Genomic DNA, 243,793 nt, shown 5'->3' with positions numbered 1-243,793 from the left:
TGCATTAACTAATTCGAGGATACATGGGCTGTTATCACTCCATAACATGCTCAAAATTTCTGTATATTATTTTTAATCCTTCTACTACATATTATTCTTTCGCAAAACTGTACATGCCAGCGATATTAAAAAAGTAAGTTGTAATATATAAAAAAAGATCAATACTATTATTAATTTCAATTCATTAATCTTTCATTAAGGTTTTGGTTGAGATAAAAAAGTCAGTGTCACAAGCGGGATTCGAACCCACGACCTTCAGCTAAATACCGCTGCTTTACCACTTGAGCTATCGTGACTTCGATCCACTCGGACATAAAACAACTTTCCATCTCAACCCCCGCTAATAAAAATAAACTATTATTAATAATTTGTCAATCCTACTCATTTGTAACACAATAATTTAATTTTGAGTTAGAAATTCGTTAGACGTTCTTTAAAACCGTCTTACGAAAAATTGTTATTTCTGTAAGTTTCTTGTCGTTTATGGCACTAAAACGAGAATTGTAAACGTGAGAATTGTACGTTAAACTCTTCGGACTCTCCAGGAGGGTGCCTTTTCTCATGTAGTTCAAAATGGGAAAAGAAAATGAAAAACTGAGTTTGAAGTTAGCCCTTTAAATGAACAAGATTACAGATTGGCCCATGGGTTTGGTAGAAAAAGGCCTGGCCCATAAATTCCCAATATCGGTCCCAGGTAACTGCCCCATATTCAAACTGCAGCTGCGAATGCACCTATTGATATAAAAATTCAGTTTCAATTATTTTCGCTCAACGAGACCGCCAAGACAACTAGCAATGAGAAGGAAAAAAAGGACATTAAACCTTCACCGATCTACATAAAAAACGTTGTGAGTACTCATTCACGGACAAAAAACTTAGAAAAGATGGAAAGTGTAAATTCTTTCATTATTAAAAACACAAAAAATTCTCTAAAACTCATCGCCAACATACAGACAATTTATACATTTTCTGGAAGAAACACAAACGGAATTTCATATACCAACTATAAGATGAAAAAAACATATATAATTTAAAAGGTTTACAGTTTTCTACGCCCATAGCCCTACTCACACAGGAATTAAGCAACAAAGCTACAAAGTAGTTAATTGCACCTTATCTTCTTTAAAATTATCAGAGCACTTAATTTTCTTGAAATTAATCGAAATACAAACGACAAAAATAAATATGACGTTACGACACTTTTTTTTTCAAAATTAAATTATTATGTTACAAATCATTAAGATGGATAAATTATTAATAATAGTATTGATCTTTTTTTATATATTACAACTTACGTTTTTTAATACCGCTAGCATGTACAGCTTTGCGAAAGAATAATATGTAGTAGAAGGATTAAAAATAATATACAGAAATTTTGAGCATGTTTTGGAGTGGTAACAGCCCATGTATCCTCGAATTAGTTAATGCAACAAATCAGATGCCACAATGCTTGATTATATCAAGTATGACATCAAATAATATATATAATTATTTAAAAAAATTTATTTTTATTACTTTTACAGAGTATTTGATTTATTAAAAAGAAATTTTATTGAATATTATCCAAGAAATGGTGTTTTCACTTCTGTTTCGAATGTGGGTAGACTAGAGTAAACACGGCGTTCACAGCGATAAACCAGAAGGACAGTAAAGCTGTGCGGAATGGTAGACCTTAGCCCCGTGTAAAAATGTCCCGGGGTTTCGTGGAATGCTTCGCAACTTATTTCGGAATAATTTGATCATAGGATCTATAAAAAATTAAATAAAATAAAATTTTAATTTAAACTTAAAATTAATTGAACGCGAAGTCACTACTAAAACTTACAATATATATTATAACGATGCAGTAGTTTTTAACACAGTAATGAAGTACGGATAAACTCTGTAACAATAAAAAAGGTTGAGGATTATGAGATTTTTTACAAAAAAAATTCAACCCCTTGCCTCCAAGTAATAAAGTTATAAAAAAATACATTTTAACTAGTAAAACCCTTAAAAGTTCGGTTTCCTGTCTGCTATAAATACTATTTTTGGCATTTTTATAAAAATTAAAAAGTGTATGTATAAAATAGATTTGCTAGTTAAATTTAAAACGGTTTTAAATTCGTCGGAAAAATTGTATACTGCGTGATATTGTGGAAAATGTAGTGAACCCGAGCAGGAAAGATTCAATCCTCAAATGTGGCATTTTATGTAGTATTTTTTAATAAGTAACTCTTCATTTGAAAAACCTGTTATTTGTGATGTACGATACCAACAGTTAACCATGACCTAAGTTTTTACAAAGAACCACCAGGATTGTTTTCCGAGCTGACATCACCCCCTCCCGGAAAAGCTTCTTCATTTTTACCCGATCCCACCTAAGACTATCCCGATCAATAATTTAATTTACATGGGCTCCGAATAAATACCGTACTGAGGTATTTTTATAAAATAAAAACAATAAAACGACCATTTTGAATTATAAATTAATAAATTTGAATAAATTTAATAATATTTATTTTTTTGCCATTTACATTAATTAAAATATAATTTAAATTAGTATTAGTAGCAGTTTATTGATTCGAAACTCGTTAACAGCAGACGATATTGAACGAGAACTGAAATAGTCAAGTCGGGAAAAGAAAAGTGAAACTGGTCAAGCCAATTTGGAAAGGGTTGTGTGTTGTTTACTCTTTTGTTTATGTTTATCTTAGGGCATCGGTGATGGCAGGAGGGGTTGGGAGAGGTTCTGTCGTATCGGAAGGAAGTGGTTTCTGAAAGTCGGAAGGAGGCGAGAAATTTTCCCGGGCACCTGCAAAACCGGAGCATAAGGCACAATGCCCATGCAAATTGCAGCGGCCCGGCCGAATCGATTGATTCACTCACACTTTATTCTCATGTTTAAATCCTTTATTTCGGATCGAATTTGAGCTGAAATGTCAAGTGTCGGTCGAAAGGAGAAGGATATTAATCACGACCCGGCCACCTCCGGTCGCCTTGTTTTGTTTATGCACATTGTTGTTTATTTATGTTTTGTTGTTTACTTGTTTATGATAGGTCTCTGTGGCGGAAGTGGGGGCGGTCGTGGGAACCACGTGTGACCACGATCGAAGGGGGGGTAGTGGCAGTCAACCCCTGACAGCCAACAACACAACAACAGTGCACATACAAACAACAAGGAGGCCGTCTCCTTTTTCCGAAGGGTCCACCCTACCGCCGGTCCACCTCTGATTTAATGACCGAACGACGCATCAAATTATAAAAAAATCCGACCCGACGCCCGCACTGGCCTAAACGCGGCCAGGTGGTCCGAACCGACAGAACCGACGACGTTTCCTACTCTAAATATATTAATTATTATTTATCTTACCTCACTTCCGATGTTGCCAAAGGAATCCATCTTCGAAGAACAGAGATCAAATAGCTGTAGACAATTGCGCAAGTGTTTCTGAGAAGCATGCGCTGGGTAGCTTATACTTTGAGGTGGGAATGTTGTTGGTATACGGGGGGGTTGCCGGTGTAGGTTTACCTCCCCCCAATAAAAATCTCACCCCTCCACCCCTCTGGCAAACATTTATTTCCAACCCCTTCCGTTTAATTGTTCTCCGCGTCCCCGCCCAAACGGCCTCGTCTCGTCTCGGACCTCCGAAACGAATTCGTTCAAATCAAGAAAATAAAGACAAGCTCTTCCCCTCCATATCGCCAAAATCAATTTATTCAGGTTCAAAGTGTCGTGTTTCGAGTTACAGATGGACCGGAATAAAAGGGAAGAAGGCGAGTTGAGACACATTCTGGCCATCTCGTAGAAAGTGGAATCAATAAAGGGGAGCGGGAACGGTTTCCCCGGTGACCCGGAGGGAGTCCGACCCCCGCCTCCGGATCCCTACGAACGGAATTCTGGGTAACCGTCCCTCAGTCGGTTTGGGGCCTTGGCTGTGGCGGGATGCCCTGATGGCGAGGAAGGCACTCCTCCGATGGCGGGACATGCCTCCCCATTTACAATTCAACCCTTACATCCATACCGGTTACAGGCCCTTACTCACATTCTGGGAGTCCCTCGGAAGCATGTTCTATCTTCACAACGAAACCATCAACATTCTGACGCATGGTAAGACAAATTTGTTACATTTTCTCTTCACACTTTTTTTCGATACGATTAACCTCCTTTTCAAGTTTGTCCCTCTGTTCCCTTCCCAACGAATCGAATTTCTTTTATCTCCTACAATATTTTAATAAAAAATAATTTACTAAAATGCATATAACAAATGCCTTCGTTTTTCTCTGTTTACTATCTAGAGTACATTCACTTGTTTTCATGTGCCGACTCAATATGATCCATACTGTTTAACATACTCCGACATGACCAGCACTTCGTCACCGTTCCTCGAAAATTGATCCTAGAAATCTAAATTCGTAAATATCACCTGTAACGAGTTTTACGCTAGCCGGCTCAAATTTCAAGTGATATTACATATTTTCTTTTTGGCATTTTAGCTTCTGATTATTACGATTAAAAAAAAATCATTTCCTGTCTGACATCAATACCCCTTAATCCTCATTTCAATAGGGCTATAGCCGCATTCATACAAAACGGATTTTGCGAGTAGAGCTGAAGAACTTTTTTTGATAATATTATGTCAGGAATAGATTTAATCTTTAGCAATAAATAAGATATAAAAAGCCATTTTAATACCTGATATTCGTAATTGTTATTATGTTTTGAGCAACGCGTTGGCCAGCATTTATGTTCGAAACTTTACCCTTTAAACTAATAGACATATTACAAAATTTCTAATTCTAATCGAGCATAACTTGCGAGCCGAGCGATTAAAACCATTTTAAATTTCTAGATATACATACATAAGGACTATAACTCTTTTATTTTTGGTTTTTCTTCAATTTTGATTCCTTTTACATCCAGTATTGCGTGTGCATAAGATTGAACCAGACAATCACCAACAACAACCGTGCTATTTATTTTTATTGTTGCCGATGCAATTCGGCCTTTGACGCAGGTCCTTCATCTGAGCTGCTAGAAGCTCCAATCGTGCTCACTTTTCAAAACTCACACTCAATTTAGAGAAGTTGTAGTTCTGAGTTTTCCGGACTTAATAGTTTTATTCGGTCTCAGGAAAATATTTGTAGAGACGTTGTATTTTCTTTAAAAATTAATAACAAAAATATAAAGAATACGTGCGTTCAATAGTAAATTATGACCGCCGGAGAAACTACTGGGCCTACTGTGCTACCAAGAATGCTGTGCTACAAGAAGTTGCATATGGATGATTACTGTTTTCATTAAGTCCAACTGGTGCCAATATAAAAATTGTTATTTTTAATCCCTTCACTTTTATAACAATTACTTGAAAAGGTTAGATAGATGCTAAGGTAAAGAATGAATCTAGTTTAACCTACGCACTGGCATAAAGTGGCATTAAGCATAAAAAAACAGTTCAAGATGCACGAAGAAAAACTAATAGGGTATGTCATAAAGCTTTAGAGAGTATAGATGTAGTGTAAAATACTTTTACTTTTGCCTTATACCGTTCGACTAGGGCGTAAGTAGTTTAGTAAAGTTTTCGGTGTTTAAATACTTATTAAAGTCACCAGTTAGATTGATTATCTTTAATTTTACTTACTCTTTTATTAATTAATTGGTTTAGTTTGCTTGTTTTTAATTTATAAATTACAAATATGTGTTAGAATATGTGTATTGCTTGTTGATTTGTAGTTATATTAGTATAATATATTTTATAAGTGATATGAAGAATGCTCTTGTTCGTAGGCGGGCGACATAAATATTATCTTGTTAACAATTAACAACTACAGACAAGAACGGTATTGGCTTTCAATTATTTGTTCCAATTTTTTTTTGTTTGAAAATGTAATACACCGAATTAAAAAAATTATTTTTAAATTAAACAATAAATACGAATAGAGGGGCGTCGGTGGCCGCAACGGTTTAGGCGTTGACACGGCGCTCATCACAGTAAGGTAAAGGTCCCGGGTTCGAATCCAGCGGCCATGCATTCTAATCCGGCATACTTACAAATGCTCTTGTTATAAAAAAGAAAAAATACACTATCCGTTGATGTTTTAAAAATCTTTTTACTTGTAATTACTAAACTTATATGAATTGTTTTGTAGTAGGTCTATAAGATTTGTGCTTTTTTCCATTCTACTAATGTTATTATTTGAACTAATATATTTGATTTTAAATTCAGTTTTTCTTTTCGCTTAATAAAAATAAAGTCATCGGTAATTAGATTAATTCAATTTAACCTTTTCCCTGCTTCAACGGTAGTTTTATTTTAATTGATCATTATAAATAAATAAATAATTTGAAAGCATATCACACTTGCTACAAAAGTACAGTATTACAACCTTTTAAAACATCGTTTTGTTTTTTAATATTTTTTAGATAACTTTAAGTGTAAAAATCACAGTTTATCTGAAGAAGTGTACATCTCGTTGTGATAGGAATTGGCTTGTTGAACTTTTTTTTAACCAGTTGTCTAATCAAACTCTAAAACTTTTGTTATTATTGTTTACACCTACAACTTTCATTACAATAAATAAATTCGACAATTCATTGTCTAACATGATAATTAAGCATGATCGGAGAAGCCAACCACTGGCGACACATCGTCACATTGCACTCACGTGCACATCACTGAAGCAGATCCATAGGCTTCTTCAGCCGACGTGGAGAATTTCCAGGTTAGGAACATTGCTGGACGAGGGGGGACGAGAGGCCAGTGTGAATGGTTTTATTGGAGATGTAGAATGGAGCATTAAGGAATTTTTTAGGATTTTAGATTGGAGAGACGGATAGTGGATGAATGAGAGTTTTCTAAAACTACAATTGAAATCTTGAGGAGGATGAAACAGGTGCGGTCTCGAAAACGTACCTAAAAAATTGTTTGTACAAAACTGGCTATTATTGAAGCAAGAAATGTTAATTTTGTAATGCCATCATTTTACAGTAATACATATGTAGGAAGGCTGACGTTTGGTGCTTATATCGTTTAACCCTTTCGGAATCACTATGCAATAAAAAATGTTTAATTAATGAAAGCAATGAGAGATTTGTTCTAACCGCTCTTTGGTTGATTCATATAGCTAGGTTAATTGAAAATACATAATAAGTGCTAAACGTATTTCTACTCATGGCAGTCAAAAGTTGGAAAAATCATGTTTCACGTGAATTTTTTAACACATTCTCGGAAGATTTCAAAGGATTCAGGAATCGGTTGTATCGATCCCGCGGCTTGTGCGGCAACGAAATGTGCCGTCCAATAATGGATCGGTGAACAATGACCGCCTTTTCAACAAACCAACTGATTCTTCGTGTTCTTCGTGTCACGATAAACCACAAATAGCAATCCGGTATGGAAGGGTTTTAGCCAAAACCATTCTCACTCTGTTCTAACAGTTCTAGACAGAGCAGAATTGGCAGTTCGTAATCTCATTGCTTATTTCTTGACGTTCCTACACTCAACTACTTTCGCTAATACACTTTGATCAACAATTAAAGATTATGTACTTTAGTTTTTCATAATCGCTAAATGCCGCTGAGATTTGTCCGTCTGTATAACGCTGACTTTTTTAGGATGACTCAAGACAAACTATGGAAAATAGATCTTTATAATTTACATAATTCTTAATAGAACAGATAACTAGTTTTATGGAATTGCATAACAGAAAATTAAAACATCCATGCCAATAGGACGCGTACCGTAAAGGTATGAATGAAAACGTATAAATATGTAATAGGTAGAGTTTTTTTTAAAAGGTCATTTAATAATTTAAAATTCGAAGTTATGAATGAAGTTGTAATTGTGTGAAGTGTTCTATTGTTTATTTAGTAGCGATCGTTGAACGAAAAGTGAATGTGACGCACCACGGGCCTTCGGGATCGATCGATAATTTCGCGTCACAAGAAATTCGTGAGTTTAACAGTATTTGTAAATCACATCATACATTCGAACATTTCGCCATAGAAACCGTTTCAAACAACATATTTCCATTAAAATTACTGACATCAAATTTTAATGGACTGACTTTTTTAAAAATTTGTTTAAATTCAATTTGTATGATGATATCGGTGAAAATCTGATAAACGTTTTCAAGCAATAGAGATTTTAAAATGAGGTTGAAAATATAATAAAAATAAAATATATTAGTTCCCGAATACAATAACAGATTGATTGTGAGGTGTTTTAGTGACCTTTAGTTAATGATTATTTGGAGATCGTGAGATGAGGTCTGGTGTGACGTAGGTTTTAGAAAAACGTTTACTTTATCGTGCCAACGTTTCGATCTTTATTGAGATCATCTTCAGGGCTCAAAGTGTTTGTTTTCTGTATAGATGAGTCATTATTGGGTGTCGGGTTGAAAGGGGGCACTCTCACAGAAAACAAACACTTTGAGCCCTGAAGATGATCTCAATAAAGATCGAAACGTTTGCACGATAAGTCACACCAGACCGCATCTCACGATCTCCAAATAAGATTGAAAATAATAAAGTTCATTTAATGATATATTCGCACGAATTGGTTATGTTTGCTGTATNTATATAGCTATGTAATTTTATTGTTTCAGGAGTACCCATAATAATAATTTTAGTTGTCGTACCTCGAGTAATGCCGTGGTCCCAGATCGACTCGCATTTCCTTGCCTGGTGTCATATCGCGGGTTCAGTCGCTCCCTGGATTGGATCTTTCATTTACCATCTTTTCATGAACATGAAACAACCACCTGGATTTTACCAGAGGCTCCTTCAACTCGACATGCTCGGCATTTGGGTATCACAAAGCTTCGGTGAGCACAAAATTTGATTATATAAAATACCAAACTCTCAGTGTTTTTGCAATTTTTTTTGTATATGTTTTCTTTAGTTTTTATTGCATTGTCAGTAAATCTGTAGGGCATGTAAACATCAATTTCAAGTGTCTGTTGGAAAAAAAAAAACGATTAAGTAATAAGTAAATGCTTCAGAAACAAAGTCTTTATTCGTCTTTAAACATGAAAGTTATGTTTGTTGTCAATCATGATTTTGCATCAAATGTTGCATTTGAGCGTTGCCTTGCTTGTTGGTGTTGACTATGTGTTGTATTAATCACAGGAGCTTTGCCAATGGTCTGCGCATCTGTATACTGTTTACCCCGCATCTTGCAATGGCTCATCATTTCCTGCTACTGTATCTTCGCCCTCGTCGGACTATTCAAGGTTAGAAAAATTGAAATTTTATATAATTTCTATTTAATTAAATAGGCTTTTATGATGAAATTTTTTCTAAATGAGGAAGTTTTTACCTTATCCGAGTTTGTACATTCTGTAAGTATTAAATGAATTATTTTTATCTTATTCCGAATGAACCATGAAACGTTACCTTAAATGTAAAATCTAGTCTCAAAATGTGAAGCATGAAAGACAGCAAATGTTGGCATTTACTACGGCAAAGTTAATTTTTTTAAACCTAAATCTCAGGGTGTTTTTCCACTGAAAAATTGTAAATAATTTGGATTCGAATTCAGGATCGCTAAAATGAGCCGCCGTGTCAATGCCTGTAACCCTGGCTAGTGATGCCGGACGGTTACCTGAAAGACAGTGAATTTCGATTCAGAACATTGTTGATGGAAGTGAAATCCGCTGTATGGTGGGTTAACTCGCGACCGATCAACTAGTCTCAGTAGTATTCTAGAAAGTCTAGAAGATCCACGTGGGGCTAATAACGGGGGGGGGGTGAAGTATGAAAACAAGTACATACCCAGATGAAAGGTATAATTGAAAGCATTTTGTTTTAAAACAGATTTACAAATGAAAAACTGCTCATTGTCCTTCATTTATCAAACTAGGTATAAAAGATTCTAATAACAATTTTTTTCTCAATCCGATAAGAAGTTAGAACCTGAAAAAATTGTCTAAAAACGTATGGACTAGTGAAAACAATTATAAGACACACAAATAAGTTACTTGAATTTTTAGATAAACCATACTTCCCATAGTCAGCGAAAAGGTAACAAGTGACGTTGCACTGTCAAGGTGAATGAATTCAGCGATATGCTGCGCGAATTTTTTGTTTTGATTTTCATGAAGTACATCTAGATATCTAGCTGTATTGGGACAGTAGATTAACGGTTTATTCACTTACCTCGTTGTTATGTAGGTGCAGGTTCTTGCAACTAGGACAAGAAAAACCACAAGCAAGATCCTACACCGAGGAACCGCTGGCAAAGCTGTGGAGGCTGGTTAATAGCCTGAAGCTGGCCAGTGAGTTATAATTAACAGAGGAACACAATAGATCTATTTAGGTCGAGGTGCAGTAGGCCTTGTGGCCGCCTCTCTTATTCCTATCCCTATCCCTTACCTCGTTTTAGAAACTACATACCAAGAAAGTGACTGATAGATTCTGACGTTACATTTAGTAACGAAGACATGCAGAGTTTACACCCCTGAAGGGCAGGTTGCCCTTATTTAGCTTTTTCTATAAAATTAAGGATTCTATGTTTCTGATCGATGTTTGAATGAATGGCTCTAAATCCAAACTTTGCAACACTAGATTTTCAAATAGTTTTGAGATTACTGGAAGCAATGAGAGACAAACATTGTGGATTATTTCATCTTGTTTTGCTACCATATATATCTCAGCCATATTCCAGATATTAGGACATTCTTAAGTCCCTAAAAGTACAATAATTGACAATGACTTAATCAATCAATTAATTTGATCTTTTTCTATTTGATCCCAGAATCCTTGGAGAATCTTTTTCACTTGTTTAAATCGTGCAAAAACCCACAAAGGAGAGTAGTCAGCGAATGAGTAGTTTCCATTCGGTACATCTCGAGTGACAGACAAGACTAAAGATGAGGACGAAGTCAGTCCCACAGGAGTCAAATGAAAAATAATGAAGCCTTCCAATGTTTGATAAGGCAACTGTCAAAATTTGCCAAGTCTGAATTTCTGTTCCAACAGCCGAGGTTATTCCATTGTTGGTACTGATACGGCAATCGGTGACGTATACCTCCAAACAAATGGATTTTCTTTTCTATTATTGGACTCACATAGCTTCTAAAGTTTCCCAAACCATCGACCATTTGCTCTCACTGAATAGAAAGCCAACACGCTAACAGTTTATATATGTTTAAATAATTTTTTTAATGTGTTTCGTTTAACTGGACTTGTCTAGGGTTTATTTAGTTATTATGGGTATTGCATTTCTAAAACCATACACGTAAAAATTGAATCCAAATAAAATGCTCTCAAAAATTCAGTTATTTATTTTACTGGGATGGTATGAAATTTTTTCCAGTTTAAGATGTATTTAAAACGTCTCGTAATCTCAATGAGATATAATAAAAAAGTAAAATAAATGAATAAAACAAATTCATTTAGTTTACACATTTGAGCCCCTTTATGGCATTTAACGACCAATACTCATTTTCTACCGTCAGTTCTCAATGTTTATATGTTTATAAATCCCAGGCCCTGAAGATGTCAATAAAAATCGAAACGTTGGCACAACAAAGAAAATGATTTTCTAAACGTACATCGCACCAGACCGCATCACCCGATCTCTAAATAATCATTACATAACGGTCACTTAATATTACATATTTAAATGATTTTAATTTCCTAATTAAAAACCTTTACCTCTCGAAAAAGTGGTTGTTTTATATTTTTAATTCAGTTTTATTTATTTATTGTGTTAACTTACGTGACTACATAAAGCGGTTCGTATCCTATGGGCTCGTTTACTTGTTGATTATGATGAAGAGGGTTGGGACCATGGTTGAAGGATCAAAATTTGTTCACCATCTCGGTTTAAAGTTCTTTAAAAGGGATACAAAGGTTAAAATGAGACTTGAAAAGTCTACGATGAAATAGAAATTAAGGATGAAAATGAACGGTACAAAATAGTGATTTTCACCAAAGGTCGACCAAATATCCTTAACTTATCTATAGAAGCTTCAAAATATCTAAGGATTTAAGGACGTAACTTTTTTAAAGCATATTACAGATAAATGTGATTGAGCTATGAAGCCATGTTCAAAATGGCACCGTATTTTAATAGAAAATCTATGTCAAGCCTAAAAAACAAAATTCTAATACACCTTGCACACTGCATCGGGATCAAACAATAAAATACTCGAAACAATCACATATAAATATTTAAGAATTATTATCAATAATTATGACTACAATACGGACATAGTGTAAAATTAATTTGATTAATTTCGATAAATAAAATGTTTTGAAAAAAAAAGTAAATTAGTCCTTTGCATTCAAAATAGTTTCTTCATTTTTAGTACTTGTTACAGACACAGGGAAATAATCAGTAATATTATTGTTGAATATCATCAATAACCAAAATTAAGATTTTGGGATTCATTCTAATTGAAAATATGAGAGTTATTTGTAATGCTTGTAACTTTATTAAGTGGGAAAAATCATATTCCGAAAGAGTATTCAGATATTTTTTATATATTTTTTAGTAAAATTTTTAACTATTTTATATAATATATATGTTAAAGTACATAATATTTGTTTTCATATCCGCACCCATTAAATGGAATTTGAAATTTTCGGACTCACTCAAAAACTCTTCAAGCAGTTATAAATATTATTCATTTGGCCTATATATCATGCGTTGACGTTTTGGTACGCTTAATTCTAGACAGTAGATTAAGATTTTTTTGTTCTATCAATTACTTAAACTCAGTTGTACTCCATCAATCAAATGGATATATCAACTTATACTCACTTAAATCAACACAACGCGTTGTCGAGGATAGCTAAAGTGAGTTGGGGACTTGGTTATGACACTCTGCGAGTGATTTATGACGGAGCAATTCTTCCGAAGTTGACCTACGAAGCTTCAGCTTGGATGAGGGAGATAAATAAGAAGACAATCTTCAGGTGTTTGAAAAGGTCCAATAGCTATCAGACATCACGATGTCATATGAATCTGCATGTTTGATGGCAAACTTCATTCCTATCGGTATAAAAATCAAACAAATCGGTGAATATCTGCTTCTGCTGGTATGTTGTATGATGATACTAATAAAATTGACATCCACCTTTTTTTGCAGTTAATACTGCGCTTTCACTTCATTATTGATGTCTTTTGTAATTTTGTTTGGTATCTGTAAATACACATTGAAACAGTTTTTCTTGTGAGTGAGTGATATTGTACAAACTGTTTGGTAATTAAATGCATCCTGTTGTTTCTATAATTTTCCCATTTTCAATACCCAATGCATCGTAAAATGTTCTACAGAAGGATCCTTTTGTAATTTAACACGCATGTTTGTCGTCAATGATATGTGCATTAAATACGCATACTAATTCATCAGTCGAAAATCACCTGTTAATAACATTAGCTCACCAACGAATGGCGGTTCGTTTTCACGTAAATCACGCAACGTTCTATCTATTACTTCCAACAATGTTTTATGCGCCATTGTGTATTCATCCCAAATACATATCTTGCATTACTGGAATATTTTACTCACTCCCGATGTTTTGATATGTTGCACGTCATAAAATTTTGTATATTCCATGGCAATTTAAATGTTGAATGAACTGTTCGAAACCATCCGCAAGAGTCACCGCAATCCCAGATGATGCTATTGCCGATGCGATATGATGTGCACGTATGTTTACCAGTTCCATTGAAATAAGAAATGTTTTTCCTTTGCCTCCTGGTGTATCCAAGAAATACATTCCATCACTTTCATCATTTGTTACTCGCATTATCTCATCAAAAACGTATTTCGGTCTTGAAGTAACTTTGGTATATTTCAAATATATTTAATTCATTGATGTTGAAGTTTTTTCGCTTTGTAATTCAGTATATGTCAGTGGATATTCGATTAAGTGATATCATCGCCAATTGTGACAATGCTTTGTATGTTGTAGTTTAAACTACGAAAATACGAGGTCGGAACAATGTGCTGTCATAAACTCTTTATATTTTTCCCATAATTAATTTGGATTTGATGGAATTACGATTGCAAATAAAGCGTGCATTTGGTTTGCATGAGGAGAAATTATCGCATCAGCTAGCGAAAATTATGCATTGTTTTCAAGTAAATTCAATTTTTTCATTCTATTCTATATCTTGCGCATAAACAACCATCAATTGTTCTTAAATTTTGAAATGTTGTTGGCCCACGAACGTTCGCCAATAATACTACACCAAATAAACTGAATACACTCGTAGCTCATTTCTCAGTTTTGATGGTTAGGCTTAGGGTTTCGGCAGGGTCAGGCCACAGGCTGGTTATTTATTTATCCATTAGCCGTTCTCTCACCTACACCACTGTTGCCTCTAGTAAATGACAGCAGTGAAGTATGTATCTTTACATTACCGAAACCGATTCAGCAGTTTTTGCAACTGAGGAGTGTTAGCACCTCTGAGTCGGAATTCGAAAGATGCGGGAGACGTGTAATTATACCGGAAGCCGAAGAGGTCTGGAAAGAAAACAGATGGAAAATGGGTGCCACAAATTTCTAGCACATATTTTAAAAAATCCTTACGTCCCTCATTTTTATTCATATGCTATTTATATAAGTCTTTAAACGCTCCTGGCACTAATAAGAACGAGGTATGAAATTTTCAGCGAAACCGTTCAGTAGTTTTTGCGTCTATAGTGTACACACATACGACTTTTATATTTACATTTATGTTTTTACTTGTTGACTCCCTTGTTGAACCGGAAACGGAGTTCACCGACTCGCCGACCATCAATTCTACTTCCTCTTTTTTCAAAAATATTTGAGAAAGAAAAAGAAGAGAAGATTGACCCCCACAATAAACTTCAACCTTTCCAGAGATCAACAGTTCGATTTTCGTCCTTAACATTCCAAAACACAAAAGGTGCTTTCCATTGTGGACCGTATATCCTCATCCCTTGAGCATAATCAATACTGCTTGAGGGCCTTTATTCACATGATTGTTTGATCGCGTCTGGCATGAGTCTCCTACACAAATTAAAACGTGTCTTTACAAATACATTGTACCTAAAACCTTCACTCTTACCTAACGGAACGATTCCTCCAAGTTCATAAAAAAATCGGACTACTAAACCTACAACCGACATACACAAATTAAAAGACAAGAATTAAACGTACACTTTGGACTGCTGTACGAATTGTTATCAAGAATATCACACATATCAACAAAAAACAAACTAATACTTTACAAGATACTACTGAAACAGATTTGAACATAAGAGGCACCGCAAAATCTTCTAAGATCCAAAAAATACTGTCCTTCCAATCCAAACCCTCACAAAAGTTTGCTGGGTTTCCTCTGTATATATGTAAAAATAATAAAATCCTATTGTATCTCATTATGTAATGTGTATAATTTGTACAAATGATAATTAAATTAACAAAAATTAAAAAAACACTTTTTCTGATCAAAAGTAAGAAAAACAAATATGCGGAATTTTTTGCCTGTCATTGTACATAAAATGTCATTCTAAAATTACGTATAATTATGTTTTCACCAAACGTTTTTTTTCCTACCTCAGAAATATTGTAAAACATTTTTCAATAAAATTAATTAAATTTGTACATATTTACATGGGTATAAAATTGTATATAACATGGGCTAGTTCTGAATACAGTTACTAGGACAATAAACACTTGAGTGTTATGTAGTGTCAATCAAATTATTTATAATAAAGTATAATATAAACAAATTTCAGGCATTGGCAGCCAGTTCTCCATGGAACAGAAGACTTTGTTTTGCACTTCCCTTTCTAATGCGTAATCTGTTGTGCGTGTTAAGATTGACTAAGTATGGAGGAGGTGATCCAAAGACAAATACAGATGTTATATTACAGGTGAATTGATAGATCATGTTTTGCCTTGAAAATTATTATAACAAAAAGTAGTTTACAGGACGTGCTATCTGTTATCGGTGGTGCAATCGGTGCATCAAATGTTCCAGAAAAATGGTTTCCCGGATGCCTGGACTTTTACCTTAACTCTCACAATATAATGCATGTGATTGTTGTTCTCGCAGTTTACCACATGTACTATTCAACCACATCAGATCTAATTTGGATGTCACAAGGTACATGTGACAGGTACATAACAACCGAGACACCCATCACATTTGTAGAAGATTTATAAGGTGCAGATGTATAAGAGAAAAATAATGAACCAAAAGAAAACTAATGAATTTTTGCATTCTTTCTTTTGTGAAAAGACAATTTTGGGAAAATCACAATGTAAACACAAAATTAGTGAAATATTTACATGTGCATATTGATGTAAAATAACAATGCAAATTAATTTTTCTACAACTTTGACTTTGGCCCTCCTTTTTATGTATGCAACTTTTTTTTCTTGAAATAAGTTAATATTGATTTTTATAAGTAACTGAAAAATTATAATAGCCTGTAATTAAGAAATAAAATAAGTTTTTAAAGAGATTTAAATTACAAAATGATTTTAATGTATGTTTATTTTTACATAAATTAAATAGTAATATTTAATTTATTCACAAGTCTAAAAAATGACAACTCTAGTTGTGAGCAATTGTGAAACCAATTAATATGTATATTATTTAAATAGGTGGTTGAGAATACAGGCCTTGGTGTGCCTTGTGATTGAAGTCTGAAGCACTATCCTAAAAATGCTTGACACCTCAGTCCAAACTAATTCAAATAATTAAAAAAAAAAGGATTTTTGATCCTTTTATAAGTGGCTTTTTGTTAATAAATTGATCCTGATGGCTGTGATAATGTCAGCGGAGTTAGCCCCTTTACTTAAAAAAATAAAATAAAAAATTGCAGGACTGTGTTTTACATTGGAGTATGTGTAGTGTGAATTGACACAAGTGTACATATTTAGCACAAAATCAATGAATTGCAATAAAAATTTATAACATTTTACAATAAAATTTCATGATTAGACTTCCAACCTTGATATTATTATTACATAAGTTATTGTTAAATTTATTACATTATTAAAAGTTATTATTGTAGAATGTAAATATAAGCAATGGAGAAAAATGTACACTTATTATTAATTTCATTTATTGAAGACGGTAAGATGAACCAAGTTTGATTGTAAATACGCTATTGATAAAAATACATTTACCGTATTTCTTTTTTGAAAAATAAATAAAAACAATTTCACACACTAAAATGTGCTAAGGGGCTTTTGTCTGTTATGTTTTTATAATATATATACACACATCCACACACTCACACACATGCACAGACACATCCACACATATGTACATACAAGAATATATATATATATATATATATATATATATTATTTTTTAAAAAATCTTAGTATACCTGAATTTGGTATATAACTTCATATAATGTAAAAATTAACTGCTGATTATAATAATAAAATATTTGTTCAGTTAGAATGATAGTTAATATTAATAAATCAATTTTATAGGTTATTCTTGGCAAAATGAAAATACGTATGTACATACTATAAAAAAAGTATATTGATCCTGATTTTTAGAGTTAAAGGCACTAGACTCATTATATATAAATTTTAGAAAATCTGGAGCAATAATATGTAACACCATAACGACTTTCATTGTTTCTAGTTGAATAAAAGTTGTATATATAGAAATTTCAGGGAAAAATAACATTTATTTTGGACCTATTGCTGGTGCTAGTTACAGCTTATAATATTGTGCACATTAATGTTTTTATAAACAATATTATAAAAGAAAGCATAAAAATAAACAACACCAATATGCACAGTTTCTGGTTATAGATGGTAAAGTGAAGTGTCAAAATAGAAGATATTTGTATATTATTATTAGCTATTTATTTATAACATAGAAATATGCTAAATACAATATTTATATCAATAAATATCAAGATAGTTGACTGGGAGGGAGGAATTAGAATTGAAAATTTTTTACTTCAATTAAAAATTAGATTCATTAAATGAGCATGTTGGAAATTTATTATTAATTCTTACTTTTAGCTGTCCAGACAGTAGAGTTAACACCGAGTCTTTATTTATGTTGTTAGAGACTTTAATAAACTTTTGACAACATTGTTTAAATGTATGAATGGTGCATGAGTGTGGGCATGTGTATAAATGCAAATAATAAACTTTGTTACATAATTATCAAAATTTACATCTCCCCTTCCCCCCATTTTTCCAATGTTTTTGTTTAAATTTTAACATCAATGAAATGAAGAAAATGGCAGAATTTTTGGCAAAATACAAGAGATGTGATAAAAGCTTGTTATTAGGTGGAAAGATATATAGTTGATCATGTAAAATACATTTTTATAAAGAAATAAAAAATGGAAAAATATTATGTCTTGTAAATATTCATTAACTGTAAGTATGTCAAGGTAAGTTTAATATCTCAATAATATTTTTAAGATTTCAATGAATACAAAATGAGAAGCCTAATTTAGAAGTTAAAGCTAGACTTCATACAAAGATTATGGATATATCATATAGCATTTTTATTATAAGCCTAGTATTCACTGAGACCTGTGGTGTCTGGTGTGAATCTCGTATGCGTCTTGGCTGCATCTGAATCATTGCTGTGGTAGGTTGTGGGTTAGTATTTTCTGAAATTTGAATATCTATGAAGTGTGACTGATAATATGCTGGTCAGGGAAATAGACTCCCTAAAATTGGAATTTTTCTTTCAAAACTTTGGTTACTATCTTTTTAAAATCGGTTGGGGTCATTCGCAAAAAACAATTCTGAACACCATGTAAACTTCCATTTTTAATGTGTTCAAGAGATTATTTCCATCACTAAATAATTTGCTAACTCTCTATCTTTTTATCGCACTTATTGTTAATTAAACTCAAAAAGGTAGAGAAATTTCCGAGAGAGAGCAAGTTTCTCCGTCTTTTTCAAAGGTTATTTGGAGATTGTGAGATGCGGTCTGGTGTGACGTAGGTTTAAAAAAACATTTTCTTAATCGTGCCAATGTTTCAATTTTTATTTAGATCATCTTCAGCGCTCAAAGTGTTTGTTTTTTGTTTCTGTGTAGATGTGCCATTACTGTGTGTTGTGTTGAGAGTGCCCTGGGGACTTTGCAAAAGCATAGATACACTTAACAACAGAATTTCAAATTCCATTAAATAGAAAATCAAGCCTATTATCTATCTAGTGTGAATTTTTATGTTTTCTAGGCTCTAAATAAATCACTTTATTCAATTTCATTTGCCATCCTGGCATTTGAAGTTTATTAAAGTATGTCATACTTTCTTTACCTTTTCAAAAGGTTGTTTAGCCATATGAAGCCTTTCCCAATATAGTTCAATTTATTAAAAATATAATTAAAAACTAAAGTCAAAATCTTGACAAATTTGATATCTCCTTGTCTATATCTATCTACTTATACCTTCTGGCTAAATCATGACAATTGCTTCTTTGTAAATTTGTGCTATAATTTGTATAACTAGTTTATACAAATGTTGCGTCTTCATTTTCTATCCCAGTTTTAGCCTTATTACAATGCAGTTCAAAATCTGTTTTAATAGAAATGATTTGAGGTGAGGTGAGTATGGCAATTCACTTTTTGGAAAAGGTAGTTTTACTCACATAAGTTACCTGTTTGAATTGACGAATGTTTATGGTGGTTTTGAGTTTTCATTTTATTAAACAGGACCAAGTGCTTCGTCAACATTAACAGCGGCTTGATGAATTGTAATTGTTCACAAATATGCATTTGATTGATGAGGTGAATATTGTTTTTGATTCTAAACTGTTTTGAAGAATTAATTTTATTAAATTACCTGTTTTTGTAAAAGATTATTGATAATGAACGTAAAGAAGGTATCATTGCACGAAGAAGTAACCACTACCTTAGACTCTCAGAACTTTGCTGGCTGGTAAAACTAAGGTGGAGCAAGTGCATTTAAATTTTGTTCCTTGGAGGGAGGTTGGAAGGCAACAAAGTGCGTTATGCAACTCACAAAAAAAAGGGGCGTTTTTCATTTTTTTGCTGAGTGCACTGTGTTGGCTGAGTTTAGTCTTTTGCATCTGGGGCAGCGAATGTTGACTACAGCTCAGCTGCTTTGCCTACTGAACTCAATTAATGATCATAGTCAGGCACTTGCTAGATGCACGTGAAGCATGGTTTTATAGATCTGAACTAGTGCGGTATTTCAACTTTTGAAATTGATATTCTCGCTTAGAAGGAAGAGATATATAAGTTTATTTTTAATTTTTGTTGTTTTTTTTTTTATTGTATAAATTGGTAATATCTTAGTTCATATTTGTATATATAGTATTGTTTTCCTTACATCATCATGCCCTGAATTTTTTATTTATTTTTAATCGTTAGTTGTTATTGTATTTTTTTATATGACAAATTTTTGGTTGACAGACAATCGTTTTCATGCCTTTATAGCATGCTAATAAAATCTTTACTTACTATAAAATATTGTAAAATGTTGAAATAATAAATAAAGCATTATTATTATAACTAGTAATCACAAAATTACTAACGGTTTTTTGGAATAAGACTTGATTTTAAGTAATATTTTTTAAAATATTTTAATTCCAGAAACATGTGCATAATTGTTTTATTTAAAGCTAAAAATTAATGATGTACCTACCTATATAAGCATTTCTTCTCTTATTCTTTATTTTCAGTAGACATGCAATATTTAATAATATTAACTGATACATACAGAATTTTAGGAATTGATTGAGAATTTGAGATTTATTGATTCAATGATAATTTTTACATCATGAACAAATTTGATGAATTACAAGTAACTTTCCCTTGGGGAAAAAACTCATCTCTTAAATTATAAAATATTTCATGGGTTGTCATTTATTGAACACAAAATGTAAGACTCGACTATGTCAATAAGTAAAAATTAAAAAAAAAAAAATAAAATAAAATTGCTTAGAGGGCTAAAAATTTTAAATATCAAGAATTCACATTCTTTCTCTTTTGTTTGTAACCTTTGTAATTAATATTTACATTATAGATAATTCTAATATTTTGATATATCACAATATTCATTAATTACTTTTCTTTTTTTAATCCCAAACCAGCTGAGATTTTCAAGAGGGACTAGTAGTATTGTTCCCTTTGACAGGATTGTCATTATTATTGATCAATGGAAGTCCATGTGTAGGAAGATGTCCAGGAATATTTCCAGCATTTGAATCTTCAATTGCTTTCCGCAACTATGCAAAAAAGTTGGTTAAACTGAAAAAATGATCAACATGTTGAACAAACAAACCTCTTTGAGGGCCACAACTCCTACGAGTTTCCCGATGTTAGTAACATAGGCATGATTGATTCCCACAAGGGAGAATATGGAATGTGCTTTTAGAAGAGATGTCCTAGCGATTAGCTGGAATGGAGACGGATCTATATGACAATCGGTGAAGCTGACACCCCGACACAACTCCTCTTCTTCCCACTCCTTTTGGTCTTCTGGCGACATATCTATCACTCTTTCCCTTGGCTGAGAAATTAAAAGTGCATGTCAAATACAAATGTAAACATTTCTTTTTTATATGTGCTACTTACAAGTTGAACTTTTTTATTAGGCCCGGGGCTTGCAGGTAAAGAGGGGGAAGGGGTTACCACAGGTGTGAGGCATGCCTGCTCTGGGCTTCCTCCTGGACTAGGGTCTACATCCTGAAGAGTTGTCGACTTGTGGAAAATGGCTTCAAAAGCCATTCTAATCCTGTACAACAAGTGAACACAATGAACGCATTTGTCACTCACGAACGCATTTGGTACAAACTCCCCCCCCCAAAAAAAAAGTTATATTCCAATACAAAAACATATCAACAACTAACCTGCTTTCAGCTCCTGTAACAGTGGTGTATGGTGTATTGACAGGTGTCATGAGTGGGCTGTACTGCCTCAGATTGAATGAGTTTGTCTTTTTCAATATTGACTTTTTGGGTTGTGTGCCAAAAACTGGATTGAATTGAGGCTGGAAATAAAACCGATTAAAAGTTTGAATTATGTCTCAATTGTCCATGTACAATATGATCTCACTCGATCTACAAGAGTGTTTATGTTTCCACTGGATTGCTGCTTCATCTTCAGTATGTCTGGTGCTGGTGTGACTTCAAATCTTGATGGCCTTCTCTGTTTTTCATTTTCTTTTCTCCTTTTCTCTTCTTCTTTTGCCCTTACAAATAAGTATCTGTTCAAACAAATGTATTTGTTTCTAAATAAACAGAACTGAAAGCGGTACTACCTCTCCTGTGCTTCTTTTTGCCACTGTGCAACAACCTGTAACCTCCGTTCTCTACCGACATGCTTCTCGATAATTTTAATTAACTCTAACCTCTGTATTGATCCTAAGAGAATCATGTTTTCTACAGACAAAAATATTTGAGATTTTTTGCTTAGTACTTTGGTAAAAATAATAATAGTAATAAAATACCAGGTTTGTCGACAAGAGGAAAGCTCCTCAGATTTCTATTTTCTTTGAGAACTGCTTTCAAGTCATGATAGCTCATGTTGTCCCAAATAAATTTCACATCCTGTACCATAAAATCCTCAACATATACATTATAAATTCCTACAAAAATTAAAAAATAACGAATGTACCGAGTTTTTTACAATGGTAGGAAATGCACAGATACCTGAACTTGAAGGAAGAAGATCCGGTAAGTAAGGAAGTTTTTTAATTAAAATTATACTGTCATATAGTGAGGGTTGTAAAAGAGAAGCGATAGCATTTGCAATCAAAACAGCAATCTACAACAATCATTATATACATTGTGATTATTTACGTAATATTTATTCATGGTTCAAGAACACACCATTATTGGTATGATGTGTGTGATTTGTCCAGTCATTTCAAAAACAATCACTGACACAGAAATTGTGTGCGTTACAGCACCAGAGAAAGCAGCGGCCCCTACTGTTGCATACCCACCTTGAAAAAGATATAATTTTCTCTGTTCATAATCATTATTATTATCCTTATTACTGCAGAAAAAGCCAAATGACAATATACATTTATAAATGTTAAAATATACATATATAGATTACATAAATGCAAGAATATGACTTGAAATACAAACAAAATAATAATAATGACAGTATAAAATATTAACTATAGAACAATATTAGGCATTACAATTAATTAAGGTTTTTAGTTGAGATGAAAAAAAGTTAATGGCACGAGCGGGATTCATCTCAGCTAAAAACCTTAATTAATTGTAATGTATTAATTGATCAAGCAGACCACGAAATTAGTGAAATTAGGCATTACATTTACCTTCAAAAAATTTTCATGTTTTTAAAAAAATAATTTAATAAATAAATAATTAATTTAATCTTAATAATTCCATGTTGAAAATAAAACAACTTTACAATACCAAAAAATTGAATAAGTATTGAGGTAACTCAGGACCTCCCCAGGCATGTTAAAAATTATTTAAGATTTTGTTAGCTAACATGGTGATTTAGTGTAAATAAATAGATAAATTAATTGGTATTTACCTGGGATGATAGGAGTCACAAATTCCTTGTGAAAGATTCCTTTAGGGAAGACGACATGCATCAGCTCTCCAGCTACTCTTCCAAGAGCTGCTCCAATTTTGAAAACAGGTATAAAACTTCCACTAGGCACTGGGATTGTTGAGGCGACTATTGAAAAAACAAACTAAAACATACATTAATCTCGCTACTAAACACAAACACTAATACATTTTAAATTTAAATTTTCTAAAACATTTAAAAATATTCTGTATTATAGTTTCCTCATTTTTATTCCTGGAATAATGAACATTCCATCACAAACATGTACAAGTTTTGATAAACTTAAATAACTTAAAGGTTACATATAATACAAAATAAATAATACAAAACGGTTTTGTGCCTTTCAACATTCCTTGTTTGTCTTGTCCTTATTACTTTTATGACTTCTTGTTATTGATTTATAACTTAATAATATAAAATAGCTCTTTGTAGAAAAAATATTTGAGTAAATATAATTACAGTAAATAAAATAAAACCAGCCAGGCTGACGAATGTATCCGTATGATCAGTTTTCCAGTGCATTAAAACTTCTGCTTCCTCGACTGTGAAATCTTCCTTACTCCAGGTGAAATTACTGAAGAGACCTACAACCTATTTTTGTTTGTTTGTTTTAACAAATATTATTTTATTTGATATATCAAATGATTACTTGGTCATGGGTGTTTAAGTCGGCAGCCATGTAGCGGCCCAGTCCAAGGGGAAATGATACAGATGATGAAAGTAAGACTACAATTCCAGGGTACAAAAATCGACTGAAATTGTGTTTACAGCTTGATATTTCACCTTGTTTGCTGTGCGAGAAAGAAAGGAGAAATGAATACTCACGTACTTCTTCTGAAGAAATGAATTCATCCTCTTGTTTCGTCTCATGAACAGCACATACTGCCTGTGTGACCAAACATAGAGGGCACCTCCGAGTCCACAAACAACCCTGATGTTTAAAAAGGTGTAATCTTTAAACACGGTACTTTCAAAATAGTATAATGATTAACAAGTTTACCAAAGAATTCTCCCCCCCCCCAAAAAAAAAAGTTTGTATAAATGATACAAATGTTATTAACTTACAGATTATTATCAAGCCTGTTATTTTTCTGTAAATTTTAGCATAACCCAAACCAGTTATTTTTGTAGATTTTATTTGTGTATTAGTATATGTTAGATTGAAAGGTAATTAATAAATTGAAATAAATATTTTAGTACAAGTCTGTTTTATCCTTTTGTATGCGATAATTAATATTGAGATTTGGTAATACCATGAATATTTGTTTAATGAAGTAAAAAGATATTGATAGCTTATAGCGAGTAATAAGATCTGTACTTACAGTTTATTCTCTGATCCACTATCTATTTTAATGAAAAGTGAGAAAGTTCTTTCAACACAAACAAGAACTTTAATTACAATGATACTAAAAGTTAAAGAATATTGAGTTATACAATGTTTAAGGTGATAATTATTTGATGAAATATATTAATGAAATAAAATAAATATACATTTTATAGGCAGGCGACAAGATTGTTTAAGAAAAATATGCAATATGTATTGATTTAATGAATACGGAATACAGATCAACGATTCAAATTTATTTATAACCTATTTCAAGTCATTAAAGGCTCATGAATAAAATTACTGAGTCTATAGCTCACCCCATCAATGAAAAGACTAGAAGTTCTTGTGGGTCGAAGGGAAAGTCCATCGTGAAATTGGTCTGGAAATACGCCTTGACAGTATCTGATAATAAATGTTTTGTTTTAAAATTATAAAAAATTAAAACAATCCTATACTCACCTTCTCTCCTGGACCAGACACCAAGTAACTTGAAGACGGTAGCGCCGCATACAGCAGTAAAAAAACCTCGCCAGTAATTTCGTATGGCAAAATACACAGTTGTTACTTCAATGCTAAATAGAACACCTTTTGCAAATACATAGGATTATTTAAAAAGTCTTTCTTTGCAGATATGTAATATCACCTCCAATTGGCGCACCAAAACAGCTGGCAACACCGACTGCACAAGCTGCTGCCAACATTTCTGTATTACGGGATTCATTTTCATAAATACTTTGAAATGAAGTGACTAGCTTAGAAAGTAGAGTTGCAGCAATGCTGGCTATATGTACAAACGGTCCCTGAAAACTCATAATTTTTAGTTGGTGGACTGAATATAAAGAACAAAATTTAATACTCACTTCTTTACCAAGTGGTAGCCCACTTCCTAGAGTTGCGGTCAAACCAATGACTTTTGCAACCAAAGTCCTAAATGTCAGGTATTCTTTAAGAGCCACACCTCTTAAGATGGTTTTCATTTCTGGAATTCCAGAACCTGCAAAATCAGAAATTACAGTTTTGCTCTGATTGCTTATAACGTAGTTTTTACCTATCGATTGTGGTGCAACTATATGGACAAATCCTGCAGAAAAAAGGATTAGGCACAAAGGAAGTGACACCCATGCAAAATATTGTACAACTGGGTGTGTCGCCAAGTCCCTGTACAGCCATATTCTGCCTAAGAAAAAATAATTTATCATTTTCAGTCATTAGAATAGTATTTTAAATGTTAACAAATTGATACATGTTAGGGTGAAGAGTTGTCAATTTACCTAAAATACTCTTTCTAATTCAGATTCCTATTTTATCAAACCGGTTCATGAAATGTTCATAAACACATATAACTAATGCAATGTAATGGAACCATGGTGGTCAAGATCATTATTGTGTCCAACACTCAGGTTTCTAGTTTGATTCCTTGTTGTCTTTAATAAGTTGAAAATCGTACATTACAACTGAATGGATTGCCTTGTAAAGGTTTCCAGCTAGACGGTTGGTATTCCTATTGAAAGGCCAGGACGATAGTTGGATGGAACAAAAAGTACTTCTTATGCCTATATGATATTCACATATCGTTTGGGTAAATAGAACGTCAGAGCAAAAGCAATGCATAAGATATAATGTGTAACCAAACGATTACTATTACTAAATACAATAAATAAACTAAATTCAAATTTGAATAATAGTAATTTAAAGAATAAAAATATAATGTAGCACAAATATTTAGAAAAACCTAGTATGTCTACCTTTATTGCACATGTTAATTCCATGGTCCATGAAGAAACTGAGGAAAGCCATGATAAGACCCAAAAGGGCAAGAAACACCCAGTCTTCACCAAGTCTTGCAAAGGTGTGTCTCCAGATCCAGGCAACCACTTTTGATACTCTTCCTCTACATCGGCCTATAAATAACATATTTGATTAAATCTTGAAATATAGTAAGACCAACAATTGTAGCATTTTTACTTATTTACTTATTGTTGTTTAAGTCTATACAGATGAACCCAAAACAGGAGTCATGATTCATGACCACAGATAAATAACTTCACATTTAATAAATAAGTAATACTGGATTACACAGTAAAAATGAAAAATTGTGCCAATCTAATGATATTAATGTGACATTACAGTATTATCAGTCACCCAATCAAGTAGTAAGAATTTAAATGATGCATGGCTATGGAGGATGTTGGTTTCATTCAGAAACTGAACTAACTAAGGGATGAAGACTCACAGCGGGTCCAATGAAATGGAACATAAAAATATTAAAATGTTGCAATATTTGTCTTAAAATATTAAAATTAAATGAAGAGATCAGCTTTGTAGCATCTCAGAGATCAGAAATTCATCCTCAAGTTGTCAATTGTCACAAACATTATTTGGGGTCAAAGCATATTCCAAATGACTTCTGGCTAGGGATTGATACTTTGATGGCAAAGGGATGTGTGAAATCTCGAGCCATTTGTTTAATAAACCCAAGGTTTTTGTAAGTCATTCCTATGATAAAATCAAAATGATCGTTTTGAATTAAAAATAACTCCAAGATCGGTTGGTTATCTTATCTACCTCTTCAAAATATGTATAGAAAGTTCTTTATGTTTGGAAAATTGGAGGAATTTATATTTCTCATCGTTAATCTCAAATCTATCGTGGCATCAATTTTCAAATAAATCAGATCATATAGGAGAAGATCAAAAGGCAGTTACTAACACATTCTAACCCCCCCCCCACCAATCTTCAAATCATCTGAGAAGAGAAACTTGTCTTTTTTTTGTTACAGTATTTCATAACTGAAAAATATTAAAAATAATATTTGGCTAGTATGTGATCCCTGATGTTCACTGTAATCAATGTGAACAACCTCAGAAACTGCACCTTTGTCAACAAGATAACAAATGGCTTATTCTGTAAGAGGGACGCAAACTAGCCCAGCAAGGGGCCAGGAGAGGTCTCATGGACAATTTGACCAATTTGAACAGAACTAAAAATGAAATCCTACAGGAAAAAGTTTATTGCAGTAGATCATCCTTTAACAAACTTTTTGTACTGGTCATTTGATACAAAGTTTTAAAGGTTGTGAAAAGCAAATAGGATAAGGCAATCAGGGAGTATTTACTTATTACTGTTGTTATATAAAATATTTCTTTTTCCATTCTTGTGAACAGGAGTTCCGCAAGGCAGCTTCCATTGATCTGGAACTATCTCACTATTCACTGTTAAATGAACAGGACAACGAAGACTCAGGGAAGAGATCTCTTCTTTAGGATCCGAAGTACCATCAGAACCTATCCAAGCAGTATATTTCAATGTGGCTAGTTTATTTGCTATTAATGAAACATTACAATTAATGATGTTAAGGTCCAATAATAATATTATGATCAAGATTTTTTTTAAGCAACAATAAGGTACCAAAAATTATTATTTCCCTCCTTTGTTAAAAACAACGGAAAAATTATATTTTTCATTGTCAGTATAGGGGAAGTCAGTGCCCGTAGAGTGATGCACACATTGAACAGCAATCAAAACATCACCAGACTAAATATTTCAAGAAAATAACTCAAAATAACTCAAATTTCATTATTTATAAATTATGGTTTTACGTGCATTAAATTAATTTTTTAAAAAGAATACTATAGGCCCAAGATGGATTGAATAAAAATTACAGCAGGCTATAAAATATTAGCAAAGGCTTGGGGATGTAATGAAGGAGGGGTTTCTTGAAAGTGAACACGTGCAGGTGCGAAAAGGGAGGAATGAGAAGGGTTGCAACAGATAAGGGTCAAGCGAGTATGTAACGTATATATATATATATATATATANATAAACTTTCTTTTATAATAACAATAATAACAAATACTGCTGAAAACAAGTTACATTATTTAAACAAGAACATTATTTTCTGAACTATTAAAATTAATATCTGAACAGTTATTGACCTTAATAAACTTACATTCCTATCGTTTATATTTCGTTGTTTCAAAGTATACAACTATTCTCATGATTTCTATGAGCTCACCTTTTTGTTTGGTTGAGTGTATGAGATCGTCGACGTCGACGTCTTCTTTCTTCTTTTTCTTGTGTTTTTTCGCTTCTTCCTTCGCGAAGGCACCGAGCTCTTTCGTGTACCTCCCATACATCTACAACATACGCATCCGTGTTAGACGTATCCACGCTAAGCCAGCAGCGATTCTGCAAAACCGACAATTAAGTCAGAAATAAAAGCAACGGCTTCCATTCCCACTCGGCCACTTTAAATAAGCATAGTTTTTAGCCTGCATTTTTAGTTTTAAATCCGTGTAATTTACACGGCCTAGTTATTAGTAGGAAAAGTGAAGCGGATATCCGCCGCTATCATCCCTATAATCTTGTAAATGTCTCCAAATTGGGTATCCAACGACTAAATTATTAGCCATGTAAGGTTTGAATAGATATTTATTTTATATAGAGGTTTTTATGATTAATATGATAAAGCTTTGTTTCTTTTTCTTTGTATTAACTCCCAAGTTATAGCGATTTAAATTCGCTATCAGATTGCACTAGTGCACTTAAAGTGTCGACTTTTTTTTGTATCAGCATTATAGTCAGAGCCACTTTTGTACTTTATTTTTCTCTTTATATATCACGATAATACTTACATTCTTTTTTATGGCGTCTCAGCTTTAGCCCTTTGCCATTCTAATATTAACGGCAAGGAGCTAAAGCTAAAAAAAAATCGAGAATTAAATTGGCTGCTTGTTCTAAATGGCGATGCATTTAATTTTCTCTCGTAATATTTGACGGCTTCTTAACATTCTAAAATATGCAGAACTAAACGGCGATATATTCAAACAGTATATTGAAAACGATATGTGTTTTTGAAAGGTAAAATTCCGAAAACATTAAATTTAGGTTTAATTAGGCGCTTGTTGCGCAAATCGTCTATGATACTGATAATTGTTCGATAAATATTTACAAATCGTTGCAGCGGATATGAAATAAAATAATGGCTAAATTTTACCCTCAATTTCTCATTAATTTCTACTGAGTAAAGCTCTGTATCAACTGATATACAACAAATTGAATTCCTTCATCAGTTACTGAAGCCGATGAGTAGCCAATGGATGACTTCTTCTGATTGACTCGGGTATGTCGTGAAACTTTTTACCGAATGGAACAAAAATAATAGCAAATCTTTAACATAAATATTTGTACGAAATTTACTGTTTTAACGGTGGTGTTGTTAAAAATTCCTTTAACAGCTAGATTTTAATTTTTAATGTATATTACATTTATTAAGCGTTTATTTACATGCTAATGTAAACGCTTTATATACATGTACGTACGACTTCTTGTCCACATGACTTTTTAAAGCAAGCTCCCTGAGATTCGGCGTTATCTTAATACACCCCTCCTTCATGACCTTACTATGTGATTATTAGTGAAATGAAATTATGATTGAACGTCTCGTCTCTACCCATCCGTTTGTTTAGAAAGGATTTAACATTGTCTCTACGACGAAAAACCGCATGCTTACCATTCCACCAAATAAAACAATCCGATGACAAAAAGGACGGAACTCGATTCGAGATGAAAGTATGAATTTTCATTCGATACATTGTACCCAACGGGCTTATATGAAGTAAGACTTTCTATATCTAAATCCACCCTTAAAGTCCCAATACACTGGCATTTTTGGTAACATTTTGATATTCGGCCAAAATTTGGAGCTGTAGAAGGACCGGATATAACTGAACTTTATAACTTCAACTTATAACCGGGGTTGAACTTACCGCCGTGTGGACATATCCGAAGGGGTCGGGTGGACACGGGTAGAAGGCGCCGACGTCGACTTCGGTCTTCCTGGCCCTGTACTCCGTGAGGAGCCTGTCGAAATCTTCCCATTCGTTGTCGTCCCAGCTCATGTCGGGTAGGAGTACGGGCAAAAGCAAGACACGGACTAAAGGCTATTTCCTTATAAAACCGGCCCTCAATTGGATAATGATCGCACCAAGCCAAAATGGTGGGAGATCCTTAATCCACACCTCCATATTAATACCTATGAATGATAAACGCTTCGGATACAGGGTAGACGTTCTCTAGTTTCTAAGATTTCGCTGCTTAACAGCTAAATCCTTACCTTAAACCAAACCGGGTCCTTGCAACGATTGGTTTACGATTAAGTCTTCATACTGTAAATAAAGCGCGTGGGGATAGAACTAAATTATTCAGATATCGTGAGATGCGGTCTGGTGTGATGTAGGTGTCAGAAAAACATTTTCTTTATCGTGCCAACGTTTCGATCTTTATTGAGATCATCTTCAGGGCTCAAAGTCTTCTGTGTAATTGTGCCATTCTTGCGTGTCGTGGGCACTCTAAACACGACACGCAAGAATGGCACAATTACAGATTTACAAGATCGAAACGTTGGCACGATAAAGAAAATGTTTTTCTGACACCTACATCACACCAGACCGCATCTCACGATATCTGAATAATTATCGATTAACGGCCCCTAATCTCTACACATTATTACAGAACTTAATTTTTGAAACCGACAAACAACCAAAGGTTGGCGATTAAAGTTTTAAATATTTTTCAATTAATTAATCTTTTTATGTAAGGTATTGGTTGAAATGAAAACGTTAGTGTCACGAGCGGGATTCGAACCCACGACCTTCGGCGACACGTGAGATGTTATTTGGTCAATCGGACCATGAAATATAATGGTTTTAAATATTATTTACTTATTGAGTAGGCCATTGCAATACTCAGAACGGTAAGAAATTTTTATATGAAAAATCTGTTTTGTTTTGTATACATATTTAAAAAACGAAGATATACTGTATCTTATGTAACAGCCGAATGTCAATTACTTCTTGTTTTTTGTAAGAAACATATTTCTTACTGTACAATTTACAATATTTACGTATTTTTAATATATAAGTATTTATTATATACAAATAAATATTTATACGCGTATAAGAGTATAGCTCCAGTGACCTCAGAAAGATGTTCACCATTACATTTACAGAACGGAAAGACCCAAGTTAGTGTATTTTGGTCCAATAAATAGTTTCTAACTCCTACCGGAGAAAAAGGACAGCGAGGTTCCAGAGTGTTTTTGCTTCGTTCTTGGCATAGTTGGTCTTTGACCGATGCTTCTTATGTGGAGAATTGCGCTAAATGAACGCTTGTCAAGGAAATTTTACAAATTCGATCAATGAAATCTCGCAGGTACTGTATTTCTGATGAAGTTCATTCGGCGAACAACCGTATAAACTTGTTCTGCATGATTTACAGCTTTGACCTGTCTATGTCTATTAAATAAAAGGATAGAACTAAAGCCAAACTGTTCATCCAGCAGTAGACCTTGAGTATCCGGCATACCCTGATGAACGATCTATGACTTTTTTTTACTTAAGGCATTGAACAAAATGACGGGGTTGTTGGGATCACTTTTTACCGGCTTTATAAATCATGATAACTTTAAAATTTTTCGATTTTCAGGGAAACATCTATAAAACAGTTATTGGTTGAAATTGAAAGGATAAGCCATATAAACAAACAATGCATATTTCTTAGCATAACATTACTTATTTTGTCCAAGCTGGGAAATTTTTGTGGACTGGTTCATTATGATAGTTTTTAGATTCTGAGGAATTACCAGTTTGTAACTGCTGGTATGATAAAAAAAAGGTTCTCTACCTGAAAATTGTAAACCGTTTTGGGAAATGAGTTGAAATGAGATGCACATCGACATGGGGAACCATGACGTTAGCACGTGGAGCTGAGAAATAAATTCACACCCTACATTCACTCAACTAAAATCACTACAAGACGAAAACTCAAACATTCTACAGAAGACAAAATTGGGCAAAACAAAATAAAAATGACTAAAAGACAACGTTAATAACCGACATCACCGCCCGGACAACGCCCCTTATCACAACAGCCATACCCTATGGTAATCTATAAGGACCTACAAGGACCTCGGTTAACGAAATAGAAAGTTCTTCGCTGAAAATGGCTCTCCCTCTCTCTCTCTCTCTCTCTCTCTCTCTCTCTCTCTCTCTCTCTCTCTCTCTCTCCTTTTTCCCCAATCATTTTATTTTTTTTTTTAAATTGTAGAAAGAAGAAAGTTCACTTCAAATGAAACCATTCATCAAGATGTAAACTACCACAAAATTAGTTAAGGGTGTTTTCAATTAGTTATTTATTTTGTGTTGTAGATAATGTCTATTTTGTATTTTTGTTTCCTTACCCTGAAGTTTTATTCAAATTTTCATCACTTGGGTTTGTGAAATTTCTTCGTGTTATCTGCAGGTGATGAACCTGTAATTTTTTCGATGATTTTGACTTGCCTAAAGACACATTTCGCCATCTTCAGTATTGAAAGAGAGAGCCAACACCGACGATGACGAAATGGCGGGACGTGTCTGAGGACTCTGAGGATCATCGGTAAGACCATTGTGTTTGTGTATTTTGATTTGTAAAATTCATCATTTTCAAAAATAACAACAGGATACAAAATGACGAATCACTCGAAATCAGCGCGTCACTATAATGTTTTGTGATATACTTTATTTATCCATTTCATTAAGTATACAATATTATCCAGCATTTACATAATAAATAATCATAAGACACGTTATTTCGTATTACGTTTCAACCCACCAATCCAATAAGAAATGTCACCAACGCTAAAAAAATGTTTTAACTGTCAATAGCCATATTAAAACGACCTCGAATAACACTGAGCAACAGATTAAAAAAATCTCATATTTTCCATACGATAACTAGATCACGATCACCGTTTTAACGACACTTTAAACTAGAAAACATATTCCACTAATAGAGATACAATGAAAGACTGAATATTTAAACAAATCGTTTCAGTTACATATAGAGGAAAGATTTTTGACCTTAAAGGTAGAATTATCCACTGACGGAACTAACAAAATGCTATTTACATCTTTCTTTGACCGGTACTCGTTCGGTCAATTGGCTCAATTCCAGTTGAACTAATGCCTGCGTTTGCGGCGAATTCATCCAGGTGCAAAAATTATTCGCCTATCAACACAAATTGTAGGATAAGATTTTGTCGTTTGTCGCTCAAACGAACCCCCCCCCCCCAGAAAAATTGTACTATTATCTAAATTTTTGAGGTTTCACTTTTATTCAACTCTTTACCGAATCAAAAGGAATGGATTTTATATAGCCGTACTCTTCGTTTTAGATTGACTTTGTGCTTTATGACTCTTAAGTTGAAACCATGTTACTAGACTGAAGCTTATGAGGTAACATACGTCACTAGTACACCATAGTTCTAGGCTATAGGAAGGGCGAACAAAGAGCAAGACATGGTATAAACACACATGACCATTTACGTCAACGAATAAAAATGATTGTCTCCAAACATACAGACAGACAAATATCCGTTGAGGTCACAAGTGACTGAGATAGAATATAGGGATAGCAATTAAATCAAGAAATTATAAGAAAACATTATATATTAATTATCATTAAAAGGAATCGTGATTTTATTCTGGATACCGACCCGTTTTTGATTTACTTAATAGACTCAAGTTTAGATATCAATGAACTTACATCACTCTTGCATGGCCTTTTCTTCCTGACATTGTTCGGCCCTGTGAGTAGAGACAGCCCGACCGAGCTCCAGGATTGTCTTGAACCGAACTGGTAACACTCGTAGTCCATCTATCGCTACTGTCCTTGGCGAATTACCAGTTTGACGAACGACGCGGCAAAGCAATCAAAAAGATATTAATTGTCTTAAATGATAGGCGGCATGAAATGAGGGCCGTTTCGCCCTTTTACGACCTGACTGTAACTTTAATTTAGACAAGTTTCTTTGTTAAGTTTTTAGGTGTTTTGAACTGTCACGAAAACTGCCTATTGAAATGAGGTTTATTAAGGAAATGATGCACTCGTTAACTATCATCTACTTTTTTCAATAATAACTATGAATATAAATAGTCCAGTATCAATTAAAGGCGCATTGGTAAAATTGGTACATGTTCCATGGATAGTACAAGTTTTGTCTTACCCGCTTATTCACTGAAACATGTCCTAATTGTTGATTTGATAAAAATAACGGTATCGAATAAAACCAAGTTCATTTTAAGCTTAGCAGCACTTCAGTACAAGATAAGATCCATTTTCACGGGTAATTGGTTCCCGAAGACTCGAGGACATACACCAGACGAAAAACAGGACTATTTTTGACAAGCGACAAGGTTGGTTGCGGTTCGCCAAAATTTTCGCAAATCCCACAAAACTATTATTTTTTTCATCTATACAGTCCAGATAGTTATACCATATATTTTAAATACACTAAAAAAACCAGACATTCGTATTTTGATCTTTCTTTCAAGCTGTATGTATTTTTATCATTACTGTATACTAAATAAAACGAGATCAGAAATTCAAGAGTTTCAATAAAAATATTTAATTGTGATGATTTGAAATAAAATTCACCAAAACACCGAAATATCATTTAGTAACATAAAAAATTTAATTAACAATTTATTACCTGGTTTTGTTCTTAATAACGCAGTGAGTATATTTTTATTAAAAGTACATTTTTTTAATTAAAACTCATGAATTTCTGATCTCGATTAATTGGTTTACATTAAAATAATATGTTGTGGTTAATATGACGATAAAAATTCGTATATTTTGAAATAAACAACAAAATACGAGTGGCCGGTTTTTTTGTCTATGAATACACATCAACTCACATCACCTATTATATTTTAATTATTTATGTTTTAGCTTTAAGAGTGATTATAGTATATGTGTAAATGATTCACTTATATTTGAAAAAATCTATTCTGAGGAACAGTCTGCAAAATTACCTTCAGTAAAGTTGTACAGAATGGAGTGAAGTAACTTTGTGCTTAGAATCAAATACAGTCAGATGGTGACCAGCGACGTTAATGTAATGAAAATTCATGTTCGCGTGCTGACTTATTTTCGGAAGACAGAGACATGCGCCTTTATATTTACCCGGTAGTACATTTTGTACCTTAATCGTCATTAAATTTCGCTTCCGTAAGGTTTGCTTTCCTATAACAACCTTATTTCAAAATTGTTTTTTTTTCATACTTTAAATTCCTTACTTAATGTTACTATTTCCGTATCTGAATTAAAATGCATCAGTTAATTATTCATATAATTAAACGCTTAGAAAATTCGTTGAAACTCAATTAAAACACTATTTTTTCTAATCGTCGGTAAGTCTAAACTCTTTTGTAGCTTACTTTAAACAAAGGCAGAAGAGGCCTTATTAAATAATGATTTTGTTAAAAATTTGTCAATAAATTATAAAGTATGCCGCATTGTCTGCGATCTTAAAAATTTTCTTTTCTTCAGAATTTCGCTTTCTATTATGCAGCTGGGTTGGTTTCCTTGCGATGTCCTTTCGCGAGGATGTTTTTTGGATTCGTCTTCGGCCAAAGATGAAGATCGACGAAATTTTATGCTTAAATCTTTCCGAAGGTGTCTTACCGACTGTTATGTAAAACAACTTCATTTATCTATAACAATAATAAAATAGTTTGCTTGAGAGAAACCTTTTCTTGTACAAATTTCCGGATAACTCTCTTACATAAAAATGGGACTAACAATAGCAACCGGTCGGCTTATTGATAATAATGTAATCTCTTCGCTTCGGAATCTCCGGGAGTTTTTGTACAGGAACAAAAGGAAGGGGTTTATTGTCATTTGCACATTCCGAAGAGTAGATAAGTTGTGCTCTCTACAATAAATAATAATATTAAGTCTTTTTGTAAGGGGGATTTTTTTTTTATACGTTAATCTGAATTGGTTCACCATTACAAGCAGTAAATCAGAGTTATACACTGTGTGCACATGTTATGAGCATGCCCTTAAATTAAATCCCTTTTTTACGGTGTTTCATTCTGACGTTTTTCCACTAAAAATTTAGAATTATGTATGTTCCGTTCGAAGTCAGGGTCATCGAGATTCGAACCCGGCACCTTTCAGAGGTGTGTCGCTCTACGCTTAACTATTAAAATCGTTCATCAAGGAAACCCAATCACCTATGTTTACTATTTTTTCAAAAAGGTTTAAGAATTAACGGCCAATTTTCGAAGAACCTCGTTTAGCAATAAAACGCTAATTACTCAGTGAGTTCTGTCGGTATCAGAAGTTGAATCTCGGCTAACATTGTTATTTCTATTGCCATTAACAAATTTCTATTGGTATACTTTCATTAAAGTAAGTCTTATTTTGTTTGTTTGAAAAGAATTTTGGAGTCAATTAAGTAAATTAACTTCGGATAAATTTGCGGAAAGCCCCGTAATTTTTATCAGACAGTTTCAATAGCACAGGACTGAAAGTTTTACGGTTTTTATCTCTTTACATTTCCACTGGTAAGTTTTTAAAAGTGTATATATATTTATTTGTATGATAGAATACGTCTGCATTCTTAAAAATAACTGGTCAATTAATGCCCTATTTTTGAGCTGGCTTGGATTGCAGTAAATTGTTCTCTAGTTGTCTTTATAACCATCTTCGGGTTTTTCTTTTAATTTCACTTTAATTTGGATAAAAATAATTTACCACTTTTTTAACTAATTGCGCTGTCGTGACTTCTTTCAGATCAAAATATTTATCAAAATATGTCTTACATTCAGACTTAAAAGCGCAATATTACTAACTTCTGAAATACACTCCCACAAATAAATACATTCAGTTATTAGAAATACAAATAAGTACAGTTTATTGGTACAGAATTTAAATGAGACTGAATAAACATTTTCAATCCCGTAAAAATTAAACATTGAAAAATCCTTTATCCTTGTTTTGGATTAAGGATTAAGCGTGTTTACGTCTAATTGATGTTCCCAATTTAAAACATAGCATAAACAAATATTTATTGATAAAAACAATGAGACAAATTCAGGGCAGAATTTTCTTTTATCGAATGGGTGGAATTTTTTGCCTGTCAGTGTATATATGTTATGTAACATATGTATGAATACCATACCGGACAACCAGCCGGTTTGATCTTTATGATTGCCATAGTTCATTTAATTTTTAAATCATGCTAGTCAGCTTAATCAGGTATTAATCCGGTCGTTTCTCGACAACTCTCAGAATGGTGTATAGAGGTCGTAAGATGAATTGCATACCTTTTTTAGCAATTAGGTCATCTGCATTTAATTTATATGCACGTATAAGTTTAATTCTCGTGTTGTAGGGAAACCTGCTACTAGTAAGTTGACAACGATGCCTTATTTCTACAGCTAGCATGTTTTTAACTTCCAAGGCGATTCTTCGAGTTTCATTTCATTTTATTTTTATTGTTTTAAATATAAGAATTTAAACATGAAATGAATTCATTAATTTGCCTTCAACTAATATTTATTGCTAAAATCTACACCTATAGATTTCGTTTCATTGTCCAGTGAATTTTTTTTGTAAATAAATAAAACTGAAATATCATATTTGATAGGGTCTTTTGATAATAGACATGAACATGAATCACTTTTGATAATACTGTATTCTCTTCTGTACTGTTTTAATTTAGACATTGCAAATTATGGCAAAATTTTAACGGCTACGGGTTATGCAAACACCAGGTGGGGGTTGATTTTTTGACACGTGCTTCGAAAATTAATAAGCTCATTATCCGATCGACTGCACATTGAGAATTCTTGATAGGTGATAGTAAATATCGCAATATCAGAATAATAAGCAGCAAGAAGAAAGTATTATACATTAATTGTGAAATTTGATTAATTATATTGCATTAGTTCTCACGCAAAAGACTTTTTTAAATTAACCAATAAAATTTGAGTTTCACATCAAAGAAGGTTAACTCAATACAATTCAACCCTATATCAATTATCAAAATTATTATTGCTTAACTAAAATTTGATATTTCAAATTTACAACCAAACCAGCACGTATCCGTTTTAATTTCTCGCAACAAATTTGTAGATTATAGATAATTAGTAGTAGCAATTGGTAAATATTTGATAAGGCGTTGGGTTGAGAGTATGTATATAATGTTGATCCTTATCCATCGTTTTTAAATATAAGTGATCTACTGAGCCCTAGAATTTTTACTTAAAAAAAACTTTAAAACGATCATTTGTTTTCTTTCCTTGCATATATTTTTTTACTGTTCAGACCATTAAAACATTTCCTTTTGTTTCGAAAGGACAGTAGTAAAATGGTTTAAAAGTGAAACGTGATATTTTTGGTCAGGGTCAGTTAAGAGCTGCAGTTCAGAGTAAAGAACTACTACTCTTGATTTACTGATTTAAAAAATGGTATAGAATATAACAGAATAGAATATTTTATTGTATTTAAGTATAAGTTTTATTGTATTTACATATCTGCACATATAAGAGATGCAAATTTTGTTTTCTCTCTTATTTTTACATCTTTACATTCATTATATTACAGTAATTTATCAATGCAAAAACATCTACAATTCAGTATCATGTGTACAGTAAATAATATTAATATATACATAAATTTCTTAACAAATATTATGTTTTTTCGTTACTATTACATTAATTAATTGTACAATCAAAATAATTATATTGCATGTAATATATTACATATCATTATTACAAATTATATTATGGTCAAATAAAATCTCTAGCAGATCCTATCATCCAACACAAAAGCTCTTCAAACTTCAATGCAACCGATATAAAATAAGTCATTTATTTTTTTAATATCCCAGCTCTCATTTAATAACCATACTAATTTTTCGTCACTGTTGAGCAATGGTGGTGCATTCTTTAGCCAGTTTTGTAACCTTTTTTCATAACGTCGAATATTTGGGCACTCCCATTTTATTGGTGCCAAAGTTTCCCTCAAAATGCAGATTGTGCACAGTCAATGGAGTTTGCAATGCCATTAAAAAAGAATCTAATTGCTACGGTACACGATAGTCTTAATTGCACTATAATTCTCGGCTTGGCAATGGAAATACTTTGAAGCAAATAATAATAATAAAGAGAGGAAAAGTTGTTGAAAACGGAACCATTGCATAAGTCAATGTTAAATGAATACAGATTACTCTCTTTTGTGCTTACATCACCTGAAAAATGGGAAGGTCCGAAACTTAAACGACAAGCCAGTTGACATTGCAATATTTTTAAAGAAGTGATGAAAAGTTGGAAGTGAACAAAACATATTCAAAAGACCTCCTCAAAAGCTTTACCACTCATTTTTTACTTGAAACTAACACTTTACTTAACCAGTTTTTGACTCCATTCAAAATTTGGGCGCTAGGAAATTCAAGACCAAACAAAAATTTTTTTTATGAATTGGTCTTTTATTATAGTTATAAGGAATTGTAGTTTATAATTTAACATTTATTTATATCTTGAATATGAATGTCTCCTATTAATATGCTTATGCAATTTATTTTTGTAATACCCACTATTTAATGATATATACTCTGTTCCAACGATGTTAAAATACTTAGATGTAGCCGAGGATAGGACATATTTCTTATCATATTTTGTTTAGTACTTGTTATATCTGTACAATTCATTGGATTGGGGTAGGCCCGAAGCGTTACAATTCAACGATAGGAGATTATAGCAGAAAATTATCATAAAAGTAATATAATAATTAGAAAGACTTGCGATAATTTCTACAACCACCCAAATTTTTTGTTCTACAATTTTGAATACGAGACAGCCAAATTGTCTATGATGTATCTCGAATGTCGATTTTTTTGCTTTTATCAGTTATTAGTTATAGGTAGAACCAAAAAATGCCAATCAATTATAAACGTCAAATCTTATACCCAAGTTTGGTCGTGAATTATCTCAAACACACTTAAATGTGCATATAACGTACGTAACCTACTTTCAATAAATTAAAAAATAATGGGTTTAATGAATTAGTGTCAATTTTCAAGACAAATTAAAATGTCCTTAATATTGCCTATTGAACGTTCACAACACAAAGCTACTGTGTTATACATAAGCTGGATTGGAGGAAACACAAAAATCCGATTTTTTGCACAAGGATTGAATGAAAAAAAAAACAAATATGATTTAATTCAAAGTATTTACCATCTTTTTCCATCCTAAGCCATTCTTTCTATGTTAGATTTGTATGAACTAAGTTTTAATAGCCAAGCCTATTTTGCGTGTGATGAAAAATTATCGGACGTTCGTTCACCAGAATATGGTTATTCCTGGGTACCAGTCGTGGCTGTTTGTAACATTTTATTCCATTTAGTCAATTTCTTGGCAGTACCACGTTGAATTGGTTGTTTTCCTCCTCCTCGTAAGAAAAGAAAAATTGATTAACATTTATCCTCTTTAAGAATTTGTTTTGGCCCGGAGACTGATCAAAACCTAATGACCTGATCGGCGACTTGATCCATTTTTTGTCACATGGTATTATGCACGCAACAAACGACTCATTTTAGTGCCTTGCAAGCGAAAAACACAAATCTGTGACGTCTCTGCAGTTGTTCATTCACCAATCGTGATTTTTATCTTTTCCTTCTAATTTTAAGCGACTTGAAAATGTCCTGCTTGTCAAGATGTACTGCAAGTTCTCTGACGGTTTGATGAAGATTACGACGCACATCTGCATTTTGTCACCGTTTAATGAAGGAGGTCTTTTGAGGGTTGGCTGTCAAATGTACCATCTTTTCAAGAAAACTTTGCAGACCAAAAATAATAGTTATTGAAACTCTTTTTGTCAATTCGTTGAAAACTTGATTAATATACCTTCATTTATACATGCAATTATATATTGACAGTGCCAGACAAAAAGAAATAAATTGTTCCTTTCATGAAATAGAACAAAGAATTGAATATTATATTATTGGCCAGAATTGAAAAAGTCTGTGCCAACGTTTATTAACGCTTGCGAAATTTCCTTGGTGTCTAAATATGAAAGGAGTTCTGTGGGTCTAAATTTAGGTTAAGGAAGATTTTGCATGTTGGCATGTTAAATTAATAAATTGTTGACAACCGTTGATACATTTTCAATTACCCGCTTCATAGACTACAACACCATCTAGAGACAATCAACTTAAAGCCATTTGGTATAATTACTGGTGATCTAAAGATAGGACCTTTTCGATGGAGAATTGCTAAATTGCATCGAAACTAACTACATGCTTAAATTACAACTAATTTCAATCAACCGATCATGAAAAAACCAAAATAAATTAAAAGTAGAAAATTTAAAGTCAAAAACATTAAGTCGAGCAACGAAAAAACCTTTTTAATACTTCATTTGAATGTTAAACTGCCGAGTAAAAATAATTGCAAATTGCATGATAAAGTTGCAGGTCCCTTTTACCCCCTCAGCAGTCAAGATAAAGTGCATAACGACAACGTTGGGCCCCGTTGATAGAACTTGGACAGAGATTATTTTATTTTTTCTAGCAGACCTTCAAAATATTTTTGTGACTTTTTTGTATCAAGAGAGACAGTTATAAGTTACCTACTTCCATAAAAGATCATCTACAAGGGGTAACAACCACAATCACAAATTACAAATTATTAATACTTATTCAAATTTGATTCATTCAACAGTAGTTGAGTTTAATGATTTGTTTAACAATGTTCCATTCATATCTTACAATAATATTATCAAATTATGTGTGGAGAAGTTGTAAAACGAACAAAAGTATCAGGATTATCTGGTAAATCAAGTACGGAATGAAGTAAGTTTGACTCCCTCAATCGATTACCCATTTGAAAATAAGTCTTCAGGACCATGTTAAACTTAACTAAAAACCACCATACCCTATTATTTTGATAACATATGGACTATTTTATTATATACATATATTCAGCTTTGTTATAATATAAACTTACGTTTTAATTAAAAATAAGAAATTTTGTTTGAAAAACCGAACTTTAACCCTTAGAAGCTGATTTAGCAATTTCAATCTCCATTTAGAACTGGAAACAATATACTTGGATTTTCCTTTCACTTTTCAGTACATTGTAGTTAATAAAAGAAGTGTGTATAATTCCAATCAGTAAGCCTTGACTTAAATCATATCAAATGATAAACATCAATTTTCACCAGGTAAAAACTAGTTAAATGGTTCACATACCCTGAAAAAGGGTTAATATTTTACAGTTCCTATTTGATTACTGCAAAAGGACTTAAACGCCTTAATTAAAAATTTTGTTTAGAAATGAAGGATTAATTTTATTTATTGTATAATGCAGGGCTCAGTTACATAATTGTAGCTACTGAAACTCCCGCATATTTCGAATATCGAATAATTTAAGTAAATCATGGTTTTGTTAACATTTTCTTGAATACCTGCTGTTTGATGAACCTGTAGTTTGATAATTAAGCTAATCCTTGATGTCGAAAAGCCGATACACATCTGTCAGTCCGAACAGCAAGGATAGTCGTGCCAAAAAGTTCCGAAACAACCAAACTACATCATTTGTTACCATTTAGTGATGGAATTCCTTATATGCCCTTATATAGATCGTCCTATACCATTGCTATGTAGTTGCTAATTGCAAAAACCAATTTTTTGTACATTTGTGGGTATTCAATGCCAAATTTAATAAAAACATATTTTTTTCTCGATCAACTTATCATGTACAGGGTAATTCACTACTAGTCCGACAAAGTTCGTTCGTTCTTCACCTTAAAGCAAAAAAATCAAACAAAACACATGAAAGATAGACAGTAAACATAGTGAACAACTGTAGCAGAAAATTACGTTGATTTTTTTTGGTGCTTTTTTGTTAGGTTAAATTTAGGAAATAAATTGTAGCCTGGACAAAAATTTGAATTACTAGATTAACTCCACTCCCCATGTTTCACTTTTGCCACACACTTTTTGCCTATTTAGCATAAAATTTCTGCATTTTGGTTCGATTGAAGAAAAGGTATACCGTTACAAAGCTTAATAAACGAAGTTGTTACGGAATTTGCCAAAATTTACCGTGAATCTTTCAATCAAGGTTGCAAATTTAGTTTTCAGAAATTGTAAATTTAGCAGTTTTTTATAGATTAAATTTTTTTACCGAAAATTAAATTGAAAGTTTTAGAAGGGTGCCTTCTTAAAGGAAATTTAACGCTCTTTTCAGCGCTTTTTTTAGATTTCCCTAAAAATGAATATTTCAACAGCTACATGTAGATTTATAACGAAAATCGTAGAAAATTGAAGAAAAAAAATTGAATGTTTAATGATGAATTAAACTTTATTTATATCGTTATGTAAGTATGTTACAACATACTTATTTTAATGTACACCAAATTAAACGATATCAGAAATTCATAAGTTTAATCAAAAATATTTAATTATGATGATTTGAAAGGAAATTCACCAAAACACCGGAAAATCTTTTGTAATAAATTGTTAATTATTTTATTATATCACTAAATTATTGGTATTTCTTTCAAACCATCATAATTAAACATTTTTTATTAAAACTTATAATATCAGATTTCGTTTAATTTGATTCGCATTAAAATAAGTATGTTGTAGAATAGTTACATAACGATATAAGCAAACTTAAAATATAACAACAAACATAAAAATATTTATAGTTGTAAATAAACAACAAAATATGCGGTTTTATCTTTGAGTGAATTTTTAAAAAATATAAAACAAACTCGTAACTATAAACTCAAAAACTAAAAAAAAATTCTCTAACACAAGTGCAAAGTCAGGCGGAGCGATGTCTGGGATATGAGGACGCGAAGGAAAATGCTGCAATTCACTAAATTTCTTTCATTTCTGCATATTTCATATGCGAACGTCCAAGGGCGTTCATCAGTCATTTCGGAATTGCTTTATTCAGGCTGACAGAAGAGGGATATTTTGCATTTATTATAGACCTCTTTGAAAACCCTAGAAAGTTCAGGGTCAATTGCCAAACTCCACGTGCTAAGCATCTTGAACCAAACGTAAATCTTTGCAAACCACCGGCAATAAGGCCCGGCACGGCCAAGTGGCCTTGATGCTAACAAACTGCTGACGATTAGTAAAATTACTCAAAATTTCTCATTGCTTGCAATTTTCAACTTGTCGAAATGGGTTTTGATTTTTAAACATGACATGTTGTTTGGTTCGTGTCGCTGACATATCATGAGAAACCTGTGCGTTTTCTATCACCAAGTCGTCTGAGGATGCAATCCTGCAATGTGATGTTGGCCGAAAAATCACGATTGGCTTAAGTCTCGAGTGCTATGACATAGACATCAGTCTACCAACGACTAGGCACATGTTGGAATCCGTTCCGGTTGCCACATATCTGCACCAACACTGTCACCTTATAACTTACTATGTACTTATATCAATAGCATATCAAAAGGCGGCGATTTTTGAACATTCCCCAAGTAATTGATAAAATAGTAAATAATTATAATTGTAATGTTTTGCAACAACGTTAGATCACTAATTTTCTATATTATTTTTATAGTGAAGAAGAAGGTCTAGTCCACGACACCCAGTTAGGGGTGGTTTTACTCACGCGAAGAAAAGTAAATAAACATAAGTCTATAAAGTCTTTTCGGAGAATCTACGGAAGAGGTTCATCGTTATAAGACTATAACGAAAATCTTTTATGATAAAAAATTTATTTTTAATTTTAAAAACATAATTTATTTAATTTTGAATTTTGGTTTAAAAAAAATTTACTTTCGGTTAGAATATATATATTTGACTGTCACTATCATAAAAAGATAAGATAATCGATTGTCGTTTAAGAGGAACTTTGAGCTCTTTAGGCTATTAAATTGTTTATCCTATTGGCCTCCCGTTGTTCGCCTGTGGGATCGTTTTTCTTAATTACGGGATCATTGGCTCACTTTTAAGGCCGGCCTGAACAACTTTAAGATCATAATAATAAAGGGCAAAAGAATAGTCCCAAACTTCTTTCTTCATGTATCGTCTTAGATGTATGAATAAATAAATTAACTGGACCTCTAAAATACGTTAAAAAGGTTTTACATATTTCACAATTCTCCTGCACCTTTTACTGGTGTACAATTTTGGCAATTACAAAGATAAACTTTATAGATTACGCGTAATCAGTGTTCATAAACATTAACACTCATGGATTAGCGTACGTAACGAGTAAAAACCGGTTATCAGTCGTTTGTACAATTCTTATAAACAACAGTATTCGGTTCGTCGGAAAATGATGTGTTTTCCAGTCTTCAGACCCTGATTGTTAATATCTTATTTTTGTTTATTGTTTTGTTTATTTTATTTATTTATTTTTTATGTGCTAACGAGCAGTTATTGTAATAGTACTGGTATGTTTTCAATAAATCATGAAAGCGGACGACAAGTTACAGAAGCAGTTTCTGGACATGTGGCTAAAAGCATGCAATACATATTTTAACAAAGAACCTTGTATTTTGATATTTTGCAATATCAAGTTTTTTATATACGTTTAAATAAAATGCACGCAGCATACATATATTTACCAATTGAAATTGACGACTTTTCCAAATTGATCATAAAGGCTACATACGCTAAATAAAAAGTTATGGTCAACGGATGAATTAATTTGAAAGGGATATGACATTTTACAAGGTGGTCGTTATTTATATATCGTACATATTATTTTAAATTAATTTTAAATATATTTTATAATTTACAATATAATGTAATATATTTTTTATTTGTTGGAAAATTTCAAAAAAAGTCATTTATCTATGCTAATAGTATAAAGAGAGAAAGTTGGTTTGTATGAAACAGGTGATCTCGAAATCTACTGGTCCGATTTTGAAGAATTTTTTTTTAGACGCGTTCCTTATGATGATAGGAAGGACATCGAAACAGCTTTGCCACGTTATATTTTCATGATTTATAATAATACTATTCATACTATAATTATAATAATAGTATTGGTAATATTATGTATAATATAGATGATTGATCAAAAGATAGGTTTTTGTTTATATTTATTTATTCTCTCCAACTTACACACACAATGTTTTACTATGCTTTTTTTTGTACTTCATTTATTTTCATCTACACCTGTACATGTATTATATACAACCAGCCGATTGGATTTCAATTAATGATTGTGACATTACGGGCGTTTTAGAGAAAGCTACCCATTGGCAGCCGCTCTGGGTTAATAAACTAATATTAATCATTTATGAGGTCTCTTATCCATATTCTTTTCAGTAATTACGTTGAGTATGAGTTCAGTAATTATTGTTGAGAATGGACTAATCGTATTTGATCGTTAGTGTGGTGTTGTAATTTACTATGAAAACGTCTGTAATATGTTTTGATGGATGAAAAAACAATTGGCATGAAGATCTGTGTGAAGTGTGCTATTGTTTATGAAAAAGGGGCAGAAACAATTAGAATTAAAATTTTGGATTGGAAACTTTGTAAGCTTTGAATATTGAAATATTTGGCATAAGTTGGGCACCTGGACAGTTTACTAATGTTTAAAAAAACCATTCCATTTAAATTCCAAATGAAAAGGCTTCAGCCAGCTGGCAGTCAATTTTTTTATTGTTCTGTTTTTTACAACTGCATTTTCAATATGATGTATGAGTTAGACTCCACCCTAGGAGACTGATCAAAGGCTGTTGCGTAGCCAGCTTACAACGATACGACAATACTATACCTGGGCTAATAACACATTTTCCCGAAGGAAGCTGAGTCAAGAAGTAGACGGATATCCCAGCATAAAAAAAAAGACAATGCACTCGGAAGAGTACATAACGTTCACCCAAATCAGTCAGTGTTTCCATCTCATTATATCCGCGTGTCTACTTCTTTTCCGTATTTGCGCACGATAAAATGGAGAATTAAAAGAACTTGCCAAGCAGCTTGCAAAGAATACGGTCTTTTAGAAGATGATGAGAAAAGAGAAAGACCTTAAGAGATGCCGTGATTTCTCTGTCGGGCTTTTAATTGAGAGAATTATTTGTATTCCCTATCAAACTATCTTTCGCCATAACGATTAAGGACAAACGTATAAATATTTATATTATATTAGATTTTTGGAAGAATGTTTCTCACACGTACAATTAAACGTCGGCTTCTCAAGGTCCAAATCAATAAATAAAGTTTCCGTACAAATAACAAATTTGTAATTTTCATACTACCCTAGCGAAGCCGGGGGGCGACTGCTACTATGACTGTAAAAGAAACAATACGGCCTTCTTTCAGTAAGAGAATTTTACGATTTCTAATTTGTTTAATCATTATTATATATTGGAGTTATAATGAAATAAAATTATGGTTAATGACTGGGCTGTAGTAACCGTGAATCTTGATTTTGTTAATAATTATAACATCAATAACAACAGATTAATTATATATTTTTTAAAAGAAAACTTTTTGTAAAATTATGTATTTTTGTATCAGAAGTCTACAGGAAACTTACAGCAATGTTAAGACCATGGTAATAAAACTTGGCAATGTTTATTTTAGAAAGTTCTTATTTTATAGTGTTATTACATATAAATGATAGATCTTAAATATATTTTATAATTTATAATATAATGTAATATATTTTTTATTTGCTATACACTTTCAGAAAAGTCATTTTACAATAGACATGTAGTAATTTAAAAATAATGCAAATTCTGGAATTATCTTAATGTCATTTAGTCATTTAATTTACTACAGAATATACACAAGGTAACAGTGTTGGTTAATTTAAAAATGAACTTTATCTTCCAACTGCAGCAAGCACGAAATTTGTGATTTCCACAAATTGTGCCGGCGTTGAATTTCTACTTGAGTAGTAAGTTTTAATTTTATGTCTAAATTTAAGTTTAATGTTTAAAAACAGAAGAGAACAGTACGACTTGCTTTGCAGCCGAAACCTTCCTGAAGTTCGAAGGATATTTCTTATGTATAATAAACATGCGTTCCGTCAGCCCTAGGCAGCACGAGGCACAAGCAAACAATGATGTATTGACGCTACCTCCGTTTCAAACTATTTTTAGCTAATAACATAGAGTTCTGGATAACTGGACGGCTCATAACTATAGCACTCATTACAACACAGCTTTAGAGTCATGCCGGAAGAGTAGGCTATTTATTTAACAGTATATGCTAGACTCGTAGATGCATTTATTTGTAAATTGACAGAATAAAACAATCAGTGCATGGGTGCAATAATAAAAAACTACAATAATGATGCTTATCATTTAAACGAGTTACACTTTTATCTATTAATATAGTGAGTCATAAAAAAGCTAATTTAAAAATAATTTTGTTTTGATACAACTTTTCTAATATTCAAAGTATAATAATAATAATAATAATTTAAGAACAAAAAGAAATATATACAAAACAAAGTAAATTAACATTATACGGTACATGGTAAGTACCGTCTGGCTGATCATATACCATCCCTATTCAAAGTATATACAGTTGTTTTCTTGTATTCTATTGTTTATTGCCATCTCGAGGCCAGGTATTGGATTCCTTCGCAATACTACTCTTTGTGTTTTGAAGAATTCTGCAACTCCATTTTGAACCTCATCCAGAGAATTAAAAGATTTCCCTTGAAGATAATGGGCCATGGACCGGAACAGATGGTAGTCGGAAGGTGCTAAAAGTATTGACTGTAAGCAGAGTGACGGAAAAGCTCAATTCCATCCAATTTTTTTTCACGCGCAACGAGAAGCATGTGGTCGGGCGTTATCTTGTTTAAACAAAACCCGATTTCTATTCCCAATTAATCCTGGGTAACGCTGGGTCGAAACGTAGTATATTTTTGTAACTGCTCACGATAAAGTTTTGAATCAATGGTTTGACCTTACAGAATGAATTCATAATGAATTATGCCTTGGTAATTCCAAAATACAGAGAAGATTGTCTTTTTGTCGATTGTTTTGTCTTGTTTAGTGACTGGTAGAGCAGGCTGACTGCAGTCTAGCCATTGTTGGGGGTTTCTCCAATATATCCACTTTTCATAGCAAGTTAGGATTCTTTTGATCGATGACGAAGGTCATTTGGGTTTTTCAAAAGATGTTGACAAAGTTCTACAAGGCGTCTTGCCTGCTCAATGGTCAACTCATGATGAATCACTCTTAATGGATCGATTCACTTTCCCCAAGTTATGGAGTCCACGATTTATGGTGGATTGGAAAACTCCAAGATCTCTTGCCAATGGGTCTGCCTTAACAGAGTCCCGCAGAGGTGCCTCATCGAATGATGGTTTTCGTCTAGAAACCCTCTTTCTTCACGAGCCTGATGTCCCGGCTTCAAATTTCTGGAACCATCTGCACACTGTCCCTTCAGACAGAGCATCCTCTTCTTCAAATTGCCGCACCAAGCGGTTTCTTTCGGCAGCGGAAAACTTACTTTTCCAATAATAGCGTAAGATAAAACTTGAGGCAAGACGGAGAGCATTTTTTTACATATACATTTAGTACAGACAACGGATCAAAGTGGTATCAAATCTAATTGGATTTGAAAAACAAATAAAGGCTATAGGGGATTACAATTTCGAAAAAAATGAAATCGGTCATGTTTTATTACTCACCCTATTACATATGTAAGTGCACACCAGAAGATCATTCATAAATAGTTATTAAGGCCTCATTAAAATACGAAAATGTCGATAGGAAATCTCAAAAAAACCAATAGAATTTGCTATTTGGCGAGTTGAGGATAGAAGCCTTTTATCGACACAACCAATAATTCCATGCAATCCATCAACGATAATTTCTCGATTTACATAAGCAATCTTAGTTTTTCATCGAGCAATGCGGCCAGTAATTATAGCGTAATACAGCCACCAAAGAAAATTATTACAGCTCACAAAAAAATGATGAAAAAAGCAGTAAACAGTGTTTCGCAACCTTTTTTCTTTGACAACCTCGATATTTAATTTTGAAGTGTTTTTATCGAGCCCATTGACTTCAAACTTCATTAGTTGCATTTTATGTATAATTAATATTTTATAGGCGAGGCAATTGAAAATTTTAAATAAAAATATCGTTATGCTTTATTAATCGACTCAGAAAAGACAAAGAAATTAAACGTTGTCTCATTACTCAGAGAGTTCAAACTTGAAGATATTTTTTACAAATTTAATTCCTTTATGGTTTTATAGTGAAATTTTGAAGGGCGCCGGTGGCCGCAACGGTTAGGAGCTCATCCCGGGTTCGAATCCAGCAGCCCTGAATTCAAACCCGACAAATGGCCTTTTTTTCAAAAACAACGGCACCCCGAGGGTTGATATGGCCTCGTAGTAAAAATAAATAAATAAAATAGTGGAATTTTACGCGCTGATGTCTCGACATTTCTAAAGGGCCGAAGACCTGTAAGATAAGCAAGAGCCAAACTAAGGAAACGAAAATTGTGAGCTTTTCTCTTAACGTAGTCTGGCAATGAAGCTTAATCGTTTTCGATCATTTTGATCCAGAGCCAAAAGAGAAATTACAGTCATTGTAAAATGATCCCAAAAGCCAGGAAAACTGACAAATCGAGTAATAATCGACAAAGCGACCTCGCGTCCGCTGTTTTTTTTTTTCTTTTAATGTGCAGATTTCAACAACCGAGGGCAGGTCTATAAATGAATATTCGACAAAATTGTAATAAAAAGCCGTCCGACGTTCTGATAAATGTTACGTCAACAGTTATCTAAATCCGTTGTCATCAACGGCCGACAATCATACATTATTTGTTTACTACTGATAATTATTTATTTACGAGACGATGCCAGCCAGTGTCTATAGGCGTCTTTAACATGCTCGCCCCTCTCAAAAGGTAATACTAAAAACATCTTAAAACACGACGAATGGAGACGAGAATATTTTTAGATTTGTCAACAAAATAAAAGGATTTAATCAGACGGTAAAGAAACGTCAGATTGCAATATAGAAAAAGATTTCGGGTATGGAAATTTCAAATCAGACGTAATTAACTAGGTATCGTTTCTTCTGTCTTTTCCTAAGTCGGGAGCAAAAGCTCTCGATGTAAATTTGAACGATAACAAACTCGGGACGGCGAAATACAACTGAAGAAAGCAGGCGATTACCTGCACATGTAAAAATTGACTTTGGGCCGACATTTAAAACCTCATTTAATTTCCATATAATGTTAATAAAGTTGTTGACTTACCAAAGTATGTTCGTAGGCATGCTGGTCCTTTGATCTTATTTGATCCATTGCACAGAAAATAAAACTTTTCCCGGGTGAAACGATGTAATTGAACGAAAATTTCTCCAACTGTAAAACGTTTACTCGTACATCATTCAAAGATGGTAAAACAAAAATAAAAATAAAAAATGATAAGAGTAAGAAGAAAAAGGTGAAAATGATACGTGTTTTCCTACTTAATTGTCTAAGCTTGTGGACTGATCGACACCTCAGCCGGTTGAGGGGAGGAATGGCCAGCCGTGAGGCGTGGAAGTGGAAGTGGAAGTGGCAGAAGGAAGAAGAGGTGAGAGCGAGGCGCGAGCTCCCTTCCAATTTCCATGCCTGATCAACTTAGCGCCCGTCCACGTTCATTGACAAGCTTTTGATGACATTCGTCAAAAGCTGCCGACGAAATTAACACTTTTTGCGACCGACCCAAATCGTTTTACGGTTTACACGAACTTTTTCTCGAAAATCGTCTTTTATTTTCGGAATTTCGATTTTTTTTAAAGAAAAATTGGAGGTTTCGTTACGTTCAAACGGGAGAGTAGGGATTTTTTACACTAAAAACGTTCCATTCCGTACGTTTTGAGGACGCAGAACACAAAGTTTATTGCAATGCTAAAGTGAAAATAAGCTTTTGAACCCCTATGTAATCACAATTGTCAAGACCAGTCTTCCTAAACAGTTTTTATTTTCGCTTACTTTGTATTTGAAATTGTATTAATTCTGCCTTCCTCCATCTAATACATTGAACAAAATGATCACGAGTAAACGACTAAACACAAATTAACTTTTTTTTATCAATTCCCAAAAATATATTAGTAAGCAGGTAGCTATTTGATAATTAAACTTGCGAAATTTTCAGTGGGTCTAAAAACTTTTACTCTTAAATTAGACACAAGTGCAGGAAATAAATTAGAAACTCTCAACTAGAATGGAACAAACAACTAGAATCATTTCTTCTGTTTACCAGCGTATAATTGAAATGTTTTAATTCAAAGATACAAAAGAAAAATGTTAAACTAAAAAAAAAAACTTGTGTTCAAGGTGATTTTTGTGAATGACTATAAACATTAATGTATACTTTTGGATGTTTGCTTAATTCACTCTGATCAGTGGCTACCTAACACCAATAAGTACAGCAGTGCAGGGGTGCAGTGGAAGCTCCCCAAAATCAATATTTCAACTTTTCATTTTATTTATTTAGACTGTCATAATTGTCCTAGTCTATGGAAAAAATACCTACCGTCTTAATAAATTATTAAAAACAACCCTCAGAAAGTAAAAATTATAAATGTAATAATATATATATAATACAACACAAAATATAATTATAACAATATAATGTAAATCATTTTAACAATTTGTGCTTTAGCCTCAATTTATTTAATTTTTAAATTACATAAAATAATAGTAACAGTAAAAGAAAAATTTGTGCTACAAATATTAGAACAACTTATTTTTTAGTAGAAATATACATAGTAAAACAGTATAAACGTACAATGTGGAATTTATATATCAATAATGTGCTTTATTAATAATAAGCAAATATAATTGTAATTAAATTAAAGAGATATTAATCTAAAAATACCAAGTGTTGTTATTTTAGAAGATTTACAAAAATAATTTTTTCACATTACACAACATTGCACTTTAATTATTAAGAGCTGGGGGCTTCGGTGACTGGATGTTTATCATCTCCAAATGATCTAGCAATCCAAACTAAAAAGAAAAAAAAATGGTTAAACTAAATATTTCTGAACATTTTGAAAACAAATTTATTTTATTTACATTTAAAAATGTAATTATTTATGGTTGTCAGTTTAACTTGAAAAAGGTTCTTTTTCTTTATAGGAAAATGTTTCTAAAAATGTAATTTACAATTAGAATACAAATATTCACATTATTATTATTTATTGTTATAGAAATGATCTGTAAAATAAAAGTTGGCATTGGTCTTAATACACAAAATACAATTCAGTTGTCGTTCAGTCTGATCCGATAAGACATCTATGTGTATTTTGAGTATCCTTAGAATGTACACATATGAAATAATTAGTTAAGTGCAACAATATTATTCTTTATGCTTAATTATTTATTAAAAAATGGCAAAACGTGCCCAGATTGCAGAAAATCAATCTCAAAAAGGCTTCTAAAATCAAGTGTGTAGGGTCGTCGGTGGCCGCAAGGTTTAGTCTTTGACACGGCGTTCATCACTGTAAGGTAAAGGTCCCGGGTTCGAATCCAGCGGCCCTGCATTCGAACCCGACATACTCACAAATGGGCTTTTTTTTCAAAAACACCGGCACCCTGAGGGTTTATACGACCTCTGCTGTTGCAAACCCTTGTAAAAAATATATATATATAAAACAATAATAATCAAGTGTGGTGAGTGCCTGCAATTTCATCCTGGAGCTTGTGTTAACATGACTGTAGTTGATATTCAGACCATTGTTGAAGAGGACAATTGAGGTGATATATTACCCATTTTAAAATTCGACATAGAACTCTACTTGTTATATTTGACAAATGAGTCAGAAGCTAAAGCAATTTTGAGCATTTTAAAAGAGTTTTGTAAAGAATTGAACTAAAAATAGCTTGAAGAAATACTGGAGAAGTAGATTGAATTCTTGCACAGTAAATTTAATGAATTTGCTTCGGATGTTGAAAATAAAAAAAAAAGTAAAAATCAATGATCTGGTCTCACAAGTGAAATTCTTGCAACTAAAAGGATGGAATTTCAAATGCCAGTACAAGAAGGGAAATTCATATTGACAGGAATGAGGAAAAATCTCTACTAAAACAAATGAAATTAGGGGAATCCTTAGGGATAATGTAATTGCATTACATAGTAATTACACCCTCTACATGTATTGAGCAAGAACAAGATAGCCTTGGACTTTTCTGTGAATAAAGAAATAGTGAATGTGTTGTAGACTTCTGATAATACACAGATGAACTCTAAGCTCAGCCATTATCGCTTCCTTCATCAGAATATTGGCAAAGCAAAATCAAACGAAATGTCTACTACATGGCATCTGGATTTATGGTGAAACCCCAGTTTGGATAAATAAAGCCCTGTTTAAAAGGAGTTAATTTATGTCTAAGACAAGGAAGTTGAGAAAGGAGCAGAATTACAGGTACTTACAGGCAAAAAATAGTAGCATATAAGAAAGAGAGACAATGAGGTTACAATAAAAGCCAAAAAGGAAGAAAATCTGGTAAATTTAAACTTGAAGAAATGATGAAGGTTGGGTAACTATGTACTAAAATTTAAAATTAGGATAATATTTAGCGGCATTAAAAACCAGTTTCTTATAGGAATATCGCATTCACTCTTACAATTCAAGAATACTGTCAACAGACATTTGTAACTCCTTCAACCTGATGATGAGCTCAAAATCCAGATAGTTAAAAACAACAAATATATGAGTAGGACCATAATTTACAAATTTTTTAATTGTTATAATACAAGTCGAAAATAAATAAAATCTGGGAAACATAATTAAATTATTGCCATTTTTAAATGTTATATTGGTATAATAATAACTATTTTTTTCCATTTCTCTGCTCTTTTTCCCCCCCAAATACACAGTCATTATTTATTTTGTTGACTTGCTTAGCTTTATGTAATACATATAATGATGTATTAACTAAGTTTCAAATTTTTGTATGAAGCACAGAATTTTACTGAAATTAAGGTAATATCAGTAGATGTAAAAGTTAAGAGTAAAATAAAGTTAAATTTTTCTCACAAAAGGGATTGTAATATCTAACAGAAATGGACAATAATTATGTAAAAAAATATCTAAAATAAATAGCTGTGAGATATTAGTGAGGTCTGTATTTATTTTCATAATCTCCATTCTTAGCAACGAATTATATAATTTAATTTTATTGATACTATTCTTGTGGTTAGAAAGATCTTTCTTAATCATCGTAAAGGGGGACCACGGTAGTCAAATGGTTAGTGTTTAAGACTCTCAGTTTGATCCTGCAACCGTTGGCTCGATTCCCACCATCGCCCTTGGCTTTTATTTACACTCCCCTTCCCCCAGGAAATACTACCATGTAAAATACATATGTACATCGTTTCTCTGGTTAATATGGAAAACATAAGTCCATTTTTTTTAAAATTTTTTTTTTATTGGCCTTATGATCTTGCATATTAGCCATAGTACGAATTCTTGTGTGTTCAAATTGGGGGTTATCGGGAAAAAAGGGCCAGAGGCGACGGTGGGAATCGAACCCACGACCCCGGCGTGAGAGTCTCTCATGCTAACCACTCGGCTACCGCGGTCCCCCATAAGTCCATTAAAACAATTAATTAAAAAATATATTAAAAAACTCTTCATCAACTTTTGGTTGACATCATTTTTCAAATCAAATAATTCCGTTTATATTGATAATATGATATATGGTATGATAATATATCTGATGAAATGACTTTTGAGAGATAAGAGTGGCATGATCTGGAAAGTTTGGACCTCCCACTTGCTGGCGTGGGACGCTCATCATGACCACTTTTCTATAAACAATGCAGAACGATGTTATTCATGCAATTACTCAAGGCCAACCATTACAATTCAAATAAAGAATAATTCTTTGTATATTCCTACATTTTTAGTTCATTGACAAAAATGAATTGTAACACTTACTTATCAAAATTAAAACCAATACTCCGACGATTGCACCAAGAATGAGTGTAAACTGCAGACAAAAAAAGTAGTTTAATAAACTTTAATTTTCATGAAAAATTTCCTTTTTATTTTTTAGCCATGTTGTTCAAAATGGTTCATTTAAAAACCTACAACAGACTAAAAAATTAAAGAAAAAAACTAGTTTATGTAAATATAAAATGTCCCACTCACTTTAAGGTTTTTCCACCACATCTTCCTTTTAAGTTTCATTGCCTGTTGTTCAAATTGGAAAGCCCCAACATTGAGGGCGTCTGCATCAAGAAAAACACACAAATGAAAACTTTTTTTTTGTCTAACCGTTTTAACACTCACCTGCTCTATCATCTAATTCTGACAACTTGTGATCTCTCTCCAGCACCTTGGCGATATTCACTTGCATTACACCTACAACCTGTAAAAGGAATAACATATTAATACTAACAACTACAAACTGAGATGGTTTGACTGTCACAGAGAGGGATTTTTTTGCATGAATTCAATTATTCACAAGATAAAGTTATCAATAGATTATATATCAAGTTCACTTTTTTAACATGTTTTATATTGAAATGTGGTGTAATAATTGGGCGATTGTAGACTTCATTACTTGGCATTTTGCTCTGCATTAAGGGTGTACAGAGTCAGATGGTTTGGCAAGATGATGCTAACTAGAGAGGAACTCCTGCAATACTGAAGTAGTTATGGATGGAAAAAAACAACTACCACCTTGGTGCTTGGAGTAATAGAAAATTTATCACACATTATAACAAATAAATTTAAGTTTATAGTGGGTGTTGGTCTGCGAGACTGTTAACTCACGCTGAATTGGCATAGGGTAACCAGAATTGGGCCTGTCATCACTCACAGTTTTATTAAATTACTCAAGCCCATTGCAGTAATGCACCATCTTCAGAGAAACTCAGGAGGGAAAATACAGGATTTCCTCAATGAAGATGGCAGAATGTTGAAACATGTTTGAGTAATTCAACGAACCCATGAGTGAAGACAGACCTAACAAGTGACCCTATGCCGGTTCAGAATGACAATCTGCCTGTATGTGACAATTGTACAGTTATTATTTTATGGAATTTTTTTCTCACACTAGCAACTTTTAGAGTAAAATTTCATTATCTAGTGGAAACACGTCTAACTAGCATAATCTTTTATTATCACTTTACGACAAAAAAGGACACATTCAAAAATTGATCCTTAATGAGTCCAAAACCTGGTGGAACAATGCCCCAGGAATGAAGCATGTGAAGAGTTTCACAGAAGGACTATCCAAAAGACTTGGAAAAGAATTACTAAGGGCAATGGTAACAGAACGATGATTCTGGTTGGACTCGTGCCTAAGAAGACACATGCACCGGATAGGAGTATAGACAAGAAATACTGTGCAGATATTGCTAAGAAGAAGAGGAGTCCACAGAACACGTTTTATGTGTTTATAAAGGTCTACGTAGATGCAGATTCTTGCAACTTTGAGAGTAAACGCTGCAAGCAAGACTCTACACTTAGGAGCCATTGGCAAGGCTAGGAAGTTGATAACAACCTGAATAATAAACAGAGGAGCCCGGCAGATCTACTTAGGTCGAGGTGCAACCCTGAACCCACCTCTTTTATCCCATTATTATCGCTTATCACAGTTTGAGAGGAAATAGCATGATATAACTTGAAAACCATCTCATCTTTGGAAAGTTTCAAGTGAAAATATAACAAAAGTAGCACAATTAACAAATTGTTTCATTTTATTTAATTTTACATTGACACCTTTATCTTTTGCGCAACTGTATTTTCTTGTATGTAGTGAAATAAATGTTCCTACAAGGCAGCAAAGCGACACACCAGTGAAAATTAATTCACATAATATTGAGTGTTTGGGTTTATAAACGAAATCTTAACTCACCCATTCCGAAGGAATCCTGTTTCCAATGCGGCATTATTAATAAATCGAAATATGTGATCATTTAAATCAATAGTATTTTGAGTAAAACTTTTTAATTTTGTACCTCATCCACTCTGGCTTGGGCCTGGCGAATCTTGTTGTTCTGGGCGGACGAAGTTCCTTCCATTGTTTCCATCTCCTATAACCTGTTGATGAACGTTACACACAAAATCAGAACGGAATCCAATCTACAAAAATCATTAGGTCAAAATAAAACGTTAAACCTCCGATGTATTTTTTTAAAATGTTTTTTACTTCAAATGAATGTTCGAGATTGAATTCTCAAAAACGACAAGCAGCCCTAAACTCGAGTCTAGTTGTTTTACCTTTTTTCTCGGTATAAACTCGTTAATATAAACGCTGATGTTCACAGAATAAGACAATGTTTGTAAAGTGTAAATTATCTATTTGTTTAAAACGAAAAAGGAAAGTTTAAAACTAGAAAGAAGGGAAAATTAACAGCAGAGTTACTTGGAGACTGACGTCTTTACATGGGATCTCGTTGTGACGTAACGGGCGTGAGTCATCGTATCACCAGGCGAAGCGGGGCGCGGAGTGGCGTCAAATTTGCAAACTACCGAGCAAGACAGACGTCGCGTCCGATGATGTCCGGGCGATGCAAAGCATAACATTTTTCATAACTGTGAAGTAATTAAATAGGCAGAAAGGCTTAAAACAGCTTGAAATATTTAGAGTTACAGTTCCTCACTGAAGATGGAGTAATCGCAGACGAAAAGCGTTTGCATAGCTCAAAAACCCGCGAGTGGAGACAGACCCAGCAAGTGACCCCATGCCGGTTCAACATGCGTTCACCGATTCGCAGACCAAAATCCATCATTAACTCTAACATGAGTTATTTCTTCGTTGGCCTCTTCCCCAATACGCATCCATAATTACATGATATCAGAAGGCCGATAAATGTAGGAATAGCATGTAAAAATTTAGCCAGTGAATGCATCCAAAGTCTTCAAAATCTGGGGCAACACAACAACCTTATTACATCATGAGCACCAGAACTCAAAATAATTTTGGGTAAAGTAAAAGCAAGAGGGCAGACGATGTGCAAGATCATAAATAGTCCCTGAACCTATTATTGGGATAATAAAAGCAAACACCAAAGCAATTAATATAACCAAGGCATTTTACAAAACAATAGTAAGGTTAAGATCCGATCACGGAATGTGTCTAATTTCATTAATCTCTACAGATTTAATATAATCCCGTCACCGAACTGTGAGGACTGCGGAACATATGAGGATCTCGAACACATCATTATGCACTGCAAGAAACGCGCAAATAAACGCAGACACATGTTCGACCGACTCAATTGCCAAAGAAATAAATCTTCAAACACCTTATGGATACAAAGCTCTAATATCGTCAACCGAATTAGCTGGGTACCGTGAATTGCACTTTTATTAAGAAAATTAATGTAATTGTATGAATAATGATGTATAAAGTGAATATAAAAAAAGTATAATACACACCCCGACTAGTACATCTATCTACCCTATCTACCCATCTAACTGTCTCTTGTCTAATCGACATTGGTCTGCTGTTAATAGTACCTTTTTTTAAGGTGGTACTTTTTGAAGCATGTTCTGGAAATATACCATTCAGAGAATGCATTTCTGTCAAGATGAAGCGTATTAAAAAATCAAATAAATCCATGGTGATTTTTTATTTTTTGGACGTTTTGGGGCTATTGACATTTATAAGTGTCTCTCAAACCAACGGACATTCCTTCCAACAACCTTTAATTTTTCAGCCAAGCTGGAGAAGGGAAACCCAATCGCCAACGCTGAAAGATGCTTTAATTTAAAATTTTTTGGAATGAATGTCCGTTGGTTCGTGAGTTACTATGCATTAATTAGTCCATGTGGGTTTCTGAAGAAGGGCCAATAGCCCGAAACGTACAAAAAATAACACAACTCTTTTTTTTTATCTGCTTCCGCGTTACCTGAAATGTCTTCGTGGTCTGATCCCAGTTCTTTAGAGGATTTAGGTAGTTCCAGTGAAGTTTTGAGGTGATCTCATATGCTTGGAAAAACTTTAGCTGTCTGGATGTCTGAAAGAATTATTATTGTTGACGTTTTCTATTTTTACTTGTCATCGACGGCTGTTATTGCTGCTAAATAAGGTAATCTAACTTATTGCGGAAATACCTTCTTATTCGCGAGCTGCTTGTCGAGTAAAACGGTAGGTATATAACTAACTACTTGCCCACCAACTGGTCGGGTTTTCCCTAAAGGTTGCTAGAGTTGTGCGAATCGAACGTTGTAACGCCTCAGGAGATATGAATGACCCCATAGTCACATTAGCTATCCACACAATAGACATCAGTAGTCCAATGCAGTAACTGTCGATTGTCCTCGGAAAGTTTTTATTAGTTAACCCTCTAACTGCGATTAACTTTAACCTTCACACAAACTGTACGTATAATTTCCTCGATTTTTCTGATGTTCCAGCCCCCTGTTCTAGCAATTTGTAAGTGTCGTGTAGACTTTCGATCTTGGTATCGTCCTCTACCGAAATTCCGTTGTTCGAATCCTACCTTTATGGAGGGTTTGTTTACAGCATTTGTCGAGACCGAATTTAATGGCTAAATCTGCCGAGTATCTCCTAACTATATTGATCGAATTATGTGAGTCGAGTTGATCTCTTCCGGTAGCGTACTTTCAGGTCATCCATGTACAGTAGACTGCTTGGCCACCCACTCCAGTAATTCCATATCCGTATCATGAGGTCTCCAGAAGTTGTGAGAACGAGGACAAATCAAACTGCGCTGAGGGAGTCCCCCTGAAAGAGTCCTATCCGCATTGACATCGCACTGGCGCTTTCTGCAGTTTGATTATTGTCCACACCACGCCACGAAAATGGTTTAAAATTAATAAAGTTGTTAAGAAATAATAGTGAAAATTAATAAAATTAAAATTAATAAAAAAATTACCATCAAATCAATGATTTCTTTCAAGAGCTGGGATTCCTCTTCCTCGGCGAATTCCACTGCTTTCAGACGATGTAATCATCTCTTGTTATTTTTAAAAGTTAATTATTACTACTTTTCTTAAAGGCTTTTGGTGTTAAGAACTTACATCTAAAGACAGCATCGCATGAAGTCGCTAAATTCACTTTTAAATCGTTATTAGTTTTGGTTAATTTAGTTATATATTTCTAATGTATGGTTTTCTATAATTATTTGCAGATCAGATTAAGTTGCTCATTTTGTAAATACCTTTATCATTTCGTATCTATTTGATTCATTTACTGCAACCACCCGTCGGAAAAGGATTTCCGGCAATAAATTTTATTGTTCTAGATCGCCCAGTACCTCAACAGAGTCACTGATTACATGATACATAATCGGCTAATTAATTGAATATGTACCTTCCGAAGTACATAGTAACAATTCTTTGATTTTTTTTTCTCCAGAGTACTTGTGCAAAACTTCATAATACACGTCTTTTATGCTAATAAATTATAAGCTGGGAATGCGAAGATTATATTTTTAAATACATTTTTTAACTAATTGCTTGTTATATTTTTAGTAGACATAAAATAAATTTTGTTTTCTAACTTTATGTTTGTAAAACAATCAGCTGAAATTTTGTTTTGTTTGTTTTATTCGTATATTAGAAACATTTTTTTCGCGTGTATATTTACATAGACTAAAGAAAATACGGAAATAATTTTGAAAAGGAAGATAATGGTTGATCAATCGTCGATGAGACATGTCTCCGAAGTCGAGGAAGTTTATGTAAACTGGAACGAAACCGTACATAAACACGTGCCGTTTTCCAAGTTCATATCCTTCGAGGAGTTGCTCGAAGTGATGATGAAGTACAGAAACGCCCTGCTGAATAAGTCGTGCATCAGGGACCAAATGATTGAGGATCTCAATTCGATCCCGAGGTATTCTGTAGGCAGATCGAAACGATTCCCCGCTCCAGGCAGATTCGTCGATGTCGGCGCTTCGGCGATGGGAGAGCGCATTTCAAAAATATACATCTCACTCGACTTTTCCAGGGACTTCACATATCAGGATGCGATAAAATTCAGCGATCTCACCAAAGAGATTTTCAGCTTGGCGAGACCGAACGTTTCAATCAACGAACTGGCCATCATGGGCATCTACAGCAGACGCTCTTTCGAAAAGCTCTATCATCTCGTGTGGGACAAGGAAAATGCCGGACAGAAAACCATCGGACCACCCCTCGACAAGATGAACATCAACGATCCAGACCAGAACTGACAGTACATATTAAAAATTAACCAGTAATTTGAATAAAACCTGTATACCATACACTAGTATTTCCCATCTAATACAATCTGTGTACTAGTTGGACCTCACAGTAATAAACAAAAAAATTACTCTTATTCCGTTCGTCCTAGTGCGAACCTTAAGCAACCGCATTTAAGAAGCGTCAGTTCTTCATCAACTTCCAACTTCTTCAATTAATGTTAGTGGCAGTTGTGGGTCTGCGAGTCAGTGAGCATATATTTGTTAAAACTCATGCCGAGATACGCCGAAACCCGGCTGACAGACTCAATGATCGTTAATGACCAAATTAGAGGTTCATCAACTCGCAGGCCACACAGAGAAATGCATGTTGAACTGACAGCTCTACAGGGCCGGTTTACATTCGCGGGTACAGATTTCGCTCGAACGCGTATCTGCGAATCACCCAGTAAGACTGATCAAATCCAATCAGTTTAATATGTCTTCAATTACTTTTATTTCAACTTTCTTACGATTTCTATTTTTGTTAAACTGTAAATTTAAATTGCATTAATTGTTTCTATTAGTTAATATAGAACTTCTAACTTCGTTTCTAATGTAGAACTTCTTCAGTCTTCTATCATATACGCCTGAAAACGATCAACTTCTTTTGTACATATATTTCATGTTCTTTCACTTCATCTTGTGTTCTTTTCAACACATCATTTTTCTCCCATTTAAAAAATAAAACAATAGAAAAGACTATTGCATGTACGTTAGTTGCGTGATATGGAAAGTACTACAAACCAATTGTGGCCCTCATTCTTTTTTTCATATATTTACTATCCTCTGTTTGTTTGCCAAATTTTGGCAAAACGGCGGTCTGAGCCACCTTGTGCCGATCGGGGTGGCTTTGATCGGATTGCGCAAAATCGCGGGTATCGACCAGAATAGGCTCGCCTGGGAGAGGGAGACAAGGGAAAGAGTGGGCCAAGTAAGGGTGAAATCCGTCAATAGACTGATAGAACACCTTATTCTTGAGCAAACGGAAAACCAGTGACGCCGACAGTCGCAATCTCCGCTGGTTAAGACAGGCATCACCCAGAAGACGACCGACGACGTACTGTCCACATCGCAATGTGAGTCTTCCCACCAGACTTTTTCACAGTGCTTTCTCATGACATTTCAACGATCGGCCGCTTTTCAATTTCAATTTGCTCCAATTTGTCCGTTCTTAACGCTCTCCTTACCCTACTTATTGTTTTTACCCACTTTCTAAGATACCTTACCTCGACACGTTACCAAATAGAAAAGTAGATTTTTGTTAATAATGATAGAGATCAATAGAATCGTGTGGGAGTATGCAGTAGGCATAGCAACGTAATTTATATCTAGTAATTTTTATTTTAACGGTGGAGTAATGTCAGTGTCAAATCTCTAAGGTTGAAGGATGGTCCGATTCCTTCAGCTACCACCGTGCACTACGGACAGACTGCTTAAATCTTTCGTGTTAGCCGCTGTTTAAAATTAACAATACTTTTATGACCAGCTATATTACGACGGATATTCTGTCGTGCGTTATTGTTTCTCATTTAAACACAATAAAAAATTGAAAATATAAATTAAAAGAGTTAATGCCTACGAAATAAAAGGTCGAGAGTAAAATGTAAAGTTTTAAACTTTCTACAATAAATTGTTTCACTTCAGACCTAAAGAAGTGATTATTTTTAACTTTTATAAATCTAGACGATTATTTAATTTATTTTTTAAGTCGAATTAAGTCCATTTGATGACGTGAGGGAAAGAAAGTGCCCCTCCCCTTGTCTATACACAGGAACGACTCGACCCGCCCCCTTAACGGACTGGTGGGTGCATTAATGCAGTTCGTCATTTTTTAAATCTCGACGTGCATTATTAGTTGTAGCATATTTGCCATTATAAGTGCATAGAAAATTTAACTATTAGAACATTATAATGTTATAATATGCCTCAGGCGAAATCGAAAGCTGTACTGAAGAGCTTGTAGGTCGAGACGTGCTCTGTCGATTAAAACTTTCGAACCAGGGAATATCGAAGAGAAGAATGCCTATTTGATTATTCGTTTGATATAAATAGCATGAAAGTGTACTTCTGTGTACGATTAGTACATTTTATCAGCGAAACCATAGGGTGGCATAGGTAACAACGGTCGAGTAGCTCGAGACTCACGATGTCGAGAATCTTCATACATTTTTTACTGTACAGCTCAGAATCATTGTTTATTAATTTAAAATAAATATTTTACTCATTGAGATCGCTCGTCATGGTTGAGAATAACTCACCGATGTCAAAGGTCACCTATTTTCATTTACTACAAGGAAATAGAACAATAGAATAAAATATGATCAATTATATACACATTTTTATAATGAATATTTCACGTATAATGTATATGTCACGGCATAAAAGGATGAATATAAGAGATTACAAGGAAACGGATAAAATTTATACAAATTAAATGGAGATAGGTAGAATTCAACCTTTCATTCGGTTTTTAAACAACTGACATCATGTAAAAAGAAGCCGAAATCACTTCAATTTTCACAAATATGTACCGAACTCTCTGTGCCACTTGAGTTAAAAATAATCATCATTGTAAAAAAAAAAATCATACCTTTCCCAAAATCAAAACCAGGTTCGCAAAAACCCCAAATCAGTTATCAAAATTGCACCACCCTAAACAAATATTGCTTAGCATTGATTGTAGAACTGTTAAAAAACATGGGTAATCGCAACGTCATAGAGTTAAAAACGTGACACGCTGTTTTGTGTTAAAATTCGCGCAGGTTTGTACAGAAAGTTTGCTCAGTGGGTCATATCTGATCGAAGAGTGCCATGCCTTGCTCCTTAAGGGATCGAGTAGCCATGAGCCCTGACTTAAAGATGGTACTCGGGCGGGCGAGTGGAAAGTTGGGTCCCTTGTTCCATTTTTTAAGAGAAAAGGGGGTATTTCCTCACATATAAATATTCGATATACTGTGTGCATGTGTGTATTTTTATGTAACATATTTATATGTTATATTTGCAAATAATTCCATTATCGTGAATGTGTGACTAATGACATCTTCATGGCCGATGGCGGAATATCGAGTACATCGGCCATAACAGCGAGCGAGGGCTGAAATGGCTTGCTTCATTGTTAGTTGCCCCATAAAAAAATAAATAAATAAAAACAAAATTCAAACGTACGAAAAGTGCTACAGTCCCAAAGCTTGTTGAAAAAATATCAATTTATTTAGGATTTAGGAATGAATTAATTAGTGAGAGGTACCAAAGAAAACTACTGTCCAAATAAAAACCATAGTGGTCATGGAAAAACTCAAATGAAAAAATGTTTCTACATTCACTTGAATTCACGGGTTTGATAATTTGTACTTGGCTTAGAAATCCATCTTTATGTTCCATGAATTTTGTTATGTTTAGATTCGTGTTTTCTTACCGTTTTGTACACTATGAATTTATAACATAATTCAATAATCTATTTATGTTTAGTGGTCTAATTGACCATATTGATTAATTCAAATAATAATTATTTTTTATGCAAGGTCTTAGCCGAATATCGTGGGTTCGAATCCCGCTCGTAACACAAACTTTTAACAACCAACCAAGACTTTACGCAAAAAGAATAATTAATTGAAATAATTTAATAAATTTATTTGTATTTATTCTATCGTGTACATCTTGGGTTTATTATCTGATGTATTTAATGTCAGATTTCTTGATGTTTTCCACTCGAGTTGCAGGGTGTTGGACCTGAATTTCTTCTTTTCTTTCCTTTGTCTTTCCTTCTACACAGACAACCGAAATTCAAAATGTAAAAGTTGAAATCAAACTAAAGACAAGAAGTCAATAGAAAGACGGTAAAATTCGGAAAACTTTTTGTTGTCTTCTCGCAGATGGGTAGCATTTAGTTTTTGATACAGTCTTCATTTTTGAGTCAACGATGTTTTTTTTTCATGCTACGCGCATGGAGAAGTATGTTCGTCGTCTTGCATCTCTTCAATCAAAAGACACTTAACTTTCCCCAAGAAATATGTAAAAACGAAAAAAATACTGTAAAAGGTTTGTCAAACGCGTTTCGCCATTTTTATTGATGAGCTTGTGTTTTTCTCTTTCTCAAAGGACTAGTTTTAAATTGTAATAAATCATTTATGAAAAATTCAATCAGTATAAAATATAAGAAGATATGCACATATAAAATATAAAATAATATTAATAAAAACATTTTACATCATTTTCTGTCCGGTATAACGAAGTTTATCGTCTAGAAATTCGACCGTTTTTTCGGGATAGTCCAGTACTCCCATACCGACCCACGACGATCCCATAATCAGAGAAACATTAGAACCTGGAACAAATGCACCAGACTTAAATAAATAGGTAATCATAAGTTTTACAACAAAACTATCTGTAATTAACTGGCGTTTCCCATTCGCATATTTTCTCCGCTGCAATAAAAAATAATGAAATCATAAGTATGTAACCAAATCCGTCCCTAATCCTAGCCCAACGCGAAAACGGTGACTCACAAAAAAAAGGTGTATTTTACCCAAAATAATGTTACAATTAAATATCAAATGATAACCCCACCCAAATTATAATGATTTGGGATGAGGATTATTTTTGGTTGAAGGGGGATTAGGGTAAAGGAAAAAGTGGATGAAATAGAACTAGATAAGATCGTACTATATTTTACTTTCCTTGCGAATTTCTTTATTAATTTTATTTTGTGGTAAAAAGTGAGCAAGAAGTATGATTATAAGTTTAGTAAGAACTATCTTAAGTTTTTTTCCTTTTTTTGGCATGGTGTTCTTTTGTTGTCAGCTTATTATTCACCTTTACTTTAATAAATTATTGTTTATGTTCATGATATGATTTTGACCAATAATAATAATAAAATAATGGATGGTAATGAGGATACTAGGAAGTGGGGTTTGTGCTCCCCAGACACTGCAGCCTTCTGGCTTATTGTACTTTCCTAGTTCCCTGTTTCAGTGCAATGGAGTATGGACTCGATCCTTCTTCTTAGAAGTATCAGGTCATTGACTGTCACTGCTATAATTTCATTCCCTAAATTTTTTCATATGTTAGGTTAAATCTCCATTGAGCATTGTTTCACATTCGAAGATGATATGGGTGGCTGTTTCCTCCTCCTCATTTCATAATCTGCAGATGGGATGCAAACAAAATAATAATAATTACCCAATTTGTTTCTCAAATGTCTTGTTTTTTACAGGGCAACGGAGGGAGCAGCGTTGGCTCCGGGAGGTGGTGATGGAGAAATTGTTGGAGGTCCTCGGACACCACAGCAAATTGCCGCCCAGAAAAGACTCCAGCAGACGCAAGCCCAAGTCGATGAAGTGCGTATCGACACGTGTCAATTATTAATCAATAATCCGTCTTAAGTTTTAGATTATAAATGCTTTGAATTTTTAATTGATGAGATAGAAATATGCTTTAACTGTTATAATGTTTTTTACCTCATAACATTTATAATTTAACATATTCACAGGCCTACCCTGTGAATTTGTTGATGTTGATTCAACTACGGAGAACTAAGACATAACACTTGCAAATGTTCTGAACTTCCTACAGCCATTAATGTTCATTGCCTTAATTTCACACAAATAAAATGTTCCCTTAAAAGAAATTATTTATTACAGCAAGGGAATCTATTACAATATTTGTCTTATTATTTTTATGTTCTTGTGTTCATCTGGAATTCAAAATAACAACTAATTATTGTTATTAAAACATAGCTGCAAATAAAATAAATGACAAAGTACAGAAATTTCATTTCTGTCCTTGATTCATATTTAAATAGAAAGCAAAACAAACCAAAAATCTGTTGTTTTATTTTATTTTTTCTAATTAATAGATATGAAAAGTTAACCAATTGAACCGGGTGGGGGGGGATTCAGGATTAAAAAGGAACTGTTAAATTTTTTTTAATGTTCACTCTAGCTGTAAAATATTTTCCACTTTCCTCTGTTACACTTCTCTTTCCCTCTATTAAACTCGTAGTTTCTCAATTTTCCCTTCTAAAATGCAAACATACCATCTAGTCGTTGTTGGTTACAAGTCAAAAATTCAAGAAATATTTTTCAGGTGGTTGATATTATGAAAACAAATGTAGAAAAAGTGCTTGAAAGAGATCAGAAATTATCAGAATTGGACGATAGAGCAGGTAAGAAATTGTTATTACTTTATAAGATTGATATTTATTATACATAAGATATTAATTGATGATAGAAGTTCACAAGTTAAAAATAATTGGTTGTTCCTAATCATAGTAAACATTATAATGGTGAATGATATTTTTAATTAAAAAAACCGTTTATTTCTAAAACCTTAGGCTAAAAGGTTAAGCTTAGGTAAAAATATATCTTCATCTATAAATTGTTGTTTGTTGGCCTGTTATCTCTGCAATAATTATTATGATTGCTTGATTTGTAATATACCATGTAATAATATAATTTTAACTATATTCAGATGCATTACAACAGGGAGCTTCACAATTTGAACAACAGGCAGGAAAACTTAAAAGAAAATTTTGGCTTCAAAATTTAAAGGTAAAATATTTTCATTATTGCCAAAACTGTGAATATAGTATTCCTTTATGTTTAGATGATGATCATAATGGGTGGAATTGGCTTGATCATTTTGGCAGTCATTGTGGGTAAGTAAATAAGTAAAACATACCATTATTTCTTCCATTTAATTAGTTTGTAAAAATTAAATTGCCACTATTTCAAAAATCCTAATCCTTTGTGGATGTTACTCATCAATTATTTCTACGAAATGCATGTAACTGAACAACATAAAATGTAATAGACTTTCTCTTTTCTTGCATGTCAGTTTAATTTTACTTTGCAATCCATAATAATCAGCCTTCCACATGTGTACATACTTTATACTTTTAGATTTTCCAAATTTTCTGTTAAAAATGTCTTTTACTTTAAGATGAATATTTGTGTTTCAGCAAAATTCATGCCTGAAGAGAGGCCACCAAATCAGATGATGCAACCACAGATGGTAATGCCACCGAATATGCAGCCAGGTGGAATGGTGCAGCAGATGCCTGCAGCACTCCCTCAGCCGGCAGCAACAGCTGGAAACAAGCCTAAATAAGAATAAAATGAGCTGAGTCGACATTTGAGAATTAACATGGCTTTCCCAGTTTTATTATGACAAATCCCGGTTAAAATCCGTCTTTCATTAAACACCACTCTACTTTTCCTCCACTGACCATTTGAAGTTTTCTCTTAAGGAAATTACAAATGCAGAATGTAAACTTTTAGTATCAGATTTTTTGATTTTAAACGGGAAATTTGTTTAGCACCAAATAAATCATACATCCGAATTTAGCAAATCCTAATTAGTTTCAATACAATTATCTCTTATAAATGACATTGCAAACATTTTTCTAAAAAGGAATTTAAAATTTTAAAAAGTTGTACGTACTACTGTTGTTTTTAATACTCTACATTTTAGAGTATACACATAAAAATTATTTAATCATTTTGTAGAAAAAAAAATTATAATTTAAACTAAATGTAAACAAAATACCTTCTTAATATTTAATATTCTAGACTTTAATTCATTGTTTTATTGTATTATTTTTGTATTTTACTTTGAAATGAGGACTCTGTTATGAGAAAATGATGATGAATGGAGAAGGCTCTACATTTGTATATACTTTTGAGCTAGTTTTAGAGTACAAATGAATTATGTCAAGTAAAAATGTAGTTAAATGGAAATAAATGGTTTAAGTAAAGGAACATTGTAAACCACTAAATACAATATAGCCAAAAATATCTCTTCAAATATCATTTTCCTTTAGGTTGTTGTTATCCATGTTATTGATGAGAAAGCTTTGCCAGTTTGTATTTGTAGTTTCAGTGAAATAAATCACAAAATAACACAAATGTACTAAAAATGTACTCTTTAATAAGCGTAAAAATACTGGAAAAAAATTATTTGCACCATTTATGAAATTGAAAATTACTATATAATTAAGATTTACGGGAAAATTGTATAAAAATTTATAAAACATAAAGAAAGCAAGTTTTAATATAATATACCTTAGTGAATGTACACTTTTGCCTAATGGTTTTGTAAAATATTATTTCATTATGCTTGTAATGTATAATGTATGATATAAATTAAAAAGTTTGTATCAAGTGTTTGAAGCTTACAGGAAAATACATAGAGATGTATGAGAAACAAAATAGATATATAGAATTGTTGGTTGTTTACAAAAAAAGAAATATTTATAGGAACACAAACTAATTCTTCTTGTAAAAATAAATAAAATAACTATGTTATAAACAGAGGAATAATTATAATAATTATAAGTTTATTTTATTTATTTATTCATTTTTAAGTTTTTCTGTTCCTTCTTTCGTCAAGTGGGTTTAACAAATGTGTAAATAAGAAGAAATATTACATAAAAAATTATTTATTTTCAGTGTATTCTCAGATGACAGAAGAAAAAGTTAAAAGATGACTTTTCCTCTCTAGCATACAAATAAAATTTGTGGTATGTTGAACCTGAAAAGGAAAAATTCTTGATTTATTAATTTTACATTAAGAAAGGTTTCACTACAATGTCTTATAGAATTTTTAGACAGGAGAGGAAAACATTCAGAATTTATTGCTCGCGATGTTCAGGTATATTATCGGAACTCATCACTAGTTATATAACTGGACAAAACATGAAAAATAAGTGTGCTCACATTGATGATACAAAACAAATTAAAAGAAAAAATTAAATAAATAAACGTTTACTTTATATTCTTTTTATTAGTTACTCTTAAAAATATAAATTATCTAAGCATTACTTGAAGACGAAGGGTATTCTTACAAATTTCACAAACCAAGAAAAAACTGTTTTACTCATACCAATGGAGAAAACGTGTTATGGATGACTTTAATCACCTGGATGATCAGTAACGATCACTGATGGCTGATCACCACACAGAGAATTCTCACAACTTATTGACTTCTTTTCAATAGTCATTTGTCTCAGTTATTTGCACAGATATTTTTAAGTTAATAAATTAGAGTACGAGTACATTCAAATAACAAGTACAATGTTTTAAAAATTACCTTTGAAAAGAAACATATTAATTACCACAATTACTATAAATTAAATAGATGGACATCGAGTTTATTGAGCAGCTGTAGAGGTCTACAACCAATGCAACATTGCTGGAAGAAGGTTGTTCAGTTATGGTGTGTAGTGTTATTTCTTCAGAGGTAAATATGAATACGACCTTATGAAATGTGCAATGTGCATATTAGCCAAGGAATGTTTTTATATATACAATTTTATTTTTATTTATTTATTTTTTTTGGAGGGGGGGTTGTGTGACAAAAAAGCCAAGTGGGATTTGAAACCACGACCAACGGGGTCTATGAGCCAAGAGTCTAGACCACTCAGCTACTGTAGTCCCCCATTTGGAAGGCTGCTGTAATTTGTACAGGAGACCTTTGAGCCCCAAGCGGCAAAATATTCCATTCTAAAAATATTATTTAGAAAAATACACCTATCAATATCTTTATTTGTCATTATGTTTTACTAATACTTCTACACTTGATAAAGAAATTAGTTTGTATTAAAAAATAATTGTAATTAAAACAAAAACATTGGTTTTGACTGTACTGTCACTCTATTATTTTTACTAATTTTCTTGGTGTTCTGCAAAGGAACGGATATTGAGGATAACAGAAAATGACACAAAGTAATTAAATATAATTCAGAATTACAGTTTTTTCTCACAGATATGACCTTTAATGATTTTTAAAAAAATGTACACAAATAAAGAAATATATATTTTGACAGCGGAAATATATTTCATTTACATACAAAACCAAATGCAATATTATGTACAAGGTTTAAAATAGTAATACCAGAATTTTATGTACACTGTTTTAAAACTACCTAAAACTTACATAAATTATTTCAACTCTATAACAAAATTTAAGGGTAGAAATTGTATTTGTACCCAATCCAGTCAATCCATGTTTTATACAATATTAACATTTATTCTTTAATTATTGTTGTTTGGTAAAATATCAGATGCCAAAAAAGAATGTTTTGCAGTACATTTAATTTGTTTAAATGTAAGTATATTTACAAGAAAAGTGAAAAACAGTTAATTTTTTTTTTTGCTCAGAACATTCAGCTCTCTCTCTTTCTCTTACATACACACACATACACACACCTCTATTACTGATTCTAAAATCTTGATTTGAAAAACAAAAAATTGTATTATTAAGTGTTTATGCTGTTGTTTTAAATAATTTTAATGTAAAGGATCATTAAACAATATACAGAAATTAATTCTTAAAATATATATTTTTTGTTACATTAAATGTCAATAAAATTGGTTTAATAAGTTATTAAATAAATATATGTATATAAAATTTAAAAACTATTTAAACAAAACATTGTGTATAACTTATTTAAAGTAATGGATATTACTTACCACAAGTCAAACAACTTATTTTTAGGAAGTGTAGTAAGTAAATGAAAACATGGATGTTTCATTCTACATTCCTACTAGAAAAGTTCCAATATAAAAATGTTTAAGTTATGAAGATGAAGGAAGTGGTTGTTGCGATATCGACTTGGCTACACATTCGATGATTTGAACAACACAGCGACCAAATTCTTCGATGATTTGTGATTGCGTGTGATCAATGTTGGCACGTGAATACTGTTTCTCCCATTCTTCAGCTTGGGCTATTAAGCATTGGCAGGTCGCCTGGACTACCTCGTTGGTCATAAGGTTGAATGCCTGCCTAACATAAAAACTGGAAATTTGAAAGTTTGAATCTTAACTGCAGCTAGACATAACTTGTATAGGGTAAATGAGCAAGAAAATTAATTATTTGTAAATGTCAGTAAAATCTGCTCATTTTCAAGTTTCTAAAATCTGTCTAAAATGAAGTATTCTGAGTTTGAAACAAATATCATTCTTTCAATAATAACTAAATTCAAATATAGTTAGTTTTTAAATTTCAATTAGTTTTTAAAAGTAATTTCAAACTGAAATATAATCCAATATTTGATTTCAATATATTTAAAAAATTAAAATAAAATAAATGCTTTAATCACCTCTTCAAAAAATAAAAATACATAAAAGTTATAGTAGCAAACAATGTTATTTTAATTAACATTCACACACAAAAATAAATTTGTAGAAACAAATAATTATTAGACTGATGCAAAAATATTGCAGGTTTTCTTTTTTGGCTCGATTTTTATCAATTGTGTAAAGAAAACCAAGCCATAATGCTAAGTGATACAAATACTTTAATTTAATGTGAAGCTCTGACTACAATATAGCCTTACTTCTGACTGGCACCAATACGGTGTACCACTTGTATTAAATGGAGCTGAATATCCCTTCTCTAAAAAAGTAAAATATCTCAATGACCTAAAAATTTCATGGAATCAGCAACTAAATAAAATTACTCAAAGGGTGAAGATTTGTAGATGTAAACACCATAGTGGGAAAGCTGGGCTCCTATTTTGTATTTATTTTATAAAATGGGGTTTTCCACAACACCAGTTATATCAACTTTTTCACTAAAAATACTTTGTTTTAAAGAATTTATATAAATTTCCTGAGAAGGGGCAACAGAAGGGCCTGGTCCAAGAATAAATGTTTAACACTCATAGTTCATCAAGGATGTTATTTCAATAAACCTCATCAGACTAAAATAGAGTTTATTTAATATTAAGTTTGTTCCATCACACGTCCAAACCAGCAAACCAGTGGGCGCATGTACTGCTGTTTTGGCTTTCTATCATGATCCAAACCCAAACTCTAACTGTCAATTGGCAGTTCCATCGTGTTTTCAGACCGGTTTGTGACTGGATTTTGATTGTCAAAACAATCCAAGAATTTTACTAAGGACTGGCAGTCAGAGACAAGTGCAAATAAAAATACAATAAAAGGCATTTTAGAAAAGATATATTAAAGCATACAACTGAAATTTTTTTAACAAAATCATAAATAATGAGAAAAAATTTATTGGCCATATTCATTATTCCATCTAAGCACTTTTGATCTTGCCAAATTGCCAAGTTCTTACTCAACTTGGTGGAAACTGGTAAAATAAAACATACATATGCATAAACTAAATGTTATTGTATTTTACTTTTTTTTTTCATTGGGTGTTTGGTTAAAAAAAATATATTAGTTGAAAAATGTGTAAAAAGGAAGAATATTACAAGTTAATAAAATAAAAATAAACTTTTCTTTCAATTGGAATAACGTACATTTTTAATTTTTCGTAAAATAAAATGTATCTTTCTACTGATAAAAATTTCTATAAAATAAAAATGCAATAAAAGGCATTTTAGAAAAGATATATTAAAGCATCCAACTGAAATTTTTTAACAAAATCATAAATAATGGGAAAAAATTTATTGGCCATATTCATTATTCCATTGAGAGTTGTCCATAAGTTGGATAATATTCAATAAAAAAAAAGCGAATCTTCATGTTGTACTATCAACATGAAATTTATTATTAGGGCTACAAACAAATTTACAATGTTCCCATTTTAAGAACACAATTTTAAAATACCTAAGTAGGCCAGCGTAATCCCGATTTTGCTGCCGATCACCAGGAATCACTTTCCTTACAAAATAATAGACACAATGCACAAATATATATAAACAAAATGTCTGGTTTCAATTTCAAATGGATATTTCGCACCTAAACTGTCAGAGACCGAGATTGGAAAAAATATTTCCATCAGAGTTAAGAATCCGTGATTAGTCAACATTCGGATATGTGCAGTCTTAAATCACGGATTAGTTGGCTACTGGTTTGTGATTGGGAGATGGAACAAACTGATGGGTACACCGGGAAGTAATGGATGAGCAATACGAATGTGCTTGGTGAATCTCATCGAGAGAATTAAATCGAGGTGAAAGTTGTGCAGAAGCCACCAACAAGTTTGAAAGTAAACTCAGAAAGCAATCTGTAAATTGTATTCTTGGTTTGCACCTCCTCCTTTATTTTTGCATCAGCCCAAAAATTACAATAATTAAATATAAGGGTATTTCAACTTTAAGGTTATATAAACCTTCAGGGTGCATGTTTTTTTTTTTGGCGGGGAGGAAAAAAAACATTTGGAAGAATGCCAGGTTCGAATATAGGGCCACTGAATTTGAACCTGGGACCTTTACCTTACAGTGATGAGGGCCGTATCAACGCCAAAACCATTGCGGCCACCAACACCCCACTCAATAATTTAAATCTGATAATTTAACCTAATACATTTTAAAATACAACAATCCCATGGAAATATTTACCTTTGCCCTGCAGAATGTTGATCATAAGGCATTTTTAGAAAGGATGCACCATCCTTCGTTCGTATCCGGTCATCATCATACATGGGGCCTCTCTTGTACATAAAACTTTCTAAGTTTTTACAACCGACACATTTACAGTTTTGTGAGCAAGGTATTTTTGCCTGAAAAGAAAAAATCTTGCTTAATGATCTCAATGAAGGATAAAGAGTTTACACGAGATATTAATTACCTCATAACATTCACAATAATTTTTTAGACACCCGGACCGCCTGCAATTACATCCTTTATTATGCCGCCTTTCCTCACTACCTGTGATAGTTTTGCCAATTTTTGGCCTGAAAGCAGTAGGGTTTCTTTCTAAGCACGATTTGATTGCCATCTGTCTTTCCTCTTCATGGTCCAGGTTATTGTAGCAAGTAGTACAATTACACATATTGCAAAACTCACCATTTGCAAAGCAATCACAATATCTGAAACACATATGCGATAAACTTCAGTGGCCCTTTTTTAGTATACCAAATGAAACTGAACTAGGCTACTAATAAGGATTTTTTAATATTGTCAAGAAATTTTAATTCTATTCATTCAATTTTTATCTTTTACATCTAAATTTAATTTTCTGGTTTTGAACACAAGGATGGGATAATATGTTCTGAAAGCTTGGCCAAAGTAAGTTTTTCTTTTTGTTTTCAGAAGTTTTATCTTTCTTGTTGTCATATAAAATTTAAATGAATATTTGAACATAATTGGGGTTTAAAAACGGATATAATTGATTGACTATAAAATAATCAGACATAAACAATGTTTAATACAACTATTTTATTAGGTAAATAAAATTTTTACCATGTTTAATGGGAGTTACATTTTATGACTGAATTTTTTACATATTTCTGAACATTTTGAAGATTTTTATTACTACATGAAAATCCAGTCTTGAGTTATTGTAATTGTTGAATCAACTGATATCAGCATTGCTAAGCATCGCACGGGTAGCAACCGAGGGGTTTACAATTGTTTTTTTTTCCATTCAGGATCTTGAATGAAAGAAGAAAGGCATGGACACTTAGATGTGAAAGACGATATTCCGATAAAACTGAGCATTCAGCCACAAAGTGAAAAATATCTTCCTTTATCCTTGAGTTGCATAAAAAATACAGTTAATTAGCATTAGATTTCCAGGATTCAAAGTTTAGAAATATTTGCTCGCAATGCATTTTTAGAAACCAGCACAGTCTAGAGGGGCATAAAAGGTATGCCTGCTTGCCCAGAGGATTGAAGAAACAAAGGAAGGAATTATATCAATAAAGCCCTATTCAAAACAATTGGTTCTTCAGATTGTGTAATTAAACTGTGAGATAAGGGGGCACCTGTAGCCACAATTGTTTAGGCGTTGACACAGCACTCACTGCTATAAGGTAAAGATGCAAGGTATGACTCCAGCATCCCTGTATTTGAACCCGACATATTTACAAATGGCTTTTTTGCATTTGAACAGCAACATCCCGAGGGTTCGTATAACCTCATTAAAAAAAAGAAAAAATCGAATATGGAATAGCGAAAACTATAGGTTCATTTGTGCATGTCTATTTTGTGAAAAGGAAGGTCGGATTTTTACCCGAATTGTTGATATTTGAAATTACTTCATCATAAATCATTGCTAATTAGTGTGGGGTGTGGGTTGGGTAAGTTGCTTCCCCACATTGGATATTGATTTACAAATTAATTTAAAAGTCACAAATCCTGTATGTTGTTTATGCTTTAATATCAAGCGCAAAATCAAGTGATCTACAATTATATAACAACTCGGTTGTGATATCGCATATACAAACTAAAATAAAATATACTTACAATTTAAGGCACAAAGATTTTGTGCAGTTGCAAGGCTTTCTTGGGCGGATTCCATTTGCTTCTACAATTTCGTCTCCACTCCAGTATTCTGTCTTGACCTCTTTTGAAATCATATTAAGATTAGGGCTTACGTTAGCAGAATTGGGTGACAAGGAGTTAGTAGTTTGGACTAGTTGCTGTTGTAGCCAACTTTCATCCTTCGGTGCAATCTAAATGTTGAAAACAATATTTTTTTGCATTAAAACAGAGTTGATGTTTATAGAAATGATGAATTATGGAGTGATTGTGATGTTCAATCCTTTTTAAAAAGATAGTTCCTACTCACAGTAAGTTGTTTTGCGATGATGATGAGCTATAAGCTCGAAATCTGGATCGTTGCAAAACAACTTACTGTGAGTAGGAACTATCTTTTTAAAAAGGAAAAAAAGAGTTGGTGTTTTGCCAGTTTCAACAGAAGAGTTTGATAGCCTTTCCCAATTTTATTCTATCCGACTGTACCGTATTAAATGTCCATTTTGTTTACTTTCTTTCTTAATCCTCCTCCTTTATTATGCAATGCTTACAAACATGTCATTCATACCGAATTAAAGCTCTTTTATTTTTCTTACTTCTTCAGTCATTGGTCTGCTTTCATTTTTGAAACTTCTCTGAGAAATAAATTATTATCAACAATGACTTCACCAGAATTATGCATGATTTTTCAGTAAGGATTTAAACTTGGTTATACCGCTGCTGAGGCATGTCCTAACATCAATAAGGCTTTTGGGGAGGACTCTGCGAATGAAAGGACTGTTTACAAGTGGTTTTCAAGGTTTCAGCAATTTTGAATTTGACAACGAGGAACGAGGTAGGCCGGAAACCAAACTAGGGGTTGAGGACAGTGGTTGAACCTTGTCCCTCAAAAAGCACTAGGAAATATGCCAAAGAACAGGGAGAAGGTGCTATGACCATTTCAAGGCATTTAAAAAACTTGGAAAAATGGGTATCACACGAATTGTGAACAAAATCAAGCCTGCACAAAAAAAAAAAAATTACTTGATAAAAATGGGTGGTTTGGTCAATTTTAATTGTTTAAGCCCTGGTGAAATAATAACAGCAAACTCGTATAGCCATTTTTTTTTATCAAAAAGTCCAGAGAAAAACATCCAAATTCGGTCAATCAAAAGTAGCTATACTCCTCCACAAGTTCGTCCTCACGTTTCAAGATTGACTGATTGACTAGGTAAAAACTTATTTCTTAAGAATATTTTGATTGATTAAAGAGGTATTTATCATACTGATTCCAGCTTTATATTATCCCAATTACTGACATTTCATATGGTACAACTAGATAATACAGTCAACTCTTGTTAATTCAAAACTCAATAATACAAATTTCTTGATACTTCAAACTCCTTAGCTGTTAACTTCGGTAAATTGAAAAAAAGTTGTGTATTTGGATACACCTTTTCCACATATTCCGTCCAGCACAGTTTCTTTACATTTCTCAATTCTCTTTAGACTCACTGTTGTTATATTCAGCACTCAGAATGAATTTAAAAAAAATGTATGTGTCTCTTTCTATGGAAAAAAAAAAATGCGGCTGTAGGCAAATAAAAAGGCATGGATGAACAGAAAATTTCGATGCTGAAATGGGAAAATAAAATAAAAACAGCCACCTTTTTCTAAACAATTGTACTGTTTACTACCACCCACCGAATTTACAAAATATAAAATTAGTTTTCCTCGCTAACACGACATCAAAATTACGACTCCTAGAACATGGAGCAATCCAGAATTTTAAAACCCTTTATCGTAAAGAAGTCGTAAGGATTAAATTAGAGGGTACGGAGACTAATGAAAATATTAACATTACATTATTGACAGCAATGATAATGATTGACAAGGTGTGGAAGAATGTGACACAGAATACCATATTATATAAGTTTTGAAAAATGTGGATTTACAAGGGATTCACAGAATCCACCGGAATCACAGGCAAGGGAAGAAGAAATGAAAATAGACGTGAGAGACACATGGAACCTACTTGCTGAAGTTCACCAAGATTTAACTTTTGATAACTTCATACATTTCGATGACGTGACTGTTTTTGGATCGTTATCAGACATGAAATTTTGGCTAGTTCTTGCGAAAATGATAGCAATGACGAAGATGAGGTATATGTAGCAGAGCAAATACCAAATGTTACATCTAAGGAGACCAGAAAATCTCTTGACATGCTCTGTAATTTCCTGGTTACAAAAATGTGGATGACTATGTTCTCAGCACTGGTCTCTGGAAAATGCTTTAGACAAAGAGCATCAGGCCACCATGAAGAAAAGATGCTTACTGATTATTTTAAGAAAGTGTAATGTTAAAGCCTACAATTTATCTTTCTACTTTTTCATTATTATTAGGTTGATTTATGTACTTTTTTTTAAAAATAAATATCCTCTTAATAATTTGATTTTTTCTTCTTGATAATTCGAACATCTTGTTAATTCAAATTCTTGATTATTTAAATTATTTTTATGGTCCCTTGGGTATTAGTACAATTTTTAGCGGAACTGTTTCCCAAGAACATTTGCCATCATCAACCAAACAAATCAAATTGAAATGTATTTATTGAATAATGTAAAATAAGGATAAACCCTATGTAATTACCATGTTAAGTCTGTATGAGGTGGCTACCAGAGCCTTCCACACTGTGTCCATCATAATAAATATATTTACCCACACCCGTGAAGATATTAATTTTCTTTTTTTTATGCCCGTATAAGATATTAATTTTTTTATGGCAGACCCTCCATGCTGTAAATTTACTTTAAATTATATATTATGTAATATTTATAACTTTTCTTTTTTTTGCAATATAAGTATATTATTATTATATTAATTTTCAATGTTAGTTAAAGAAGAATGAAAAGTTATTGATATTCTTGAAACAACTGCAATATTCCTACCTTTTTTACTTGCTGAATAAGGTTAGAAGGAAGCATGACAATATTATTTAAATTTTGTGTATGGGGAGGTGTGGCAGAGGTTTGTTGTACTGCTGATGCTGGTATGAGCACTCTCTGTGTAATCTGAAATCAGTAGCAAAATAAAAACTTATGTTACTTTAATGTTATTTGAACTTGAATATTACTTATTATTTATACAATTTTTTTTTATTACATATCCAACCATACTTCAGACATAGAACCCGGTGAAGAGAAAACCAGATCTTAGTTGTAGTACTAGTACCTGTACACTCATCTGATAATGTAGGTTCACTCCATAAAATGAAAATATAAAATGAGCTGCTGAATAACCTGTGAATTTGAATCTTCACCAAGGAGTGCCTTGAATGAAGAGAACTTTTAAAAAACAAGGAATACAAGCTCTGATCCTGACCAAAGGCATGAGACGACTTTTATTCAACCATCAAGGAGGCAGAGATACAAATTAATCTGTCACCTTGAGGTGAACGGAGATTACGATCAGTATGAAGCCAGGTAATATGGGCATTGTTCCATAGCTGACCATGCCCAACTCTTTGAAAGTGATATTTAAGTAATAAGCTCTGTTCTAGGTTGTGACATGTTTGTAGATATGCAATACGATGAAAATGTTGAAATATAACGTTTTGTTCATCTTGTCTTAGTTTTTAGGCTGGATGGACAACCCCAGACTGTGAACAACACTGATATAGGTCATAGTAACAGTTCTTAGTTAGTATCTAATAATAATGTTCTATCACAAACCACTATACACTGCATTTACAATGGTGAATGCTCACTGCACACATATAATGATAATGATACCCCAAAGATGCCTTGTGATTGTGGTTTTTACTTTACTTTTCTACATCCAAGTAGACCATGGCTCCGAGATTGATGATGTGGTGAACACCAGAGTTCAATAGCAGTCTCTATATACTCAACTGCCATTGCATATCTGTATGATCATCTGCAGAAAACAAAATGTATTCTTCCGATATCGACAGTGATGATGATTTCATGTCAGCCAATGTTGAAGTAGCTTCATTGCAGAATATTTGAAATGCATACCCAGTGAATCAAAGATAATAAACACTTTTTCTTAGACAATAGACCAACCTAGATAGAGCAAACCTTAAGCTTAAGACAAATGGCCCATCCTTTACTGATTTTACATAGCATGAAAAATTAAAAAAGTAAAATATTTTTGTGGGGGAAAAAAGAGAAAAAAATAGAAAAGAGAAGTTTACTTTCTAATTTAATGTAAATGTGTAGGGGATAAAATTTAAGTAAAACAGAATACGCCATAAAAAGCAAACATTTTCTCAACAAAGTGATCATTTGATGTAAGAACTATTTTTAATAAAAATTATAAAGATTAAAGTAACTTCTCTCAATTAACCATACACAATCCTTGTTGAACGTCTCTTAATTGCTACATACTCTTTTTATCAAATCAATTCTAGTTTAGCAATCAATATATTACAAATAAATTTTAATGTAACTTACACTGTTAGTATTTGTACTCTGAGCAGTTGATATTGGCAGTACTTTGTATGTTGTCTGTGAGTTGAGGAGAGATGAAGAGAGCGCAGCTACTGGTATTGTTTTTTGCAGAGATACAGGCATGAGCACTTTGTTCCCACCAATAAGTTTCACATATTGGACCTATTATTATATTTTTCATAAGTAATTAGTATATACATACAAATTGATCCATAAAGTGATTTAAAATAAATACCTGTTTGGTTCCTCCAGGAAGTTGCAGATGTGTTGCGATAGATTGATTTGATGTTCTGATGACTGGGCTCCCAGGAGTAGAAGTTGTCAGAATGGTACCAGGTTTGAGAGCATTGGCATGCCGAATTAAATTTACCTTCTGCGCCCCCGCTTTATTTTGTATAGAAGGTGGTGGTGCAGGAAGAATTTTTGCTGGGGACTTCATAACAGTTACAGTCTGTTAAAATAAAATCAATTACAGTAAACATTTGATAACAAACTCAAAATCGAATAGTTAGGAAAAAACTTAAGGGCAATGTGTCGTCTACAATATTAGCTAAGGCCAGTCTGAATTATTATTATTTTATTATTTTTATTTATTTATTGATTTTTTTAGGAGGAGGAAGAAGAGGGGTCAAAAATACAAAGCATGATGTTTGGAATCAACTCAACAACTACAGTATATAATAAACCAAAAAAACTGATAATTACTGATACAATAATCGTCACTCCTCAAAAAAAAAAATAAATAAATAAATAAATAAACAAAATAAAAATAAAAATAAAAAAATTAATAAACAAAGGTTCAGAATACAGAAAGTGAACTGTATATGAAATTTACAAGTAAATTTAGTTGTTTTTTTTTGTTTTGTTTTTAATGTAAAATTATGATGATACCTTTGCATTTGTAGGTAATATCTGATTTAAACTAGTTTGTGAGATGAGTCCCATTCTCCTGGCTTGCTCCAGTGTGAAGGCTTTTCCCATACCACCCAACACCTTTCCTTGAGGAGCGACAATCCTGATAGTCTGTCCTGCAGTCGATGTTCCCAAACCATCAACTGTACTAGGAATTGTCACCACACGAGCCATTTTCTATTAACATAAAATATAATAGTTTAATTTATTGTATTTTGGTTTGTATATGTTATAGTTGAAAATATACAGGAGTGTTTTCTTTTGATGTGATAATTGTATTTCCCTGAAGAAGAGATTGGCCTCTTGTTGTATTAACAACATAAATTCCACTACTGACAGTAGTCGACGTGTGTGTGTCAACAGAAAGGGTCAACTCTTGGGTTTGGTGTTTTTTGCTTTTTTGCTCTTCACTTTTCTCCTCCACTTCTTCCTTTAAATCTACATCTTCATCCATTTGCTGATTCCTTGGAATGACCTCGGGTCTCATTTCTTCAGAGTGAATTTCCATTTCCTCTTCCTTTGATTGAAATGTCTTGTCTTCAACTTGCCCTGACTCAATCACCGTTTCCTCAGGAATGACATCATCATTTATAATATCATCTATAAAATCAGCCTTTTCTTCCAAAATCTGAAAAAAGAAAAAAGTTTAATTTTTTCCCACAAAAACACTGCAATTGCTGGTGTTGAGAAACATCAACCAAAACACGGGGATATATATATGAGCTCTGTTGTTACAAGCCCACATAAAAAAACAAAAAACAAAAAATAATAATAATAAATAAATAAATAAATAAAAGCTATGCCTATATTTTAAGATTCAACTTAAAATATCAAGGTGACAAAAAACAAGTAATTAAAACCAATACGTAAACATATAAGCTATTAAAGATATTGTTCAAAACTCAAAATACTAACAACGAAGATATTTTATTTATTTCTTATAAATCCTAGAATTAGTTCGCTATGAAGAAGAGTTGTACAATTAGATATTAAGAAAATTAAAAGAATTTTACGTACTTGATTTTGGGAAATGTGTTCAACTTCATCATAGATTAATGGCTTATGTTCTTTGATGACCTGCTCATCCTCAATGGTCTCTTCAATGACACCTTCAGAGAAGAGTGAACTGTTGTCATGACTGATAGCACTTTCCATGTTGTGGATATGATCAGTCTGAATATCTACCTCTTCCTCCTGCATTTCCATGACTTTTTGCATCATCTCATTGGATATCGTGTCTTCCATCATGTTTGCTGTCATCATCTCATCGTCCATCTCATCATCCTCCATTCTCTGCTCATCGCTAGATTTGATGTCTTCTTCCTTTGGAAGGATATCAGGCAAAATCTCCATATGTGTAGGCGTCATTACCACCTTCCGTGTATCATGATGCACTTGCTCATTAAGAATGTCAAGTTCAGCCTTGATCGTTTGGAGAGAATCAAAATCCTCCAGGCTCCCGACGATGTCATTGGAGTCCAAGTTCAGTGAGTCAGTCATCATTTAATTAACTTATCACTACAAAATAAAAATAAAATAAATATTTAAACAAATTAAACTAACAATTTACTATATAATCAGGATATCTAAATATGATTCATATAATGATGCATCAATTGTCAAAATGAAATGATAATTAATATCCTGACTACATGAGAATTTTTCACATTCTCTACATATCATTATTTTTACTTATATTTAATTTTTACTAATACTTTCTTGCAATACATAAAAACATTTTCAGAAACTAACTTTTTCACATAACGCTTTTAATAAAAACTAAATTAAATCATTGTTGTTATGCCATTTATTTTGAACGAGCCTGCCTCATTAATAATGAGAAGGACAACAAAACAATAGGAAAAGCCTGTGAAAAGAAGTAAAAAATTGTCATTTTTATTATTTTTATTCTATTGTATTTATTTATTTTTATAAATAAATAATTAAAACTTAAAATTAAAACGCCGTGGGGTACTGAATACATAAATACTTATATGTATTCACGCTAATCTGAATTTTCAGTAATCAAAACTGTTTCAGATTACTAGGATTGTGTGATACATGCATGTAGAAGAAAAATTATATTTTTCCTATAGTACTATAGTATGGTAGGAGCAGGCCTATTCAATAATACAAATTCAAAACTATTTCTATCAATACACTAAAGTTAACATAATGCATGATAGAGGGGACCACAAATTTTACTTGAACACGGTTATTTGCCAATGCAGGCGGAAGGATTCAATTGACTTGAAAGTTCATTTACCTCAATGTCGACTTCAGTTCCATAAAAACCTCTGGATTTTAGTTTAGACAGTTGAAAAGATAAAATTTCAAATTTATACAAATTTGCTGCTTTCTCCATTAAAGATGCACATATTTTATCTTCCAAAGACAGACATTTTTTTTCTTTTTTTTTCAAGTTGAACAGTTTATATTCCCTTACTGGTCAGTCTTCTTGAGCTAATAAAGACATAAAAGGAATTACATTTTCGAAAATACATTTACAAAACATGTATATGTTACACCCCAACATAAGGGGTAATGAAAGTGTAAAATTTTGCACACATAAAAATTGTATTTTTTAAATTAATTATTTTTTTAAAGACTATGAATACTGAACACAAAATAAATTAACTACATGGCTTCAAATTAAATGGGAATGAGAAAGGAGAAGAAAAATAAAAGAAAGTTAACTACTGTTGTCATGAAATGTATTATTTTCAAATTCCAATAAACTATTCTTTTCATCTTAACCAAAAACTTAAATTAAAGGATTAATTATTTTATATTACGATCCTTTTATGTGCTACGTAAAATTAGTTATTGGACAATTTTTTTTTTTTAAGTGAGATGTAAGTGTAAAAAAATAGTCTAATTATATATCTAAATGGAAACTACAGCCCCAAGTGATTATGAGCTTTAAGAATGGAAAGGGTTGATTGTTTGCAGTAATGGTTATGCAGTAATGCAAGCAATGGTTGAAGTTATGACACAGAATATAAACAGAAAAATACTTTTGTTTTTATTATTATTTTCAATTGTCAGTTGTTTGATAATTTTAAGAAAAATTGTGTTTTGCTTTTAAATAGACCATTGTTAAAATACGTAAAATAACAATACATGACAAACAGTAGTTTTTGAAAAACTGTACTGTACATGTTCCAAACATCAAGAACCACAAACAGGAACCCAGAGCTGTAGAAACAATGTAGTGAAATCTACAGTACCTTTAACAATTAAAAACATTTATATGCACATTAAAAACATAGAACGCACATACACACTGCCAGCAGACCCACCAACATTTTCCCAAGAAATTCATACAATCGGCTAACATCAAAATAAAAAATGAAAATAATAAAAACAAAATTAAGATGTTTCTCTTCACATTCTGAGCTTTACTATTGATTGGCCAATTTAAAATCTGATTGCACTATGGTTTTCAATGTAAAAATAGTGCTTCAGAATAGTGGGTAAAAAAGTATACCCTCTGTCATTTATTTCAAAGTTGTACTAGCTCTAAAGTATTATGACAAGATATATGAAGGTCAACTGCTTTACTATATGTATTTTATATATATTTAATATACAGTGATAGACAAATTTAACGCACATTCAATTTATTTAGTTTAAAATTAAATCCATTATCTTTCTACATCAGTTAGAGGTAATTAGATCTATCATAGTCAAAATATACAATAAATATTGCTTTGTTTACTTTTTTTGTTTATTTTTGTATTGATTAACTCATTTGCACAAAACGTAGCATTGTGCCTTTCTATACTACTTCCAAGCTACGCCTAAAGATCGCATTCAATATTTTTCCTTCGTTGATTTCTTTTGATATCATTTTTATTCTTAAACTTTTTTCATTGACTCCAGTCAGGCATTTGAGTATGACAGTATCAGGGTCACAACATTATTAGAGGAAGGATACAGCTAGCGCGAAGTCGCCGAGAGACTGAATGTACATCACTCTACAATAGGACGGTTTATTCGGCACTTCAGAGAACCAGGGCTTCACACTAGAAGGCCGGGTCAGGGTTGACCTAGGTCTGCTGATGTGATAGAGCAAAAGAGAGAGAGAGACCGCAACATTATGGTAAATAAGATAAGAAACCTGATGACAAGTCCAAAATGCTTCGATTCCTCCATGATGGTAAGAAGAAGGCTCAATGAAAATAACCTCAGGCTCTTGGACCTCTTCTTATCACAGCTCAGAAAATGGCAAGGCTTTGATTCGCTGAGGAACGTGTGAACTGGACAGTGAACGATTTTGGAACAAGTTCACTTTACATGTTACAGATGAAGTGAGAGTAGCCTTCAAATCTTCAGATGGGCATAATTTCATATGGAGACACTCAAGAGAAGGATACGCCCCATGCTATTTCTCAGGTAGCATTCCACAGTAGATCAATGATGTTGTGGGATGGCATTTCTTTGGATGGCTCCACCCGCACCGAATTGGTTGTGGTGCAAAGATCTCTAAGTTCATGCAGGACATAATAGAAGTACACGAGTGCCTTCCCCCCCCCCCTACATCAGTGAGAGATTCTTTTCTAATGCCAGGCCCCAATAGAGCACTTATGGTGGATGACTTTAAAATTTAAGGGTGGTGCGTTAATTTTGTCATTGGTGTGATAAGTATGTTAATTAAAGTAATTAACTTTAACTAGTAATTCATTTGTTATTTTTTATGTAGTGTGGTTAAGTTGAAAAATTAGTGACATGAGTGAGACTAGACCCATGACATCTAGATCAGTACCCCGGTGCTCATGAGCTATTGGGATTTCTGACCACAAGACTAACTAATCATCTCAACTACTCGTTACACTAATTATTAACTCAAACACACTGCTTAAAAAATAAATAAATAATAATTTAAAATATATAATACTAAAGAGAGGAGAAAGCATTTGATTTTGCTAGTGAGTTTTTTAATATCTCAAATTCCACAAGTGTAGTAATTTTATGCTTATTAATTGTACCTAAATGGTATAAATTTTAAAATGTTCTGACAAAAAAAATTAAATGAGAATAAAAAACGAGTATGATAACACGGTTATTTATTATTTACATGTCTTTAAAAAGCAAAACAAAAGTAGCATCATTTTTAAACTAGGCCCGAAAATGAAACTTGACTGAGTTTAAAACATCTGTTTGGAACTTAACTGAAGAAACGGCAAAGTTTTCACTAGCTACTTTAATATAAATATAATTCAAAATAAATTAATTAACGTTTGAAGAGATTGACAATTGCAAAATCGTCATGTTGAAAAGGAGAAGATTGAAAACGAGTCGATTAAAATGTGTGAGACGGAGAAAGGGAAGAGCACAGTTTGATCGTTGCAATTTCAAAAAGGTTAACATTCAAATTCAAAACAAATCGAAGCGTAATTAATGGCGAGGTTTCCAAACGGATTTTCGCCTTTTGAAAAATAACCGGAACGACATAGACAAAAACATCCGTTTGCGAGGAGGTGAAAGAAAATATTGCCGGACGACTCGGCGGCGATAAAATCAAAATCGTTAAACAACTCACCAAAGTCGGTTGGCTCGGAAAACGGAGAAGGCGATCCAATCGGTGACGTCTTTTATCGTTGAATAGGCGGAATGCATGGAAACATTTTATCAACGTTGCGAAAGGCGTTTTCGAGGCGCGGAAAATCGAGGAGAAGCTTTTCCTGCCGTTTAGAGAGCGGCCTGACCCACGTCTAACCTGGATTATTTAAAGACATCGGGGAGAATCGTTCAAAATCACGCGCCTACCATTACTGGCCCAGGGTCCGTTTCGGCACCTACGGACTGGGGACGCGACGTACGACGATGGATTTCGTCGGAAAACGCGTCGGCCGTTTCGCAAAACCCATACAAAGCGAAACGAGACGGAACACGGGCCTGGGCAATTTGAACCAAGGATGAAAATCTTTATGCAAAACGAGGAAAAAGTGACTCAAATATAAAGGAGGCACGTGGCGGGTTCGGGCGCCAACTCCAAAAAACGAACGCCATGGCAAAACAATCACGTTGAAATTGTACTGGTTACTTAAGTAGTAACTTCCTTTCTGAAAATTATTTCATGAATTCAAATATATTCACAAACATAAGATTTGTAAACGACATATTTCCCACAAAAAACTTCTGTTCTTCTTTTTTAGGGTGGGGGTTGATGCAGAAGAAACTTCTTTCCTTCACTCTGACCTAAACAGTTCTATTGTGGAACACTGGAACCCCTTTAGCTTATAGCCATGCCTTGAAAAGTGCGCTATTCCTTATAAAACTGAACCTTGGTACCTCTTCGTGGATATCCTTGGGCATGAGAAATGTCCTAGCTGTACCGTAAATGGGCTTTACATTCGCAAAGGATATGTGCCAATGTCTCTGGTTCATCCTGATAGAGCTGGCATGTTTCCGTCTCAGCCTTGCCCTTCTTCTTAAGGTGTTAAGAGGACATTGGTTGGTATAGAGGTCTATAATCCTCCTCAAATTCTGCTTGCTGAGGAATTGCTCCTTTTTTAATAGTTGATCAGCCTGTTCATTTCCTTCTATGTCTTATGTCCAGGAACCCATTTTAAGGTAATCTTTTTTCCCAGACATTACGCAGTTTAGGCACTCCCAGCTAAAGTTTGAGTTAAAGCATATGCATTTAGTGCGTTTATAGCTTCCTGGCCGTCTGAGAGTATGTATATTTCTGCACCTTTCATATTTTTCTTTATTAACTCCCATGCAGAGTTGTACTGCATGATCTTCAGCTTGGAAAATCGTAGGGGTTAGTCCAAGGGGCTTCACTGGGTGAAGTTGGCCCCTTTTATCCCTACGCCTATTCCCGGTTCCATCTCAGGGCCATTCTTCAAATTTGGGACTACCTTTCTTCTAAATGTCTCTATTGTTTGTGCCCACTTGGAAGGGTCTGTCAAAGTTGAGCTTTTCTCTCATTTTGTCAGACATCGTTGTAGCCATTTCATATAGTTTTCATAATTGAATTAACTTTATCTTTTACGAAAGACTTAGTCTGATTTCTTCAGCTTGGTTTTCTTGACATAGAGGGCTCTTTTCTGTGAGCTAAGGATGCCTTAAAGCAGCTCTGGTCAAATTCCTCCTGTAGTTGTTCGCCCTCATGAATTTCCAGAGATGAAACAAGACATTTCTAGCATCGGCCTTCATAGTATGAGATATATAGCATGATACTGGCTTTTGTTGTGAATTCTTATTAGATTGCTAATTTTAAACTTATGTTGAGGTGAGCGGCCCTAGAAGTCTTCTGGGGCCGCTCACCTCAACATAAGTTTAAAATTAGCAATTGATTATCCAACAGCCGACTAATACAAGGACATTCTTATTAGAAATTTGCTGGTAGGTCCTCCTCCTGAAGAAACCAAATTTCTGTCGAGCACTAGAAGAACACATACTGGGAGAGGAGGTAGGACCTCCACCATCACCTTGCTGCAGATTACACAGAACAATTGTTGCGCCTCAGCAGATTTCCCAGGTTACTAGGATATCTGATCACATATCAACTAGTATTTGAATAGTCTTATAGAGGATAAGTGATATTTTTTTCTCTGTGTGTCAAATTAGCGATGATGTACTTTGTAGGGTCATGTAGCGTGACAAGGACAATCACTACAGGCATATAAGTGTTAAAACTTATTTTCAGCCACTCCTGTGATTAGGGCAGTGTATACAGGTTGAGGTTACTGCATAGCTGAGAAATAGGTGTTAGATTTGGTCACCTAACTCCCTTTTGGATGATGAAGCTTTTTTTTACTATAATGATACACATCTATTTATTTATTTACATATCGGTGACATGCTGAGTTCAAAGGTGGTGTTTCACTTTTCATTATTTCACATCACCAATAAACTTTAACAAGTAGCTACAAAGTCAAAATTGTTCACGTTAATGTAATGCATAAAGTGAAGAATATCAAATTTGACAGCATATAGTACAAAGGATTGTTTCACAAATTGTTGTGGGAAAAAAAATTAAATCCTAAGATAATGGTAGATTCTGTGTCCAAAATTTCACTGAAAGATATCTTGAGTAATACTGCTTGGTTCATATCCATCAACCCTTTCCACAAGTTTACTTTTTGAAGTTGCCACCATTACCTTTTTTAAAAAAAATTGCAAATAAACACATTCTCATTTTCTAATTATCTTCAACACTTTCTTTTCATATGAGATCAAATCTTCATCATCAATTTTCTGTAGAGCATTACAGAATTCATTCGTTTCCTTTCTTTCTTGAATTCTTTCGGTCAGAATTATCCAAGCGTTTATATTTCATAACATATTTTGTGAAAATAAGAAATTTTATCTCCTTTACAAAGAAAATGAACAACACATAATGCAGTAATGTATCAGATCTACAATCTATTGATAAAAAGAACTCGATTCTCTCTTTTACATATAATTATTGAAAAATTTGAACTAGTTACAATCAATAGTCTGAGTAATGATTGAATAATAATTCCTAAAATATTAAAAACTGACACCCAATCCAACTATATTATCCTTTTTTCTCTCAATTTCAGCTTGTGTACCCCAAGTCTCTAGCATTGGATCTTTACTATTTTCCATGATTCGAAATGATGTTCTATTAGATCTTAATTTCTCCTAATTTCATCTACATGCTGATGACACCTGTCTAACAAGCAACATCTCTGAAGCTATCTCTGCTCAACCATGATCTTTTACTCAATCGATAGACAAGTAATAACGGCATTCCCTTAAATACTAATAAATCCCAGTTAATTTTAATACAGATTGCCTATCCTCGTATCAACCCTATTAATTTTTGTCCTAAAGTTAAAAATCACAGCGTTATTTTTAACCCCAAGCTTACATTGCATGACCATGTGAAACCTATTAAAAAGGCCTACTCAAGCCTCCATTTTCTTTATACTTGACCTTTTTCACATCTCAGAAAACTAGAGTTCTACTTATTAAATTGCTGCTAAATCCTTCATTCTCTTACTGTAATGTTATTTTTTCACTTTACTTAGACTTTCAATTTGCTCGTCAACTTCAAATTGCTTATCATTCCTGCATTAGGTACTGTTATGATCTTAAAGCAAGAGATCATATTTCTTCCTATATGAACACCTTTAGCATATCAACATTCTAAGAACTGATTATTTAAAGACCATGAGATGCCGTCTGGTGTGATATAGGTTTAGAAAAACATTTTCTTTATCGTGCCAACGTTTCGTTCTTTATTGAAAACATTTTCAGAGCCTGGGATTTATAAATTATTGTTTAAATTATACAAATACATATAACATATGAATATGAATTTATAAAATTATGTACACAAAAGAAAGTTTTAGGTTTAATCAAAATATTTGTAATAATTGAAACAATTTTTATAAATCCCTGGTCCTCAAGATGATCTCAATAAAGATCGAAACAATGGCACGACAAAGAAAATGTTTTCTAACCTACATCACACCAGAGCGCATCTCACAATGTTTAAATAATCAGTAAATAATGGTCGCTAAATATTACACATTTTAACGCTTATTACTTTTATATACGCATTTAAAATTAAATCAAATAATATACTCAATATGAACTTTTTTTCCATATTCCTTGTCCAAACGCACCAATCATTTCCCAAGCTTTCAACACTCCTCTAAAACTTTAGCCTTATCCTTCAGAATTGCAGGGTCTAGACTACGGAATTTGCTTCCCCAGGAAGCACATTCTGCTTCATTGCTGGGTTGTTCCAGGTCCATAGGATATGAATTTTTAAAAATGAGATGAATCATCTCGTTTCTTCCCTCTTCCTTTTCATTTACTCGTTTCCTTTTATAATCATTATTAGTGTTAGTATTGCTATTATTATTATTTGTACATTTAAAATAAAATAAATAATAAATTATTTGAACTGCTTATTAAATATTTTATAAATGGGGAAAAAATGGGTTTTAACTTTCAACCGAATAAGTTACATATACCTAGTATCTTATAAATGAGTAACACCAATTAAAATAAAAACAATTGAAACATTTTTTTAAAATAATAATTATTATTGGATATAATTATTATTTTGAATAATAATTATTATTGGGTATAATTATTATTTTGAATAATAATTATTATTGGATATAATTATTATTTTAAATAATTATTATTATTGGAAGGAGTCTTAGTTATTAAGTTTTATTCAGTTGAAAATTCATAATTGAAGGAGAGGAATCCTACAATGGAAAATGACTTCAAAAAATTCACCAAGTAGAACAAACAATTAATTAATTAAATTGTCCAAAAACGACCTAAACCATAAACCGTAAGAACGTAATTTTTTTCCCAATTGCGTTGCACCGTGCAACCAGGCAGAGCGATGCCGTTAGAGAATTAAAGGTTCGTCGCACAGTCGCGTTGTAGTTGATCGGAATCCAATGATCCTGTTATTTCTGCGAGCTCAAAGTGGTCGGTCTTTTTGTTCTTTGTTTCACAGACGCACGAGCCCAGAAAGACCCGTTCCCAATCCACATAATAGAACAAAAAGGAAAACGACAATTCCCTCAACTAGTAAACACGTCAACAATAATTTCAGGCCTCTTCAAAGATGAAATTTTCAAATCGCTTATAAGTTCATACTTTGCTTATCGACTCTGACAATACAAACCATTCGTATAACTCACCTGAAGTACTAAATAAAATAGAAACATTCATTAAAAAAAAAAAGAACGAAATGCGACTCGGCTTACCGGTATTTCACGTTCAAAGGATAAATTGAGGCAAAATGTTAGCCGACTCGGTTTGAAAACTGGCTTTTATTTTGAAGGAGACCTTTTAACAAGATGGATGAGTGAAACCCGCCAAAACTAAGCGGGAAATGTGCAACACCACTAGCAGATTTTTACCCTAATATATTCGTTAGACAGGCATCAATAATAAAAATATATTTTAGAGAAAGACTGTCTTTTAAATGTATTTTTTCTAAAGAGTCGATAGAAATTAAGCCAGATATCGGTCTTAAAAATAAAAAATCAACATGACAGTGACAGTGTAACCTGCGCCCTTATAAGTTATAACCTTTCGGCCGTCAACAATCTATTCTGATTACAATTTTCCCGTTTTGGCCGAATATAAATCTTGTAAAGTGTTCACGAGCTTGGATCTCATCGTAAGATGTCGAATCCGGCGAGCGTGACCAATTCCCTCCGCCAGCAGCTCATGGTACTCATCACATCAGGAGGCTCGCACAAAGACCAAGCCGAAAAGTATGTTTCTACCATTTACGGAGTAGACGTAGAATACTTTAACACTGAACAGTTACAAGGTGGTCGATTGACGAAAGATACTTTTTTTCTACTTGACACTAATGTTGATCGTTTGTCCGGTTCGTTTTGTTTCGTACGATTGCTGTATGTCTTAAAAGTAAAAAAACGTTTTGGTCTGTCGAACGCGTTTTGTAGTCTTGGTGGATTTGCTTTAATAATAGAGTAAATGCGCCTGACGTACCAAAACATTTTGAAAAGGCAAATAGAAATGATGATTCGAAACGACTAATCTTCAGTATTATCACTCTGCAGACCTACAGAAAAACGTAAATGCTTAAATTTTCTTAAATCAAACAGCTTTTTTTTTCACTTTCTGTAAAAGATGGTTCTGTTCGCAAAGTTGTTAGCAATAAATGCTGAAAAGCTGAATACTTACTAACATCTTTGTAAGTAGAGCTGATCTTTACCAACATCAGGATTATGGGGTGGAGAAATGGAGTAAAAGCAGAACTACACGGGCAGAGGAAAAATTAACTTCTATTAAAAGTTATACAGGAGTAGAGGGCTTACGGGAAACAGACTCATCAAGTATTACAATCATTCCTATTATATACCCTGGTAGGAGGTCTAGGAGTGGATTTAGCAATGGTGGGAGTGATGGGTGTCGGTAAAGTCAGTATCTTGGGAAGTCGGAACAAGGGGAAAGCTTTTAAATTAAAATATTCTTAAAATATTAAAATAAAAAATTATTTATTGGAATAATGGATATTACACAAAAGCAAACGCACTCTCCCCACCTCAATTATTTCTATCTGATAGCCTTTTCCTCGCAGGCTAGAAGTTTTAAAAACAGGAGAAAACTTGTAGACTAAAGGCTGTTTGGACTAAAAAACGTGAAGGTGGGATGAGTATGTAGATTTACTTTTTTTGTAAATGACGGTTCTACTCACAGATTGGTCATTTCACTCACAACGATCCAAATTTGAAGCATTAAGCGCTCATGATTAGGTTGATGGAGTTATAAACGCATCTCTTGACATGAATCGTAAGAATTAAGTTCTCTTACATTTCATGTTGAGAGATGTGTTGGTAACACCACCAACCTGTGTCCGTTAAATGCTTCAAATTCGGATTGTTGTGAGTGAAATGACAAATCTGTGAATAGAACCATCTTTTACAAAACATTTTTTTTTTAAAAAGAAGAAAACGTGGTTTGAACTACGCTAGACTTTTATTTGAGTGGAGAGTAATTTAGAAGCTAAATACATCCGAACAATAAAATTTTTGTCGAGTAATTTAGTAAATGGATTTAGTCAAGTCAACTAGATTGTTTTATTTTTTCAGGAGAGTTGTGCCCATAGCTCTTAGTATTAATCCACATTCGCATGCACAGGTTTTTCCTTTATCACAAAACTTTCTTTTTCCATCAATTCTAAAACAGCCATTGTAAGATTTATTAGGTTATTCACTTTATTGCGTTGCAGCCTGTTTCTCTTACAAAACACTCACTTATGTACTGTACACAACAGCAGTGCGAATGATTTTTTGGGCCAGCCTTAAATGCAATTCAATGAAGACCAAAATTAAACTAATTTAATATAAAACTGTCTGTTTAGCCTGACTTTAGAACCTAGATTGTTCACTGTGTTTTAAACACCCCAATGCTCAGTTTATGCAATTCAATGTCATAAAAATAAACTGATTGGTGACTGAACTAAGCGTATGTAGTAATAGTTCAGTTTTTCTTCGTTTGTTCATTTTTTCCTTCAATCAGTGACAACAAACTCAGCGTTTCACCTTTCAGTGGCTGCTTCATCTCTAAAGAGGGAGAAGTTTGAAAAGTAATGCAAAAAAGAAGAGTATGAATAATGGATGTTTTGCCAGAAAGTACTGCATTTACTTCAGTTAATCATTGAGACTTCCCCCATGGAAAACCTTTACGGTGGCAACAATGGCTTTTTCCTCGATACATAACAGACTTGACAAAGAGCATAAATAGTATAGATATAAACTGGGTTTGCAAATGTTTGAAATATGTAGTATGTTTTATTGAACCGTTCACCACATCAGGATCGTTTATATTATCTACTAGGTAAAAATCAATACAATGCTTCTATCACTGTTAACGGGGAATCCTCCCTTAGAAAATGTGTTCATTAATACTGTTCAATCCTATGCAGAATAACCCACAATTACCCAGTTTGGTAACTGTCTGTGTATCCACTTGATATAATTGTTGTCTGTTTTATAAGAAATAAAAAGCTCCACAAGAAACCAAACACAATAAAAACCATAACTGAAAAGTTATACCAAAATCTACTGACAAAACAGAATGGAATAGTTAATTCCTCGCCTTCAAATCTTGTGAGAAACATTAGTGAATGGTTTTATTGCAATTTGTCAGATTTCTCCGTGCAGTCTGCATAGTGATGAACATGTAATTCAATCAGGACCACCTTAGTAAAAGTGTCACATTATTAAGTTAGTTAAGTATAAATTGTTTAAATACAATTAGCAAATAGTACAAATAAAAATACAGTCAACTCTCGATAATTTGAAACCCAAGGGATCACAAAAATAATTTGAATTATCAGAATGTCTGAATTATCAAGATGAAAGAAGATAAATTGTAAAGACTTGATATACATTTTTCCAAGTTATTACTTAAATTGTACATATATAATGATTTTCCGAAGTGATCAGCGCTGAGAACACATTGCCAAAACCCAGATCAAAATAGACATTATAACCATAAATACTATTGAACAAATTATTGGCAGAGCATAACAAACTAGAGAAAATTCGTAGAAACTATAGGCTGTATGGAAGTAAACAATACATGGACATTTAGAGGAATATAATAAAGAAAAAGTGCAAATTATAAAGATGGAAAGTGGGTCCATTTCGATTAATAGCATGATTTTTCTCCCCTATTTTGAAAAATATTTTGTATTCACGAGTGTATCAAAATACACAGAATTTTTTATAATTACAGAAGGGACCTGCTGAGGGGTTAATAGTATCAAGAAATTCAAATTATAAAGTTTCGAATTAACAAGAGTTGACTTCATCACAAAAAATGCTAAAGACCTAGATTAGTACAAGGGGCTTTGGGGATATATGGGTAAATTTGCTTTAAAAAAATAAAAAAAACTTAAAATTCCTGATTATGTGTACAATTGAATAAAATAATTATTAAATCCATTGGTGACCTTGTCTTTCTGTGGTGTTAAGTTTTTGTCAGTCATCTAGGAGAATAATGCATCACATTTACTTGAAAAAAAGGTGCATTATTGTTTGGACACTCCTAGTATAGTCTGAATTGAATTTTGATTAATACAAACATTCCAAAACTACCAAAAACCAAACATAGTTAATTAAGTATAGGCTGTCTTATGTTCGTATGGAAAGTTCTCGATTCTCAGATCTCTGTGGAGATTCTCCCCAGGCTTGACCTGCAGTTCCTCAACATCTTTTGAGAGGGAGCTCCAACTTTTTTCTGGAGCACCACTGCACCAATCAAGCATGGCATTACACGCTTAGCCTCTCATGCCTCCCTGATAAACTCAATTCCTGTTTTACCCCCTCCCCCTCAGACTCTTTATGTACTTTTAAAAAGAAGGTGCTTAACATTCTTACCTATTTTTCTATGATGAATTCTTAACATTCTAGTCTTTTGTTTTTATCATATTATTTTATTTGTTTTGTTACTTTGATATTATTTATTTTAGCTTATACTTGTTATTATGTTTTGTAAGCTTATAACTTCTTTTTTGTGCCTTGCCTGTATGGCTTATATTATAAATAAATTTCACAAACTTTATTTTCTAAATAACCCTAAAATAATAGTCCATGAACTTAAGAGGTATAAACCAGGCTGATTTGATTCATTAACTGATTCATATGAAACGAAATAAAAATATATTTGAACTAAAAATAAAGTTTTCAAAAAACTATTTTAATGTTTGACAGTAAAACTTGTCCTTAAAAAAATGTTTCAATTTTTTTTCGAGTGAATAGTCCACAAAATCGGGGTGACACTTGTTATTTGGCACCCTGTATGATGATATAAATCAGTGCATCCCAAGCTTTTTAGACCCATGGACCCCTTTTTATAGTCAAAAATTGCCCACAGACCCCCAAGTGAAAATCCACGTAAATGCATAATATAAAAATTACAAATTAAAAAAAAAAGTTTTGTTGAAGTATTTTTGAAATATAAAATATATAAATGATAATATTAATTACTTTTATTTAAAATAAAATATTTAAAAAAATTAATGACGGTTGAACGTGATGAGATGTTATGAGTGTATAATTTCTAATCAGTTTCTTTCTTTTGTGATGAGGTTCATAGCGGCACTGGTTAGGGATGGCACTAAATCCACGTTCTACCAAATAGGAAGACTGGAAAGCAGTCGACAATTTCTGTACAATAACCCATAATGCAGGCACGGCCCAATAAAATAAAATTGGGATCTGTTTTTGTAACCCAAATTTGTGGTATCCTTGTCCAAACATTGGTTTAAGTTAAGCATTTAAGCAAGCAAATCTTCATCTCTAATTTGCAATTTTGAAAGATTTGGAAACAGAGCATTCTCCTCTTCCCATGTTTTGTTTGTAGAACAACTTCCAAAGAAAAAGTTTTGGAGCAAATGCAGATGTTACGCTTTTAGTTTTGATTACATTTAATTGGTCACCTTGTAGTTACAAATTAGTTTCATTAAATTTGGCAAATAAATCAGGTATATAGGCTATGTCATTTTTTGAGTTAATTAAATTGTATTGTACACTTTTAGATAACCAACGTACTTCTGTTTTATATTATATTATTTTATATTATTATTTATATTGTATTGGAACCTTGTGCGGACCCCCCTGACGTTGTTCAGAGACCCCCAAATCGATTTTAATTTTTCATGGACCCCCTGAATGATAACGGGAACCACTTTGGGAGCCACTGATATAAATGAATGGGAGAAAAACTACAACAAATTAATGACATGGTATGAAAAAAGAGTTTGCACCATTCTCCGTGCACATTAAGAATGAAGTATCAAACTACTACCTTCTATGATAAATAAAAGCAGGAATCAATTATTTTTATTTCTGAGGATTGTTTTTTCTCCTGTTTTTCTGATTTTTTCTTTCTGTATAATTTTTATTACACTGTTACAACAATCCTCACATATTATCCTCCAGTATTAAGGACTGTTGGAGGTGTACAAATAAATGAATGTATAAATAATAAATGTAAGTCTACATCCGTTTTGTGTTCAATTTGCTATAAAAAAAATCAAGGTAATAGTACTCTAGTATGTGTCACAATCTTTAAAAGTGTATTCGATTTTCAGATACAGGGCAATATTGGAAAATATTCTTGCAACTCCACATGATGCTATTGAAGAACCTTTAAAAGTCTTTATAGAAGCAAGTATGTTGTTATTTCTTAATTTCTCTTGGATTCTGACATTCTGTTATTGTTTGAATTAATTTCAGTTGTAAATGAAAATGTCAGCCTTGTCATATCCAGACAAGTACTGACGGACATAACCGGCCACTTGCTTGTGCTTCGGGAGGACTCTTCCAAAACTATTTCTCATTTTATACTTGACAAGGTTTTGTTTAAAATATTGTCTGAATGTGTTTTTTTAAAATGGGTATAATGCTTTTTTTCTTTTTTTTAGGTACAGCCAAGAGTGATTTCTTTTGAGGAACAGGTGGCGAGCATTAGGCAGCACCTTGCCAGCATCTATGAACGTGAGCAGAACTGGAAAGAGGCTGCTAATGTTCTTGTTGGCATTCCTCTTGAAACTGGCCAGAAGTAAGTTTCAAATAATTACAAATCCTATTCAAACAATACAATCATTTCCCTTTCTTTTTTTTCAGACAATATTCAGTTGATTACAAGCTGGAAACTTACATGAAAATTGCACGTTTGTATCTTGAAGACTATGACCCGGTTCAAGCAGAAGCTTATATCAATAGAGCTTCATTGTTACAAGTACGATCAGTCGTTGTTTTGTTTTAATTTAAAATAAATCATTGTTTAGTGTGGAAACAATGATTCTGCCAAAAAGTGTACAGACAAGATTAAGTACAATTCCTTGTTGTAACTAAACATATTTTTGTTTAAAACAATTATTCATAATTTTATTCAGATTCATTAATTGTCTGTTTAAGGCTGAATCAAAAAACGAGCAACTACAGATTTACTACAAAGTTTGTTATGCCCGTGTGCTTGATTATAGAAGAAAATTTATCGAAGCGGCTCAGAGATATAACGAACTTTCTTACCGCACCATCATCCATGAAGATGAAAGAATGACTGCTTTAAGAAGTGCTCTTATCTGCACAGTTCTAGCTTCAGCAGGTAATTTATAAACGATAAAAAGTGTCAATGGAAGTTTGAATCGTTTGAATTAGGCCAACAGAGAAGTCGAATGCTAGCGACATTGTTTAAAGACGAACGATGCCAACAGCTTCCTGCTTACAACATTCTCGAAAAGATGTATTTGGATAGGATAATCAGAAGGAGCGAACTGAAGGAATTTGAATCTCTTCTACAACCGCACCAAGAAGCGCATACTTGCGATGGTAGTATTTATAACTTGCCTGTTGTACATTACAATCGACAATTGGAAGTAATTAAAGTCTTGTTTAGGATCGACCATACTTGATAGAGCAGTCATAGAGCACAACCTTCTCAGTGCTAGCAAACTTTATAATAATATTACGTTTGAGGAGCTTGGCGCCCTCTTAGAAATTACACCGACTAAGGCTGAAAAAATTGCTAGTCAGATGATCACCGAGGGCAGGATGAATGGTTTCATCGATCAGATAGATTCAATAGTTAATTTTGAAAGTAAGTTTGTTAATTTATTGTGTCAATTATATGAAACGTATTTTCATTTGAATTTTTGTAGCACGGGAAGTTCTACCCGCTTGGGACAAACAGATTCAATCACTTTGCTACCAAGTCAACCAAATAATAGAGAAAATCTCCAACACACAGCCTTTGTGGATTCAGAAAGTGATTGATGAACAGATGGTACATTGAATTTAGAGAAAACTGAATTACAATGTTGATACAAATAAAACATAAATTTTTAAAAGGGGATGTTTTGGTATATTCTATGTATAAACTTGTCAATACGGAATATTTTTCCTTAATTTTGAGTTGTATTTTTCATCTGATCTGTATCTTAAATATATTTGAAAAATAAAATGTTGTCAATTTACTTCCTCCCCCATTAAAACAAATTTGCCTTCTGGATGCTGTTCCTATGTTAGAAACTAGAATACTCTTCTTTGCTCTGATTGTACAATAAAGCATACAAAAGAAATTCAGCGGCTGCATTTAAATTAATAATGTAATATTTCATCTCTTTAACTGAAAAATAGAATAATCCACACTGATTGTTCTAATGTAAACTTGACCTTATTAAATGTTTAATGTTTCTAAGTAATGCCTCAGAAATCAAAAACTTTTTCAACTCTTCCCATAAATTCAATTACATAAAAAAAAGCCCAATTAATAGAGTGACGTTTAATAGCCAATGAATTTGGAACTAATTCCCAAAACCCTCAGATCATACCCTCAAATCGATGCTATTTTTCATAATCCTCTCTCTCCTTAATCTATACCTATATAAATATGTATAATTTTTTTTTTTACTTTTAACTTAAAATATTTTTTATTTTATTTTTGTGAAAAATCCCGATACGTTTTATTTTTTATCGTTTCTCATGGACCCCCCAAAGTTTTTCACTAACTCTCAAGAATAACAGTCGATAAATATGAGCCAATATTTCACAAATGACAAAATATTCAACAATGTGTATTTTTTACACTGAGTTTAAAGGTAAAAATGCTTTTTAGTTTGGAGCAACCATCCTAATTATTTGTAAAAACCTTTTACATTCTCTCATTTTTTCAACCAATTACCAACTCATTGATCATTTCAATGGATAGTAAATTTTAGTGATAAAATTGTCCATGGTATCATAAGAAATACTTCGTAACTATTTTCTTAAATAATCGATTAACAGGGCGCTTTTGGCGTAGTTCATTGATAAAATTTGCCAAAACTTGTGCTTGAGAAGTTGCACAATAAAATAAAATTGACATGAATAAGTGGAAATAATTGAGATAGAATAAAGAAGTTCTTTGAGTAGAACCATCTACAAAAAGTACATGAAATAAGCACTTATTATTTTTGCTTATTTCTAAGAAAGAAATATTTTTATGAATTTTGCATTTTAGACAAGGTGTGTCTATGGCAAATAGGTCAACAAAAATTTATTTCATGACAATTAAAACCTTCTACTAAGGATACGTCGTATAGGGAACTTATTACAGTAGAGAATTTAATAAAAGACTGCAAACAAAGAAATAAACAACCCAAATGATATGCTCAGCCTTGGGTAGATGTGAATGCTAACCAGACTATCATGTTTTTATATTATTTCTGTGATTTGTTATTTATCCACAATTGACTAGGCCCTGAATACAGAGAGGCTTAACAATAGCATAAAGAAAAGTGAGTTGGTTACCATTTATAAAAATTGTAACAGCAGGAGAAACAGAAATTAGGTGTAAAACACAAGAAAATTTGTTCTCGTGCGATAAAAGACCAAACAGAGATGTGCACCAAAAAATCTGCTAGATGCCACTATAATCTATAAAAAGCAAAAAAAAAATTTACGTTGTATAATAATTCAGTTAAAACTCAATCACCCTTTTCGGGTTTTAAAGGTAATGTAATCATGACTCAAATTTTAAATTTCATGATAAGCCAAGGTTTACTTTTAATTAACACAAAACAGGCAAATAGGCTTTAATATTTGTAATTGAATTACACTTTCTGTTGTTTTACAGATGGTAAAAAAAAGGAGAATGAAAAGGTGTGGGACAGGAGAGCAAAAATGTGCAAGGAAAAGTAGTATTAATCACTCTCCTCTTAACATATTTTTTTTATCTGTAAGCTTTCTCATAATTAATAACTCTATGCAGAACACTATTCTGATTCTGTATTATACAATATTTTTTGTGTAGTTATAATTTATAGAATAATTATTTCTAGGAAAGAACACCTAATATAACCATATACAGTGAAATGCTAAAAACAAAACTATATATTTTAAATTGAAAAGGTCATCATAATTCAACACCATCATATCCCCTCGCAAACAAATATATTTTAAATTAAAGAAAACAAAAACAGGACAACACTTATTAGTTAAGAGGGATAAACATTTCTCTGATAATTTGATAATATACTAAGTTTATACTATTTATTTGTGGGTCATCTTGAGGATAATGACATATGAACTGACAAATCTACAACAATCTCTGCTTTCTTGTTTATAAATTCTCTGCATCTCCATTCTCCTCACTCCGAAACATCAAAGGTTGTCCATTGAAATGACCACAAACGTGCGGTATCTATGCCTCAAGCTCAAGGCACAACCCAACATTATGTCCTCCTTCTTTGAAGTTCTTGCCATTGATCTGTGTTGAGAGAGAAATAGTCACACCTAGAAAAGAAATACAAAAATATTGATGGTAGATTGTGGTAAAACAAAATTAAACTGTTAAAAATTAATTAAAACTGTTACAATTAAAACAAAATTAAAACTGTTAAAATTTTTAAAATTTTAAAATTAGCAACAAAAATATTGTTTTACGAAAATTAGAACATAACAATGATGGATTTTTCTTTTATGAACTGACAATGATATATGTACCTATTTAAATCTTAATGAATCAGACAAATATATTTAGGCTTTCTGCAATTTATTTTCGGATCTAAGTTTAATTGCAAATGGTAGAACAACCAATAGGAATCGATTTCAGGATTACCACAGTATATTTATGAAACAAGGTACATTTTAACTTACAGATTCATCTTTAAGTTTGAAAGTCATAATTGACTATATTAATTATTTCAGTTAATTATACTTTTTATCTAATATCTTGATTGAGATGAAAAATTAGTTTAACGAGCGTGATTCAAACCCACTACCTTCAGCTCAATACACCGCTACCTTAGATAAGAAATATAATTAGTTGTTCGTAAGTTTAAAATCAAAGATGCAATAATTTTTATAAAACCATTTTGAAAATATGTAGCAATATTCAATAATTGATCGATAATAAAAATGGTTTTGCTTGACCTTTGTTAACCTTTTCAGGACTGAGTTTATCTCGTTGTTTCCCCCCCCCCCCGTTTTAAGAGTTCTAGCTAGACACGTAGCTTCTACTGAGTTGAATTTGTATCCAATGTGTAGCAGACACCTCGGCATCAAATGAACACCTCCCACCCCTTTCCCTGTTATCTCATAATCAACAAACACTCATTTCTCCCCTTCTCGTCACAATCTGGCCTCTTTCTTCAACTTTTGCAAAATTTCAACCAAATCATTTTTGTTGCTCTTATTTTTGTATGTTTATCTGTATGTATAAAAGTGAATGTTCTTATGTGTTAATGATAAAAACGAAAACTACTGAACCAATTTCAATGAAACTTTCACATTTTGTTTTATTAGTGCTGGGTGGGTTTAGAGGATATAAAATGAGCATATAAATATTTAAAAAAATAAATAAAAATAAAATAAACAAACAAATACGCTGACACTACAATCGTCAGCAGCAGTGTAGGTAGGACTACAAACCATCGGCATGTGGCCTTACCGACAATTGTCCTACTCAGCCAAACCAACTGAATTGAGAAAAGTGAATGTCTATTTAGTGTGCAAAGATTACTACAAAGGTCAATTTTGTTTTACACGTTTGTATACATAAGCAATTATAAATTATATAAAATATTATTAAACATTACTTTACTAAACTCTCTCAGTTAAAATTAAATGAGATAAGTAATGCTGTTATTTTGCCAATTGGATTTATAAATATTCTGAATTACAATTAATATTTTTAGTTGAGATGAAAAAGTTAATGGCATGAGCGGGATTCGAACCCACCATCTTCGGCTAGATACGACGCTGCTCTACCACTTGAGCTATCATGACCTCGATCCACTCGGACATCAACTTCCTATCTCAACCCCACCTTATGAGTTTTCCCTCCTTCGAAATCCCGCTCGTGCCATTAACTTTTTTCATCCCAACTAAAAACCTTAATTAATTGCAATGTATTAATTGGTCAAGCAGACCACGAAATTAGTGAAAATATTCTGCATGTTATAAAATGTGAAGTTACGAAGTTCCGTAATAATGAGTTTTTCAATGTTTTGTAATTAATTGAATGATTTTACTGAATTATGAATAATTAGTTATTCAGAAATCGTGAGATGCGGTCTGGTGTGATGTAGGTTTCAGAAAAAATTTTCTTTATCATGCCAACGTTTCGATATTTATTGAGATCATCTTCAGGGCCTGGGATTTACAAACACTGTTTACATTTAACAAATACATGTAAGATGTGGAAAAAAGTGAATTTATACAATGCAAAATATACGATTTGATTGAATATAAAAAAATATATTTTGCATTGTATAAATTCACTTTTTTCCACATCCTACATGTATTTATTAAATGTAAACAATGTTTGTAAATCCCAGGCCCTGAAGATGATCTCAATAAAGATCAAAACATTGGCATGATAAAGAAAATTTTTTCTGAAACCTACATCACACCAGACCGCATCTCACGATTTCTGAATAATTATCGATTAACAGTCATTAATCACCCCACATTATGAATTATGTTTTTTAATATTACATTCTGTCATTTTGACACTGCTGTTGTACAATTGCTGTTGGAATTGCATTTTGTTTTATTTAAAAAGCAACAAAAACGACAAAATATGGTCGTTACAGAAATATTGCCAAGAGAATTTCAGGTGAAAGACAAAATAAAACAGATGAAGAAACGGCATAACGAAATGAACAAAATATATATGCTATAAATCATCACATCACGAAGCACAAAATGAAGACGTCGAGTAAGAATTAGAAAGTTAAGACTATCCTTGCCCTATTGTGATCAAAATGAACAACATAACAATTACGTATGAACTTTTTGACTCTCTGTTATACAATTGAATTTTGCTGTTGTTTAAAATACCACCAAAACAACGACACAACAAACATGTGTATATGTGCCAAATGGAATCACCAAAAACATTGTACACAAAAGCACTGTAAGGAATTTAACACTGTATACAACAGTAATTTCAATTTAATTCACTGTAATCCAAAACAAAAATAATATTGCCTATGTAAATATCTAATATAACTAAATACAATCATTGATATCAAACATTCAATCGTGTTCATTTAATAAATAATCCTATCTGGCAATTACAATATGTATATTCAAAATAATGTGTTAAATAACCCTTTTTATTATCCACTTGGGCAACGCCGGGTTATAAACCTACTCTTTTATAAATATATATTGTCAATATTTTTTTTCCAACTCTGTTCCCAGTGTATACATACCATACACGTATAGAGTTAACACTTGTAAACTTGTAATAAATTAGTAATCACTTACTTTTATTTAATTATATTTTAAAACACATAACGAATACTTTTTGTAAAACATCAGTTTTCATGTAAATACAACTTTCATTAGTTTTCTACTTCCATTTACTTACTCCCATTGAAAACCATAATATGTAAGAAATGCACTGTCAAATTTGAATGGAACTGGTGCACCCCAAAAGGAGTAAGAGCAATTCAAAGCGAATGCAAATCAGTACGGTAAAGGGTAAGAAACTATCTTGTTTCCAATTCAAAAGTTTGGCTGCTAATAGTGCAAGTACAAAAATAAGTCACGATTCAAAGTTTTTAGCATCATTAAAATGCTAAGTTAAATTAATAATATTACAAAAATACAGGATTACTTTACGATAGGATGAAAAACTCCAATTTGTATCAATTGTCTTGTACTAATTTAAATTACTGCTCTGTTCAAATTGACTAAGATAAGAGGTGCTTACCATCTCTAAGCTTTTGCGAATAGCCAAGGCCGATAAGTGATTGATTGTTGACTTTGAGTCTGAGGGCCGCATCAGGGTCGAGGTTGTACTTGCATCCAATACCCAAGTCTGTCACATTGCTGTCAGAAGCCCATGAAATGTTCACAGCTGTCTCGAGCTTGTTGCTGACCTTGTGGAACACTGAGCCTCCAAATACGCGTCCATCATTTCTATACAAATTAAATGTCACATTATTAAGACAATTGAATTGAGGTGTACATGATGTTTTGCTATTAAAAAATCAGGGATAAGGCAAATTTAAAAGGAAGAAAAACTCGGTTCCTTAAACAAGCTTTCGAATATATTCATCTATATCTCCCCTTATATATCTTTTGTCCATCCATTCTACATACGACAGTTTTTCTTTCTTTCGAATTTGCCTATCTTATAATAATAATATTAAGGCTGATATCAATCACAACATATTTTTCTTTTTAAATTTTATATTAATATTACTTATTAATAGAATAAGAATCATTAATCGTACATCAATAAGGAAAATCAATCAATATTTATGAATACTTAATTTAAAAGTAACAGGGTACAATACTGTAAATATATGTGATGTATACTTACATACTAGTGTTCAAAATAAAGTCTTTTGTACAGAATCCCATGGAAAATTTGTTTTCTGTCAGCTTAGTCTTGGCAGTGTCAAATGCTGTCTGATAACCACACAACCAACCTGAAACACAAACTCATTAAAGAGAGTTATTTGAAAATTAATAAAAGACTCACCTCCATAACCAAGAACAGCACCGCCTTTGATGACCGGGCCACCTGGTTTAAAGTCGGTGTCTAGATTGAGTGCACATGCGTCATTTCTGAATTCAGCCTTTAGTCTGAGTGTCTTATCTCTGCAATTAGAACAAAAACCATTAGCATTTATTTTTGGTTTAACATGTAATTTATGTCAAAATACCCTTTATGCGGAACAAATGATGTATCACATGATACCTTGGCGCCTTCACAGAAATCAGACAAAGCAATTTCTGTTGCAAGAACATTTTCAGTGTTCCACTTTTCCGTAAATGTTACTCCTACAATACAAAATAAGATCATATGCGGATTGTCTAGCTTTCTATCCCATTCTAACTGGTTTAATGGCATTAAAATAAATTTTTAATAGCAATGAGGTGTATAACATACTTAAAGTGACCACCTACTGATTAATTTTCAATATTCTTAACATGTTGACCGAGGTCCTGTTCAGCCTACATTGCTACCCTGTGCTGAATTGATTTAACGGTTCAAAATAAAATGATTATGTTGATGCTCACAACAAGAAATTATAAGATTTCAACATGCAGTGAGCAACCGCAGTTAACATGTTAATCATCCTGATAAATGAATTAGAGAAAAAAGATTTACCATATTCTTTAAATTTGTATTTTGTTTCCAGGTTTCCGACAACATTCTTGGTCTCCAAGTTCTGTACACCACCAGTGCTGAATTCAACACCGGTGTTCGACTTGGTTTTAACATCTAGTTTCAGAAGGCCGAAGTGATAACCTTTCCCAAACACATCCCTTGCATTCTTCCCCAAATCGGCATAGAACGGAGGAGACATAATTAGCTAAAACATAAATTTCAGCAATGATATACGAACATCCAGGTTATTATATGAGGGCACTAAAGTTTAGTTATAAAAATTTTAATTATTAGTTGTGTAAAAAATAAAAACCTAAAACAATTTCAGAAAAAAATTTTTTTTTATTGAATCTTCAACGATTTCAAACTAAAAAGTCAAAATGGAAAAGCTGTTTCAAGTAATTATGTTTTATTGTCTTAAAATCATTATCTTTTATGAACGAACAACTTCATCGGTAAAATTTTCATTAGTAAAACCTTACTTATTCTAATTCTAACTTTGATGAAGTATAGATTAGTCAATCCCTAACTTTCCATGTCAGTTTTTGCAGAACACATTTCAATTGTGATTATTATATTTTTAACTCAGGTCAATTCAAATATACATTTAACTAAGTTTTGTCTCTACAAAAGCTTTCAAGTAATATGAATTGATATCATGTTAAACCAGCACTTTGTCACTTATTGGGTCTGTCTTCACTCGCAAGTTTGTCAAACTCAAGAACTCATAACCTCACTGAAGATGGCGCAAATCTGAAACTCATTTGAGTAGTTGAACAAATCATAAGAGAAGACGAACCCAATAAGTGACTCAATGCTGATTCAGCATCAGTTCACAGACTCCCAGTATCAGCTCTAATGAGGCATGTGACAAGAGGTTTTTTTACCGTGGTTTCTTCATTATCACAGATTTATTAATTTATTACAGACCCTCTGAGAATGTATATTATTTTTTTAATGTTTGTAACATTTATCAAGGGGCTTTTTTTTTTTTACAATGGATACCAGGAACTGGAGTAGTTCCCCTGAGCACTGCAGCTGTACAGCTTATTTTACTTTATCCCTGGCTCCATTTTTGGAGGCTTGCAACACGCTTGTGAATTTGAGCCCCGGTGTTCTTCCATTGAAGAAACTTATTTTTGAAGGGTTTGAAGGGGGTTGGGACCCCTTTCAGTAATGAAGAGGAAGTTCAGGATCGCTGAGATTTGATCCCGCCCCTTCCATTGATGAGTGCGTGTCAATTTCTTTCAATTGCAGCCACCGGTCCCCTTGGGCGTCAGAATAAGTCCAGAGGGGACGGTGGGGATCGAACCCACGACTACGAGATCTACTAGCCGAGAGACTAACGCCTTAAATACTCAGCTACCATGGCCCCCTATCAAGGCTATGAAACAAGACTTTTTTTAATGGCCTTGTGAACATAGCACATTAGCAATGCAAGATGTGTGTACATTATTTGACAATGCATTGCTTTCTTTGGGGAAGGATATTGTGAAAAAAAAAAAAGAAAAGGCCAGGAGTAAAGGTGGGAATTGAACCCACGACAACAGGATCTACGAGTCGAATCTATCATGCTAACCACTTGGCTACTATAGTCCCCTAAAACAAGAAAAATAAAATGCATAAATAACAAAAAATAGTTTTTGTATGATTAACTTGGAGTCGTGACCATTTTTTGAATAGTAAAATAAAACCTCATTCTGTGCTTTCTACCAAAAAAATGTTCTGTTGTATCCAGATTCGACATAATTTATAGATTACAGGCGTGCAGATACAAAACCTTTGAAATTTTCTAAGAAAAAGTTTATTCACAAGAGCAGAAACTAAATGATAACTTGAACTATACAGTCACAGTCATTGCGTTCAATGCGACGATGAATCGTCCAATCAAATAAATCATCGGACAAGATCAATTCTTGGCCAAATCGAAGGATAAGAATAATCACAAAAGAAATTATCTTTTAAAAAATGTCAAAACGCTTGAATTTCATGCTAAAAGTATGTGCAAATTAGGTCAGCTAATTTAACATCTATGTATGGACCACACGAGGTATCTATTTAATAGCTACTTAAATTATTCGAAGAATAAAGTCGACTTACTTCGTTAATTAATTAAATAAGTTATGAAATAGAAAAGTCCGGATTATGGCTAAATATCAGTCGGATTGACGAAGAACACGAGGCCGGAGTCAATGGCGTTCTCTGAAAAGTGAGATTTGGCTTAACCCAAAGGAGATGAAAAACCACAGCTCACCGGTGCACATGGCCGGCCAGAATCAATCTAGCTTTGCCAATTTTCATCGGTCTTTTCTATTCTGGGAAGCACGGAAAATACACGGAACTTTTTTATTTTACCAAGTTTTCTCGTCGAAAACCGTTTGAAACGTGTTTTTGCAAATTGTTTGAATTGAAAACTGCAACCGTTTTGGCTAGATACCATTTCTTTGGTTGGAGGGAAAGCGGTCAAGATTCAAAGTCAAGGTCCTTTCATCAAGTGAAAGTTCTTTTCAGTTGATTGGTGATAATAAATTTAAATCCCGCTTTTGTAAAATACATTTTGCACATGTACATTTGAATGTGCAACAAACTTTCTGGTTAATGCAAATTTAAATAAAAGCGATTCCAAACTATTTGAATATTAGACCAAAAAAGACCCTTCAATATTGACAATTGTATACATTAAATTACAATTATACTGTTCAAATTTTGTCATTGTATTTTGAAATATAGACAACTGGTACTACAAATACATATATGATTCTTTATATAATATATATTTAATCCTGTGTTATATTACTCTTTTGCACTCATGTTATATATTAACGGAGTATAGGCACATCCAGTATGACAAATTCTTCACTTCTTTATAAAAAGATAGTTTCTACTCATAGTTAGTCGTTTTCAACAATCCATATTTTAACCTGATGATGAGCTATAAGCTTGAAATCTGGATCATTGTAAACAACTATCTGTGAGCAGGATATATAAATTTATAAATATTGAACAACATACTCCACCATTTATCATTTCTAACTCTTCACTTGTTCAAATTTATATTGCAAAGTTTTTATACTGAAATAAAAGATTATTTCAAAATAAAATGCTTTTAATGTTCTTGGTTCTGATAAAAGTACAGATTTTAAGGCAATCAGCAGTACTGTTGTGTTCTGCATGATCCTTCAAGTGTCACTCGATTTGGAAATGTAGACATATTTTATGCTTTTAAATCCTTCAAATTGGTATAAATAACAGTAACTTTTGTGTGTGTAATCACTGCAATTCACAGGTGATGGACGTGCTAATTTAACAGCAAAAAGAGCAATATAAAAATGCTACAAAAATTAAGCAGATACTGTATGAGGATTTTTCGTTTTACATATCAAAGGTGTGGGCATTATAAGATGGGAAAACAGTTCGGACAATAAGTTACATGATATAAAAAACAATGTAAAATAATGGAAGCCATCACTTAGAAAATCAAGGGAAGAAGAGGCTGTCCTTTAATCGCCACACATGACTAAAACATGGGCATTTATTGTACCAGGATCCTCCCTTATTTGTGGAAGGTGCAATGAGCCACTTACAATGAAACATACATTTACCTTGTGTGTCATACAAGGCATTTAGGGAATCTTTTGGTCTGGTAAATTTGAAAAAGGTATTAGATGATGAAACAATCGAAAGGGACTTTTCTTTGAAAATGGTTTACAAAGAAAACCTGGTCATTTGAGGGATGTGGTTGATGGCACTGGCATGTATATCTTGTAAAAATGTCTGTACAATGAACAACAATCAGAGTTCACATTTGCCTTATGCACGGTGTACTTCACACCAGGCTAAGCCCCCCCCCCCTTACACAATAGATATGGTCAAAGCAATTTATAAAAATAGCTTTGTTGAAATACCAAATAACAAAATAAGAATATTAAGAAAACCACAGCTATGGAAAACAGACCCCTATATTCTTAATTTTCAAATTAGGCTAAAATTTAAAATATATCAAATAAAAAACAATCTACCTGAAAGAACAACATATACGTTTGTGAATTTTGATGTTATCAAATGATGTTGTTAGCTTTAATTGTTTAATTTCAGTTAAATAAAAAAAAAATATTAAAACATCATAAAATATACTGTTAGATCGTTTCCTATAATTTTGGTCACTTGTCCTCATCATTTCAATATGTTCAGTGCTAGATTTGCAATAACTCTGAAACATGAAAATGATTGGAAATGACCAAATTTCTACCCCCCCCTTTAGACACCATACAGAAATCTCCCAATAAAATAAAAATGCATAAATTTAAGAAAGAAAATATCAGAATTTTTTCATTAATAGTTTTAAATGAAACCTTACTGCTATAAATCTATAATGTATAATTAACAATAAGTGCTATCTTTATCACAGATTTTAGCAATTAAAAAGAATTTTTTTTTTCTGGCATCTAAAAATCCATTTGATGTAATTATATTTCAATGTTTAATTGACAATGTATCAACTGCAAAATTATTACCTTGTTGGGCCATGGTTTCGGGCATGTTCTCACTTCGGAGCCGCTACCACCACCTGAGTTACCACCTTCACCCCCTTTTGACGCTTGGTCTTTGTTGGGGTCCTGGCAGTCGTGGCGGAGAGGGACACAACACCCTTGGTTACTCATATCTCAACCCCTTCACATCTCCATCCTAAACCCAAAAGTCAGTCCCGATTCAATATGGTCTGCGATTCCTCCAGTTTACATGTTTCAACTACCTCTAATACAAACAGCAAATTTAAAAGGAAACATTTTTGTTAGTCAACTTAACTGAAAACATATGTTTTTGGTTAACATTTTTTAAAATATAATTATTAAGAAAACTAGTTCCCAGCTGTCATATATAAGTTGTGAATGATCAAGTAAAAGCATACTTAATTTTGTAGACAAATTATATTTATATGCGTACTTTTTTATTATAAAATTTTTAACTATTATACATAAAATAAATTTTTAAAATGTTTATTTTAAATGATATGTTTATGCACAACTTAAAAACTTTCTTTGAAATAACTTGCACCTTGCTTGTCATGCACGGAGTAAGCATAAATAAAATTAAACTTTTTGAAAACAAGAAAAAACTGGTTTTGCTTGAGGGATCCATATGAAACAATTAAAATGATTCAATCAAAATAACGTTTTCTGATAGGCTCGCATGATGTGCAATAAAACTAGTTTGCCTTATTTATTATCAAAGCTTAACATGAATGAATTCCTTACATCTTTTTAGAGAAAATACTAGAAGTATTTATTTAAATATTTGATACTGAAATATCTCAGAAAGTTTTACAAAATCCATATAAATATTGCTAAGTTAAGTTTCATGTCAATACATGAGAGATTTATAGAAAAGCGTGATATCATGTTATCTGTTGTCATATATTTTTCGAGCAGCCGCATATATTTTATGTTATGGGGTTGTGCGGTGGGGTTCTTCTAATTGCAAGAATTTGAAAAGTTAATTTTTTTGTTTTATATAAATAAATTTTTCACTCTAACTACTTGTTTACCTTGAGACTGGATTCGATTTGAACCACTTTACATCCTGAGTACATTAAAAAAAGTACTAACACTTGAAGAGTCCTGTTTGCCAAGAATCCCAGCAAAAGAAATAAGAAACTTATACTGGTATAAGGATTTATGTGAGCTGTGCAAGACATAATTTGAGTGGGGGATCAATTGAATAACTTTTGTTAAAAATAAAAAATAATATGCATTCAAAATTTTTGCCATAGCACACAATTTCGGGAATGGTAAAAACCTTTTGACCCGAATTTAGAGAACAAGCTGAAACTAATTATCTTAATCTTATACAAAAGTTCATAAAAAGTAGAGGGGGGCTTACTAAATCTGAATTTTCTTGTTAGCCGATCAGCCAGAAGTTGGCGATGCTCTTTATGTAATGAAATGTTTCAGTTCATTGCTGACTGTCCAATTCTCGCACAATTCAAAGTTATGTACCTCAATAAAATAAAATTGAGAAGGTATGAATTTATTGATGTGCTAAATGGAAGAAATTGGTAAGCCCTTTACAGCTGTACATCCCATGCAGTCAAATACTGCAAATTTTTGATAGATGAATTTTATTTTTAAATTGGACTTTTTAATTTATTTTAATGTACTAACCCCGTACTTAATATTATTGTGTTGCCTCTATATTCACAATAAATAAGTATATAATACTGTTTTCTTTTTCTAGGTTTTTGTTTATTGTTTTTCACTGGTCAACACATGCAGGAATAATCCGTACAATATATGTGGTTATATGCTATGTACTGTTTTATTTTTCAATTTTTGTAAATAAACACAACCATTCATTCAATTTGTCTTCTACAAATGATTTAAATAAATAATACAATTCTGATTTATTTAATCTTAATTTGTTTTATATCTTTTTTTATTTAATGGTACTAAAAATTGGTACATATTGTTCAGTGAAGGATGACACATTTTTTGTTTAATAGTTCTAATATATTAATATATACATATGCTCAAAGTGTGCTTGTCCACATTTCCAAAAAATATTTTAATCGGTATGAGAAAAAAATTATAAAATTTATAATACATATGTATAAAAATTAAAACAGTGAAATTATGTAAATACTTGCAAAATTATTATTTAAAGATAATTTTCTTAGGTTTAGGCTGGCTATAATTATTTTTTGAATGAAATTTTGTGTGGTTTGCATTTTCTTGATAATCTTCATCCACACTAAACTTTCCTTTTTTTAAAGTGTCGACAGACACAACTTTATTAAATTTCCTATTTTTCTGTAGGCTTTTAGGGCAGTCCTGTTTAAGATGGGTCACATCCCCACAGAGCCTACATCCACCACCATTCGGGTAGAGGCCACGTGGATTATCTGGACAGTTCTTAGATAGATGGCCTTGCTCTTTGCAGATAAAGCAGGAAGCAAATTTGAGTTCATCCCAGGGCGCCTTGCACTGGAACATCGAGTGTTCTGTTGATCCACACTTGTAACATATCCCACTGGATGTGAGAGTGGGACAAGAGGATAAATTGTGGCCATATTTGCGACAATTGAAGCACAACTTCTTCTTCATTTTTGCCAAAGACCTCTCAGCTTTTTGCCTTTCCTTTTTTATTAAAAATTGTATCTTTGACATTGGTAAATTTTTGTTTTGAAGTTCTTTCTTCATTTCCTTTAGCCTGTTTGCATCATCCTCTTTCACATAGAACCCACCGAATCTTACTATTTTAATTTCTTGTCCATCGACAAGCACAGTCTTATTACCCTCATCTGGCTTTCTTCTTTTGTACGATTTACATTTGTCTTCTGTATTGTCACATTGTGTCATTCCATCTGTGTGTTCATTTTGCTGCTCTTCTGCAGCATTTCCTTCTTCTTCTGTATCTTTGTGAATATCAATTTCCATTTTAGACAATTTTTTCTTTTTTTCTTTTTGTTTTATATCATCAATCTCTGTATCCTCTGTATCATTTACACTAAGATTATGGTTTTCTTTTTGCAAATTCATACCATCCCCAAAGTCCTCATGAGCTTTGTTTTGTTTCTTTTTACCTTGCTCTTTGTTTGAATTATCATTTATACGCTCTCTCTCTTTCATTTTTAGTGAAAGATTTTCTTCAAACTCACACCACACGGTATTAACAGGAGTAGGAATAGTTTCTTCTGCATTCTCTACTTTAGTTTCAATCTGGTTCTCGTCCCTACTTTCTTCCTCCTCATCCGAACATTCCTCTATGGGTTGCTTCAACACTTCCCACGGAGTCGAATCCTCGGCTACTTTGTTGAACGAAGGTTTGCCGACACCTTGCACTCTTGCAAATCTAGTCATTCTAAAACAAAAAGAAAAATTGCATGGATTGTAATATTTAAGTTAAGTATTTATATTATAAGCTTAAAATAAAATAAATGAGTCATTTATGCCGTTTACATTCCTTTACTTCAGAATTGTTTTTAAATTTTCTCTTTGATTAAAATTAACATAGATATTGGTAGATAATTTAACTTAAATTGTTAATAAATAATATAGGGGCAATGGTGGCCGCAACGGTTAAGGCATTGACACAGTGCTCATAACTATAAGGAAAAGGTCCTGGGTTTGAATTTAACGGCCCTAATACAATTTTTTTTTTAAACACCAACACCCCTACGGTAGATATGACATCTGATGCGAACCTCATTAAAATAAATAAATAAAATAAGTAACTAATAATAAACTTAAAAACAAATGTATTTTAAATAATCAACCCGATAAGATGAACCATGCTTATTATGTGTAGTATTTAGTGATCGTTGATTAATGATTATTTGGAGATCACAAGATGTGGTCTTCTGTGATGTAGGTCCGCAGCTCATGATCTCCAAATAATCATTGTTTATTACATTAAGAATAGGCCACACAAAGTTGACACACAGAGACTTATTTTTGGGCCAATGTGGTATGTGTCCAGCATGCAGAGAAAGTTTGCTCGATGTGTCTCATCTAATTGAAGGGTGTAGTTCCTTTGCTCCATTTAGAGTGTAGGATTGCCAACAAATATGAGGATTGTGCTTGAGCATGGCAGCAAATATCGGCTCCCCTGTTCCCATTTTTTGAGAAAATGGGGTTGTTTTATTGTACTGATAGTTTTGTGTCCCTAATATGTGCTGAGAGTGAATGAATTTATTGGCATGAAAGTGTAATGTGAGTGGGTCGATAGAGGAATATTGAGTACCCTCAATTAGGTACGTTGAACTCCACCACCCTAATTGAGTGAATGGGTTTGGATCTAGAAACTGCATACGTTGGGTGGTGAATTGGCCTAGCTGTTAATAGCATCCGGAGTCCGACCTCAGTGGCTGGACGGATAATATCAAGATCTGACCCCGGACTGCCAATGTCTGGGGTTGATTCCGATTATGATTTATTGTAAATTACAACACTACATGTATGTACAAAATCAGTAATCAGTAATTGTTTATTAGAAAACTCAATTGAAAGCGGACTCTTTCTTTATTCATAAATGAAAATTTGGAGGGTAAAGGGGATATGACATAGTTATAAATATGTAGTGATTAGTGACCATTAGTCTATGATTATTCGGAAATCGTGAGATACGGTCTGGTGTGACGTAGTGTTTAAGAAAAACATTTTCTTTATCGTGCCAACGTTTCGATCTTTATTGAGCCCTGAAGATGATCTCAATAAAGATCGAAACGTTGGCACGATAAAGAAAATGTTTTTCTGAAACCTACGTCACAACAGACCGCATCTCGCGATTTCCAAATAATCAGTAGTTATAGAGTACATAATTACTCTCAAACTGACCACTGATGATGGCGAAAAGGAGTAACGCATATGAGAGTCACAGGAGGAAAAAATAATTGAAAACGACCAAGCTAAAGTACATAACTATAATGCAACATGCTTACCTATAGAAATTAGCCAAGATCTGTCAAAAATATTAAATGCGCCCAAATTTCTTTAATTCGATCAAATTGGTTTGTATCAGAACTTAAATTTCATTTGAGTTAAATACAACTGTCATGTCATCACGTGTGCATACAACGCAGTATGGCAGTAAGCAGTTAACAAACCTCCTGGCTCGAAGTATAAATAAAAATGAACATTAGTTCTCAGTTGATTAAACCATCGATGTTTGTACCGCTAAAGTATCGATATGTATACTTCGTTAAGAGCCACAACGTATATACTTATTAGTTATGTACATAGGTATATAGAAACATATGTACATTCCTTTTACTGCTTAAAATTGATCTCGATGTACTCAAAAACATTTATAGTATATAATAGAATATATAGAACAGCTCAATTATGTGTATATTATATGTTATGTTAACTATATTATTTTATGATTAATTATAAGTATACTCACTACGTTCCCTTATATTCCCGTCATTGTATGTTTTATATATTTCACATATTCTTAGTTGCAGTCGAACCAACGTTTCGATCTTTATTGAGATCATCTTCAGGGCCTGGGATTTACAAACATTGTTTAAATTTAACAAATACATGTAGAATGTGGAAAAAAGAAAAAAAATTGTATATTTTTGCTTAGTTTGTAAATAGTTGTTTCTATTTTTGTACATACAAAAAATGGCGTGGCTGTCCGTTAAATAAATAAGTAAAAAATAAACAAATATCATGATTTATCCCTTCTTCTATGTCCGCCGAATAATTACCCGAATATTCGGCAGAGATGTCATCATCAAAAGCTGGAAACCACTTAAGCTCTGATGTAATAATATGTCTTTAACATAAACAAGGACAAGAATAGGTCCCAGCACAGACCCCTGTGGCACCACGGGGGTTCAAATAACCGATATAACGAACGAGATAATCTCGTAGGAAAAAATACGTCATTTATTGTTTTTGTCGACATGTTTTGGTCTGATAGAAAGTACAAGTTAAGTTTAGATTTTTGAAAATAAATTGAAATGTGAAAAAAGCTAGAATGGCGAGTGGAAAATTGGAAATAAGTCTGTATTCGTTGAAAAAGACTTTTTTTGTTGAGGGAGGCGGGTGGATTGACGACGACGTATTGGATCGAAGAGGCTGTGGCATGGCGTCCAGTGGCGCTGAAAATCCCCCTGGCGGAGTAACGGTTAGACGGAGTTCGCTTCTCGCCCGACGTCGTATTTCGCTTTTTGACTGTTTTTCCTTTTGGAGGGACGGCTCTGTGAATCCGTCGGTTTCGATGTAAATCGGGCATCTCGGATATCTCAACGTCGTCAACTTCATCAACTCTGGATTATTTCGAGGAGTTCCTTAACAAGATCAGATCAACAAACGTAAGTAGCCGAACGTCGATGGCCCGTTTGTTTTACCTGCCTCACTTTCGACCCCTCGATACTTCCGTCAACTGCAACTAGACGTGCGTTCAACCGGGAAAAATGGCCGACCCACGATTTCACCCACAGATCCACTTTTAAACAGTAATTAAAACTATTGCTTAAAAAAAAACAAAAAAAAAACGACGGATTTAACGACTATTGACAGCCATTCTCGTCCTATCCACGAACTCTGGCCGATGTTAATTTCAACCGTTTTTTTTCTCTACCCCATCAGTTTTCTTTTTTCTTGTTTATATATGTTGGGTTGTTTCACCCTCACCCTACGATTTCGATATTCCTTACGAATTTAATTTGTCATTTTCGTCCAACGTATGGATGCATAACGCCGTTAAACTGAACATGGTATGCTGATCCCGTTTCTGACGTATATCTGGAATATGATGGTCGGTATTTATTCTTTTTGGATTTAGTCGAACGATATTTTAACGGCCTTAAATTTATTTCATTTTCTTGGCATTTGAAAGGGCGTTTCTGTTAAATATTGATTTTCCCAAATATTGTGTGTGGAAAGTAGTCTGAAACGGGAAACCTTGTAACCGATGGGAAATTGGGTTGATCACAATCAACTTTACTGAGACTGTACAGATTAGCTTTTAGTGACGTTCGAATAAAAAAAATAGTACTTTTTAAGGTATAAAGTGATAAGGAATTCGCAGCTGGGGGAGAAAAATATAACAAAATTTTATTTTCTGGTATCGCCTCACTTTTCCCTCCTTCTCGCCGTACTTTACTCAAAATCGTAAATCCTCCTTTTTCCATTATTTATTTGTACATTTAATATTTTGCTTTTAATATATTAAACGTTAATATTAGTCCATAGTCGAAATAAACAGTCAATTTTCATGATTTACTAAGTTGGAGGATGAATCCGTTGCCATCACTAGTTTTTTAAATTTTAATTTTGTTTCAGTTACAGTCAATCACCTTCATACATGTGGGTTTATTTTATTCACCGTGTTCAATGTTTCGTCTAAAAAAAAATAATAAAAATAATTTCTTAATTTGTGCAATTCTGCTTTCTACAGTCTGATCCTGAGTCACAAACGCAAGCAAAATAGGCGCTCATTGAAATAGTATTTTTCTGTTTAAATTGCCAGTTTTATTACTTTATTTACATTATTATCTACCTAGTTACATCTGTTATTTAAGAATCAAGATCAATTTTCAAACAGCCCAGTTTATACATGAAACATTAATCATGTAAATTAAACAATTTTCAAGCCTTGTTCTTATCCATGATCGTTGATTCAAAGTAACCCTTATATCCCTTTATATATAATATATAAAACAAATATATATATATATATATAAAACAAAAAACATACCAGGTTCAAACATTAAATTATTTTATATTCGTGCAGAAACATTTTAAATTGCTCCTGCACACTTGCTCCTTTTGTAAGTAGTTTTAGGTGTGTTACTGGATCAACATTTCAATTTTAATTTTCAGATCGAAACATTGGTGAAGAGAATCAGAAAACTTACTTTACAAGTTTAAAGCATTTTCTTATCTAAAATCAGTTTATTTCCCTTTAAGACAATCTATATTACGTTATGGGATTAGGGTGTGGGGAGAAACTAGCAAGAAAGTAATTCGTGCCCTAAAAGTCACTGAATATTCTCTGATAAAAATAATTTTAAATAAACCACGAAAGTACGATACAAAATTGCTGTACAAGGAATTTAATGTTTTAAATTTAAAACAGTTATTTTTAAAATGTAAATGCCTTCATATGTTTAAATATAAATTATTACATAAATGAGTAAACTTATATCACACAACATTCATCTGATGCCATGATTTACCAAAAAATAATATATAATTACATAAAAAATAGTACATAATTAAAAAAGTAATTTGTTATTTTTCCATTATAGCCTGCTTTCCATAAATAAAAATACTTGTAGTGTATAAAAGGAATTGTAAAATTAACATTGTCTTTTTATGATAATAAAACAAGTAAAAAATAATATTAACTTAGAAAAAAATGAGAAACTTAATCCCTTGAGTCAAGAATGTATGAATCAATTTTATATAACTGACTGCAAATTTGAAATTACAGATATTAATTCTATTTTTATAAATATATTATATCATGTTATAAGAAAAATTGTAGTTTTATTTTTAGTTTTGTTAGTTCTATTTATACTACAATTTTTCTTATAACATGATATAATATATTTATAAAAATAGAATTAATATCTGTAATTTCAAATTTGCAGTCAGTCATATAAAATTGATTCATACATTCTTGACTCAAGGGATTCAGTTTATCATTTTTTCTAAATTAATATTATTTTTTATTTATTTAGTTTTATTATCATAAAAAGACTGTTAATTTTACAATTCCTTTTATACAATACAAGTATTTATTTAGCAGGCTATAGTGGAAAAATAACAAATTACTTTTTTAGTTATGTGCTATTTTTTATGTATTTATATGTATTATTCGACTGAATAAAAAAAAAAGTTTTTTTGTTTATTGTATTCATTAGTAATAAGTGGAAGTATTTGTACTTATGGAAAGCAGGCTGTCATGGAAGGGTAACACATTTTCCATCATGGCGAAATAATCATTTATTATTATTATCCATGATATATGAAAAAGTAATGTGTGATTGATTAGAATTATACTAAGAAAATAAAACCATTATATAACAAATGTATTTATTCCTTAATTTATATTAAAACACTTTGTTTCTTGCTTGTTTAGATGCCGCGAGGAAGAAGGCACAGGAGTATATCGAGATCTCTAAGCAGATCTCGATCACCGCATTACAACCAGAAGCGGAGGTATAGGGATTCTTCTTATGAGATGGACTACTACAAAAACTCATTTAGGTAGGTTGTATTTTTTTTTTACATTCTTAACAAATTATCTATTTTAGCATTCATTATTTTTTTTAATCTAGTATTTGTGATGTATATATATTTAGAAGTTTTGTGTTAACCGTTAATAGTCGATATAGTATTTAAATTTCTAAACTGATATAACACAAACAAGGGAGGAACCTTAATAAAAGAAAGTGTAGTTAAATTTAATACATTATAGATTATGTTAATAACAGTTAATAAATAACTGTTACATAATGTATAATTATAAAAAATAATTCACATGATGATAGTTTACATGATGTTTCTTTTATTGTATATTTCAAATTCACAAATTGTGCTTTGATCAAATTGCGTAAGAGAAATCTGAATAAATAAATTTTTAACTGATTTAAGTTTAACAATTATTATACTTAATTTAAATGAAAAAATTAAGTGCTTGTGCTACCAGTTAAACTAGAATTTTAACTGAAATTGTTACAAATTAGGTGCATCAACGATTTTATTATTTTCAAGATGATAAGAACATTGATAAATGAGAAGATATGTATTTTATCTTAAGCCGAGTATAATTCTTTTCAATTTAAATCACGGATATTGAATGAAACTATATACTGCTTTTTTAGTGGTGATTTATTTTACATTACTTAAAATACATTTTAGTAATCATTGGATTTTGATTTATCACTGCGATTTTTAAGATTGTTGTATGTGTACTAGATTTCAGCATTCCAGAATAAGTTCTCATTCTTGTCCTTGCTCACTGAGTTTTTGTTGTTGGCATAACTATAATGTTATCCATGCATACATTTTCCACACATTGTTGTAGAAAAACACAAAAAACAGTGAAGTCAAGAATTCATGAGGCATTCCCATTCAATAATCCGATATGACTGAATTTAGTACCACCTTCTTGGTTGCTTCAATATATCATTTCTGATATTGATTTTCAACTTTATTTCTTACACTGGAAGGGAAAGAAAATGGAGAAAAGATTCTTAAATTCTAGTGCCCATGTTAACACTAGTGGATGGGTGCTGGGTTGTTGATATTCCTCCATCAAATTCTATACAAAATCAATGATTGATTGATGTTCTAGTAACATCTCCCTCACGGTACTACATAAATATAATACAAACATTCATTCAATCATCCAGTCATATTGTATGACGTACCTAGAAGTTAGGATGATACCTATGATAACATTCTGAACATTTTAACCACTTTCAATGTGGTTATAATACCAAACTCTTAAACTCTCTCTCAACCAAGTACATTACTATCAGCATACATTCACACATCATTACAATCAATGCAATCAATATTGAAGTCTAATCAACTATTATAAGTTGTTAAGTCACTAATGCTCTTTCCTAAGTTAAATCACTTGGAAAGTTGCAGGGTTTGACACTACTAATAATTGTTTTATTGTTAATGTTACCTTTGAATGCCAGAATGGAAGATTCCCTAAAACTGATTTTTTAAGTATATGATAGCAATTTTACTTATTTATTTATTAATTTATTTTTTTAAATATTTGATATTTGGGTTTGTTCCGTGTTTATTTGGTTTTGATCGTAGATCAAATTTTGTTTCCTAGTGTTTGAATAGTGACTATAAAATAGATATAAAGATTTTCATTCGGGATAATGATCTTTAAGTAAAACGTGAGACAATTATAGATTTGGGAGATTTACCTATTAAGTAAGTTCTTGGTTGAGATGAAAAAGTTAGTGCCACGAGCAGCGGGATTCGAACACACGACCTTCGGCTGGTTCGGTGGGCTTGAACCCCGCTCGTGACACTAACTTTTTCATCTCAACCAAGACCTAACATAAAAAGAATAATTAATTGAAATAAGTAATTTGGTCAATTAGACCACTGAACATAAATGGATTACTATTAAGGTTGAAAGTATCCTGGTACGCAGCATTTTATTTTTTGTTTCATGTAATCTTGTAAGGCAACAGCGTTCCTAATCTTCCAAATTTACTTCAGTTTATACCAGGCTGTTCAACTAACGTTTTGATAGATCAAAGAAAATCCAATATCTAATTGGTTGCATGTACAAATTCAATGAGAAAAATGTATATTTGCGCCCAAACTCTGGGAATATCCAGTCTAGTGTAGTAGACCAGAAATTTAAAGGAGGCTGATTAAAAGAGATTGTGTGAACATCCTGAAGCTGTTACGAGGAACTAGATTTTTTTTTAATCTTTGTATTAATATTTTAAAGGGGAAATAGTAGATGTAGGAACTGGGATTTAAAGCTTGCTGATTAATTATCAACACCGAAGAGGAGAGTGTTAACATTAATTTCGGTCCGATTTACAAACCTTACCGAAGCTACGTTTTCAGTTGTGTCTTAGATGAATGTAAGAGTGGTGGCAAGGCTTCTGGCAAGGGGATCGTCTTCTATTTTTAGTGTGGTTTATTATTTATTCTTCATCGGAATTTCTTTCAATTACGCATTTTCTGGGAAAACGTAAAGAGAAAGTTTAAACGCGTAAATTTCCATGGTGACTGTAGCTAGGCAAGTTGAATAGAAAATATTCAATTTTGGCAATTTTTAGAAAAATAAACTACGAAATTCAATTCAACTCATTCGGCCCTTTCGGATAATTGACCACACATAGCACTAAATCCTCCGTTTTATGGAAAAAAACAATCAACCGGCATCAAATGGCGGCAATAATAACTCTCACACGCCTTCAGCTTTGTCCAACCACCTGGGACCACCTCTCGATGCTGTCAAGAAGGCCCTCACGGATCCCAGGATGGTCAGGGATGACCGTCCTCCGACTCAGCAGCTCCCGACGCCGAGCGCATCGCACATGATACTACAAAATGTAAGCGAAGCCCATCACAAAAATCCTCGCCGACAAAAGTTCTGTAAATCTGGCGAGGTCGTGTCTTCATCACAAGCGCGGACCCAAAATCACTCTAGGCTCACATTTCAAAATATCACACACACATTCACTCTCAGATGATAACATTCATTAGAAAATAGTGATCTCATCTATTTCCATTTTGTTACTCGAATTTATTTATTCATAATTACCATTAACAAAAAAACAAACATTCACTTAGTTGCCAGGGTTTCCTTATTTACATCTAAGAAATCTATTAAAACAGAAATGAAGCCGCTTTCGTCCAATCTCGATGTTAAGTGGAATTTTTTATTTGTTTACATTGGATTTGGTACAATATGATTGTATCTAATCTGGTTTTCTGCCCGTTTTCTTCCTAGAACATCTCAGTTTCGTGTAACACGGTTAGGATGAGAGGTCCGTTACGTGTCATATTGCATTTTTTTATTGATTTTTATTTTTAATGCGTTTTATTTATGATTTAATATAGCCCAAATGTTTAAAACGGTTACGAAGTACTCTATTCTTTTAAAAAAGTGCCATTTTTATAAAATAATACAGGAAATATCTTAAAAATTGGCATATTCTAGTTTTTTTAAAAATATTTCACAAATATAAGATCAATTTTGTAAAAGATCCTGTATCATTAAATGCGGCTAATTTGGTTTTAAAATTCATAAAATATAATTTAATAAAGTAGACAAAAAAATCTATTTTTAAAATTGCGAATTTGGACAATTCACAGGAATGCTCTTGAACGGTCAAAATTAGTAAATCCCAGTTCATTAAAAATAAATGGTTCTATGATACAGTTCTAAATGTAGCAGTTGGCAAAGGGTGGAACTTGTTTACAGACTTAACTTCTCAAGTTTAAAGACCTTTACGGCGCAAATTCTTCATCTGAATTTTCTTCCTATTGCCATCAAAACAGATAGGAAAAACTAACGTTTAGTATTTTTAGGTATAGTTAGCTTTTGCTTTTCTCTTTGTGGTGTAAAACTGTGATTATCAAATATTTGAAAACAGCTTTTGTTCCAATTGAGATTGGATCAATTAACGCGAATACTTGTTCGCTTTAGTTCGAACAAAATAATCTTAAGGGGCCACTGATTCACATATTACCTTAATCGGGTTGAATGAATACGAAAATAGCTATTGGAAGTAGATTGAATTTTTTGGAGACTGGTACTGACTGTTACTGCGATTCCGTTGCTGCTTGAACCTGATTGCGGTTCAAAAGTAGGCAGTATTGATAGCTTATAGGTGGGGGAGCAACAGGTTTTCTGCTGTTAGTTGGCAAGTATTCGTTCTTTGAGCAGGAGCCCCCGATTGCCCGCCGTACCGTTAACGTTTGCCTCCAAATGAACAAAAATGCCCCCCGAGTTAGTAATTTTTTATTTAATTTTTACAATTAAAATTGAATTAAATCGGAGCTTCGTTCTCAGTGATTTCCAAGTAAAAGCGCTCATGTATGACTGAGTTCGCTAGCATGTACATATGTTCGAATGCAGTTATGTATCCTGATAATCTTATCCCGTACAGCGTGCTTATTTACTCGTACTTTTTGTTACCTTAAGAGGTATTAAGTTTTAAGCTTTAGTGCCTTTCTTTTCACTATATTAGTAGCGAAGTTTTATCATTTTAAATTTTTAATTAAAAAAAAAAAATTGTAAGATTCCATTTGCACATTTTGGCCTTTGTTACAATGTAACAACAGAAAAAATGTATAACAATAATTATTATGTTTTGTCGACTGTGTATTAAAGTCTAACAGTTGTACACTAATTATATTTTGTTTTTTGGTAGGCTTTGATTTAAAATACGTACATACGTATGTAACGATTGTTAATTGTGGTCAAATACGAAGACGTTGATAATTTTCAACCTCGACAAGGTCGCTTTTTAAACGGCAACGCTTTATCCCTTATACGGTAAGTGGGTTGACTGTATCAGACACAACAAGAAAACCTCCAGTACAAAACCTTTTTGAGCATCAGTTCATTTACGACAACGTAGAAAATTTTCAATATAATTCTGCGTATTTTATTTGATTTTTTGTTTGCTTTTCGGGGGAGTGAAAGAATTTTATTTTCTGGCCTCTGGCGGACGGATTTTTCATTCAAACCGAAAGTACTGTTGAACATTCATTGTATCCGAGAAAATTTTTGTTTGTTTGATTTAGGATTGTCTGAATGACGTTGTGGAATGTAGTCAAATATTTATTTTTTGTCTTTCCACGATTTTTGGACACAAAAGAACGCGCTAATAAATTGTATAGAGAATCTCGTCAGACACTTTACTGATATTTATTTTCATTGGGTTGACAAATTATTTTTACTATATTATAAATTGAGCATTTCTGTGAATTATGATGGTTGTGTTGATGTTCTCTAGATAAGTAATATTCAAGGAAAGTTCATTTATCGGCCCACTGTTAACAGTTTATTTTAAATTTTAAGAAATATAGTTTTGCTTGATTGATTTTTGCTTGAGCTGGTCTGCAAAAATTGTAATCCATTATATTTAGTGGTCTGACTGACCAAATTACTTCTTTCAATTAATTAATATTTTTATGTAAGGTCTTGGTTGAAATGAAAACCTAGTGTCACGAGCGGGATTCGAACCCATGAGCCTTCGGCTCGTGACACAAGCTTTTTCAATTCAACCAAGACCTTACATAAAAAGATTAATTAATTGAAAAACTTAATAAACCTACATCACACCAGACCGTATCTCACGATCTCTAAATAATCATAGATATCTAATTAAATTTAAATGTATCTGTGTATGTTCGTTGACTATACAATCTTAATTTAATGTGTATGTTCTCTATTGCGTTGATGCGGACAAGCACTGTAGAAGCAAGTCAAAATTTACGGTTATATCTTTTAATATATGTTTTATTGTAATTTTTACAGTAGTATAATTTATATTGAATATATAAAACAATAATGATAATAAAAATGTAGATATTTAAGCGTTGACTTATCTATTAGTTGACTATCAGAACTGTATAGTCAGTTTTTTATGTCCGACAATGATAATATAAAAAAAAGTATTTTATGATTAGATAGAACATAGAAGGGGGGAATCGGAGATTGTTTTTCGTCGCAGAATGGAAGGACGATCGGTCGGTTTTACTGATGGTTTAAAAGGGGATTTTCCACCGAAGTCGGTTGATTTTCGTTTTCCCAGCAATCGGTTGAATTGAGAAACGGCAGTTATTCCGGAAGACAGTCTCTGTTGCAGCACGGAGCGGGCCGAGCGTTCTCGTTTGCACGAGAGAGGCACTTCTGCAGAACGGCGGTATAAAAGGAGCCATAGGAGATCGCCAACATCGCGTAGACGGCATAGGAGACACAGGTCGTCTAAGCACCGGTCTTCCAGGCGCAGGTCCTACGAGGAGGACTTTTCGAGCCCCAATCGCCCTGAGGTGAGTTAACTTGAATCAAATTCTTAGGTAACCTTATATGAGACACGTCATTGCTAAGAGGATTTCTTTTTTTTTCTCCCGATTTGTGCCAAATACCACACGGTCAACTCACTCAACACATTATTAACAAGCGAAAGGAATTGTTTTATCTCATCTCTCCCCCTTTTCCCCTTGTATCACGGAAGTCTCATCTAGGAATATAAAAACAGCTCCATTATCCGCCGCCCTTGTTTGAAAGAAAGAGACGGTTAAATCGGAGGCAATATAAATGGTAGTTTGGCGTAACTGTTGGACACTCGCCCTGAGTTTGTTTTATTAATAGATAAGGGAGCGAGTTGGCAGTGCCGTCGTGTTTTTGAGGGAAGGAAGGTGCAGGCGATAGAATGAGAGCCGAGGGATGGGATCCAGAAACGAGGGAAGGTCTTCTAGATACTCGAGATCGTCGACGGTTAGTGTCGCTCAGCTTTTCACCGATTCGTGTTCCAACCTGATACAGAGGATCGCCTCACGGGTCCGAGGGCCGTCCGCGAGTGCCGACACCCTCCATAGATCGAGGAACAAAGCGGAAGACGAGACGCCCCTATCTATGCGTAAACCGACGGCACCCCTACCTCCGGAAGACGAACCTTCCACCTCCACCACCACCTCCACTTCCAGGAGCATGCGGTCTAACTACAACGGATCACTCGCGAGAAGTACTACGAACTCGTCTCTGGCCGGCAGGAGGAAGCACACAAACGACGACGACTATTCCAAGCGTTGGATGACCGATAGCGTCTACAGACTGACCAGTGTGAAAAAAGAGAAGAATCACAGCCCCCTGAGAGAGGAAAGGAGGCGTAGAAGAGCTGCCGAAGACGCCACGAGGAGAAAAAGTGCCACGTCCAATTTGCCGAAAGAAGAAAAACTAGCGAGGAGCGCAACGACGGTAGTCTTGGCAGAAAAAGCGTACCCATATGTCTCCACTTTGCAGACCCAGTCGCCCCCGGGACAACGCGAAAAGACTCCCTTCAGGAGACGGCGTTTACGTCAAAACGACGTCGTCGTCGATATCCAGACAGACGAAGGACAAATGTCCGAACGGGCCGCGAAACGAAAAGAAATCCAGTCACTCATATTGAAATACTGCACTGTTGACGACGGTAATACGACAAATCATCAACAGCCTCAGCAACAACAACAGCAACAACAACAACATGTCACCGTTTTAGAAAAGTGCCAGCAAAAATACTCGTCTTTTTTGAATCCACGCGTAGCCGTAAGTCGCTTTAAGTATCTCGCTTTGTGTTTAATTTTGGGAAAAGTCTCAGAAAAAAATTGGGCAACACCCCCTCCCCCGCCCATCTTTATCCCGAAAATAAACCGATGAACCTTGTAACGAATTCCATACCCTTACAGTTTGTACCTATATTTATGCACAACTTGTGAATAAATATAATCTTTCCAATCTATTAAAAAATTATAAAATCGATTAAAAATTAATTATTTCAATTAAATAGGTCAATTATGGCTGCTAAACATATAAGGATCAAAAAGTGATATCTTTTTTCGTCTGTTAGTAATTGTTGTATTAAGTGCAATAATTTAAACTTGTATTTTATATTTTTTTTAATAATAAATTTATAAAATCATTTATAATTTTAACATAGCAGTTGAGATAATTTTTTATCACTATAATATTTACATACTTTTATATAACATAATACTTTTTTAAATAATATATTAAAAAATAAATATATTATCTGATATATTAAATGTAAAGGCTATTGATTAATGCCAAATAAACGTAAATTATTTACCTAATTGCTTTTATATTAAACAAGAAAACGTTTTTGTTCTGGTTAAAAATTGTTTAACAGTTTTATTAATTCATAAAAGATCTAACATGTATGTAGGGGTGAGGGGAGGGTGTTATACTGTTGAGTTCATCCCTCATTGTTATTAGAAAAACATAAATTCTTGACAGCTTAATCACTTGCATTTCGTAAATTCATTTTCAAACTTTCAAACATTGTTTGTTAAAAAACAATCAATTTAAAATTTTAAACAATTTAATTATTCAATTAAAATTTAATTAAATAAATTATTTTTTTATTATTTAATAAAAATACTTAAACAGTTAAATATTTGACTCTAAAATATATAATTCAATCTAGGCTGTCGTTTTTGTTGAACTAAAACACTAATTTTCTTTAAACACCTTTTAAAGGTATATAAATAAAATTGCATAAAACGAATTCCTTTAATGCATTTTGGGCCACATTCCGAGTCCCTCTTCAAAACTACAATTTTTTAAAATATAATCCACAAAATCTTCATTTTATCAAAACAGTTAAAATCAATATTTATGTACATACCTTATTATTTGAGCTAAGTAAAACTCAGATAGATTCGAAAGATTTCATAAAAGGAAGGGGGCACTTGCTTATACATAACTACAACCTAGATTGAAAACTTTTACCACCAAACTAATACCATAAGAAAATAATTAGAATTACATAATTCAAATTTCGCTGTAATTATTGAAATAGTGCTACTAACTGCAATCAATCTTTCCTCCTATACATACATGTTTTTGCAAACCCGTCATTTATTAATAACCATTTCTTATTTTAATCATTTTTGCTATTGAGAAAATATCTAGTCTTGTTTTTAAATACCAATTACAATTATACCAATTACGAAAACATGTACGTACATGTGTAAAAATAATGTAAATTTTGCTTAAGTTTTCTACATATCCATATATATTTACATATTAACTATGTAAGTCATGTCTTGTGTTCTAGCATTGACATTCTATATGTTTTAAATAGTTTACTTAAAAACATAATAAATATTTACTGTATTGGAACGTGTTTTATGATATTCGTTAAATATTGTATAAAAACAGGAAAATATTTATTAAAGAACATAAATTATATAATGAGGAATGGAGATTTTTAATGAATTTTTTTCTGGGGCTGTTTTTTCTATTCCTTGCATGGACGTTTTGATGTTTCCTAATATCGCTAATACTAAGTCATTTTTAAAATAAAAAGGTTGAGTTTCTTTTTATTACTCCTAGATAGTTATATCTTTTACAAGAAAGAATTGTTAGCTATGGTGAAAAAAAGAATGCATGCCGATAATTTTGTCCCAAGAGATCATGGAAACCGGTCTGATCGCAGTGAGATCTATTTTAGTTCTGTGTTGAGTGAGTGTGTGTGTGTGTCGGTTAGTGTGTAAGGCCAACTATGTTGGGAACACACAATCTCACATTTTTTGTTGCTTCTAATGTGGTAATGGCACGTTTCATTTGTTTTACTATTTACCTTTAATTTTTTTACATCCACTTTATTTCACATTGTGAGCCTAGTGTGTTGTGCGTGTGATGTGGACACCCAAAAGAAAATTCACAGTTTTTATTTTATTTTGAATTCAATTTTTTCTTTTGGCATAAAAAATTGTTTTATGAGCCGTAGTCTTGTTAACAAAATGTTGTTAACGCGGCAAACGTATGCCTTTTTTTCTCCCCTCTGTCTATGAATGTTGGGCGGCCTCTCTCGCTGGGTTTTGTTGGTGTGGCCTTTGGTGGTGCGCAATCGCGGATGATGACACACACACCTTGGTGGAAACGATGGCATGGACTGTGATGATCTCGCGGTATCTACGAATCTATGATGACATTGTATGGTCCTGAAATAACTCCTTCTCCGACTGGTGGACAGAGCCCAACTACCAGAGCGCCTTCAATCCAAGACGATAGTGACGGCCACCTGATATACCGCCATGGGGACATACTCCAGAGCAGATGTTCGTGAACCATTATTGTAGTAATGTACCATTAACAAAGACCCAAACCACCGTTCTGCAAGTTAATTCTTGTATACAATTTACATATACATATTTATTTATAAAATCATATTATTTATACAAAAGATACCAAACTCCCTCCACAAATTTCATTCTTTTTATTTTATGTAATTTGCAGAAAATTTATCTTTTCATTATTTTCCATATAGACAAAATGAGTTTTTTGTTGTTTTTCTTTTCTATTTCTATTTTAAACTTGTCTTATTTTTTAATATCATGAAAATTGATATTCTTTATTCTTACTATAAAAAATGACTATGTGTTCAAATTAATTAGTCAGAAAAAATTAATTTGGACAAATAGATTTTTTTTATGACAAGTACTTTTTTGGTTGTGTACGGCCTTTCCTAACAGTGGATTTTATAAACAAAAAGGTGAAAAATTTGGTGTACAATCATATTCCAAAATTTAAATTTCAATAATTTACGTAAAGCAATTCCTTTCATATAGGAGACCTTAACATCCAACTTGCAATTGGATGTCAAACCACATATTTTTAGTTTTATAAGTACATATTTTTTGATATGTTCAATTAAAAAGCCATGGGCTTTGCCGGAATTCAAACCGAGAACTTCTAGCATTGCAAGTACAAGTTTGAGCCCTTTATCACTTGTCCACCGCAGCCCCTAACATGCATACAAAATTATCTTATAACATTTTGGCTTGTTAAATTCATTTTTCAACACTTTCACAAAACCAATCTGTTGAAAAAATGTACTTAACTTCTTTTCAACCCACTCAGTTAATTTAAATGGAAACATTTGTTAATTTTCTGTTACTTGTTCCTTTCTTACTGCTAGCCTAGTTACAGTCGTGTAATATATTGATATTTTCTTTTATAATAGGGCATTGCAATTGGGGACCACAGTAGTCGAGTGGTTAGCGAGTAAGTCTCGGCTTGAAGACCCCGCTATCATGGGTTCGATTCCTATTGTTGCCTCTAGATTTTTTTTCAGGCACTCCTTCCTCCCAAAAAAGTATCAACCAGCATTCTTTGGCTAGTATGGAAAAAACATTTAGTTTACTTTACAAATTAAACCTACTTGTCCAGAAGGGAAAAATTCAAGATCATGTGAACTAATGAAACTACAATTCAAAATATTTTTTGAAATTTAATTTTTCCCTTTTATATACATTTTACCACTCTAATAAATCCACTGATAGATAAACCTAAATAACCAAAAATAGTAAAGTTTTTGCTTTAAAATATTGGAAAAAAAACTGCATGAAATTTAAGGGGACGGAAAGGGGAAGTAAAATGTTAGGGTAAATCTTCTCTAAAAAGAAAGAAAATTAGCTTATTTATTATTTTTCATTGTTGTATTTTTTCTTTCATTTTACCCTTTAACAGACAAGATCCAGGCAACTTTAGGAGAAGGAACGTTTGGAAAAGTTGTCAAAGTTAAAGACCTTCAGACGTAAGAAATTAACATTTTTATGTTTGAAACTGTTATGAATGTATAGATATATTTTTTTTTTCCAGAGATGAGATCTATGCTTTAAAAATTATAAAAAATGTTGAAAAGTACAGAGATGCAGCAAAACTCGAGATCAATGTACTTGAGAAACTTGCTGAGAAAGATCCTATGAGTAAACAGTGAGTTTCTTATGTTATGTGAAATAAATCATGTAATGAATTATAATCTTATCGTCATTTGTAGCTTGTGTGTACGAATGATTCATTGGTTTAATTATCATGGGCACATCTGTATAGCATTTGAGATGCTTGGTCTCAGTGTTTTTGACTTCTTGGTAAGTTTTGAACAAATATTAATTTTTCGTTCGATAATTCTGAACGTTAATTTTAGAAGGAAAACAACTACCAGCCGTACACTTTAGATCAAGTCCGTCATATAACATACCAGGTGTGCTACGCAGTTAAATTTCTTCATGACAACCAACTGACACACACTGATCTCAAACCAGAGAACATTTTACTTGTAGATTCAGAGTATGAAGTTGTTTTCAACGGAAAAAAGGTAAAGTGGATTGCTTGATTTTTTTCTATTGCAACTTGTAATACTGTCATACTTTCATCACACACACCATCTTTATACACACAGCATTACCTTAAAAAAGTCAATACAAAGGACAAATTTATTTAGTATTTTATTTTGATTTTGATAATTTTTTGGTGGCATTTATTGATAATTAATTTTTATTTGTCTTTTAACGCGGAATCCAATGTTGTTTACAATGTTTCTCTCTCCTCTCTCTCTCTCTCCCCTCTTTCTTTCTTTACATTTTTAATAAGTCCTACAGTATGAAGGGGGGCATCATGATCATGATTTTCCTACTCAATTATCAGAGTTGGGGGGAAAATTGTAAGCAGGTGCTTCTTGCTAAGCAATATTTTTTATGTAGGATAATTTGGGGTTCCAAACTTACAACTTTTTGGAAACTTATTTTAGAAACTATTCCTAACCTATGCTTAGCCAGGGACACTTAAAATTAATGTCACAGAAAAAGAAATTTACCTACTGTCACACTTGTGTTTCCAATTGATACTGCTACTGGTAGAATGCTGTGGAAACTGTATATTAAAAAATAATAGCATATAATGTTGTTTTTTATATTTATTTAACGCATGGTTTAAAATACACAAAAGAAATGCCACATGCTTATTACTCAAATCACCTGCGCCCGACAGAAGGTTAAACACTTTAGAAACAATATTTAATCAATTTTATGATTATGTCAACATTTCAATCTTTACTGAGATCATCTTCAGGGCCTGGGATTTATAAACATTGTTTAAATTATACAAATACATGTAAGATGTGAAAAATGACACATCTACACAGAAAACAAACACTGAGTGAGTACAAATACTTTGAGTCTAAAATTTTTAGCATTGTATAAATTCATTTTTTCACATCCTACATGTATTTGTATAATTTAAACAATGTTTGTATATCCCAGGCCCTGAAGATGATCTAAATAAAGATCAAAACATTGGCATGATAAAGAAAATGTTTTTCTAAACCTACGCCACACCAGACCGCATCTCACGATCTCCAAATAATCATTAATTAATGGTCACTAAATACACAAATAATTGTAATGTTGTAAAGTGGAGTGAGATAATTAAATATTTTTAAAAGAAATTTTTCCCTCTTCTAGAAAAGAGATGTGAGGAGGTTGAAAAATTCTGAAGTTCGACTCATTGACTTTGGCAGTGCAACCTTTGACCACGAACATCATAGCACTATAGTGTCGACGAGACATTACAGAGCCCCTGAAGTCATACTTGGTAAATATCACCTTTTACCAACCATTTGGCTATGTACTGAAGTCTTAATGTCATTTTAATCAACAATTATTCTCTTTAAGAGTTAGGTTGGTCACAGCCGTGTGATATTTGGTCAATTGGGTGCATCATGTTTGAGCTATACCTTGGAATTACACTGTTCCAAACACATGACAATAGAGAACATCTTGCCATGATGGAACGAATCCTGGGAACAATCCCGTACAGGTATAATAATACATCATAAATAAATATTATTGAAACATTTTTCAGATTTGTGTCAATATTTTTAAAAATAGAAAATGATTACATTGCTTGATAACATAATATTTCATTTGAGATAGTAGGGTGAAATCTGACACAAATTTTGGATGACTAATTTTGCCCTACATTTCAGCTAAATCAATTTGTCAGTATATTAAATTTATAATAAATAATAACAATAATACCTTTTTTTTTAGAATGGCTAGGAAAACAAAAACTAAATATTTCTATCATGGTAAATTAGACTGGGATGAAAAGAGTTCGGCAGGAAGATATGTTCGTGATAATTGTAAACAGCTCTATGTGAGTCTATTTATTGTTTTATTCTCTTGGACAAAAAAACAAAACAAAAAACATGACTATTTTAAAAACGAATTTCTATTATTTAGAGGTATATGATGAGTGATGATGATGACCACAAACAACTTTTTGACTTGATCAGCCGGATGCTTGAATATGATCCAGCTGACCGAATCACGCTGGCCGAAGCACTTAAGCACCCTTTCTTTGACAAGATTCCCCGGGATAAGAGATTCAGTGACAAGCACGATATACGTGATTCCATCAAAGACACAAGGAGTCATTCGTTAAGCAGATGAGGCAGATTTCTGCCAGTTACCTACTGGCCAACTAGTGAAACTTCGCTCCAGGAACCTCAATACTTGTCATGATGAGATTCCTACTTACTTTTTGTAAATATTCTATTTAATTTAAATCGTTTTCCCACCGACGAAAAAGATTAAAACTTTTTTCGGGTACATTATTGAAGGGAACCGATGAAATAAGGAAAGTATATAAAAATGCAATTTTTAGAACTTAGAACGATTAAGATTTTTATATAATTACACAAAACACTGAATAAATGTAAAATACACAATATTAAAACAAATTTTAATGCTATTTTAATTGTATAAAGGTTATAATGATCCCAAAATGAAATTTTTCACTGGGAGAAAGAATACTTTTCCTGCCTTAATAATTTTTGTCGTTTTTAATTATTATTAATAACAATGATTTTACTTTCTACATTGGAATATTTGTATAGAACATTGATCGATGCTGCTGCAAATTTTTGAGTATAGTGAGTCATAATTTATTATTATATTTTTTTTTTTGTAATGGAAATACGTGGGAATGAAATCTCTGTACTTTTTGCATAATATTGTAAATAGTGATTTTATTATTTTCTTGCTCTTCAATTTCATTCCTCCCAATAATTTCATTCTTTGAAAATATACTTGTTCTATTTTGTTAAAAAATTTCATTTTCTCCCGTTATTTATTTCTGTAAAGTTAGAGAAGACAATGTGTAATATTTTAAATTACAAAATTATATTCCTAATATCTAGCAATTAATGGCGGTCCACAAATTACGCATGTCTGTTAAAAAATTGTTCTCATTTTTTTGTTTTGTTTGAGTTGGCAGTACAATCAGGTTTTGGTGAATAACAGGTTTGTATAACATTACTCAAACATAAACTAGGGTGGTAAACGTAAATAATGGACTTCGAATTCAATAAAACCTAACGTGTTACAATCTTTTTAAAGTATCGACCACTTTTATACTCATGAATAACTTTTATCTTGATATGGTTATGGATAAAAAGACATAAATTCAGTTGTCAAATGCCAAGGTTTCAACCTATTTTAAGGTCATCATCAGGGCAAAACATTCTTAAAGTTATCTACAAATTGGCATGATTGTATTTTTAATAAATGGTTTCAAATTTCTTTGAACGGGGCATTGGTGGCCGCAATGGTTTAGGCATTGACACTGCACATGCACTCATCATGATAAGATAAAAGTCCCAGCTTCAAATCCAGCAGCCCTGAATTTGAACCTGATGTAATTACATTTTTTTTCCAAAAACACTAGCGCCCTGATAAAAAAAATAGACTCAGTCCCAACATGCAACCTTAAATGATCTAAAATAAGTCAAAATCTTGGCAGATAACGATTGATTTTTTTTCAGACCATACCAAGATCCAGATGATTTGTTACAATCTTATACAATTGCTTAATGTTGATTTATAACCTATGAATAAAAGCATAGGCATCAACAAAAAATCTCAAGGTGATTATCTTGGTGTTTTTCTGGTTTTAAGAGTTTAAACATTCACCCCCAATCAGAAGTTAAGGCAATTTTACATGTGCTTTTTCCCTAAGTAAGGATTAATTAAGTTTGCTTAAACACGAAAGGAACATTTTTACTGAAATTCTGAACCTTTCAGTATGTATTTAATTTAATGATTTATGTCATTACATCACTGAGAGAACCATCTTCAAAAATGGTATACTTGTCTAGTTAAATGAGGAACATGTAAATAATTTTATTCATCTTATCAACTTTTGTGCAATAGTTGTTTTGTTAGAAAAATTGTGCAATCTAGAAGATAATAAAAGAAAATGTTGATAGGAAAATGTTGATAGTACTGAATACCACAGTTGGTTTCATAACAAACAAGAATATAGATGTTGGATTCAATAACAGAAATTCTTCACATTCTCATCCAATTGGGCAATAAAAATAGTACTATCATTTATATTTATGCATAATAAACATAAGAAATTTAAGCAAGTCTTAAAACTCAATTTATTTAGTGAGAAAGAGGTTTGGTTAATGCTGCTTGACCTAATTGTAGATCTATTTATGTCTAGTGATCTAATTGACCAAATTATTCATTTTTATGTAAGTTCTTGGTGTAGATGAAAAAGTTAGTTTCATGAGCGGAATTTGAACCCATGAAGGTCCCTCTGGCATAAAAATTAATAATTAATTGAAATAACTAATTGTAGTATAAAATAAAAGCTCTTAGCACGAATATGGCACAAGTTGCAGAAACATTGCAAAGATTGAAAAATATAAGGATATTCTTTCCGATGTGGCTTAAATAAAAAAAAAAAAAAAAAAAAAAACAAAATATGCATATGTACATGTGAAATGTACTGTAAAAGAAAGGTTAACTCTGAAAGTGTATTAAACCACTTATGAAGAGGAAAAAGTGACCAGTTTACAGAATGTCAAAACGTATTTCATGTTTTGCAAATGGTAAAATTTAATTAAAAATTGTAAAATTATGTCCATTTTATTTTTTATTTATAATTTGGTAACTATTATTAGAGATTACAGCTGGTAGAGGTAGAACTTTTTTATGAGGGTATATGAATACCCTTTAAGTACCTTTAATTGAAATTAAACTAAGAGGCTATATGAACCCTTTTTTTAAAGAATCGTATAAGGAATCAAATAAAAAGAAAACAATTTGATCAAATTTGGGTGCCAGGCATAAGACAAAGAAATGAGAAAATAGGAAAAGACTCCCCTTAGTTTAAATCATAAAAAATAAGATTAATGCTCACGACTAGTCAGCGTAGGCGAGGTAAGGTTTGCATATCAGCAAGAAAAATAGGTAAACAAGGAAAATAGAAAATAACATAGAATAAGGTAATAAGGCAAGGTATAATTAACAAATCAGTACAACACTCGTGATAATTGGTAGCAGAGTGAGTCTGGAGCCTTGGACCGTCCAGTCTGGGGGGACAGCTAAGCTTCGCTTGGCCAGGAGAGGTGTGTCATCTCTTAAGGCACTTTTTTACAGTATGTTAGGTTCACTAGGTTCAAACCCGGGTCCTTTACCTTACCGTGATGACTGCCATGTATTGTCTAAACTGTTGTAGACACAGACACCCCCTTACAGTACATAGTAAGATAAAACTAAATATACTAGTAGCAGCCTAATTAGAAATTAAATATAATGATGAAAACCCGATCCAACACACACCTGCACATCACATACATGTAGACGATTCTTCTGCGACTTCTTGTGGCAACCAAGCAATTCCTGCTTTGTGCAATTTAAAACGAAATAGAGCTCATGAGAATTACATGCAGTCTGAGGTGAGACCTAGTTAGGCTCTAGCAGCTACCAACAGCTAGGCCATTCCAGCTACCACTGCATCAGTTTTTGTCATATTCACTCTTAAATACTCAGTCTTAATCATTTATATACCATTCACTCAGAGTGGTTGAGTACTCAATATTTCTCCATCACCCTCTACACATATAACTATTCCAATTGAGGGCCAACGGGGTACTCATATTCTGCCATCAGTCCTCTCACATTATACATTCACGTCAATAAATATATTCATTTTCAATTTACGCAAAGAAAAACACGACGAGATATCTATAAAAGTACTATATACAGTAAAACAGTTGTTTCCTCCAAAAATAAGAACATAGGACTAAAATACTTGCTGCCGCTCTCAAACACAATCCTCACATCAGTTGGCATTCCTGCCCGCTTGCTATATAGAGCCAAGGAATGATGATCCTCAATTAAGTGAGATACATCAAGCAACCTTTCTCTGCGTGCCGGTCACACGCGGGCTTTGGCCTAAAAGTAAGTGTTCTTTGTGAAGTGAATATGAGCCCCTTTTTCTGTCCAAATTTTCCGAGGCCACCTATCACCGATATCCATCTACCGACACTATACTAGTAAATAATACCATAATTAATGATAAAAAAAGATAATTGTCGTATGAATGTAGACTCTGAGATGGTATGAAAAATTTAAAATTATTTCTATTTGGAGGATAAACATTAACGAAAATAAATGCACCTATTTTACATATATCTTACGAAGCAAAACCCCTCACACAATATTCCTCAACAACATTTCTGTTCCTAAAACTGTGTACGTTACCTTGGGTTCTATCTTGACGTACGTTGAATCTGGAACGGAACAGACACATACAAATTAAAAAAAGAGACGCTACGGACTACTCTATAAACTTTTTGACTCAATTCGACCATATCGACAAAAAACAAACTGACCCTCCAAAACCTAAACCTCCAACAATTTTCTCTCTTTTCCCTAATAATCCCGTCTATAATAGTCCTGAAAGGCTGACCATTACCCCCTTTTTTTTCCATTGTCGTCTCCTTCACCTCAAAGAAGCCGACTTCTCATAGAAAAATTATTTATAAATTCATATTAATATCTTATATTTATTTTCATAATTTAAACAATTTTTTTAAATCCCAGGACCTGAAGATGATTTCAATGAAGATGGATACATAAATCCATTTATGTTTAGTGGTCTAATTGACCAAATTATTTATTTCAATTAATTATTCTTTTTATGTAAAATCTTGGTTGAGATGAAAAAGTTAGTGTCTCGAGCGGGATTCGAACCGACGACCTTCCGCTCAATAAGCCGCTACTCAAGAAGGTTCAAATCACTTGAGTCACGATAGCCCAAGTGGTTAGAGTTGCCGAAGGTCGTGGGTTCGATTCCCGCTCGTGACACTAAATTTTTCATCTCAACCAAGACTTTACATAAAAATAATAATCTGAAAGATCGAAACATTGCCAGATAAAAGAAAATGTTTTTCTAAGCCTACATCAAACCAGACCGCATCCCACGATCTCTAAATTATACACTAAATTACGTTACAATTTTTGAGACCTTTTTTCACAGTATCGTTAACTGAAATTGACTTAAAATATTAGCTCTGTCTTATCTTTATAATTAATTAAATGTCTACTTGAAGTGAAGTTGAACCTTTAAATTTACGCATTTACTTCACCGTACACGACCTATTTATTCTCTGTAATATTTTTATGTAAACTTAATTGTAAAATACTAAATTTACGTTAGTCGGCCCAAAGAGAGAGAAAGTGCAGTAAGGTAATTTAGTTGTTAACTAATTAATGCCCTAAAACCTTTGTTCCCGTTTAATTGGTCGCCTTCAAAAAGTTTTACGGACTTTTCTCCCGTTTTCCCCGACCCGCGGCTTTCCCGAAGACTGGGAAATCTCGTCCACGCAAAAACTTGTTCAACCCGTAATTTTACCGCCATTATAAGAAATTTCCCCCTTTTCAGTTGCACCGTGAACATCTTAAGAACAGAAATTGCTTTGGGAAATCGCCTTAAGGGAAACTTTACCCTATTTGTCACAACGTCGAATATTTTTGCCCATTAGAAATAAATAATTCGCAAAGTCCATTAAGTCCCAGTGTGAATATTGATAATAAAACAATAATAAAATATCCAGCTGTTGAGTTTTTGCTCAGTCGAAAAAAAAATTACAAAATAATTAACTGTTTAAATTTATTCCAACGTTACTAGACCGTTCTTCCGGTAATGAGCGCCGTGCGAGCCTTTTTAACCGTTGCAACCACTAGCTCTCCTAATTTATAAATTTTCAAAAGTTTCAAATATTTATTTATTTCTGCTTGAATATAAAAATAACTAATTCTAAATATATAAATAAATTAATATAAACAACCTACAAAAATTTCTAATTGTACTTAATCAATAGAAAGATCTCTTGTTTAAAGATAGCTATTTTCTTCTCTTTGGTTCTGTTGAATTTCTCCACCGCGATTATGTTCTTTTTTAATTTACTTTAGAACATTAACTCGAATGAAATTTAATTAACACAAAGCAATTCGCTAAATCTCTCATCTTAATTTCACAAAGACATTTTAACTTGTTTGCGCCCTTGTATTTTGAGACTGACGGTCTCACAGTTCAGCCATATCTTGTATTCGTTTCCAACTGTTGTCGAACCGGCCTGGTGAACATATCGAATATTTTATTGAAGTCTTGAGGAGCAGTCAAGAATGGGGTGGTTTAGGAAAACACCTTTTACATTTTTTTGCCGACGTTTCGACCTTCATTTAGATCATCTTCAGAGCCTGGGTAAAATACAAAACCACACTATATGTGAGTATGAAATACTTGGTTCTAAATTGAAATTTACATCTTAAATTGCATTTTTTCCAATCAACATATGTTTTGTAATTTACTCAGGCTCTGAAGAGGCCCCGAATAAAGGTCGAAACGACGGCAAAAAAATGAAAAAGGTGTTTTTATAAACTACCTTATTCTTGACCGTTCCTTACGACTTCAACAAATTATGAAATAACATCACTAAAAAACACGAATCGAATATTTTTAAATTGATCGTCTGATGAATAAAACTTCGTCGTTATTCTCGGATATCGTGGTTTGTCGTCTCACCCCTACTTTCGTCGATCGAACTCTTGTTCCTGTGGCGTGGTAGTTGTCTCCACCACGAGGTAAGGGTTTTCCGTTCCTTTTTTCCAAATCAACTTTTCTCTCCGATCCTCTATCCCCTTGGAACCGTCGTCGGTGAAGAAAAGGAGCCGCTGGAAGTCAGGTGAAATTTATTTCATTATTTTTCTCTGTTCAAATTTATTTTATTTTATTCGGTTTTGTTCGTTTTCTGTTTTTAAATTTAATTTCATCATCATACAGTATATTGTCGGAAACAAACTTTGTGCTCATGGTGCCACTCTTTACGTTTCATATCAGTTACTACGTCTACAAAATTAGAACGAAACGTGTAGTATTTAGTGACTGTTAATTAATGATTATTTGGAGATCGTGAGATGCGGTCTGATATGATGTAGGTTTAGAAAAACATTTTCTTTATCGTGCCAACGTTTCGATCTTTATTGAGATCATCCTCAGGGCTCAAAGTGTGTGTTTTCAGTGCAAATGTTATACGGTTGAGAGTCGTGTTGAAAGTGTTTGTTCGTTGAATTCAACACTCCACCCGACACAAAACCGTGACACATCTACCCAGAAAACACACACTTAATTACAACGAAACGATCAAATATCCAATTGGGCTGACTACGGTTTCGTAGAATTAAGATATGTCTTTCGCCAGGAGAGTTGTGTAAGGGCTGACCGAAAACAGATAGTTGCTGTATAGGATTTTCAAAATTGACAGTTTCAAAAACATTTTACAATAACATTTCTGATGAAGTGCGGACTTATTCACCGACTCGTGACCAACCACCACCAAAATGTTGCCTTTACATCAGGGTTTCACTGAGCAACAGACGGAGTTTCGTACAAGCATTTAAACATAATATAAAAATAAAATTCATTGCTCTAAAATAACTGTTGATACAGAATCCTTATTTCTGGATGAAAGTTCGCTTTACGATTTTTAACTGCCAGTCCGTTGATTTGAAATTTCACAGGAATAAGTGCATGAAGACTTTCATGTAGACAATCTTATCAGCCATGATCAGTCATAGTTGCAAGGTACCTCAATTTTCTTGGCTAGCAGTGAGTTGGAGCAGTCGGTTTCTGGTGTTTTCCATCACTAATCGGTGGTTACACTGTCATGTCATCCCAGCCAGTTGCAGCCAATAACACCAGAACCTCGATGACAGCTTATTCAACTAAGATGACCACTAATCAGCATGTGATCAAGTTTGTCTCATGTAGCTGAGACACCTATAAAATTGTTACTTAAGTTGCCATCCTTCCAACTCCGACCACTGCCATTAACAATCCCAGACATCTCTTTTCAACAATACAACATCAACACCAACCAATAAGACATTTGGAACAAGAAGGATTATCATGACTAAAAGTGTTGATGGCACTACGTGGGTTGTTACTGTCCCTTCAAGTATATTCCTAAAACACTGTCCAAGTGGCAACTCCTGGCCATCCTCAAAATTACAAGGAACTCTTGGCACACCGCAACAACAAATGGTTCGAATGACAAAAAGACCAAGATATAAAGAAGCAAGTCATAGGACTGATGCCTGGTCAACATTAGTATAACTCTCTGACGGCAAGCTGGACGGGTTGAATATAACAACCACGCTCTGCTACTATGTGTGAGCTTTCCGTCTTAATAGAGGGAAAGCTTTTACTATTATTAGATCCTCTTTCCCAAATTATAAAGTTATGTGGAAAAGTAATAAAAATGTGTAGAGATTAGTGACCGTTAATCGATAGTTATTCAGATATCGTGAGATGCGGTCGGGTGTGATGTAGGTTTCAGAAAAACATTTTTTTTATCGTGCCAACGTTTCGATCTTTTGAAGATGATCTCAATAAAACGCACGATAAAGAAAATGTTTTTCTGAAACCTACATCACACCCGACCGCATCTCACCATATCTGAATAGTAATAAAAATGCTATTTCAAATTAACAAAATGGAAAGCAAATTTACGAAAATATCCTCAAAAATCCTTAAAATAGAAAAATAGAAATAGACTATAGAGACTAGTTATACACAGAATAAAATTGCAAATAAAAAATTAAACTCATGATACAAAGTAACTAAGTCAAATAAAATAATTATTTGAAAATAATTTTGATACATTATAAAATTAAATTAATCCTGCATCCTACAACAATCACCTAAAACCAACATTTATTATCTTTACCATCAACCAACATTTTTGAAACAACATCTTTCAAATCATCGTAATGGAAGAATTTTTAATTAAAACACGAATTTCTGATCTCATTTAATTTGATTTTCATTAAAATAAGTAGGTATGTTGTAATTAATACAACGATAAAAATACACACAATATAACAAACAAGAAAATACGAGTCTCCGGTTTATCTCTGAATGCACATATAATATTCAAATTAATTAAATCTATCAATTGTAGTTCAGTTTAAAGCTTTTTGATCTTTAGACCCTCGGATTCTCCAAATTCGTTTATTAGTCTTGCTTTTAGGTCTGACTACGGAGAAAAAAGATGTGAGGTCAGAAACCATTTCTGCCACCTCATCACCAATTCATCCAAGTATGTCGTGATATTTCGTCTTTCATTGGTAGTCCTTGGCTATTACTCAGCTTAGATAAACCAAACTTTTTTCCTCAGAATTAAATTTAAGTACAACATGAGCCTCTTGATCATGCCCATAATAATATTTTTTAAGAACATATTAGCAGGGAAATTCTTTTTAGTTTTAAAAATAATTATTGATGTGCACATTTCTTGTGTTAAAGGCGTCAAAAGTCTTGTAAAATTTAAAAATAAAACGTGTTTTCTAGTAGAAAATGTTTGATGAACTATTGTATTGATATAACTTATAATATTTAAAAACAAATCAAGAATGTCAAGGGTATCACTTGAGTAATCAAGATTGGATGGTTCCTTTTAATGAACAGTGTCTTTTTGAACAGAATGACTACCTCCAGTAATGATCCTACCGAAGGGCTCACTTCAAAACGCCTTCAAGAAATTGAGACTTTTCGTTATTCTCCTCTTTTTAAGAGAGGCAGGCTTTCCTCCATTACGAACTGACCGTACAACGAGAGAGAATTCCTGCGCGGTTATTATTGCAATATTGCCATGCTGATGGTCGGTACATATTTGGTTTCATCCAAAAGGTTGATAGCAATATTTTTCCTGCATAATCGAGGGTTTTTTTTTTCTAATTGCAATTTTGCACAGACCGAGGACGGGGAAGATCGGTCGAGACGGCCTGCCAGCCTTTACATTTCACCTTTATAAATATTTGTATATTTGTGTGCCGGTGTTATTATCTCGGATAAGCGTCCGATCAGTACAGTTTGGTCATCTCATTTCGTTAACTTTAAGCAGGGTCACTAAATTTTCGCAGAAAAAAATTAACAAATTGAAAAATAAAACCCTTATTACACATGCAATTTATAGTCTAGTATAATCCAAAAATAAACAAAAAACTGCACGAATGCCGTTTGTAACAATATTATACATGATAAGGATGAGATTAAGATCTGAGTGGTTTGTTAACTTTTCTTTATTGGACTGTAAGCAAACGGGTGCTTCGGCTCAATCTTGCTTATGTTGTGCCATTGTAAGCCTTTTTGGATAAAATATAACTATCCAGTAATCGCCGGTGATTTCGATAGTATAATAAATTATGAGTATATTATGCTCATTGAGAGTGCTGTAGAAACTGTCATCATGAAGAATCGATTGTGCTCACACAGAGACCACCAAGAAAAGACATCCCCATAGTGTAGTGACTTATGTACGTTGCTAGTTCATCAAATTGTAAAACTTTACTATCCCTGTTTACTATTCATATTCTATACATATTGTTATGCTTAATCGTTATAATAATAATTTATTCTTTCCTACTTTTAAATATGATTTATTTTCTTATATTGACTCATACATAGGGGGGTCTACAATATACCTCAACCATTGATTCAATCATAAATATCGCACATAACTGATTAAGGAGTTTCTCAAATTTATTCAATCAATAAACCAACTTGTTTTGATGTTTTTGATATATTAAAACTATTTTTCCACGCCCCGAGGAATAGAGAGTACTCTGGGGGAGTGAATGTGACTAGACTTGTATGTTTGTATCGGGTGTTGTGTTTATGTTAATTTATTATCGTGAAAGAAAGGGATTGTTCAACCCAGCTCCAGGAAAATCCAGGATTCTGTGATGTCTACAGAGTAAAAGTAAGTTATTAGCGAGAATGGAGTGGGTTCGACCCAGCCCGAGGAATATCAAGTACTCTGGGGGTGTGAATGTGACCAGACTTCTCTGTGGTGATGCTTATACATATGTGTAGTATGTTTTATCCTGCAGGTGACAACCTGAGGTTTAAATGAGAGGCTAGCCTTTTTAGGATATCGAATTAGTTTTTTCACTTAAAAGCAGTCAGTAACAGATTGAGACGCATAAACGGCTGCAGGCTGAAAATTACGCGTGAAAGAGAAGAAAAAGAAGCAGAAAACACGCAGAAGGCTGGTGATGACCTAAGCTATTTGTCGGCCTCTAGACTTCCCACATTATTATCATTATAACTACGTTAAGAAAAATCTATCAAAGCAGTCCAAATAAATAAAAACAAAAGTTTAATATAGTATTCTTTATTTATTTAGTTATATTAATTATTTATAAAGTTGTATTGCAATCAGCATCTAATAAATATTAGATATATGAAATAAAAACTATCGCACAACTATAATGTATTAAGTATAACTAATAAATATTTAACAAACTGATTGCCTTAAATGAGTCTAATAAATCATCCAATATAATTACAGTACTTTAATATAGATAGACGGTTTGATTTTTTAAATATGGTCGTGTAATAAATAGAGTGATCGTTTATTAAATATTTTTCAAATTAGGTCTTAAATATTGTGAGACTTATTCTTGTAGTTTAAGGGGTGATAAACTTACTGTTTAGTTACCTATCATCTTGGTCTGCCTATCCTCGCTGATTTTTGTTTGTTCAGACTCGTTTCGGCATTTAGTCATCTTCAGTGTTGAGATTGGGTGATTTCTATAGATTGAAGTTTTAGTTATGATCGGAGGGGGCTATGTTGGTATATGCTGTATGTCGGTGGGTTTGATGGATTACGACGGGGTCTTTTTGATCTTTGACACTTTTTATTTTAATTTTAATGTAATGGTTTAAATTGTGTACGTGTGAGTTATTGTAAAGTCGGGTTGGTTTGATGGTTCCGTTTAGTGTCTTTTTGGTGGTGTTTTGTTTATTATTTTTTTGATTGTGTTTGTGTTATAGCCGTTATTGTGCGCTATGGTTTGGGTGCTTTTATTTACAACAAACTATGCCGATAGTTACAAGAACCAGATAGAGACGGATACCCATTGTGATCTTCATCTCAAATGACGAAGAATTTTCTGATAGATGAAACTGTTTTCTAATAATTACCAAAAACATGCTAGAACAACCTACAAAAATCCTAAAAAAATAATTAATTAAAAAATATAATTTCCCATTTAATACATGAACGAACTGTCTGTTCATTCATGATTTATGAAGTAGGCAGATAGGGAGGTAGGACGAGATTACACATTCTTTCTCCCCTCACGGTGTTTCCACCGACTCGTTCCCACACGGCGGCCCAAGAATTAAGATTGACTCAAATTCCTTGTTAAAAATTTATTTCCTGGAACTAACCCAGGGGGGCTGCACCCTCGACGCCGGTGATATCGGTGCATAAACAATTTAGATTGGCCTTATCAGTCCACTCCCTTCTCTTTCCGACTCACTGTACTCGACCCCACAGTAATTCGTGAATTGTTTAAGGACGTTTTCATAAGATTTATCGGCACTTAACACCTGTTTCCTCCCGGGTTTCACATATGCAATATCCTGGGTATTCGAAAAAGATGGAACGGCATAACTTCCTCTTTGACATGTTCACCAAGACAAACATTTCTATTCTAAAGTTTTCGTAAATAACTTTTGTAAAATACACTGTCAGGCAAAAATTTTTACCTAATTGATTTTATTGATTTTCCCGATAAAAGAAAATTCTGCATTTATCCTATGTTTTAAATTGGGAATATCCATCAACATACATAAATACTTAATCCTTAATCGAAAACAAGGATAAAGGATTTTTCAATGTTTAATTTTTACGGAATTTAAAATGTTTATTCAGTCTCATTTGAATTCTGAACCAATGAACTGTTTAGTTTCATCTTTGTTTTGTTAATTTCAATTTTTAAACTTAAAAATGGTAATTAGTGATGAGGATGTTGTGCGTGGTGTGGCACTTATTGATGATGGACGTTCCATCAGGTATGCGGCTATTGCCATCGGAATTCACTACGAAACACTGCGAGACGGTTAGACGTTTTCGCGAAACTGGTTCCTGCCATGGAATGCTCGGTTCTGGTCGCCCTAGGGTAACAGAAACACAGGATGACCGTTTTTTGACTTTGAGAATTTTGCGAAACCGGCACCGTACTGTTGTTCAAGCGATTCATCAGCTCCAGGAAATTCGAGGTGTCAAAATTTCTGAACTCATTGCTCGAAGAAGATTAAATCAGTATAGACTGATGGCTTTTCGCCCCGTAAGATGACCAGAATTGACCAGAACACACAGAGTTGCACGGTCGCATTTGCTCGAGAACACAGCCATTGGTCTTTGGCCGATTGGTCTGCTGTACTTTTTACAGATTAGTGTAGTGTACTCTACGATCTCCATATGGGCGTGAAAGAGTGTGGAGAAGGCGAAATGAAAGGTACGAAGCTTGTAATTCTTTCCAGAACCAACCTTTCCAACGTACTCAGTGATTTTTTGGGCGGGAATTTCAATGGAGAGTCGCATAGAGATGGTCGGTGTTCGTGGATGGTCTTTGACGGCCACTCGCTATGTGGATGAAATATTGGAACATCATGTGCTGCCTACCTTCGATGAAATCAGCGACAGACCTATTCTAATGCACGATAATGCCCGTCCACATGTCGCTCGCATAGTACAAACGTACCTTCAACAGCATAATATCAGGGTCTTAGCCTGGCCAGCTCGTTCTCCCGAACCCCAGCGAACATTTATGGCATACTTCAAAAGACGAATAAGAGCACGTCCATCATTTCCTTATACACTCCACGACCTTGAAAGGACTCATCGTGAAGAATGAGCGCTAACCTCCAGCAAAGAGGCATTTCCAGACTGGTAGGAAGTATGCTGAGGCGTCTTCGAGATGTAATTAAGGCAAGAAAAATTTTTCAACTCTACTAGAACGTTATTTAAAACCCTGGATATATCAACGTAAAGCATATTAGATGAAGAAGTTTTTGTAAAATTTGACAAGTTATAGGTATTTTTTTGTAACCTCAGTAGAACGTGCAATCATGACCAAAATTTTAAATTTTGTAATTTTGACATGTTCCAACTGATATTGGCTAACATTTTATGTCATTCAGATTATTGCAAATAATCCTACAGCAAATTTAGCGTTCTTTCAAATGGTGTAATTGGATTTGTTGTAGTCTCAACATTTTGGAAGTTGTAAGCGTTTTTATGTGGTAAGGTAGTGAAAAGTTGAAAAAACCTAAATTGACGAATATCTTCAAAATAGAGAACTTTCCGAAAATTTTCTCCTGGGCATTTTTTGATCCAAACGAAGAGTAGAATCGATTCCCTGAGGTTCGTCAGAAGGAACTGGGACACCCTGTATACAAATCAACTTATATTACAAGCGGGTGAAATTTATTGCTTGTTAATATATGTTAAATAATACTATTAAGTACGGCCTGAGTAACGAAGGCCAAATTTCAGGGTAGTAAATTTTTTAATTTTTTTGTTTTGCGGTGGCTTCGCAACAGCAGATATTAATTCACAGCTTTTTGAAAAAAAAAAAAATCCCTTTTATAATCAGGCGCCCTCTATTCGAACCAAAATTACTTACCAATGTGTTTTTTTTTGGAGGAGGGATTCGAATTCAGGGTCGCTGAGATTTGAACCCGGGACACTTAGAGTGCTATATATCATATGATCCTATCACTGTGAAACAATATGTACTGAAGAATATTGCATTTATAGACGTTTGCTATGAAACAAGCTTTTCAAAAATCATGAACATTTTTCAACTCATGTCGTGTTTGTTTCTTAGAACGACCTCATAAACGAACATTGGTGGGATAATCTCTCATACGACTTTAGTTCAGTAAAACTTATTCTAATTCTATATTATAGCAACAACTCGAAAATGTCAACTATTAATATACACATCTAAACAACAATTTTAAATATGGATCACGGTCGGCGAGGAAGGGGCTTTAATTAAGTTGCATCGCCAATTCACAATGCTCTTCGTCATTCGAGTTGGCCACACATACACAGTGATATTCAACGAAACTCGGTCTGGATTATTCAAAACTTTCAATTCGCAATAGAAGGTACAAATTAATGGTGTATCAACACATCGATCAGTGTGAATTATTCAAATAGGGGCTTTGAAGGAACTTTGAAGTTTCCTAGAGGTTTACGTGATGAATAACTGAGAAGGAAAGGTGGTAGAGAGTTGATCCTTAAGTCACAACTTATGATAAATTGTCCCTTCGCCGCCCCTGTGAGTCTTTTCTGCTTTCGCGTTCCACCCCCTCGCCGTGAGGAAAAAAAGTCGGCTTTCAGGTGCAAAAACGGTTGACAGGTCGACTGTTTTCCACCGTGAGCGGTAATGAGGCAAGTTAAACCCCGGCCTTAACTTCTTTCATCCCTTAACCGCTGTGGGGCGGACCTCGGAGCGAGTAAATGAGTGAATGTCTCACGCTGGAGGCTGACAAATGGGTCCTTCCCCGCATCGCACCGCACCGCCGCCTGCCCCAGGGAAAAAACGAAGCCAGGGTTCAATAATGAGAAGGCGAAAGCTCCCAGTTCTAGATTTCAGCCGAAGCCGTCTCTTCTTCGTTCGTTTCAGGTGTAGAACCGGTCGGAGTGGCTCCTCTGGAATTCTTAAACGTCTACACCCTCTTTGGAAGAGTAATTACCACCAGTCGCAACGAAAAAAGAAACCTTTTAAAAACAAACATCATCCCTCGACGGTTTGGAACGCTAGGGATTCGACGCATTGATAGAATTAGCCGAAATTTCTAAAGAAACTGATACAGTGCCAGATCAATATCATACCGCTATGTAGAAATTTGAAGAAAGCACAAAAGTTGACAGTCGAGGGCTGGTGGAACAAACATTTACTTTCAACCTACATAAGATACATATCTGCACCATCGGGGCAAAACTGGATAAGTAAAAAAGCACAACTTTTTAGGATTACGATTTTTAAGTTTGGACCTCTAGTACAAATTCATTTTTTTCTTCCCAACAGTGGGAATTCCACTTTTACAGAAGGTTTCGCTTTTACTATTTTTCACTTTATTTTCAGCATACTCCATATCACATATATTACAATGCATGCATTGATTGTTAGAATTTATTACTAATTATAAAAGAAGGAGAAAAAAAAGAAAAATGAATAATACAAATAAAAACATTTTCTGAGAGAGAGAGAGAGAGAGAGAGAGAGAGAGAGAGAGAGAGAGAAAAGTTTATGCAACATTATATTAAATATGAAACTACAGACATACACATATCAAAATCAATGGAAGCAAGAAAAGAAGCGATTGTCTTGGCTGATGTACCCGTCTTCCATGCAAACTTTAGAGGAGGCCACCTCTCGCCTTGTATTACAGCTGTCCTGACCGGCGACCCCCTTACTTCATCCACTGGGACACAGTGCGGAATTATGCGTTCAACAGTTTGGGGGTGGTTTGAGCATTGACATGTTGACGATTACGGAGTGCATTCAAAATAATAAAACCATCATTTCGTCAACCTACTGTAAACATTTTAATTTTCGGCGGATGGAAAGCTCACCAGACAAATCCTTGAAGAATATTTAAAGAAGCGAACTGCATCCAAGTCGTGCAATTCAGTGGACTGGAGGAATTCATAGTATCTTCTTCACTTACCACATTGAATGAGTTAGATGACGTGGAAGTTGTCTCCTTGACAGATTACCCGCTCCATAGCCGTAAAAAAGAAAAGAGAAAAAATAGAGTCAGGAAAAATGGGAAAAAAGGCGATCAATTACGTACGACTGCATGCCGCACACCCTTGTAACGGGGCCCGCACAAGATAGGCGAGGGAAAAGACCCAGATCTGGCGATAACATGACGATTGCCTCTGGAAAAGATTTGCTGTTGTGTAGATTTCTTTAAAATTAACGTCGCGTAAAACATTTCCATTTACGTATACAGAATCGATCTATTATGGATAGTAATATAATAAAGACAAAGTTTGTATGCGAGGTCGAAATCTACTAGTCCGATGTTGATAAAATTTTTTAAACGCGTTCCTTACGAACATAGGAATGACATTGTCATAGTTTTGTCACGTCATTATTGCAGTATCAATTAAAGATATGTAATTTTGTATGTTACGCAATGCAAGCACTTCACAGAAAGTTGAGGAATATATGGAAAGAAGAGTCTATACGGTATCAAGTCGCGCCTGCACGGCCAACGGACTGACGCTAAGTGCAGACATCCGCAGATGAATTAAAAATAACGACTTTTACCGTTTTAAGCAACACACTGCTTCTTTGAACTTCAGTCTAAAAGTGAAGAGATTAGAGATTATCAGTAGACTATCACGCACCTCACTGGGGTAACTGCTATGTCAAAACCCAAAATTTAAAGTTTTTTTATTTCTCAGTGAAGAGTTACGTGCGATACCTCGCGTGCCTTCCTGAAACGTTTTTGACAAAAGTAATTATCTTAATAAATATTTTTTCTCCCGGAAATTTAATATATTTTTACTCTTCTATTCTAGAGGGGCGAATTACTCTGTTGGGAACTGACGGCAATATACGCGACCGGTTTGAAATGTACAGAAATCCTATCTTTTTTTGCTGGAAATGCAAATATTATCCGTTAAGAGGGTTTCACTATATAAAGATTCGAATCCCTCAGAGGAACCGTACCTTAATGATTAAGGACCACGGGAAGAATGAGCAGAATTTCGTGTTAGAGGCTTTGGTGTATCCTGCAGAAATGAGCTGGGCTTCGACATGTCCTTTTCTCTCAATCCAATTCCCGGCCCTGAGCACTGGGTGCTCCAGGGAGACCCTTGTGAACCCTTGGTTGCAAGGGGGGGGGTTTCCAGGCACAAAACAATGGCGTAGCCTTGAAAGCGTGACGCACTCTCTAAAGCGCAAGCTGTATTCGTGTTTTTGGCGCCCATGATCTTAAGCACTCTCCGCATGCATTTGGAAGATAGAGCGAAGGAAGCGTATAGCATGCGAGGCTACAAAGACTACGCCTGCCCAGTCCCTCGAAATGCGTTAAGGGAGTTGGCTTGCGAGCTGGCCGCGGACGGCAGGTCCTAGATCAGTGGCACACGTAGTTAGGGTACCAGATCCTGTTTGTACAGTCGGGGGAGGGTGCATAACCAGCTATACGACGGGTAGCACAGTGTCTTCAGTTCCAAGCCCAGCAACGTGCTATGTGGGAATGGATTCGTCGTTGGCCTCAGGTGAGGCCCCTAGCGCGTACATATAGAAGAGCCTGTTGTTCGGGTTTCCTTTATCGAAGGCAGGTTACCACTCAGAGGGCGTCAAAATAATTCACCTTCTGAACAATTAAAACTCTTTTTTCATCCTTGGGTTTCTTATTTAATTTTGTCATTATTTGGCATAGCTAATGCCTTTGCTCTAGGGGGTGGTTAGAAATTCCACTTTGAATGAAACCGCAGCCGGAGCGTATCCGGTAGTTTCGACGTTGACACTTTCGAGAGGTAGAGTTGTCTTCTCCATCTAGGGAGCGCGTTGGGAATACCGGCTGATGCATTCCGCCCTTTTGGGTATCTCTTTATGCGCGGCACACGGTTGAGTGTAAAATGTTAACCCACATTTTTGGAAGAGGAAAGCGGGAGAAGTCGGCATTTCTGTACAATTAATCTGTAAACGCTTCTACACCGAACCTCACGGTGTTCACACTATCTACCGTAAGCGGAGGTGCTCACATAGAAAACATATGTATAAAGATTCGAAGTCTGTTATTTTTCTGAATGCAGTTTCTTTTAACAGAATCAAATAAATAACGCATAATCTGAATATTATTTATTGTGTGGTTCTTGACATGCTAAGGGAAGAATATGAATGTTACGGGAGAACAATTGAGAAAACTTTTTACTGAAATCGAGATTTAAAGTGCCATCTAGAGGCGGCGACAGTGCAATAATGTGTAATCATACAATCAGGTAAATAGGCAAAACTGCTAAATTATTAAAAAGTGTCGGGCGCTGAAAAATAAAATACGAGTTACGATACTTTATATTAGAATAATAACAAAACATTATCTGTTAGACTATTCTCTAGGGAAAACTCGATAATCATTTGAAAAAAATTGAACTGTATGTATTTCCCAAATTTTATTCACACTTGAATTGGTTTCCGCGGCGTTTTCAATTTGTGCGGCGATGAGATGAAGGTGTGGAGGCGTAAATTAACTTCAGCAAGACATGTTATCTTTCCGAAAACATGTGAAACGAAAGTTGACAAATCCACAGCTTACACTAAAGCTTAAACCTATCTGTTCTGAAGTTCTTGAGAGGGAGAGACGCAATCTACCTTATCCCGCTAAATCCCAAGCCTTCCCATTCGACTCGCACTTGCCGATGGCCAGCGGGTCAAAATATTTCTTCTGTACGACTGACTTCAATTTATATATTTTATCATTTTGAAATTTGAAAAAATGTGCTTCGAAAAAGAGGTTTATAGCGCAGGAGTGGATTTCTCGCTTGGCAATCATTTACGAATGTACAATACTACAGAAGCGTACATTTCGATGTATTAGTGTTAGATTGGGAAATTTCGTATTAATAAGATGATGAAATAAGATGATAAGTTGAAGTGCGTAAAGCGTGTGAATTTTCGTTCATTCTCAATGATCTTAATTTTTGAATTTACGTCTTCAAAATGTGATAATGGGATGGTTTTTGTAACGTGTGCGAACATTAGAAGGGCGTGCCGACCGAGGTATTTGAATAAACTATTTTTCAAAATGGAAAAGCTTCCGATTCTTCCCTCTCTCGTGGAGTGGAGGTCCTAACATCAATCTGCCCTATCTTCCCCACTGAATAGAACTGCCCCTCCTCAACTTCCGCAATATAACATTCCCGCCATCGTATAAATATTTATGTTTTTCGGGGGGGAGGAAGACATCGAGGGTTAGGGCACTTAAACCGTTTCGGGAGGGACTATGGAAATGTGTTTAAAAATTCAAAGGAACAGCCGATTGATTGATTCAGCTGCATACGTCTCACAAACACGTGCAACCGAATTGAATATCAATTGCAGTCCAAGCGACGACGCGGGAGCGTTTCATTTTAAATGCCAAGGGATCTTCAATATTTTAGACGTGAAAACAATAAAAACGCACTATGACGACGACGTTACATCGTAATGGCTGTCATCGACGAGTCCAGAGTGAGGCGGGATATTAAATGTCTGTCTGGTTAAAGCTAAGCGATTTCCCAAGTGACATGTAGCTATATTACTTTTATACCGTCATACGCTTTCTATAGAGGCGAAGCGGCGACAACCAAATTATTTAATCCTACAAAAAAGTCCCAACGGAGACCGGGAGAAACCGGGAGGACGGGCGGGGAGAAATTAAATTTCAGACAGCTCATGAGCTTATTTTATTACAAGTGGGTCTCGTTTTCTTTCATCTCACTTTCTACGGTCTTTTGCTCCCGTTTCCATGATTCCGCCTTTGTTTATCATCTCACAGTAATGTAACGTTCATTTCTATTCTGATACGCAAAATTTGCTACCTAAAATTAGTGCTTCTGCAATTCAAGTATTTTTTAATAATAATAAAAAAAAAACATTTTTGTTAAATCGGTTGTCAGTATTTTTAATTATAGAAAGAATGACGGCAATCAACACTGAGTTGATTAGTTACTTATACATTGCTTCGTGGCAATTTATTTTGTGACCGTACCGCAGCTGAGGTAGAAATAGTTCAAATAATCAAATTCGTTGAATTAAGATTCATCATTCAAGTATAGTACATAGGGTACGTGAGTTCTTAAAGGAAGCAATATAGCAACCCCCGAATCTACAATATCCACCATAACAGTAAAGTTCTTTTAGTTGTGTCATTTCAAATGTATATCATGCAGTATGCTTTTGGTGTAAAATTACAGGAAAACCGTTTCGAGTTATAAGTTGCAAGAGCATAATTTGAAAAAGAAGATGATTGAGGCAATTTTATTAACAATAGTTAACAAGCCAAATCGATGTAATGTCAAGACCTATGCACATTTTTCAAATAAGCGAAAAAGAATCAATTTCTTGTTTGCCTTTGATCGCACTTCATAAAAAGTCTTCACTTCTTCGCTATTGTCGTATTGTATCCTTTTTTAATTTTTTTTAAAATTAAATAAAAATCATGATTTTGCGATGTTTCGGCGATCCTGTTCCATTTTCAAGAATGTACTTTATAACCGGAAAAGTGTTAATTTTAAATTATTCGTTTTAAATATTTGCTATTTTTTTAAAAGTTATTTATTCATAAATTGGTTAAAAAAATTGGCCTGCCTATCCTCACGCGTTTATCTGGCTTCTAGCCATCTTCATTTGTGGGTGTGTGTGTTTAGTCGATCCTTCTTTTCCTTTTTGGTTTGTGAGCTTAAATGGCATAAATTATCTGTGCGAGCCATTGTTCATTTCGTGTTTTTTTTAGTGTTTCTTTTGTATTGAAGGTGTTGTGTTTGTATAGGTTTAGGTTTTCTAGTATCCGAGTGGATCGACGTCACATAACTCAAGCGGTAGAGCAGCGGCGTATTTAGCCGAAGGTTGTGGGTTCGAATCCCGCTCGTGGCACTGACTTTTTCATTTCACTTACATAAAGATTAATTAATTGAAAGAAGTTATTTGGTCAATCGGGCCACGACATATAATGGGGTTTTCTAGTATGTCCATTTCTTGTAAAAGCTTCTTTTTTCGTAGAACAATTTCTAGTCTGTATTGTTGAAATGTTTAGTTTTATATATAAAAGAAAAAAAAACAGTCAATTGTTTGGCACACTAGCTTATTTTTCTTGTAGAAAAGTGGTAGATTTCATTAACATTGCTTTTATATGAACCGCGCTTTCTTGTTTCTCTTAACTTTATTGGCTCGACTGTAATTTATTCACGCTAATAATTTGCATCTTTTTAATTCGGAAATAATGATTATGGTCTATGATTGTTGATTAGGACACGATTGTGCGAATTTCACATTCCATAAACGCTCAGAATTAATAATCCGTTCTAGTCAAATTGTACTTCTACGTACAAATTAAATATGTACAATGTATCATCATACTTGTATACATCAAACTGATATTATACTAAATATACTAATATTAATTTAATTAATAAATTTTTTAATTTTAATTTTAAATTACTAATATTAATCTGATTTAAATTAATTATTCTTTTTATGTAAGGTCTTGGTTGAGAAGAAAAGTTAGTGTTACGAGCGGGATTCGAACCTACGACCTTCGGCCTTACATAAAAAAGAATAATTAATTGAAATAATTAATATGGTCAATTATACCACTAAACATAAATATATTAATATTTAATGTGATTAATCATTAGGAACCTTGCTATCAAAGTAATCATAGGTGCCAAAAACAGTTTTTTTTATAGAATGGCCGGCCGAGTGGTTAGACCGACTTTTTAATTGTTAACATGAAAAATGTACTGTAAATATTGTTGTAGGTATATTGTTGACCCTCTCGTCCTCGATACGCAACCGACATTTGGTCGTTAAATCCTACTGTACGACAGATGCGCTCGAACTGCATCAATCCTGACCTTCTTATATTAAAAAGCGGGTTCCCTCCCCCTAATAATCCCCGATCCGTTATTCCGCCAAGGACGGAATTGAATACGTATCCGAGGGATTGCTACACCTGCCCCACCCACGTCAGTTTTATGGCTTTTGTCCTTTATGTGGTAGAATCTTAAATTGCTACAGATATTACGGTCGTTTGAATGACGAGGAGGCCTGGATTTGACTTGCCAATGGCATTGAGTATGAATAGCTAACCCTAAGTCCCCTGACCTATCGTTACTCGTATTACCGAAGAACAAATGGCCTGCCAAACTTATCTTTCTTCTGTTTATACGTCTCACATCGGGTAAGACTGTCGTTAACTCATTCTCTTATTATTCTATTTCTCAACCGTGAACTCGGTTTTAGCCTCTTTTTCTGACCTCTAGCATAACTCCAAATTCTCTCCGTGCATATTCTCTCTGTATTTACATTACTGCATCCCCAAAAAATTTCATCAAAATACAGCTGTTCTTTAATTTGTCTAAGTCAACGTACCACAACGTTCGGAGGTATAAATTGCTTTATTTACGAAAATATTAAAAATTGCATAATTGAAATAAGTAAACTCTACTTGGTTCATTGGTGGTTCGTATTACACAATTCCTTCACGGCAGACCCGACATCTCTTCCAAGGTTATTCCACCCAATCAGCAATAATAAAAATTACCAGTGACCTCCACTTAGCAATGGACCAACGGAAAGTTACTATACTTGATTTTTCCAGAGCCTTCGATTCTGTCCCTCACTCTTCTCTCCTCTCTAAACTCGAATCTTTTTCCTTCTCCGCCAGCACCATCCGTTGGTTTCACTCCTACCTTACCAATCGCCACCAAGCTGTCTCCATTCCCAATGGCCATACCTCCTCCTTCCTCCCTCTAAAATCTGGGGTGCCCCAAGGCTCTAGCATCTCTCCTATCCTTTTTTCCATTTATATCAATGACCTGCCCCACTCCATCCAGTCCTGTAACTATCACCTATATGCCGATGACTCCCAAATCCTAGTATCCTAGTATCCTTCCTCCCTTCCGGTCTTCACTCGGCCATTCTCAAGATCCAAAAAGACCTAAACTCCATCAACGAATGGGCCCATAAAAATTCCCTAGTCCTCAATCCGTCCAAATCCACCAATTATCGGGTCCAGGCAACTCCTCAATTCCCTCCCCAGCATCCCACCTCTCATGCTAAATAACCATCCCATCCCCTTCTGCTCTTCGGTTAAAAACCTAGGAGTAGTCTTTGACCAAAACCTTTCCTGGCATTCTCACATTTCCCAAATTTCCCGCCATTCCATTGTCTCCCTCAGCCTGTTTCGTCGGTCCTGGCTTCTGTTACATTTCTCCACCCGCAAACTCCTTGTATCTTCCCTTATACTTCCCTTCTTCGATTATAGCTGTTTGGCATACGGTGGTCTCGCGGAGGGGGAGAACGCCCGATTGAAGCGTATTATGAATTGTTGCGTAAGATTTGTGTACGGCACCCCACGGGGATCCCAGGTGTCGGGGTTGTATTCCCAACTTTCCTGGCTATTCCCCTCCTTCCGTGCACAGTATTTCCTAGGTTGCTTTCTTTTCCAGTCCATCCACACTCGTCGTCCTCCTTACATCATCCAATCTCTCCAATTCAATTCCTCACATCTCAGTCGTAAGACCCGCTCATCCCCAATCGTCCTTATCCTTCCGCAACATACAACCCATACCTTCGAAAGATCCTTTCAGATCCGAGCCCCTAAACTTTGGAACTCCCTTCCCTTTTCTATTCGTCACGCTACCTCCTTTTCCTCCTTTAAATCCCACCTGTATAATCACCTTTTCTCCCCCCAAGCAGAGACCTCACGTTAACATTTGCTATTTTTGTTTAATATTCTCGTAATTTTCTTTTCTGGCCAGCCTTACTGGTATACATTGTGCCAAGATTTCTATCTTTTTTTACTTTTAACTTCACAGAAGTTTCAAAATTCTCGCTACTAAAACGCTTTTTTCAGGAACGTTTACAAGTTTAGTATTGATCACATCTTATTGGAAATTTAATGTAGTTTTCAATGGTATCAACGGATTTGTCCAAAACTTTCCATTTAGTTTTGGAGGAATCATTGTGTATTTGAATCAATCTTTAAAAATCAGAAAAAGTAAAATAACTCCGAAACTGTTGAGATTAGGACCATAGTTGATTAGGACTTTTTGGTTCCTTTTTGAATGTAGAATCGACTGGCAAAGTTTGTAACAGGAGTAGCCGAACACCCTGTATATCCTCTTCTGGCCAAAATTTTAACACAGTAATGATAACAACAGGCGTGTGTTGTGCAATCTATTGATATTTTTAATATCTAACGGTACAATTTGGTATTTACAGCACATTTGAATAAATATAATGTATGTATTTGATGTTCATACAACAGTTGTTTAGCTGATTTTGCAGTGTTAGCAAGGCTCAAATTATTTAAATGTGGCACTCCCGATTAATTCCATCGCCGGTACCACGTTTATAGCAGTACTAGTCTATCGCCTCAGAATCCCATCAATCTGCAGTCCGGCGATGGTTGGCCTGCACGGGAGGCTCCAAGCGGGACAGGCATACAAAAATATTGTCCACACCATCATCTAGTCTAAAGAAATCTGCTAAATTGTTGATGATGGCTGTCGGTCGGAGAACCTAGTGATAAACCAGCATAGGGTCACTTATTGTGTCCGTCTTCACTGGCGATTGACCCTATGCCGGTTCAGCATGAGTTCACCGACTCGCAGACCAACATCCATCATTAACTCTCACACAGCCAGTCAGGCTACGCTACTTAAAAGGTACATACAACTAATAAACTGCACCACACTCCACGGGTGAAGACGGACCAAAAAAGTAACCATAAGCCGGTTCAGCATGCTGTTATATTCCTCCGTTAGTACCATGCCATTATTCGCCACAGTAATTTAATTAAATTTGGCAAAAAAATAGTTAGATGGTATTTCTTAACTGATGCCTTCTGCTTGCTTCACGACTTGAAGAATGGTGTTCGTGATTTGATTCTATCTCGCGGACTCATTTCGAGTTCAACCAGAGGTGTGATAGTTTCTGTACGCTTTTATGGAATCCGAACGTGAACAATTAACGTGCATTCCTTCTTGTAGACCTTCTCGCGGGGAAATCCGCCCGAGGGTTGACAGGCCTCTTTGTATTTTGTTGAAAAGACCCGGTTGCGATTGCGGAAAGGACGTGGGCGGGACAAGGATGTTCGCGAAACTTGGCTGGATCGCCCGAGGCCTAGGTCCAAGGAGTTTAAATTATCCCAATTCTAGTCCCGAGGATGCCGAGCACGTAGTCCCGGCTTTAAAACTCACCCTAACAGCCTACCCCTCCCTATAGCGAATTCCCTTTTCGTGGTTAAATTGCTCCTGATCAACCGAGCCACGCCATAATTATCTTCATTCGGGAATTTATTAACCCGCTTGCTTTCCCCTTGTGCTTTCCCTATAACTAGCTCGCTCTGTTTTCGGCATCGTGGCATTGTTCATTTTGATGTCTGAAAACACTCTCATGCGAAATTATTGTGTTGAGCTCAGACGACCGTTTGCATAAAAAACAACAAATCATCGATTTGGGTACAATTTCTGATTCTAACTGCATTATATTATCTGTAAAAAAATAGTTTTTAAATGAAATAATTCGATTGAAAATGTGTCTAACAAAAAATATAAACAAATACAGTGGGCAATTAAAAGAAACAGTTCTACAATATATTTTATGTACTGAACCTGGCATTGTAAAAAGTCACTAAAGTCAATAAAACAAGTTAAAAAAATATTTATTGGTAAAGAAAATTTTATTAATCAATAATACAAAATTTACCAAACTCTATCGGTTGCATTTTTTCTAACAGCGAAGATTTCACTACTTTTCTATCATCACTACTTTACCAATTGGGAAACAACTTCAACTGTTGATATCAATGTGATTGTGCATGTCGTTTTTCTCAATGAAAATTTGAAAAATATGTTCATTTTTATCCTTCAAATCCCATTTTTTAGTTAAACATTGAAAACCCCATTCATGACTTTTACTTTTCAAAATTGCAATTTATAAATATTAACGACTTAGAATAACGCTCTCTTAATGAATGTATTAAACAATAATATAATATACAATATCACAACACATAATTTCTATCGCATAATATAATTTGTAACATAACGTTTTATTATAACATAATTTTTTATAATTAATATTATTATCAACGTCGAGATTGTTATAGTTAGATTTTCAGTGCGATATTGTGGTCACGGTGATTGTGACATGAAACAACATGAAAGTGGCTGAACATAAGTACAACGATTTTCGGCAAATTAGAAATGAAGCCAGATCTTGTGACAATTTATCATAAAATTTTAACAATCAGCTGAAAAATATAAAACCGACCAAATTAATGCTCTTTTTTAGTATTAAGCACGTTCATTTCATTCAGCTCCAAAAGTAAGCCTGGTTACTTTTCTGTAGAACTAGCATTGACCCGAACGGATGAGCAAGAATGCTAAATTTTATTATTGACTTTCAAAAAAATTTCAATTTTTCAAATCGACCGTGACGATGCTTTTTATATCATATTATTTATCAATATGCAATAATCAAGTTATGTAGTTTTAATTGATATTGTAAAAACGAATATGAAATGAATATTTTGAGTTCATCATATTTGAGGAAAATATATTTTTGAGATCCCCTAACAAAGCGCTTGGGAATAAATTTCTCTGTTCGGATATCACCGGAAGGATGGACCTTTCATGAGCAGGACATTTCATACAATTATGTAAATCCGTTAACAAGATAGCAATGGAAATTTAAGGCGGATTAGTCACTACCATTTTCACGACATTTTCATGGGGATAAAACTGATCAATAATCGCACCAATTTTTGGAGGGGGTCGCATTTATTGGACGCGTACCCTTCCTTTTGGGCTGATACGTGTAAATCATTAATGGCGCGTCAAAACCGTTAGAGTCAGACCTACTCTATTTATTAACATATTAACAAATCGGAAAAAATCAATTCCACCAAAAAGAACAATAATTATTTATCGATTTTTGAGCAATGATATATTAGAAATAGTCATATCTAGATTGTTTCCCTTTTTTGACAACTTTTTCATGATGATATGACATTTGTCATCTCTTGAAAATTAATATACATTTTTTGGACCCTTATACAACTGTTAGCTACCCTACAGACCAATATAGGATTTCAGGGATAAAAAGCGCGAGCTTCTTTTATTACATTATTTTTTTAATAAGGATTATCCTTGTTTGGTCAGGATTAACTAATCCCCTTGCCGGAGGTTTCGGGCAGAGCTGGTCGAGACATGAAAGGAAGATGAAGGACCTTTCGCTTAAAACTCTGTCATAAGCACGACTTTAAAAAAAATTGTAAATGGCAAGAAGTTACGTTCGTCACACTAATAATTTTTTTATTTTATTTTCATAAACTCTTTTAAAAGGTTACTATTTTGTTTTATTTGGATCGTCCCGATTTTTTTAAAATGAAATTATTTGAGTCCGTGGGCACATACATTTATTAACACTCGTAAATGACACGATTTGCTCGGTGTGAAACAGATCCGGGCAAAAGATAGTTATATTTTATTCAACCATAGTTCATACGTGAGAACCGTACTTTTGCAGGTGAATTAACTACGGGCAGCCCTGGAAGAGGTGGATGGCACCCTTTTGGAACTCCATCACAAATTATAGGCCGAGCGTCAAAGCAAGTACTAAAAGCCTCGTCGATCCATCGAATCAAAGAGAATCGTTTAACAATCGATCCCGACTTATTTTTTATGTATTGCTCCCAGACTGGTGCTCTGCGATTTGATAAACTGTTTTTCAAATGAAAAAGCACTGGATTCTTCCCAGAGTTATCTAAGGGTTGAAAAGGGGAAGCGATAACAAAAGGGCATAAAGAATGTCCACAGTGCCCACATTTAAACGGTTAACAGTTCTCACGAAAAATTTCAGCAAAACAAGGGCGGGAAATTGAATTCTATAATTTTGAATATTTTGAAACATCCCCCACACACACACACCTCACTCTCTCTCTCTTTCTCGGTTGTATAAAATGTATAATATACACATCGTTCGTTACTGGTAATTAGAGCACGCATTTGTATGCAATTACATTTTTTTTTGCTAATACTAGTAATATTTATCGAAATCATTCGTGGTATAATGGGCAAAATGTGTATTTGAAGTTTATTGAACAAATTTGCATAATTAAAAGTGCAAATTAAAACATTTTTGATTACTGAAAATAAAGTGAATTAGGTAACTAAGAACACGAGGAAAAACAAACGGGTGTCCGGTGAATAGACGTAAGTACTTCATCAGGTTACCTACATGTCAAATTGAACTAAAAAGTCCCTATTGTCCAAAGTCTGATTCTCAATTATATTCTAGATATTTCGCTGTCAGGTTATTTCAACCTTTCACAACTTAATTCCATTAAATCCTTCATATGTTCCTTCATATACAATGTTAACCTATAGTAAATTGGATGAAACCAATAAAAAGAGCATTAAGCTATATTTGTTCTTTTAATTTTATCATTAAACAAACAAAATACAAACTTACGGAAAATATTAGTTTTTTTTTCGAGTTACCGTTGTTCTTGTCTAGAGTGTAAGGTTTTCTTAGTTTTATGAATACTGAAAGATATGGCGCTTACAGGAAAGTTGCCGCTACTAATTCTGCAGTTGTAAATACATGTATTCAATTTCTCAGAAATCAGTAATCACCAATGTAAAATTAACTTTTGTATGCCGTACAACAAAAATATATACATGTCAAGATCTGTTCTCGATTCAACAAGACGGGCCCAACTCTGAATCCTTTTTATGAGAAACAGAGCCCCAAACGTCTTGATCGAACCTGAATACCAGGTGCCTTTTTATAATAAAATTTAATTAAAGTTTGAAAGCAATTTATTAAACACACAAGAAATTAATAATTAAAATCAATAAATTTCCTTTTAAATTTTAAACAAACAATTAAAACTTTTTATAAATTTAAATAAACAGTAATTTCCTACAAAGCGTTTGCCAGTCCATTTAGAACAAGGGTGGATATGTACTCAATATTTACAGTCAATCCGCAGTGGACCGAAGCACTCTATTTTAGGGAATACAACACTTTTGAGGATCGCACACCTCTCTTGTCTATCATCTACCCGGAATGGACTTGTTCACCTCTCAGACTCGATGTCTCTTCCTATTCTCTTTTATATTTTTTTACTCTAGGCCTAATCACGAAATCTAAATCATAACATTGTCACTTTGAAATGAATTGAAATGTGACATACATACAATAAATAACCTATATATACAATATTTACAGATTAAATACGGGGAAACACACACGTTTACAAATGTGGGGTGATTAGTGACCGTTAGTCGATGATTACATGTATTTGTTAAATTTAAACAATGTTTGTAAATCCCAGGCCCTGAAGATGATCTCAATAATGATCGAAACGTTGGCACGATAAAGAAAATGTTTTTCTGAAACCTACATCACACCAGACCGCATCTCACGATTTCTGAATAAACACACATTTACCTTGAAAATCGGAACAGGAACCCCAACAACTCTCTCGCCCAAGAATTGTTTTTATAACGGATGCCATTAGACTCGCTCCCTGTAAGGAGTCAAGGCCTGGCACTCCTCGACTAAGTGTACATTGAGCTAATAAAAATAGTTGAAGGGTCCTGAAAAGAGAACTATCTCGAAACAATTGAACAAAATTTTTTCCTTGTCATATCTAATTTGACATGTAGGATACCTCATAAAGTATTGACGTCTGTTTAAGGGATACCTTGTATGGAAACATACATCACGGAAACAGTTTGGGTTTGGTAAACTTAAAACTTTATTTATTCAGACAATCAAACCCACTTCTAATTGGAATAGAATTAAACCGAATTTTATTAGTCGAAAAACGAAAATCATTTTGAAAAAGTCTTTTTGCCCCTATTAAAGAAAGATAATTACTGTTCCGTTATTTCAGAGACCTGTGAATAAACCGAAATTGTTTCGGTAGCGTTGCTCGTTGGAAAAAAGGCAGACATTGCTTACAGCTTAGGAATACAGATATTAAGCCTTTATCACGTAGACTCGACTTATGCGAATTAAAAAAGTTTTCTTCCGTTGTGTTGATTCCACTTACTTTATCTTCTTTAGATATCTTTTCTTTCAAACATTTTTCAACAGGCGAGTGCTTTCATTTAATCGTGGACGGTTTACTTTCAAAACTCGGAATATCTTCCTGACAATAAACCGTTATTCTGACAACTGCTCCTACATGGAATGAATTGACCATCTGGAAATTTACCAAGTAAGGTAAGTTAAAGATCCTTTTCGCTAAAGATTTTGTTGGTTGAATATTTATAATATACAAATAAAATAAAATAAATAACAAAGTGCAATGATGTTCAAAATTAACGCACCACCCTTAAATGTTAATGTATTTAAATGTATTCATATTTTGCCATACCAAAAATTGGTTTGGTTGTGAAAATAAGACATTTAGAAAGAATATTATTATATGTTTATTGCCTAATTCTAAAAAATAATTTTTGAGAAAGAAAAAAACTTTTTGACACCTTTAATACAGAGTATTTCCTACCACCTCTGGTGCGAATCACGTCTGTTAAACGCCTTTGCCTTCCTTGTTAAAAATTTCTGATAAAATCCGAAGGACCTCTTTACCATACATCAAGAAGAACTGTTTCCAACTCTTCTAGGGTGTTAATACCTGAGATTTGCCATCGCTTAAGATGGTCCCAAATGTGTTCGATTGGATTCAAATCTGGATTTTGAGATGATCCAACCAAACACTCAATTCCAACCACATTCAGGTAATCATCCACATATGTGCTCTATCAGGCCTGGCATTATTTTGCATTAGCTAGAATATTCTTCGATTATATCTTATCAGGTATTTACCTCTGTGAAGTTGGATATCTTCCTCGCACAACAACCAATTGGGTGCGTGCGCCCAAGGAATGCCACACTAGAACATCAATGACCCGCCATGGAATGCCATCAAAGGAACCATGCAGCATGGGTACCTTTCTCCTGAGCGTCTTTATATTAAATTACGCCTACCAACTCTCATATCATCTATAAATAGAATTCGTCCCTAATCTTCCAATGTCCAATTCACACGTTCCATTGCGAATGCCTGGCCATTTTCTGAGCTGTGGTAAAAAGGGGTCCGTGAGTCGGGTGCCGGACCTTGAGTTATTTTCATTGATCCTTCTTCTTACATTTCTGGAGGAAATCGAAACATTTCGGACTTGTCTTGGGATTTCTTGTCTCATTTCCCGTAGTGCAGCGGTGTTGTAGAGCCGGATGGCGGTTATGGTCTCTCTCTCTCTCTCTCTCTCTCTCTCTCTCGTCTGTACACTTATGTATGAGCGTCCTCTAATAAAGGCAACATGGGGCGTTTGGATAGATTAAAAAACGAACTCATAAATTCGTCTACTCCAGTCACGACGACAATTCTTCTCTCCGGACGAACTTCAAGTTGAACTCACTCGAGCTTCGAAAGGAAATTAGCTTCTTATGCTTCGATTGGAAGGTGCTCAACAGCTCGATCCACGCACCGGGTATCCTCTCCATGTTCCGGTTAAGCGCACCCTAAGGAATGGCCCACATTTCTATATGGATTTTTACCGGACCTCCTACGGGCCTGACAGTACATGGTCCACAATTTCTTGCCTTATCTATGACTCTGCCTCATTGACAGACGTTTTCCAAGATGACCTCCGCTCTTGATGAAGTGCAAATCGGTTCCCAGAATATTTTAACTTTTTCCTTTATATTTATTCTTTACATTTTTAATAGTTATATATAATTCATGTTTTTGAATTTCTCTAGCCTGGTCGCCTATGTACCGTTTTAGGTGTAAAGAATTAAAATAAAATAACAAAAATAATTATTTTAAACTTCAAATAAGGAGTCGCATTCACATGAAGCAGTAGGCAGTCGCCTGTCTTCTCTTCGGCTACTTATTTCAATCGGGAGTTAAAAAGTAAAAAAGAAGCCACTTTAAGTTGTAAAACAGACAAACGAAATGTTTGTCAGGGAATTAGTTATTTCTATAAATTGTATTGTAATCTTCATCGATATTGAAGGCCGTTCTCTAGACTTTTTCAGCAATTCTGCGTAAAAGTAGTAAATCGGTGAAGGCCATGAGGAATGACATTATCTATAAGATAATCCTTGGTCGCTTCGGTACAACTGTTGGATAATCGGCTTCATCGGACTTGTAGATTTTGGCCGCGAGCTTTTTTGCGAGTTTTGGTCCGCCCAAGTCAAACACTGAAGACCATCGCTTTCCTCAAAGGATCCTAACTTTTAATGCCTCAGGACCTAGAGTCCATTTAGAGGAAGAGGGAGCAAAAGAGGGAGAGAGATAGATAAATAGAAAGCCTCGAGGGTCTCCTCCCAAACCGCGGCCAGTGTCGAACTTAACTCATCCACTATGCTCGGGGTGAGGAGACAGCATGTAAACTTTAGCCGAAAGCTCTCTCCCTTTCTCGGTTCTCCCTCTCGTTCCCTCCGATATTGATTGCTCCGCTCCTCTTCCCGCAGGGTACCTACGTGCTTCATTGCCTCAGACCTAACACAGAACACGCAATTACCATAATTACAATAGAAGCATTGATACCGGATTTAATCAACCCGAGATCCTATCATTAAGCAATTCTTTGAGAAAGAACCTCCAGTTCAAACAGTTTTAATCATCAAAGATACCGACCGATTTTAATTTACAAAATGAACTTACTTTTGTGTAATTTTCAGATGTTTTTCATCTTAATAGAGTTGCCCATTCATTAAAGCCAAACTGCAAGAATAAACACAGCCGACATTTCGAGAACCTGACTTTAATGCTGTCATCAACGCCTAATTCACACTCTTCTTTGATTTTTTCACTTTACGGGACTAGGGACGAGTGAGACCGATTACTGGCAAATCAGAGTTGATTCAGCTTGCTACTCAAAGTTAGCCGAAGATCGTGGGTTCAAATCCCGCTCCACATGTAAGCACACATACATACAATCCACCGACAATTCCAGCTTTTGTAATTGACAATAAATTACCGGCAGGCTTCGAGTCAATAATCAGGTCAATTCAGCACACAACCCGTGCAGTTCCTAGGTCCAAATCCATTCATACTTCATTCATTCTTAAATAAATTCTTTGCTATTTACTACCATTCACTGAGTTGAAGTGAACTCGATGTTCCGCCATCGGCCCTCTCACGCTACACATTCACGCTAATAAATGCATTCACTCTCATCACACATTAGGACACAAAACTATCATCAAAATCACAATAAAACAACCCCGTTTAATTTAAAAAACGGAGCAAGGGACACAGATATTCGCTGCCGTGCTCAAGCACAATTCTCTATCAGGTGCCATTCGTACGCGCGTAACTTTGCGTTAATGGCCGTACTTGGCTAAAAAATAATTAGAATTTAGAATGTTCGCCATCATATGCCAGGCGAGGTTGACAACGGACTTGTCGGCAGGCCACGAGAATCATGGGGTTATGGAGTTTTATCCGTCCATCCGCCTAGGCTGGGCTCCAGGCGCTGCCAGCAGTATGATTCCAGCCTTAACCTACTCACACTCTCACTCACTCTAAAATACATTCTCTCTTATTTACACTCAATTAGGACGGTAGAACGGGTCTCCCCCCCCCCAAAAAAAAGTATGTGTCCATGTGTCAATCGCAAAGGCCCATTCTTAATCGGACCCTTCTTCTAAGAACTGGCACTACTTCACGTTGTTTTTATGGAACCAAGGAGTGGCACCGTTCAATTAGGTAGGACACATCGAGTAAACTTCTCTACATGCTGGAGACAATCGCGGGCATTAGCCTAGTGTCCTTGTATCGACCTAGCATGGCCTATCCTTAATCGGGTGACGATGACTCTTCTTCTACGAGTCAGATCCTCCGAGGGCTACCCATCGACAATGCTCTTGTTATGTGAGAGACTCTCTGCCGACCCGGCTCAACGACGCTCCCAATCATCTTTCAATCATGTTTTTTATAGCATCAGAAGGCCGAATAGCGGTGGTTAAGTTCTTAAGGCTGGGACGTCCCCGCCTTAGCCGTCTTGTTCGCCTCTAATTAATATTACGGTTGTGGAAATCAAGGAATGTTTATAGTAAAGAAATAGAAAAAGAAAGTATACGAAGAATAGTGTTTTACAACTGCTAGAACTAAAGTTCTTGGTGTCTTTCTTGACTGTTTCTTTTCATCCATAGTCAATGGTGTTACTTGATACTCTAGTATGTTGATTAAAAAAATGCACTTCCTGCTATTCCATACTCCTACTCAACTGACATTTATTAATCGAAAAATAATTTAATCGATTTCAGCGTTTACCAATAAGAAGGAAAGAAAATGAATTCAAGCGACAACAAAATACATAGGAAAAAGGGAGAGCTAGTTCGGGATTTGTACATCTTCTTGCATTAATAAAAATTAGAACCAACGTGATGTACGAGATATCACAATATCTGTACGTCCATCAATTCACTATTTCCCACTTCATAGTCTCACATCTACTCTTGAAGGTATGTGCCTCTGAAAATCTTTATGCTTGTTGCCTCCACAGTTTCACGTTTCATTGTCTGATTTTATCCTGAATTTTGACTCTTCTTCTAATAAAACCTCTCCAATTTTATACTGTACAATCGACATGTGGTTTCTTTAAGACTTCTTCTAAAAAGTTACTTGTCTTATTTGAAATGTGAACATCTCCGACAGAAGTTACAGAGTGTCGTAATTGTTAGTGACAAATCGATTCCGTATGACGTCCGTATCTCAGAATTCTAAAACGAACCCGTCGCTGTTACTAAGTAGCTGTCAGCATGGCAATGAGAGCATGTGATACACAAATCCAGGATAAGAGTAGATCCATTATCAATCGTTGAGCGGAAAAACGGTAATATAAACGGTTTAATCTCTGATTTATCCCTTGGGTCAGAGATCATTTACCATTTACGTTAAAAAAAACCCTGCAGATTGTAACATCAAATTAGTAGGTTCGGACTTTTATACCTACATCAGTTTGCAATTTTATTGCCCAACAGTTTATTTATTTACGTTATTTTCATTAGCGATAGATCGAATTTTGTCAGGATGTACATGAACATTTCAATACTTCGATTTACACCGGAGTGAAGTTCAACATTTTCGAGTAGCTCCATTTAAAAAAATGAAAGACAACAGCTCTCTCACCCTATCTCTCTTTCTCTCTTTCTAAATCATCATAAATAACATTCCGGGTACGGGTCGCTCGCCCAGGAGGTTCGGTGGCCTACGACCGCGCCATATTTCTTATTGTTAAGTCAGCCAAACAATAATCGCATTAGAGAACCGGGTTCGCAACGAGCGACACCCTCTACTCTAAGCTCAAGAGCCTAATTCCCAGATATATTACCTTCTCCTCTTTCCTAATTCCATATATTACACTATCCAACCCACGTTTTTTTGTTCCAGTTCCCTATTGAAATCGGTCGAATTTGATATTTAGTAGATTGTTTTGTTTTAAAATGCTTTGGAGAACTTTTAAAAGATTTTTGACTGACGAGTCCTAATTTCATCTAAATATTGAACCGTAATAACATCTTGAGCGTTTAATACGACTGCGATTATGGAAAATTAACGGTGAAAAGGGAAGAGATCTTTGTTTGTACAAACTTGGATGCTGCCTAAACTTACAACACATATTAAGTTCGAGGAACTGTTGTCACCAGTCGGTCATTACTCGCTTGTTTCTCAATATTATTCCACGTGTTTTCGCCAATTCTGTACTAAATTATGGAATAGGACGAACAAACAACTACAGTTGGAAAGCCCCATTTGAGTTGAAAAGCACGTAATTTTACTAAAACTAAATTTCCAACAAATTCAAGAAATTTTAAACGACCGTTCTGACTCAATTATATATTTAAAAATGGCAAACAACGTATTAACAAAATGAAGCTTTATTTTTTCAAAAGAGATGACAAAAGCAATAATACCGAAATTCTCCAATAATATTTCGATGCCCTACCACTTGAGCTATCACGACTTCGATCGCTCACATATATAATCATACAATATTTCATGCACGGGACATGGGATCGCTGTACAAAGTAAGATGTAAGATGTAGATGTAATATTCGGGGTTGTAATAGCCCTTTGAGAGTATCGTCTCCCCATTCTGTACCTATAGCACACTGGTGGGTCATCAAGAAATTTGATTAATAGGCCACTTTTTTTTGTTAAAGGTACTTATTGAAAGTGAAAATCTCTATGTAACAGAAGGGTTCAGCAGTGACAGCGCTTTTCCTTGCAAGGACGTCCGCTCTATCGTTCCCCTCTTCTTCGACATATCCTGGGAAGGTCAGCAGAAGGTGAAATAATACCGTAAGGCAAACATCTCACTACTTCACATAAAATTTCGAGTAAAAACTGACAAAGACTTTGTACTTTCCATACCCTTTTCATCATTAAAAATGACTCAACCAAAATCACACAAACTCAGTACTGAAGACGACGAAATGCCTGTCTGAAAGACCAAAAACAGGGGAGGTAGACCAATCCTTGCGGTGACGTAAAATTTTGGAAATGGTGTAAATGATTATTTCGTTTCTAAAAATAACACTGACATCCCAATTTCCTGATGTGACACTCTAAAAACACTCTAAAACGGTATCCGCAGGCAAATTCGTAATTAAAGATAATATCTACATATATGAATAAACTCAACTCGTAATTTCATTTGAGTTACATTTATTTAATAAATTATTCTTTCTATGTAAGGCCTTGGTTGAGATAAAAAAGTCAGTAAAACCTACAACTGTTCAAATTTTCCCTCTTTTTGCCATTTTCAAATGTCGTGTGATCAAGATTGGATTCTCAGCGACTTATGAAGTGACCACGGGAAGCTGTTTATTGAAGTGGTACTTCTTTTACCTATTAAATATTAATCCATTTACGTTTTAGTGGTGGCAAAAAGAGGGAAAATTCGAACGGTTGCAGGTTAAGATGGAGAATGTGTCCGAGAGGATTGAAGTCACGATAGCTCAAGTGATAAAGTAGCGGCGTATTTGGCCGAAGGTAGTGGGTTCGAATCCCGCTCGTGACACTGACTTTTTTATCTAAACCAAGACCTTACATAAAAAGAATAATTAATTGAAAGAAGTAACTTGGTCAACTGACCACTAAAACGTAAATAAATTTATTTAATAAATTACATCACAGTTTACACAAATATGTGGTAAGTAATTAAGGTTTTTAGTTGAGATGAAAAAAAGTTAATGGCACGAGAGGGATTCGAACCCACGACCTTCGGCTAGATACGCCACTGCTCTACCACCTGAGCTACCTCGATCCCCTCGGACATCAACTCCCCATCTCAACCCCACCTTATGAGTTTTCCCTCCTTTTGCCATTTTTAACTCAACTAAAAACCTTAATTAATTGTAAAGTATTAATTGGTCAAGCGGACCACGAAAATAGTGACTTGAATAAAATATGTGGTAAGTTGAAGACACAATTGATTTTACCTTAGAAGGTTGTACGGATCATTGGATCTGTAATAATCGATGGTAGTCACAATGGCCGCTGCAATAATAAAAAAACTATTGTTTTCAGTCGTCTTTCTATCAAAGATGTGAATGGTTTGCCCGACACCACGACATCATTATCATCATTATAAGCTTATCATGGACCAAGATAGGGCACATTTGTAGAAGAGAGGATCCCAGTGGTTTGAAGCCAATCAGGAAAATTAATTAGTTACAGTGGAAAATATCTAAGTCCAGGATCTGTTTTGTTTTGAGGCTTGTAACGTCACCCCGGCCATTCAATAATGGGCCGTCAGGGAGGTCCTGTCGCACCCTCCGGCCCATTTTTCAAACGGCTATGACACAAGTGAGCAGAACCATCCCTCTTTCCCTCACGAGAAAATTGACCCCACGTTCACGGTTATTAGTCGGCTATCATCGAAAGACAGTGACCCTTATAAGTGGAATGCTTTTATTTTAGAAACATTCTACTAATGATTATAACTCTAAACAGTTCTTATTCCAGTCGCCTTCAATTTCTTCCACTTCACTTTGTGTATAACAGAAAGAGATGATAACAAAAGTGTGTGCGTTTTTATTTAGACGTCTCTTAATATAGCAAAATCTGGAGTGACAACTCGAAATATAATCCGTTGTTCTCAACCCCTCAATCTACGTTTGTCCCAGTAGTTAATTTATACTTTCTTCTAGTGTTATACGTACAACTAGATTCTGTTAGCTTTTATTCTTTTGAATAACAGGCCCAATTGAAAGTGAACCTCGCACCAGAATTAATAGTCCTACGAAGAATGTGAAGAACCCTATGATGCATGAGGGTAAATTTAATATTTCAGTTTATTTGCTGTAACAGCTATTCTGGGTTAGCTGAATAAACTCTCAATATCCAATCCGCCCGTAAAAGACGGAAAAATGTAAAAAAGTGCCATAATTTTGTGACATTCTCTAAATAAATTTCATCGGTATTTTGTCCGTTTGATAGAACATATACCGGATTTATCCCAACCGCTACATTGTTTTCTTTTGCCTTTTTTTATTTTTTATTGTGGTGCACATTAGGGGAACTGGAGGAGTTTCACCTGAGCACTGCAGCTGTTTACAGCTTATTTACGCTTTCCTGCCTCCACTTTTGGGAGCTCGCAATACATGTGTGAAATTGGTCCCCGGTGTTCTTCCATCGAAGAAAATCATTTTCGAAGAGGGTCGAGATCAAATTCAGGGTCGCTGGGATCCAATCCCGCTCCAGACCTTCCATTAACGAAAGTGCCGTTTCAATTTTCATTACGGCTACTGGCCCTCTTAGGCGTCAGAAAAAAGTCCAGAAACGCCGGTGGGAATCGAACCTACGACTGCGGGATCTACATGCCGAGAGTCTGACGCCTTTACCACTCGGCTACCGAGGTCCCCTTTCTTCTGCCTTATTCCTCCTGCCAAAACAATTTTAACAAGTATAAGTGTGTGCACTGCAGCTATCCAGCTAATTGTACATTCCTAGTTCCTTAATTCAGTCTGTCGATAGGATCCTTCATTTAAAGGATCTTATATCTTCAATTCCTTTCTCTGGATTTTCTTTGTATCACAGGTTATGTCCCCATTGACCGATTGCTTCTCATTCGACGATGATATGGATGGCTCTTTCTTCCTCCTCATTGCATAATCTATAGATGGGGTCATCATTGAATATGCTAATGTTGTGTAGATGTTTTTTCAGATATCAGTGACAGATACATAGACCTATCACTCCTCTCATTTTAGCCCTCTCTAATTGTAGCAGAGAATTTGCCAGTCGTGGTGAGGGTTGTTTTAGCATAAGCTTACTGTGTCTAACGCCCGTAAAGTTTATCAACTTCTCCTTTAGTCTTTTGGATCTGTTCTGTGATGGAGGATTCTATGTTTGTTTTTGTTATCCCAAGTATAGGTTCGGGGCCCATGTATGGTCTTGCGGATCCTCCTCTAGCCAGTCTGTCTGCCTTTTTCTCACCCGAAATTCCTTTGTAGTTTAAGAATGGTTATCATGTTTCAAGATTTTGGAGATGTTGAATTCATTCACTAACTAATTTTGACGTGATTATGTTACATGCTAATGCTTTAATAGCTGTTTGGCTATCCTATCTTATGAGGATTTTTTTGCCAGTGTAAAAACGTATTAATCAGTTATGTTAATTTTGTTAACTAATAAATTTGCCTTTATACAGTGTTATTAATCCTTTTATACTCTTTAGATTAAAACTAAATTTATTCTTTCCACAGCCAAGTTGTCGAGTTTGTTAATTTGTCTTGTTATGTTAACTTAGTCTAGACGTCCCGCATCAGGTTCTCGACTACATGAGACGCATCGAGTAGAAAGGCCTGTGGAGAAGACATGCAGAACGCTTTATTCCATGTGCCACGTGTGACTGTGACTCTCTCGCGCATGGTATGTAGTGGAATCAACGTCCATGCCCGTGCCAAACTGATTATCACACAGAATGATCTGCACTGAGATTGAAGAAGTTTTTGAAGAAGCTGTAGTCCGATTCGCTCCAGTTATTGGGGACAACTTCTAATTAGACTAACTTTTAATTGGACAAATTATGTATGTTGTAACCGTAAAAATACATATAGCACATAATGTACATTTAAGCCACGAATTTATTATTTAATTGGGTATCTGTTTGTAGATGTAGATGTAATTTTGTCAGGGTATGGTGTACTGCACCCTTTGAGAGCTATTATATCCCCCGTTCTATGCCTAAAGCACATCGGTGAGTCTTATTTCATCAAGAAACTTGATTAATAGGCCCGGTTTTAATGGTTGAAGCTCTTCTATGGTCATATTATACATCCCAAAACATTTCCTCCTGCGGGCTAATTTAGCTCCGCAGTTTGTTAGTAAATGTGTTGGTGTCTCTTCTGCCTCCTTGCACAATCTACATGTACCATCTTGGATTGTTCAAATTTTCTTTAGGTGTCCATGGGTATCTGTTTATTATTATTTATTACATCCATTATATTTAGTGGTCTATTGACCAAATTATTTCTTTCAATTACTTAATCTTTTTATGTAAGGTTTTGGTTGAAATGAAAAAGTTAGTGTCACGAGAAGGATTCGAACCCACGACCTTCGGCTAAAAACACCGCTGCTCTAACCACTTGTGTTATCGTGACTTCGATCCACAGACATTAACTCCTCATCCCAACCTACAACTTTTCGAATTATCCCTCTTTTTGCCATTTTTCAAGGATTCAATGCTCGGCGACATATATAGTGGCCTGTCTCTCTCTCTCTCTTCTCGTAGGTCGTTTATTTTAAGTGATATTATAGTCTATTTATAATATGGAGAGGTTGTAAAAACGTATGGATTTTTAAAAGGTTAATAGAGCAAATCGACTCCTCGCCATACAAACAAATATTTCCCTTCTGCGATATGACCCTATCCCACGAGATAAAGCTTGGCGAGGAGGGAAATCGAAACGAGTTTATTGTAAAGTTATTTACATTGAGAAAACATCCGTTATCGTCCCCAGTCGAAGCACTGTATGAATTTTAGAAAAACGGACGTTATGTGACCGTGCGGGGTCGGATGAGGCAGGGTTATACCGGTGATTGATTGGCCTTTGATGGAAGGGGTGTAATCAACCTTTACAAACAATGTGGGGGAGTGTTTTTATACCGATCTGTGGTACAATTTAATCCGCAGTGATCTTAATAACCTTAAATCCCACCCTAATAGAGTAGTGCGATTCTCACCCTACCTCACCATAGGACTAGGCACAATTGCCTCGGGGCAATAAATCTTCAAAAGGCGGGTTACTCTGACCCTTGACATCCCTCAGCTCCGTTCTAATAACTTTGGGCCATTTCTTCCAGCAAATTGTTTTTACGCGCAAAGGCCGTATTAGTACAATTTTATAGTGTAAACAGCGCATGTGATTTAACATATCTTTAATTAGACACAAATATTAGTTTGTAATCTTCGAGGCGGAGTTTTCCCGGGGCAACGTGACAGTGAAAAGCAAAATGGAGGATCGGTGGAAAAAAATTGACTGGAATCGAGAACTGATAAGAATCATTGGTTGGATGCTTTTCAAGGGGCCGACAACTGAAATATTCGAAGAAGAAGGGGGCAAATTCGTGAGAGTGGAAACCGTATTACCAAGCGACCCCCTCCCAGAATTTATGAGCTCGACGTATTTACATATTGCCGTCGACGGTAAGCACGGAGATATATTGCCCTGGAAGTGACACGGAGACAAGTCAATTATCTCCAATTAAATTATATACTATTTGGTAGGTAAGGTCATAAATTTCGAGTCCTCCGTGAAACATCGACGACCTTTCAGAATTGTAATGCTTGTCATATAAATCTGGTTGCTTTCTGCTCTATCAAATGTTCACCTATGATCTTCTCTTTCATTCCTACTTTCCAATTGAAATGTTCTCTTCAATCCAGGTTGTTGGCTATTTTTATGAACTAAAACACCAATTATTCTTTATGCCATATATTTTAATCGATATGCATTTCGAGCCGCTTCCCGGGTCCCGCTTCAAAGGTGTTATTTTAGCTAAATAGAACAAGCTGATGTCCTATGTTCTATTTAGCTAAAATAACAGCTTTGAAGAGCGACCAGGGACGTGGCTTGAAATGACAGCGATTGAAATATACATAGCACAAAGTGATGAATTGATGTTTTAGTTCACAAAAATAACAAATAAACTTTTACCACCAAATTAAATTAATAATTTAATTTTTAAAAAGATTAATTCTAAACGATGTCCTTTCCTCAAATATCATTTCTGACCACTGATTTAGATTCCGACCGTCCCACTGCACAGCCTAGTTCCATCAGAATCTTCGTATTGTTGACCGAATTTCCACGCTTTAGACAAAAAATTAATTACTGGGGCTTTTATCGATATTGTTTGTCAACATCGTGTTGGAAGACTCTGCTCAAGACTCACGCTTGATTTAAAGAAAATTTTTCTTTTATGTCATAATTTTTTTCTCGAAAGAAAAAAATTATTTTCTCCACGGAGTGAGTTTGAAAACCCATTTTTGCGGAATTCAACTTCATTTACAATCAGCCAATATTTTTCATCGCATAGCGAACCACCATTTCATAATAAAAACTGTAAAATCATAACTTGATAATATTATTGTTCTTACTTATATTCAATAGGGTGGTATTAAAATTTATTTTTTATCTATCTACCCGCTCTATTCTACAGACGGAGACAACCAAAAAACATACTTTCATACATTTTTGTTATTATATACAAGTATCGATTTCGGGGTGACTGCCCGCTCCCCCCTTCAGCCTTTTGGACTTAAAACTAAACAAAAATACCACCAATATTAAAAACAACGTGTTACCAATTGATAAAATTAGCATACATGCTCAATTTCATGGATCACTAACGATACAATTTACAACGTAGACTTGTATATGTATATATTTCAATTGTTTTTTGTTATGAAGTTATGTATGAGTCGTCACAAGTTAACCAATACTTCATTTTTATTCATTTATTTATATTTATTTTATTTTTCATTTATTTATTTTTATTTATTTACATTTAAATATCTAAAAATTTACAATGTTGTGTACTTATTTTATTTGTAACTTTTTGTACATTAACTAATTAATTCTTTTCTAAATGTATATAACATTCTGTAGTCACATTAGTTTTTCGTTGTTATTTTCTTTTTCTAATATTTTAACTTTTTTTAGTTTTTCATAACACATAATGTGAACGTAATACACTATTTTCTCTTTACGAAGGTTTTTTTTTACAAAGTATTTGTAAAAATTTGGTCAAGTAAATTTTCTATTTTACAAGTCTTTATAATTTCCTCTGTGTGTTCAACGCCTATATACTTCTTTTTTACACAACTATTGCCTTTTTTATTATCATATTTATTATTGTAAAATTTTCTTTTTTGTTTTTTTATTAACCTTAAATTTTTTTCAGGATAATTATTGTGTTAAAGTAATTCAACTATTTTTTAAAATTTCTTGGGGTTATATTATGTTAATTACTATAAGTATTCTTCTAGGCCCGAACGACAAACCATTACCCATTTTTCCCATTGTCAGCTTCTTTCACCCCAAGAAGCCGACTCCTCATGGGAAAATGGATTTCTATTCCTACTTCCTTCCCCATTCCTTCAAAATTCAAATATATAAAGAAAAAACATTAATATCTCAAAAATCGTGAGATAAGGTCTGGTGTGATGTAGGCTTCAGAATAACATTTTCTTTATCGTACCAACGTTTCGATCTTTATTGAGATCATCTTCAGGGCCTGGGATTTACAAACATTGTTAAATTTAACAAATACATGTAGGATTTGGAAAAAAGTGAATTTATACAATGCAAAAAATATATTTTTTATCTTCAATCAAAGTATTTCTACTCACTCAAAGTGTTTGTTTTCTGCGTAAGTGTCCCGTATGTATCTCACTTACTCTCAAAACGACACGCAAGAATGGCACACTTACGCAGAAAACAAACACTTTGAGTGAGTAGAAATACTTTGATTGAATATAAAAAATATATTTTGTTGTATAAATTCACTTTTTTCCACATCCTACATGTATTTGTTAAATTTAAACAATGTTTGCAAATCCCAGGCCCTGAGGATGAACTCAGTAAAGATCGAAACGTTGGCACGAAATGTTTTTCTGAAACCTACATCACACCAGACCGCATCTCACGATTTCTGAATAATCATCGATTAACGGTCACTAATCACAACACGTTAATATCTCACTGGCACTCTCAACACGACTCACAGCAGTGACACATCTTCCCAGAAAACACACACTGTGAGTGAGTCCAAATACTTTGATTAAACCTAAAATTTCTATCATTGTATAAATTCATTTTCATATCCTACATGCATTTGTATAATTTAAACAATGTGTATAAAACCCAGGCCCTGAAGATGATCTCAATAAAGATCGAAACGTTGGCACGATAAAGGAAATGTATTTCTAAACCTACATCACACCAGACCGCATGTCACGATCTCTAAATAGTTATAAACGTCTAAAAGCAGGAAATAGCCGTCGGCAATGTAAACTATGAAACCAAATTTAAAAAACTTACAAAAATTAACAAACATGATAGTACAGTAAAAATAAACATTAAAAACGAAAACAATTATATTTGGAGTTCAAATATTAGCAGTGTCAACGTAACTCAGGATATAGAGTGCATGAGATAGCAAATACATGAGATTAATTAAACTAAAACGTTATTAAAGTATGAGAATTTTAAGTGGTTGAGGACGGACGGAGTTCTTGTTGCTTACCCTCGCTCGCAGACCTGTGGAAGTACGGCGCCAGTAGCTCCTAAAAATCGATCCGCAAGACTGAGTTGGAAGAACGTCGAAAATTAAGTTCGTCTCGTCCTAAAAGGAGAAAGAAGGAAAAAGACATAATCAGACCCGTCCTGCCGTCCAAAAGCTGACTAGGCCTTTTCATTGATTGTTCCCGACAACAGAACGTGGAGACCTTCTGACGCTTTTCCTTTGTTTCTCCTACATCTCTCGTGCATTATTAATACCACCCCAATCATACGGGTAAAGTTCCAATTTATGACAGTAAATTTTTCCTTATTCAAATATATGAATTAAGGGAGAATAGAAGAACAAAACCAATATAAAAAGATTTCATAACTCTGTTAGAATTTATGGTCGAATGGTTGTTGTAGTTATATAATATGATATCTAGGAGATCATCTACCATGGGTATCATCAACTATTTTTTATAATCATTGTGCCTGCGACGTTAATATATCCAATAATTTCATTGCAGTTCATGTAAAAATATACTCATTTTTATTTGTCTCGAAAGATACTCAAGATTTACAGCTGAACAGGGGAAAAACGAATGAACCCGAACGATTGATTCTGGAAAATTGATAGGTGGATTTAGAAGTGGTACCAGAGGAAATAAGAGGATCCCCTCACAATCCAATCATGGATAATACCCGTGAGCCATTTGTGCGTGTGTTTGTTGTCGGGGATAAAATCTGTGGTGATAATTCGGCCTCTTTAGCTTCTCTCGTATGTTCTATTATTCCGGATATAGGGAATGGCATGGAGCTCCATTCCAGCCGAATATAAATCTTAAAACGTAATAGATTACTCAAAATGTGTGTTCATAATAGAAAATTTACAAACTAGTAAATTGATAATTAGAGAAATGTAAATCTGACAACATTTCTAATAGTATTGTATAAAGCTATCTGTGTTTAGTGGCCTAATGGACCATGCTAATTATTTCAATTAATTATTCTTTTTATGTAAGCTCTTGGTTGAGATGAAAAAGTTAGTATCACGAGCGGGATTCGAACCCGGATAGATCGACGTCAGGAAGCTCAAGTGGTTAGAGCTGCGGCGCATTCAGCCGAAGCTCGTGGGTTCGAATTCCGCTCATGACACTAACTTTTTTATCTCAACCAAGACTTTACAGAAAAAGAATAATGTATTGTATAAAGTTATAGAAAATTGATTTAAGATTCCTTGTATTAGACCAGCATTTAACGTTTTTAAACAGTTATGAGCTTTTAATATCGGTCCAATTATAAGGAAAAAATAGAAGTAGGTAAGTAACGATAAGTTGAACTTTATTCTGGCGTGCTAATTCACTAAATTACATTAATTTCTATCAACAACTCGAAGAAAAACTGTTCGAGAAATGGACGTATTAATTCAATTGGAACTTATATTCAGTTACTCGAGATTTAAGTTAAGAATACTTATTTACTAATTCATATATGTACTTAGTGATCACAATTGACCATATTAATTACTTTAATTAATTCAACTTTTTATGTAAGGTCTTAGTTGAAATGAAAAAGAATAATTAATTAAAATAATCAATAGGTCAATTATAACTACTAAATACATATATTGGATGAATATAATAAGTATAGAAATTCTTACTTCGCTAACAGCCCCGTGGCTTCTTTAAAAGTTGCCGAGAATCGAATCCTGATCACGCGATATTTAAAAATATGGCAAAAAAAAGGGAAAATCCGAAAAGTTGTAGGAGCTGGTGTCCGAGTGAATCGAAGTCATGGTAGATCAAGTTCGATAGATAGAGTTCGAATCTCGCTCATGCACTTGCTTTTTCATCTCAACCAAGACCTTTGATAAAAACTTTAATTATCTAAATTACTCATTTGAAGGTAGTTATTCACTTTTAACCAACGTGCATAGAACAATCAATTTGTAGTTTAACTGGTTTATTCCCAATTTTTTGAAGAATGTCGAGTATTCTAGCGTAATGTGAACAGTCTGGTATGTGGATGTAATTTATTAGCGTGAATATCCCCAACCCGGGCTTTCATACGGTTTGCTCGCTATGCCCGGAAGTATAGATACCATTTAGTCCAGGAATTTAATTTTTAATTTCGTATACACCTTTCCTTCATTAAATACCATAATCATAAAAAAAGTTAATGATCTGGACGAAAAACTCATTACTTTTCTATCTATCTATTTTCTATCTATTCTTTTTATGTTCTACAATTAATGCATGTATACCCTGAGTTTTATGTTTAATTTTCAATTTACAACGATCTCTGACGACAGAAGGATTTAATTCCATGTTGTATATACTTTTATTAATATGTTTCATGATGTGCACAAACTTGTAAAATAAAGTATTTTTATACTATAGGTATATTATATTCCCAACTCGGAGGAACATCGAGTATTCTGGGAGTAGTGCGAATGCTTATCAGACTATCGTGTTTTTGTCTTGTTTCTGTGTATTTCTGTTTGTTATTTAAGTTATTTTATTCACAACATACGAGACCCTGAGGTACAGAGTGGCTAGCAAAAGGATAAACAAAAGCAAAAGAACGAGTTGGTTATCGTCATATCATAAAACTTCATAACTTACCTTAAGAGTAGCATGATTAGATTAAAAGAAAAGAAATGCAAAGCTAAGGAAGAGTGGCGATGACGAATACAGTTTATACCCAACAGTTGGTATAGCTGGAGTAAAATTATTTTAATCCCCATCAGGACTTAAATAATATAATTAAGTTTATTATATTATTGATTACTAGGTTAAAAATATGAACATCTATTTTCAATTATGATACCTAAGTTTCTTTGATTCTTTAGCGCCAGGTCAAAAATAACCAGACATTCTATAACAATATACAATTAGTTATTAAAAAATTAACTTAATTGAAACACATTTATTGAATTAAGCCCAGGGACAAAACGATAGCCAGTATTTTGTCTATTCATTACAACTGTGCGTTTTCGTTAAGTTTTTAAAAACATAAATGACTTTTTCAGCTAAATTATAATTGAATCGTTTTATTTAATTGCTAGTAAAATTTTAATTCATGGAAATAATAGTAAAGATTAACTTTAAAATGGGATAAAAAGATAGCACTCATGTTGTTTGCAAACATAAACAAAGCATAAATCCAATTGTTAGAAAACATAAAACCAAGTTAGAAAACTCAGCTTGTTGCTACTATTGATGTAAACGTTTGTAATAGTTCGTGACAGTTGTTCGACGCTTTCTGAACGCGTAATAATATTAAAATCAAAAAATTGTAGAATGTCGATTAAGGAAATGCCAAGAAACATAGGAAGGATTAGAAAAAATATTTCTACCTTTTTTTAAATAATCCAGAAGGCAAAAGAAAGAAGAAATACCGGATAGACCACCGGCCTTAGCCAGCAGGTAAAAATAATTTTGAGGATCGCAAATCGTCAGGAATCAAAGGAACAACAACAAAACAATTTTGAGGATCGCTTCAAATTCGTGTTTGACAGCTTAGCAAATCGGTAAAAGAGCTGGAGTGTCAATCGATATACAAAATCCTGAGGAGGGTCTTAAATGATGGCACGAACATCCAGAAGTGGGAAATGAAACGAAAGCCACCGCTCAATAAAGTTCATAAGAAATACCGTAAACAGTTCGCCCCTGACTATATCTACTGGAAAGTGAAATGGAGAAAAATCCTATTTTCATCACAAAATTTAACCTCAACTCCTGATGATTGGGTGTGTTATTTGACAATGTACTGAAAGAAGAAATGGTATTTTCGAAGGCAAGCTGCTGGAGTAAAGTGTACAATGACATGTGCTTCCGATGGTAGGGAGTGCCTATAAATGTTTTTTTTTCTTTCTGGTAGAATGAACAGTAAGAAATATCTACAATTAATAAAAAATCAATGTGGTACTCAGAAGTGACTTCAAAGAGTAAGTAAGACCTTCACAATGTGAAGATTTTGTTTCTGAAAAGGGCAGTGCCTCTGTCCCTACAGGGAAAATGATACAAGCCAAAATAAAAAATCAAGATTTTATACAGTTACACCATAAGACAAAATCGGAGACAAAGCAAGTAGACCCTGATAGGGGACACATGAGGTTTTGGAGAGAAATGAAATAGGGAACTAACAAAACGGGAAACGCCTCTCGCTCCATTGGACGCGACACAACTAAGCACATCAAGTCACTTAAGGTATGTCTAAAATGGTAGAACAAACGGGCGGAAATAAAGAAATCTCATTCTTGACTGGAATATCATGTCTGAGACAATAAAAAATGTATAACTGTTTCAAATGGGAAGACGAAGTTTACATTTCTCTAGGAAGGTAGGATGGGGCTTCTTCACTGGCATCTTAGAACTACCATCATAGTGATGTGAAGCCTTTTAGTTACCGACTTTGTCGAGGAGACATCGAAAATTGTGTGATTGTGAAAGGAAACTGCCAAAACAATTGACCAAGTGGCGTAAGTACTCCAATTCGTATAGGAGAGTGCACTTTCCTTGGTTCGGACGTAGACCCAGTTTAAGGTCGCAATGGACAGGGCGAGGGACCATCATAAATAAAAAAATATATTTTGGTTTAATTATGGTTGGTTATATGACATTACTATTTTTCATTACTGAAATATTTCTTAAATAAAGGCTTATCATTCTGATAATTAAGGATTAATGGTTTGACATTTACAATCGTACTTATGAGTTGGGTGGGCTGTTAAATTTAAATATCTTGTGATTTGAATTCCTAAGACGAAATTCGAGGAAAGTGTTTAAATGGGAACGAAATTTAAGGCGATTCCGTACGCCAGCGATGAGCTAGAGGCTTGATTATCTTACGAACTTAAGACCTTTAATTAACAGACAAAGTTCCCTTATACACATCCATTTAAGAGGCCTGTGCGAGTCCCGAATGTTTTAATACTTGAAACGAGGGAAGTGAAATTTTCGAAATACAGTTGAAAAGATGGATCACGTGAAGCCGAAATGAAGCAGAGGCTTAATTACAACCAAGTTACCTCGAGCATACGACTCTGGAATCTAGACTGAATAGAATAACGTTTATCTGTAATTACATAATTAGCTTCGTCTTCATCATTTTGGCTTGAATAAAATTAAAACTACTACGAAAAGCGATATCACTGTTGTCACTAGTGGTATCAATTTTACCAGATAGTAATCAATGAGAACCAAATAACCAATGATAAAGTGATAAATAGTATTTCTTAAGAGACTAAGCCAGAGCTAATAAGCAGAGGTGCTTCTGATTTGTAGCTTTCTGAACACAACATGATTCTGGACACAATTAAAGATTGTTAGTCTTGTTTTTGCCACTATGTCAGTTATTTTAGTTTGTCTTGGTTATTTCAATCAACGGATAGTGTTATCATACCATCTGCCAGAAAGCAGAGAATGTTCATCGCTATTCTTTCCAGTTTATACGTTTTTATAATGACAAAACATTATTCTCATAACATTACGATGTAATTTCGCGTTATAAATCTATTTTCTGTTTTTTAAAAATTAATAATTATTATTTTCTGTACAAAAATTTACACATTTAACAATTTGTTGGTAGCGAACGATAAAAGATCTAGCAGGACCACTGGGATGGGAACTCTCAGTGTTTAGGATTGTCGGCTGAGGTCTAGGGTCGGTTTAGGTCACGAGGCCACTGTCTTTTTAGGCGGCCTAGGGGATGGGACGTTGAAGAAAGGGCTTCAGCTAGTGGATTGATGTAGGAAGAGTTTGGAGAGGAAGTTGTGGAATTGCGTTTGAATCATGTCCGTCACGAACGGGATGTCTACGTCTTTGTGGATGGTTTGGTTAGTGACATAGAAGGGTGGGTTGAGGTTGTGACGGAGGACTTTTGATTGAACGGATCGGATTCTTTGGATGTTCGATGGCTTGGCTGAACACCTCAGTATCTTGTACATTGTTACTTTGCTGTGTGTACTCATTGTGGATTTGGGTTCAAGTAGACGTGTGAGTTGTCCGTATGTTCTGTTCAGTTTTTCGCTTTTTTTTGTTTTATGTGTATGTTCCATACAAATCTGCTTTCCAAGTAGAACCCAAGGTAGTGGAATCGGAAGTATGGGGGATTACCTTATTTTATTTGTTCACTTGGTAAATAGTCTAAGTGTTTCATTGAAGTACGTTAAGAGAAGCGTTTTTTTAAATGTAAATACTATTATTCATTCATTCATTCATTCAAATGACAACTTTTTCTATATGCTAAACCTAGCTATTTCTCAATTATCGCAATCGAAAACAAGCTATTCTATTTAACAACTAGATTATGTTGACATTATACTCACCATTAGTCCCTATTCCATTTATTTACAGAAAAACAACCTCTCAAAGATTATCAGAAACATTTAACTACAAAATTTACAATTACATTAATACTAATGTAATTGTCAATTTTGTAATTACATGTTTCTGATAATCTTTGACTTTTTTGTCATTAGTCCCTATTCCATTTATTTACAAAAAAAGAAAAGGGTTATCAGAAACATTTAACTACAAAATTTACAATAACATTAATACTAATGTAATAGTAAATTTTGAAGTTAAATGTTTATGATAATATTTGACTTTTTTGTTATTAGTCCCTATTCCATTTATTTACACGAAAAGAAAAAAGAAAAGGTTTGTTAGAAACAGTTAACTACAAAATTTACAATTACATTAGTATTAATTTAATTGTCAATTTTGTAGTTAAATGTTTCTGATAATCCTTTTCTTTTTTTGTAAATAAATGGAATAGGGACTAATGACAAAAAAAGTCAAAGATGTAATTTTAAATTTTGTAGTTAAATGTTTCTTATAATCCTTTTCTTTTTTGTACATAAATGGAATAGGGACTAATGACAAAAAAGTCAAGGATGTAATTTTAAATTTTGTAGTTAAATGTTTCTTATAATCCTTTTCTTTTTTGTAAATAAATGGAATAGAGACTAATGACGAGTAATCGGTTAATTTAGTAAGGCAGTCTGAAGTTAATATTAATCTATAGAAATAAAGACAAATGATAATTTTTTTAATAGTCAATAAGAGTACATAACCATAGATCATAAAGTAACAGCCCCACACCCTAATCTAATTATGCCAGGATGATCGAATGGAAATGATCTTCTATAATAAAGTTAAAATGAAGGACTTTTGTCCTCCAGTGATCATAGATTATTATTTTAACGGCTCACGTCTCGCGTCGATGATTTCCAGTGTTTAACGCCTAATTGGATTATCTGTTGTAGTGGGCCCATTGTATCGTGGGGGTTCGGAATATCGGGATTAACGGAAGCGTCAACAGCCCAAAGTGGCGAGCCCGGTCACGACTTTTAAACCTCCGCGATCCCCGGCAGGCATTTATTGTTATATCAATTTCATCTCGCAGGTGTCAAAGAACATCGGAATGGCTGGACAATGGAACAGTTTTCTCTGTGTGTTGTCAGGAAAACCTGTTCCGAATGCCCGAAGGACCGAGAGGGTTTTTAATAAAGATGTCAGCCAGTCAAATGTCCAATGAAGTTTCCTGTGAAAAAAATCTAATAACTGTAAATACTACACGAAATTTATATACGTCGAATAAAACGAGCTATTCTGACACTCCGTCTCTTATATGCAATACGCATCGATACTGGTGAGAATATAAATAAATTAAAGGTCCATTCACATACATGTTTCTGTAAAATCCGTCTACTTTAACAATAAAGTTTCCATAACATACAAATTAATTTTTCGTAGGTACATTTTATTGAAAACGTATAGTATGATCAGGCGATAGTTTCTAATTCTTATAATGCTAATTAAAAAATTCTTATAATTCTAATTAAAGACGAAGCAACTTGAGCACGATTTGCTCAGTTACTACATCAAAATCGGATTTGACAGCAAGTGCGGGTACTTATGAGGTGGTAGGGATAGGCGGATAGGGATAAAAAAGGTGGCCACAAGGTCTTCAGCACCTCGACCTCTAGAACTATTATGCTCCTCTATTTTCATAATTCCCTGGCTAGGGTCAGGCTGTTAATCAACCTCCTTAGCCTTGCCAGCGGCTCCTTAGTGTAGGATCTTGCTTACGGCTTTTCCTCTCATAATTGCAAGAATCTACACCTACATAGACCTTCACAAAAACACTCCTCTTCTTCCTGGATCGGATACTTCTATCCTGTGAATGTGTTTTCTTAGTCGGCAGAGTCCTGTCAGCAGACCAACTAGCATCCTGGTTCTGTTACCTTCCAGTAATTCCTTTGTAAATGCTGCGGATGGCCCTTCTATGAACCCCTTCGCGTGCCTCATGCCTGGGCTGTTGCTCCACCGGGTTTTGCACTCATTAAGGATCAATTTTTCCCTTTTTGTGGCAAGATGCTAGGCTAACATGTCCTCCCTTTTATGTCAAATTAGTTATCGATTGAGGTTGGCAGTAACATTGACAGTTGACTCATTGTTGTGCACACGCCCTTCCTAACACCGATTGGGAATGTATCGTTTCCAGTCATTATTTTTCTCACACCACTGGACACAAGCGGTTTCTCCAGATCTGGAATTATTTCGCAATTAAACATTGTTTTTCTTCACAATTTCAACCTTTGCACTAATAGAAATAATGATTAAAATGTCTACTATTAAATGTGCTTTGCTCAAAAAACTGTGAAACCAAATGGCATTTAGAAAATAAACAGAAGTTTGCCGCATCCAACGAGCAGCTTTGCTAAAACACCACTTTTTTGTAATAAAAGTTCAATTTTTTATACTTTTACACATTTTTTCCGCGTTTAACCACATTTTTGACGAATTCCCTGATCGCATAATTTGCAATGATAAGGCAACATTCACACGTGCGGATATTCAACACTCGTAATTGTCACCTCTGGTCTCATGAAAATCAATATGACGTGAGAAAATTTACTTCCAGCATCAGTTCAGTGTGAACATGAGGTTATGAGTTGTTCAATGAGTTTGTGAGCAGCATATGGCAGAGCCCGTTTTCTTACCTTGTCGGTTAAATTCAAATGCTTTTTATGATCTTCTTTAGAATGATACACGTACTGCACTTCTCGAAGGAATGCCATCCGAAGAAAAACTATTGTGGCAGAAAAACAAGAAGATATGGACTGTACGATGACCGGCCCGAAGCCCAGATTTGACGCATCTGGATTTTCATGTTTAGGGTAGGCTTAAATTGGATGGATACAGGTACACATTGAGGACAGAAACCACCCTATTACACGGATTTGGGAGTCACGTGAAGAAATGAGATCCAACAATTCAGTGATTCAAAGGATTAAATCAGCTGTGCTAATCAGATTTCGACAGCGTGTTTTACAAGGAGGGGGCCAACTTTTATAATTTTTTTAAAACACCTAATGTCCAACTTTATTGAAAAATTATGTTAAATTAAAAATTATGTTCCACAAATCAGGCCTTTTTATAAGCCTCCAGTTAAGTGAAATAAACATAATATTAATGAAATCGAAGATTTTAAAAAAATTTTTATTCATAGAATTGCTTAAATATGGCTTAAAAATTTCAATAGAATATCTACTGCAAAGTTTCGGCATCTTGTATCATTTTCAAAGCTGTTTTATTTCTGTAAATATTTTAATTTTATATTAATGTTTCTCTTAATTACATCAATACATTTTTATTGAAAAAATTAGTTGAAAACGAAATTTCAAACCCATAAAACTGGCAATTATTATTTACGTAAATAATTTAGTATAAAAGATTCTTCAGTAATCAAATCTTTTGTCTTAACCTTGCATATGATTAAAAAATGGAGGGTGGTATGGAAAATTGAAAAATTGAAAATATTCAAAATATTTGATGTTCAAGACACATAAATTTAACAGTTTTTCTAATAATGCGTTAAGATCAAACCAATCTGTATATATGTATGAAAAATACCAGAAATTTCGGTTCTTACACTCAATCTTCAGTAGAATAAAATGGTCCATACCTTTTGATAAATAACTATTAGAAATAAAACGACTATTTATTAACATTTTCGAAGCACACGTCCAAATTAATTTAAGAATTATAAAAAATTAAATGTAATTATGTAGTAAATTGTATCAGTTCCTTTTACCAACAGCATTAATTAATTATAAAAATTAATTAATAATAAAATAAGAATATATTATTTTTAAATAAAATATTTGTCATTAGTTTTTTCATTAGGGTTTTTTTGATTTGATTTGATTTGTTTTTGTACTGTTATTGCAGTGTGAATAAGATACTTGTCAACTACAATTAATTAAGGTTTTTAGTTGAGATAAAAAAGTCAATGGCACGAGCTGGATTCGAACCCACGACCGTCGGCTAGATACGCCGCTGCTCTACCACTTGAGCTATCGTGACATCGATCCACACCAACTTCCCATCTCAACCGCACCTTTTGAATTTTCCTCCTTTTTGCCATTTTCAAAAGGTGCGGTTCAGATGGGAATTTGGTGTCCGAGTGGATCGAGGTCACGATTGCTCAAGTGGTAGAGCAGCGGCGTATCAAGCCGAAGATCGTGGGTTCGAATCCCGCTCGTGCCATTGACTTTTTTATCTCAACTAAAAACCTTAATTAATTGTAATATATTAATTGGTCAAGCGGACCACGAAATTAGTGAATTTAATACTTGTCAACATTGAAAGTGCATTAGTCTTAGAAAATTTAAAGCTAATTCCAAAAATGTGGTCAAACTTAAAAAAAAGTGTAAAAGTAAAGAAAATTGGAGAAAAGTAGAGAAAAAAAACTTTAAAACGGCATATGCCTGGAACGTGTTGAGGTAGAAAGGTGTGGTTGGCGGCATTTAATTGCATTTTTGATCTAGTTTCACCGCCTTGATTTTTATCATCTATTTGCAATACGCCCTGTATAATAGAATAAAACTTCATCACAATAAAACGAAAATTTATTTAACTTTTAATAGCGGCAAAAGTGCAGGAATTCATACCTGTTCGTAATTGTACAACAGTTTTGTCTTTCTCATATCGATCAAAATCCAGAGCAACCTTATCCTGTAACGTGACATAATTAAAAATATTTCAGTTTTGTATTTTCTATAAATGTGCAAAGCGTTGTGTGATGATATCCAACATTTAGTTTACATAAAGGACATAAGAAATGAATCAAGCGGTACTCGAGGTGGCAAGTGTTAATCCGGCATCCTTTGAAGGTATGGTCGAACCTTGTAACCTGGTTAATATTGTATATTCCCAGACATCGGACTTAGCCTGGAATCCTAATCTTAGACTCAGGATTAACCTCGGCATCTTTTCATTATTCAGATTACTAATCGTAACTCGGCCCGTTTGTAAAACTGAACTGCTCGACTCGTTTGAACTAAATAATTCCTAGTTTTCCGCGTTCCCCTATTTATATTAGGAGACGGGTCGATTTTCCGAGACGACAAATTGTATTTATGCCCTTCCAAGTTTTTACGCCGAGACGAGGCATTCGAATTTTCCCAAATTCTGTTTATGAGCGGCCATCACTTTCCGTAAACAAGTCGCACCCCTCAGATTCCTCGCAGTAACCTGCGTGTGGGGTAGCTAAAGGCTTGTCTCAAAATGTATTATATTTGCTATTTATTGAATGGGGTAAGTACGAATTTCCCAATGCTTTCTCATTCCCTATTAATCTGCTTTTCTGAATCAATAGTGCTGTAATAGTTTAAACTAAGTCATAACTATTCGGAGATCGTCAGTGCGGTCTGGTGTATAGGTTTTAGAAAAACATTTTCTTTATTGTGCAAATCATTGACTAACGGTTACTAAACATCACTAAGTCATAACCTTTATTATTATTATTTTATACACGGGTTCGGGTTTGCATATCAGCGGCCCTGAATTAGAACTCGGCATACTCTCAAATATGGTTTTTTCCCGAACAATGGTCCTTAGGTATTGATATGGCTTGGAAACCCCCGATAAAAATAACCCATTTTGGCATTTTACTTGGGAAAAACAAATTGCAAAGACAGTTAAATCACGTAATTATGTTCATTGTACATTAAGGTGAGATGATATGGACAATTATGACCATATCAAAAAATTACACAACTCCCGTACGCCTCAATACGAAAACACGTTCGTATCCATACGACCTACACTCATCGAAAGTCTGAATATACTTGATCGCTGCTCTAGCCTGGTGCCATAAAAAGTTAACAATAAGATTTGATGCACTATTCGATAAACTTTTGTTGGGATCCTCATCAGAAAACCATATAAGTCAAGCTGATCTGATTAACTAATTGAAATCAAATGGGTCGGAAGGTTATCAGCAGAAGGACGACGTTAATTTTATACAAACTGGCACCGACCTTTCGCCAAAGCTTAAGATCAAAAACAAGCAGATACGAGTCGTGACGAAAACGTTGAGCAATAACACTCAATATTAATTATTTAGATTTTTATATGTACATTTATTCTTGAAGAAATTCATTTTGTACATTCTACATATATAAATTCGCGGTAATGCGGTACTGTATGTAGTAATAAGTAGTTCGCAGGAAAAGTAGTTTGTCGATGATTATTCAGAAATCGTGAAATGCGGTTTGGTGTGATGTAGGTTTCAGAAAAACTCACTCTCAACACGACACGCAAGAATGGCACAATTACGCAGAAAATAAACACTTTGAGCCCTGAAGACGATCTCAATAAAGATCGAAACGTTGGCACGACAAAGAAAATGTTTTTCTGAATCACTACTTTTAGATCCTCCGGCATAGGTTACTTTTTAGGTCCGTCCTCCCTCATGGGTTTATTGAACTACTCAAACGCGTTGCGGCACTGCCCCATATTCATTGAGATCCTCGTTTCCTCACTGATGCTGAGCATAACTTCACTGACTCTGAGACCAACACCCAACATCAAAAATCTATTTTGGATCCGTTCTCGCTTCTCGCAACTTTGTATACGTAATATTTCTGACGAACTAGACGGGTACAATAGGCACTCATTGACAAATGTTTGGATCGTCAGTCCGTTTTCAAGAGAATTCGCATATTTTTTTGTGTGTGCATAGTACTGCTTCCAGAGCTATGTACGGATTAAGTTGCACTTCAGCCCATTACCGTGCAGTTGCTAAAAATTTTTTAAATTTGTGGATAAAAGTATTGAGCACGGAAAATGGTTCGCTTCTGCAAAGATCCTTTCATGATGTCTTCCGTAAGGCCAATTCATCAGCATGTAATTTAGAAGAAAATTATAGGAACTGGTTCTATCAATTGCAAAAGTTATTGATTGGTATAAGTTGTAACATGATGTGCCTTTGCGACCCTAAATGTCTGAAACGCGAAAAAGAAAGTATTTTGTCGAAATGGAAAAATAATCTCTACTCAATAAACATAGAAAAGGGGCTAAACTCAAAATTTAACCATTTTTATAGAAAAATCAGCTCCTTATATAAATGTGAAAATTATTTACAACTAAATTTTTTCGATAAATAAGCAAAGATTACTTATACATCTAAGGCTGTCTAGTGCTAAGGAAATCAAATTGTTTGTAAATGGGATCAAATATGTAATTGACACAAAGTCAATGTGCTCTGTGGGTAAATTGTTTGAAGAAGAAAACATGGAACATATATTTTTAAATTGTCCAACTTACCAACCTCAAAGATCCTTTTATTTAAATTAGTACATAGATACATGTGTAAATAACAATTTAGACAAACTTTAATTCTTGCTAAAACTTGAAGCAAAAAACCAGGCAATTCATGTGTTAAATTTTACCTATAAAGCACTTAAATTGAGGGCTTTTATTGTCAATAAATGATCTTTTATTGTTGCGTCATGTAATTATTGATTTTAAGTTAAGCGCCATGTATTTGATGATGTATTTTGATTAGTTCTTACATGCTATTATTATTATTAATTATTTTTGTAAGTGTCATGTCAATTTAAGTTGGAAGATATCTTTAATGATGTATGTATTTTTATTTTGCCATTTGGCTGCCCCCTGTAATAACTATTGCTGAAATACAGTATTTTATTACAGTAAATACAGTATCTACTGCTTCCAAAGAGCCCAGAAAACGTAATTCATTAAATTCAAGAAATTTCTTTTAAAATATCTAAAAAAACCTTTAAAAAATTAACATAATTTATGCTTAACTACACAGAACAACGGCTACAGACGGACAACGGCTTAGACAAGTCTGTTCCAACGTGAGAGTTCATGGAGGACGATTAATTTTTCCGTTGAGGCAGTCGGATGTAGTCGGTTCGCCAGAGCTTACAGTACAAATTCAACAATTTCGCTTTGATATTTAAAAGCTTTCTCATGGAGCTCTCTTCACCTAGGCAGTATATATTTCTTTTACAAAAAAAAAAAAAAATACGATTTTTCTGTCCCCGCTGGTCTAAGTAATTATTTCTTAAACTTTAGGCTTATGTATTGGGTTGTCCGGAAAATAATGCAGGATTTTGGTATTAAACAAAAAAAAAGAAACTAGTTACTTTAAAGCAATGTTCTTTAATCAAAATAATTTCCCATACTCTCAATACATTTCTCCCAACGTGTTGGTAACTTATTAATTCCGTCTGAGTAGAATTCAGAATTTTTAGAATTGATAAAGTCAATAAATGCATTTTCCAGTTCCGTTTGATTTTTGAATATTATGTGTTGTAAGTAGTGGTCCAGGTGTCTAAAAAAATGGTAGTCAGTAGGCGAGAGGTCCGGAGAGTAGGGTGGGTGAGGCAAAGTTTCATAGCCAAGCTCCAATAATTTTTGTGACGTTACACGTGACACATGTGGTCGAGCGTTGTCATGCAACAAAATGGGCCCTTTCCGATTGACCAAAGAGGGCTTCATTACTGCCAATTTCTGATGCATGGTATTAATTTGGTTACAGTATGATTCAGCATTGATGGTTTCGCCAGGATTTAAGAAGCTGTAGTGTATTAAACCAAATGAAGCCCACCATACCGTAACCATTACCTTTTTTTGATGAGTTGGGGGCTTTGGAAAATGTATTGGAGCTTCTCCTTTGTCGAGCCACTGTCCAGAACGTCTAGTGTTATCGTAGAGAATCCACTTTTCGTCACATGTAACAATTCTGGCCAGAAATGGGTCATTTTTGTTTCGACAAAGAAGTGATGCACAAACATCAAAGCGCTGAATTTTTTGGCGATCGTTTAATGAGTGTGGAACCCAATTTTCGAGTTTTTTCACTTTTCCAATCGCCTTGAGGTGGTCAGCGACGGTCGTTTTACTGACTTTGAGTTGCTCTGCACCCACCACTGATCGCAGAACATCATCATTAAGAGAGGAAGGCCTTCCACGACCTTCTTCATCTTCAAGGCTGAAATCTCCCTCCCGAAATTTTTTAAACCACCTTTGCACAGTGCACTCATTAACACAACCCTCGCCCCAGACTTGGTTAATGTTTCTAGCCGTTTGGGCTCCGCTTCGGCCGAGTTTAAACTCGTAAAAGAAAATCGTACGAAATTCTCGCTTTGACATTATAAGGATGACTGAATTATTTCCAAGTAGCGGAATGCTACAGAGGTAAACAAACAATATCATTTGGAAGAGGATTAATAAGTGTTGACATTCATACAAATGAGTAATCCTGTAAACGTAAACAGAATATTTTATATAGATTTTTTTTAATGAAAACTTAAAATCCTGCATTATTTTCCGGACAACCCAATAGGATACCAGATTTTGAATTATCTCTTTTGCTTTAATTAATGATTCATCATTTGTCAAATGTTCAGCAATAATCCCGATATTTATTATTAGAAGTATTCATTTCTTCAACGAAAAGATTTTCCTTTTAATTATGGATTTTGTCACCTTTTTGGTTTTTCTGTAAAGCTTCATTTTAACTTTCCGTTGGTTTGATAATAGGTAATTGATAGGTAAAATTTTGGGGTATTTATTAACACAAGAACTCCTTGTATCTATTCAGTTTTTTAATCTCTTGATCCAAATTTGAAATTTGGTTATTTTTTAAAAGCAGTACAAAAGGAATTTCAAGTAAAAGAAAAAATCAAGACACTTTAAAGAAAAACTAGTCAAATAAAATAATTAAAGGTTAGCCCGAGAATAATAAAAATACTTTTTCTGAAGCGCGCTGAATCCTGACATTGACGCGACATCGGGGTCGAGTCTGTCGGAATGTCCAGAGTAGAGCTTTGGCTAAGTTTCTCGTAATTAATGATTCTCGGGTTAAGTAAAAAGCAAGGAATATGTCTGACATCACTTAAGAATAAAATAGGAAAAAAAGAAAATTTGTGATATAGGAGTTGTTCGTGGTAGTGTCAAAGAGCAAGTAAGTGCTTGTTCACAAAAATGGTGGTTATCGCTTTTAGAGGTTTAAACGTACAAAACTATTCTCAAACTACTAAAATTTAATTCTGCCCTAAACACCGGTGATCTTACACAACTAGGCAAGAGAGGTTAAAATTTGTATCGATGTAGTTTGCAGGAACTGAAATGCTGGCTTTTCTAATGAATGAATGAATGAAAAAGTACTTTATTAGATAAACAAAAGAGAGTAAAAAAATTTTACATAATCAAAAAGCACATTTCGGCAATGGTTATCAACCGTCTGCCGGAGTCGGACTGTACATTTTTAATAAACAAGGAACATATTTCTTCTTAAGGAATAAACAAATGAGAGAGAAAAAAACTGTATAAATAAACTAAAATAACAACATATCTATTTATGCACATATAAATAACCAGGGTGTCTCTGATATATACAGTAAACATTTAATAGTTGAAATAAAAAACAAGCGTTTTCCTGTAGTTCCAGGCTTCCATCGCAAACTTTACCAGATTTAAAGACTCGGGGTTATTTAATAAAGAGATTATGTGCTCTCTCTCGTCAACGTGGGAAAGCCTATATGCCGTGCTCGGAACTCAGCTAAAACTGGGCATTCTGCTAGAAAATGAAAACAGTCTTCTCGAGCCTGCCTGTTGCAGAGAGAGCACCTATCGGAACTATTGACTCTTGTGGGGTTATAATTGAGGTACAGTAACTCGCACCTAATTTTGAAAAACCAGCGAGCTAGCGGAATGGACGGAATTTTAGAATCTTGCGCTATGTTCAAGAAAGGTTGACTGATATTAAGGTCTTTATAGAGCAAAAATCTAGAGGAATTTTGAGCATGGAGGTGACATTTCACTGTGTGAGAAGTGCGGATATTGTTAATTAATTTTGAGTGTAAAAGTGGCCACTCTTTGAGATTGTCCAGAAAAAAATTGTCATTCAGCTGAAATTGTTGGGCCAAGTTATTCCAGGAAGAAAACCATGATATTTTGGACCTTATGATTTCCAGCGCTTATTCTTAGGAAGGCGGTAGTTAGGAAGGTTTAGGACCCTGTAGACATAGGAAGTATGTAACTGTAATGTAAATTGAAACAAAAGTTTTTTTCTAATGACCAATTTAAACTAATCTAAACAGACAGTTTCTCATTGAAGATGATGTGGAGCCGAAAGCTGTTCGAGTGAAATGTAAACCAGCGAGGTTCGACTGAATCGGTACTGTGAACAAGTGTCGATCAGTTCAACATATGTTCATTGACCAAAAACCTTGGTGCTTACTTGGTACCTTGCTTTGATGCATTTGGCGGTTTACTGTTCTGAATCATCATAAATGAGGGCTAGGATTACAATTACTTACCTGAACTTGTTAACCAAAAAAATGCGAATCTTTAAATAAGTAACTAACCACCTATCAAATAACCTTATTTAATGAGAACTGTAAATTCTTAATTTCTTTTCGTACATTTTTGAGATCTTAAGACTGTCTAAGATTAACCAATGGTTAAAAAATATGGTTTATAAATTACTTTATTTTCCTGAAACAATTGTAAATTCGCTTCTCTTAAATACCTTCTTTGATAATGTATTTTCACTGGACAAAGAATCGGAATTATGAAAATACAAAGGTGTTAATTTAGCAAAAGACTGCCATGGCTTTTTAAGGGTTGTTCCATAGTTTAGTGTATATCCACTCCCATTTATCACAATCCTGGTCTTGTTAGGGGCTTCTAGATTGCCGACTTAGTCAAACATTACTCTTACTCACAGTTAATAACTTTCGATATTTCTTTCTTCCTCGGCCACTGGGCGGAATCAGTTTTGATATATTATTCCTGAAGACATCGTATACTAAGCAGAAGAAAATAGGTTTTGGACTAATGTATACTGATTCTATACTAATACAAATATGAATCTATACTGACAATAAATATTATATGTTCATGTAGTGATAATAACTGAAACTTTTTATTTTCATTTTTGTTTATTTATGTTTCAAACGGAAACCCAAACCTTAAAATTGATGTTTTTTACCAGCATAGCTCAACATTGTTTTAGAACGATTGTTTTGTTCAAGGGAAATTTAATTTCTTGCAGTTTGAAGTTCAATCATTTTTATTACAAGTACAATAACGTTATATAAAATGAGAAATGGCACCCAACACTGCTGAACTTAACAAGTGGATGATTAACAATTTTTTCACACGCATCCGTACGCTCGTAAAAACACACGTAAACACACGTAAACACACACACACACACACACACACACGTAAACACACACACACACACACACACACACACACACACACACACACACACACACACACACTGCATATACAGGATGTATGCCCACTCCATACCTTCCTTAATTCTCGTCCAATTTTGATAAATCTTCTAAAATCAATTTTGATAAAACACATTTTTGTTGTGAAGTCTAGATTTTAGATATTTTATCAGTTTCAGAAATAACGTTTTGTTTCATTTTTTTTGGCAAACTCTACGAAACTTATGTTTAAAATGAGATTCCAATTTTCCATTACGGATTTCAAAACTAGATCATTGTTCAAAATTTTTCTTTTTGATTCGATATCTTAATTTTTTAGGTGTTAGGGTAATGAGCTTTTACTTGATTTGTTGAAGTCGTGAGGAGCGGCCAAGAATGAGGTAGTTTATAAAACACCTTTTTCATTTTTGCCGACGTTTCAACCTTTATTCAATTCATCTTCAGGGCCTGAGTAAATTATAAAACTTATGTTGATTGGAAAACATACAATGTAAGTTGTAAATATAAATTCTGAACTAGAACTGAATTTCATACTCATATAAAGTGTGGTGCTATTCACTGTCCAGCAGCATATATTGGAATGGCATCTCAATATCTAGAAAAAAGGAAACAACACATCTATGACTGTAAAACACCAAAAACACATCATTGGCCACACACCAATTTGAAAAAAAAATTGATTTCGACAAAATGCAAATATACTAAATACAAAGATACACACATCATTAATTACAGAACAGATACATACAAGCAAATAAAATTAAACCTTATTTTTATATTTTCTTTACTTCGTTATTGTTCTTAATAATTAACTTCCTTCCAATATTGAATGCCGAATCACAAATCCAATCAAGAAAATACCAATTTCTACTTCCTTTGAGTTAAATAAAACCGCCTATGATCAAAGAAGATTTTCCAGATTTACCGCGTCTCCCACCCTGTCACAGTCATATAAAAACAGTTGAATAGAAGTTCACGTTTCACAACACTTTCGCACAAAACCAATATGACACCACAAGAATAGCACCACACTTTATGTGAATATGAAATAATTGGTTCAAAATTTATATTTACATCCTAAATTGTATGTTTTCCACTCAAATTTGTTTTGTAATTTACTCCGGCCGTGAAGATGGCCCGAATAAAGGTCGAAATATCGGCAAAAATGAAAAAGTGTTAAACTACCTCATTCTTCCGCTCCTTATGACTTCAACAAATTATGAAACAACAGGTCACTAAGAAACACACGTTTTATTATATATTGACACTTTCACTCGGTAGGAATTCGCCGGATGATAACGCAACCTTATCTTCACACTTCAATCCTACCTGTCCATAGAAGAAATCCAACAGCGTCTGAACCTCATAAACGACTGGTGCAATAGGGGGCGGATCAGGTAGAACGAGTACAAAAGCCAACAATTTATGTTTTATCTCCTCACCAGTGCACATATACAACAAGGTAATACCACAATTTAACCACGTCCGCTACCTTGGGCTTTACTTAGATAGAAGACTTACATGGAACCCACAGAAATAAAACTGCAAGTACTTAAAAAATTATATGGACTACGACATCTATTGGGACCAAAATCAATATTAAGTATATACAAACTTACAAAACATTCATCAGACCTATTTGGGCTTAAGAAGTCGAACTTTGAGCTGGGCCAAATCCTCCAACATCCAAAGACTCCCATCTATTCATTCCAAAGTCCTCCGCCGTATCTTCAACACTCCCCGTCACCAATCAAATGATCCATAAAGATTTTAAAATCCCATTCCTGAAGTTTCTGATCCGAACACGCTTCCTCAATTTCCAACCTAATTTATTTCTCCACCTTAATCCACTAGCCAAAACTCTTTCTTCAACGTCCCAACCTTATAATCCTCCGCGCCGTTTAAAACGACAAGGGCCTCGTGACCTCCTATCTTAACCGTACCAACTATATAAAAGAAAGTTTCAGCTCTGGCTGGTTTCTCTCCCCGCTGCCCCCTGGTCTGAAAGGTCTGACATCTGAGCTGACAGAGCTTTGCATATAACTATATTATTTGCTCACTGTATATTTATTTTTTTCGACGAAGAGTACGACTTTTCGGTAATATATTTTTTTTCGGGGAAGAGTGTAAAAACAGATCGTACGATTTCACATAAATTTTAGCATACAAAATATGTTGAAGAGGATCAGGTTTATGATCTTGAATGAATTTACAAATTTATGCAAACAATTCGCCGAGCAATTTTTTTTTGCCTTATGATCTTTGCATATTAGCCATGACGAATTCTTATATATGTTATCCAAATTGGGGGTTATCGGGAAAAAAGGGCCAGAGGCGACGGTGGGAATCGAACCCACGACCGCGGCGTGAGAGTCTCTCATGCTAACCATTCGGCTACCGCGGTCCCCCCCCCCTCGCCGAGCTTTCGCGACATATAATCGCATCATCAGGGCCTGTATTGATCAAAAAGCATCGATCCATTAATCCTTGGAATTACAATTTTTTATTTTTTTATTATTATTTTTATTTTATACGTACATTTACATATTCAAGTTTACTTACACTGATGCTGAATTATATGTTACATATTTGAGAAAGACAACTACTTTTATCCATTTCACAGAACATTTGGACCATGTGCTTTTTGACTAGATTCTACAAAAACCAAAGAAAAAGAAAACATCTAGTAAGTCAATCTCTTTTTGTGAAGAACAAAGGAAAAAACCCATGAGGGTCATGTTTTAAAGTGTTTTTCTCTCCCTTTTTACCTTCGATCACAGTTGTGGTTTTTTATTTTAACGGACTAGTTCTTTTGGAGTAAAGTTGATTAGGTGAAGTTTAAAATAAATAGTTTGTCTCCGTCGAGGTCCCTCTGTCTACGAGAAAAATAAAAGGAAGGCTAACCCGGGAGAGGTTGTAGCTGTTGCCCCTGCTCTTTTTATGTTTTAAATTAAGATCCAAAAATTATTGTTAATGTTATGTAAAAATAATTAAAATATACAAGTAACTATTCAATAAAATATATAAGTATTCAGAAATCGTGAGATGCGGTCTGGTGTATATAAGTTTTCAAAAAACAGTAAGGTATGTAAAAATATAATATTAATATATATTTATTATTATTAGTTTAATAATTTTAATGTCTATAACTTTTAGATATTTATATTTTTGCATACCTTACTGTTTTTTAAAAATCTATATATTTTATTGAATAATAACTTGTATCCTTTAATTAATTTTTAGGAAACAACAAAATTTAAAAAATAAATAATTTTTGAATCTTAATTTAAAACATAAAAAGGGCAGGGGCAACAGCTACAATCTCTCCCGGGTTAGCCTTCCTTTTATTTTTGTTCGTTGACTGAGGGACCTCGACGGAGACAAACTATTTATTTTAAGTTTCACCGAATCAACTTTACTCCAAAAGAACTAGCCCATTAACATAAAAAACCACAACTATGATCGAAGATAAAAAGAGAGAGAAAAACACCTTAAAACATGACCCTCATGGGTTTTTTCCTCTGTACGTCACAAAAAGAGGTTAACTCATGCTCTCTTTTTCTTTGGTTTTTGTAGAATCCAGTCAAAAAGCACATAATGGTCTAAATGTTCTGTGAAATGAATAAAAATAGTTTTTCAATTCTTTCTCAAATATGTAACATATAATTCAGCAGCAGAAGTAAACTTGAATATATAAATGTATGTATAAAAATAAAATAAAAAATAAAAAATTGTAATTCCAAAGTTTAATGTATCGATACTTTTTGAAAAATACAGGCCCTGATGATGCGACTATACGTCGCGAAAGCTCGACGAACTGTTTGCATAAATTTGTAAATTCATTCAAGACCAAAAACCTGATCCTCTTCACCATGGAAAAAAAACTGGTCGATCTTCTCCGTAACATAAAAAATATGTTGCAATTTAAAACCAGATGTTGCTCTAAAGCAGGGTTTCCCAACGTGAGGTCTACGCCCTCACAAAGGGGTAATTTCAGTTTTAAGGGGGGCAATTTTGAAACTAACACGTTTAGATATCAACTATGTGCCGATTCTCATTCGTCATTTAGTTGAAAACTCACCAAATATAGTCGGTTCTGTTCGCTATGAAAGAGCTGAATTTATTTGTCGGACCTTATTCCCATCCTTAAGCATTTCGTGCTATTTTTCAATATACCTTAACAATTACTGTCGGTATCTAATTTTCACGGCGTTTCAGGTAAGGCTTATCGTCATCGCTGCAGTGATTTAAATTATTGTTCATTAAATTCTTTGTAACGTGTTTTTCATAGTTCAGTATATTTTATTAATGTATCAAATGAATGATATGTATATTAAATTATCAAGTTATATTACTTTAGTTCTTAAAGGTTCTAATTCTACTATAATGACAAACGAATGTTTTTTTTAAACTTTGGGTAAATTTAGCCTTAATATTGATATGCAGGTAGATAAAAGTTATTCGCGTTTTTATGAAAAGGGAAAAATTCTTAAAACTAAAATTTCAATAAAAATTAAATAATACCATGAATGTAATCTTATAGGCTTATATAATTTGGCTTTTGCATATCAACACCTCCGCAGTTTAATCCAAATCTACAAAACAATAAAATGAAAATAAGTTGTGGCGTTTCAATTTTTATACACAAGCAATACTGTGCAATTTATTATCCGTTTCTTTTTGCGTCATAATTTTAATTTTCAATGAAATGTATGAGCCCGAGCCTCGTAATTTAAGAAACAAACCTTTTTAACCGCACAAATCCATACAATCGAGATTGAACTGAACAAAACACCGTAATATTTTCCATGAAATAATATTAATTAGTATTTTGCTATTGCGGAGTAATATAACTGATTTATCAGGTGAAGGAAAATAAATAGAATGAAATATATTCCGAGAATTGTATTCCTTTTTCAGTTTATAATTTACATGAGGAAAAACGCATTTTACCTGATATTTTGTTAAATTTGGAAATTTCAACCAAATCTATGGGAGTTATTGCTCCTTTCAAGAAAATAAGGTTTTATCAGATATACGAATTTCAATGAAATTTACTATTTTTTACTTTAGCTGGATATTAATTAATGTCCGGTAAATATTTTTCGACGATGCACTTGTTTAAGTTCGAAAAGTCAACTATTTTGTGACGAAGTATAATTTGGATCTACCCAATGACCTTTTTAAAAGTACTTTGGTGTTTCAATGTCAGGTCGTGATCCAACTAACTCTTTAGCGTCTAACAACGCTATTTAACTTTAAGTTTTAACAATTATTAACAATTTACAAACATTGTTTAATTATTAAAACTTAAATTTGTTAAATTTAAACAATGTTTGTAAATCCCAGGCCCTGAAGATGATCTCAATAAAGATCGAAACGTTGGCACGATAAAGAAAATGTTTTTCTGAAACCTACATCACACCGGACCGCATCTCACGATTTCTGAATAATAATTTATTAACTCTTATTCGTTACAGCACCCTAGACGTGGAACGTAGTTTCCGTGGTTTTAAAAAAATTGTGTTTTATTCTATAGTGATTTTCCCAGTAATTTTTCACTTTATTCAGTGAGCATTTGAGTATTATAGATTATGTACGTTGGGTTTGAGGGAAGGAGCAGAAGGGATTTGAACAAATCTAAATGGGACATGGCACAAAAAAGTTTCGGAAACACTGCTCTAAAGCGATATACTCGATCGAACATAGTGTGCTCTATTAACTCGTTAAGAAAACAATCTTCATAAATATTGTTTAAAAGCAAACAAAGGTTACACCTGTTGCTTCAGAGAATCGGGACTTTGAAGATACGGCTAGGTCTGTCTGAACACTTCAACTTACTTAGATTACATAATTTCAACAACCGGGTCTGTAGTTAACTTATTTATGAGAGGAAGTTGTACCTCTGGAGGAGACTGGATTTAGCATGAAAGCAAACTTCCGCCTTTCATTTAAACAGCTTTTCGACAAATCCTCTTCGGATCTCGAAGATCAAAATCGTAACTGATGTTCCAGTACAATATCCGTCTAAAAGCCAAAATCCGTCCCACTAGCCTTTTATCTTTTTCTGTCGGTGATCTGCTTATCTCTAGACGTGGTGGTACTACGTCGGTATTTTATCTACTGTTTGTTGGAAATATAATGAAAGGGCAAAACAAAAAATTCTGAACTTCCATTTCTCCTTTCTTCCTGACTGCTCTAACAACGAGACGCATGTCCTAATGCATAAAAGTTCATCCACGGACTTAAAAAAATTTTTTTTATTACTTAAAAATACAATTTAACCTGAGGCCAGGGAGTTTTTTTTTATCATTCTCCATACAAAATACATTACATGCATCGTAAAAGTAAAAACATAATTTTTGGTTTAATAATACAAGACATAATACTAACATAGAGGCACCTTTTTTATTATCATTTGTATTTTATATATTGTTCTATTCATTATACAAGATTTTTTGAAATGAAAAATTGGGGTCATAGGCGGATACAAACCCATGACTTCGGATAATACTTTGATGCTCTACCACTTGGGCAACCGTGACTTCGTTTGCGTACTTACACAATTATATAATATTACATACATATACGGGACAAGGAATACGAAGTAAGATGGAAGATGTAATATTCGTGGTGTGCTCTCTGAGAGCTATTGTAAATCCCATTCTGTACCTACACTGGAAAGTCCTCGTTTATGGAGAAATTTGATTTGTAGGCCCGATTTAATCGGTTGAATTCCTCTAACGTTACGTTGTACAACCCAGAATACTTCCTCTCGTGGGCAATTTTAGATGTCTGCTAGGCTTCTTTGCAGAATCTGCACGTGCCATGCTGAATTATACCAATTTTTCTGCAAATGCCCATTTAGTCTGGAGTCTTCTGTTAAGAATCCTGTTAAAATTCGATGTTTTTTTCCTATTTCCTTTAATACATTTGGTTGCTTCTTTCCTTCAAAACTAACTAGAAGGTTCTTGGAGGGTTTATGCCCAATGGTGGTGTCATTGTTCCTCTTTTTTATTTTGACTTTTTACCTAAGATACTCATTGCATACTAATGTGCCACAGTAGGGCTCAGGACCTTTCAGCAGGACTAGGACCCAGCCTTTATTTTGCATACCTAAATTTTTTATTTTAATTTTGCAATTCAGCACGATCTTTGAGTTAATGTTTTCAACATCATGCTTCGATGGCTGCGTTTCTTTGTCGTGTTTTTATAGTTGTTTTATTAGGATTAATCTCTAACCCAGCTGTTTTACACCATTTATCAAGACGTGATTTCAAGACGTTCTTTGTTGATGTCACAGAGTATATTTTCGAATTTTCCTCTGGCAGTAAGAACTTAATCGCCTGCATTTTATTCCTTTGAGATCCAGAATCTTAAGCATTTGACATTCTTTGTTTGCAATAATCCGAATATAGGCGTCTCCGAATAAATACGTTTTCAAAAATTTGGTTCTCTGACCAAAAGGAGAAATTTAAAAAGTCTGCAGAGTCCAAACTGGAAGGAAAATGATTGGTTTATCAAAAGATGTATCCTTGATTACGATTTCATCGTCGGTTTCAAATGATGTGCACATTTTATGAACAGGATTTTAGAAAGGTGCTGAGGAATATAAGAATTATATAAAGTACACGGCAATTCTCATTTATCTACCAGCTCCTTACAGAATAGACAGCCAATCCAGCTCCGCGTCATTTTCGCTGCCATCTGTATAAACTGTATATGTATACCCTATCGAGTTCTCTCTCTCTCTCTCTCTCTCTCTCTCTCTGTCTTTCTATCTCTCTCTCTCTCTCTCTATATATATATATATATATATACAGGGTGAATTGCTACTCGTGCTACAAACTTCTCCAGTAGATTCTTCACCCTAAAATGAACAAAAAAGTTCATATTGTCCATGGTCCGATTCTCAACCATTTCAGAGTAATTTCGCTTTTTATCGATTTTGAAAGATATCACGTCCTGGCGTCGGAAAATCGTGATATCTTTTAATCTAAACATTTCTCTGAAAATCTAATAGCACCGTTGAAATTCCCGTTAATTTTTCAATAAGAAGATGACGGTGGCAAAATGTTTGGGCTAATTTTTTGTGTTTTATTTCAGCCAGAACTACAAAAAGAGTGGAAAATTGTGTAAATCGGAAAGTGTATAAAGTAATCCAGAGTTTCTAATTTTAGTCTCAGAAGGCAGCAAATTTGAGGAATACTACCTGATTTAATAACGCTTCCAACGCACTCGTCATTTTCTTATTTAGTGGTTGTGATTTAGATGTTGATGACAAAAAGAGAAAAACTGTAAAAACCACAAAAAGTTTTTTCACTTTGTTTTTCTCTCAAAATCATAATTCCATTGAAATTTTTTAATTTAATTTAATGCCCATTTAGTATGTAATGCTTAAGAAGTTTACAAACAGCTAGGAGGTCAAGGAAGAAAGACCCAATAAGTCTTTTATTTACACAATTGGAATTAGGATTAATATCTAATAAGATAATGGTGTTTACTCACAACGAATGAAAAGATTTGAATTTTGTTCATTATCTAAAGTGTACTCGTGCAGTTAACAAAATTTGTGATAATGTCTACATTTTCGTATGAAGAGTATGCAGATATGCATCTTGTTATGGATTTATATATATATATATCTGGTATTGGTTTCATTTGGCTTGGACGCGGCTAGGTGTTGAAAGTTGCTGGTAAATCTATGTTGTATGTTCGTTGATTGTGTAGGTAATACTAAATATCAGACACTTCTTATATTTTCATATCGACTGATAGAATAATGGATTTCACGCAGGATAGGAAATTATGCGAAATACTTCAATTAATCTAATGAACAAAGGATATGAGATTACCAAAAAATGGCTTCCTTCCATTTCAAAATTAATATCTCCATCAAAAATATTAAAATTTTTCCTTCTAAGTTTACTATTATCCGTTACATGTTTCTAGACCGAAAAACCTGTTAATAGTAAGATCCGATCTTATAATATGTATATATATACATATAAGTTAAATAATTTCTTTGGTCGAACGTGTTTTTAAAAAACTTTTATTCAAAGAAATTACAAATAAGTTACTGATATACATTCAGAACTTTATGAATCTGAATCAAATCTCGTCGATATGCTTTCGGGAAATCTGGCTTAAGACTAACGTTTTTTAAAATGAAAATCTTTATAAAATTTCTAGAGTGGGAGAGAGTGCTGATGACAATTCTAGGAGCAACACCTGCATCCTAGCATTGTCATCACATTATTTATTTAACACAATGTTTATACTCGTATATAACTTATATATATATTATATGTTTACGTTGCAATGGAATGACTCTTGGTCGATGAGTGTCCATTATAAGCATAGACGCATAGGTAAGCATAGAACACAAATAAGGCGTTTGTATGTAATATTTTAGTTTAAAAAGTGCACATCCCTTTCCTCCGTAGATTTTAAAAAGTTTATAATTTTAAAAATTAGTTAACAATTTAATACTCAACATCCATTAATTTGTTTCATTTAGTTTCCACTGTCATAAACATGCCAACACAGAATTCAAGAGAGACGGTAACGTTAGTTGTACTTTGTAATAGATCGCCTCTTGATATTTTCTCCAAACGGACGTCTTATGGGCGGGTCTCTAAATCTAATAGAATGCAAGTCGTGAACCTTTTCCGGATTTGAAAAGTAACGGACTTGATGTAGACAGGCTCCCCTCAAGAAGGCTGATAAATGACCGGTCCCGGATTGGAGTTTCCGCCAGCTTTCCCTCACGCCTTCCTAACGAGCTATGGGTAAACCCGTTCAACAACAAAAAGGGTGACCGACCATGAAAACTGTTTTATTAAATCAACTTTTTAAAAAACATTTTCGCCTCAACTTTTTAATCTTGAAACTTTCTGATTTATTCGTCATACTTAACAACTGTTTTATGATAGAAATAAATTGCTGTTGGACCGATTTACGCTTCTTTGAAAAAGTTAATCAGGCTTAACTTGTGCATTCTTAAAATCGATTTAAAAGGCGTTAATCTTATAAAACATCTCATAATTAAAAAATAACTTCACTTTTCTAAAGATAAATATATAACGTTTTTAATAACATGGAAAGATATGTATGTACTACACTATAATACATATTTAAAACATTCTATCTATTGCCTGCATTATTTAGAACTGTGTTAACCTAGTTGTAGTTAGTTAAAATGTTTGTTCGCTCAATATTTTATGAACGCAGTGCTTATTGCTTGACACATCAAATTGTTAACGGAATGCTGAACCCTAGGGAAACGTTTAACCGTTAAACATTTTAAACTGTCACAGATTCACATTTATTTATCTAATTAAATAATGAGACGTTTCTTAGAGGTTTCCGGCCGATGTTAGGGTGAGAGTGTCGGGGGGTCCGATATCCATGTGTAATTCTTCCGACTTCTTTGCGTGGAATTTCGCCGAGCTCCCATAATCCGGAGACGCTTCCAATTTAGTTTATCCATCCAAGAAATCTAATCCGAACAGTTCACCCTTAGTCTGGCGGCGTAGAACGGCGGAGGTAACCGGAAACCGGTTGTTCCTCGCCAAATAAACTTTGGACCGCAAAGTCCTAAGCCCCTTCTGGCTGAGTTTATACTTTGTCTCCGCCACGTAGAATCTTGACGTTAAGTTTAAATTACTATTATCAAGCCGACGTCACGGACCTTGTGGGATATTTTGTTCTCTCGCGTCCCGAACAAACGGCATCGGGATGAACCTAATGTGGAAAGTTTGCCTTATTGAATTCTCTCCCACGTGCAACATGGATTTAAACAAAGGACGACTTGTCATTCAATATGAGATTCTGGTTTTATTACTAAGCATCAAGACAATTTTATCCCTATTTTATCCCTAAGTTTGAAGAACTAAACTCGATTAATAATAACCTCGTACGGTTTTCTTCCGGCGCACTGTAAAGTAAATAATTATACAATCCTTCATAGTCGATTTCGTCTTAGCTTAACCTCCCCCGGGGTAAAATCCGAAATAAAACGTTCCGTAATATTGGGAATATCGCTCATGAAAATGCTTTAAGCCGTCGAAAAACGCTGGATCACATTTCCCTTTGAAAAGGAAACCCCACTAATATTTGAAGAATATGCAAGCGGTGTTTACTCCGTGCTTGGTGACGGGAGGGGCAGAAGGAAGTATATAGAAGTGGGTCTATATTGGAAGGAGAGGTGTTGTGATGATATTGGCTGTTCATCCTACCTTATTGAAAAGACAGTATCAACAGTTCTCCTTCCATCCTTTCCTAAACTTATACGATATTTCTGGAAGGAGAGAGTTAAAAAACAAGCAAACCTTCTGTAAACGACTACTGCTTTTAATTATACTAAACTAATTTTTGAATTATAAAATCATCCTATAATTTTGGCCAACTGAATTTGTAAATTATTACCGACTTTTGACTTGTATCAAATGTAATATTTTCTTTACATTTCTTGAAGACATTCTTACATGTCAAGAAGAAATATTTTACCTTATACGTGAATAAAAATTAAACTAACTTTGATTAAATTATTCATCTTTGGCATATTAAACATTTAAAAAGAGCGATACTTTTTACAATGAACTTTTTATTGTTATGTTTATCCAGGTCGTTGTAATATGCATGTAAGTGTTGTTAGTTTAAAAGTTAAGATTTTTACACATGGCTGAACAACAGTCACATTTAACAATAAATCTAGATGTAATTTTCAGGGTGTAATATACTACGCCCTTTGAGGACTATGGTATCTGTACTTATAGCACACTGATGAGTCCTAGTTCATCAAGAAATTTGATTAGTAGGCCAAGTTTCAGTCGTTGAATTTCTTGTACGTTTATGTTGTACATCCCAAAACACTTCCTCCTGAGGGCAAATGTGACACCGCAGTTTGTTAGTAGGAGAATTGGTGTCTTCTCAGTTTCTTTGCAAAAGCTGCACTGGCGGAAACACGCATTTTTGTTTTTACCTTAACTAACAATAAAATAAAACACCAAAAATAATATTTTTTAAAATTCTAAATAACGGTTTATGTTCATTTAATTGAGACTAAACTTAGATTTTGAAAAAAAGCTTCATTGCTCGGAATTAAACGCTCTGTTATTAGGTGTTGTATCTCCGCCGGTTTTCTACCAGCGAAGGTGGAATTAGAGAGTAGAGAGAGTAGAGTAAAAGATTAAGGGAAAATAAATAAAATATAAAAATTTAATCCTCGGTTACAAATAAATTATAATGTATGGTGATTAGTGACCGTTAGTCTATGATTATTCGGAAATTGTGAGATGCGGTCTGGTGTGACGTAGGTTTCAGAAAAACATTTTCTTTATCGTGCCAACGTTTCGATCTTTATTAAGATCATCTTCAGGGCCTGGGATTTTATTGTTTGGGTTATTGGTGTGGGATCTTTAATTTTGGAAAAAAGTGTGTGAATTGTTTTATAGTTTTTCAAAGCTATTTTAAAGTTATCGGAAGAGAAATGTGTTTAATAACAAATAAATGGGACGTAATCTACAAAATTAATTGTTTAAATTGTCCGGCAACTTACATCGGTCTTACATCTAATAGCTGGATAAGAGAGATAAGCAACATATCTATTATTGCAAAAATTCCAAGCAAAATCCTACAGCACTCGCTACCCACCATTTTGAACACAAACACAATTTCGACTTCAACGATCCAAGAATATTACACACAGAATAAAACAAACATAAACGTAACTTTTTAGAAATGGTTTAAATCAACAGAAATTAACACAGCATCAATTACAGAACAGATACATGTAAACTCAGTCGCAGCTACGCCAATATCATTAATCAAATTCAATATCGATAACATGCATATATCATCACATCACACAAAACATATAATATAACATATAAAACATTCATCATTCCACACATCAAACACTTTTACATAGTCTAATTTTTCGACAGTTTAGCTTTCCTTTTCCTAATTATCCCCGTCTATACAATCCTGACAGGACAATCTGGCCAAACCATTACCAACATTTTTTCACATCGTCGGCTCTTTTCACCTCAAAGACTCCTTATACAAAAATGTCTTTCTATACCGACTTCCTTCCCCACCCCTTCAAAATGCAACGTATATAAACATAAAACTGCAATATCTCACTGGCACACTACACGCAACAATGGCACAATTACGCAGAAAACAAACACTTTCAGTGAGCAGAAATATTTTGATTGAATATAAATTTTTTTTGCATTGTATAAATTCACTTTTTTCCACACGTATTTGTTAAATTTAAACAATGTTTGAAAATCCCAGGCTCTGAAGATGATTTCAATAAAGATCGAAACGTTGGCACGATAAAGTGTCTGATGTCTGAAACGTACGTCACACCAGACCGCATCTAACGATTTCCGAATAATCATAAATTATAATTGGAATTTAAATAGTGATAATCCTTAATCCAATTAAACCAACAGTATTAGCTAAATTAAAAGAATTTCTGACTTCGCCCTTCTGGCTTCCTTCCCGTTGGAAGGGGTTTTGAATTTTTTCTTTTCTCTCGGTCCACCAAAGATTGTGACAACTGTGCGGCGTGATAGGCTCAACTCTGTGCGTGCGTTTCTGTGTGTACATGCGTGCATAGATTTTATCTTAATATAAATCAGTAGCATTCATTCATGAGGCTTTTGAGCTGAAGAGTACACTTGCTGAGGTATCGAAGCATACGTATAAATAATAAAACAGCTAGAGTAATTTCAAATAAATAAAATAAAAATATCCTCTACCATGTATGTTTTTAAACTTAAATCGATTAATATAAATTCACTTACATTTTAAGTGGGGTTGTAAAGATATTTTTTTAATGATTTAAACAGAAAATTAAGTAACATTAAATGGAAAGAAGGGTTTATTCAATAATTATTATATATTTATGAATTTTAAATAACGACATAGAATAGGCTAAACCCGCACAACGTCTGTGTCATGCCGAACTGTTGGTCCGTTTTATTTATTCTTTAAATTAGGTATTTTATGTGTACCCTTACTTACTAGTACATTTTACAAATGTGATCACGAAGTTAAGATTTTTAAACATGGCTCAACAATTTAACAATATGTCTAGAGTGTAGATTCTTTGGCAAAGAACGTCAGAAAATGGTCAAAACGTGGATTTGATCTTATTGACATGGTTCTAGCTTTACATAACTCTTAAATACCGAGTTTCGCGGAAATCGGTGTAAATTAATTTTTCACTGATAAGTTCGACGACGTGATTGACATTCCTAGTGCAAGTTCTAACATAATTTTTCTCAATACCTAGGAGACCGATTTTCATGGTTGATAATTCGATTTAATGAAAATGTCAAGGGCATTTTATAACTGTATCAATCATTAAAATTAGTCTATTATTTCTAGTTAAAAAACGAGGTTAATTTCTGACAAAAATAGTTCCTTATTTTTTGTATTTTCTTATAAAAAATCTTGTATATAAATTTTTATAACACATCCGTCGTTAAAAAGCTACTTTTTTTAAATTGAATGTTTGACGTTAAAATCCTTTTAGCCGTTTATGAAGCCAAATTGCCATATAGCAATTTCAATCATATATTCCGAGATCAACTGCTTAAAAATCGGAAAACTTTTAAGGTTAAAAAAATCAATAAATTAAAATTCAAACAAACATATATATTCAGGGGTCTCTAGAGGTGCTAAAACGCAATTAATGTTATTATTAATTTATTATTTATATTAGTATCTGGAAAAAATTTATAACCTAGTTTACTTGAAAAATATTTGGTTTTTAGAGATTTTTTTGAGAAAAAACGAAAAATTTCAACTTTCTAATTTTGTGGCGATTCTAGGGTCTATTCACAAAAAGTGGCGGATACGTGTCCGTATTTTAGATAATATTGCATAAAGGAACTATGGCGAGGAGCTGGTCGTCCAATTGGAGTGGCCCCATTCGTAATAATATCGTTCAGCTTTTTTTTTTTTAAATTTACACATTTTTTGTTTTACTTTTATTTAAGGAATTGACCTAATGCCTCTATACCTCTCTCTTGTTCTCTATGTATATACATTTACTTCAAAATTTGGGTTAAAACGAAGACAATACTATCACGGCTCAGACATTAGACTAAACCATCACGACTTGCCGTTCTTGCGAACCTGCTGAACTTCGCGCCGCGAATGTAAGCCTATCTATATTTCACTGTTAACCCCCTTTCTATGTGCTCTCTCTCTCTCTCTCTCTCTGTTTCTCTTCTTATTCTCTCTATTTCTCCCTTCCCTCTCTTCTCTCTCTCACTCTCTTGTCCTTTATATATACATTATTTCAAAATTTGTATTAAATACGAAGAGAATACAATCATGGCACAGACATTAGACTAAAGCTTCACGACATGCTGTTCTTGCGGACCTACTGAACTTCGCGCCGCGAATGATGCAATGTCTCCCTATTTCAATCTTTATCATGATTAAACATGTAAGAGTGAGAGGTTGGGTACAGTTTCCATTGCTGTAGTGGGGCTGGTATGCATTGCCTCTCTAATACTGAGACATGCTAGTTTTTGTAGACTTTGTAATTTGGTGATTTGTCGACAGCTCTACCAATTCGTTTAAGGCCGTTTCTGTCAATTAACCCTTTTGATATGCATGCTGCTGATTATGAAGGGGATTTTTTACAAGATAATTCTTTTCCATTTCTTGTCCTATAATTACAATTTTGGAATATAAAAAAGTGCTAATAAACAGTTTGTATGAACGTACCGGTATGAACACAACCCTTGTGTGTCTCCATATCTCTGGGATATGTGCTAGTTCATAGATGGCCCTGAAAATGTTTACCAGTTTTGGTAACAGGGATTCCTGTTGCAATAACACGGGGAAAATATTGTCCCCTCCTGGTGATTTGTAGGGGTTAAATGTGACTATTTCCCATTTAACTTTGTTGGGACTAAATATTTTACCTGAAAGACTACTTACCTTTTTCATCAGTTTACGAACGATTAGTAATGTGTACAATTCATTTACAAGATACAAATAAATATAAAAAATATTTAAAAAATAATATTTTTCAACGTTGGATTTTGGAGCTTTATTTATTTAAATACAGAATTAAATTTTGTTTGACAAAACCTGTTTACTACCACTTTTTTATATTCCAAAATTGTAATTCCATTTTTTGAGTCTTTCTCAAGAAATTGGTTTTAATTAGAATATTAAAAAAAATTGCGCCAAAGTCGACTTAAGCCGGTGGTGCATTGTTCTTCGTATGGTGCGCCGATACACGTACACCACTCGTATTTGGTATCTATGTCGAACAGTTCAACATTATTGCGTTTAATTCCCTAATTTTCGTGGTCCGCTTGACCAATTAATATCATTCAATTAATTAAGGTCTTTAGTTGAGATAAAAAAAAGGAATTGAAAAATGGCAAAAAGGAGGGAAAATTCAAAAAGGTGGGGTTGAGATAGGATGTTATTGCCCAAGCGGATCAAGCCGAAGGTCGGGTGTTCGAATCCCGCTCGTGACACTGACTTTTTTATCTCAACTAAAAACTTTAATTATTTAAATTATTGCGTTTATCGACTCGCAGACCAAGAAACATCATCAATAGTAAAAATGAAAGTATTTCTTGTCTTTCTGGCGGGCATAAGCATAACGACCAACTACCCGCTGTGTGTCGCGAACGAGGGGTTAAAACACATTCCAATACATTTTTTGTACTATTCTCAATTAAAAAACCATAGGCTACGCTGGGATTTGAACCCAAGACCTCTACCGTGGCAAATACCTGAAGAACGCGGCCACTGCTCTCCCCAAATCGGTGATCATCAATATAGCGTATAGCCAGTTTTTTAATGCGCCGGTTACTCGGTAATGTCATTTGAAACGAAACGGTCAATAACAGTAGTCTATAAAAGTCACCGAGGATTCGACAAGATCGTTTGTCTACAGAATTCGTTTCATGGTTTGTGACGCGATAAAATGTTATGCCCAAGACGCGACGATTCTCGAAAACTTGCGACTAAACGGCTTGTAAAATCGTAATCGGCCAGCCTCGCTTTTTCCTTCTAGAATCACTCGTAGCCGCTCGACAATACTGTTGCAGCTGTCGATATACACCATGACGGGAAATCAATTATAAAGCGTTATTAATAATCAGAACGAAAGCGATAAATTTCCGTGAGAAAAGCGACCATGAAACGAAATCATTTCGTATCATTCCTCTGACAAATGTAGATTTGTAAGTTTAGTGGAAGTAGGCGCTGAAAACTAACGAAGGAAGAAATAGGGAATGCAGGGTTACGAGACCGGGCAGAAGGGTTTCTCTTCTATTTCACGGACGATGAATCGGGCGATCAGTGAAAACGATTTGCACGCTTCTCTGGATTTGCAATTAATAACCGAGTTATATGCGAATAATGCTATTATAATATTAAACTATGATATGACTTCGGCCCGACTCTGGCTGACAAAGTCACGAACATCTATCATAAGATTTGACATCGTCGGGACATTGAACATTCAAAGATAATAGATGAGGTAGTCTAGACAGTAGACGATAGTTTTAAGAAGTTTTGGTAAAAGTCTGGAACGTCGTGTGTACAAAACGCAGGGCTAAAACGGAAAAGGGAAAAATAGAGCGGGGTATAGGCCGAGGCCGGTCACACGTGTGAGTTATATTAGCCGAATTAAACCGGGCCGTTATGCCCTTATTACCTACCACTTGGGCCACCGGTCATAAGCGGCCAAAGGTGATTATGATTTAATTAACGCGTTTTTAGCGTTGAACTTAGTTCAACGGGATTGTGCTGTTTGCGGGAACAATTGGAAGCGTGATGCATGGGGTTTGTTTCGTATCTGGAGGTTCACGCTCGACCGAGGAGGCTGGCCGGAGATACCGGGGGTAACTCATCACCGGAGGCGAAAGGGCGCCAACGGCCCTAACAAAAGGCATGTCAAACCATACTCGATTCTATTGTAAATTAAATATTAAGTACAACTCGACACACTCTCTTGGCCCTAGGACAAAATAAGACGTTTCTTAAAACAAGAATGTTGGTCAATTATTTGAACTAAACACACTATCTTTTTTAAAAGTTTAGTTCAAACAAATAACCAGCATTCTTGACATCAAATATTCTTACAACCAAATTAAAAAGTGTCTTAATTAACTGGGTCTAATCTTCTTTTAAATGGCATTGATCTGTATAAAAGATAAACTGGTTGTGTAATTTATAGTTATTGTTATAGAATTGCTCGGCTCCAAATATAGTTAGGTTTTTTTAGTCTATACATCCGCTATACGTATTAGTACTTATTACAAATGTTATCGCAGTACGTTTTTTTACACGGGCATAGCACTAACACTAATGCCAGCACTGCATCCGGAGGTCATATGCCATGAGAAACCAGCCCATGCTGTGAGAGTTAAGGGGCAAGGGAGGATCGACGGCATCGTCGATTAAGGCGACATGGAGAGTTCTCGGGATGGGAATATGTAGTGAGGGCTCGAGCAGTAGGTTTCGGAAGGATCGAGAGATTAGCGTGAAACTTATGGATCGGTTCGTTGACAAAAGATTTTACGATTAGTCTGACGACGTTTGATTGGAAGGGTTGAATGCGCTGGATGCTGATGGCTTGGCAGTTTCACCCCTAATGTCCAAAGTGGTCGCAGTAAAGTCTTGTATAACGTTAGTTTATTGTTGATGATTTCGGTCCTACAAGTCTTTGTAGTTGTCCAAGTCGTAAAGTTGCTGTCTCATAAGTCTTATGTGGGGGTTCCACGCCAGTCTGCTCTTTAGTAAATGTTTTGAGTGAAAGTCTGTATATTTTTTGCTGATGTCCAGTGGAAGGCAAGCCTTTTCAATGTGAATGTCACTGATTATATTTTTCTTCATTCAGTTTTGTCCATCACTTTTTGCACCAGCTTTCGATAAGTTCAAGGTGTTCTTAGATGTTGGTGGTAGCGAAGGGAGGAGGGTAGAGAGAGATAGAGATAGATAGATAGGAATAGATAGATAGATAGATAGATAGACAGATAGATAGATAGATAGATAGATAGATAGATAGATAGATAGATAGATAGATAGATAGATAGATAGAGAGAGAGTGAGAAAGAGAGAGTGAGAGAGAGAGAGAAGGTTGGAAAGAGGGGAGAAATTGACATTGTATTTAATTAAAATTTGTAAATTAAAGGATTTATAAAATAAGACAAGAAGATCATTCACAAAATACAACATGCAGAACTTTATCAGTTGTAAATTATCAAAAAACAAAAAATATATGTCAACTAACACATATAAAAGTAAAGTAGATTTTATTTATAATTGGGCAATTGGAAGAAATACTGATAACCTGATAAAAAATTTTACGTAGTAATGCCGGAGTGAAGTGATTAATACAATTTTTGAGAGTACTGAGAAAAATTGTTGTGGGCGCATTCACACAATCATCGTGATAAGGCTTAAATATTGAGGAATTAACGTTCTATTGATAAGTGTTAATGGGCCGTGTAGTTATATTTCGAAATTTCCTTTGGGATATTTTAAGTTTAGAAGTAAGATATTTTCATAGGGAAACAAAAGGGTAAGCGTACTAATCTAAATAAGTCTCTAATCTACTAATAAATCTCTGTAATAATAAGACATGTATATGTAAGAATAGACAGTTACAATAAAAAAAAAGTACAATTTCATTTATGTAGTTCGTATAATGATTTTTGTTTTTAGTTTCGCGATAGTTGTTACAACTATTAAACTTTAGTAAGTAGATGTAGTTCAGAAAGCTTTCTGTGGTTATTTTGCGAGCCAATACAAGCGGTTTTTAATTGGGTGCGACCCTCGCATCTTGAACCTTGTTAGTCAAAGATTCTCTTTCGATTTTTAATACTCTTGGATACTGGTTGCATGCCAGTATAGTGAAGGATTGTACAAACATAAAATATATACATATAATATAAAATATATTATTCAGCCTTAGCAAGGTAGTTCAATCTTACCTGATTTTATTTATCAAACTATTTTACTGTAAATGTTTTCAATTTCCTTAACTAATTTACATATTACATTCAACAGAATATAGATACATAAGAAACAGAAGGATAAAGGGTCTCTATCCATAATAAGACGTGCTTATGCCTTCAAGCGACAGTAAATAGGAGGGCTATGATTAAAATTGTATAAAAGAAAAAATATTGTTGGGGTCGTTTATTGCCCCTTATCGGTGTGGTCAAGGCAAACACCAATTAGAGATATAAGACGGTTCCCGTCTAGAAACCGCAGTCGAGCGTACACTGAGGAGGCTGAAAAACCCAACCGAACGTTGAGTAGACTCAAAAGATTTAAACCTCTTGGATCGTAAAAATTAATGAAACGGAGTGAAAGGAAAACCGGTCATATTTTACTAAAAGGACCGTAAATAAGTAAACGTGTAATTGTAGTGTGTGTTGGGTTGTCCCACATGAAATGTATGCTATAAACACATTTTATTTCTCTACCGAATAGCAAGGGTTGCTTTCTATCTAAGTAGCATTTTAGTTTAATTTTATAAACACAATGTGACAATACCAACTTCGAAAACGTTATTTGACAGGTTCAAACTTGGTCAATCTACTGCCCATGCAGAAGGAAATGTTAATCAGGTTTTCGGCGAAGGGAGTTGTAAAGAAAATCGTTCGCTTGGTTATCTTCAGTAACTTCACCTGAAACCCAACCCCAAGGAGATCGTTGACAAACGAGAAGAAGAAAGCCCCCATCTGGACACAGCTTGAGGTAAATAGACATCTGCTGGAACGTCGAGAGAGTTATATTTCTCTGTTTTTACCTACAAAAAACACGACATCACTCCCTCTTGGATTCGTGACAACACGTGACCAAAATTGGATGGCGATGATAATAATCACTGATCATGTCAGTCATTAGATGTTATTTACTCTCGTAGTGACATGCTTGAACTGAATTTTTATCAGAAAAAATGATGGTTGTGTGGTAAAGAACGGCATATGGCTACGAAATGGATGCAACAAAACATGGTTAGAAAAAACACAGAAATAGCTGACATTTTGGGAACGGTAAAAGACCTAGCTTTGTCATGTGTACTCCCGACTTCTTGTTTCTTAGACTGTAAACAAATTAAAGAGCTTGATTGTATAAAATCCTATTTTACTCATAAACTTGATCCAGCATCATCATTGTAACATGTCAAGTTGTCTTTATAGAATGCATCAAAATAAGCAGGAAAAATTTCAAACCCTAACAGAATTCTTAACAGGCCATTGCGGACCCAATGGGCACAAGGTACGTGCAGATTCTGCAAAAAAGAGAAGACAACAATGCACATACTAACAGGCTGCGGTGCAATACTTGTCGGAAGGCGGAAGTGTTTTAAGATGTATAATGTAACCGTAGAATAAATTAATCTGGGGGGAAGACTGGGACTAAGATTCACCAGTGTGCTATAGGCACATAACGGACCCATACGATAGTTCTAAAGGGGGGCACTATATTAAACCACCACGAAGCTAGGAGACTACTTCATTAAGAAAGCTAGTCTGCTATAAGAATGTAATAAAAGATGTAATGAATTGTTTTGTACGCTTTATTTTTGGCTCCCCAAGGAGGTACCATGGGACTTGTACTTTGGCTTGAAGTGGTTGGTTATACCCTTCCCACCGCAGGCTATACTTCTTTGGCTCCTTCCATTACCAAACAATATTTTCCTCACCTCACCTCCGTATACATATGATCTCCTAACCTTTAGATCTTTGGTACACTACCGTTATACTCATCTCTATCTCCTAAACTGCTTTCAGTCGTTCTTTCCTTATCCGTTATCAGCTTCTGGAATTCCATTCCTCACTCTATCCGCCATCCCCCTTCCCTTAAGTCCCGTCTATTTGATTACCTCCTGTCATTGCAACTTAGCACCAGTTGCCCTAATTAATGAATTATTCTGTATTATTAAACATAATTGTCTCTTTTAATTGTATATACTACATTTTAGTATACGTTGAAAATGTATCTATTTTGTAATTGCAATTGTTCTTTTGAAGTATTGTTAACCATGAATCTAGATACGGCTCTATTGTGCAGTTTTTTATTCAAAGGAGGCTGTCAGCCACAGAATAAAGTTCGTTTCCTTCTTAAATGTAGAAAAGAATGGTAAATACGAGGGTTGACTATGGGCTGACCATTGCATCCTCAGCTCCCCTGACATTCCGTTCAGTTTTCGTCGTCTCGTCTGTTTATGGAAAATGTTCAATTGCCATTAAAAAAAACAGCCATTCACTTATCAACGCGGCCACCGATAACCCCATGTCAACATGTGTACCGGGTATGATGTTATCTAACCATTCCATGGTCCACATTCTGCTTTCCTTGTGCTGCTTTTTGTTTTTCACCCTCGCTAATATTCAAATAGCCACCAAAATAAAAAACTCATAATAATAACAACAGCAATTAGTACAGACAGACCTGAAGGGAAAATGAGGAAACTGGTCGCAAAGCCGAACTGGTGCTACCTACGCTTTGTTCAGTTCATCGTTCAATTTACTCTTCCGGTCTGGGTCCAGCAAACTGACTTATTAACTGACCGTGTATGGGGCCGTTACAGAGGACAATAATTTATCTCTTCTCAGATCATGTTATAATCTCCGCAAGTTGAACCATAAAAGTATGTGCTTCTGACTGACAAACCTTTTCATCCTCCCTTTCACCCACAAATAGGCAATATTCCAGCTATCGTGCATAGCAGTACATACATCATTATTCTGAGGCCTTTTGTTCTTAATTTCCTTTAGGGTAAAATCGTAATTCAAATTAACTTTCGCCCGGTGTGTGTTAAATGCAGTTAGAGTAACTACTTCCTTGTTTTTTCTTATAATGTAGTTTGTGCCTATGGTACATTTTCTATATTAATCTAATGGACGTTTTAGGAACCCGTGAAAGTTGATTTAGTTTAGTGAGTGATTTAGTTCAATCCGACTGGAGGTTTTAACTGTAGCGAAAACCTCTGTGGGGCCAAAGTGGGCCGTGAAACATTAGATTTCTCAGCGAAGATTCTTCTTAAGATGTGACAGGTGACAAGGCAAGGCGGCAACATCCGGATGAAAGGTGAAATAAAATTCTGACGGTTTCGCTTTTCTAGTCCTCTCCCGCGATGGAAATTATGCATGCTAGCTGCCGAATAACCCATCACGATATTTTTTGCCGACGATCCTTTCATTTTTCTCTCGGTGATAGAGGACTTTCTGCTTCACATACGTTCACAGCCTAGAGAAAATAACTATTTAGAAAACTGACTGGTAGGGTGTAATGCAATTATCACGTCGAGGGCAATAATGCTTCTTTTCAAATTGAAACATTTTCTTTTTCCGTGCTTGAACAAGAAACATTCCGTTTACATCTCTAATTAAAGTACGTAAAGACGAAGTTAATTAATCGTTTCTTGCAAACTACAGTTTACGGGGTGTTGCAATTGTACGATCGCTTCTGAGAAACTTAACTTTAAATTGAATGGAAAATAAAAGCAAGGGCTGAGTCGAATTTGAAAAGTTCCACAAACTTTGAGTAGAGGACCGGGGGATCTGCCGAAAGCGCGGGCGGGGCCGTACAACTTCATCGTCACTCCCAATGAAAGCAAGATTATCCACGGCCAATTGGAAAACGTTCAGTTATGCAATGGCTAAAAATTAGGATAAAAATGCAAATAACGGCAATGTGTATTGCATTAAAAACATTAAAACTATTACTCCGGCGTCACCACATCATGTTGATCACACATGATTTTTACTGTGATTTTGTCGTACCACGACAGTTCTAAACAAGAGGAAAATGGAAAAGGCTTGTCTCTTGTTTCGAAAATTCTTATGAGTATCTATCTATAATTGAGAAGGAAGTTTTAAAATGGTGGATAGGACACGCTGGTAAAGTGAGAATGTGTTTAATTTATGTTGGACATAGATAAAAGTATTCGACTTGTCAGGGTTAAATTCGTATTTCCTTCTCAGAATTTGAGATGTTTTTCCTCAGCAGGTCGAGTTCTGGGAGAGGGGCCATCTGCTGTCCATTGTTGTCTCTGATAAATCGGCCGGTATCCAAATGGGGGTGGGTGTATCATTGCTCAACCGCTCCTGCGGTCAGCCGCCCCATCCCATAAATCCATGGGGGCAGATTCCCCCGTCCCACAACCCCATCCCTCCAGTATTGGCACTAGTCTAATTACCGCCTCATCCCCAGCCTTTCCCATCTCGCACGCAGGGGATCTCGCTTTTCCCAAATCGGGAATAATTTTCCCTCGCCCTCAGTCCGCATTCCGCCTCTCTCACACTCGGCAAGATATACGGCCTGCGCCTCCTTTGCATCCGAAAATCGGATAAATATCCTCTGGGGGCTTTTCTGGCGGACGGCTTTAAATAGGCCTACTCATTAAAATCTTTTTCTACTCCACCCTTTTTCTTCCTTTAGAGACAAACCCATTTTCCATTCCATCGCACAGTTTAATTAGTACCATTTGGATTTATTATTATAATAAAATGTATATATAATATACGAAATTAATCCTTTACAAAAATGTTTAAATGTAGAAATATACAATGTATAAAATATAACAACGTATAAAGGAAAACTAAGAAAGCAAAGGAAAAAATTACTTGAATATTAAACAATATTTTAAACAAACAGTAAGAAAATAGCTAAAAAAATGTTTCATATAAATATACATAAAAAATTGTATTTATTGTTGTAAATTGTTGTAAAATTGTTATTCTAAATTTTTAAATTGATTTTAACTTAATTTAAAATATTTATTTAGAAATCATGAGATATGGTCTGCTGTGATTTAGGTTTCAGAAAAACATTTCTTTATCAAGCCAACGTTTCGATCTTTATTGAGATCATCTTCAGGGCCTGGGATTTACAAACATTGCTTACATATAACAATTACATTTTGGATGTGGAAATGTGAATTTATACAATGCAAAATATATTATTTTATATATTCAATCAAAGTATTTCTAAATTCACATTTCCACATCCAAAATGTAATTGTTATATGTAAACAATGTTTATAAATCCCAGGCCCTGAAGATGATCTCAATAAAGATCGAAACGCTGGCACGACAAAGAAAATGTTTTTCTGAAACCTAAATCACACCAGACAGCATCTCACGATTTCTAAATAAATATCGCTTAACGGTCACTAATCACCACACATTAATTTAAAATATTGTAAAATAATTAAATGACAAAAATATGTTGATTAAGTAAGTAAAAATAATAACTAATAATTTTTCAAACAAAAATATTAATTTCTGGAACAGAAGTAAATAGAGCATAGAGTGATGTTGTTTAACAAAATTATGAAAATAATAAGAAAAAAAATCAGTTGAGGGAATTTATTGGCCCTGCTCATTATTTTATCAAAAGGAGTATGTTAGGAATACTTAGTTGAATAGTATTCAAATTAAAAATTTTAATTAGAAACAATATATTTAGTAGTGTGGTCATCAAAACAAGTAAGTTTTGTAACTTATGCCAAGCTTTTGGTCTTTAATGAGGTCTTCATCAGGACTCTCAGGAAGTAATTACAACGTTTATAATTAATAATAGGTAACACATTAATTATCAGAAAACATTGGATAACTTACTCGACACAATATTAAAAGTAAAATATTATAATGATAACAGAAATCACAACAAAACATATATGTGTAACCAAATGAGAGATGACCAATTGTGGTTATAGACACAGACAGAAAGGACTTAATTAGGTAACTGTAGAGGGCGCTAATATTATTGATATCACTTTTCAAGTTTAGTAAATTAACGTCAGATTTGATATGGAACATTTCTTTTAATAATCTTCTGTTCAAGATTTTCTCTCTGTCAACCACATCCACATACATAATCAAAGTTTATTTCATGATTGTCTTCATGATGACAAATCTATATTGGTTACAATTGGTACTTGATGAAGACCTCAGTAAAAGTTGAAAGTTAATAAATTTATATCAAATTCACTTATGACACCTGTACTTCTAGAACTGACACCTAAACCAATAAGATAACTCCAAAACAAATATTATAATAAATAATAAATAATAAATAATAAATAATAAGATAACAAATATAGAAATTCGTGAAATTAGAAGATGAGAAAAACCCAATTTTTGACGTTTTGCCCCTTTTTGCGATTTTCCCAATTTACCAACATTTTATTCATATTTACGTTCTGTTCTTCTGGACTGGGCTCTGTGGACTTCTGTTAGTCTAGATTAGGCTGAATAAACAGCTGATTCCATAAGAAACGGTTCACAAATGTAAAACGTCATGAAATTAAAAAATGAGAAAACTCCAAATTTTGTCGTATTGCCGCATTTTGCCATTTTCCGAAATTATAGACATTTTATTCGTGTTGTACGGATTGTTAGTCTACACTAGGCTGAAAAAACAGTTTATACCATAAGAAACGATTAACAAATTTAAAACGCCATGAAATTAAAAAATGAGAAAAATCCAAATTTTGGCCTATTGCTGACATAGCTTTCTAAAAAAATCAACAGGTCACATTGATAACAGCTGATGTTTTTGAAGAACTTTCCAAAAAAGCCGTCGTTTTTCTGACTTTTTTAACGGAATATTGAGAACTACACACGTTGCCCTACAATGAAACGTTTTTACGATAAAATTATCTCAAAGCCTCATAAAAATTTGAGCTTCCGAAATAAAAGTTGGCATAGTTTACAAAACGTACTTGTTTTGATGACCGCATCCCTGATCTCTAATTTGCTGGTGATATCCTGACGTTCGATTCATCCTTCGGTCGTTATGTACTGGAACAATCTAATGTTAAAATATGGAACTATTTACATATAAGTATGCGTGTGGGTCTGTGCAATAAGTGCAAGTTAAATAATTTACTTGGAAAACGTTTTATTGTTATAAAATTATGAAAGATAATTTAACTTCAAATTAATTAAGGTTTTCAGTTGAGATAAAAAAGTCAATGGCACGAGCGGGATTCGAACCCACGATCTTCGGCTTGATACGCCGCTGCTCTACCACTTTAGCTATCGTGACCTCAATCCACTCGGACACCAACCTCCCATCTCAACCACACCTTTTGAATTTTCCCTGAAAAATGGCAAAAAAAGGGAAAATTCAATTCTATTCAGAATGAAAAAATAGAAGGCTTAAAAATATTAAGATGTGGAAAGATATTGGGAGAACGCATAGTTCTGTCAATAGATGTATTTTTTCCTATAGGTAGTAGAAAGGTAAAAAATATGAAAGAAACAAGTAACTCGTTACAGAAAAATTAATCTGATTAAGTGTCAATATGGTGTTATTTATTTTGAAAATAATAAGTAAATCAGAGCGAGGTCTACGTATCTCTAGGGTAATAAAATTAAACTACCGTTCAGATTGTCTATAGTCAGTAATAGTTACTTCTATTTTATAGGCAAGGATTCAATGTATTGTTATCTAAATGGTCGTGTTCCTGCAGTAGAAAAAAATCATAGTATCGTTTAAACTAGACTATCAACTTTTTCACCGGGTTTTGGCGGGTCCGTTGTGCTCATAATTATTATATAAATGTTACCGCCCCTTTCAGAGCTGTAGTAATAAATTGTCGTTATTGGCCAAGGCGTGATTTGAAGGGGCTTTTTGACGACACCCTCACTACTGAGACACGGCCAGAATTAAAGATAGCGCCTTTAGATAAATGATCATACAAAAGTCCCACCTTGTTTAGCTAAGTGAAGTTTTAGAGGGTACCTTGTAGGCAGCTCACGTCCCCCGTCCCGCACCCCGCTCCGACCCAACAACAACAGAAATCTCTATAATTCTTCGGGAAATTCGATAATGTTCCCTTCCGAGGCGTAGTTCGAGAAGATAAAATCCTAAACCTTGGCATTATCGACGCCTTTGGGATCCGGCACTCTAACTACGTGATTGGTATAATCAGTTTCTAAACGTTAATAAAAGATGATTCTAGTCCAGCGACTGCCAGCTACCATCACCTAACCCCTCCGGATGAAATCTTTATGCCATATATAATTCCAATCAAATAAAGCTTTAAGATTTCCTATCCACAACCGACTTTTTTGATAAAAATATCAATTCTGATATCGTCAGTGTGTAAATTATTTCTTAAGGTTTCTTATACCTCTTACAAGTTAGGTTACAACTTCGACTGATTTGAACATACACCTATCCATACATTTTTTAAAATAAACGGTATTCAATAATTCAAAGAAAATACAATTAACGAAATGACGTTTATTTTTTATGTAACCGATCAGAGCTAATAAGATATGAAATACGTACATATTTTAGTCCCACTAGAATGAAGTTTCTCCTTATTAATGTTCAACGAAAATTGTCCTTTTTCATTTATGCTGATAATGAAGGTGCTTGATTTAGTTTCTTATTTCTGACTGTCCCATTAGTCTGGTCTTTCTAATTCGACCGGTTTTTGACTTATGTATTAAATAAATAATACAAGCAGAAATAGTTCTCAACGAAACTATTGCATCGAAACGGTATTTACTTTAATAGTCACAAAGCTGAGAATCTTTATAACAACTTTGTATCTGTAGTCAATGAAGCAGCTGACTGCATATGCCTAAAATGTGAAAAAAGCTATTCTACATTCAAGAATAAATAATAAAAAAAATTAAAATAAAAAAAAATTCTGGTTTTGTTCAGTGCCAAATTAAAAAAACGGGAACTGACACAAGAATAAAAAAATTAGTGATTATGATTCCATCTGCTTCAATTTATAAGGTGAAACAATAATATTAAGATTTAATTAAAAATGTAAAAAACACATTAAAACTTAACCAACTCACCACGGACGTATCGAGGGTAAGAGACTCAAAACAATTTTGGGACATCGTAAAAAGTGACCTCTGGGCCTAAATTATTTATTTTATTACTATTAGTAATCATTTTTTTTTCAAAATTGTAATCCAGAAGAATCCATCTTTCTTTATCCGAATGTTGAACATTTTCTTCTCGATAGTCCCATAATATTCAATGCACCCCAAAATTGCTGACATTAACCGAGGATAACAAATGTGCAGGCAATCCTATACTCATTTTTAAAGGCTCTGCCCCCAAAATACCTTTGGCAACGTACTAGATCAGTCATTGCCAAACAAAATTATAACCAACCCTAAATTCACTAATTTCGTGGTCCGCTTGACCAATTAAATCATTACAATTAATTAAGGTTTTTAGTTGAAATGAAAAAAAGTTAATGGCACGAGCGGGATTCGAACCCACGATCTTCGGCTAGATACGCCGATGCTCTACTACTTGAGCTATCGTGACCTCGATCCACTCGGAACTTGAAAAGTGGCAAAAAGGAGGGAAAACTCATAAGGTGGGGTTGGGATAGGAAGTTGATGTCCGAGTGGATCGAGGTCACGATAGCTCAAGTGGTAAAGCAGCGGCGTATCTAGCCGAAGATCGTGGGTTCGAATCCCGCTCGTGCCATTAACTTTTTTTCATTTCAACTAAAAACCTTAATTAATTGTAATTATAACAAACTGTTGAATACATTGAAAAAAAATATTTAAGCAACAATCATCCCAAACACATTTCAAATGCTTGCAATAGAGGATGGGATACTGAGGAGTATTCCTGCATCATAGCGTTGTCTCTGCTCCTTCCAGGAAAGATGATGGAACTGGATAGCTTTTAATAAAGAAAAGCCAAAAACGTCATTCCGATGTATTAAAACCTCATAACTTTTTTTTGGTTGTCTACGTGTATGGAATAGAGTGGATCAAAATAAAAAATACATAAATAATATTTCAATAAATAAGAATCATGTAGGTTTTATAAAAAAATTGCCTATTTTAAAATCGCGACTTTTTATATAAAAAAAATCCGTTACTCTTGATATGTCATAAAAACGCTGGTTTCGTAAATATTTTTCTCTCTCTAATATCGTCTAAGGGCCGGTGACTTCTGGTCCGGAATCCTAAGCCTTCTTTTCTTCGGCTTCCCCTCGCTCGGCTAGGACTTATTCAGGCCCAGAGCGGATAGAATCAGAGAAATCCGTCGGACTTTCGCATAAATAAATTCGCAGCTTCTTGAGAGAAACACTTTACAAACTTCGCATCTGACTTTCGTCTTTTTCTTTTTCTTCACCTTATAAAACGATCTTGCCCGGCTTTCGCACGCCGTCGGGTCGAACAATCGCAGTAGTGCTATGTTTTAATTGTCCTTTTCCTTTTTCTATAACTCAGGCATTTAAGTTCCACGGTTTAACGTGGTGTTGTAGATAAGACAATTTTCTAAAGCTCTGCGCACTGACGGTGCCATACACGACATAAAAATGACGGACACACTGTTTATTAGCATGTATGTAAATCACTTATATTATTAAATTGGAGAGAGTATCTCAATTCATTGGATGGAAAAAAGTTTGCGTTTACAACCGTCGTTTTCATCCAATCTAAGGGTACCATTTATGTTCCGTAACAATGACCCAAAAAATTAAAAGAACGTTTGTAAGGTAGTTTTCAGGAAAATCCAACCATTTCTACATATCATTTTAATACAGCGAATAAAATGATATGTGGAAATGGTTGCATGTTCCTGAAAGACACGTTAAAAACGGTCTTAAAATAAGCGAACAACCACGAAGGAAGAAGAAAAGAATAAAAATTAAAAGAATGTTAAAACATTACATGAGGACTCAATGAGATATTATTTATAAAATAGAACAGCACTGACTACTCGCCATGGAAGGCAATAAAAAACATAATAAAAAAAGGCCTATTGCCCAAATTCCTCCATAAACAATGAAGACGGTACATGAGTGAGAGACAGCAGAGAAAAAGCCGATTGTTTTGCCAGTCACCTTACTAAAATATTTGTACCAAATGGACACATCACTTAAGTAATAAAAAAACACTCCATAAAAAGAAAATATAAAGCTAGTTACTCCTAACGTGCTAAAATGATTCCAGGATATGACCTTATCAGTGGAGAAATGTACAAAAATGCCGAAAAAGGGGTTAGTTAAGCCAACATATCTAATTAATGCTGCAATCAGATTGAAATATGTTCCCAGTATCTGGAAATTCGCAGAAGTCATAATGACGCAAAAACCGGCAAACTGGCAAACGAGGTCATCAAATCATATACTACCAATAGTTTATAAGCTTTTCGAAAAGTTATTATTGACAAGAATAAAACCCAGTTCACAAAAAAAATCATACCTGAATTTAGAAGAAGGTCATATAATGAATAACGAATGTGAAAATGTAAGAATGTCCACGTCAATAAAAAAAGGAGTATACTTAAAAGTACAAGAAAGACCTTTGTCTATCTACTTACTTCGCTTTCTCATAAAAACCAGCTACTGATTTGATGAAGTCAAGGCGCGCTTTACCATTTTCATACTCGGTTATTCGCTTTTGTAGAAAAGCCATTTTGTTTTGTTCTGCGGCGAAATGCCACTGGTCAGAAGACACAAGTCCAACAGAATATAATTTCGTTTAATGATCCACTCGTGTAAAGAAGCTCATGAAAAAATTTGGTGCAATATTGGAAAGTTCCATCAACATATCTCTGATTCTGTTAATAATTGCAAATTGTTAGTCGTACCAACAGTCAGCAAATTTTCTTCTCTGTTATTTAGAAGAACAAAAGGAACCCATGTTTTATTAGAGGATTTTTTTCGGCCACGATATCATGAACTTCAACTATGTTAATGAGCTTCGGCATTAACTTTCTCCTTACGTCGTTCATACATTTTTGCAACAAAAAAATACTAATTAACTATGGTCCGAATCTCAACATTTTTGGACTTTTTCCCCTTTTTCTGATTTTTTAAGATTTCACACAATTTTGCTTCAAATAAACAATGATAACATCAAAACTAAAAGGTTTTGGACAAATCCGTTGATACTATTGAAAACTTGAAAATTTTGCATGTCAGTGTATATATTAGACCAGTTTTAAGAAATAAAAGTAAAAAAATCTTATTAGCTAATAAGTTCGGGTATTATGAGAAAGGAAGCAGCAAAATGTAATAGTCAATGCTGGTTGAGTTGTATCGTTGTGTTTTGAGTTTCTCACAGAAGATGGCGTGAAGTTGAAACACGTTTGAGTGAAACGCGACGGTCTCAGTTAAGTGATCGAGGGTCATTAGTTTCAGGATGAAGTAGACAATCCTAATCGCTAACAAATATTTCGTTATATTTATAATGTTCTTTTTATTATATTAGTATAGATGTAAGGATTGCAAGTGATTGGAAAGAATCGCATTTCCGGCACCTATTGAAATTAAAGTAGCTTGAGGTAAGCCGCTTATTTTACATTTAGGTACTGAGGAAGAAGCGCGCATTTATCGCTGCAAAATAGAAGCGTTTATATTTACATAGAAAATGCGGTCAAAGGGCTGATGTATCCTTCTCAATGGCTAATGCCCCGGCTACGAATGGGATTTCCTCCTGTCAGGTTTAGCATTGTTTCTCGCATTTGCATACATCACGGAAAGGGCTTTATTGTCCACCAGGGGCTGGATAAAGCCGTCGACTCGAGGACGTCCACTCGGATATCTTGGATCTGAAAAACGCCCTTTGTCCGTCAAGGCCTCCCAAACTGCAGGTTAAAAACAAATAAAAAAAGAGTCCCTGGGGAAAAACACACCCCTGCACTAGCCGATTTCTCACGGGCTTTTTAAAAATTCTAATGTCGTATATAAAGACGTTTCATTGCACCCGAGGGAAACGACTCATTTTATTCCAAAATGTATGATCAGATGTAGTTAAGGTGAAAAATAACGTAAAGCGTGTTAGTAAGCCTTTTTTTGAAGATTGTCCCGCCCGTTATAGCATGCTCGTACGGTCCCAATTTGGTTTTCAGTTAGCTGAATGGTGTCCTGAACCATTGAACCCAGGCCAGGACTTCCTGAAGAACACCAACAGTTCATTTGGCGACTTTTTTGTATTAGCCATAAACAGAGCCACAAGCAACAATAAACTGGTGGCAAACTTAAATCAACAACATTTTGTTATAGCATTTAAAAATCAACTACGAACTTTACTTTTATGTACAAAATTAATTGGATCTCCCTATTCTGGATTATAATGTGTATTTAGAAAAATTGTATCGAATGTTACTGGCAAAGTGAGTTTTAATTAAGATGATAGTGGAATAAATAGGATATATCCTACAATTGGGAAGAATGAGAGAAAATTGACGGTTGTGGTATTAAAAGGTAAAATTGAACAATTTCCAACGTGAAATTGTCACAATGTAGTTTATAATCCATCTACTGATAAGTAATATTAAATAAAATCCATAAAACACGGCATTCCTTTATAAGTTCGTTTTGCCTAATGTACTGAACTTTAGAAAACAACTGAAATGTACTGATAGATGCGACACACGAAAACTTCGGACCTCATTCACTCAATTTCCTTTATATAATTATGTCTTTGTTATATCCGATTTTTTGTCCCTTTTTCCATTAAGACTTTTCCCTTCTGTTTGTTTTCTATTAGAAGTAGTTTTACTATTATATTTAATCTTTTTTGATAGTGTACTAGCATGTAGCGAATAACCTCGCTTTAATTCTTTTTTTTTTTTTCGTTTATTCTTTATCTCTAAACAACGACCTCCGGCAGACGGATTGTGATCAATGCCTGTATTATGCTTTGCTAATAATCATTGTTATATTCGTAGAAATAAAAAGCATATATATATAAAATCTTAATTATAATATAATTTTATGTAGTTGTATACGCCGGCGGGGGAATGCATTGTACATCTACGCCATGTTTAAACTTGATTTAAAAAATAATTTATTTCCCTCTCTAGTAAGTATAAGATTTATTACATGACATTTGAAAAATGCCAAAACGGAGATAAAATTCGAAAGGTGGGTTGAGATGGGAGGTCGTGGGTTCGAATCTCGCTCGTGACATTGACTTTTTTATCTCAACCAATACCTTACATAAAGATTAATTATATGACTATGCTTATGTTTTAATAATGCAGTTCCTGGCCTTTCAATACCAATATAGTTATATTGATGGTGCCTAAAACACTCTGAGAAAGAGAGATAAAGAGAGGGAGAGAAAGAGAAAGAGAGAGAGAGAAAGAGAAAGAGAGAGAGAAAGAGAAAGAGAAAGAGAAAGAGAAAGAGAAAGAGAGAGAGAGAGAGAGGAGAGAGAGAAAGAAAGAAAGAGAGAGAGAGGAGAGAGGAGAGAGAAAGAGAGAGAGAGAGAGAGAGAGAGAGAGAGAGAGAGAGAGAGAGAGAGAGAGAGACTGGTCGGTTTGCCATAATAAACACTGGACATTTAGTACATTTTATACTATACACAACAGTAGAATTTTTTTAGCTGAGTTCTTTATATTTCAATTTGGTAATTTGGTATAAAAGTTTTTTTCCTTGCTTTTAAATTTAAATACTACTGTATTTATAAGTACTGTATTTATTTAAATACTACTGTATTACTAATTTTTGTGTCCAATAATCGTTTTAATTTGTTTTTGCAATATATGTTATTGGTTGATAAAATCTTTCTCCCTCTAGTGGACTTTGTTTTGTAGTTACACTCGTTCAGTAACCAGTTTGTCAATGACTTTGTATATCCATTATCCATTAACATAAATTGTGTGTTTATCCATTGTGTCCTTATGGAAAGAAATATCACTATATTTTAGTGGCCTATCTATGACCATAACCCTAATCCACGTAACAATATAATAATAAAGGCTGGTCGATCGCATAGAAGGTACTATTATATGAACAAAAAAGACACTAAATTGAATTCTTGCCAAATTTGAAGCATTTCAATAGTTAAAGCATACATATAGCAAAAGATAGATTTAACACTTTAACCACCTTTTACCGAATTTACGTACAGAATATTTCTCTTAGTAAAAAAACAAAAAATAAAAATATAAAAGCATGGAAGAAAGGATGTTACTCAACCCCGAATATCACCTAGCAGTACAAAGGTATAAGTTTACATTAGAACTAAATTACATTAGAGCTTAATTTTTCTCTTGTCAATAAAACTTTTCCAGGCTTTCATCTGAAACAGACTGTACTAATAGATGTTCAAAGATTTGTTTATCTTTGTGTATCAGTATAATAAAAACAAACTGGAATGCATGATTAATTGAAATTCTTACTATACACATTTGTTATAATCAAGTCGAATATTGGTTGTTCTGAAGCTCTCTAATGTGGTTGTGCTATGTAAGGAGATTAACGCTGAGTTGACCTTCTTTTTTCAGTCAGATAAACTCCAACCCTTTATGCCTTGAGCTAGTCGTTCAAGCTAAGATTTTAACTTTAACTCTTGCAGTTTTTCTGGGTTAAGTTATGTGCTTTGCGCCCTGTGTAACTCTACGCCCTGTTGAAAAGATTGCTCATTTTTTAGCAGATTGTAAAACTTCAGGCGAAATTCGCCGACAGCATTTGGGGTCGTTTCGTATCTCAGGGGAAAGACTGTTCAATTATTTGTGCCGTCCTGATTCATGGAAACGAACTTTTGGTCTAAACTGATCCAATTCCATAATCGTCACTAATATGGCATGTTTTTAGAATGTTAATTAAAATGAATGGAAAACTATTAAAGATTACATTGTGAACAAAATGAATGGAAAATGTTACAACTTTCACCGGAAGAGTTTTGGTCATTACCGTTATTTTTTAAGCAGATTTTAGTTTTTATTTCTTTGTGCATAATTAATTATATACTAATAGAATTTTATTTTTACTAATCCTATAAAAAATGGGGATGAAATGATGATTTAACAGAAACGATTTGGTGATATTCTTTAGAGGAAATACCGCCCCGTTTAATTTTTATTTAATTGTTTTAAATGTGAAATGAAACAAACATGAACTACAGGAATAAAATATCTACGAATAGCGTTGTCTAATCGAACTATATTGCTTGCGATTGATAGAATAAGATAATATTATGTTCTAGTTGAAGATCCGGCTAAAATCTAAGGATGTCAACTCACAGCTAACCTCCTTGCATAACCAAACATATTGGAAAGCTATACGAACTATTTGACCCGATATTATGAATTAAAAATTTTATGGTTATGTACATATTACATTATGGTTCTTGAAATTGCAGTTAAATTATTATTTAGCAACAAACACAATTTGAATACAACGGGTTGCCAGGTTGCCCCCCTCATAGTTACGTTTCTAGAGGAGATCGACCATAAAAGAATATGATGAAGACGTAAAATAGAAAAATGGAAGGTACAATAAAAAGTTAAAAAAATCTTTTGATGTTAAAAGACAAAATCATAGAATATGATCCAATAAGTGAACCCGAATGCTTGCACAAGCACTGGAGCCTCTCCAACATAATTCGCAGCATTTGAAAAACCTTTGACAAAGCTGAGAGTACAAATTTTGTTGAGTCTATTCTAATTTAATTTATCTTTTGTTATACATTTTGTCATTTTTAGGCCCCTAATAATTTATTCTCATGATGTCGATGTCGTTGTTGCATACCTTTGATGTTGTATGTATACATTGCTTATTTTTCTAAATATTTGCACATAAGTTCGTACTTACTGATGGTAGGTTGGAATGGCAATGATGTATCGATCTATCATATCTATGTATATTTCTACATATATCGAGTATGTTTTAATCGATATATTTGAGTGTAAATACTTTAAAATATCGATATATTTGTTGAAATGTAACGATATATTCTTTTTTTATTTACGAAAAAATTAATTTACAAAACTTGACTATATATTTTTCTTATTTGTTATTGGATAAATAATTAAAAATATTTAGTGTGTCAAATTAGAATAGAGACTGCCTTCTGGTATGAGACATGGATGTAAATATATAATTTTAATTGTGTATGAACCGTGGTTGGGTAAAACCGCGAACACACTTACTCGATGCAACGCTATGCGATGCTACCCTACGCAGATCCAAAGTCCATTTTTTCATAAGGTTGTATTACCCCCGTGCACATCTGCTCGATGCTATGCAACGCTAACCTACTCAACGCTGTGCGATCCCCACTGTTCAGATTTTCGTCGCGTTGCATCGAGTAGAACAGATGTGCACACCCTACCAAAACGTGGCAAGGCGTCGGGTAGCATCGGTAGCGTCGCATAGCGTTGCATCGGGTGTGTTCACGCTTTAAGGCCTGTGACATTGATTCGATTCCAGAAATGCCCCCAACATCTACAAAAATGGGAGGATAGGTAGATCTAAATGATCCGAAGCAAATAGTCGTCAATAAGCAAATTCGTCCGGCCGCATCGAGTACAGTCGAAGATAACAGAACCGGACACTCATATTTTTATTCAAACTATATGTATTATTGTCAAAATTATTATATGTCTATTGTATTATTAATTACAACATAAACCAAATTAACCGAGATCAAAAATTCATTAGTTTTTATTTAAAAAAATTAATTTTAATCGTTTGGTAGAAAATTGATGAAAACACCGGAATGACATTTTTTATATAATGAATTTAACTAACAATTTATTACACGGTTTTGTTCATAAAATTGAACTAACAATTTATTTCATAGTTCTGCTCATACAATAACACCATTTTCGTCGAGTAGCGTCAGAACAGGACACCCATATTTTTTGTAGTTTATTTCAAACTATGTATATGTAATTTTGTCGTAATATTAACTACAGCATTCTTATTTTAATATAAACCAAATTAACCAAGATCAAAAATTCATGAGTTTTTATAAAAATTAGCGAATTATGATGGTTAGACAGAAAATTTATCAAAACACCGGAATAACATTTTTTAAAACAATTAAATTCAACTAACAATTTATTACATGTGCTCATAAAATTTAACTAACAATTTATTATATGGTTTTGATCAAAAAAATGCATTAAGAACAAAAGAGGCGTTGCGATTATTATACTGATTTGTGATGCACGCTGTGTGACTGTACGTGGCGTGCGTTTGACGTCGCATAGATGTGCACCGCCAACCAAAACGTGGCAAGGCATCGGGTAGCATCGGGTAGCGTCGCATGGCGTTGCATCGGGTAAGTTTGTTCCCGGCTTAAAACAAACTTACCAATCTGTCTTCTGCGTCGACAGCGTCATCTGTATCTATGTTTCTGCGCACAAGTTTTAAATACGTTTTTATGATGGCATCTTCCCCGGGCAAAGTTAAAAAGGTAGTTTGGTTATATTTTAATGCACCGAAAAAAGGAAAACAATCGGCAATCTGTAAAACATGCTCGGAAGGATTGAAAACATTAATTTTTATAATCTTAATCTATTCTATTTTATATCTTTTTTTATTATTACTCAATAAGAATTATATAATTATTCATGACCATGAGTATATTTTTACCGTTTCTAATATCGTTCTTTTCTTCCTGTTGTGCTAGCTCATTTGGATAATATAAAATAGTCGTAATGTACCTAAAATGAAATATATCGATATATTTTTCATATATATATATATATATATATATATTAAAGATTGCCATCCCAACCAAATGATAGGTATAGGCGATACATACAGGAAGTGCCTGATTGATATACAAATAGAAGAAAATTCTTCAAAACCTGAAATTCGAATTGTTTCCTATTATCCGAGGTGATGCTTGGTACGGGCATCCCCATGATAAGGAGACACTACTGTAGACAAAAATCACAAATAAGGTTTGTTTTTAATGTTAACTAACTACGATATTTATAATACTGGGAGATTTGCTTTTGGAGTCGGCACGGTCATGAAATTGTGCTTAGGTCGTTTCTTATTAATTTAAACGGCCTAACCTTTGCTGTTTCGGTCTCTTGTCCTTTCATTTCGAACAAACTTTTTAAAACGACAGGATTCACAAATTAGCCATAGTGAATGAAGCAATGAAGATGGCGACAATGCGTCTGACAGGCCGAAATACCGAAGAATGGGCGACCAAAATGATTATTTATAACAGCTCGAATCGGAAAGCTTTGTGTGATAGTACTCTCTCTCGAAACATTACCTGTATTTTGTTTTATTGATGGGATGAATGCAAATAAGAGAAGACAGATATCCAACAGGTTCTATAAAAGTGGAGAATTGAACAATTCAAACCGACATAAAAAATGCGCTTGGAGCTTACACCTCATCACTTTTGAAGGAGCTATCGAATCGTTAATCATGTCGAATAAGGAAATGCCACCCTATTTATAATTTCGATTAGAAATCAACGGCCGATTTTTTTTTTTAAATTAAGACCACCAACTAGTTTATAGATTAAATGCTGAAACTCGATTCAAATAATATAGAGATAGACTATATAAAATGTAATGTTTAAATTTTATTTAACAAAATTACAAGTAATGGTGATAGAGGAAAACCAAAATACTGTTGAACCGAGGCCAAATTTTTCCTGACGGAAAGGTCTGTAGGTCACGATCTCCACCCCCTCATGCTAATTACATCCCGGGGTTACTTAACTCTTTGTTTTTCTTTAAACGGTGTTCGTGCTCTGACTTAGTGAAAGGGAAAGTGGAAAGTAGGGCTAATATGAAAACGTGGTCTCTCCTTTACAGGCCTAGGCGGAGAAAAGTAGTAAAAATGTTTGAACTTTTGATAACGGGTATGAACAAACGATTTTTTGTGAAGCAAATTTGCACTTTTATACGAATTACTTAGTTCTCACCGCACCCGCGATTACGCAATTAACCGGTCGACGGCAGTTTGATCGTACCATCGCCGGAATGTCATTTTTAGAGAAAAGACGGAAGGTGCCGATGCACAGTCCAACGACAAATTGTCCTAGGCATGGATCAGAAGGTTTATTTCGTAATAAGGACACTTTTTAATGTTTTGTGTAAACAAAGGAATAAGAAGGAAAAAACCTTGTATGCTATAATGAACGAATTATCAAAATGAATTATTTAGTTCCATGCGCTTAAGTTTTGTCGCCCCTTATCGCATCGTACCCCTAGAACACCGAGAGGTCTTAATTAAAAATTAAGCAGACCCAAATTGTGCAATTTACTATGATATAACGAATCCGGAAATCAGGGCCGAGGAATTCGAAAACATTAACGAAACATCATCCCGTGCTTGTTATTTGTATTGCTAAAGCAAACAGTCAAATTGGAGCTGTATTCGAAAACCGAACGGCCTCGGCCTGAAATAATACTAATTGTTTTTGTACTCCTTAATAATTTCAATTTCTCCAAAATACTCTTTACTTCGAATCAGAATAAATACAATAAACATATGCGTGTATAAGCTCAGGTCCCATTTACACTGCCTGCGATGTTATTTGCGGAGCTGAAAGCTTTTTTTTGAAAGGGGCATCCGACAGCTTGGCCATTTCAGTCCCGAGCGCATGCGAAATATAATAACACACATTCACACAAATAAATACATTCACACATGCCTACATTGCAATCTTTCTATTTAGTAGATGGCGTACTCAATATTCCCCCTTCGACCTGCATACAATAACAAACTAATCTAATTGGGGTCGATGGGTAACTTTTATAAATATTCCGCCATCGACCCAAGTCACGTACACAGCTCGAGGTTCGATTCCACCATCAGCCCCTCCCCATTCACTCTAATAAATATATTACAATTAATTAAAGTTTTTAGTTGAGATGAAAAAGTCAATGGCACGAGCGGGATTCGAACCCACGATCTTCGGCTAGATACGCCGCTGCTCTACCACTTGAGCTATCGTGACCTCGATCCACTCGGACANTCGAGGTCACGATAGCTCAAGTGGTAGAGCGGCGTATCAAGCCGAAGATCGTGGGTTCGAATCCCGCTCGTGCCATTGACTTTTTTATCTCAACTAAAAACTATAATTAATTGTAATATATCAATTGGTCAAGCGGACCACGAAATTAGTAAATCTAATAAATATACACACTCATACAAAACCCAGAAACACAAAACACATATTTTGAAGGCTATATACAATAAAAAAATTCCAAACTCCCCTAAAAAACGAAACAGGGTCCCCTGAAACTCGCTACCGTGTCCGAGAACTATTCTTAAATCAGGCGGTATGCCTACACGCTCTCTATATGGAGCCAAGGCATAACACGCTTCTATTATGAGCCCAAAAAGCAGGTGCCCGTCGTATGTCCAATCCTCAATCGGGCTGGTTTTCTTCTTAAAGTTTTGTATATATATAATGTTAGGTTAATAGTTTTATATATTAACAAGTTATTTATAGTATAAATTTTTGCGTCTGCTTTTTGTTTAATGACACGAATTTGTTTCTGTCAATCAAAATTTGATGAAAGTTGAGCGTTTCTTGATATTATGCATGAAGTCTTGTATGAATTCAATTTTAATCCATGACTTTTACTCCATTCTGATATACGTTTTAAGACACCAACGAGCCCAGCTGTGTGGGACCTATAATTGTCATGTAAAAATAAAACCATCGCCAATTAATGACATATAAGAAAAAACCTCTTCTGATAACACATCTTCAATGTATGCTGTTAGAGAACCCGCGATGAAGAACAAACAATCCAATTTCATAGAGATACCAATTCATAACACCTATGCCCACCACATGGTCTATAGCTTCTCTAGAGTAAAAATGTTGCGGGGATATATCGCTCTCCTGTTCTTCTCCAAAACAAAACCTTGACTCAGACTAATAGTTGTGATTTCTTGCGAAACTTAGCCGAGCTTTTCTGTATCTGGTCAGAAGTTCCGGACCAGTGGCACCACTTTTTGCACCAGTTTTCGATAAGCTCAAGATGTTCTTTTGGTGGCAGCGGAGGGAGAGATGGATACAAATAGTTAGAGATAGATAAATAGAGATAGATAAATAAAGAGATAATAGATAGATAGAGATAGATAGAGAGATAGATAGATAGAGAGATAGATAGATAGAGAAATAGATAGATAGATAGATAAATAGATATATAGATAGAGAGAGAGAGTGAGAGAGAGAGAGAGAGAAAGAGAGAGAGGGTGAGAGAGAAAGAGAGTGAGAGAGAGAGAGAGGAGAATTGAATTGATTGGAGTTTATTAATCAGAAAGAACTTGGTTTGGAAATCTTGGAGTAGGGTAAGAAGGCGATAACTCATCAAAGTTAGTGGTAGTGGTCGATGAAATTAAAAACTCTTTGATATCCTGGGAATAATAAACGGTGGAAACGAGGGTCAGGACTGGCGCAGTGTGAGTTTGAAGACTTGTATTAATTCCAAGTGAGTTACGGCTTTTCTGATTTATAACAGTTTTTTTTTAAAGGAGAGAACGGTTATTAAAAAAAATAGAATAATAAAAAAAAAGCGTCAACTCCCGTAAGCTTAGAGTAAATCAAAAGTCAGGCCTGACAAAAGGCAAAAACTTAATTTGCGGCTCTCATTTTTCCCTACCCACCACCCTTCGTGGTCTTTGCACTTGGAATGCTTTGTAACAAAAATGAACAGAATTAACTCACGTTTTCTATTAGCTGTATTTTACCACTCGATAGTGCGCTTAATTTTCAAAAAACTTTTTGAGTTTTAAATAATTTTATGTAAATTTCGAGAAAGGAAATCCATTTAACTGATATTCACCACGGAAGACTAATCTCTCCTCTCCTGAAATGAATAAATTGACATGAAATGTTAGTCCTTCCATCGTTTTTCGTATACTTTTAATGGAAGTGTTTCCAGATCATTGGATTAAATTAAAAAAAGGACTCCGTCGGCCGACTCTGAGGAATGCCCGCCAGAAAATAGGAAGGAAAACGAAGGAATGGCGAGTCCCCTTCTTCACCTATCCCCCAAGGTCTGACCCTCTCTTGATTTAACACTCTACGTACTACATATAATGTGGCAACGGCCCTTTTCCCAGCGGCCCTTCCTTCGTTCTTCCACAACCCTCCTCGCCCGTTTTATACAATTGGCCCGGTAAACAACCCTTTAAAAGGAGAACAACACGGTTTGTTTTCTATTCGGTTGACAATCTTTTGTATTTTAAAACCACTTCCTCTTACAATACGTTTATAATT

At 33.9% G+C, this 243,793-nt stretch overlaps 9 protein-coding genes and 2 long non-coding RNA genes across 31 annotated transcripts; 4 read left to right on the top strand and 7 right to left on the bottom strand.

Annotated features, from left to right (window-relative positions):
- Nucleotides 1–1,533: 1,533 nt before the first annotated feature.
- On the bottom strand, nucleotides 1,534–4,422 carry LOC106660800. Of its 2 annotated transcripts, none has more exons than XR_001339584.2 (4): nucleotides 4,284–4,422; nucleotides 3,353–4,201; nucleotides 1,826–1,882; nucleotides 1,534–1,748 (listed from the first exon to the last, which is right to left on the bottom strand). It is a non-coding gene; the product is annotated as an uncharacterized LOC106660800 (long non-coding RNA). The 2 variants fall into 2 exon arrangements; XR_001339585.2 differs by having other exon boundaries at nucleotides 4,290–4,422.
- On the top strand, nucleotides 3,910–16,396 carry LOC106660799 (progestin and adipoQ receptor family member 4). The gene is made up of 5 exons (XM_014383736.2): nucleotides 3,910–4,090; nucleotides 8,587–8,805; nucleotides 9,110–9,213; nucleotides 15,703–15,840; nucleotides 15,899–16,396. Exons 1-5 carry the CDS (start codon nucleotides 3,934–3,936, stop codon nucleotides 16,130–16,132), a joined length of 852 nt encoding a protein of 283 aa, XP_014239222.1. The 5' UTR covers nucleotides 3,910–3,933; the 3' UTR covers nucleotides 16,133–16,396.
- Nucleotides 16,397–20,909: 4,513 nt separating this feature from the next.
- Nucleotides 20,910–52,368, bottom strand: LOC106660798 (chloride channel protein 2). 6 transcript variants are annotated; one of them, XM_014383732.2, is made up of 22 exons: nucleotides 52,096–52,368; nucleotides 51,881–51,988; nucleotides 28,832–28,952; nucleotides 26,562–26,717; nucleotides 25,865–25,993; nucleotides 25,677–25,810; nucleotides 25,460–25,616; nucleotides 25,276–25,401; nucleotides 25,134–25,218; nucleotides 24,319–24,420; nucleotides 24,139–24,241; nucleotides 23,949–24,080; nucleotides 23,451–23,613; nucleotides 22,766–22,881; nucleotides 22,586–22,700; nucleotides 22,384–22,521; nucleotides 22,195–22,315; nucleotides 21,990–22,125; nucleotides 21,785–21,924; nucleotides 21,510–21,669; nucleotides 21,217–21,444; nucleotides 20,910–21,160 (listed from the first exon to the last, which is right to left on the bottom strand). In XM_014383732.2, exons 2-22 carry the CDS (start codon nucleotides 51,926–51,928, stop codon nucleotides 21,035–21,037), a joined length of 2,736 nt encoding a protein of 911 aa, XP_014239218.1. In that variant the 5' UTR covers nucleotides 51,929–51,988; nucleotides 52,096–52,368; the 3' UTR covers nucleotides 20,910–21,034. The 6 variants fall into 6 exon arrangements, with proteins under 6 accessions (XP_014239218.1, XP_014239217.1, XP_014239219.1 ...); XM_014383731.2 differs by having other exon boundaries at nucleotides 51,881–52,361; XM_014383733.2 differs by lacking the exons at nucleotides 51,881–51,988; nucleotides 52,096–52,368 and adding an exon at nucleotides 35,673–35,766.
- Nucleotides 52,369–53,264: 896 nt separating this feature from the next.
- LOC106660888 (synaptobrevin-1-like) lies at nucleotides 53,265–59,041 on the bottom strand. Of its 3 annotated transcripts, none has more exons than XM_014383914.2 (6): nucleotides 58,781–59,041; nucleotides 58,590–58,713; nucleotides 56,914–56,992; nucleotides 56,773–56,852; nucleotides 56,560–56,611; nucleotides 53,265–53,623 (listed from the first exon to the last, which is right to left on the bottom strand). In XM_014383914.2, the coding sequence occupies exons 2-6, from the start codon at nucleotides 58,659–58,661 to the stop codon at nucleotides 53,562–53,564; spliced, it is 345 nt and encodes a 114-aa protein (XP_014239400.1). In that variant the 5' UTR covers nucleotides 58,662–58,713; nucleotides 58,781–59,041; the 3' UTR covers nucleotides 53,265–53,561. The 3 variants fall into 3 exon arrangements, with proteins under 3 accessions (XP_014239400.1, XP_014239402.1, XP_014239403.1); XM_014383916.2 differs by having other exon boundaries at nucleotides 53,268–53,623; nucleotides 58,852–59,041; XM_014383917.2 differs by having other exon boundaries at nucleotides 53,268–53,623; nucleotides 58,590–58,671; nucleotides 58,852–59,041.
- A 1,331-nt stretch (nucleotides 59,042–60,372) lies between these two features.
- Nucleotides 60,373–61,997, bottom strand: LOC106660889. Its single transcript, XR_001339606.2, has 5 exons — nucleotides 61,761–61,997; nucleotides 61,621–61,656; nucleotides 61,476–61,556; nucleotides 60,691–61,365; nucleotides 60,373–60,593 (listed from the first exon to the last, which is right to left on the bottom strand). It is a non-coding gene; the product is annotated as an uncharacterized LOC106660889 (long non-coding RNA).
- A 1,700-nt stretch (nucleotides 61,998–63,697) lies between these two features.
- On the top strand, nucleotides 63,698–70,598 carry LOC106660786 (vesicle-associated membrane protein 2-like). Its single transcript, XM_014383715.2, has 6 exons — nucleotides 63,698–63,883; nucleotides 68,020–68,143; nucleotides 68,892–68,970; nucleotides 69,276–69,355; nucleotides 69,411–69,462; nucleotides 69,766–70,598. Coding segments are annotated over exons 1-6 (486 nt in total). The 5' UTR covers nucleotides 63,698–63,881; the 3' UTR covers nucleotides 69,915–70,598.
- Nucleotides 70,599–72,520: 1,922 nt separating this feature from the next.
- LOC106660785 (protein lin-54 homolog) lies at nucleotides 72,521–94,170 on the bottom strand. Of its 6 annotated transcripts, none has more exons than XM_014383710.2 (12): nucleotides 94,070–94,170; nucleotides 85,615–85,811; nucleotides 84,366–84,866; nucleotides 83,596–83,976; nucleotides 83,328–83,525; nucleotides 82,672–82,887; nucleotides 82,440–82,598; nucleotides 80,913–81,035; nucleotides 77,971–78,179; nucleotides 76,352–76,592; nucleotides 76,123–76,283; nucleotides 72,521–73,604 (listed from the first exon to the last, which is right to left on the bottom strand). In XM_014383710.2, exons 3-12 carry the CDS (start codon nucleotides 84,849–84,851, stop codon nucleotides 73,382–73,384), a joined length of 2,397 nt encoding a protein of 798 aa, XP_014239196.1. In that variant the 5' UTR covers nucleotides 84,852–84,866; nucleotides 85,615–85,811; nucleotides 94,070–94,170; the 3' UTR covers nucleotides 72,521–73,381. The 6 variants fall into 6 exon arrangements, with proteins under 6 accessions (XP_014239196.1, XP_014239195.1, XP_014239198.1 ...); XM_014383709.2 differs by lacking the exon at nucleotides 94,070–94,170 and adding an exon at nucleotides 88,894–89,178; XM_014383712.2 differs by lacking the exon at nucleotides 94,070–94,170 and adding an exon at nucleotides 88,894–89,175 and having other exon boundaries at nucleotides 72,521–73,592.
- Nucleotides 94,171–94,374: 204 nt separating this feature from the next.
- On the top strand, nucleotides 94,375–101,813 carry LOC106660963 (COP9 signalosome complex subunit 4). The gene is made up of 9 exons (XM_014384041.2): nucleotides 94,375–94,585; nucleotides 99,940–100,019; nucleotides 100,085–100,203; nucleotides 100,273–100,409; nucleotides 100,475–100,589; nucleotides 100,769–100,958; nucleotides 101,012–101,182; nucleotides 101,250–101,450; nucleotides 101,512–101,813. The coding sequence occupies exons 1-9, from the start codon at nucleotides 94,494–94,496 to the stop codon at nucleotides 101,643–101,645; spliced, it is 1,239 nt and encodes a 412-aa protein (XP_014239527.1). The 5' UTR covers nucleotides 94,375–94,493; the 3' UTR covers nucleotides 101,646–101,813.
- A 1,732-nt stretch (nucleotides 101,814–103,545) lies between these two features.
- LOC106660834 (voltage-dependent anion-selective channel-like) lies at nucleotides 103,546–113,789 on the bottom strand. 2 transcript variants are annotated; one of them, XM_014383806.2, is made up of 7 exons: nucleotides 113,480–113,789; nucleotides 108,966–109,170; nucleotides 108,517–108,634; nucleotides 108,333–108,451; nucleotides 108,171–108,279; nucleotides 107,556–107,764; nucleotides 103,546–104,125 (listed from the first exon to the last, which is right to left on the bottom strand). In XM_014383806.2, the coding sequence occupies exons 1-7, from the start codon at nucleotides 113,624–113,626 to the stop codon at nucleotides 104,034–104,036; spliced, it is 999 nt and encodes a 332-aa protein (XP_014239292.1). In that variant the 5' UTR covers nucleotides 113,627–113,789; the 3' UTR covers nucleotides 103,546–104,033. The 2 variants fall into 2 exon arrangements, with proteins under 2 accessions (XP_014239292.1, XP_014239294.1); XM_014383808.2 differs by lacking the exon at nucleotides 113,480–113,789 and adding an exon at nucleotides 111,066–111,202.
- Nucleotides 113,790–115,364: 1,575 nt separating this feature from the next.
- On the bottom strand, nucleotides 115,365–118,586 carry LOC106660943 (myb-like protein X). The gene is made up of 2 exons (XM_014384019.2): nucleotides 118,402–118,586; nucleotides 115,365–116,822 (listed from the first exon to the last, which is right to left on the bottom strand). The coding sequence occupies exon 2, from the start codon at nucleotides 116,819–116,821 to the stop codon at nucleotides 115,616–115,618; it is 1,206 nt and encodes a 401-aa protein (XP_014239505.1). The 5' UTR covers nucleotide 116,822; nucleotides 118,402–118,586; the 3' UTR covers nucleotides 115,365–115,615.
- A 999-nt stretch (nucleotides 118,587–119,585) lies between these two features.
- Nucleotides 119,586–137,007, top strand: LOC106660775 (serine/threonine-protein kinase Doa). 7 transcript variants are annotated; one of them, XM_014383689.2, is made up of 12 exons: nucleotides 119,586–119,784; nucleotides 122,562–122,689; nucleotides 128,800–128,983; nucleotides 132,694–132,778; nucleotides 134,190–134,256; nucleotides 134,322–134,435; nucleotides 134,500–134,590; nucleotides 134,647–134,817; nucleotides 135,962–136,091; nucleotides 136,172–136,316; nucleotides 136,550–136,655; nucleotides 136,742–137,007. In XM_014383689.2, the coding sequence occupies exons 2-12, from the start codon at nucleotides 122,562–122,564 to the stop codon at nucleotides 136,949–136,951; spliced, it is 1,431 nt and encodes a 476-aa protein (XP_014239175.1). In that variant the 5' UTR covers nucleotides 119,586–119,784; the 3' UTR covers nucleotides 136,952–137,007. The 7 variants fall into 7 exon arrangements, with proteins under 7 accessions (XP_014239175.1, XP_014239174.1, XP_014239179.1 ...); XM_014383688.2 differs by having other exon boundaries at nucleotides 128,788–128,983; XM_014383692.2 differs by lacking the exons at nucleotides 119,586–119,784; nucleotides 122,562–122,689 and adding an exon at nucleotides 126,840–126,932.
- Nucleotides 137,008–243,793: the final 106,786 nt, after the last annotated feature.

The sequence above is a fragment of the Cimex lectularius genome, unplaced genomic scaffold (genome assembly GCF_000648675.2).
Source record: "Cimex lectularius strain Harlan isolate CLEC.00 unplaced genomic scaffold, Clec_2.1 scaffold24, whole genome shotgun sequence".
In the NCBI taxonomy this organism is placed as follows: Eukaryota; Metazoa; Arthropoda; class Insecta; order Hemiptera; family Cimicidae; genus Cimex; species Cimex lectularius.
Note: the sequence above shows the minus strand (reverse complement) of the source record. Positions and strands in the feature narration are given on the sequence as shown.

Bases quoted from the DNA above. Each gene is read 5' to 3' on its own strand.
- LOC106660799 (XM_014383736.2), top strand. From the start codon at position 3,934: ATGGCGAGGAAGGCACTCCTCCGATGGCGGGACATGCCTCCCCATTTA. The intron at 8,806-9,109 runs GTGAGCACAAAA...TATTAATCACAG, and splicing joins TTGGGTATCACAAAGCTTCG to GAGCTTTGCCAATGGTCTGC. The intron at 15,841-15,898 runs GTGAATTGATAG...AGTAGTTTACAG, and splicing joins ATACAGATGTTATATTACAG to GACGTGCTATCTGTTATCGG.
- LOC106660798 (XM_014383730.2), bottom strand. From the start codon at position 30,716: ATGAGCTGGGACGACAACGAATGGGAAGATTTCGACAGGCTCCTCACG. The intron at 22,316-22,383 runs GTATTTTATTAC...TTTTGTCTGTAG, and splicing joins TCCTCTTGTCGACAAACCTG to AAAACATGATTCTCTTAGGA. The intron at 21,925-21,989 runs GTGAGATCATAT...TTTTATTTCCAG, and splicing joins TAAACACTCTTGTAGATCGA to CCTCAATTCAATCCAGTTTT.
- LOC106660888 (XM_014383914.2), bottom strand. From the start codon at position 58,661: ATGGAAACAATGGAAGGAACTTCGTCCGCCCAGAACAACAAGATTCGC. The intron at 56,853-56,913 runs GTGAGTGTTAAA...TTCTTGATGCAG, and splicing joins AGAATTAGATGATAGAGCAG to ACGCCCTCAATGTTGGGGCT. The intron at 56,612-56,772 runs GTGAGTGGGACA...TTTTGTCTGCAG, and splicing joins TGTGGTGGAAAAACCTTAAA to TTTACACTCATTCTTGGTGC.
- LOC106660786 (XM_014383715.2), top strand. The intron at 69,356-69,410 runs GTAAAATATTTT...CTTTATGTTTAG, and splicing joins TTTGGCTTCAAAATTTAAAG to ATGATGATCATAATGGGTGG. The intron at 69,463-69,765 runs GTAAGTAAATAA...TTTGTGTTTCAG, and splicing joins CATTTTGGCAGTCATTGTGG to CAAAATTCATGCCTGAAGAG.
- LOC106660785 (XM_014383710.2), bottom strand. From the start codon at position 84,851: ATGATGACTGACTCACTGAACTTGGACTCCAATGACATCGTCGGGAGC. The intron at 82,599-82,671 runs GTATTTATTTTA...ATATAATAATAG, and splicing joins TTCCTGGAGGAACCAAACAG to GTCCAATATGTGAAACTTAT. The intron at 73,605-76,122 runs GTAAATATTTCC...TCAAATTTCCAG, and splicing joins CAACATTCTGCAGGGCAAAG to TTTTTATGTTAGGCAGGCAT.
- LOC106660963 (XM_014384041.2), top strand. From the start codon at position 94,494: ATGTCGAATCCGGCGAGCGTGACCAATTCCCTCCGCCAGCAGCTCATG. The intron at 100,020-100,084 runs GTATGTTGTTAT...AATTAATTTCAG, and splicing joins AAAAGTCTTTATAGAAGCAA to TTGTAAATGAAAATGTCAGC. The intron at 100,204-100,272 runs GTTTTGTTTAAA...TCTTTTTTTTAG, and splicing joins CTCATTTTATACTTGACAAG to GTACAGCCAAGAGTGATTTC.
- LOC106660834 (XM_014383806.2), bottom strand. From the start codon at position 113,626: ATGAGTAACCAAGGGTGTTGTGTCCCTCTCCGCCACGACTGCCAGGAC. The intron at 108,635-108,965 runs GTAAATCTTTTT...TTTGTATTGTAG, and splicing joins ATACAAATTTAAAGAATATG to GAGTAACATTTACGGAAAAG. The intron at 104,126-107,555 runs GTAAGCACCTCT...TTTCTTTTCTAG, and splicing joins TTCGCAAAAGCTTAGAGATG to GTGTGACTATTTCTCTCTCA.
- LOC106660943 (XM_014384019.2), bottom strand. From the start codon at position 116,821: ATGACTAGATTTGCAAGAGTGCAAGGTGTCGGCAAACCTTCGTTCAAC.
- LOC106660775 (XM_014383687.2), top strand. From the start codon at position 129,381: ATGGGATCCAGAAACGAGGGAAGGTCTTCTAGATACTCGAGATCGTCG. The intron at 130,242-132,693 runs GTAAGTCGCTTT...ACTGGTGGACAG, and splicing joins TTTTGAATCCACGCGTAGCC to AGCCCAACTACCAGAGCGCC. The intron at 136,317-136,549 runs GTATAATAATAC...CTTTTTTTTTAG, and splicing joins CTGGGAACAATCCCGTACAG to AATGGCTAGGAAAACAAAAA.